Source organism: Dama dama, chromosome 25 (genome assembly GCF_033118175.1).
Source record: "Dama dama isolate Ldn47 chromosome 25, ASM3311817v1, whole genome shotgun sequence".
NCBI lineage: Eukaryota > Metazoa > Chordata > Mammalia > Artiodactyla > Cervidae > Dama > Dama dama.
Window position 1 is genome coordinate 16833147 of NC_083705.1, and position 230911 is coordinate 17064057.

Genomic DNA, 230911 nt, shown 5'->3' on the forward strand with positions numbered 1-230911 from the left:
GAGAATGATGTCATAGGTAATGTTGGGAATATTAACTTCTGAAAAAACCTCATCCAAGTTGATGCAACTGCATTTCAATCATTGATTCACCCATTTTTTCACTCACCCATCCATCATCCATCCATCAAGGTTCTACAATGAGCTGACCCTCTGTCATGTGTGATGTTGAGTGCTGTGACGGATACAGTGATGCAGCCAAGTCTTTCCTTAATGGCTGGGTGACAGAAAAGCACAGAGCTAGAAAAGTCAGTGCCTTACTCCATCTTTCTGGGTCAGAGCCAAAGGGCTCACTTTATCTGAAATAGCTGTAAAAATATAGATTCACCAACCCCTCAGATCCAGTGAAACAGAACCCCTTGACAAGGTCCAGAAACCTGTGTGTTAACCCATTTCATGGTTAAAAGAGGTCAAAGGAAAGCAGGTTTCGATGAAAGTTAATTCCTAAGGGAGTAGCCATCCTCCTAGGAGGAGGCTCCATTTTCCTCTGATTTACCAGAAAGGCAGACATAATGAACATCCCCAGGGTCTGGCAGTCCTTCAGTTACAGGAGACAAAGCATCCTGGCCCTAGTGACTGTGGTTATTTTAAAATATGCCATGAATTCTTTGGGCCACCTCCCTTCAAAAGGTAGAAATTAATTTCTCTCCCCTTGAGAGTAAGCCAGACTTAGTGATTTGCTTCTAACAAATAGGTTACGGTGGAGATGATCATCTTTGACTTCAAGACTAAATTCTGAAAAGCACTGCAGCTTCCCCTTGCTTTTTCTTAGATCTCTTGCTGAAGGGAATCCAGGCATCATATTGGGAAGGACTCCAGCAGCCCTATGGCTATCCCCACGGGAAGCAACTGAGGCCTTGTGCCGAGAGCCAGCATCACCTTGTCAGCCCTGTGAGGGACCATCTTGGTAGTGGGCTGTCCAGCCCCCATCAAGTCAAATCAGAGGATTGTGGCCTTGATTAACATTTTGACCACCACCTCCTAAGAGACTGCAAGCCAGAAAAACCCAGCTAAGCTGCTCCTAAATTTCTGACCCACAGAAATACATGAGATAATTAGTTTATTCATTTGGGGATCATTGGTTATGCAGCAATACGTAATTAATAACACAGAGACATCACACATGATTTTAGAACTGCTGCTGAGACCGTGCCAGTGAGCCCCATCTGTCTCTCCAGCTTGAGAACATCATTATGCAGGGCTCTGCATGCTCTCCTGTTGAATACACGTGTCTTCTCAACTGGTGGCTGACCTAACAGTGAAGCTCCTAGGTAGAAACCTGTGTCCATCCTCCAAAGAATCGGGAGTTGGAACATCCACCCCCTGAGTGAACTATGTTTGGAGATGACGCCATCGCCCCTTCCTTACCCGCAGAGTGTTCTTTGGAGACCTCTGTCTGAATGGATGGCAGCTGGGCAGCCCCACTCCTGGCTGGAGAACAGTTCTACTCAATGTAGAGCCAGCAGCACATGTGGGTATCAAAAGTGCCACCTTTGTTTCACTAGCGCCATGTTCTAACAAAACCAGCCGACTGGCTGTGATTTTGAAAAAGATTATAACATTGCTTTGGTACCAGAATTCTCTAGTCAATTTAATAAGACCTGTGAAGAAAGGCTAAATGTTAAGGGATCGCCAGTATTTTCTGGTTTACAGTGAGTTTGGGAGGGAGGGAGCAAAGTACAGTGTAGTGACATTTCTTTGTCAGCTTGATTTTGTTTTATATTACTCTGATAGATACAAATGAAAAGTGAGGTTGTTTGTATTAAGTATGATTTGAATTAAATTTTTAAAAATTAGACTACAAGCCAGTAAATAATGAGCAAAGAATGCCAACTGATAGTTCACAGAAGAGTCAAAATCCCTTGACATTTGAAAAGATTTTCAATCTGACTCATAGGTTATTGTTGTTCAGTCATTGAGTTGTGCCCAACTCTTTGCGACCCCATGGACTGCAGCATGCCAGGCTTCCCTGTCCTTCACTATCTCCCAGAGTTTGCTCAAACCCATGTTGGTGATGCCATAGGTAGAGAAGTATAAATTAAAACTGCCCTGAAATACGATCTTCCATCTAACAAATTGGCAAAAATCCAAAAGTTGGATTTGAATGACTTGTTCTATTGATGAAGCTGTAAGGAAATAGGCACTTTTATATCTTGCTAATAAGAGGGCAAAATGGCGTACACCTTATGGAGGAAAATTTTTCAATATCTTATAAAATGGACTGGTTTGATCTGCTTGCAGTCCAAGGGACTCTCAAGAGTCTTCTCCAACACCACAGTTCAAAAGCATCAATTCTTTGGTGCTCAGCTTTCTTTATGGCCCAACTCTCACTTCCATACATCACTACTGGAAAAACCATAGCTTTGACTAGATAGACCTTTGTTGGCAAAAAAATGTCTCTGCTTTTTACTATTCTGTCTAGATTGGTCATAGCTTTTCTTCCAAGGAACAAGCATCTGTTAATTTCATGGGTGTAGTCACCATCTGCAGTGATTTTGGAGCCCAGGAAAATAAAGCCTGTCACTCCTTCCATTGTTTCCCCATTGCCAGAAAGTGATGGGACTGGATGCCATGCTCTTTGTTTTTTGAAAGTTGAGTTTTAAGCAAGCTTTTTCACTTTTCCTCTTTCACTTCCATCAAAAGGCTCTTCAGTTCCTCTTTGCCTTCTGCCATCAGGTGGAGTCATCTGCATATCTGAGGTTATTGATAATTCTCCTGGCAATCTTGATTCCAGTTTGTGTGTCATCCAGCCCGTCATTTCACATGATATACTCTGCATATAAGTTAAATAAGTAGGGTGATAATATACAGCCTTGATGTACTCCTCTCCCAGTTTGGAACCAGTCTATTGCTCCATGTCTGGTTCTAACTGTTGCTTCTTGACCTGTATACAGATTTCTCAGGAGGCAGGTAAGGTGGTCTGGTATGCCCACCTCTTTCAGAATTTTCCACATTTTGTTGTGATCCACACAGTCAAAGGCTTTGGTGTAGTCAATAAAGCAGAAGTAGATGTTTTTCTGGAACTCTCTTGCTTTTTTCAATGATCCAACGGATGTTGGCAATTTGATCAATCTGCAAGGAGATCAAACCTGTCAATCCTAAAGTAAACCAGTCCTGAATATGCATTGGAAGGACTGATGCTGAAGCTAAAGCTCCAATAATTTGGTCACCTGATGTGAAGAACTGACTCATTGGAAAAGACCTTGATGCTGGGAAAGATTGAAGGCAGGAAGAAAAATGGATGACAGAGGATGAGGTAGTTGGATGGCATCACCGACTCAATGGCCATGAGTTTGAACCAGTTCTGGGAATGGGTGACAGACGGGGAAGCCTGGCGTGCTGCAGTCCACAGGGTTGCGAAGAGTTGGACACAACAGAGTGACTGAAATGAACTGAATTAAACTGAACAAAATTAAATATGCGTTTACATTTCAAAGTAGCAATGCCACTTCTAGAAATGTACAGTGAAGATGCATCTACTCAAATAAAAAACAGCATAAGTATGAGGTTACTCATTGTGATACTATTTTAATATTAAAAGACTAGGGAACTTGCCTGAAGGCCCAGTGGTTAAGGATCCACCTGCTAATGAAGGGGACACAGGTTCAATCTCTGGTCCAGGAAGATGCCACATGCCACTTAGCAACTAAAGCATAGGCACCAGAACTCCTGAGCCCTTATGGTGCAACTACTAAAGCCTGTGTGCCTAGAGCCTGTGCTCTGCAACAAGAGAAGCCACCACAACAAGGCCCGTGCCCCGCAACCAAGAGTCGTCCCTGCTCATTGCAACTAGAGAAAGCCCACACATAGCAGCAGAGACTCAGCAGAACCAAAAACTAATTTAAAAAATAGGAACAATCTAGATGTCCATAAAAGTTGCACAAGCCATGAGATATTCACATAATGGTGTGTATGTGTATGCGTGCTCAATTGTGTCCGACTCTGATCTCACGGACTGTAGCCCACAAGACAGCTCTGTCCATGAGATTTTCCAGGCAAGAGTACCAGAGTGGGTTGTGATTTCCTCCTCCAGGGGATCTTCCTGATCGAACCCGTGTCTCCTACATTGGCAGGCAGATTCTTTACCACTGAACCACTGGAGAAGCCCAGTATAAATATATGGGTGGTTTCCCAGGTGGCATTATTAGTAAAGAACCTGACTTCCAAGGCAGGAGACATAAGAGATGCAGGTTTGATCCCTGGGTCAGGAAGATCCTCTGGAGGAGGGCATGGCAACCCATTCCAGTATTCTTGCCTGGAGAATCCCATGGACAGAGGAACCTGGCAGGCTACAGTCCATGGGGTCTCAAAGAATCGGACATGACTGAAGTGACTTCACACACACACACACACACACACACACATACATACCAAAAAAGAAGCACTAGAAGTATATACTTGAAACCAATAAAAATAATGATGACCTAAAGGGAATGGGTGGAACAGGGTAGATAAGAAAGGAGTGGAACCAAGACTTTTCTAGCACATTTTTTCATATAGTATATGTTTTATGTGTTCAAAAATTAAATCAAAATTAATCTCAATGCTGAATATTAACAGGAATAAATGACTGTAATTGTATATCAAGTCAGTAATATAAAAGCAAAGAAAAACAATTATCTAAATAACTTTCAACACACTATTCTAAGTTTACATATGTGCTCAGTAAGATATATTTTAAGGATTTAAAACCTTCAAAAAATCTTTTACTTTACTCAGTAGTTTTAATGGTAGTAACATTGAATTGTAATCCAAAGAGAGAAAGAATTCCAAAGCCAGCAACCTACTATAGAAAGAGGAGACCCTTATAAAAGCTGGACTATGATTCTGGCTTTTTTCCAGAGCCAAAGGGCACTCAGACATGGGCCAGGACAGGAACGGAGCAGCGACCCGCCCAAGGCCACACACATCTAACCAGCTGTGAAGGCCCCGCCCCAGCACACAGCCCTGAAGGGCACAGGCCCTCCTGAAGGACATCGGCTCTGCCAGGTTCGACCCATGGGATTGGTAACAACTGTTAGTGTTTGTGGAGCGGCTGTGGAGAACAGATCAGCCAGCTGGCACCTGCAGAAATGTACTCTAGCCCCTAACCTGCAGCTCCTGTGGAAAACTCCATCTGGAAAAAGGGCTGAGAGAGCAGAGCTTTGGAGCCAGAGAAAGGAAATCTTGGAGGCAACATAGCACCTAAAGACTTGAAGGAAGGTGGGAGCACCAGAGTGTCTGGTGGGGCCTGGAAGACTGGACAGACAGGGCAATGGTTACTCACTACTTGGGGTCTGGAACCACCAGGACGGCCTTGAGGCTGAGGAAGAACCACAGCCCCTCGAGGGGCTGGGACCTCACCAAGCCTCTGCAGTCATCCTAGAACCCGGTCCCCTCCTTCTTCTGGAAGAGAGAGTCCTCCTCCTTTGTGAAAACCCCTAGTAAGCCATTTGACCCACTCAGCACCTGTTGGTAGGATTCACTGGCTCGTTGAAAGGCCTTTAAGGAAATTTCCTAGGACTGGCTTGGCACATGACAACAGTGGTGGCTCATCCGCCCCAACCAAACTGTCCTGCCCAGCTTCCACCCCTCAGGCCTGAGCAAGCTCCTGGAGCACTTGTAGAGCAGTTAAATCACCGCCCAACTCTCTTCCTCATCAAGGTGCCATCTGTCACTTTGTCGCCTCAGGGAGGGAGAGCATTAAGTCACCCTGTACTCCTAGCCTTGGTCCCATTCAGCCAGAGGGCCGGGCACCCGCTGAATGAAGCAAGGTGCAGACAGCATTTCTAAGCAGTCACATGCTTCACTCAGCAGGAATCTCCTCCCATCCCCCAAAACATTCCTTACTAGCAAAAGCTCCATCCAGGTCCTCCACTTTGTTCCTGTTGGGGTACTCGGATTGGTGGCAGCATGCATGATACTCCAGGAATCCCAGGTATGCAAGATTCAGGAGGGCTTATGGCATGAAGCACCCAACCATGCATGGTTGCCCACCAACATTTAGAGGACATTTTACCCCTCCACCCACTCACCACTGAGAATGGAATATTTCCTACCATATCAGTGAACAAAGGATGTCAGCAATTGCAGCCACACTTACGGTGAGCTGGTGGGCTCCGAGGGAACTCAGGAAGGAAAGAATACCTGCCATCTAGCAGCCATCAGACTGCAACCACTCCCTGTGATGAGCCCTGAGGAAATTCAGGATGTGAAAACACAGGATACTGGCCCCAGACAGCTGAGGTGCATATCAAAGGAATGATTTCAGTGAGCCCAGACTCTTGCATCTTCCTATACGTAGAAAAGTACCAAATTCCTTAACTTGGAATATCTGGTTTTCTTTAATTTACCAAAATCTCTTGATGTTCAGATTACTTGCCCTTTGTTGGAAAGCTCCTATGCATCATGGCTTCCCACCTCACCTCCTCAGAACATTTCTCTAAGGGTTACTTGACATGCTGCCTCCCAGGCTTGAGTCTTAGAAATTTCCACCAAATAAACAATAACGCTCAACTTTTAGCTTGGGTGTGTTTTTCATTTGACACCACCCCCACAGCATGCTTCCTGACCGCCCTTTCCTTTGCAGAAACTTATACACTAGAGACTCAAATCAGTATTTCCTATGTCCAGGGTGGCAGCTAGCAGAGCCCAGCCCACCACACTGATTGGTCCATTATGGGCTGGGAGGAACTGAGAAGATGGAGCCCTGGCTGAGGCAGTTTCATACTTCTGCCCACTTGGACAATCTTGAGCATTTTCCATTTCAACCCAATTAGCACTTTCCTCCACTCTGTCTCATCTTGGTAAATGTCATTGATGCTTCCAGTCTGTAGACACATAGCCATCTTGACCTCTTCCAACACAAAACCATGCCTTCCTTAATAAATGAGTCCAAATTTTCTCAGTCTGGAAATACAGGAGGAAAGGGTAGGTGACATCATCCTGACTTTGTTTCCCCACTCCCTTGGGGCTCTTTCATGAATCACATTGGAGAAGGCAACGGCAACCCACTCCAGTACTCTTGCCTGGAAAATCCCATGGACAGAGGAGCCTGGTAGGCTGCAGTCCATGGGGTCGCACAGAGTTGGACACGACTGAAGTGACTTAGCAGCAGCAGAAGCAGCATGAATCACATGCAGAGTTGCGTAGAAGGCTAGGACTGGGCAACACTGCAAAGCCTCCATCAACACTGGGAACTGACCAGGAACTCACATGCTACCCCTCAAAGATCCTTAGCGTAGGCTGGGAAGTATAAATGACACCCTCCAGAAGGAACTGAAGTCAAAACAAGGAGCTCATAATCCCAGATAATCTAGCCCACAAGATGTTGCCTCTGCAGTTTCCCTCTGTTGTCCTCTCAGCAGTGTTTCCTAGATTCTGAGATAATTTGGGCCAGGTCGAAATGGGACTCAGGAATTTAACATGTTCAACAGTTTTCTTGGTTCTTATCATCATGGATCCTTGCATATCCAACCAGACTACCGTATCTCTTTTGCCTATCTAAGGCTGCCCTTCTAAGGCTGACTTCCTGTTTCTGGATTCATCCCCTTCCTGTGACCTGCCCTGGAATAATGACCCCCTTCAGGAGAGACCCACTACTCCCATGGCCTCAGGCCTCTACATGTTAACCACACCAGAAGGCCAACAGTCATATCACACAAGGTTGTCACAGAAGCCACCTTAACTTTTTTTTACTTTTTAAAATTGAAGTATAGTTGACTTGCAATGTTGTGTTAATTACTGCTGTATAGCCAGTGATTTGGTTATACACACACATACACACACACGTGTTTTACAGAATTTTGTTGTTTTCTGTCAAACCTCAACATGAATCAGCCATAGGTATATATATATATCCCCTCCCTTTTGAACCTTGCTCCCATCTTCCTCCCCATCCCACCCCTCTAGATTGATACAGAGCCCCTGTTTGAGTTTCCTGAGCCATACAGCAAATTCCCATTGGCCAGTTATTTTACATATGGTAATGTAAGTTTACATGTTACTCTTTCCATACATCTCACCCCCTCCTCCCCTCTCCCCATGTCCATAAGTCTATCCTCTATGTCTGTTTCTCCACTGCTGCCCTGTAAATGAATTCTTCAGTACCATTTTTCTAGATTCCATATATATGTGTTAGAATATGATACTTATCTTTCTCTTTCTGACTCACTTCACTCTATTATAGGTTCCCGATTCATCCACTTCATCAGAACTGACTCAAATGCATTCCTTTTTATGGTTGAGCAATATTCCATTGTGTATATGTACCACAATTTTTTTATTCATTCATCTGTTGATGGACATCTAAGTAGCTTCCATGTTCTAGCTATTGTAAATAGTGCTGCAATGAACAACGGGATACACGTGTCTTTTTCAACTTTGGTTTCCTCAGGGTTTAGGCCTAGGAGTGGGATTGCTGGGTCATATGGTAGTTTTATTCCTAGTTTTTTTTTTAAGGAATCTCCATACCATCTTCCATAGGGGCTGCATTAATTTACATTCCCACCAAAAGTGCAAGAGGGTTCCCTTTTCTCCACACCCTCTCCAGCATTTATTGTTTGTAGACTTTTTGATGATGGCCATTCTGACTGGTGTGAGGTGATACCTTATTGTAGTTTTGATTTGCATTTCTCTAATAATGAGCAATGTTGAGCATCTTTTCATGTGTTTGTTAGCCATCTGTATGTCTTCTTTGGAGAAATGTCTGTTTAGGTCTTTTCCCCACTTTTTGATTGGGTTGTTTGTTTTTCTGGCATTGAGTTGTATGAACTGCTTGTATATTTTGGAAATTAATCCTTTGTCAGTTGTTTCATTTGCTATTATTTTCTCCCATTCTGAGAGTTGTCTTTTCACCTTGCTTATAGTTTCCTTTGCTGTGCAAAAGTTTTTAAGTTTAATCAGGTCCCAGTTGTTTACTTTTGTTTTTATTTCCATTACTCTAGGAGGTGGGTTGTAGAGGATCTAGCTTTGATTTATATCATCAAGTGTTCTGCCTATGTTTTCCTCTAAGAGTTTTATAGTTTCTGGTCTTACATTTAGGTCTTTAATTGATTTTGAGTGTATGGTGTTAGGAAGTGTTCTAATTTCATTCTTTTACATGTAGCTGTCCAGTTTTCCCAGCACCATTTATTGAAGAGGCTGTCTTTGCCCCATTGTGTATTCTTGCCTCCTTTGTCAAAACTAAGGTACCCATAGGTGCATGGGTTTATTTCCAGGCTTTCTATCTTGTTCCATTGGTCTATATTTCTATTTTTGTTCCAATACCATACTGTCATGATGACTGTAGCTTTGTAGTATAATTTGAAGTCAGGAAGGTTGATTCCTCCAGCTCCAGTCTTCTTTCTCAAGACTGCTTTGGCTATTCAGGGTCTTTTGTGTTTTCATATGAATTGTGAAATTTTTTGTTCTAGTTCTGTGAAAAATGCCATTGGTAATTTGATATGGATCACATTGAATCTGTAGATTGCATTTGGTAGTATAGTTATTTTCACTATATTAATTCTTCCTACCCAGGAACATGGAGTATCTCTCCATCTGTTTATATCATCTTTGATTTCTTTCATTAGTGTCTTATAATTTTCTGTGTATAGTTCTTTTGCCTCCTTAGGTAAGCTTATTCCTAGATATTTCTTTTTGTTGCAATGGTGAATGGGATTGGTTCCTTAATTTCTCTTTCTGATTTTTCATTGTTAATATATAGAAATGCAAGTGATTTCTGTGTATTGATTTTGCATCCTGCAACTTTGCTAAATTCACTGATTAGCTCTAGTAATTTTCTGATACTATCTTTAGGGTTTTCTATGTACAGTATCATGTCATCTGCAAATAGTGAGAGCTTTACTTCTTTTCCAATCTGGATTCCTTTTATTTCTTTTTCTTCTCTGGCTGCTGTAGCTAGGACTCCCAGAACTATGTTGAATAATAGTGGTGAAAGTGGACACCCTTGTCTTGTTCCTGATCTTAGAGGGAATGCTTTCAGTTTTTCACCATTGAGAATAATGTTTGCTCTAGGCTTATCATATATGGCCTTTACTATGTTGAGGTAGGTTCCTTCTGTGCCCATTTATTGAAGAGTTTTAATCATAAATGGGTGCTGAATTTTGTCAGGCTTTTTCTGCATCTATTGAGATGATCATATGGTTTTTATCTTTTAATTTGTTAGTATGGTATATCACATTGATTGATTTACATATATTGAAGAATTCTTGCATTCCTGGAATAAACCCAACTTAATCATGGTGCGTGAGCTTTCTGATGTGTTGCTGAATTCTGTTTGCTAAAATTTTGTTGAGGATTTTTGCATCCACGTTCATCAGTGATATTGGCCTGTAGTTTTCTTTTTTGTGTGTTGTCTTTGGTTTTGGTATCAGGGTGATGGTGGCCTTGTAGATGGTGGCCTCCTCTGCAATTTTTTGAAAGACTTTTAGAAGGATAGGCATGAGATCTTCTCTAAATGTTTGATAGAATTCTCCTATGAAGCCACCTGGTCCTAGGCTTTTGTGTTTTGGGATATTTTTGATCACAGCTTCAATTTCAGTGCTTATAATAGGGTTGCTTATAATTTCTGTTTCTTCCTGGTTCAGTCTTAGAAGATTGAACTTTTCTAAGAATCTGTCCATTTCTTCCAGGTTATCCATTTTATTGCCATATAGTTGTTCATAATAGTCTTTTATAATCCTTTGTATTTCTGCCATCTCTGTGGTAACCTCTCCTTTTTCATTTCTAATTTTGTTGATTTGATTCTTCTCTCTTTTTTTCTTGATGAGTCCAGCTAAAGGCTTGTCAGTTTTGTTTTTCTTCTCAAAAAACCAACTTTTAGTTTTATTGATCTTTACTATTGTGTGTTTTTTTTTTTTCATTTCTTTTTCATTTATTTCTGCTCAGATATTTATGATTTCTTTCCCTCTACTAATTTTGGTTTTTTTGTTGTTGCTGTTCTTCTTCTTTTTCTAGTTGTTTTAGGTGTAAGTTAGGTTGCCTATGCTATGTTTTTCTTGTTTCTTGAGGTAGGATTGTATTGCTATGAACTTGCCTCTTAGGACTGCTTTTGCTGCATCCCATGGGTTTTAAATTGTTGTTTTCATTGTCATTTGTTTCTAGAAATGTTTTGATTTCCCTTTTGATTTCTTCAGTAACCTGTTGGTTATTTAGAAACGTGTTGTTTAATCTCCATGTGTTTGTGTTTTTTACAGTTTTTTTCTTGTAATTGACATCTAGTCTCATAGCATTGTGATTGGAGAAGATGCTTGATATTATTTCAATTTTCTTAAATTTACTGAGGTCTGATTTGTGTCCCAAGGTGTGGTCTATTCTGGAGAATGTTCCATGTGCACTTGAGAAGAAGGTGTATTCTTCTGCATTTGGATGGAATGTCCTGAAGATATCAATGAGACCCATCTCATGTAATGTATCATTTAAGACTTATGTTTCCTTATTAATTTTCTGTTTTGATGATCTGTCCATTGGTGTGAGTGGGGTGTTAAAGTCTCCTACTATTATTGTGTTACTGTCAATTTCTCCTTTTGTGTCTGTTAGTGTTTGTCTTATGTATTGAAGAGCCCCTATGTTGGGTGCATAGATATTTACAATTGTTATGTCTTCCTCTTGGATTGATCTCTTGATCATTATGTAGTGTCCTTCCTTATCTCTTGTAATCTTCTTTATTTTAAGGTCTATTTTGTCTGATATGAGGATTGCTACTCTAGCTTTCTTTTGCTTCCCATTTGTAAGGAATATATTTTTCCATCCTCTCACTTTCAGTCTATATGTATCTTTAGGTCTGAAGTGGGTTTCTCATAGACAGCATATATATGGGTGTTGTTTTTGTATCCATTCAGCCAGTCTGTCTTTTGGTTGGAGCATTTAATCCACTGACATTTAAAGTAATTATTGATATATATGTTCCTATTGCCATTTTCTTAATTGTTTGGGGTTGATTTTGTAGATCTTTTTTCTTCTCTTGTATTTCTTGACTATACAAGTCCCTTTAACATTTGTTGTAAAGCTGGTTTGGTACTATTGAATTCTATTAACTTTTGCTTGTCTGAAAAGCTTTTTGTTTCTCCATCAATTTTGAATGAGATCCTTGCTGGGTACAGTAATCTTGGTTGTGGATTTTTCCCTTTCAGTACTTTAAATATACCCTGCCATTCCCTTCTGGCCTGCAGAGTTTCTGCTGAAAGATCAGCTGTTAAGCGTATGGGGTTTCCCTTGTATGCTACTTGTTGCTTCTCCCTTGCTGCTTTTAATAGTCTTTCCTTGTGTTTGGTCTTTGTTAGTTTGATTAGTATGTGTCTGGGTGTGTTTCTCCTTGGGTTTATCCTGTATGGGATTCTTTGTGCCTCTTGAACTTGATTGACTATTTCCTTTTCTATGTTAGGGAAATTTTCAACTATAATCTCTTCAAAAATTTTCTCATTTTCTTTTCCTCTTCTTCTTCTGGGACCCCTATAATATGAGTATTGGTGCATTTGATATTGTCCCAGAGGTCTCTGAGACTATCCTCAGTTCTTTTCATTCTTTTTGAATTATTCTGCTCTTCAGAAGTTATTTCCACCATTTTATCTTTCAGCTCACTGATTCGTTCTTCTGCTTCAGATATTCTGCTATTGATTCCTTCCAGAGTATTTTTAATTTCAGTAATTGTGTTGTTTATCTCTGTGTATTTATTCCCTAATTCTTCTAGGTCTTTTTAAATTGATTCTTGCATTTTCTCCATTTTGTTTTCAAGGTTTTTGATCATTTTTACTATCATTATTCTGAATTCTTTTTTCAGGTAGTTTGCCTACTTCCTCTTCATTTATTTGGACTTCTGTGTTTCTAGGTTGTTCCCATGCATCCTGAGAAACCTATTTGCAGGTCAAGAAGCAATAGTTAGAACCAGACATGGAACAACAGACTGGTTCCAAATTGGGAAAGGAGTATGTCAAGGCTATATATTGTCACCCTGCTTATTTACCTTCTATACAAAATGCTTATATGCTTATTTACCTTATATGCATCATGCAAAATGCTGGGCTGGATGGAACACAAGCTGGAATCAAGATTGCCAGGTGAAATATCAATAACCTCAGATATGCAGATGACACCACCCTCATGGCAGAAAGAAAAGAGGAACTAAAGAGCCTCTTGATGAAGGTGAAAAAGAAGAGTGAAAAAGCTGACTTAAAACTCAACATTCAAAAACAAAGATCATGGTATCCAGTCCCATCACTTCATGGAAAACAGATGGGGAAACAATGGAAACAGTGACAGACTTTATTTTCTTGGGCTCCAAAATCACTGCAGATGGTGACTGCAGCCATGAAATTAAAAGATGCTTGCTCCTTGGAAGAAAAGCCATGACAAACCTAGATAGCATATTAGAAAGCAGAGACATTACTTTGCCAACAAAGGTCCATCTAGTCAAAGCTGTAGTTTTTCCAGTAATCATGTATGGATGTGAGAGTTGGCCCATAAAGAAAGCTGAGCACCAAAGAATTGATGCTTTTGAACTGTGGTGTTGGAGAAGACTCTTGAGAGTCCCTTGGACTGCAAGGAGATCCAACCAGTCAATCCTAAAGGAGATCAGTCCTGAGTGTTCATTGGAAGGACTGATGCTGAAGCTGAAGCTCCAATACACTGGCCACCTGATGTGAAGAGCTGACTCATTAAAAAAGACCCTGAGGCTGGGAAAGATTGAAGTCGGGAGGAAAAGGGGACGACAGAGGATGAGATGGTTGGATGGCATCATTGACTCAATGGACATGAGTTTGAGCAAGCTCCAGGAGTTGGTGATGGACAGGGAGGCCTGGCGTGCTGCAGTCCATGGGGTCACAAAGAGTCAGACATGACTGAGCGACTGAACGACAATAACAACATGTTATGAACAAAGGGGTGCGTGTATTTTTTGAATTACAGTTTTGTCTGGATATATGCCCAGGACTGGGATTTCTGGATCATATGGTGATTCTATTTTCAGTTTTCTGAGGAACCTCCATACTCTTTTCCACAGCAGCTGCCCTAACTTACATTCCCACCAACAGTGTAGGAGTGTTCCCTTTTCTCCGCACCCTCTCCAGCACTTGTTATTTGGAGACTTTTTAATGATGGCCATTCTGACTGGTGTGAGGTGGTACCTCACTGTAGTTATGATTTACATTTCTCTAATAATTAGTAATGTTCAGCATCTTTTCATGTGCCTATTAGCCATCTGTATTTCTTCTTTGGAGAAATGTCTATTTTAGGTCTTCTGCTCATTTTTGGATTGGGTTGTTTTTTGTTGTTGAGTTTATAAGCTGATTGCGTATTCTGGATATTATAGCCCTTGATCATATCATTTACAATATTTTCTCCAATTCTATAGATTGTCTTTTCATTTATTTATGGTTTCCTTTGCTGTGCAAAAATTTGTAGTTTCATTAGGTCCTATTTTTTAATTTTTGTTTTTATTTCTGTTTCCTTGGGAGACTAGCCTAAGAAAACACTGGTAAGATTTATGTCAGTGTTTTGCCTATATTCTCTTCTAGGAGTTTTATGATGCCATGTCTTATGTTTAAGTGTTTAAGCCATTTTAAGTTTATTTTTGTGTGTGGTGTGAATATATATTCTAATTTCATTGATTTATAGTCAGCTGTCAAACTTCCCAAAAGCACTTGCTGGAGTGACTTATCTTTTTCCCACTGTATAATCTTGCCTCCTTTGTAGCAGGTTAGTTGACCGTAGGCATGTGGATTTATTTCTCAGCTCTCTGTTCTATTCTGTTGATCCGTACATCTTTCTTTGTGCCAATACCATGCTCTTTTTGGTTGCTGTAGCTTTATAGTATTGTCTGAAGTCTGGGAAGGTTATGCCTCCTGCTTTGTTCCTTTTACTCAAGATTGCTTTGGCAATTCTGGGTCTTTCGTGGTTCCATATGAACTTTAGAATTATTGGTTCTAGTTCTATAAAAAATGTCATGGGTACTTTGATAGGGATCACATTGAAGAGGCCACCTTAACTTTAACTGCCCCTGCACTCCACTCCAGCCTCTCAGATGGAACTTTGATGAGCACATACTCACCTCCCCTTCAGCTTTCATCCTCTGAAATCTGCTTTATTGTCTTGCCCCACTCCTCCATAGCTTGTAGAAATACTAAAGGAACCTGACCTTGTCAAAGAATGCTTCAATATCAGTAGAATTTCTTGATTGGGTCCACTTAACTTATCCCTGGGGGAGGACAAAGATGTCACAAGAGGGGCTTTTCCTAGTGTAGGGGGAGCAGGGCAGTGCCTGGCGTGGGTGGTCCCCCCGATGTAGACCTCATCACTATTTTCTGTTAAGCAGAGCATCATGCCTCCCAACACCACAGGAGGAAAATCTGGAGTAAGATTTCTTATGCTCCTGATGATAATGTTTAGTGTTCAAAACAATACATGAAAAGATGCTCAACATTATTTGTCATGAGGGAATGACTTCATCAGTGAAGCCAAAACCATAATGAAATACCACTTCACACAAAGATGACAATAATAATCATGATGATAATATTAACAAAAATAAGTGGTGCTGAGGGTGGGGAAGAATGGAACTTTTGTACATGGTTGGTGGGGATATAAAAAGGGGCAGCCTCTGTAGAAAACAGTATTCAGTTCCTCAAAAACTCAAAGGTCATGTATGACCCAGCAATTTCATATCTATGTATATACCCAAAAGAACTGAAAATAGATACTCCAAAAAATACTTGGATACAAATATTAATAGCTACACTATTCACAACTGCCAGAAGGCGGACACAACCCAAATGTCCATCATGAATAAACTGTGGTATATACACACAAAGGAATATTATTCAGCTCCAAAAAGGAATGAAGTATTGATACATGTTACAATGTGGATGAAGCTCTAAAACAGCATGCTAAACGAAAGAAGACAGACACAAAAGTTCAGATGTTGTATGATATAACCTATATGAAATACCCAGAAAAGGTAAATCTAGGGAGAGAGAAGAGGTTGGTAGTTTCCAGGGGATGGGAAGGAAATAATGGGGAGAGCCTACTTACTGGGTATGGGGTTTTATTTGGGGATGAAAATATTTTGGAATTAGAGATGGTGACTATACAACATTGTGAATGTACTAAACACCATTGAATTTTTCCCTTTAAAATGGTTGATCTTATATGACTGATTTCACATTAAAAAAAAAAGCTGATAAAAAGGCAAAATCAGTAACAGCCCGCCAGATGGGTTTTCAGAGCTGTCATACTTTTTTAGAAACTTAATAGGTGAAGGATGCATCTTCCTGTGACTAAAGGATTCGTCCCAGCTTGACTGCCCAAGCCTCAGTCCTGCAATGGACATCTCTTGCTTAGGGTCCCCTTGCAATGCTGTGGCTTCATCAGCTCTCACTTGGCTGAATACTGAGGAGATGGATGGAGGTAAAACAGACCTCTCCCACCAGAAGGTCAAACTTATACCTAAGCATTTCTAACTACCATTTAAGTTTACTAGCATATAAAAGTAAAACGCCCAGTTACAAACCCTAACGTTGAGTCATTAAAAAGGCTCTTGATTATATATGAGAACTTGTAAGTGTTTAAAACTTAATTCTACCTAGAAGTTTTGGCTTAATCATTTTAAACAAGTGACAGAAGCAAGTGGTGATAATCTACCCTTTGTCCTAATTTTAGAATGTGAATAATTAACCTTCCAGGGGGAAAAAAAGCAGAATTTTAAGAGCAATTCAATCCAATAAATGTTCAGTTTAGAAATAGGTCGGTCCTGCTGGTACAGACTGTTACTCCTGATTTATTGCAGTGGCAATTCCCATGAAATCAGTCATTACTTCAGTTAAACTATTGAAGCATTAACGCCTTAAATTCTGCTTTCAGGCACTTAAATATTGGATAATACTGATTTTTATGGGGATTATGGTAAAAAGGGCTTGTGGTAAAAGGCATAAAAAGTTACATTGTTGCTACATCAAATTTTGTTAACAAAAATGCTAAGTTTCCACAACTTTTCGATTCTAAAAATGTTTTTCCCAGGTAAATTTGAGAATAGTGATTATTGTTTAAGGTTTATATCTAGAATAAATATCTATTATAGTACCCAACTATACAAGTGTTTTTGTTCAGCAATAGGCTTACAAGAATAAAAGCTGGTGGTGCAGACAGTTGGGTACCTTATAATACAGAAAGACACATCCTTCCTGAACCTCTATGGGGGAATCTAGTTACCAAAATGTCCCAAGAAATTTCTTCTCCAAAATATCACATCATTGTAAGAAGGCTTTCAGGCATCAGTGTGTTAGTAAGTGCCCCAGTGTAGATTACCTAGTTACCCTAACTACCTTCTTTCAAAATGAAAAAAAAAGGAAAAAAGGAATAGGAAGAGGAGGGAGAGAGGAGAGGGAAGAAGAGGAAGAAATAATAAATGAGTAGAGTAATCTGGTTTCCCTGCCCCAGAAGCAATTAACATTGGAAACCCAATGGGCCAAGCTAAACATTAACCACTGCTTTTGGTTGGCCTTTGGCAGCACAGGGGAGAGATATCCACCTGGCTTTCAGAAACCAGCTAGGTAGGTCCAACATCTAACCTCACCGTTGAGAAGCAATGTGACCTTGAATAAGTTCATCAGCCTCTCTGAGCCTTTGTCTCTTCATGCACCAGTACAAATGATCCCACCAATCTCCCAGAATAGTAGGTCTCAGTGAGAGAACCCTGCTTAAGTTCCCATCTGGAAGCACCCTGCCTCTCCCATGGTCTAAAGCTTAATCTGACGGCTTAATCTGGAAGGTTTGTTCCTGATTTTGATGCTATACCAAGAAGTCAGGACACAGCTGATGCTACTGTATTTTTTATTAGAAAACAAATAAAATAGTGATTGATTCTATATAAAATTGAACATGAGTCCATGGTTCATGGCAGGGAAGGCTCAGAAGATGGAGGCAAGGATGTGGTAGCAGCAGTTTCTTTTTCTTCGTATCTGGGAGGCAGATCGGACAAGAGGTGGACAGTGTGGGAGGTTTCAGAGGATGAAGCGGTCCCAGAAATCGTATATATCGATTCACAATCTCTCTCAGAGGCCGCGCCTTGGCTCTCAGGAGTTGGGGACCTATGAAGAAGAAGAGGAGGGAACATGAACGGGAGAACAGGGAATCAGTCACCATGCTTAAATACCAGGTTCTGGTCACATGTTTAATTAGATGCATTTGGAAGCATTTGCAAGGGCTTCCAGAGTAATTTCTTCCCATATATATTTTGCATATATATGTTTTAACTTCTTACCCCTTACTGTCCTTAGAGCTGATTGTAATATTAAGACAGTTTCACTCCTGTTGTTATTCCCCTTGTCATTGAAAAGACAAAGAGTACAAACATATAGATGCCTTCCAAAAAAGTACATGCACATACACACACAGCTACGCCTCTCTGCTATTTCATCTGGAGACAGCTAACATAAGGGAGACAAACTTGTGCAAATAAAAAATTAAATCATTAAGCCAAAAGCTTGAAGGGAGGTGGGAAGGCATACTGGTTAATGGAGTGGGCTCCAGCAAAGGGCAGACCTGCATCTGAATTTCCACCCTGCTGCTTTTGAGCTGTTTGATCTCTAAGCCTCAGCTTTCTCATCTGTAAAATGGGGGTGATGACAGTGTGTACCTTCTAAGTAACTATGAGAATGATATAAGGTAATAGAAGAAAAGCCAGACTCTGGCATAGTGGCAGCAGGGGGAGTCGTTTTTAGTAGAAGTAATAGACAGCTATCTATTTATCTCTGCGAAATTCATTACTGGAGAAAAGAATACAAAAATTCACAAACAGAATTCTCCAAATTCCAGAACCTAACCTCCCTTTCATCCACACAGGGCAACTCCTGCATTCATCCCTGGTTGGATTTCCAGCTCACCACCCAGTTTGGAGCACTAGACTGTGTACCCTAAAACACGAATGACCAGGTAAGGCAGCACTCATCCTGAGCATGCTCAGGTCCCTAGCAATCTCTTGGGTCCCGCTTCTCACTGCCTTTAAAAACTGCGTGTCTCAAAAGTCAGTTTTCACTGAGTGAGGCTCTGTCCTGGGAGATTTTCCAGCGATCCCGCCTTCACTTCCTACACCCTGGGTTCCCATCTGGGGAGGTACAGTGCCTGCCCCAGCCCTGCTCGTCTGGCGTCTCCCAGAACTCCTTCCTTTTGTACCTTCCCTGCCCGAGGATTCGCCACAGGTCTCTGACGCCTCTGCCCTCTTGGTTTCAGCTGCCTCTTTGCCATTCCATCTCCAGGACCTCAGTTCCCTCCAAGCTCTGGCCTGTCCAGTCTCCCTCCAAGGCCCACGCTTTGCTCTCCTTCCACCACAAGCCAGCCATTCTCTTCTCCTGATTATATGAGCCCATTCTCATCCTCCTCAGTCAGGGACCTTCCCTGTCACTGTCTCTCACCCTTGACGTCACGACCTCTGATTTTCCCATCATCCTCCACCACAGATTCCCTCCCATACTCCTTTTTTTTTTTTTTTTTAAATAAATGCTCTATCATTTTATTTAATTTGGCCACACCACACAGCACATGAGAATCTTAGTTCCTTGACTAGGGATTGAACCCACGACCCCTGCAGTAGAAGCACAGAGTCCTAACCACTGGACCACCAGGAAGTCCTGCTCCTCCCTTTCCGATCACCACAGTCCCAGGCTCCTGTTACTCCAGCTGGCCCATGACCGTGAGTCACCCTCCTAACTGGTCTGGCCGCCCTCAGCCTTTCCCCAATCAGAGCTGAGCTAACCACTGCTCATATTCCATTGCTGTAACTCCTCAACCTTCAGTGGCATCCCTCTGCCTCAAGAAAAAACACTCACGTTTACACTGTTTAATGTGACCCCAGGCAGGCCTCCTAATTTGTGACATGTGGGAAGCCTGGGGGATATAAATGGGAATCTAACATTTCTCTTCAAGCAATCTGAGAAGACTCTGAGGCCCAGGGGACAACTTAAAATTGAGGGGAGAAGACTGGCATGCTCAAGGCAGGGTGCAGGCTGATTTCAGTCAGTCACTCAAGTATCCCCATTAGATACTGGAGCCTCTGTACATTCTGGGGGTCTCCTGGGACCCCCACACCTCCCACAGTCCACAGCAGCCCAACTTCGCAGGGGCCTCCCGAGTTCTGGTCCAGCACTTGGGCTGGCTGACAGGTGGTTCAGCATTTTGAGGCCCAGTTCTGCTACAAGCACACACAGATGCCTGGAGAAGGCTTCACATGAACCTGGCATAACCACTCTTATAATTTTTAATTTATGTGCTACCCAAAGTTTCCTGGAAGGTGCTGTGAATATTAAGACGATAATTCTGATATCATGACAGCAAAATAGACACTCCTCCTTGATGGTTACACCTGTATCACAGCATAAAGCTGACTTGGCCTGAAGACAGGCACAGGCCTGAAGTGATTCAATGTTTCTACAGTTCAGGTTCAAAGGGAGAGTCTTACCCAGAGTGAAAAATACTGTAATATGAGGGTGGGCGTTCATCTGGCAGCAAACTGTCAGCCCCAGGACTCTGAGTAGCTGCAGAAGCTGAAGACTCAGGAAAGTAAGGTGGTGGAGGGGGTGGGAATATGATCACGGCATCACCTAAGGAAACACCACATTTTGTTGAAGACGGATGAGTAAAAAATGTAAGCAAATGAGCGAGAGCTAAAGACATTAATTATACCTTTGGCCCATATATAGCAAAGGTCAGAACACCAGCACTGAAAAGTGGGCAATTCAAGTTTACAGAGGCAGAGAATAGAGGTTACTAAAGAACTGGAGGCAAGGGCGATAGAGTCAGAGTTTAATGGAGGCAGAGATTCTGTTCAGGATAATGAGAAACCAGGAACTGATAATGGTGATGGCGGGTTGTATAACACGGTGAATGGACCGAGTGCCACTATACACTTAAAAATGATTACATTGGTAAATTGTAGGTTATATCTATTTTACCATGTTAAAAAGAACTGAGCCTACATTTCATAGCAAGTCTCAGCTAAAGCGTTTCTCACAAGTGTTTGCTAACAATGTTCCTTACCTCCCCTGGGATGTCTACTGCTGTAAAGTTTTTCTCATTTCCAACTTACAGTTTTAATTCTTCAAAAGTCAGCTGTTGGGTAAAGTGGCTCTGCTCCTCAAATGCAGTTTCAGCCTCTGAACAAATGACAATACCACCGCAATATAGTCCCTCATCCCTATTTCCACAAATGTGGTTCCGTTCTTGCTGAATTTTTTATCTACCAATGTTTCTTCCAAGCTTTATCAAAAACTGTCAAACTCAAAGAAAAACTAGGGTTTTTTTCTCCCCTGCATTTTTTATTGCCACTGTTCACTCCAGAACCCATTCCTGTGTTTTGGGAAGGAGAACAGGGGACCAGATACAAGCTCAGATTCCAACTCAAAATGTACTAGATGAGTTTCCCAGAACCTTCTAGACATGTGGTGGCACCACTATGAAGAGGTCTGAGGGCAGCTTCTGCTAAGGTGGCCACTCCAAATGACAGCTCAGGAAGAAGGAAGGAGCAAAGAGGACTTTACTTCCCTTCTGGGAGGAGACTGGTTTATATTGGTGGCAGTCCTGATGCTCGCAGGGTTCTCTAAAGCTACCGGGGTTCCACTTGCCAGTTACTACCTGGCGTGGCCCAAACAAGTCATTTGCCCTCTTTACGTCCCAGCCCACATCTGTAAACTGCCTCAGAGGACAGATAGGAGGACCAGATTCATGTGAGGGGTTAAGACGGTGCTGAGCATGGAACAAGCTCTCTCAGGGATCACACACTCTCAGAGGGACTTTCTCTGCAGTAAGCAGCACCTGTCTGCATGTCTGAAGAAACACTCCCAGTTGGCCATCTGGCCAGTGGTTCCACTCCCCACCTTGTTGCCTCAAATGCCTCCCCTGCAGAAAATGCATGAATTCCATCTCTCTGCAAGGAGATGGCAATTGGAGCTTCAAATATGCGTGGCTAACTGAAGCTCGAAAGACAATAGTGGTTGTCTTGGGATTCTTATTTAATTTTTTCAAAAGGTCTTGGTAGGTGAGAGGAAGGTAAGGCTGAGTGTTCACTTTAATTACACACTGCAGGACAAAGGAGCTGGAAATAAGCCTCCAAAGCAGGCCAGTCACCTATCAGACACAGACAAGGAGGTACTCAGCCTCCAGCCATCTCCGAGGCTTGCCCATCCCTCTGCCAGGCCTGCGCCCAGCCCTCTTGCTGTCCCTGGGGTTTCCCTTTCACTGTGTCCTGCAGGACTTGATGTCCTCTGTGAGTTGACCAGTCATCTGCTGGTGTGTCCAGGGTCCAACACTAGGTGTGCCCACAACGCGCATACATGCATGCATCTTGATTTATCTACTCTGTCTTCTAGTCTACAAAGAGCTGAATTCTGGCACTTAGATAAGATTTGCCTCATATCACCCTCAATTTCCCTCGTAAGGCAGAACTGACCATTGATAGACAATGTCCAGAGTCTTAACAATTGCGCTAAAAGGCATGATTTCTAAAGATGTAAATCCTATTCCAGAATATCAAAGGAGAGAAAGACAGTTAATGACAGTGCCAGATTTTCACAAATTTGATAGGACTTAAATGGTTATACGGAAAAGATTTTAAACTCTTCAGTGCCAGCATCAGGACAGAAATGCTCAGGAGTCACCATACCCCTGCTCCAGCCCTGCTCCCAGCTCCCCCTAATTCCAGTCACCAGGAGTAAGGCTGGACCCCCAAACTCCCTGCTAGTAAACCCAAAGGGCACACCCAATATGCCCCCACCTAAGTGGAAGAACATGAGCGTCCCATGAGTATATTTACTTGGCCCGCACTGTGTTCCCTAGAAGAACTAAGAACACCTATAATATTGGGTGAGCCTTTTCATCATTTAACAATGACTCAGGACACCAGGTGAAGGATGAAGACTGCAGAAATAGAATTACAGCAAGTGTCCCGGGAGGGCCTATGTGAGCATATGTGTGCCCACTGCCTCAGTTAGGATCCTGGCTCTGCCACCTGCTAGTTTGTGACCTTAGGCCAATTATTTGGGATCCTTGAGCCTCAGTTTCTTCATCTTTTACATGGAGACACTTAAGTGTCTGCCACAGTGGACTGTTGAGGGCATGGATGAATTTCACGTAACAGGTTCTTGAAGAGTGCACACTAAAACACTTAGATCGTTATTTGGCCCAAGAATAAGCTCTATATGTGTATTAGCTATTATTAACAAATAACTAGTGTTGATGTCACTGTAAGTATATAAATGCACAAATAAGTAAGCTGGACGCTTCAACCCTGACCGAACACAATGCTCATCTGTAAATCCATCTGCCCTTCCTCTCTGAGGCCAATACCATGCAAGGCCCACAGCCCCGGGAATCCCCCAGTGAGAACTGCCGGCTCAACAGACAGCCTCACCCACGAGAAACGGTTCACTTCTTCCCTGTTCCCTCCACAGTTTCTGCTCTGTAATCCCCTTTGCCCACCCAGCCTCTTAGATGTTAAGGCTGTGCCTTCAGGGTGGGAGACTGAAATAAAACAGCGATTTGCAAAAATAAGCAGCGATGGCGGCTTTTCTTTCTGTGTGAAGGTGAGGCCAGGGCTCCTGATGTGGTTTTGTTGGGGCCTGCCTCTGGGACATGGTGATGCAGGTCTTCTGCAGGGGGACCCAAAGGGAATCTCTGGGCATCCCATAGGGGAAAGAAGTGACCGGGGCAGTCACATTTCATCTGTATCTATGCCCCTGCTCCCAAATTTTGCCCTGACCCTGAAGTCAAGGACAAAATTATAGAAGATGAAGAATAAGGTGGACAACAGTACAGAAGACTCCTTCAAAATATGGAAGACCAGTGGACTTGCAACAGACTCAGAATCCTAGAATGAGTGCTGCCAGGAAACTCAGAAGTGCAGTGTTCATTTTACAGACACGCAAAGTAAGGCCAAGAGAAGTTAAGGGCTTCCAAGGGCAGCCAGTCAAGGATAACCAGTGATGAGAACCCATGTTTTCAGCAACCAGAAGTGCCGTAAGTGTTTGGTGTGAGAATAACAGGGGACACAGGGTCACGTGGCAGGTCCCTTAGGTGACAGAAGGCTCCCAGGGTAGCCTCAAGGACCCTTCACTGTCCTCTTCATTTGCCCTGCAACCTCAGTAACAGTCACAGCTCAATGTCCTGATGCGTTTGTTAGATAACAGGGTATTGCTGGGAGGAAAGCATGTGCTGAGGGATACCTATGGGGATAATGACAGAGGCGGAACCGTGTCTGTGTGCATCTGTGTGTGTGTGAGAGAGAGAGAAGGACAGACAGAGAAGACAGAGGCAAAGAAAGAGAATTTAGGCCAGACCCAAGAGCAGCCTTGATGCTGCAGCCACAGTGATATGAACAAGCAAAGGAAAGACAGCGACCCACCTACAGTCACCTGGACAGGCTCCAGGCTCTGGGTTTGTCTCTCTTCACTTTCAGAAGCATCCTGGGTCCCATTCAAATCGTTTCTCTTCTTAACGTGGGCGACCACAAAGAAAGACAACCCCACAAGCACAATCAAGGGCCCCAGGACCTGCAGGGACAGGAGGCCACAGATCTGGGGCTCCGAGTCAGCCGTGTCTGTCTCGTTCAGCGGTTCCTGCATCCAGTCTGAGCCACACCCAGGGACCCAAATGCCCAGTACGCTGATGAGCATGCCGCTCGTCAGGAACAGAAACCCAAAGATGAGGCACTGGACAAACTGGCGGCTCTCCCCACAGAGGAAGGGTTGGTCGGAGTCCCCCTGGTTGTTGCCTCGCAGGCGCGCCTCAGTTCGCTGAAGTCGTGCCCGGGAGCGGGCCAGGATCACAGCCCCCAGCCCAACCACGGCACACGCCGGTCCGGCGATCTTCAGCACCACGCTGCAGTCCGGGAAGGTTTCGTATTGGCACGCCTGGAACCCAAAGATGGAGAGCAGGACTCCCACGCACAGCAGGATGGCACCGATGACAAAAAGGAAGAAAATGAGCTTGCTGACATGCCTGTCTTCCTGGACCCCGTCTGGCTCGGCAGCAGCTGCAGGAGACATGGCCAGGAGGGGCTCCTTGCCCGAGGTGGGTGGGATGTGTGTGTTCCCTTCGATGGTTTTAGCAGCTCTGCAGACATCACCAAACACCAAATTATAAAACGGACACAGGTGTTCCTGACCCGCCCTGTTCTTTTTCCAAAATCACACTAGGATGAAATCATAAGGAACAACTTTGTGCAACTGATACACTGTAGAGCAATGAGTTGGTTTCTGAGTCAGAGGAATTGGCATTCAGAAACTCCTGAATATGTAATTTTATAAAGATATGTAAGAAGGGGAAATGTATTTACCACTCACCTAAGAGTATCTTGAAAACTCAAACCCATACAACAAAAGTAACTGGGTGTGGCTTTTCCTGTTATGAGTCTTATGGACTCACTTCCCCAGGAAAAAAAAAACACACACACACACACACAATGGTAAGTGAAGGAAGAACCATACGGATTTTTGATTTATTGACATCCCACATTTCATCACAGCTGCTCTGAGCATTTCCAAGTGGGTAAATTCTCTCCTTCAGTAACTAACTTTCCATTTCCTGTTTTACACTGCAGCAACTTTTCCATTCCTGGCTTTATTCTAAGGCTCCATCTACAGAAGACCCAAGTTCAACAGTTTCAGCTGAAGGTGAAGGCGGTTCAGGAACACAGTGAGTTTGGGAGCTTTTAAGTTAATTCTGTGAAAATGTGACTTTTGAGACCTCAAACAGGCACACACTGGGGCCGCCCTGAAATCTGGTGGTCTGGTTACTGGGTCTTGGATGACTTCGGGAGTTCTAGCACAAAGGCCCACGTAGCCCCTTGTCCCCCAGGTAGGCAGGCGGCTTCCTGCCTGCCTTCCTTCGTGGTGCCACCCACTTCCACAAAAAGTTTTGGCTGCATTAAAAATATGTGGCCAATAAAAATCACCAGTTACAAAACACTAAACAGCGGCAGAACTCTGAAAGAGTATACATGAAATCAAGTGGAAAAGCACCTTCCACCAGACCACCCAAGCCCTGTACTTCAAGGGTCTCCTATATTAAATGTACCCCCAAGCAGTGGGTAAAGAGCTGTCTACTTTATACAGACTGACTTTATCAGCCAGTTACCTTGTCTTACGCTAATGAATGGAATATTTTTCCAGGACCCTTCTAGTCAGGGCACTCAAAAAGACAACCCCAGGGTGAAAAACATATTCACTTACTCAAAGAAAGAAAACTTGAAAAATATTTTATGCCACCTGCATCCATGATCCCATGAAAGAGCTAGAAATTGAGTCGCTAAAGCCAAGGCTATCTTGACAAACACAAATCATGTGCAAGTAGCGTCAGTTTCAGTAAAGAAAGGAACCAGCTGATCTTATTCTAGGAAGTACTTTTCCAGGAATAAGTAAGATAAAATCAGAAGGAAGTTGGAGAGAGAAGGAAATAGAAGTGGGAAACAAGCTTGTGCTTTAAACTTGGACCAACTATATTTATGAAGATGAAATTAAGCTGAAACAACACTTAAAGTATTGCACTAATTAAAAAAAAGGAAGAGACTGAATCCTGTAATATCTTTTGCTGGTCTGGAGATAGAGGTGAAGGGTGACTCTGTGCTACAAAGCCCTATCAATTCATTGTAGGGTGGTGTTTTGATTCTGATGTGAGTCACAAGGCTTCAACTGCCTTAAGGCAAATTCCCAAATACTAGTAAAGCCTAAATTTGGATGTGTAGCTTCCCTTCCATGGACTAATGGACTAAGTACTTGGCATAGGTAGTTAATTCCCCATTCAAATTAGTATGTTCATCCATCTCTCCGCCCCCCCCCAGCCCCCGACCACGAATGCACTCACAAAGTGGCACAGATATCTGCAGTAACAGGAAAGTAAACCTTTCCCAAATACCAGCCTACACTTCATTTCCCCAAAGCCAAATCCGCCTCACAATGCTGTTTGCCAAAGGCCATTTCCAAATGAGCAGCAGGTCACCTCGTCCAAAGCGCTGTGTTTGGGGGCTGACGCAAACAGAGGCAAATCCCTCCCTGGGAAAGAGCTTTGCGGGTGTCGAGAGCCAGAGCTCCCGCGGGAGCAGGTTTAGCGCGGCTGCTCCGCGCGGCGCTGCTCTCCGCACCCCGCCTGAACAGCCGCAGCGCGCGGTCCCCAGGGGTGCGGAGGAGCGCGGGGCCCGGGGCGCTTACCTGAGGCTCGGTCCTGCGAGCGCGCTGCCGGCGCCGGCAGTCGGCGGGCAGCACGGGCCGTGGGCACCCGGCGGAGCGCGGCGCCCGCCCCCGCCCGCGGCCTGGCCGGCACCCAGCCGGCCCGCGCTCTCCCACCTGCGCGTCGGGGCGCAGAGGGCGGGCCGCGCGGTGTTTACAGAAGAGGCGGTGCGGGGAGGCGCGGGGCGCTGGCAGGGCCGGGCGGACTGGCCGGAGCTGGCCGCCGCCGGGTGCTGCCCTTGCGGACCAGAGGCGCGCCGGCTCCGGGGTGGAAAGTGAGGGGCAGCCTCGGGGCCCGGGCGGCTTCCGCGTCCGTACCCGTGCGCGCAAGGAATCCGAGGAAAGTGCCCCGCCGCGGCCACCTCCTTGACCTGTGGCCCTCGGGCAGGGGGCGGCAAGTTGGGGTTCTCCTGGCTGTCCCAAGTCACAAGGCGACGGTCGAGATCCAGGCGGCGTGTAGGAGCCGGTTCCCTTCCGGGCCGAGAGCCCAGAATTTGGGCTGCGAGTGGGGGAAAAGGGCAGCCCCTGCCCCTCTCTTCGGCTTGCCCGCAGCCTAGGCAGGGGTCCCCGGGTTCCCGCCGCTGCGCCCTCTGCGACGGTCCCCCCAGTGGCCTGTGGCCCTCCTGCCGCTCCGGAGATCTTGGCCGGGGTCCGTGGAGCGAGCCTCTTGCCGCGAGCGCCCGGACGAACAGGTTATAAAGACACCAGGTCACAGAAACGTGCGCTCCATTAGCGTGTGAGACAAGGGTCCTCGCTGCCCGAGCCGTTCGGACCTTCCGTCCTAGCTCCGAGACTCACGTATGGTCACAGTCCCTCTTTGCCATCGAACTCCCTTCCCGGTTCTCAGTCGCTAGTGATGTGCCGGAATTAAACTGGTAACTTTGCCCTTGAACCAGGCGGTTTCGGGATGGGTTTGCTAATCCCCGTGCTATTTGTAACCTGCCCCGTATAACACGTGACACGGAATTAACTGTGCCAGTTTCCACACCAGAGGTCAGGGCGCCGTGAAAGGTGAGTCAGGCTCAAACAGGGCAGCGCCCTGAGCCCTTCCCCATCCCTGCCTCTCCTCTCTGGGGTCCTGTCCACTTCTGAAACCCAGTCGGGAGTTCACACCCATTGCCTTAACCTTTTGAAAGAGTAAGCACCTTGCATACCTAATACAGCAGGTTGTCCCCAGCCATTTCACTTCCCCTGCAGTGAAGAGTGAGTTGGTTTAGCTGATTACAGAAGTGAGAGGGAGACTCAAAGAAGGGGCCAGAGGGAGGCAAATAGGGAAGGGTGGCCACCTGGGCTCTGTGCCCCAAGGCTGGGTTGGTGAGACAGGGCTGCCTCGGGGAGGAAGGCTGGCAGGTCCGGTGGGAGGGATTTGCCCGGCCTCTGACCCCAGTGCCCGAACATTATTACTATCCTGAGTATCACACCCCTTGCTCTGGGCCAGGTTCTGTGTTACCCACTTCACCTGCATACAGCCTGTGTGTGTCTCCGCTATGCGTCTCCGGCAACTCCAGAGAAGTTACAGGCGACAGGGGAGCCAAAAAGTTCATTTTTCAGCTGAGGAACCGCAGCCCTAAGAGATGTAAAGTGACCCCCACAACTGGTTAACGGGGAGCACGGGCCTGAACCAGATGTACTGACTGTTCCTCCCGGGGGACGCCTGTCACCCAGAAGGACACACAATGCCACAAACTCAGAAAATGGCTTTTTTATTATGTGGCTTTTTGATCATTACAACAAAACAGACACTGTTCCCAAGGACGCTGCGGCAATCTGTGTCCGGGTGGAGCTGTCCTGGTCAAAGTGTCAGGTTCTACCACCTGCTGGAAGGGCCTCTGAGCACGCCCAGCTAACGAACAAACAATCAGCAGTGGTGATTGCACAACAGCAGGGGCGTGCAGCTTTCTAAGAACACAGTCCTGACCACAGGATCTGCCTCTCTACACAGGCCTGCTCGCAACTCCTTTCTGTACAAGGGGCTTTGCTTCTCCTTCCCCTACGCATTTTTTCCTCCTTCCTTATTTGAAACTCAATCTCCGGCCCCGTCGTGTGTGGGCCTGTGAGGGGCCTGTTGATACAGCTGCCCCTCCGGTGCCACATGACTGCAGGCTGGCCACACATGACAGATTTGAGTGTACTGGCACCAAGGACAATCAGATTAGCCTCCACTTGGGATGTCTGCTGCTTGGACTGTTTGTGTCTTTTGGAGCCTGTTTGACTAAATTAAACTCCTTGGAAACCACTCACCGGTCAAGTATGAAAGACGTACCCACCAGCCTTCAAGGTGCTTATCTTTGTAGCAGACCTGTTTCTTAGGAGATTGGATGACCTTGTCACTATCTAAAACCTGGTGGCCTTTTCCAGCCCATGTGGTATGAAAAAAGATCAGTCCAGTCTGAGTCTTTAGAAAAATAGCATCAGAACAAGCCTTAAAAATGGATGAATCTTTAATTCAGGAAGTGAATATGGAGAGCAAAGCTGAGGAATGCATCCATTTATTCATTCAGCAAATATTTATTGAGTGCTGACTATGTGCCAATAAGAAACACAAAATCCTTTTGCCTCATGGAACTTGTGTTTTTAGTGAGGAGAAAGGCAATGAAAGAAATGTGGAAATTACACAGAGTACTAGAAGGTGATTGGGGGTCCCAGGTGGCACGGTGGTAAAGAATCTGCCTGCCAATGCAGGAGACGCGGCTTCCACCCCTGGGTTGGGAAATTTCCCTGGAGTAGGAAATGGCAACCCATTCCAGTATTCTTTCTGGGGAAAATCCCATGGACAGAGGAGCCTGATGGGCTACAATCCATGGGGACGCTATCGAGTTGGACACTGCTGAGTGATTGAGCAGGCATGCAGAAGGTGATAAGTGCTGTGGAGAAAAAGAAATCACAAGTGGAGATTAGGGAGTGCTGGGGAGATTCCAGTTTCATAGGATAGTTAAGGAGGGCATCTCTGAGAAAGTGATATGGCAGGAAAAACTTAAGGGGAATGAGAAAGCAAGCATATTGATATCTATCATCGCATAAAAAAATGATCTGCAAAGGCAGAGTTTAAACAACAAAGGTTTATCCTCTCTCATAATTTCTGAAGGTTGGGAATCTGGGAGCAGCTTGGCAGGGCGTGGTTCTGGCTTGGGATTGCTCATGGGGCTGAGGCCAAGCAGTTTGCTGGGGCTGCCTCATCTGAAGACCTGACTGGGGCTGGAGGATGTGTTTTCAGGGTGCCTCTCTCCCGTGGCTGTGGGCGGGAGGGCCCGGTTTTTCACTCTGCAAACCTCTGTCCACTGCACTGAGTGTTCTCAGGACATGGCAGATGGCTTCCTCTGGGGGGCGTGATTCAAGAGAGAATGAATGAGGAGGACGCTGTAGTGCCTTTTATGACAGCCTCTGAAGTTCCACATCATTGCTTCTGCTTTATTCGGTTCCTTAGAATTGAGGCACTAGGTCAAGGAAAGAGGCATTAGGCCCCACCTCTTGAAGGGGAGAGTATCACAGAATTTGTGACTATATTTTAAAACTGTCACAGAGAAATGTGGAGCTATTTGGGGGGAGAAGGGAAGAGCACTTCAGGCAGAGGAAACAGCAAGGACAAAGGCCCTGAGGCAGAAGCAGGCATAGTATAGTCAAGGAAGAACAAAATGCCAGGGTAGTTTGAACAGGTAAGCAAGGGGGAGAGGCTAGGAGGAGGGCAGAGAGAAAGGGTGTGTATGTCACATCTCTAGAGTTTGTCAGGCTTGGTAGGCCATTGTAAGTACTTTTCGCCCCCATCCCACTCTGTACAGCTTGCAGGATCTTAGTTCCCCAGCCTGGGATTGAACCCAGGCCCCCAGCAGTGAAAGTACAGTGTTCTAACCATTGGACCACTAGAGAATTCCCCATTGTAAATATTTTGAGCATGATGAGAAGCCTTTTCAGGGTTTTTTAGCTGAGTGTGATTGATCTGACTTATTTTAAAAAAGAAAACAGGATTCCGGGTGTGAATAGCCATGGGAGGAGGAAGTGGAGATGAAGAGACCATTAAGGAGGCCATTATGAATAATCCAAGAGAGAGATGACCGTGGCTACTGTTTGGAGCTGATAAACACAACTGAATTCTGAATGTGTCTCATACATCTCAAAGATAGAGTTTTCCATGGACTGGATATGGGTTGACCCAAAGGTCTTTGACCTGAAGAACTGGAAACGTGGCTGTGGCATTACCTGAGACTGCAGGTAGGCAATTTGAGGGTGCGGCTTCACAGATTGGTTTAAAAATTGATGCTTTCAAACTGTGGTACTGGAGAAGACTCTTGAGAGTCCCTTGGACTTCATGGAGATGAAACCAGTCATCCTGAAGGAAATCATCCCTGAATATTCCTTGGAAGGACTGATGCTGAAGCTCCAATACTTTGGCCACCTAAAGAGCCAAAGAACTGACTCATTGGAAAAGACCCTGATGCTGGGAAAGATTGAGGGAGGAGGAGAAGGGGGCGACAAGGATGAGAAGGGGGTGACAGAAACATCATCGACTCAATGGACATGAGTTTGAGCAATCTCTGGGAGATAGTGGAGGACAGGGAAGCCTGGCATGCTGCAGTTCACAGGGTTGCAAAGAGTCAGACACGACTCAGTGACTGAGCAACAACTTTGAGATGTCCATTAGACTTATGAGTGGAGAAGGCGAGGAGGCAATGGAATGTATTGTCCTGAAGTTCAGGAATTTTGAAAGAAGCAGCTTTCTATGTCTGTCAGTGATGGTCATTAGAACATCAACAGGGTTGGGCCCATCCTCTAGAAGAGTTGACACGTGCATATGTGGCTACTGAGGGCTCCAGGCAGGCAGAAAGCAAGGGGCCGACTGATGCCTGACACTCCCCAGGGCACTGCCAACCCGGAGAAGCAGCTCAGAACTAGTGATTGGCTCAAGACTGTAGAATTCAGTATGCTCGTTTTTCAGCATTCACGAGATTGCAGAAAGACAGTTCATCAGTCGAGTCTGCCAGCTTCTAGTTTTTCTTTTCGTTTTTGGTTGCCCTCTGGTTCTGCTGCAGGTTAACCTGAGCACACAGAGGCATGCATTCCTCTCTTCCAGTTCCTGACATTTCTTGAGGCTCCCCTGGGGCACAGGAATTTGCTCTCGAGTGCTTTCTTGGATCCATGTTTCAACTCATATTCCCAGGACTCCCAGCTATGCCTCTGAACCAGGCTGGGCCTCCTCCAGCAGCCTAACCCCGTGGAGGGTGCTCCAGGCAGGGGAGGCCAAGGTTCCTGGGGCATTTTCCTCCTCCTCACCCTGGTGTTAGCTGTTGACCCCGGGGCATGAGAGCTATATCTGAGGTGTGTTAGTTGCTTCCGTTGTATCTGACTGTTTGCAAACCCATGGATTGTAGCCGTCAGGCTCCTCTGTCCATGGGATTTCCGGGGCAAGAATACAAAGGTTGGTTGCCATTTCCTCCTCCAGGGGATCTTCCCGACCTGGGGATTGACCTGGGTCACCTGCATTGCAGACAGATTCTTTACTGTCTGAGCTACCAGGGAAGCCCTCCACATCCAAGATGGGATTTGGCAAACTTGAGTTGATCGTTTCAGTTTGGCCCCTTAGCTGACCCCCAATGCAAAGGTGAATTTTTTACAGAGTCATTTTATTGCCTGTGATAAATATTGCCTGGGTGCTGTTGATTTTCATGGCTGATAACAGCTCAGCTTGAGTGTGGCTAGCTGGAACCGGGGGTGTGGAACACAAGGCGTTGTTTGAGAGAGAATGAAAGTGAGGATTTGCCACTTGGTTTTATCGATGGAGGCCTTTTCACTGTTAAGGGAGAGAGAGACACCCTTCAACAGAGGTAGCCACCCCTGGGCAGAGACTGGAGGAGGTGTGGATAGAGAGAGGTCACAGAAATGCAGTGGTCTCCTGTTTCCTGGCATCTGCTGTTGGCTCCATCAAATACCTACAGCTCACTGGGTCCCAAAGAATGAGTCATTCCTCCCCAGCATATAAAAAAGGGGTGAATCAGAACTCAGTTTAGATCTTGGCTTTGCCACTTATTAGCTATGTGACCTTGGGCAAGCACACAACTTTTCTGTGCCTCATCTATAATAAGGAAATAAGAAGACCTACTTCAAAAGATGCCTGGAGGAGGAAGTTTCTGGCCCACGGAGGGCCATCAGTGAATATATGCCAGCTAATTGCCTCGTCTTCCATCTGTGGCTCCTTCCCCACAATCTTTAGGAAGGTTGATCTGATAAATCCATAGAGAAGGTAGAGACAGAGGAAAAAGAAGGTCAGGGTCAGGATGCTTGCTGAGAGCAAGGTGAGTCATGTTGACTTTGAATGCCAGGTCAACTCGCTTCTTCTGAAACATGTCTCCCAGTATTTCTCGGCATCTCACAGGGCTGTCATGTGACCTCAAAGACGAGCCATGCTGGTGGTCACGCTGTGTTCTCTGCCCTGTTGTTCTCTTCCTCTGCTCCACCACTGTCTGCAGCCACCCAAGCTTCAGGAAGGCACCTCTGCTGCGGGTGTCCCTGGAGGGATGAGGGGACCTTGCCAGGCGCTCCCCCAGCCAGCCAAGGGCCTGGGTTCGGGTCCTACCTGCCCAGCCTCGCCCACGTCCACCTGACTGTATCCACCCCATCACTAAGCCCTCCATTCTGGCTTTCCACGTCCTGGCTGCCACTGATGATTCCAAAAAGGACTCAAATCAGCCTACAGTGTTGTGGAAATAAAGCCAGGTAAACTAAATATGACAGTAAATGAGAAAAAGAAAGAAGAGGGAAAGAGAAGCTTAACTATTTCCTGCCTGGTGCCTGCAGGGTAGGCTGGAATCCTTCTGTTGTGCATTGGAGTCATTTACCTGTTTTAGGATCAGATCCAGAAACATGTCTGAGACGTTGGAGATGGCTCTCCAAATGGCCTATCTGACCACTGAGGGGCTGGATGTGGGGTTCCCCAAACCCAGCCGAGGGGCCAGAGGGTGGGGCGCGGCCCCCCTGTGTGGCATTGGTTATCTCCTCACCGTCACACACTTGAGCCCTGACTTCTGCTGCCACCACTGCTGGCCTCGAAAGTGAAGCAACAAGAACTTGGACACCTGAGAACCGGGCATCTGACAAATAAAGGTGGTTTGGCAGGAAGCCACCTTCTGAGTGCCCTGTTCTTAACAGAGGATCCCTTGTCACGGACACGGAATGCAGGTAGAGCCAGGGCTTGAGGCAGTGCCGATTCCAAAAGAAGGAAAAGAAAGCTACTTTGGGTTTTTTTTTTCTTGTTAACCTACCTCACAGGGTTATTGAAAGGATTAAATGAATACAGAAAGACCTACTGTAATGTGTGCTTGGATGCAGACTGGGGAGAAATATTTTCTCCTAAACAGTGATAACAGCTAACCCAGCATAAAACCTGCTCTGTGTTTTGTGACGTCCGCCTCTTAGTCTCTTGCATTTTGTAATAAGCTGATGAGGTGGCTATGGCTGTGCTCCATTTTACAGATGCACAGAGAGAGGAGCAGCTCCTGCCTGGCCAGGAAGTGGCCGAGCTGGCCTTGACGCACCATGCTTGTCCCCTCTCGTGGGTGAGCACGGGAGGCAGCGATGGCTATTTTATTAACATCAATTTAGAGTCAGTCAAGAGCAAGCTAACAAACTCCCATCCATTCTTTAATTCTCCACTTAAATGTCACTTCCCCAAAGAGACCCCCTCATCGGAAATGGCCCCGGTTCCCCCACACCACCCTCTGTTTTCAGAGTACTTGGTAGTTTTCATTCAGGGCACTTATCACCAACATAGTTATTTATTATCCCCTTGCTGTTTATACCACGGTGCCACCTTCTGCCTTTCCTGTTGCTGTCGTCACGGGCCTCCCAGATCTCCTGCCATGTGGCTCGGGTGTCGGCACCAGGTGCTCAGATCTATTCCATTTCAAGTCCTACCTACTCGTGGATGCATTCAGCCTCGCATGGGGGACACCTGGCCTTCTGCCCTCCAGCCCCTCCTCTCTGTCTGCCTCAGGGGCTGCCCCCACCAGCTCGCGCTGCACCAGCTGACCCGAAGCAGCTCCTCTTGCAAATGCAGCAGCTGCACCCTCTGTCTGTCATGCTCATCCAGTCATTCCAGCTACAGCCATCCCGCACACTCACCCGGACGCTGCCCCTGCTCCAGAGGGCGCGTCTCCCTTCTTCACGTCTTTCTTGTGGACTTAACAGTCCACGGCCGACCAGGTCAGTGGCACTCTTTCTAATGCGCTGCGTCTCCAGGCCTGCATCTTTTCGTCACACCATCTGCCAGCACAGCCTTTGCTCACTTGTCTACTTTGCTCAGAGCCAGCACCTGAGCAGCTGAGCGCTGCTGGGGAAAGACCAGCTCTAGGCTCAATTGCTCTCTATGTAAATCAGTGTTCCCAAAGCCAAGAGCCCCAGGCAGTGCCTGGCAACCCAGCCTGGTTTTGCTCCTAGCCTCACTTTCCAGCGACCGTTCCAGCAGGTGGCCCGAGGCCCAGGGAGCCTTTTGCTCCACTCTGGTGACACCCCTGATGGTCCAAACCCCTGCCTGGCCAATATGGTTCTTCAAGAGAAGACAAGCTCTTGACGGAACCTGTTCCACCTCAGATGCCCCTGGCCTGGGGTCCCCGTTTACACCTCCTGAATTTGTTCTCAAATGCTTGCTTCCTAAAGCAGAATGGCTTCTAGCTCGAGCCAGGGGCTTCAAGCCCCAGACTCCTGCTGACCTAGTGCCAGTTCTTCCTTCAGAGTGGCCCTGCCCTGCACTGGACCCACATCACCTTTCTAGGCTCCCTCGGGACGAGTTCTTCCTTGAGGGCCCTAGATTATCTCCTGCCAAGGCCAAAGTCAGAACCACCTCCACCCATCAGCAGGAGGTAAGGGAGGGAAGGTAATTTTCATTCTACTGTTCCAAGTTCTTGGCTGAAAGCCCATGATAAAAGAATATTAACGAGAAAAACCGACAGAAGTTTACTATCATGGCTACCTCCTGGATATATGGGAGATACCCAGGGAAAAATGAGTAAGTCCCCAAGGCATCCTGGAATTCAGGCTTAAGTACCACCTTAGTAGGGAAAAGGGAGGGGGAATGCGGGCTTCTTAGGGGAGAGTAAATGGGCCTCTAGAGAAATAGATGGGAGGTGTGATCGTTGGTGACAGAGTTTGCTGGGGTGTGGTGTTGACTTCTGGAACTTCTCTCCTGTGATAAGGGTCAGTCTTCCCTGGTTGATGAAACTCCTGGGAAGGGGATTTATGACAACTGAGTTTTGTTTGGAAGATCTGTCTTCAGGTAGACAAGGGGAGTTCAGAGAAAGACTCTTTCTGCATTTGCTGTCTTTTAAAGTGCCTATAGCAGTAAGAATGATTTTTACACTATAAATGGTTAATAAAAAATTTGAAATGAGAATATTTTGTGATGTGGAAAATATATATAATGTATATATTTTCCAAAGCATAATATATTTATTTCAAAGAAATATAGTAAGGTGATTAATAAGAAATGCTCTTATATTAAAACTATTACATTAGGATAAAATTTCATGGGGAGGAAGTATATGGAAATAAAAGTTTACAGTAACAAAAACCATGTAATATTTGATATATTGAATAACATGAGTGTTAGTCACTCAGTCATGTCCAACTCTTTGCAACCCCGTGGACTGTAGCCCACCAGGCTCCTCTATCCATGGAATTCTCCAGGCAAGAATACTGGAGTGGGTAGCCGTTCCCTTCTCTAGGTGATCTTTCTGACCCAGTGATTGAACCTGGGTCTCCTGCACTGCAGGCAGATTCATTACCATCTGAGCCACCATAAAAGTTGGCTAATTTTTAATAAGATATTATGATTTATTTCATGAATTAACAGGCTAAACCAAGTTAATCATATACACCCCGTGTCTTGTTTCAGTAGCTACCAAGGATATCTGAAGTACTTGAAGGCTCGCTACTCCCTCATGATCCCACTAACATGTGAAAGCAAAGATCTCAGACATCTCAGATCAAATTCCACTAGACATACAGATGCGTATTAAACGTGTTAACATGCACAAAGCGGTGTATATGGCTGCCTGTCCCGTGAGCGTGAGGACGCTGACCTGACAGGAGGGGCCACTGACCTGTTCTGGAGCCAGATGCTCAACGCGCATCAGGTCATCAGACATCCTTGTCCATCAGCTGTTGGCTGACCTGGGAAGGGTTGAGCCACTGGGGCCTTCCCTATGGGCAAGTCGACCTTGCTCACTCTAGAGTAAGGGATACCTCTAAAATCATAGCCACTCACAGGGCTTGCATACCTCTAATGCCCCAGGGAAAAAGCCCATCGCTAACTTCGTTGTGCTGCTTAACAGACCACTACTTTCACCAATAAAACCACACTTCGGACCCTTACGCTGATTAGCCAAGTCCAGGTGTGCATTGAGATGAGGCTGCAGAAGCACCTTGGGGGCCACCTGACCTGTGGCCTTTCTGATCTTAGCTGACTTCTGGATATCCTAACTGACCTGTTTGAGTTAACCTAAGTAGCACACAATGTCACACTTAACCACAGAGTTTTAAAATAAATCACAGACATTTAACAGTGAGTGTGTATCCTACCTTTTAAAATGAGATGTGTTTTATTTTTAAATGTATTTAGTACGTGACATAGATAGAAATCTTGTCCACTTAAATTTACGATGAACATTTTACACGCCAATTGTAAATGAGCAAGGGCCTGTGCTATGTGTGCTTACTCACCTGTGTCCGACTCTTTGTGGCCCCGTGGACTGTAGCCCCCGGGCTCCTCTGTCCCTGGGGATTCTCCAGGCAAGAATACTGGAGTGGGTTGCCATGCCCTCCTCCAGGGGATCTTCCCGACCCAGGTTTCCCACATTGCCAGCAGATTGTTTACTGTCTGAGCCGCCAGGGAAGCCCAAGAATCCTGGAGTGGGTAGCCTACCCTTCTCCAGGGGATCTTCCCAACTCAGGAGTTGAACTGGGGTCTCCGGCACTGCAGGTGGATTCCTTACCAGCTGAGCTGCCAGAGAAGAACAAGGGACTATACAGTTTTAAACATGAGTTCACTGTCAGCCTCAGCAGGGCTTTCTTTGGTGGTGGTATGGAATGTCTCCTTGGCCGTCCTGCCCTGTCCTCGCCCTTTCCCTAGAATCCTCAGAGCTCTGCGCTCCAAAAAGTCAGGTGGAGCAGCCTCTACGACATTGCTGAGTTCCTGGGATACTGTCTCCCAGCAGAGGGGGCCGTCTGGCCTTATAGTTTATAGCTGAGACACTCCTTTGGAGATTATTATTATTTTTAATTAATTAATTAATTTTAATTGGAGGCTAATTACTTTACAATATTGTGGTGGTTTTTGCCATACATTGACATGAATCAGCCATGGGTGCACATGTGTTCCCCATCCTGACCCTCCCTCCCACCTCCCTCCCCATCCCATCCCTCAGGGTCATCCCAGCGCACCAGCCCTGAGCACCCTGTCTCATGCATCCAACCTGGACTGGCAATCTATTTCACGAAGATCTGTTGAGGTGGTGTGCTGCTTCTTCTTAAACTGAGAGACCCTGATTGCTTAAATAGCAGCTTTTCTCCTAAGAAAAAAAGCTTTACTTTACCAGTGCCCTATTCAAAATACAATTCTACGTATATTTGATTTGTTTTGTTTTAAAGATCTGTGTGCTTTATTAGACTAAAGCTGAGCGCCAAAGAATTGATGCTTTTGAACTGTGGTGTTGGAGAAGACTCTTGAGAGTCCCTTGGGCTGCAAGGAGATCCAACCAGTCCATCCTGAAGGAAATCAGTCCTTAATATTCATTGGAAGGACTGATGCTGAAGCTGAAACTCCAATACTTTGGCCACCTGATGTGAAGAACTGACTCATTGGAAAAGACCCTGAGGCTGGGAAAGATTGAAGGCAGGAGGAGAAGGGGAGTACTGAGGATGAGATGGTTGGATGGCATCACTGACTCAATGGACATGAGTTTGAGTAAACTCTCGGAGTTGGTGATGGACAGGGAGGCCTGGCGTGCTGCGGTCCATGGGGTCACAAAGAGTCGGACACGAGCGAGCAACTGAACTGAACTGAAGCACCAAGAGAGCAGGGAGGTGTCTGAACTGCTACCCACCATATTCCCAGGGCCTGCCAATATACCTGTGGAACCATGATGAAAGAAAATTAGTCACTCAGTTGTGTTCGACTGTGACCCCATGGACTGTAGCCCACCAGGCTCCTTTGTCCATGGAATTCTCCAGGCAAGAATACAGAAGTGGGTAGCCATTCCCTCCTCCAGGGAATCTTCCTGACCCAGAGATTGAACCCAGGTCTCCTGCATTGTGGGTGGATTCTTTACTGTCTGAGCTACCAGGGAATAATGGTAGGTGCTCAATGAATATTTGCTGAATGAAGGATGAGATGACTTGAGATGGGATGAGATGGAAATGAAACAGAACCAGGAGATCCCCTGTGTCAAAGCTAACGATGGTGGAGGAACTAGGCCAGCAGTCAGCTAAGTGGATCTGGTGTTTCTAAGGAAACTGGATAGAAGCCTCTGGGGACAGAAGACAAGTCAGTCAGGTCTGGATCCATGCAGAGCCAATCAAGAATTCTGGGAATGAGTCTAGATATGAACTGACATAGATAATAATTCCTTCTTACTGGTTCCTGGTCGCCAGGCTTCCACGTTCCTCCACTGCTCTTGTCAGTTGTGACAGCTCAGCTTTCATTTCCTGCTTTCTTAGCCTTACCCAGAACTCCTATTTTACAGAGGTCATTGCCTCATCAAGTTTTCAAACTCATAATTTTATATCTGGTCTCGTTATTCATGTTTCTCAAATGCATTTGATGGAAGCCTATTTCTGGTGACTGTACTTCACCTGCCATTTGTTTTACCTGTCGTGCTTCTGTTTTGTTCTCTCCTTTTTAAAAAACAATCAATGCATAGACATTTAAAATCAGGACTTGTTTTTGGATAAGGTCAGTGTTTTGTGGGCAGGATATTGTTAGGAGTTATGTGCAGAGAGAGGACAGGCCTGTGTTCAAGGCTGTAACAGGTATTCTCCTATCATGTGCTGCGGGTTTGTGTGAGTTGATTCTTTCACGTCACTCCCCCCAAGCCAGCCAAGATCGAAACTCTCGAGTGCCTCTGCTGGAGTCTTCCCTCCAAATACGGCTTGTACATGTGATTCCATATTTGACCCTTCTTCCCCACATTTTCTTGGAGACAAATCAGGTCAGAAAAACTCCTGCTGCCTAGGCACTTGCTCGTTCTCGCTGCTGAATAGTTCTTTAATTATGCCCGTTGTCTCCTGCCTTTGGAGAACCATGTGTGTTCGATTTTGCTTGGGACATGCACCTACAATTCCAAAGGCACCCTTCCTGCTTGATGTGTTTGCTTTCACCTGGTGACGAGGTGATGGTGGGGAGCGGGCCTTCCCTCCCGTCAGCCAGCAGGGCCACCCCGGTGATTCTCGTGCTCTGGGTGTGATTGCACTGCTGCTGCTGCTAAGTCGTTTCAGCCGTGTCCGACTCTGTGTGACCCCATAGACAGCAGCCCACCAGGCTCCCCCATCCCTGGGATTCTCCAGGCAAGAACACTGGAGTGGGTTGCCATTTCTGTCTCCAAAGCATGAAAGTGAAAAGTGAAAGTGAAGTCACTCAGTCGTGTCCGACTCTTAGTGACCCCATGGACTGCAGCCCACCAGGCTCCTCCGTCCATGGGATTTTTCAGGCAAGAGTACTGGAGTGGGGTGCATTGCACTGATAGCTCTTTATTAATATTATGTCTTGTGGTTTTGAGTTATACATGTCCTCTGGCTTTGTCCAGGGGGTAATTTGCATTTCTGTTTCTCATTGTCATCACTGTCTAGGGACAATTTTGAAGGGGGAGAAGAGGGCAGCATTTGTTGTAAAGGAGCCATCCCCTGGGCTGGGGAGGGTTTTGAATGTTGGTGATGGAGGAGACGGAGAGAGGCAGGCATCCCATGTGGAGTGAGAGACGGTGATAGACGAAGGTCAGGGGTTGAAAAAGCGCTTTGGAGTTAATGAGCCAGACTAGGTTAAGCTAAAGCACTGCACGAGGTCAGGGGAAATGTGAGACAAGTTTACTTGGGAAAAGTCAGAAATCCTTCCCTGCCGGATAGGATGTGTTCACTGATTTCTGTAGGCAGAGGAGGGGCTTCCCAGGTGGCGCAGTGGTGAAGAATCCGCCTGCCAGTGCAGGAGACGCAGGAGACGTGGGTTTGACCCCTGGGTGGGGAGAAGCCCCTGGAGAAGGACACGGCCCCCACTCCAGTATCCTTGCTGGGAAATCCCATGGACAGAGAAGTGTGGCGGACTATATAGTCCCTGGGGTCACAAAGAGTCGACCATGACTGAGCACATATATATAGGCAAAGGAGAACCATTGAAAGTTTATAAACAGAGCCTTAGCAGGTCATAGCTTGTAAAACAGATTGAAAACGGATGGAGCATCAGACAAACCGGTGACGAGATGTTGCTGACACCCAGCAGAGAAGTGCTGAGGAATCAAACTCCTGCCACACATACACACACACACACACACACACACACACTTTCTCTCTCTCTCTTTAAATTGATTTATTCATATTACATAGGTCAACAAAGATTCAAACTGGTTTACAAACGACATAATGCAACTACATAAAGTGAAATAACAAATGCCATGCTATAGTATAGAATCCTGCCCGCCCACCAGCTCCACCTGACTTGAGTTCTTTGAAGACCAGACCTACATGCCTCGAATGTCTTTCTCCACCCCTCTGGGAGGCAGACACATAAGAAAGAACGGAGGAAAGGGGCAGCTAGGCTGACAGGAAGCTGCCTGTCATCTCATCTCTCTCCTGCGCACCTAGTAGGCCAAAGAAGGCGTCCCTGAGGGAGGCAGGGGACACCCTTGCCTGGGAGGGACTTGAAGATGGGGGTGGAGCCTCACGACAGCTCCAGGTGCCATCCCCTGAGGACGTCTCTCAGACGTGGGGAGGCTGCTCTCCGTGGTTTGAGGTTAGGGGGAGTTGGAGCTCAGGGATGCTGAAACTCCTGCTCAGCCAGGAGGAGCACACACGGAGGGTGATGGGGTGACTGTGCCCTACAGAAGGAGTCATCTCTTTGTCATTTATACAAACAGGTGGACTTCATTTCAGACACTACCTCCCCACCCTCACTGGTGGATGCTAATCCCGTGGGACCTCTCCTCAGCTGCACTTGGATCTGCTTAGATCTTTCTGGCATTCTCAAGTTAGGAGCCATTGTATTTTCCCATGTGAAAACCCTTAGGTGAGACGCCAGCTGGGGAACATCAACCAAACTTGCGAAACTTGCTTCTCTCTGGAGCCAATTAAAGGAACGTGGATGGGACCTGGAAGACCCACGTCTCATCCTGGCTGTAAGCAGGAGCCGGGGAATTCGTTTAATTTTTCTGTACCTCAGTTTCCTCATCTGTAAAGTGGGGTGAGATGATCCCTCTCCTCGTTGGTCTCTGTCCTGAGGTCGTGGAAGAGAGGAACGTTTGCTGGCATGGGAGCAGCGGCAGGAGCCCGCTCAGCAGAGGAACCCTTGCTGGTCCAAGACTTTGAAAGGTGGGCCAGGCAGGTCCAGGCTTGGTCCTCAGTCATGTCCAGGGACAGTTTGACCTCATTTCAGGAAAGAAGCAGTGGGCACCCGTCATGCGGGCCATGAGCACAAAGGAGCAGTGGCCCTGGAGGCAATCCCAGTCCTGACTGCCACTGCCTCGCAAGGCGGAGGGGCAGGATGGCCCTGGTGGAGATCTTTCTTCTGCAAAGAGTAGAGAGTTACTCTTTTACTTCAAGAGTAAAGCCCCAAAGCCTTTACTCAAGCTCAGTCTTGAGCGTGGACAACCAGGAAGGCCCGGTGTGTGGAACAGATCTTGGGCTGGACTCCCTGGGAACGTTAGCCTGTTCCCATCTGACTGGCCCCTTCTTCCCACACACAGAGAAGGTGGACCCAGAGAAAGCAGTGTTTGCCTAAGATCACACAGCTGGCTCATGACAGAGTCAAGATGAAAGGGGAACAATCCAGAGATCTCCCATTTGATGAAGACGGATTTCAGGATGAGCCCGTAGAAGCGGGAAGATGAATGGAGGAGGAGGCAACCAGAGGTGAGTAAGAAGCAGTGAAGGAAACCCTGTCCAGGAAGACAGAGTCCCTAGGAAAGAGAGGGAAAGACGGGTGCTGGGAATGCGGTCAAGTCTATTGAAAAGCGGGGTGGTGGCAGGAAGCAACTCAACTTTTGCCATCAAGACAGCTCTCTCAGTGGGGGAAAAGCACCAGTACCCTTCCAAGTGAGGGTTCCTATAAGTGCAGGGCCCCTAGAAGTTGCTGGAACTGGGATTTCCTATATGATATGCATGAGTCTTTGTCATTGTTATCATGCAAATAAAGGCTTCCTAATTGTTAAGGACATAAGCTTGAGTTAAAGCTGTTGGGAATTCAAGACTAGTAAATAACATCAAGATCAAAATAATAAATATGATAGAAGTCATAGTAGGGCTAATACTTAATAAGGCTAAGGTTGCTCCTCCAATTAAAAAAATTAATAGGTGGCCAGCAGTAGTGCTGCCTGTTCGTCATATCGCTAAGGCTGTTGGCCGAATAAATAGCCTAATGGCTTTGATTATTAGTAACATAGCAATAAGTGGAATGGTTGTCCCTTGGAGTAGTAGGAAACAAAATGTTCCTTTTTTGGGGGTGGGGGGAATCCAGTAATTATAGTTTCTGCTCATAAGGGAATGGCAATTCCTAGATTTATTGAGCACTGTGTAGCAGGTGTAAATGTATGTGATAGAAGGCCTAGCAGGTTTTTTGAGCCAATATATAAGTGATGTGGGTGTTAGGGATTGCCTTTACTTGCATGCTTATCATATAGCGAGGAGGCTTGCCTGATGCCTCAGCTGGTGAAGAATCTGCCTGCAGTGCAGGAGACGCAGGTTCGATCCCTGGGTCGGGAAGCTCCCCTGGAGGAGGAAATGGCAACCCACTCCAGTATTCTTGGCTGGGAAATCCCGTGGACAGAGGAGCCTGGCGGGCTGCAGTCCCTGGGGTCGCAGAGAGTCAGACATCCCTGAGGAGCGGCACACAGCGAGTCTCAGCCCCTGCCCACTGAGAGCAGCCCTCACTGAAGGGTCCTGGCACTTTCTCCGCAGGGGCAGAGCTGCCCATGGCAAAAGCCGAGCTGCTTCAGATGGCCATTATTTGTTTTGGTGTGTGTTGAATTCATCATCGTTGGATAGAAATGACGCAGTTACTTGGTGGGGTTTGAGAAACTATTGAAACAACAATAGGTAATTCTGTAATTGTTTGGGTAGTAAAAGAGGTGGATAAATCCTTGTTCATTTTGTTCCTCAAGGGGTATAGTTTGATGTTTTAATTTCAGTTCTGAGTTGAAAGATAAGAATGTTTTGAGGTTTTTAATAGAAATATAGTAAATAGTACTATAATTATAATAGTGATGAATCATGTTAATGTATCTAGTTGTGTCTTATCCTTAGAGAAAGGTTGAAATTCTCAGTTTTTAACTTAAAAAGTTTATACTATTTAGCTTCTTAATGATTTTATAATTTGATGCTGATCCTTTTTAAAATGTTTTAGTGGAACTAATTTGAAGTCAATAGCCATGAGGCTGTGACTTGACCCCTAAATTTCTGCATGTTGTCCAAGCCTGTAAAGGTGTCTTAAATAATGCTTTAGACCTACAAGGGAATAGCATCTGTCTTTAGACCTACGAGGGAATAGCTCATGGGTGTAGAACATCTTTGGGTGAAATTAGTATTCAGACTGTTGTTTCCAAAGGTGAGACTGCTCCATTGTTGATCTGTAGTGGTTGTAGTTCTCACTTTAGATCCATTGTAGGAATTATACAGGAATCAAAGTTTACAACTTCATAGTCTGTGTGTTCAAAGCTTCACTATCATTGGTCACCTGTAGTTTTTACAGCTAGGGAAGGATTATTAATTCATCTATTATGTAAAGAGTTTGTAACCATGGTAGAGCAATTAAAATTAGAATGATAGCAGCTAGAATAGTTCGCATTGTTTCTACCTCTTGTACATCTATTATACTTGTGTGAGTTAGTTTAATGGTTAGTATTGATGAAATGATGTAAAGAGCCACAGAAGTAATTGGGAAAGCACTTATGACTATATAAACATGAAAATACAGAAGTTCTTCTATAAAAGGCAGTGTTGTGTCTTACAAGCCTAGTTGGAGTGGATATGGCATAGAGATATAAAAGGTTTGAACCTGTAATTTAACTTTGACAAAGTTACATAGTTTTTACTAATATCTCACTTGTTGAGAAGACATAGTGATTATGAAGTTGGCTTGAGACCAGTTGGAGAAGGTTTGATTCCTTCCTTCTTAAATTTATGTAACTTATTCAAATACGTTATGGTGGGAAACAGATGTTCAAGGTATTTGTTAATTCCACTACTGCATCTAAATTCTTGTTTACATGCAAAGTCTTGACAAATTATAAAAATCACCGGTATTACTTCTGTTAATGATGAACCTATGGATAAGGAGATGTTTCGTGTTGTGTATACACCTATATCAGCAAGAGTAATGTCGTATTCCTGAAAGGCCAAGAATGTTGTAGAAAAAGATTTATATTAATGCTTACAAACTGAATTGTAAAATGAAACTTTGCTTAGGTTGAGTTGAGTCTGTAGTCTGAAAATAATGAAAATCAATGATCAAGCCTCTTAAAATGGTGAATACTGTTCCTGTTTTTAAGACATAGTAAAAATGTCTTGCTGCGTAGTATGTATCGTGAAAAGCACTAAGGATGAATTAGCTAGGACAATTCCAGTTAAACTTCCTATTGAAAATAAGAAAATAAAGCTTAAGGTCCATAATGTGGCTGATGGTTATTTAATATCACCTCCATGGAAGGTTGCTAGTCAACTAAATACTTCAAATCCTGTGGGGACATCAGTAATTGGAGTGGCTGATGTAATACATTCTCACATGAGCATCTGCTCCTATTGTGAACACGTGTTGAGCTCATATGTGAAAGCCTGGGAAGACATAACTCTTCAGACTATTACTGTGTACTCCAAAGGTTCTTGTTTCCCTGAATAATATGTGATAATATATGAAATTACCCCAAAGCCAGGTAAATGAAGGATGTTAAAATCTGGGTGACCAAAGAATCAGAATAAATGTTGATATAAAATTGGATCACCTCCACCTTCAGGATTAAAGAAAAATTAATAGACTGTGATTATTAACAAAGTGATTCTGGCTGCTAGAACTGGGAGTGGCAATAATAGTATGGCCAGAATTATAACAAATCAAACAGTGGTGTTTGGTAAAGAGATGTAGCTGGAGATCTTATGCTAATAATTGTGATAAAATTAATAGCACTTAGAATTGAGTATAAACCTGTTAAATGTAGGGGAAAAAATGATTAGGTCAACAGAAGCTCCCATGTAGGCCAGATTGCCTGTTAAACATAGATACACTGTTGAGCCTGTCAGCCTGTTCTAGAAATGGTGGTGGAAAAGGTGAAAACTTTTTTTGGGGGGGAATGCTATCATGTGCTCCAATTATTAGTGGAACTATTCAGTTTTTGGATCCTCCAATTATATTAATAATAGGTGTAGGCAGGAAAAATTACTACAAATGCATGGGTGGTACAGCTACATTGTAGATATGATCAACTTCTAGTAAAGCTCCAGGCCTGATTTGGCACAATTAAAAGAATTAAGGCAGGACTTGCACTCTGGAACAGACCAAAAACCAAATGTTCAGTGTCTGTGACATTATGGTTTGTTGAGAATAATCAGCAGTTTATGAACATAGAAAAAAAGACTGAGAAAGTGTTAGACTGTAAATGTAAAGACAGGTTGAGGCCTTTTTGCCAAGCCGTGTGGTGAATGACATTAGTTTAGTCTCTCAGTCGCGTCTGACTCTTTGCAACCACATGGACTGCAGCACACCAGGCCTCCCTGTCCATCACAAACTCCCAGAGCTTGCTCAAACTCATGTCCATCGAGTTGGTGATGCCATCCAACCATTACATCTTCTGTTGTCCCCTTCTCCTGCCTTCAATCTTTCCCAGCTTCGGGGTCTTTTCCATTGAGTCAGCTCTTTGCATCAGGTGGCCAAAGGATTGGCGTTTCAGCTTCAGCATCAGTCCTTCCAATGATTATTCAGGACTGATTTCCTCTAGGATGGACTGGTTGGATCTCCTTGCAGCCCAAGGGACTCTCAAGAGTCTTCTCCAACACCACAGTTCAAAAGCATCAGTTCTTCGGCACTCAGCTTTCTTTATGGTCCAACTCTCACATCCATATTTGACTACAGAAAAACCATAGCTTTGACTTAACTAACCTTTGTTGGCAAAGTAATGTCTCTGCTTTTTAATATGCTGTCTAGGTTGGTCAAAGATTTTCTTCCAAGGAGCAAGCATCTTTTAATTTCATGGCTGCAGTCACCTTCTGCAGTGATTTTGGAGCCCAAGAAAATAAAGTCTGTCACCACTTCCATTGTTTTCCCATCTATTTGCCATGAAGTGTTGGGGACCAGATGCCATGATCTTAGTTTTCTGAATGTTGAGTTTTAAGCCAGCTTTTTCACTCTCCTCTTTCACCTTCATCAAGAGGCTCTTTAGTTCCCCTTTGCTTTCTGCCATAAGGGTGGTGTCATCTGCATATCTGAGGTTATTGATATTTCTCCCAGCAATCTTGATTCCAGTTTGTGCTTCATCCAGCCTGGCATTTTGCATGATGTACTCTGCATGTAATTTAAATAAGCAGGGTGACAATATACAGCCTTGACTGACTCCTTTCCCAATTTGAAACCAGTCTGTTGTTCCATGTCCGGTTCTAATTGTTGCTTCTTGACCTTCACACAGATTTCTCAGGAGGCAGGCAAGGTAGTCTGGTATTCCCATCTCTTTAAGAATTTTCCAGTTTGCTATGATCCACACAGTCAAAGGCTTTGGTATAGTCAATAAAGCAGAATTAGATGCTTTTCTGGGACTCTCTTGCTTTTTCTACAGGGTCTCTTGCTTTTTTAATGGGATCAAAGCCCACCAAATCTAGTAAGAATTTAGTTTAATAAAAGTGCTTGGGGAAGGAGGTGGGAAGAAGGTTCAAAAGGGATGGGACATATTGATATATGGCAGAAACCATCACAATTTTGTAATTATCTTCCAATTAAAAACAAATTAAAAAAATGTTTGATTTGCATTCAGTTGGTGTAGGATAAAAGTCTTGCAATCCTTGTCTTCAGGAATTAAGTAAATAATACTTAACTAGGGCTTTGAAGACTCTTGGTCTGTGTTCGTCTAGATCCTAGTCCAGTGCTAATATTGATGAAAAGGGAAGAAGTACTGTTGATACTATGATTAGTGGTGGTAAAAACATTATTCAATTCATAATTTTTGTATTGTCATTTTGTTTTCATGTTATTGATGGGAATGTGGTTGATGATATTGAATAGATTGTATATGGAAATATAGATTGAATAGTGTTCTGATTGCTATTAATATCGGTGAAATATTTTTTGTTATTTCTTGAGTAATCATTCATTCAGGTAAAAACTCAAAGTGGTAGGAGGCCTCCTAATTATAATGTAATAGTGAGAATAAATATAGCAATTAAGGGTGTTTATTTCATAAATTAGGGGAAGGATGGCATTGTGGTGGATGAATTATATATAAATAATATAAATGTAGTTAGTGTTTTAAGTATAGGATTATTGTAGCTGGATTATAAATGATAATAGCTGTTATTCAATTTATGTTACAATTGATGAGCAGCCTATGACTTTTTGTAGTTGGGTTTGGTTGAGACTTCTTCATCCTCCTACTATGATTGATAACATAGCTCTACTTAGTAACATGTTTAGATTAATGAATGATGAAACTCAATATAAAATAAATTTTTTTATATTTCTATCAAAAAGAAACTTGATAGTGATACAAGTTTCTGTTATGTTAATAAAATTAGGTATCCAGTAGAATGGGGCAAGTCCAAGTTTTATGACAAGGGCTGCTTGGATAATGGATGTTGTTGGATTAAACATGTTTATACTTGTTCATTGGCTAGAATATTAGATTAGTAAGAACAGATGTGATGGCTTGTGTCAAAAAGTATTTAGTGGAGGCTTCTTTGGCTCATGGGTTGAATTTTTAATTAAAACTAGAATAATAGTTAATATGTTTATTTCAAAGTCAATTCAGATTCTTAATCAGTGTGACCTTATCATAACAACTGTAGTTCCTGAAATGATAGTGAAATGATAATAAAAATAAGGGATTTATTACTATGGGAAGGATATAAATCAATATTTTCAGGGTGTGGGCCTGATGGCTTATTTAGCTGATCTTACTACAGGATATGATGTAATTGGTAGTGCAGAAATTTTTGAATTCTTAGTAGGTTCAATCCCTATAATATTAGAAATAAGAGGATTTAAACTCCTATAAGTTATTCCATCAAAGTAACTGTTTTGTCAGACATTATGTTTGGTGGGATGCTTGTTATAATGATGGTTAATAATACATTTCATATTAAAAGAGCTAGTGTTAATAGTAGGAAATTTTTCATAGAAGATGTATAAGTTGGAATCATGGATAGGATGCTCAAATTTGTAGGAAAAATGATTAGGAAGATGATTTAGGTAATAAAATTGAGTATATTTTTGGTTTGTGGGGGTTGTGAAATGCTCCTATGAATAGAATTGTAAAAAATATAATAGTAATGTTGGCATATTCTGCTAGAAAGAATAGGGCAAATGGACCTGCTGCATGCTCAGAATTGAAGCCAGAGACAAGTTCTGATTCTCCTTTTGTTAAGTGGAAAGGACCTTGGTTGGTTTCTGCTGGGATTGAGAGAAATCATATTATGACCAGCAGCCAAGACAGAAAAATTAGACGTAAGTATTCTTGAGTAGTGATTAATGTCGAAAGGGTTATTGTTCAGTTGCTAAGTCATGTCCGACTCTTTGTGACCCCTTGGACTGCATCACGCCCAACTTCCCTGTCCTCCACCATATCTGAGTTTGTCCGAACTCATCTCTATTGAGTCAGTGATGCCATCCAACCATCTCATCCTCTGTTGCCCGCTTCTCCTGCCTTTGACCTTTCCCAGCATCAGGGTCTTTTCCAATAAGTTGGCTCTTCACCTCAGGTGGCCAAAGTATAGGAGCTTCAGCTCAGTCCTTCCATTGAATATTCAGGACTGATTTCATTTAGGACTGACTGGTTTGAACTCCTTACGGTCCAAGGGACTCTCAAGAGTCTTTTCCAGCACCACAGTTTTTTTTTTCCCATTTATTTTTATTAGTTGGAGGCTAATTACTTTACAATATTGTAGTGGTTTTTGCCATACATTGACATGAATCAGCCATGGATTTACATGGGTTCCCATCCCGTTCCCCCCTCCCGCCTCCCTCCCCATCTGATCCCTCTGGGTCTTCCCAGTGCACCAGCCCTGAGCACTTGTCTCACAGCACCAGTTTGAAAGCATTAATTCTTCGGTGCTCAGCCTTCTTTATGGTCTAAGTTGAGAGTTGGACTTGAGAATCATCTGTATATGACTGCTAGGAAAACCATAGCTTTGACTAAATAAGACATTTGTTGGCAAAATGATAACCTCTGCTTTTTAATACACTGTCTAGGTTTGTCATAGCTTTTCTTCCAAGGAACAAGTGTCTTTTAATTTCATGGCTGCAGTTGCCATTTGCAGTGATTTTGGAACCCAAGAAAATAAAGTCTGTCACTGTTTCCATTGTTTCTCCATCTATTTGCCATGAAGTGATGGGATTGGATACCATGATCTTAGTTTTCTGAATGTTGAGTTTTAAGCCAGCTTTTTCCCTTTCCTCTTTCACCTTCATCAAGAGACTATTTAGTCCCTCTTCGCTTTCTGCCATAAGGGTGGTATTATCTGCATATCTGAGTTTATTGATATTTCTCCCAGCAGTCTTGATTCCAGCTTATGATTCATCCAGTTTGGCATTTCACATGATGTTCTCTGCTTATACACAGGATAACAGTATAGAGCCTTGACATACTCCTTTCCCTATTTGGAACCCGTCTGTTGTTCCATGTCCAGTTCTAACTGTTGCTTCCTGACCTACATACAGGTTTCTCAAGAGGCAGGTCAGGTGGTCTGGTATTCCTGTCTCTTTAAGAACTTTCCAGAGTTTCTTGTGGTCCACACAAATCAAAGGCTTTGGCATAGTCAATAAAGCAGATGTAGATATTTTTCTGGAACTCTCTTGGTTTTTTGATGATCCAATGGTTGTTGGCAATTTGATCTCTGGTTCTTCTGCCTTTTCTAAATCCAGCTTGAACATCTGGAAGTTCACAGTTCACATACTGTTGAAGCCTGGCTTGGAGAATTTTGAGCATTACTTTACTAGTTGTGTGAGATGAGTGCAATTGTGTGGTAGTTTGAGCATTTTTGGCATTGCCTTTCTTTGGGATTGGAATGAAAACTGACCTTTTCCAGTCCTGTGGCCACTGCTGAGTTTTCCAAATTTGCTGGCATATTGAGTGCAGCACTTTCACAGCATCATCTTTTAGGAGAGAGATGAATTAATACCAAGTCCTTTGAATTTTAGGCTATTGTAAGTAGTACTCTGGCATATAGTTTTGTTTTAATTATTGCACTTAGGGCTAAGCATAATGGAATATTGGATCCCAGTTTGAGTCTTATTGTGTAGTCAGGAATATTAGTCATTTTAACTGCAACCTTTTCAGCCTAAGTAAAGTTTAAGTTTATTATATCTTTAACATACTTTACACTGAAAATTTTATTAATTTGAGTTATTCATATGACCTTGATGGCTGGCACGAAATTTCACAACTCTTGCTGTTGTTTAGTCACTCAGTTGTGTCTGACTCTCTGTGACCCCATGGACTGTAGCCCGCCAGGCTCCTCTGTCTATGGGATTTCCCAGGCAAGAATACTGGAGTGGGTTGCCATTTCCTTCTCCAGGGGATTTTCCCAACCCAGGGATCAAACCCCTGTCTTCTGCACTGCAGGCAGATTCTTTACCTCTGTGCCACCAGAGAAGCCCCATATGGGTCACCAAATGTCATGGTCTGAGCAGGGGTTGGAAAAGAATTTCCAGACACAGAGTGTTTCAGAAAAGAGTTTATTAGAGCAGGGGATGCTGTTAGAACATCGGGGGCAGCATGTTAGAACATGCTTTTGTGGGCTAGTACCCAATTTTTATAGCCTCAAGACAAAGAAAATTCCTGCTGGAAGGATGGCATTAGGTGATTGGTTAGGTTGGGTATTTTTACCTAATATGGGGTTAGGGAGCTGGCCAGTTTAGATTAGTGGGGCTTATGGCAACGGTTGGTATGAGGCTCCATCAGTTCCAGAGATGACCTTGATGCAGGGCTCTGCATCTGTAGCTTTGGTACAGCCTGTGACTTTGGTGCAGGCTCCACATAGGTGTCATGAGCTATTTGGTAATGTGCCTCATACCTACTCCTTTTAATTGTTGGTGATCCAAAGGTCATTCTTACTTGGATGGAGAATACTTGCATGTGTAATTTTATTAAGAATTAGTATAAAAGGCTGGGGCCAAACCTATGTGTTTATGGAGTTAGTAATCTCATGTAGGTATTTTTAGTGCCCTGCTTTATTTATTGTTAGAGTAACAAACTAGGTCCATGGAGATCCCTGTCCATCAAAATTTTGTGGATTTAAGTAGCATGCTAGTGTTAGTGGAAGTACTTTAGGTTCCTGTGGAGGGAGTGCGTTTTTCTAGCCCGTGGGTTTTTGTTGTTGCGCTGGGTCTCTGTTGCTGTGCGAGGACGCTCCCTAGTTGTGATGTTCGGGCTTCTCATTGCAGTGTCTTTTCTGGTGGCAGAGCACAGGCTCTTACGGGCACAGGCTTCAGTAGTTGTGGTGCACGGGCTTTAGGTGCTCACGGCATGCAGCATCTTTCCAGACCAGGGACGGAACCCATGTCCCCTGCGTTGACAGGTGGATTCTTATCCTCTGTACCAACGGGGAAGTCCAGGTGAGTAGGTTTAAATTTAGAGGTTTTGGTGCTTGAAAATTTCATTTTGTTAAAAATCTTGGCTAAAGTATGTCTTAGTTTAATTTGTAATTTAGATATTTCTTATAGAAAGTAAGCTTTTATGTACTTACTGGAAACTTGGCAAGATTGGTAATAAATATATATTGTGAGGTGTACAGGAGCTAAGGGGAATTAGCTAATTTTTATTTGGAGCGTGAATGTACACATGTATTCATTTTCTTATGTATTTTAAGCACTGACTAATATCTATGGCTCTTGATATTGAAAATAATATTCAGTATAAGCTTGGCTATATGTTGCCTGACTGTGTCAAGGACTCAGATGGCCATAGCTGCCCTCACATTTAAAATATCAAAAGTATGACACCATAGTTATGTGTACACATGGGCTGATTAGTCATTAGTCCAACAAGATGTCTTACTTAAGAGGAAAGGCTGGGAGATTTTAGGTGAGATGGTCCTGAAGAAAGAATCAGATGGCAGATACAGTTTAGTTCTAGAAACCTCCATGTATTAAAATGGGCCCAAAGCAAGAAGAGGGGCATGTTTGTGAATGAGTTGCAGACTTCTCAAAGCTTGGGATTAAGGAAAGTTGTTGGTTGTGATAAGTATGGTGACTAGAGTTGACTTAATGGAATTTGTACAGTGAGTATTTTGTTCTGTGTAATTATATTCATAGTTTGTACTCACGCATGGAGTAAACAATGTATACTTATACATAGACTGTATCATGTACAATCAAGTATGGATGTACTAATGCACTGTAATAGGGTAGGTCATTTAATACCTGAAGTGCACAGCAATGTGATCCCTAGAATTTCTTAATGCTGACATAGCGCCTGATAGTAAGTTTACTGTTGATGTGCACCTTTCAGAGAATAGTTTAGGTAGAATTCCAGCTTTGGGTGCTGACGGTGGAGCTGGACCTTCTTCCTTGATGTTGTGGGGAGGGTTTTCTCCTTTTCTGGGTTACAAGACTGGAATGATAAATGAACTACAAAGATTCTTCATTTTAGGTTATTTTCAATTAAGATTGTAAGTAGCCTAAGTAGAGAATAAGAAAATAAAGGATTGATGCTAGCTGTCCAGTGATGATAAATGGGTGTTTAACTGGTTATCCTCCAACTCTTTTACGTTGGTAGGTCTGCTACTAGAAGTCAGAATGAGCACTGGTTGAGGGATCAGAATGTTATGCTTTGATATATGAACTATTAAGATAATTGCTAGAATTAGGATGGAAAATAATAGAGCTAATATGCCACCTGTGAAAGTCCCTCAGTCGTGTCTGACTCTTTGTGACCCCATGGACTATACAGTCCATGAAATTCTCTAGGCCAGGATACTGGAGTGGGTAGCCTTTTCCTTCTCCAGGGGATCTTCCCAACCCAAGTATTGAACCCAGGTCTCCTACATTGCAGGTGGATTCTTTACCAACTGAGCTATCAGGGAAGCCCAACCACCTAAATTATTGGAATGGTATTGAGGTGATAACATCAAGTTTCTGAAATTTAAAAGGCTCTTAATTTTGCCAAAAGCTACCCTAGGACAGAAAAATGATTCAGTGGAAAGCATGGGAGCCTTTAGTGGAAGAGTTTCCTGTCAACGCATGGAAATGGCCAGTGTCAACATCATTAACTGACTTGTGTGTTGATAGGAAACTGATGTAATTAAATATTCTGTTATGTTAAAAAAAAATAAAGATAGTCTGAACCACATCATACTTATATATTTATTCTGTTCCTTCTCTTGATCGTATCTTTTTAAAAGAGATCTCTTTTAAAAGAGATTGATTTGGGCAGAAAAAAGAATTGATCCTGTATTCACTTAGGCAAAATAAATCGGGGCATTTAGCTTTGAAACAAAAAAAAAGTGTGTGTGTGTGTGTGTGTGGTGGGGGGAGCAAGTGGGCCGGAAATCTACTCCCATACAATAAGCAATACAAAGTAGTTATTTTGCAGAATGACAGAATCACGTGGAAGGTTAAAGCAATGATCAAAATAGGAAGACCATCATGTAAAGAGATCCTGTAAATTGTTTATATCAGCTTATACTCTATTTCTAAAACTGTTTTTCAAAATAAAAAGTTTTCGTTGTAAATGTAATACCTACTCATTATTTTTAAAAGTGCAATTTGGACATTAAACATTCTATGTAAAATAAAATATCCCATCACCCAGAAATTATAATACAACTTTTTTGCTTTAGGTATATGCATTTTAAAACAAAAAATAATTACCTTTACCATCTAATAATGTCATGGCAATATTCCATGTTATTGCTGTTGTTCAGTCGCTCAGTTGTGTCTAGCTCTTTGCAACCCCATGGATGGCAGCACGCAAGGATTATCTGTTCTTCACTATCTCCCAAGGTTTGCTTGAACTCATGTACATTGAGTTGATGATGCTACTTAAACATCTCATTCCTACCTTCCCCTTCTCCTTTTGCCCTCAATCTTTCCCAGCATTGGGGTCTCCAGTGAGTCAGTTCTTCTCATCAAGTGGCCAAAATATTGGAGTTTCAGCTTCAGCATCAGTCCTTCCAGTGAATATTTAGGACTGATTTCCCTTAGGATGGACTGGTTTGATTTCCTTGCAGTCCAAGGGACTCTCAAGAGGCTTCTCCAATACCACAGTTCAAAAGCATTAATTCTTTGGTGTTCAGCTTTCCTTATGGTCCAACTCTCACATCCATACATGACTACTGGAAAAACCATAGCTTTGACTAGATGGACCTTTGTTGGCAAAGTAACGTCTTTGCTTTCTAATATGCTGTCTAGGTTTGTCATAGCTTTTCTTCCAAGTAGCAAGTGTCTTTTAATTTCATGGTTGCAGTCACCATCTGCAGTGATTTTGGAGCCCAAGAAAATATAGTCTCTCACTGTTTCCATTGTTTCCCCATCTATTTGCCGTGAAGTGATGGGACGAGTTTTTTGAATGTTGAGTTTTAAGCTAGCTTTTTCACTCTCCTCTTTCACCTTCATCAAGAGGCTCTTTAGTTTCTCTTTGCTTTCTGCCGTAAGGGTGGTGTCATCTGCATATCTGAGGTTATCGCTATTTCTCCCGGCAATCTTGATTCCAGCTTGTGATTCATCCAGCCTGGCATTTCACATGATGTACTCTGCATCTAAGTTAAATAAGCAGGATGACAATATACAGCCTTGATGTACTCCTTTCCCAATCAGGAACCATTGTTCCATGTCCAGTTCTAACTATTACTTCTTGACCTTCATGAGGATTTCTTAGGAGGCAGGTCAGGTGGTCTGGTATTCCCATCTCTTTAAAAATTTTCCACAGTTTGTTGTGATCCACAAAGCCTTTAGTGGAGTCCATGAAACAGATGTTTTTCTGGAATTCCCTTGCTTTGTCTATGATTTAACAGATTTTGGCAATTTGATCTCTGGTTCCTCTCCTTTTCTTTTTTTTTCAAATATTTTCTTTTTTATTTAAATATAAGCAGCATCCATCTCTACAGAGTATTTTCTTTCATACTGAAACCTCATCTTAGCTTTTAGAGGTTAAATTTTCCTTTGAGAAAACAATTGTCCCACCCTACTTTCTTTATGGACTACTATGGCAATTGACTGCCAGTACCTTATCTTCGTCCTTCCACTAGTATGTATCCTCAAATTCTCTCATCTTTTTTTTTTTTTTAAATTAGTTTATTTTAATGAATATATTTAATGATAAAAGGTACAATTCACAAAGAAGATAGACATTATAAACCATTAGACACTTAACAACAAAGAAACAAAGATACATAAAGCAAAAATGAGAAGAAATATAAGGGAAAAGAAAAATATATAATCATAGTGAGACATATTAACATTTCTCTGAGAATATTTTATCAAGTGCAGAAAAAATAAGAACAGGAGCACCTTGAATAATGTCATTAATAATTTAAATATAATAGATTTATATTTAATCTTATATCCTACATAAATATATTTAGAATGTTGTATCTCATGTGTTCTTATTAGATTTCTATAGGACATTTTGAAAAACTGGCAAAAAGATAAACATCTTTAAATTTCAAAAATAGAATTCTTTTGTGATTGAGTTACACATATGCACATATATTTTTGAAATTATTTTCCTTTATAGTTTATTATGATTGAGTATGAGATGGATGGCATCCCAACTCGATGGACCTGAGTTTGAGTAAGCTCCTGGAGTTGGTGATGGACAGGAAAGCCTGGTGTGCTGTAGTCCATGGGGTTGCAGAGTCGGACATGACTGAGCTGAACTGAATTGATAGCTTATTAGAAGATATTGACTGTAGTTCCCTGTGCTATACAGGAAGATTTGTTGCATGTATATTTTTAAAAATTAGGAAGCTAGCATTCTATTCATAGTAAGTCAAATAAGTGGAATCAAAATGTCACTAATTTTTTAGTTTGGAAAAATTCATAGGTTTTCTAAACTGTATATACTATACATATTACATATATATATAAGCTTTTTTCTACTACTTAAAGGTTTAAGGAAGAACATCCAAAAAAAAAAAAAGATGAAGAAATTGGAAAATGTAAACTTAAATGAAATGGGAACAATGAATATGAAATAGAAAAAGTGAAACAAACTAGATAAAAGTAAAAGATCTTCATATAGTCCAGTCGTTTTTAGATATGACTGCTCATTAGAAACATCTGGAACTCTGGTGAAAAAAAAAGCAATACCTGTGCATTTTGTATGTTTCAAAAAATTCCAAGATAATTCTGATATGTATCTGGATTTTAAAAAGTGATTACAGTTTTTTCTCTTAAGTGGTAGTTTTGGTGATACAGAATTCTATTATTTTTTCTGTTGACCAATCATGATACAATGGTATTAAGTGAGTAATGGTCACATAACCACAATAGTAAAAGATGTTTACCAGTTTTCACAATCAACAGCCAGACCAAAAAAAAAAAAGATAATTACAACTGCAAGCCATAATGAAAACATGATTAACCTAACAGTATAAAACAGTTACATACAATTTGGGGAGATCAAACAGAGTGATGTAGTAAGTGAAAGTGCATACATGCATATGTTTTCGTCTGCTCAGTCTATGTCATTTGGCTGGTGCATTTAATCCATTTAAGGTAATTAATGATATTTATGATCCTACCAGTAATGTGTTGAAGGCAGTCCATGGGGACATGCTGCAATCCATGGGGTCACAAAGAACTGAACATGACTGAGCGGCTGAACTGAACTGATCAATAATGTATGATCCTGCCATCATTTTCTTAATTATTTGGGGTTTATTTTCTGTAGGTAGTCTTTTCCTTCCCTTGTTTCCTGCCTAGAGAAGTTCCTTCAGCATTTATTGTAAAGCTGCTTTGGTGGTGCTGAATTCTTTTTAACTTTTGCTCGTCTGGAAAGCTTTTGATTTCTCCATTAAATCTGAAGGAGAGTCTTGCTGGGTAAAGTCTTCTTGGTTCTAAGGTTCTTCCCTTTCATCCCTTTAAATATATAATGCCATTCCCTTCTGGCTTGTAGAGTTTTTGTCAAGAAATCAGCTGATAGCCTGATGGAAGTGCCCTTGTATGTTATTTGTTGTTTCTCCCTTGTTGCTTTTAATGTTTTATCTTGGTCTTTAGTTTTTCCAGTTTGATGATGTGTCTCCATGTGTTCCTCCTTGGGTTTATCCTGCCTGGGACTCTCTGTGCTTCCGGGACTTGGTTGACTATTTCCTTTCCCATGTTAGGGAAGTTCTCAGCTATTATCTCTTCAAATATTTTCTCAGGTCCTTTCTCTCTCTCTCCTCCTTCTGGGACTCCTATAATGCGAATGTTGGTGCATTTAATGTCGTCCCAGAGGTCTGTTAGGCTGTCTTCATGCTTTTCATTCTTTTTTCCATGTTCTGTTTTGTGGCAGTGATTTCCACCATTCAGTCCTCCAGGTCATTTATCTGTTCTGCCTCAGTTATGCTGCTATTGATTCCTTCTAGTGTATTATTCATCTCTGTTTGTTCTTTAATTCTTCGGCAAACATTTCTTGCATCTTCTCAATCTTTGCCTCCATTCTTTCTCTGAGATCCTGAATCTTCTTCACTATCATTAAACCTTTTTCTGAGAGGTTGCCTGTCTCCACTTCATTTAGTTGTTTTTCTGGGGTTTTTATCTTGTCCCTTCATCTGGGACATAACTTTTTGCTTTTTCATGCTGATTAACTTTCCGTAATGTGGCTTTTTTCAGTCACTGTGGGCCTGTGGTTCTTCTTGCTTCTGTCTGCCCTCTGATAGAGGAGGATGGGAGGCTTTTGTAAGCTTCCTGATGTGAGGGACTGGTGGTGGGAAAAACTGGGTCTTGCTCTGCTGGGCAGGGCCTTGCTCAGTGAAGTCCTTCAGTTCAGTTATCTGCTGATGGGTGGGGTTGCACTCCCTCCCTGGTAGTTTCTTGGCCTGAGGTGACCCAGCCCTCAGGTCTAAGGGTTCTATGGTGGGCTCTATGGCCAGGTTAATGGCAACCTCTAAGAGGGTTTACGCCAAGGGGGACCTTCCCAGACTGCTGCTGCCAGCGTTCCCATCCCTGTGATGAGCCCCTGCCAACCCACGCCTCCAAGGAGGCCCTCCACCACTAGCAGGTAGTTTTGGTTCAGTCTCCTGTGGGGTCACTGCTCCTTTCCTCTGAGTCTTGGTGCAGGCAAGGTTTTGTTTGTGGCTTCTGAGACTGGAGTCTCTGTTTTCTCCAGTCCTGTGGAAGTCTTGTAATCAAGTCCCACTGGCCTTCAAGGTCATATTCCCTGGGGATTTGTAGTCTGTCAGATCCTCAAGCTGGGAAGCCTGAAGTGGGGCTCAGAACCTTCCCAACAGTGGCAGAACTTCTTTGGTATTATTTTTCTTCAGTTTGTGGCTCACCTACCTGGCAGGCATGGGATTTGATCGTGGTTGTGCCCCTCCTACAGTCTTGCTGTGGCGTCTTGTCTTTGGATGTGGGGATTCTTTTTTTGGTAGGTTCCAGTATCCTCCTGTCGATGGTTGTTCATCAGCTAGCTGTGACTTTGGTGTTCTTTAAGGAGATGAGTGCATGTCCTATTTTGCCATCTTGACTCCTCGCCTTTTCTAAATCCAGCTTGTAATTTGGAAGTTCTCAGTTCATGTCCTATTGGAAGCGTAGTTTGAAGGATTTTGAGCGTTACCTTGCTATCATGTGAAATAAGTCTAATTGTGCGGTAGTTTGAACACTCTTTGGCATCCCCCTTCTTTGGGATTGGAATAAAAACTGACCTTTTCATTATCAATGACTATAGACCTTCATGATTGTTTTAATTTATTTTAGTTGATTTATAATGTGTTTCTGGTGTATGGCAAAATGATTCAGTTATACACATATACACATACTTTTTCATATTTTTTTCCATTATGGTTTATTATAGGTATTTGCTGTGCTATTCAGTAGAACCTTGGTCATGATTATTTTAAATACCTATATAGTATTTCACTAAATGGGAGTTATCAACTCACTTAACCAATCCTTCCAAGCTTTTCATATTATAAACTTATCTTTGCTTACTTGTCTCATTTTCTTAGGACAAATTCCCAACAGTAATGAATTACTAGTTTAAATGATAAATAAGGTTTTTAAAGGTTTTGGGAAACTGCTCTTTAGGGAAATTATACTGATTCACTCTTCTGAAGATAAAAAAAGATTTAGAGCACTTTCAAGTTCACCCTGCTCCTTGCTGAGTTAAAATTGTCAAGTAAGTTGACTGGGCTAAGTGCAGAGATTTAATGGGCAATGTGCTGTAAGGAAACATGCTCACGTGCACTGGTGTGCTGTCACTTCAGTCGTGTCCGACTCTCTGTGACCCCGTGAACTGTAGCCCTCCAGGCTCCTCTGTCCATGGGATTCTCCAGGCAAGAATTCTGGAGTGGGTTGCCGTGTCCTCCTCCAGGGGATCTTCCCGAACCAGGGACTGAACTTGTGTCTCTTCCGTCTCCTGCATTGGCAGGCAGGTTCTTTACTACGAGTGAGTGCCACTAGTCAGAAATTCTGTGGTTGATCTGCTGGCCAGCTCATCTTCAAGCCATTACCAGCCCCTTCTCCTTTATCATTTAAAAATAAAGGCCACTTTAAAAAAAATTAAAAAATAAAGGTTACTTTAAACAATTCTGCCCCTTACACAACTCTGGCCAGTAGGAAGTAAGCAGAAATGTGCTGGAAAAGCTTTAGCTCTCCTGACAAGAAGGACAGACATGCCTGAAACTGCCCCTCTCCTACCTCTGGGTGTAAACATGGGATCTGAAGCTGTGGCAGCCATATTGCAACCATAGAAAAATGCCAAGAGAATCACCTGTTCTGTCCAACAACAGCAAGAGACAAACTCGCAGACTTTGTTATGTGAAAAACACTTTATTTGTTTAGAACATTTTTAGTTTTATTTTGTGTTACTTGCAGTTAAAAAATTACTGACAGATGAAATGCTGCATACTAAAGCATTGGTTTCTGAGTTATAAATAATCATAAATATCATAATTAGAAATATGGAAATAATCAGATATAATTTAAAATAGGGGTAAAATATGTGTATATAGCAAGAAATGATGGAACAGACCCTTTGTAGTGAAAGCCACAGACACCATTAAATACATTTAGGAGAAAGGAATAAAGTAAGTTAACCAAATAGAGAAAGGGTAGGATACATGTCAGAGGATTACCGTGTTATCAAAACATGTTTTCTTTTCCTCCTAGGCACATGGCCACACTATATATTTCCCATCTTTCCTTGTAGTTAGTTGAGAGCACAGATTGAGTTGTTGCTAAATGAATGTGTACAGAAATAATGCCAATCTTGGGCCTGGCCCACAAATACCCATTTTCTCTCTTTCCCCATCCACTGGCCAAATGAAGACTTTGAGCAGAGTTACAAAAACAGAGGGAGCCTGCCCTGAATTACTATGAGGAGCAGAGCTCTTCCTCCAACCTCCTTAGAACTGTGATGTGAGCAATACTATTTTACAGTGTTAAGTTCTTGAGACCTTACTTATTATAGCAGCTAGCATCATTCACTATAACAGGTGGGAGCAGGGGAAGGGGAAAAAGGAGACTAATGAAGAAATAAGTGAAGTGTATGACATGAATGGTAAGAGTGCTACCTGTTTGTTACACAGGTTCCCCAACCCGACACAACCTGTCCTTTTTATGACACAGATTCAGCAAAATTTTCAGTATTTATGAGGAAATCTTTTTCTTTTTTTTTTTTAAACTCCTTTCTAAATCCACTGGTTTCTGAAAGCCTGATATTCCTTGGAAGAGTATAATTTTGAAACTGTGACACTGTGTTCCTAAAAACCTGGTCATGGCGAAAGTATTTGCTAAAGCTTAACATCAATGTAAGTATATTTAGAAACAAAAATAATCCCTTGTTAAACAACTTCTACATTTTTGGGTTATATGCTAAATGAAGTTTTCTTATAAACCAATTAAAACTCAGTAACAGACCAATCTCTATGCCTGTCTAAATGGTGATACAAAGTTCAAAACCAATTATTCATTACTTACCAAGCTTGCCCTGTCCTAATGTCTATGACATAGCTATTATTACTATTAACAAAAGTACAACACACAAACCAACTGATAAATTATATATTACATGTTTATTAAGGGTACAACTTTTATGTAAAATTTACATTTTTATGAAAAATCAAAAATATTTACAAAATATTGTAAGATTTGCATTGTTCTAATTACAACTCAAAGTAGTAAATAACAATTCTTAAAAACTCACATTTGTTAAGAGTTCTGTGTTTACAAATTCTTGGTTAAAGAGGCAGCTACAAAGTTTATCACTATACATAAGCAAGAACCAGCTTGCTAAAATACATCTCCCATTGAAAATCTATTGGTCTTTTTTTACACCATTAGTGGATTTTTAAATGAAAAAAATCAATATAAACTCATATGGCTTCAAAATTGTAACCTGCACCCGATACATATTTATGTACCAACACTTGGTATGAAGACTGGTAATTAAGAAAGTGCAGAAGTATAACCATTTCATTAGTTTGTACATTTTAAGGTAATACTTGATTAAAAACAAACCTGGTGAATATAATGGTGTCTATCCAATAATAAAATATTAACTGCCCAATAAAAGCAGTTTGACTGCAAAGCAATTAGTTAAGATTCCAGTAAGGGACTGTAATTGGCATTTAAAAGGGTACAATATGTTAGAAATTCTAATTCTGTCCAGTATCTAGTAAAGATGAAGATTTTAGCAAATTGTCTTATGTATTACTTTAGTCAAATCTAAATTTAGAATGGGGCTAACACTGAATATATTAAAAAAGCACATATTGTGTTATATATATATTGCTAATGAGTAGATTTTCTGCTGTATTTAATATAGCAAGATGTTACATAAATGTATAGAGGGAGGGATTTTCCTTTCTGTAGAGCTTAGGAAAACAATTAGTGATTCTATATAAATTTACTAGATATAACACAATTTATTACTTCTATGCAAAATGCAGGACACTGGTACTTATCCTTATAAATAAAATTCCCATTTGTAAATTATGAAACTGTCCAAAGTATTTACTTCCTTCAATTAATCAGGATTTGTTATAAAGTTAGGTTTTTTACTATTTAATATTAGTAGTTTATTTTAAGAAATGCTTAACCCAATCCATCATTTCAAATAGTTTCCTCATTTTTAGTAGGTGGTGATTAGATAAGAAAAAGAACATAAAAACTGCTAATTTTTCCAAGTGTTGAGAAATGCCAAAACTGATCTTTTCTAAAGCATGTTCCTCACAAACTACTACAAACTCATGCTCACATCACATTCAGTAAATAAATATATAAATTTCCAATAATAAGAGTGAGGGGAAATGTTAAATTGAGAGTTAAAATGCCAGTTACCAATTTACCATTACGGTTTTGCAGAATTTTTTGATAAGGTTAAGACGGAACATTTGAAGGTAATCTTTTTCCCTGTAAACATATGCCATTAGTTATATTTCTCTAGTGGCTACAGTGTAACACTAAAGAAGGGAGCCAGGGTTCTTAAGTATAAATTGTCCTCTAGTTATTCTGAATTCCCATTGCAATTGCAACCAAAGAGTTTTATAAAAATCGCAATTATCTTGTAGAAATTCTTGACTAAGATTCTGAATAGAAAATCTGGACTGTGAAGAAAAAAGTGAGGCACATGAATGAACACAAACTGGATAGGCACATTTCTGGGTTTTGTTATTGTTTTAAAGGCACACATTATGCAATCCATATAAAAATAAATTAAATCTACAGCATTAATTCATCAAAACAATCACAACTTCTATAAAGTTAACTGCAGAAGCAAATTTCTCTGCTGTCTTTTGCAAGCTTATTTTAAAACACATTGCACTTGAGGATTAAAAAACTCATATAAAACACCATTTATACTTTATTAATATGTTTATATGAGAATCAAATTATAAATTTTGCATACACCTTGGACTCTGGTCTGATTACTTTATGGCACATAACTCAATTTGATTGAGTGTTATCAACATTATCCCAAACTTAGAATTCATGTTCTGTTTGTATCCATTCAATATCAAACTTAAAAGTTTAAAAGCTATCTCTGACTCTAAAAACTTATAGAAAGCTAAATTATTTTGTGCTTGCTCTCCTGAAATTTCAGGCCTTATATTACACTATAAGCCCCTTTTTCAACATAGACACTGAAGATAACTTAAAATTTCCAGCCTATAAAAACTTCATTTTACTGAGAATCTGAATAAATGTGCTTTCCTGAATATTGCAGTTGATCATTTATAGCGTTGAAAATCATTTCAGTGCTATTTCTTTCGGTGACTCACTTCAAAAGTGCAATTTAATGTTTGTAGTCAGCTCTTAAAGATATAATACAAGTCAGAATAGTGTTTGGAAAGAAAAATAATGCAGAACGGCAGGTTTGTACTACTCCCTTGAGCCAACCACTTTCCCAGGTCCATCAACAATCCGCCAGGTATCGTCCTGGAAAACACCAAGTAGACCTTTGCAATTATAATTTCAAATGAACTCAAAGGAGGACATTTTCACTGTGGTTACAGATACAAACCCCAGTCCCCATCTGCTGTTTACAGTACATTAGAATCAGATCACAGGTGTTCAGCTACACTGACCATGAGTACTCTCTCTCCCAGGCGTGTCTCTATCTGGCACTTTGTACCAAAGGTCAAAGGAAACACTTCCATGCCTTTAGACTATAAACTACTTGAAAGTCATTTAGTAACTGGTAGAATATAAATGTTTCCCATGTACATGAAAAAGCTTAAAATCTCCCAACTTACCAGTGGCAAACCGCTTCTTTACTAAGGAAAGCCTGTAGCCAGTGCCTACAAGTTCAGTATCCACTCCTGAAAGGGTACTTCCCTCGCTGAGGAATTGCACTGCAAGTGTCGTGGGTTTACTGGGTCCTTCTGAAAGATCAAATTTTGCTCTGAGGGACCCAGAACCTACAGGAAAAGAACAAAGAACTTATACAAGATACTATATTTCACACCAAAAAAGGCAAATGAGTAAGTAAAAGCTAAAAAGTCAGTCCTATCGCAAATTTTTTAAACCCGTGTAAATGAATCATCGTCCTGTTTTCAAATCAGATTTTAGTCAGTGAATCTGAATTTTCATTAAGTAATCTTAGTCCATGCTTCTCTTTGACTTAATAACAGTCTTCAGAGGGATTTACTATTGATATTCCTACGCTCTGTGTGTTGAAGTGAGTCAAAAGATAAGTAAGGCTGAGGGTAGGAAGGAAGGAAGCCCTGGAAGCGATGAATGGGAATTAAAGCCAAAGGGAAATGACTGCTGCGTACCAAGATAGCTAAGATTGGGAAAAGCTGTATCGGTAATTACCTCTGTATTCACCTTTCTTTTTAAAATCATGCCAAATATGTCTGAGGGGCTTTCTTTTCAATGTAACCATTTATTCCACATTCCTCAGTCTGGCAGAAATAGTATATAATTATGAATACTATAAATGCTGCAAAAAAAACTATCAAAGGCTATGGACACAAAGCATATAAAATGCTGTGGGGATGATGGTGTGTATTTCAGGAAAAGGTAACTACAGGTGCAGAGATGGGAGAGCTGACAGCACGATGCATTGAAGGTAACTACATCTACCAGAAGATCCGGAGAACAGACATAGGGGAGCAAAGGGGCAGAAGATGATATTAGACTGGGAGCTAGGAAAAGCTCTATGTATCTTTACAGACCACGATAAGAAATAACCACAGGGAGCCACCAAAGACAACGAAGAGAAAACATTTCAGGTAAGAATCTTAGAAGGGCAGCAAGCTATAAGATGCAAGTAGGGACACCACCCGAAAGTCAATAAAATGGTCTAGGGCTCTAGGTGACAGGAAAAGTGTATTTGAACTACACTGAGGGGAAGGAAAGAGGAGAACGAATTTGGAAAACAGTCAGGAGTTAAAATCAAACAGTAAACAGGAGGAGGAGCCTAGGAGGGAGGGTTCCCAGGCTTCTGGTTTGAGGAAAGTAGACAGAATCGCTGGGTAGAAACAGTGACATTCTGCGATTCCCCGTACAGAAACTGAACACCACAGAGAGAAATCTGAAAGAAAATATAACAAAGACACATCCTATACTACTGCACCTGGTGGCACACAGACCAGTTGGGAAAATGAATTGCTGTCTAACTCTTAGCCCGTGTCCAAGTCCTCCTTAAACTTTTAGTTTGTGATACACAACTCAGTTCTGTGACAGTGCAACCACAGGCCAAGAGCAGTCACCAGGGCAACCCTTAAACTTCAGAATTATTTCCTGCTCCTCTCTGGAGCATAAAGCCAAAATAGAAACAGATTTCTACTTTATAGTATTCTGATTTGGGGATCTCTTTTAAAGGTTGACTAACCAAATCAGAACCACATTTGTAAGATGTTTCCATTTCCTCACATAGTCACTCTGATACCTGAACAGCAGAGGGAAACTATAATTACAATACCCAGTTAGAAAATTTGTATCCTGTTTTTCAGAGAACAAATTCTCTTCTTGGCAAATATCTACAATAATATTATCTCATTAAATATGGGGAAAATATACCCTTTCTTCCTTGCTAACTGGTTGTACTTCCAGTTTCAACTAGGAATTTCAGTTTTATCTCCTAGCCATACAGCTAGAGTAAAAATCAGTACATTTGCCACTTGAACATAGGCAACATTTAAGGACCAAATATGAACAAAGGAACCAGAGATTAGCTGGGTTATTTCATCCAATGTGTGGTTCTCTAGTAGTAAAAGCCTAGGAGGTGAACAATACAAGTATGTACCTGGTCTTTTATGCAGAAATACCTTTAAGAAAACTACTGATGATATATTTTACATTTTAATCACATGATGCTTAAAATGTTCAAAAGAAAAAGTGAGTAAAACTTGAAAAGCCAAAAAACCTACTTATCAGGAAAAGTTATTGGAGATTCAATTAGGCATTCAAAAGAGGTAGGAGAAGTCTCCTTTGATTAAGAGAAACTGCAATTCAAATGTTAAAGACTGTCCTGGGAATTATATTCTAAATTGAGTTAGAGGATATACTGCTGCTGCTGCTAAGTCGCTTTAGTCGTGTCCGACTCTGTGCGACCCCATAGACGGCAGCCCACCAGGCTCTGCCGTCTCTGGGATTCTCCAGGCAAGAACACTGGAATGGGTTGCCATTTCCTTCTCCAATGCATGAAAGTGAAAAGTGAAAGTGAAGTCGCTCAGTCGTGTCCGACTCTTAGCGACCCCATGGACTCCAGCCTACCAGGCTCCTGCGTCCATGGGATTTTCCAGGCAAGAGTACTGGAGTGGGCTGCCATTGCCTTCTCCAAGAGGATATACTAGGAGTGATCAACTAACTAGTAGAGACTTCTCCTTTGCATTGTGAACACAAACAAATGCAGACATGGTGGGAGGAGGCAATTAACTTGCTTCTCCTTGAAATAATGATCAGAGAATTAAAGGCTGTTAATAGTTTTAATAAGGGTAAATGACCAAGGAAAGGTTCTCTTGAGAAAGAGTAGGCAAGATAGGCAAGGGGAGTTTTTAAAGCCTGAAAGCTTCTGTACTATTTCCGGGAGGCCAGGCAGACCCTATTAACAGAAAGAACTAAAGAGCATGTTAATTACTTTAATTAGTTATCAGTTTCAATTATCAGGTTTCCCAGACGTCTATAAATTAATAGGTATCTTCTCTTAATGTTAGCACATGAACATAAGGAACATTTACATAATATTTATAAAGTTATAGCAAAACATTTTCTCACAAAGAAACATTTTATCACATTCAATCTAGACGAAAAAAATGTGTTCTGCATCTCAGTTGGTGCACTCTTCTTTACGGTATTAACTTCCACCTAGTGGTCAGTTCTAGAACTGAAGGCATGAAATTCCAGGAGAAAATTTTCCATAAACATGCCTAAAAGATCCATTTTCAGTGCCATTACATTATAAACAAAAAAACCATGCACACACTTACCTCCATTTTCTGATTTTTCTGAAATACCAGACAGTTTCCAAAAGGCTTTCATCTGTTCTGCATTCCTGTAAGAACAAATATCTTCAGCTAATGTGTCTAGTATAATGCCTTGTACATGGATGAGCACTCCAATAATACATTTTAAATATTTCACTAGAACTAGTGCTAAATTTACTTTAGAATAGTATCACTGGTGAGAATGTTTATTAATAATATAAACAAAATACTATTATTTTTCTTAATAAGTAGATATTTACCAAATTATATAATTCTATTTCTATTGATCAGAGAAAGGAAAACAATGTATAGGTGATCAAGTACCTTATTACTCAAGGAAAATAGTTTTATTATTAAATGGTGAAGCAGTATAAACAAAGAGTAGTTAGAGTATATACTAACATTAATGGAGGAAGCAAGAGAGGCAGTTAAGAGATGGGACTAATACTAAACACTAACCAGGTAGGTTTTCCTATAGATATGCTAGATACTATATTTAACTCTGTAAAATAATTATCTTTATTTTTAAATGAAAAAGTTTAGAGAAGTAACATATTTTGAGGGTAAAGTTGTACTGAATCATTCAAGTCTGGGTGGGGACAGCAAACTAGTTTGTTTATTCTGGCTTGAAGCTACTGTAGCTTGACTAGTAAAATGTACAGTACATCATATAACATGATTTCTATGTGAAAATACACTAAAAATTTTCAAACTTATAAGACAACTTTCAGAAATTAGGTCCTATGACTGGGGGACTGCAGACAGAAATTTAGTCGGAATTCAGAAGCCCACTTCTTTACCATATTGCAGGGGGGAGGGACTGCATGTGTGTGACTCCTCCGTCCACTGGCACCACCACCTGTATGTTGGACAGCACGCTTGGTGCCACCATAGCTTCCGGGTTGTACTTATAATCCACTCTAACATCTGTGGTGCCAGCACTGCATTTCCAGTATGTTGCCAGATTCAGAGGAGTGGACTGAATACCATTTGATGATACCTTTAAAGAGAGAAAAAAACAACTGCCTTTGACCTACAAAGTAAACAAGTCATAATGACATATACATGAACACAAGAGATCACACATTCAAAAACAATAATGAGGGAGTTGTCTGTTGCTAGGTAGAGTGAAGCAGGCTCATCTCAAAGGTATAAGCATGACTCTCAAAGTGTAGACCTGGGACTGTTTACATCAAAATTTCTGTGGTGCTTGTGAACAATGTATATTCTGCTGGCTCCAAATGCAGAACATCTGATTCAACAGGTAGAGAGTACAGAAATCAGGGTGTTACCACATGATTCTTATTTATGCAGGTAATGTTTGAGAATCTCAACATTCAACAGAAAATTCTAAGATTCTTTATAAGAGTTTAGATTTAAAACAGAAAAACTGGGTCACCATGCAGTTACACAAGCCTGGAGTTAGAATACTCCAAGCTTCAAATGAAATTTTAATCACAATACTCTTTTTCAATGAGACCTACTCTATCATCCTGTTTAAATTTACAATGAAAATTGCATCTTCACTCTTTCATATCTTATTCCATAGACTTTCCTTTCTCCATAGCACAATATACATTATTTACTTACTATGTTTACTATCTTCCTATGCTAGTCATAGCAATTAGCAAGCATTGAATAATAAATACTTGCTGAATGAATGATAAAATACTTGTAATAAACTTTAAGCCAACTTAAGTGGCAGTACTTTTTTATTCTTTTAAGTATCCATTTCCTAGAAACATAAGTCATTTTTAATACAGCTACCCTAATAAAAATTCAAACAAGACATAAGTATATGAAAATAGGAAATTTATCCCTTGGCACTTACTCCCCACTGTTAACCTCATGGTACATACACTTCCAGACTTTCTAGGGATGCAAACAAGATCTGTCTCATTCTTTGAAATGGCCATAATAATTAATTTAATCAGTCTCTTCCTCTGTGGATATGTACTCAAATGGTTTCCAAACAATGTTGAAGTGAATATCCTTTGTACCTTCCAACCCCATCTGTGTGATTTCCAAAGAACTGATTTCTGGAACTGTTGAATTAAAGGTTACATCTATTCAACAATCTAAGAGTTACCTTCTAATAGGCTCTATTAATTTGTACTTCTATTAATAAGTGGTAATTTCATGGACAGAGGAGCCTGGCGGGCTGTAGTTCATAGGGGCACAGAGTCAGACATGAATGAGCATGCACGCACACACACACCTTTCCTAATACAGCAATTTTTTTCAGTTTGGTCAATCTAATGAGAACTAAAACTGGTATCTCATTGTTGTCTTAACAGTCATTGCTCTGATTACTACTGACATGGAGCATCTTTCTAAAAGTTATCTATTGAGTTATTCATCTACTTTATAAAGATTCTTTGAAGTAAACCTTTTGATCTATTTTATGTAATACTTTCCTCTCAGATTAAATACTGATTCTGTTTAAACAAATATAAACACACACAGATTCATTTCTGTCTCAAGTATCTTATTCGCTTATTGCATGTCTTCTGGGTTTGTAGTATACTTAGGTCTTCCACACTTCAAGATTAAAATATGTAATAAACACACAGTACACATGCATATATACCCATGGATATACATATATTCACCCATGCTTTATTTTAGTATTTTTTATGTCTTTATTTGGGCTTCCCTGGTAGCTCAGCTGGTAAAGAATCTGCCTGCAATGCGGGAGACCTGGGTTTGATCCCTGGGTTGGGATGATCCCTTGGAGAAAGGGAATGGCTAACCACTCCAGTATTTTGGCCTGGAGATTTCCATGAACTGTATAGTCCATAGGGTCACAAAGAGTCAGGCACGACTGAGCAACTTTCACTTCACGGCTTGATTTATTATTATTAAACATTTGATACATGCAGATTTTATTTTGGTTTAAGGTATGAGCTGGGGATTTAGCCAAATTTTCCCCTCAAATGTCTAGTCTGTTGCCCCAATTTCACTTATTGAAAAATTCATCATTTCCACATTGTCTTAAAATGCTACTATGTCATATAAGCAATTTCCCGTTTATTCTTAGATCTATTTCTGGATACTCTAATCTGTTCCATTCATCTGGCCATCTATTGTTCTGCCAGTTCCAAACTATTTTAAATACTGTTGGCTTATAATGTTTTCCCATTAAAACTAAACAGTACTTTAGATGACTTTTTAAAACATTTCTTAATTTTCCAAGCTTTATGCTTCTGAGAACTTAAAAATGACTGTCTCACTAAGTTTCTGATCATGATCACATTAAATTTATAAGCTAATTTAGCAACAGCTTTTTACAACATGAGTCTTCCTTTTTAAAGTATACCTTTCTAACAGTATTCAAGGCAGTAGAGATGATATTATGTTTCTTCTTAGTTTAAAAAAAAAATTTTTGTGTGTTCACTGTAGCCACAGGAAAGGGATGCTGTAATAGATCTTTTAAAAACAATTTTTAAGTATAACTGACATATTACTTTCAGGTGTACAATGTGGTGATTTGATATTTATATATATTGTGCAGTGACCACCACAATGATTATCACAGTAAGTCTAGTTACTGAGTGTCACCATACATACTACAGATTTTTTTCCTGTCCTGAGAACTTTAAAAATACACTCTTAGCAACTTGGAAATATGTAACCCAGTGTTAACAACTTTGGTCACCATGCTGTGCATTACATCCCCATGATTTATAACTAGAAGTCTGTAATTTTTGACTCCCCCTGACTTCATGCATTTCACCTATCCCCAACCCCCTGTGTCCCAGCAGTCACCAATCTGTTCCCTGTATCTGTGAACTTGGGTTTGTTTGGTTTTATAGATTCCACACATAAGAAAGATCCTGCAATTTCTGTCCTCCCTTGCTTGACTCATTTCACTGTTTTTTGCCAATACCATGTTCGATTACTATACCTATGTCATATGGTTTGAAATCATGGAGCGCAATGCCTGTAGCATTCTGTCCTTTCTCAAGACTGCTTTGGCTACTTGGGGTCTTTTGTGAATCCATACAAATTTTAGGATAGTTTATTCTATTTCTGGGACTTTCCTGGTGGCTCAGTCGGTAAATAATCTGCCTGCGATGTGGGAGACCGGGGTTGGGATGATCCCCTGGAGGAGGGCATGGCAACCCACTCCAGTATTCTTGCCTGAAGAACCCCCAAGGGCAGGTGGGCTACAGTCCATGGAGTCGCAAAGAGTCAGACATGACTGAGTGACTAAGCACATTCTATTTCTGTGAAAAAATGCCGTTGAAATTTTAATAGGTATTACATTACATCTGTTTGGGTAGTATGGATATTTTAACAATTTTAATTCTTCCATCAATGAGCATGGATTAACTTTTCGTCTAGTTTTGTCTTTCTTTTATCACTGTCTTCTAGTTTTCAGTGTACAGGTATTTCATTTCCTTGGTTAAATTTATCTCTAAGTATTTGATTCTTTTGATTATTTTCTTAATTTCCTCTTCTAGTTTATTATTAGTGTACAGAAGCACAACAAGTATTTATATATTTTGGATTCTGCAACATCACTGAATTCATTTATGATTCAGTGTTTACTATTAAGTTTTGTTTTGAAGGAGTCTAAAGATTTTCTACATATACTATGTGATTGGCAAAGAGTAATAACTGTGCTTCTTCCTTTCTAAATTGGATGCCTTCTCTTTTTCTTCCCTAATTGATTTGGCTAGAACTTTTATTACTAAATAAAAGAGTTAAGAGTGGGCCTCCTTGTCTTATTCCTGCTCTTAGAGGAAAAGCTTTCAGATTTCCACCACTGAGCCTGATGCTAGCTGTAGGCTTGTCATATATAGCATTTATTATGTTGAGGCACTTTGCCTCTATACCCACTGCATTGGGAGTTTTCCATCATGAATAGATGTTAAATTTTGTCGAATTCTTTTTCTGTAATCCACTGAGATGATCATATGATTTTCATCTTCCTTTTCTTAATGTTGTATATTATGTTGATTGATTTCTGGATGTGAGACCATCCTTGTATCCCTAGAATATATCCCACTTGATCATGGTGTATGACCTTTTTAATGTACTACTGAAGGCCACCAAAACCAGACAAAGATGCCATAAAAAAAGAAAACTACAGGCCAGTATCACTGATGAACATAGATGCAAAAATCCTTAACAAAATTCTAGCAAACAGAATCCAACAACATATTTAAAAGATCATACATCATGACCAAGTGGGCTTTATCCCAGGAATGCAAGGATTCTTTAACATCCGAAAATCAATCAATGTAATACACCACATTAATAAATTGAAAGATAAAAACCATGATTATCTCAATAGATGCAGAAAAAGCCTTTGACAAAATTCAACATCCATTTATGATAAAAACTCTCCAGAAAGCAGGAATAGAAGGCACACACCTCAACATAATAAAAGCTATATATGACAAATGCACAGCAAACATTATCCTCAATGGTGAAAAATTGAAAGCATTTCCCTTAAAGTCAGGAACAAGACAAGGGTGCCCACTCTCATCACTACTAGTCAACATAGTTTTGGAAGTGTTGGCCACAGCAATCAGAGCAGAAAAAGAAATAAAAGGAATTCAGATAGGAAAAGAAGAAGTAAAACTCTCACTGTTTGCAGCAGACGACATGATCATCTACATTGAAAACCCTAAACACTCTACCAGAAAATTACTAGAGCTAATCAATGAATACAGTAATGTTGCAGGATATAAAATTAACACACAGAAATCCCTTGCATTCGTATACACTAACAGTGAGAAAATAGAGAAATTAAGGAAACAATACCATTCACCATTGCAACAACAAGAATAAAATTCTTAGGAGTATATCTACCTAAAGAAATAAAAGACCTATATATAGAAAACTATAAAACACTGATGAAAGAAATCAAAGAGGACACAAATAGATGGAGAACTATACCATGTTCCATGGATTGGAAGAATCAATACTGTGAAAATGACTATACTATCCAAAGCAATCTATAGATTCAATGCAATCCCTATCAAGCTACCAATGGTATTTTTCACAGAACTAGTAACAAATAATTTCACAATTTGTATGGAAATACAATTTGAGGAAAAACCTCGAACAGCCAAAGCAATCTTGAGAAAGAAGAATGGAACTGGAGGAATCAACCTGCCTGACTTCAGGCTCTACTACAAAGCCACAGTCATCAAGACAGTATGGTACTGGCACAAAGACAGAAATATAAATCAGTGGAACAGAATAGAAAGCCCAGAGATAAATCCACGTACCTATGGACACCTTATCTTCGACAAAGGAGGCAAGGATATACAATGGAAAAAAGACAGCCTCTTTAACAAGTGGTGCTGGGAAAACTGGTCAACCACTTGTAAAAGAATGAAACTAGAACACTTTCTAACACCATACACAAAAATAAACTCAAAATGGATTAAAGATCTAAATGTAAGACCAGAAACTATAAAACTCCTAGAGGAGGACATAGGCAAAACACTCTCCAACATAAATCACAGCAGGATCCTCTATGACCCACCTCCCAGAATACTGGAAATAAAAGCAAAACTAAACAAATGGGACCTAATGAAACTTAAAAGCTTTTGCACAACAAAGGAAACGATAAGCAAGGTGAAAAGACAGCCCTCAGATTGGGAGAAAATAATAGCAAATGAAGCAACAGACAAAGGATTAATCTCAAAAATATACAAGCAACTCCTGCAGCTCAATTCCAGAAAAATAAATGACCCAATCAAAAAATGGGCCAAAGAACTAAACAGATATTTCTCCAAAGACATACAGATGGCTAAGAAACACATGAAAAGATGCTCGACATCACTCATTATCAGAGAAATGCAAATCAAAACCACAATGAGGTACCATTACACGCCAGTCAGGATGGCTGCTATCCAAAAGTCTACAAGCAATAAATGCTGGAGAGGGTGTGGAGAAAAGGGAACCCTCTTACACTGTTGGTGGGAATGCAAACTAGTACAGCCACTAGGGAGAACAGTGTGGAGATTCCTTAAAAAACTGGAACTAGAACTGCCATATGACCCAGCAATCCCACTCTTGGGCATACACACCAAGGAAACCAGATCTGAAAGAGACACGTGCACCCCAATGTTCATCGCAGCACTGTTTATAATAGCCAGGACATGGAAGCAACCCAGGTGCCCATCAGCAGACAAATGGATAAGGAAGCTGTGGTACATATGCACAATGGAATATTACTCAGCCATTAAAAATAATTCATTTGAATCAGTTCTAATGAGATGGATGAAACTGGAGCCCATTAGACAGAGTGAAGTAAGCCAGAAAGATAAAGACCGGTACAGCATACTAACACATATATATGGAATTTAGAAACATGGTAACGATAACCCTACATGCAAAACAGAAAAAGAGACACAGATATTCAGAACAGACTTTGGGACTCTGTGGGAGAAGGCGAGGGTGGGATGTTCAGAGAGAACAGCATTGAAACAAGTATACTATCAAGGGTGAAACAGATGACCAGCCCAGGTTGGATGCATGAGACAAGTGCTCAGGGCTGGTGCAGTGGGAAGACCCAGAGGGATGGGATGGGGAGGGAGGTGGGAGGGAAGATCTGGATGGGGAACACATGTAAATCCATGGCTGATTCATGTCAATGTATGGCAAAAACCACTACAATATTATAAAGTAATTAACCTCCACCTAATAAAAATAAATGAAAACAAACAAAATAAAGATTAAAAAAAAAACAGACTGAAGTTAAAATTCTATCTCTTACTAACATTGTAGTTGTCATCTGTAAAACAGAGACAACAATAATGTTGTAGACATAAGAATTAAATAAAATAATGCATGAAATGCCTAAAAAAAATGTACTACTGAGTTGGTATGCTAATATTTTGTTGAGGATTTTGCATCTATATTCATTAGGGATATCAGCCTGTAATTTTCTCTTGTTCTGTCCTTATCTCGTTTTGGTATCAGGGTAATGCTGGGCTCATAAAATGAGTTTGGAAGTCTTTCCTCTTTTTCGGTATTTTTTCTTTTTTGGAAGAATTTGAGAAGTTCAGTTCGGTCACTCAATCATGTCCGACTCTTTTGAGACTGCAGCACACCATGGACACACATGGACTGCAGCACACCAGGCTTCCCTGTCCATCACCAACTCCCGGAGCTTGCTCAAACTCATGTCCATTAAGTCAGTAATGCCATCCAACCATCTTATCTTCTGTTGTCCCGTTCTCCTCCTGCCTTCAATCTTTCCCAGGATCAGGTTTTTTTTTTTTCCAATGAGTCAGTTCTTCACATCAGATGGCCAAAGTATTGGAGCTTTAGCATCAGTCCTTCCAATGAACACCCAGGACTGATCTCCTTGCAGTCCAACAGACTCTCAAGAGTCTTCTCCAACACCACAGTTCAAAAGCATCAATTCTTCGATGCTCAGCTTTCTTTATAGTCCAACTCTCTTATCCATACATGACCACTGGAAAAACCACAGCCTTGATTAGACGGACCTTTGTTGGCAAAGTAATGTCTCTGTTTTTTAATATGCTGTCTAGGTTGGTCATAACTTTTCTTCCAAGGAGTAAGCGTCTTTTAATTTCATGGCTGCAGTCACCATCTGCAGTGATTTTGGAGCCCCCCAAAATAGTCTCTCACTGTTTCCACTGTTTCCCACCTATTTGCCAGGAAGTGATGTGACCAGATGCCATGATCTTAGTTTTCTGGATGTTGAGTTTTAAGCCAACTTTTTCACTCTCCTCTTTCACTTTCAACAAGAGGCTCTTTAGTTCTTCTTCATTTTCTGCCATAAGGGTGGTATCATCTGCATATCTGAGGTTATTGATATTTCTCCCTGCAGTCTTGATTCCAGCTTGTGCTTCATCCAGCTTGGCATTTTGCATGATGTGCTCTCCATATAAATTAAATAAGCAGGATGACAATATACAGCCTTGACATACTCCTTTCCCTATTTGGTACCAGTCTGTTGTTCCATGTCCAGTTCTAATCATTGCTTCTTGACCTGCATACAGATTTCTCAGGAGGCAGGTAAGGTGGCCTGGTATTCCCATCTCTTGAAGAATTTTCCACAGTTTCTTGTGATCCACACAGTCAAAGGCTTTGGTGGTGTCAATAAAGCAGAAGTACATGTTTTTTGGAACTGTCTTGCTTTTTCGATGATCCAATGGATGTCGGCAATTTGATCTGGTTCTGCTACTGCTACTGCTAAGTCACTTCAGTCGCGTCTGACTCTGTGCGACCCCATCCCTGGGATTCTCCAGGCAAGAACACTGGAGTGGGTTGCCATTTCCTTCTCCAATGCATAAAAGTGAAAAGTGAAAGTGAAGTCGCTCAGTCATGTCCGACTCTTCACAACCCCATGGACTGCAGCCTACCAGTTCCTCTGCCTCCTTTTAAATCCAGCTTGAATATCTGAAAGTTCACAGTTCATGAACTTTGAAGCTTGGCTTGGACAATTTTGACCATTACTTTACTAGCATGTGAGATGAATGCAATTGTGTGGAAGTTTGAGCATTCTTTGGCATTGCCTTTCTTTGGGACTGGAATGAAAACTGACCTTTTCCAGTCCTGTGGCCGCTGCTGAGTTCTCCAAATTTGCTGGCATATTGAGTGCAGCACTTTCACAGCATCATCTTTTAGGATTTGAAATAGCTCAACTGGAATTCCATCACCTCCACCAGCTTTGTTCGTGTGATGCTTCCTAAGGCCTACTTGACTTCACATTCCAGGATGTCTGGTTCTAGGTGAGTGATCACACCATCATGATTATCTGGGTCTTGAAGATCTTTTTTGTACAGTTTTCTGTGTATTCTTGCCATCTCTTCTTAATATCTTCTGCTTGTTAGGTCCCTACCATTTCTGTCTTTTATTGAGCCCATCTTTGCAATGAAATGTTCCCTTGGTATCTCTAATTTTCTTGAAGAGATCTCTAGTCTTTCCCATTCTATTGTTTTCCTCTATTTCTTTGCATTGATCACTGAAGAAGGCTTTCTTTTCTCTCCTTGCTATTATTTGGAACTCTGCATTCAAATGGGTATATCTTTCCTCTTCTCTTTTGCCTTTAGCTTCTCTTCTTTTCTCAGCTACTTGTAAAGCCTCCTCAGACAACCATTTTGCCATTTTGCATTTCTTTTTCTTGGGGATGGTCTTGATCATGCCTCCTGTACAATGTCATGAACCTGCATCCATAGTTCTTCAGGCACTTTGTCTATCAGATCTAATCCCTGGCATCTATTTGGAATCAGTTTGAGAATAACTGGTATTAATTCTTTTAATGCTTGGCAGAATCTGGCAGTGAAACTATATGGTTCTGGACTTTTGTTTGTTGGGAGGGCTCCGATTATGGATTCATATCTCCTTACTAGGAAGTGATCTATTCATATTTCTACTTTATGATTCAGTATTGAAAAGCTGGTTGGATGTTCCTATCAATTTATCTATTTCTTATAGGTTGTTCAATTTGTTGACATATAATTGTTCATAGTAGTCTCTTGTGATTCTCTGTATTTCAGTGGTACTGGTTGTAACAACTCCTCCTTTGTTTCTGATTTTATTTGAGCGCTCCTTTTTTCCTGGTGAGTTTAGATAAAAGTTTGTCAATTTTGTCTATCTTTTCAAAGAACCAGCTCTTAGTTTCACTGATCTTTTTTCTTAGTCTCTATTTCTGCTCTGAACTTTGTTATTACCTTCCTTCTACCAACTTTGGCCTCTGTTTGCTTTTTTTCCTATTTGCTTGAGGTATAAAGTTAAGCTGTCTGAGATTATTCTTTCTTCTTAAGGTAGGCAAGTATCACTTTGAACTTCACTCTAAGAAATGCTTCTGCTGCATCCCATTAATTTTGGTATATTGTATTTTCATTTGTTTCAAGGTATTTTTTTACTTCTGTGATTTCTTTGTTGACCTATTGGTTACTCAGTAGCATGCTGTTTAATCTGTACATATATGTGAATTTTTTAGTCTTCTTGTAACCAATTTCTAGTTTCATACTGCTGTGGTCCAAAAAGAGATGCCTGATATGACTCCAATATTAGATTTATTATGACTTGTTTTTTAACCTAATGTATGATCCTGGAGAAGGTTCCATATGCAGTTGAGAAGAATATGCATTCTGCTGCTTTTGGATGGAATGTTTTCTAATTATCTGTTACGTCTATCTAGTCTAATGTGCCAGAGGAGCCTGGCAGGCTACAGTCCATGCGGTTGCAGAGTCAGACACGACTAACTGACTAACATTAACACTTTACATGTAACAACCTATGTAATAGTCTGTTTTAAGTTGCAAACAACTTACATTTGAATACTTTCCAAAGTTCTACATTTTTACTTCTCCCAATTTTGTTTTTCACGTCACATTTTACATCTTTTTATCTTGTGAATCCCTTCACTAATTATTGTAGTTATTTATTTTTTTTTACTACTTTTTGTCTTTTATCCTTCATATTACCTATATATGATTAATCCACCTCTACTTTGTATTTATCTTTACCAGTAAGATTTGTACTTTCATACTTTTGTTACTAATTAGCACCCTTTCCAGCTTAAGAAGTCCCTTTAACATTTCTTGTAAGGCCAGTTTATTAGTGATGAACTCCTTTAAATTTTGCTTGTCTAGGAAACTCTTATCTTTCCTTCAATTCTGAGCAATGACTTTGCCACGTAGAGAACTCTTGGTTAAAAACTTACTTTGAACATATCCCTCTGGCCTGCTAAGTTTCTGCTGATGGTCTTAGGAGAGTTCCCTTGGTTTTTTCCATTACTGCTTTTAAAATTCTTTTTTTTAAACTTTCAACATTTTAATAATTTGTCTTAGTGTGAGTCTCTCTGGGCTTCCTGGATCTAATGTCTGTTTCCTTCCCCAGGTTAGGGAAGTTCTCAGCTATTATTTCCTCAGTAAGTTTTCAGCCCCTTTATTCTCCTTCTGGAACTCCCAAAATGTGAATGTTAGTTTGCTTGATGTTGTCCAATAAGCTATGTCCACTTTTTAAAGCTCTTTGTTTGTTTCTGCTGTTTCATTTAAGGTGAGTTTCACTGCCCTGTCTTTGCATTCACTTGTCTTGTCTTTGCTTCATGTAGTGTCCGTCCAGTACATATTTCAAATCAGTTACTGTATTCTTCAGTTCAGCGACTTCTATTTGTTACTTTCTTTTGTTTTCTATTTTTTTGTTGAAATTCTCACTGTGCTTATCCATTCTTCTCCCAAGTGAGGTGAGCATTTTATTACCACTACTTAGAACTCTTTATCAGGTAAATTACTTACCTCTGTTTCATCAAGGTTTTTTCCCTAAGTTTTTATCTTATTCTTCTGTTTGGAATATATTCCTGTTTCCTCATTTTACTTGATTTTCTGTGCTTCTTTGCATTAGGTGAAATAGCCATCCCTTCCAGTCTTGAATGACTAACCTCTTGTAGGAGATGAACCTTATTGTTCAACCTTGCCTTAGCTCTTGGTTGCCTCTCAAACCTTGGTGACTGTCCAAGCAGCCTATTTTATATTTACTAGCTCCTGGTGATCAAGGGTGTGCCCAGACCTGTTAGTGTTCCAAAGCAGGAAATCTGCCAGCATGTAAATTCAGACTGATTAGGAAGCTAAGACCCTCAGGCAACAGCTTTGAAAGTAGGGAAACAGATATAGTCCTGTGGGACTGAACACAAGGGTCAGCCCTGCTGGCCACCCGATCAGGTGATCTGGAGATGTCCCCTGGTTGACAGTCATAAAAATCAGGGCTCTGGACGAGTGTGTAAGTTCCTTTCTGGGAGAAACTGGAGAGCTGGGGTGAGGCAGAGGGAGTGAACTGACTGCATCCCCAAGCCTATGTTCTCCGAGAACATACCTGCAGACTCCTAGATGTGCATCAAATTTGAAGCCTGTCCCTTGGGCTGCTGTTCTAGGCTAAGCAAATGAAGTCTTTTAGAGAAAGCCTACAGGGGTTTTTCAGTCCGCTTTCTGTGCATTACCCTGGTGGCAATAGCCTGCCAAGAACTGTCTCACTAACTGTTATAGTTCTGTGGGACTCAGAATTATAAGCTACCCTGGCCTCCAGAGCCAGGAGAACAAGGGGTGTCCCCTGGGCTGCAGCTGCAAAACCTGGGGCACCAGGCATCTATAAAAATTCCCCTCTAGTAGATACCAGTGTTGCAGAAGACAGCACAAAGATGACACCCACCAAGGAAAGGGTGGGGGGGAGTCTTAAATAAAAAAGATAGCACCTGCCAGCCTTAGCATGAGAGAGGGAGAGTCCACTGGTTGGAGGATAAAGTGGCACCCACCAAGAGAAAAAATCTATAGTAAAAATAAACATAAAGTGGTACCTGTTTGCTTCAGCAAAGTAGAGGGAGAGAACAAAAGAGGTGCCCGTCAGCACCTCATTCCCTGGAGAGTGTTCACCTCATGCCCTGGCCCTTCAAACTGACACTTTAAGATCAGCAAATAAATCTTCACATGGTCGCTTGTATGCTAGAACCTAGAGTGCATAAGTCTGCATGCAAGCCCTTTAAAGCTGGTTCTCAGATCCCTGCAGCCCTTGGTTCCTGTGGATGTGAGCTCCACTGGTTTTCAAAGCCAGATGTTTCAGGGACTTGTCTATCAAGTGCAGGTCTCAGAGGCTGGGTGTCTGTGCTGGTTACAAACCGTTTGTTCCTCAGGAAGAAGCTCCAGGTTTCTGAGTTCATCCAGGTCATAAATAGGCTGCCTTGCTGGGGTTGAGGCCTGTGGTGAAGCTGGATCTCAGCCTCTCCTACTTGCCTCAATGTGGTCCTTTTCTTATGTGCTCATGTGAAGAAGCCATTTAGCTATCTTTCAGTCTCTTTAAGAGGGAACGTTCCACATGCAGTTATAGATGTGGTGTGTCCCTGGGAGAAAGTAAGTTCAGGATCTTCCTGTGTTACCACCTTGGACACTGTTTCCAGCTCTAATTAGTTTTTTTTTCTGATGTGAATATTTTTCTCCATTAGTTTCCCTAAATGGTTGTTTGAAAGCTATTAATTTTTAATATTAATTTCTTAAATAACCACTTTGCTAAATTCTCCTACATCACTTTTTAAGTCAATTCTCTTGAGATATATTGATATCAATATATCTCTTGATATATTCAGAAACATATCACCTGTACTAATAACTTTGGTTCTCTCCCATATTTATCACCAATTACTTAATTCTCTTGTCTAACTACACTAACAGATCTAGAAAAATCTTACATACTAATAGGAATAATGCCATTTCTTTCAATGCTTTAGATATTTCATTATTAAGATATGCTAGTCTTTTCAGGTGAAGGACATATTCATATATTTATATTTACTCAGTATTATAATTGGTAATAGGTGGTGAATTTGATCAAATTGGTCAAAATCTCAATAAGCTTATTAAAAGACTTTAAAATTTTGAAATATCTTTGCATTGCTCAAATGAACTTCATTTTGGCTGTGACATGTTATTTAATGATATGCAAGATTCTATTTGCTAATATGTTAATTGGATATTAAAATATTTTAATGTTAATGATATGATACTTACCTGATACTTTAATACATCTACATTATAGTAAGAAGCAGCTGGATTTTGCTCTGATAGCTTCTTGAGGTAGACAGTAACAGCTTGCATGTTCATCCAGAAATCTTTTGTATTAGAATCACACTGTGATGGATCACTGTATGTATAAGAAATATTTTCATTATTTTATTTATCTTTATTCTCTGCCTCTCTGTAGTAATTTGGTGACTTGGGAAAGACTAGTAAAAATGAACCAAAAGATAGGATAGAAAAAATTAAAGTTAGGGGATAAAGAATGGTACACAGTAGGAGGCTGCCTAAAAGATGTGAAGATGTACAGCAGAGAAGAATTTAACAATAACTGTTACCACCACCAGCACACATAAGACAAAGACAGCAAAAGGCTTATTAATCATAATAATTTTGGTACTGTCTTCAAACTATTATTGCTTCAAAGAAGAAAGAAAAAATCTCTTAAAAAGGGAATTTCACCTTCAAAACAGAAGTACACAAACCTGAACACAAGTTGTGCATTTGGAAGAATTTGTTCTAGTCTGCTGATATTTTTCACCCTGAAGCAGAGCACAGCTGGAGATGGATTACTGGTGAAGACTTTAATAACTCCACTTGGAAACGATATTGTCATGTCACCAGTGATTTTCACAATACACCTGAAAGTGGAGATTGTGAAAAATTTAAACAGTTTATAAATAAGGCATTTAAATCTCCATTTAAAGCATATTTAATTTAAAAGGGGCTTTATTTATATATATAGCATTTTATCATAATTATGGATGAATCATTTCTTAATAAAAAATGATTAATTGTGAAATGATGTATTCATCTAACACCAGTCTTTCCTAGAATTAAATTCCAAACACAAATGGAAGCACACTGATAATGCTTGCTCAAACCATCCCCTGGTGGTCTCATAAGGCCACTGCTTCCCTGGTAACACTATCTCCAGCTGTAGCTATTTTCCCCTCCAAACCCTACAAAGTGCTGGGACTGATGGTGGCAGTGGTAGATGCCTTGCTTCTCACTGCTTCTTACAACTATATATCCTTTCTTCCTTCTGAAAAACATTCTTTTGAAAGAAGAACCACCTTCTTTTGAAAATTCAAACCATCAGATTATACTACTATCACAACCCTTCAAATCATTTTTAACATTTCATTTCCTAAAAATTTCAGCTCCTGACCCACTGTCAATCTGTCACTGTACCACTACTCCTATCATAAATTTTTAGTGATTTCAATATCCACACAGATAATCCTCTCAATACTTTGGTTACCTAGTTCTTCAGCCCCTTACCCTCTATGATCCTGCCTTCCAGCCTACCTCAGTCACACTTCAGCCCCTCTATCATCTCAGTCTGACTGCCCACTGATCAGTTAGTGGGGAGTCACTTCCTACGTTTCTAAATCATTCCGTCTAGTACTGCATCTCCAACATCATAAAAAATCTCTATAATCCATGTTCCTTCTAGCTTTTCCACTAATCTTCACTCTTCCTTCCGTTCACATCCTCAGTTTCCCTTCACTGAGACTCCATGGTCCATCATTACGCATACTCCTTGCATAACCCACCCCTTGGTTCTCTCTCATTAGACTATGCTTGCTTGGCAAAAGTCTTAACTGAATCCTGCTCCTCACCCCCTTCTATATGGCTGAACGTGACTAGAGAAAAACATATAACTATACAGCCAGAACTCTCAGTTGGAACCCCCTTAGTATTGGTATAGGATATTCGACTACATTCATATTTTCTTTCTCCTTTAACCTGTAAAATATCACCCCCTCCACCTGCAGTCAATGACTTTCCTTTAAATTTTATGAAGAAAATAAAATGAGAAAAGAACTTCCTCATAGTCTCACTGCTAAAATCCTAAATCTCCCTTAGGCTGAAGCCATCTAAACCTTCTGCCTTCCCTTCTATTTCAACAGATAATAAGTCTATGCACCTAAGGTTAATCCTGTCACTTCTGTCCTGTAGCACATCTCATACTGAAGAATTTCACTCATGCAATTGTCCCCTTTCCTGCAGGTTCAATTTTTCCCATAAATATTAGATTTTTCCCACATGCATACTGAAATGCCTATTATCTTTTAAAAACACAAAAACTAAAATTAATAAAAGCCTCCTCTGATTTCTCTCCTGCTACCGCCCACTTTCTCTGCTTCTACTTAGAGCAAACTATCCTAAAAGAACTGCCTAACATTTGCTCTCTCTGAATACAGCTGTCTGTGTTTGCATCATCTCACGCTCCTGAGTTCCCCTGAAGCAGGCTTTCATCTCCACCCGTCTACTAGAGCTGCTCTTGTGAAGGTCATTAATGACCTCTATAATGTCAATGATCAATTTTTCTTGACCTGACACCTGCTTTCATGAAAGAGTTTATTCACAGTTTCTGGGACACTGCTCTATTGGTTCTCTCCTCACCTCTCATATTGCTTACTGTCCCAAACTCCACTGCTGATCACTTAAACACTGGGGGCGGGCGGGGGGGGGACGGGGGGGCGCAGGACTTAAGCTCTCATCAGATCTCTTCTTTACATCCTAATGCCCCAGTTTAAAGTGTCATGTACAAACGAATAACTTACAAATACTTTCTCTCTAATCTGAACCTATCTCCCTAACTCCAGAATCATGCATTCAACTATCATCAACATCTCCACTAAGCTGTCTTAATAAGTACTTCAAATTTAGCAATCTACACCCTCAACAATCTTGACAACTCTTCTTTTCAAAATATACTCAAAACTCCCATTACTACTCACATCTCCTCTGCTAATACCCTTGTACAAACAACCATCACCTCTCACCTGGACTCCACTGGTTAACCCTTTCTCTCTGCATCTACTCTGACTTCTTCTAGTTTATTCTCCATACAGCAGGCAGAGCGCTACTTCAAAAATAGAGGTTAGTAACTTATCACTTCTCTACTCAAAAGTCTCGACTTGCTTCACACCTCACCCAGAATGAATTGCAACCTCGCTATCAGGGTCTACAACACCCAGCTTGGTCTGTCCCGTCTGTGGACTTATCGTGACGACCTTCCTCTTTGTTTACGTCTACTCAGTGACATGGTTCTCTCTCTGCTGTTTCCTGAATATTTCAAGTGTGCTTCTACCCGAGTCCCTTACACCTCCTAGAATGCTCTTCCCTCAAGTTATGTGCATGGCTTGCTCTTCCCTCAATGTCTTTCACACATCTACTTAAATCAACCTCAAAAAGGTTTTCTCTGATCATTTTATCTAAAATAGTAGCTGACTGTTGTTAACTGTTTATCCCCTTAACCTGGTTTATTTTTCTTCATAGCATATTATCAATACCTCTACTTTTCATAAGTAACATTATTCATTCAAAACATTCATTCATAAAATATTTGAGCACTTACCATATGTAAGACTCTGTTTTAAGTGCTGAGGATACTTTAGTAAACAAAAGTTCTTCTCTACAGAGCTTACATTATCTCAAGAGAAAACTAATAAACTTTCTTTCACGACAATGAAAACTTATAATAGTCTTACACATATTTAGCACTAAAATATTTAATGAATGAATGTTATACATGAAAAATAAATAAGAGTGATCATTTACCCGAAGATCATTTTCTTAAAAGAGGTTAAACTAATCCTTCAAGAGTCTGCTGTAAATAGATATACACTGTAGGTCTCTCTTGCAAAAATCACACTTTCACCAAAGATACACATTAGGTGAAGATTCAGAGTTCTATCCCCATCTAGGCCAGCTGCCACAATCCTGTTCTGCTTCTGCTGCTGCTAAGTCGCTTCAGTCGTGTCCAACTCTGTGTGACCCCATAGACGGCAGCCCACCAGGCTCCGCCGTCCCTGGGATTCTCCAGGCAAGAACACTGGAGTGGGTTGTCATTTCCTTCTCCAATGCATGAAAGTGAAGTCACTCAGTCGTGTCCGACTCTTCACGACCCCATGGACTGCAGCCCACCAGGCTCCTCCGCCCATGGGATTTTCCAGGCAAGAGTACTGGAGTGGGGTGCCATTGCCTTCTCCGACAATCCTGTTCTACAGATGTGTTAAACAACAGATGTGTCACACTGGTCATAAAACCTGGCCAAAAAGGTACATAAACTAGAAAAAAGCCAACATTATTGATTATAGTGGCTTCTTACATCTGAAAGACAATCTCTAAATGACTATATTTGGTAGCAAAAAGCAAGTAAACAAATAACAGAAAACCCTAGCCTACAGAGAATCAAAAGATAACTCTCAAAATTTACCACCAAGTCCCCTGTCCCCTGCACACACACACACACACATCTTTTAAAAACTAACTTGGTGGGATCTGCCCCTTTAAAGTAGGCATTAACAGACTCTGTGAGGGCAATTGCCACAGGCAGGGTGTCTTGATTTCCAAGGCTGACAGGACTGGGACCTCGTGACACACCTAGAATAAACACAAATCATCTGTTAAGCCTGTAGAAAGATATTTATTGAATACCAAGACAGAGTGGAGTCAAAATGTTAGCTTGTCACAATTAACTCTATTACTGGTTTCAAAGATGTCCCAAGTATAAATCTGGTTAAAAAACAGTATGAAACAAACTGGACAAATAAAAAGTCAGGAAAACATGTCACACTTTTAATGGAATGACACAGAAGGGTTGGGTTAAGGAATGTCAGAGGGGAAAAAGCTCTTCACATGAAGAGCTGAAGTCACTAAAATATGGCTTCAAAACCATTCAGATATTAAATTCTCTCCGGTTCTACCCACATATATAAGGTAATTAAACTGGATTTTTCTACTTAAAGGATCTCTATCCATTAGGTACTTCTAAATGAGCAATGTAATGTGATCGTTTACTTATCATTGTGTCTGTATGTGTGTGTGTGTGTGTGTGTGTGTGTGTGCACACGCTCAGTCATGTCTGACATTTTGCGACCCTATGAATTATAGCCTGACAGGATCCTCTGTCCATGGGATTTTCCAGGCAGGAACACTGGAGTGGGTTGCTGTAATTCTCTTTTACCTCTTCTTTGTCTAATGCTTGTACTATATTCCCATATTATCCTTCCTTGAAATATGACTAATAACATCATTTGGGTATAACATTCCTGACATAAAGTTCACTTAGTAAGATACCTTTAGAGACAAATCATACATGTTTTAAAAGCATAACAAAATGTAAACAATGCATGTGTATTTTAAAAACCTATACAAAGTATCTGGTTTTACTTCATGACAGAAAAATCCCTTCAAATAGTGCATTGCCTTTTTTTTTTTTTCTTTACAAATGTACTCTTCTCATTTATGCCTTACCATTATTGTTACTGATTGGAAAGTGGACCGTTTCTTTTAACACATAATTTATGATGCAATTTTATAGAAATAAATCAATAATTATTCACTGTTAAAAAAATAACCTAGATCAACACGTACCTCTGAAATCTAAATGTATGTTTTTGATATGTAAACACTATACAATGTTCACAGCCACCAGGTATTTTTATTTCAATGTTAGTTACTTTGTGATACCTAGAATATTATTTCTGACAAAAATCAGTTTTCTTTGCCTTGCAACTAAACTTAGTATCCTACAAACAACGAGAAAGAGCTTTTGTTACCTTTAGAGGACAGGAAGATTTTATAATGTTAAAGATTTTGACAAATTATGATTTAGAAGGTTCTTCATAATTTAAAAAAAAATGGCTCAGTGATTAAAAATACACAGAAACAGGAACTGCTGGTTCTAGGTCACTGGGAAAGTAAATCCTCTCTAACAAGACAACTTAAAATTTCATACAAAAATAAACTCAATAATAAAATGTATTCACAAAATCACAACAGCTACTATTTACTAAGCACTAATATATGCCAGACACTTTGCCAAAGAGGCATGGAAGAAATGGTGCCTTTTTGAACCACAGTAGTTTTTTTTTGTAAATCAGAAACATACTTTGTGGGTGATAGGCTGAGTGATGAAAAGACATGAAAATGTGTCTGAAGAAGTGTTTATGACCCAGACAGGACATGGAGGACCTTTAATTTTATCCTTCTGGCACTAAAAGCCACTGAAAATGTTTAAAAGAAACATGATTATGTTTTTCATTCTGCAAGATCACTGAACACAGTGAATCCTGGATTGAAGATACAAATGCCTTGACAGGGATTCAAGATGAGGCGAGAGATAATTAAATGAAGGGCTTGATCAAGACGAAGTAGTTTCTAGGATATGTGATTACAACTATGCAAACACACATTCATGCAGTGGGAAAATTTCACTGTAAATCTAAATTAGTTCAATTTTTTAAAAAATATATTTTTCTAAACTAGAGAGTCACTAGAAATTCAGGAAAGCATATTTTCAGAGAAAGAGGAAGGCAATAGTAATCTTTTATTAAAGAAAATTATATTTTCCTAAATATGAAATTAATCTTTTCCCTTAAATAATCTACAAATACTGTGAGTATTTACACACAGTCAGGGGTAACATTAATGTCTGCTACTGCTCTGACATTAAAAATCAAAAGAACCTACAAAGTTATTCTTTTCAATTATCCAATTTGGGCATATAAAATGACAGTTCTTGAAATAGTTTCCCCATAAATTGTAAAGCCTGTTATTGAAATACTGGTGAGAAGGAAAAAGTATTGGAGAGTTAGGGAAAAAACTCAAAATCTACTTAACATTTTTGCATATCCTCCATTTTCCATTTTTGTTTCCAAGACCATACTGCATATGCATACTTAAAACGTTTGACATAGGAAATATGTACTTAAGTCCCTAAAAAGTCTAAATGTGTACTGTATTATTCAGAATAACTCACTGTATAGAAATAATTCCTTGGATATTCTTTTTAAGGATAATATGCATTCTGACTTAACTGTTGCATATTTAAACACTGTATGTGTTTTGAAAATGCACACAGAGAAAGCTGAAATAAAGAGTACCTACCTTTGTAACAATCAATGAATGTATTTTTGTGGAATTCCTTTCAGCTCAGGCGTGAAAAACAGGTGCTTACCCCCTACTACTTCTTGCCTCCATGCCTCTAACTTCAGCTCACTGTATGAGTGGTTTTTGTATGATAGCCTTTGCTTTGGATGTCTTTATAATATAGTTTTCTTTACACTCATATATTCTTTCTGGTTCTTTCTGGTTATTTCCTAATCAGTTTTTCTCTGCTTCTATTAGCTCCAGAGGTAATATTTATTGTTATATCTCAATAGGAAAGAAGAGCGGGGGGATGGAAGATAATGCAAAAATACTGCATATTTTTATAATTTATCCAGTATCATCAATAGATCCTGTATAGAAACTGGACATAATTAGTACAAAATTGAGATAGTTAAACCTTAGAGTTATTCTTGATTTCTGAAACACCATACATTGCTGGAAAAGGAAAAACTGGGTAACAGTATTTTAGATGTACTTCAGGATCATTAGTCAACACACACATCTGCTTTTAATACAATACCTTGTGCAGTTTCACAGTGCTTTTCAGTTTCAGAGAGGGTCCCAATCAAATTATCATCTTCTATCGTATTTAAATAAAACAAAATATTGCAGGAAAAGAAAATACTCTCAAGAACAAGAATCATCAAAGACTTAAATCTGAACAGAGAGCTGAATAAATATCACAATATAGAAAGAGAACATTTTAGGTTGATTCAAAGAAACTGTTGCACGAAGTCCACATTACATCCTGCATGCCTGTACCATCAATGCCACCTACTTTGATTCTCCTATTGCCAGTACTGGCTAAAACTCAATTAAGTTGGAAAATACTTGTTTGTAAATTAAAGTTTCCTTTACAAACAGAAAACCTTATGAATTATCTAGATAATGGGAAAAGACTAAAGCAATTTTGGTAACTCAGACCTGCTTGATTTCTAACAGGACCCATCTATGTTCTTTACGACTAAAACACAGATTCTATGGAAATAAAAAGTAAGAAAACCACATATGCAAACAAGATATAAAAAGAAAATGCCTGTTACAGCAAACAGAAATACTTATTGAATATATTATTTACATAAAGTTGGAAAATGGAAAAAACAGTATGCTCACAAAGGTATATAAAATAAAATAGTAACACCATGTTCAGACATTTAGAAATCAAATCATTTCTCTCAGCCTGTACCACTCATGCCATTTTTATAATGGATACACACAGAAGATGCATTTCTCTTGAATTTTGACAAATCAAATTCAGTATAATTAAATCAGCTTAATTAGAGTTGGGATTCTGAAACTTAACATGCATCAGAATTGCCTGGAAGGCCTCTTCAAAGATTGCTAGCCCCACTCCAGAGTTTCTAACTTGAGTTCCCAGGTGATACAGACAGATGCTGCAGGTCCAAGGACCACACTGCAAGCACAAAGCCCTCTTTCTTTTCACAGAGTCAACTGCTTTTTAAAACAAATTTTTTTAGGAATGCAAATATCAACTCACAGTAGAAAGTACCTCATCATATTCTGCCTTCAACTGTATTTATATTGGGCAAAAGTTTCTAAGTTTGATGCATTCTTAACAGTGCTAATCATGATTAAAATTCTCTACTCAGATAATATAAAATGTGAAAAAGAAAAGAAACTATCATTATTAGTTTGATAATGCTAGGTTGTTTCAAAAAACCAAAATGTCAAATGTTAAAACTTTACTACCATCAATCAACCTGATCATATCTGTCATGCATATGTTAACTTTTGCATGCAATCTGCGATACTTACTTACCTACAGTGGGGGTATTGGCAGCACTTAGCGAAGCAGAAGATGAGATGGAGGAAGAACTTTCTGCCCGCGCTAATGGAGCAGCAGGAGGTGGGCTTGTATTAGAAGTTATAGGTGGGCTGAATGGCCTGGGCTTAAAAACAAAATGTCATTTACCAAAATGCTCAAACAATCCCCCAGTTATCAGAAAATATTTTTAGGTATCAAGTAAGATTAGTTTTAACATACTATTAATAAACCAGATTTACTGTGTTTCTTAAAACTCACAATTAGATTCCATAGAGCTGAAAAGACTATTTTAAAATAATCCTGTCAAAAGAATCTTTTATATACAACTTTTTCTGTATTTTAAAAAGTGTACTTAAGATAGATTCTCAGAAGTTAAATTATTAAACAGTATGAAAGCTTTTCATACATAGTGCCAAACTGCTTCCCATTTGGGTAACTCACTTTACCCTACTGCCTATAATAATATAAGAGAATATTTTTCTGCACTCTTGCCAACAATGAATAGATGAACCTTAGAAGAAGGAAAAATAATACTTTAAAAAACTTTAGCTAATTCTATAGATAAAAACAAAAGTGGTATTTCTGTCTTATGAGCTGTCTATATTAGCTTTGCCTGATTTAGTTTGAGGAGGTCTTAGTATTAACTGAGCTTTCACTCTTTTTTTTATTTGAAGCAAGCATTTTCTTTCTAAATATTGCTTCACTTTTGGCAAATCTGTCTACATAATTCATTGTTAATGCCTCCTCACTGAGAAAAGTTTACCCCATTCAGAGGAGTAAATCTTAATTCTATTGTCTTCCCAGTTTTCTGGTTAAAAAAAAATACAAAAAATATGATTCTAATTCATTTATCTTTTACTTGGTGGATGGATTTTTTCCTTCCCAATTCATAACTGTTCCAATAATACATTAGCAACACTTCCTGAGGTGTTTCATTTTTAAAATATAGAATACTGAACTTAATTAAAAACAACCCTTTCCTGCTTATAAAGTTATGTGAATTAAGTATTTACCTAGTGCCTACTACCTGTCAAATCATGGGTACTAGATACAAAGAAGTGACAGACACTGTTTCTGTCCCCAGTTATTTGAAGAACATAAAAACAGAAGGCAGAAAACAAACCAACGAAACCAACAATTTATAAACACTTTTATAAAAATTAGATTATACTGCCTCAAATGCTTTATACTTAGTAAAACTCTGTGTCCCCAAATAACTAATACCAAATAAGGTGTTAGTTCCAGAGAATGGCTTTCTGATGACTCATTATTATGGATAGCAGGTTAAAAAAAATACAGTGGTGTAAAAATGTGGCTGTGGATGTATACAGATGGAGGTGGTACAGAACATGAGGTGTCAGGTGTTATGTTAAGGCATCGACATAATGTATTAAGGCATTAGTAGACTATTAAAGATATGAAATTGGCTAAGACATAGTACAGTGAAGGGAGCACACACAAAAAAGTACAGCCGACCCTTTAAATCATCTCTAGGTTACTTATAACATCTAATACAATGTAAATGCTATATAAATAGCTGCTAGTGTATGGCAAATTTTCTGGAGGTTCCCCCCACCTCAAATATTTTTAATCCATGGGTGCAGAACCCACAGAAATGGAGAATCAATTGTGGGTCAACTGTATATACAATATGATCTATGCACTAAATGAAATATAAAAAGATACGGGTATAAGGAAGAGAATGACAGAGAATAATTAAATCCACTGTCCTCATAATGGAGTGGGGAGTAAAGAGCAAAGAGGGCTTTGACCTAGGTGCTGACATTTAGCAGGATCTTAACGAGAGAGTGCAGTTTCCTACACAGAAAACTAAGGGGCATTTCAAACAGAGGGCGCACAATGGAAACACTGATGCCCAGAAAAGCATGATGCATTTGGGGAACAGTGGGAAGTTCTGCGTGACTGGTGGGCTTCCCCGGTGGCTCAGCTCGTAAAGAATCCGCCTGCAAAGTGGGAGACCAGGGTTTGATTCCTGGGTTGGGAAGATCCCCTGGAGGAGGGAATGGCAACGCACTCCAGTATTCCGGCCTGGAGAATTCCACGGACTGTACAGTCCATGGGGTCGCAAAGAGTCAGACACAACTAAGTGACTTTCACTTCACTTCACTTCTGAGTGACTGGTAGGATGCAAAGAGGAAAAAGCTGGACAGTTGGTCTGGTAATGCAGGTTGCTAAGGCAATTTTATGAAAAGCCCCGTAGATTCAGCTAAAACATTCAATACATGGATTATGGGGTAATATTGCAGATGTGTATCAGGGGAAAAGATTAAGCTTGATACTCAGAAATTTAATTCTAGCAATTAAACTGGCAAGTAAAAGATGAAGTAAAGCGGAACAGATTGAAGGAAAGAAGACTAGTTTGGGAAAGCCTGAATCTGAATAGAACCCATATGTTTTCTCTCATGATCTGACAACTTTTGAAGACCAACACCTTTCTTTTTTTTAAAGCAATATGTACTTTTACAAGTCAATTAAGAGATGTGAGCTCCAGATGCTTTATGTATAAAATAAAGAAAGCTGGACTATATGTCCACCAGGACTCCCTTAGCAGAATATTTCTAGGCCTAAGAACAGGCCACCATTTCTTCCTTAATATCTGACTTTAAGCAGAATTATATGAAAACTGCTTAATTATGAAACAATGGGTCTGAATTATATTTTCATAATGTGGTAACTTTCTTAGGAAATCTCTTTCTCTGGAACAATGGTATTGCTCCACAGGTATGATCACTGAGATAATATAAGAAAGTGAAGAAAGTATTAGCAGGGAAAATTTTTCTGTACTGTGAAGACTTGAGTAGAAAATGCCAAGGATTTAGCAGTAAAGGAACATATAGAAAAATATCATTTGCATACTAAATCAAAACAGTTATAATGAAAAAGAAAACTGAGTACCTACTATTTCATTAATCCCACAGAGTTTGCCTGAAGTAAGCTTTGGTCTGGAAGCAGGCCTTGGAGGTGGAACAATGGTGCCTACAGAAAGAGGAGTTGTGGGCCTGGCTGGTGGGTAGAAAAAGAGAATTTGAAGAAAATCATTAATACATAGCAATCCTTAGATAAAAACATTCCATTACAGAGGAATCGTTAGGATTCAAAGCTCATTTTTCAGAAGTTCTTTTTCTCAGAGTTACCAGTAATATTCCTGAAAAAAATGAAGTTTTCAATAAAACTGACAATTATAAATTATATTAGCTTCAATTATTTATACATATAAAAATTAAATCTAATAAAGTAAAAATAAACCAATTTAAGGCCTAAGGTCTTTAGTTTCTTGCCAATACTTGTACTTTACAGTTATTTAAGACCAAGTCTTTGAAGCAACATCTTCAAAGTAATAACATGAACTCTAAATAAAATACCTACCTTAATTAAACTTGTAATCTCACTTTTAAGTTGAACCACGCTGTGCCATTTTTTGGTGACAATCAAAATATCTTATTAGTTTACAAAAATCTTCCCCAAATCACTATAATTAATTTTTGGCAAACATAGAAAATTATATATTAACTTCCTAAATCCTACATAAATTTAGTGTTCAATGTTTTTCAAGACTATTTGCAAATGCTGCAGTTTTAAAAACCAGAAATACAAATCTTAGTAGTCCTAATAAAAATAACTCTCAGCATGACAGAAATTAATGAATAAAGTTCAAGTGTATATTATCAAAAGTTACACATGTGTTAGCATAATCAAAGCAAGAATGTAGAATGGAAGCAAATACATTTAAATAATCTTTAATTAAAATGACCTTCAAATTCTTTTGGTCCATTCTAAAAAATGGGCCTATAATTCAGATTGAAGAATATATTTCGGTAAGTTCTGCAAGTTTACAATGTGCCATGTTAAAAATATAAGAAAGGGCCTAAGTACGTACACAGAAAAGCAAACAGTAGAGCTGAGAACTCTTCGTCAGCAATGGAGGAGTATAAGGAAGGCGCATGGGGGTGGTCGGGAGAGGCCCAAAGAAAAAGGCAGTTACACAGGAGTGAAAGCAAATGCATGGGGTACAGGGTTATCTAGAAAGCAGATCATATGAAGAGATAACAGATGCAAGCACAGTTCAGGTTGCTGGAAGAAAACAGTAAAACCCTGATAAGAAATCAAGTTTAGCAGCTGCCGTCTTCCAGTCAGCACCAGTTCTTTCATGCTGCACCCCTACCTTAAGCTGAACACTGGAAGAAATGTGAACTAACCTGAGGGCTGAATACTTCCTTGTGCGATGACACATTTACTTCAAAGATGTGTTCATTATCAACGAAACCAGCAGTGACCAACACTTCAGCTACTTCACGCTTGTGAGAGGGCTTAACATAGCAGAGGTATTAACACTTGAAACTTCACTATGGAACAATCCAAGCCTGGTAGGAGTGTCAAGTTTCACTTCTTCAAATAATCAGAATTTGCTTTTTGAGAAAAACTAACAGCAATATTCATTGACTTTACTGTTTATAAATTAATCTATTAATTATAAGTTATAGTAGATTAATTATAAACAAATCTATCCAAAGCACCAGAGAGCCTGAAAGTATTTTCATTTAGCTTTACAATGCAATCTCTGGAGTACCTTCTGGGCTCCACTAGTAATTTTAACAAGTTCATCAGTAAAAGAAATCCACCAACTTTGCAACCATGAAGCAGAAGAAAATTTTTTATGCTTGCTGGTGGTGTCATCACAGCAGGAGAGCAGAGAGGGTTGGTGGAATAGTCTGGTAATGGGTTTTCTAGACCCAAAATCTGACCTGGTTTCAAGTAAACTGTCAATTATCACACAGCCCAGACAAATCAATCTGGGAGAGAAAAGAGGAGTTCCTATTTTGTTCATTAAGAACAGCAGCAACAGAAGAAAGCAACTGAGAACTAGAAGCAACAGGAAAATCCTAAAATTAAAATATAAATCTATACAGCCAAATAGTTCTTCCTTCAGGTTAGTATTATTTTAATTACTCAACAACAGAAAATTTTAATAATACATGGAACAAGACAAGGAGCTCAAACTTTATACTAATTGGGGAAAATAATTATGAGAATAAGGAACTAAATTTAAGGCCCCAAAACATATAAAGCCAGAATTATTCTTGTTTTCCCAGAGGAGCAAAAGGTAGTGCTGAGAGTCAGTAAAAGTGAAAGATTTGGCAAGGTGTCAAAGCGATGGTGCTAGGTACATGTGTTCCTCAACAAGTGGTAAAACTGAAAACTGTCACAGGAAGTAAGACAGGCGACATCAGTGTTGGAGAGGAGATGGTCTATACTAGCACTCATCAAAGGGGAGGCAGGTATGAGATATTTATATTAAATTTTATATACATGTTTTTATTATATATAAATTTGTATGTATGTTATACATATATGACATTTATAATCTATATGGTAGAAAAAGCAACTGAAAATACTTCTATACCAAGCTCTAAGCATGTTTTTTAAATACAAAACACTGAAGGGTTTAATGTTGTCAGTTACTGATAGGAATTGTTTTCTTAGACTAGTTCAGCTGAGATGGAGTCATTAATGAACTAACATTCTGGAGGGAACAAAAGTGAGGAGGGAATAATCTGACAACCTGGCCCATTCTAAAGTGAAAATGGGTTATTGGTATAGATGATGCTAAAATAAAGGGGACATGTACTGCAAAAAGAGGGGAAAGAAATTTAAGAAAAAATGCCTATTTAGTAAGTTCATTTACAGCCAGTCTTATGAAATAGAATCATCATAATATATTCATCAGTTTTATCAATAATTATATCCTGTCCAGGTGAAGACCTAATAATAATTATTGCACAGCAGAATGACTCTTTTCAACATCACTAACATTCTTTGAAGGGAAAATAATATTTTTTAGACTTAATAGGAAGGTTTTAAAAGGCATATCAAAATAAGTTTTAAAATAAGCAAAAAAAATTTTATCACTCCCGACCTACTAAACATCAAATGACAGCTAAAGTATCATTTTTTTGTTTTACCTGAAGTTGAAAGTAATACGGGGAAACATTCTTTAGATGGTAGCAAGAGGAAAAGAGCAATTTTTTGAAAAGAAAGAGATTGTGCTAAAGAAAATAGTGAGAAACAATGGTGGAGTTATGAAGAAATTTCTGTATGATGGAAACCTCTGTAAGAACAGACAATATGAAAACTTTGATTAAAGATAAAAAACCAATTCATAATACTAACTAAATTAAAATTAGGACATTCTTCATTCTAAAAACAAAATGACACAGTATTCTGACATTTTTACTAAATAAAAAGAGACCTTAATACAACTTCAGTTTTTCCTATACAATTATTTTACTTATAAGATCCATTGGTAAGATCAGTTTCCTAAAAGTGAACAGTAAACAAAAGCCAAATGAGAAAGGCTATAATGCCACTTCAGAATATGTTCAATTACCTAATGACTGGTTCTTGCTCTTCAAAATTTTCAATTGTTTCAGTTAAGGTTGCCTAAAATCCAAATAATTTCTAAAACTAAAAAACATTAGCTTCCAAACAATCCAAATGTAAATACTAGTGTTTATTTAGTATTTATAGCGAAGTGTTTCAATGTGGCTTACTGTTTGGTTAATCTGCCAGAGTATGATGAATTGAACGAAGATTTTGGAATTAGTAAAATCCAGGTTTGAATCTATGCTTCATTTCCTACTTACATGGTGTTAGAGACGTTCCTAATCATCTCTGAACTTTAATTTTTTCATATATAAAATACTGACAATAAAAAGGACTTCATGCAACACTTTCTTAACTCTAAATACTGTACAGCATTTCTGAAATCCCAAAGAAGTTTGAAAATCAACTTAAAGTGATTTTATTTTCCATTTTTGAACAAGCAGTTTTATTAAACAGGCTTTGATTGTTGACTAATGGGATTTTATATTTTGAAAAAAAGAGGAATTTAATATATGCTTTCCAGAAGAATAACTAAAATGCATTCATTAAGTTCTTTCATGTACGTCTTGGGAAGTGCTGAAGCCTTTCTGGAAAGCAGTTTGACAGTAAGCATCAATGGGCATATCTTGGGACTCCTAAATCTTGTATTGATAAATTATTATAAGGATATGAGATGTGTGGACAAAATCTGTTATATCTATGAATGTCCATAACACTAAAAATTAGATGCAATTTGAATGTACATCAAGAATGGACTAGTTAATATTAACACACATCTCTGCAGTTGAATACTAAAAATTATTATTTGTGCAGTGATATACAAAGGGAAAAAAGTTGGTTTTTGATGAATTTTTACTTGAAAGCCATATGGTCTTTAACGTAAGTTAACAAATCAGTATAAAATTACTTTTATATGGCAATATGATCAGAGGACAAGCTAAATTGTTGATAGTTAAGTACAACATAGAAGTAATGGATAAATCAGTTAGAAAAAAATAACTGCTGCATTCCTTTACAGTTTAAAAAAATAAATATATTTACCTGATGATGATGATGAAGTTAATGAAGCTGAAGAAGATGAATCAAGAGATGGTCCAAACAGGGGGTCCCAAGCAAGTAAATCACTGGTCCCTTTCCTATCAGAACATTTTAAAAATAAGCATTTTAGCAAATGAGCATTTTATTAGTATAACATCTAGGAATGCATAGAAAGAACTACAACAGCAATATATATGATCAAAGAACTGGATATTCTGCTAGTTGAATTTATGAAGAACTTAATTAGCAGGTAAATAGGTTTAATAAACTATTTATCAACTGCTATAAACAGAACCTACAATAACATTATGTGAAGTTCTTAAGTGAGAATAGCTTAATCCCTACTAATTAAATCTTGTTATATTCTAATAATCAAAGGAGCTGCCAGAATGGAAATTAATTTCAGTTTTACAAATGAAAAGCAGCATGGGGAGTCTAAAAGAGCTGCTTAAACTCACGTAGCTAACTCTATGGCAGTGTCAGATCTGTGAATTCACACCTAGAACCCAGTCTTGGGCAGAAGTTTCTTAAGTGACATGAAATCAGATAGAAATTTTATAAGGCCATATTTATTATCGAAGATGAAGAAAGGGGGTAAAGGACTTTTTAAAAAGTACCTTTTATGTACAGGGTGGTGGCTTAAGCCCTATCTATATAAATGACTCTACAAACTTCAATGGTCTGACCACTGCAGTAGATCACACACAGGCAGAATTTCTCCCTACATAATCCCTGCCTGGGCCACCAGATGTATGGGTCATAGATGCCTTTTTATGAGAGGTTACCAAGACTAACTACAAAATCAAGAGCATGAACATTTTCATTTCAGAAACCTCAACGTGCTGCATAACCAAAGATTTACCTCCACTAACCTCTTGGAATCCTCCAAACTAGTTACTCTCAGGATTCCAATCTTGGCTCTTCACTTTATTTTTTTTTTGCTCTTCACTTTAATACAAACTTTTATATAAATGTTTCTCTTTTTCATTCTAGTCATACCCCTTTTAAAATGCTTAATCTCTATTCTGAACACCTGACCTCTGTACCCCTTCTTTAACTAATTTTCCCAACTTTAGTGAAGTATTTTTGACAAATAAAAATTGTATATATTTATGCATAAAAATAAATCCTCATTTGAAAATAATTTAATGTATCAAACTACCATTATTTAAAATATTTTTTAGAAATCTGAGAAAACAAGTCCACAATAATAAAATCACAATCACTTTATAAGTAGAGATCCAATATCACAACATGTACCCACATGGAAACACACTTATGATAAAGTACAGAATCATAACTGCATAAATGATTCCTGAAAACAAAGTCTTAAAACACTAAACAACTTATCTTTAAAAATGAAAAATCAAATGAATACCACTGGTGTGCTCAATTAGTGCTTAGCTTCGAAAGTTTCCATTTCAAACTATCCATTTAATTAAGTATACTTTTACTCATGCAATAAATATTTAAAGTATTCTTACTAATATAGAAGTGAGGGGGAAAACCCATGCAACACTGGCTTAAAATATTTTTTCTTTCTAAGAACAACTGGCAACACATCCTCTCTCCTTTATCAACTTAACTGAAACACTTCATTCTGAGGTTCATAAAGTATACAGTCTACTTTACAAAGTCACAGACAAAATTGAAGGAAAGTGAGAGAATTTCCATGAGAATAACTAGATGAGATACAGACATGCATGCTGCTGCATTTAAACTGAGTAACCAGGGTCCTACTGCGCAGCGCAGGGGACTCTGCTCAGGGCCATGTGGCAGCCTGGGTGGGAGGGAGTCTGGGGGAGAAAGGATACACGTATACGTATCGCTGAGCCCCTTGCTGTCCCCCGAAACTGTCACAACACTGTTAATCAGCTATACTCCAGTATAAACCAGAGTTAAAAAAAATAGACGAGTGTGAGTTTGGGATACTATCATTTACTTAGAACCAGCAGTGAGGACACCAAAGCCAAATACAGTTGAACGGATGTTTTTTTAATTATCATAGAAATAAATACTGTCAAATGAGAAATAATTTAAAACATCTAAAAACTCTGACATTTCACAGCTTAGGAAATGGGATGACTATAAACAGTCTTCTAGAATTAAAACTATAGAGAAAGTAAAACTCTCTAGAAAGAACAAAAGGATACTTAAAATTTAAATGTAGTGGGGAGGAAAGGATTAATAGGTAGAGGACATAGGATTTTTAGGGCAGTGAAATTATTCTGTATGATACTATAATGATGGACACGTGTCATTATTCATTTGTCAAAACTCACAGGATATATACAACACCAAGAGTGAATCCTAATGTAAACCATGGACTTTGGATGGTAACAATTTGTCAACAGAGGTTCATCAACTGCAACTATGCTCCTTGGTGGTGGATTCTGATAGTGGGGGAGGTTTGGCATATGTGGAGGCAAAACGTATATGCAAAAACCTCTGTACCTTCCACTCAATTTTGCTGTGAACCTAAAATTGCTCTAAAAAATAAAGTCTATTTACAGAAGATTTTGAATGTAAAACTTACTCATTGGATGCAGCAGATGGCTTTGATTTTGTTAACTCTTCACCTAGTTAAAAAGTCAAAACATAATGAAAAAATTAATCCAATAAAATATTTTAATGTAAAGAGAACTACTACACATAGATCAGCTTTTAAATCCTGATATTAATAACACACACACACACAAAGAAAAGGAAAACAAGCTTTTAACAAATTTTCTACCATGCTTAAGAATATTAAAATAAGAGCACAATTTCTGCTAAACCCTTATCTCTAATATCTTTGATAAGAAATAACTTGAGTCACCTAAACTATCATATTCATTAAATTGCTGTTCATAAAAAAATATGGGATGCAACTCTAAAAATCAGAACAGATGTTTAAAAGCTTATGTACTACTCAAGAATTTTAACTGATGAATCATGAAAGCATTTTTCAAGCTCTAAGATATTAATAGTGATTATTTTATTGACCAAAAGTAGATACTAACTCTTGAAGAACACTTTATTTTGAAAAATAAAATTTTTCTAACAACCTAGAGCAACAGTCTCTTCATGAGATAGTCTATTTTGCTACCTTCTGCAATTGTAACATGAATCATTTCATAAGCAACTGGTACATGGGGGTTAGCATCAGTAATGCAAAAATTCTGTTGGTTCATAAGCAATTTTCACTGCACCTTAATGTTTTGCATCACTAAGAATAGCTGATGAATGCAAAATACATCAGCATGGGGAATTACAGCAAACTATGAGGAATAACAGGCTACCCTGGTGACTCAGTGGTAAAGAATCCACTCGTCAATGCAGGAGACACAGGTTTAATCCCTGGGTTGGGAAGATCCCCTGGAGGACATGGCAAACCCCTCTAGTATTCTTGCCTGGACAAGAATCCCATGGACAAAGGAATCTGATTGGCCCATGCGGTTACAAAAGAGTTGGATACTACTTAGCGACTAAACAACAATAACTAATGTGGAAAAACAATAACATTATGTGGAACAAATTCCACATAATGCCCATTCATATCACATTCTCCCATTTGGCTTTTCTCAGCCATTTATTTTGCCTCAAAGTGTTTACTGTGGTGTTCTTTATCTTTCTGCACTTTACCCTCATCTTCATAACTCAGTTGCTGAAAATGAGTTTATACTCTTTTCCCTCATATCCCCTATCAACAAGCTACTTACCATTTATTTTCTAAAAGTATTAATGAAATTTCACTTTTAGTTTGGTGTTTACTATGAATTTAATAGGTCTTTTCAACTGTGCTAGAATTTTTAATTATGACTGATGTGTCATTGGTTTTTATCAGGCACTGTTCACAGAACTGCATAACTTTGGTGTGGGCTGCTCAACTCTGTTCTTCCCACACCGTGTGTTACGTTTGGGCTTCCCTGATAGCTCAGCTGGTAAAGAATCAGCCTGCAATGCAGGAGACCCTGGTTCGATTCCTGTTATGTTTAACACATGATTCTGCAAATGACGTTACCATCCCCTAATCGTTTTTAGTATAATTTAAGTTACTATACTAAAAACTTTATAATAAAACTACAAATGTGATATGACTTAAAGATCAAGCTAAAACTCACAAGCACCTTCTGCTTAATGAAGAGTTACGATAGTTTAACTGTTTTATAAGCTTAATCAGAAGCTGTTCTTTGGTTATGAAAAATGTGGTAGCCACGTATTAAAGCCTAAAGCACATCTTAAAACTGAAAGAAATAATACACATAAATTGTCTTCTGTTGCAAAATAAGTATACTTCTAGTCTGTTGTTATGGTTAATGATGAGCATAGACCATTTCTACAACTACGTATGTTAGGCTACAAGCTTAGCAAATTCTCTGATAAATTTTAATAGACTTAAAATAACTAATTTAAATGTCAAACTTACTAGATGAATTCCGATTCATCTGCACCTAAAATAGAAATGCAAAATCTAAGTGCCATCAAACAATTTAATGTGGTAATAAAATTACTTGATAAAATGTTAACACTGGGAACATAATTTCAAGTTTTCTGTATACCTGCTCAATTACAAACTGTATTTAGCTAAAAAGATTACAGAAAAAACCTTTTGTTTTATTGTCAAAATATAACATGTACACCTTTAAATAATTCAATAAAATGAAATGTTTTAAAATACTAGTACCTACAGCAAGAGACTATGACTTGCTAATCAAAAAGCAAATATTTTGAAAATCAATGTTTAAATATACAATGATTTTTTAAATCAATAAATAAAAATATAAAATTCTGCACTTACTGGGCTGTGTCTCTAGTAGTACATGGAAAGAAAAAGGAAAAATAGGTTAAAAAAAGGAAAAAGAAAACCACAGTATTCATTTCAGAGTTTGAAATATATTTCTCTGCTCTAACAATCTGTCTATTCCCTTCTTAATCATATCTAAAATCTATATATATATACCTTAAAAGACATACACTGTTGGAGGAAAAAACAACTTAAGCTAGATAAGCAAACTAGGCAACAAAATATCCTCTCAAGATCCTCTTTTCAAACCTGATATTAACAATTAACTTTTCTGATTATTATTTTCTGAGTATGAAATCAATACATTTCTTTAAAAAAAAAGAAAAGAGCACAAAGCATCAATCATCTCCCTACCCAAAGATAAGATGATTAATATTTTATTTCCTCTAGGCTTTTTATTTACATATATATTTTAAATTAGTTATACTCTTACACAATAAAACTTTTTACTGACTTTACAACTTCCGACTTTATATATATATGCACCATGATTTAACCTTGGCATTAATAACAATGGTAGAATAAAACCTCACTTCAGAAATATCTTTTTGGTGGAAAAAACAGTTCTCAAACTCTAAAAGTGTAAAGGAAATCAGTCCTGAATATTCATTGGAAGAACTGATTGCTGAAGCTGAAACTCCAATATTTTGACCACCTGATGTGAAGAACTGACTCACTGGAAAAGATCCTGATGCTGGGAATGATTGAAGGTGGGAGGAGAAGGGGAAAACAAAGGATGAAATGGTTGGATGGCCTCACTGACTCAATGGACATGAGTTAGAGCAAGCTCCAGGAGTTGGTGATGAATAGGGAAGCCTGGCATGGGGACTGCATGGCCCCATGCATGGCATGGACTGCAGTCCACGGGGTCGCAAAGAGTCGGACATGACTGAATGACTGAACTGAATTGATGACATTGGGAGAAAAACACTTTTTCCAACAAATACATATAAACTACTTAAAATCTGCAATTAAATAATAATACAAAATGGTGAGAATTTTTATTCTCCATTATCAAGAACAATAGGTTTAATATCAACTACAGTAAGTATGAACAGATAAACTAACTTGACATTCTAAGACATGCTTTTATTCCCCACAGTTTAACATTTCTGAATTTAAAAGTATGACATCATTAGAAAGATCTATTATGTTGATTGCTTTTCTGCCTCAAAAGCTATCAAGTTTAATATCTCAGAATTGAGGAATTAATCACTGTCAACTAAGAGTTCTTATCTTTGCCCTTTCCAGTATGAAAATTATGGAAAACCACCGTTAATTACAGTGACAGGAAAAAAAAAAGAAGATACAGTTTAATCATGAGATTCATTTTAATGGAATTCCCTTTTACAATAAAGCTTACCAAAAAAAGAAAAAAAACCTACCAAAAAAATGGATGAAAGACTTTAACATCAGATGAGGAAAAGGTTAACACTGTAGTTTACAAAACTCTGCCAGAGACATATAGTAGTATTTATAAAATACATCAATGGCAAAAATAGTGGATTTTCCATGTTTTCACTTAAAACACATTCAAAAGGAAGCAAAACTAAGCCAAACTCACAAACTCATTTGCCTGTATAAAGATTATAAACTGTATACTCAATAAAGCTGAAAAAAATCATAAATTATTTCCTTATCCAACATGCTTAAATTAACTATTACTAAGTGATTTTGAGGGTAAAGCAGCTGCCTGCAATGGGGGAGACCAGGGTTTGATCCCTGGTCGGGAAGATCCCTTGGAGAAGGAAATGGCAACCCACTCTGGTACTCTTGCTTGGAAAATCCCATGGAAGAAGAAGCCTGGTAGGCTACAGTCCATGGGGTCTCAAAGAGTCGGACACAACTGAGCGACTTCACTTTCTTTCATTAAGTGATTTTTAATTTTTGTTAGTACTAAAACTATCCCGATGCAGGTAGATGAGCTACTAAACAAAAACCAAAGACTTCTATATAGTGAGTGGAAACTTGTTTATTTTCTTACTTACAGATACTGCTGGGGAGAGTGTTATATTTCCTATAGATACTTTTAATTCATCCAAGGAAGCCATTGTGTGATGTGAGTTATTTGGATGCACAGGTTTGATTTCTATCCGATACTTCTTTGGTTCTTCATCTTCAGAATCAGAATCACTAGATGAGTAGAAATGGTTCTCTTTGGTATGTGAGTATTGGTTAAAGAATCGACTTTTTAGATTATCTTAGGGCACAACCAGTTTTTCACACATTGATAAAAAGGAACAAAAAACTTTAAAAGGCAAGATGGATTTTACCAGAAATGTAACTACTAACTTATTCATAACATATCAAATAAAGAACACAGAGGCACATTTTATTACAATTAATTAAAAATTAAGGTCTTTATTAAACAATGGGTTATTTTGTTATAACTGTCTACTTATATATGCCAATACAATCCACAAGAATACCCAGATACTAAAAGGATATCATTCTGATTTGCTTCTGGTTTTATACTATAGCCTTCTTCATCCACATCAGGAATGTTCTATGGGGAAAAGAAAAAAAACTTTAAGAATGGCTCCAACAACAAAAACATTTAAGGTTAACAAAACAGCCTTAATTTAACTATTACTGGGAGATTTTACTATAATTTATCAAATATCAATAGATTAACAAAATTACTAACACTATGGGAAATTATGTCTTTTTAGTTAGCTTCAAACGATACTCCATACTTAAGATGTCTAAAAGAGAAAGGCACTGCAGAACAAACGGGATAAACACTGAAAGGAAGAGAACGGGTGCTCCACTAGGCGGGCCAGCAGTTCTGTGAATAACCAAATTCTCACCTAAGTCTTCAAATGAGGAAATAAAAGCATGGGGTTGTGTGTATCATGGAAGAGAGGAGGTAAAATCAGAGGACTGACAGCTTAAGTACATGGAAATACGTATCAAAATTACAAAACAAATAAAAGAAAATTTAAGCTATACTAAAATACCATCTTTGACCCATGAGACTGGATAAAAAGTCAAGTTTGAAAATATACTCTGTTGGCAAAGCTGTGAAGAAATGTACTCTTACACTGTGCTGGTATAAATACAAAAGAGTACAATTCATACAGAGAGAGAAATAGCAGTATCTAACAAAAATATTTACATGCTTATTATTCTACCCAGAGTTCCTTTTCTAGAAATTTATTCTGAAGATATGCCCCCCAAGAATTTAAAAATACATATGCAATAAGATTATCTGTAACTCAAAATTCTGGAAAGCACAACATGTCCAAGTATAGGTGAATAAATTATAGGTGTATACACAAAATGAAGTACTATGCAGGTATTTAAAACAAAAAAGATGAGAAAAATTTTTATGAACTGATATGTAGAGACCTCCAGGAAATACTGCTAACTGAAAAAAACCAAGTACAAGAGAACATATACAGTATACTTTTAAGTAAGAAAGATGGGGATATTAAAAATTTAACATATAGATATCTGTTTATCTTTATTAAAAAAATACTGAAAAGATTAATAAAATAAAGCTGGTTCCTAAGAACGAAGGGCAATGAAGTAGAAGGGATATAGAAGGGTCACGTCTCTAAAAATGCTTTTGTCGTTAGGCAAAAGAATATAAAATGTATGCTCAAATAGATCTGAAAAAATATTATAAACACATGCACGTATGCAAATGTAGTAAAAAAGCTAAAGGTATACAGGTGTTCTTTGTACTAATTTATTCTTGTATTTTTTTTTGAGGTTAGACTGTATTTCCAAATAAAAAGTTTTTTAAAATGGGTAGGAAAAAAGAACCACCAAGAAAAACCAGGGTTTACCAGTTGTATGTAACTGGACAGCCAATGGACTTCCCAGGTGCTGTAGTGATACTGAATCTGCCTGCTAATGCAGGAGACACAAGTTCAATCCCTGGGTCGGGAAGATCCCCTGGAGTAGGAAATGGCAACCCACATGAGTATTCCTACTTGGAAAATTCCATGGACAGAGGAGCCTGGTGGGCTACAGTCCATGGGGTTGCACAGTCAGATACGACTGAGCACGCATGCAGAGGACAGCCAATATCATTTCTACTGGTAAAGTTTCCCATCTTTCTCCAGCCACTTTTTGAAGCTCAGCAAGAGAAACATGAAGAACTGCTAATCTAAGAGGCACCGCTCAAGGTCTGCACAGTTTCGGCTTCCAAGCTATAACTGTATAAACCTTGTGTTGTGCCTGTTAGACTCTAACGCGGCAGCAGTGAGTTAACAGACTGGATTAAAGTTTAGAAGTGAAACGTCTAATATAAGGTAAAGAGCAGATTCCACAGACAAAAAGATGACAAGTGATGTAGTTATGACCCCAAAAGTAGAGCACTTTCTTTGAGTTGTGTATGTTGCTTGCTAATGTGCAAATAATACTTAAAGTGCAAATAATATGCAAATAATACTTTAAATACTTTAAAGAAACCTTGCCAAATGTTTCATTAAAAATCAGAATAAAAAAGTTTTTTTCAAAATACTTTATTTGTATTCTCGGTATCCTAGAAATATAGCAGATATTTAATCTCCTAGAGGTTCTATGTGGGACTGCTACTGACACTATTTTAAAATTTGTTTATCATACACTATACTATACAATGTACTAATTTAAAATAATACAGAGCTATTTTCTATAAGACCAAATAAACTGCTTTGAATCAACCTCCTGCAGATTACATCAGTAAACTCTGGTCAGAATAGCACTGAAACAAGTATACTATCAAGGGTGAAACAGATGACCAGCCCAAGTTGGATGCATGAGACAAGTGCTCAGGGCTGGTGCACTGGGAAGACCCAGAGGGATGGGATGGGGAGGGAGGGGGGAGGGGGGATCGGGATGGGGAACACATGTAAATCCATGGCTGATTCATGTCAATGTATGGCAAAAACCACTACAATACTGTAAAGTAATTCGCCTCCAACTAATAAAAATAAATGGGGGAAAAAAAAACCAACTCTGGTCAAAATAAACAAAAACAACTATCTGAAGGCACGGGAAAGTGGCCCACAATGACCATCTACAATGATATACAAAGTGATATGCTTCAAAAAAAAAAAAAATACCAAACTATAAATCCAAGTGAAATTCTAAAACAAAAAGGTTCAAATAACCCATAGAAAAGTAGGAAAAAGAAAACAAAATTCAAAAACAGATAAGAACAAACACAAAAAATTAAATGGCAGACAAACCCCAACATGTCAACAATTACATTAAATATTAATATACTATACACATATATATCAAAAGACAGATCAACAGAATGAATGGAAAAAACATGATCCATATGCTGCCCATAAGAAATTCACTTCAAATAAACAAAAATAGGTAGGTTGAAAGGAAAATGAAAAAATATATATACCAGGAAATATTAATTTAAAAAATAAAAATGACAGTGACTATTTCACTATTAGATACTAATAAAATAGACTTCAGAAAGAAAAGTACCAGTGTCAAGAGAGAATATTATGTACACAAAGACCTGTACACAATTGTTCAAAGTAGCATTTCTAATAGTCAAAAATTGGAAACTAAATATCCCACAATAAGTGAACAGACGTTGGTACACCTACATCGTGGAATACTATTCAACAATAAAAAGAAATGAACTATTTATACAAGCAACAATCTGGAATAATCTCCAGAAAAGGGTGCTGAGTGAAAAAAAAGTCAATCTGAAAAGGTTACACACAATTCAATTCCACTTAAGTAACATTACTGAAATGACAAGTTTATAGAAATGGAGAAAAGATTATAGTTGCCAGAGGTGGTTGGGGGGGGAGGGTAGTATCAGAACAAAAGTGACAGAAAAAGGGCAATTAAAATGAAAGATCCTCCCAGAAATCCAGCAGTCACACTCCTAGGTATTTACCCACTTGATATTAAAACTGTTTTCCCACAAAAACTTGCACACAAATGTTATTAAGCTGCTTTATTCATAATCACCTAAAAGAAGCAGCAAGCAAAATATCCTTCAATAGGTAAAAAAGTAAACTGTGGTACATCCATACAATGATACACTCTTCAGTGCCAAAAAAAAGGAATGAACTATTGAGTCATGGCAACAATATGAATAAATCTTAAATGCATATTTAATATTCCTGGGGCAAAGAATCCAGTCTGAAAAAGTTATATAAGATAGCATTTATATGACATTCTGGAAAAGGTAAAAATATAAGAGGTGATAAACAGATCAGTAAATTCCAGGGATCTGAGCATTGGGACAGGGTTAAATAAGTGAGGGGAAAAAAAAGATCTTTGTTTAATGGTAATGTTCTGTTTTGACTGTATTAGAATCCATATTCTAGTTATACATGTTACTGTACTAAAGTTTTGCAAGACGTTACCATGAGGAGAAGCAAGATGAAAGGTACATGAGACTGCTCTATATTATCTTTGTAATGATCTGTAAATTGACAATTATTCAAAAATAAAATGCTTTCTTGGTATGTGTTTAGAAAAATATAGCAGTAATATTTACTGTACTGGGTTTTCAACACTAGAACTATTCATGATACTAATAAAAGCTTACACATTACCTGTTTACACCTGTGTCCACTCAATCCATGGTTTCTGTATTAGGGCCCCATACGGCTAGAGCCAAGTATTAAGTCAAAAGCAGTACAAGAAAAGAAATGAGCGGCGGGTAACTTTGGTCAACAACCTTAAAGGAAGTTTTGGTGGATAGTGGTGGTAGTAATTTTTTTTAAATATTGGGATAAGAGCTCACAAGTCAATGGTATATTTCTCAATCTCTGTGGAGAAGGGAAATTGGCTAAAACTAAAAGAAGAGGGCAATTTACACTTCATTCATCAACTTTCAAAAGATCTACATCTCAGAATAATTTTTTTTAATTACATACATAGACCTTTTAAAACAGGAACAGAAAATCATGGGTATTTCCCTACCAAAGTAGCCTACTGACATTTAAGCTATAGTAAGACTAGCCATAAACAAAAAGGTGACAAATAGGCCATAATTGCCTCTTGAGATATCTGTGAGTGAGGAAGCAACAGTTAGAACTGGACATGGAACAACAGACTGCTTCCAAATAGGAAAGAGAGTGCGTCAAGGCTGTATACTGTCAACCTGCTTATTTAACTTATATGCAGAGTACATCATGAGAAACGCTGGGATAGAGGAAGCACAAGCTGGAATCAAGATTGCCGGGAGAAATATCAATAACCTCAGATATGCAGATGATACCACCCTTATGGCAGAAAGTGAAGAAGAACTAAAGAACCTCTTGATGAAAGTGAAAGAGGAGAGTGAAAAGGTTGGCTTAAAGCTCAACACTGAGAAAACTAAGGGCATGGCATCCGGTCCCATCACTTCATGGCAAACAGATGGAGAAACAGTGGAAACAGTGCAGACTTTATTTTTCTGGGCTCCAAAATCACTGCAGATGGTGACTGCAGCCATGAAATTAAAAGACGCTTACTCCTTGGAAGAAAAGTTATGACCAACCTAGACATCATATTAAAAAGCAGAGACATTAACTTGCCAACAAAGATCCATCTAGTCAAGGCTATGGTGTTTCCAGCAGTCATGTATGGATGTGAGAGTTGGACTATAAAGAAAGCTGAGCGCCGAAGAACTGATGCTTTAGAACTGTGGTGTTGGAGAAGACTCTTGAGAGTCTCTTGGACTGAAAGGAGATCCAACCAGTCCACCCTAAAGGAAATCAGTCCTGAATATTCACTGGAAGGACTGACGCTGAAGCTGAAACTCCAATCCTTTGGCCACCTGCTGCAAAGAGCTGACTCACTGGAAAAGATCCTGACGCTGGGAAAGATTGAAGGAGGGAGAAGGGGACGAGAGGATGAGATGGTTGGATGGCATCACTGACTCAATGGACATGAGTTTGGGTAAACTCTGGGAGTTGGTGATGAACAGGGAGGCCTGGTGTGCTGCAGTCCATGGGTTCACAAAGAATCGGACTCGACTGAGCAACTGAACTGAACTGAACTGAGGCCATAAATAAATCATGGTGGTTTAGTCACTAAGTCATATTCAACTCTTGCAACCTCATGGACTGTAGCCCACCAGGCTCCTCTGTCCATGGAATTTTCCAGGCAAGAATACTGGAGTGGGTTGTCATTTCCTTCTCCAGGGGGTCTTCCTGAGCCATGGATTAAACCTGGGTCTCCTGCACTGCAGGCAGATTCTTTACCGACTGAGCCACCAGGGATGCCCTAAATAAATCATGGGCCATAAATAAAAGGAAACAACAAAAAATGAAAGCCTCCTTTCTCTGCTGATCACCACTGTAATCCTTCTCTTCAAAGGTAGCCACAATTCAACGTCTTCTAACTCATTCTTTTTAAAAAAAGAGAATACATATCATATACACATGTATATATTTTAAAAAGCAATTATTTTAAAAGCCACACAGTTCTTCCCATATCAACAGACACAGAGCCACCTATCTCTGTAACATGACTATTTCTTCAAGTGAATGTTTAATAATTTATTTAACCAATCCCCATTTTAATTGATGCTTTCTTTAGTGCTTCCAATTTTTTGCTAATATCAAGTGTAGAAATAAACATGTCTCTATCTGCCTTTTCTCCCTATCTATATAAGCATATATCTTGATGAAGAATATATATATATATATATATATATATATATATATCAATACACACATGCACATACACACAATGCCTGTGAATATAGCAGTAACAGTAAAGCCCTAGCATCAGGACTGGAAAGTCAAAAAGAACATACATTTCTTATTTGGAAAGATACTGCCAAACTATGCACAAGACAGATTATACCAGTTTACAGTCCTAACAACAGTACAAGTGTATCAAAACTTTTGCCAGTATGATTGGTGAATAAAGAAATTTCATTTTAATTTGAATCAGAAGAAGACTACTATTTTGAATAACACTACTTTTATTCACCACAATCTTTTATTTATTCTTATGAAAATTGTCTGTTTTTATCCTAATGCCCTTTTCCTACTGGGATACTTGCTTATCTTTTATTAAACTTACTTGTATAAAAATTTTGCAAAGGAAAATAATTAGCCCCTTGTTAAACATCTTGCAAATATACTCTGTCCAGCTATATCTTTAGTGATTCAAATCCTTCTATGCTGTATTTTTTTCTAATTTTACGATTTTCATTTCTATATCATCAAATTTATCGATCATTTCTTTCATGGCAGTAGAATTTCGTGTCCTCTTTAAAAGCCCCTTTCTAATTCCGGATAAGTACTGGCTAAAGTTCAAAACTGTTAAATATTGATCATTACAGAAAAGTATCAATGAACTAAGAAAATTTTAAATATTTTATTTACAGGAGTGTGTATATAAAATAAAACAAAGTATTAAAATTCTTATTCAATGTTGCAGTCATCAAGTAAATGCTATAAATCATTCAGAAATAAAATGCATGATGAGCACTAAAGGAAATGCCAAACACATCTGTTAACTTTTTCATTAATTAGTAAACTAAGGGTATCAAAACAGGCAAGTGGAAAGTAAATGTTACAACTCCACCCACACACTGATAATTTTAGGCCTAGAGCTCATCAGAAGTCAATTTATTTTCACTATAACTTTATTAACAAACAATAGTTTTCTTATCTTAAAGCTGAAACATGCAACAAAAATACTAGTTTTATCTTCATTAAAATAAATCACAATGTTTTACAAAATATGTAGTTCTTTATGTTGGTACCAATATGCTGCAAAAGACCATAATGTTTTAGAGTCAAAAGAAATAAGTTCTGCAAGCAAGAACAATAAAGGAGACAGTTTAACTCTATTACGCTTAGCAACATGACCAGTGTCTAATGACCAAACCTAATGACAGATCTGACCATATCTGTCTACCCATTACTTAACATCATTTGGTAAATCTATTCTCTCATTGTAACCACAGGGAGCTCCATTTGATGTCTTTAATTATACATGAAGAAATATATTTAAATAAGAAATACATACAAATTTTCTTTAAAACACAAAATAAAGAGCACAGAAAAGTACTAACCATGGTTGTTGCTACTTTTTCTAAAATGAGTCTTCTAAACAAACCTCAAATACATCGACAGATATAGCAGTATTTTAATAGTAAGAATCAATTAGTAACAGCCCATTCTAAAATAAAACAGGCAGATTTGATATCTGACATATTTCCCAAGAAAAAGCAATATACTATGGCTCTACTCCAATTTTAAAAGTAAATGTCCACTTTTCAAAAGTAGTTAGAAATATCTTTTATTTATTAAAGGAAAGCATCTGGCAGTGTAAAAGCAAAAATACATCTGTAAAATAATTTCAATAGTGAATCTCTAATAATATGGTTAGTATTTTTCTTGGAAAGATCTGCAAACTCAACCCAAATATGCTCAGTATTCCTAATGAAAATAGCTAAATTGTTTGTACCAAAGTAAAATCTACTTACAAGTGAATCTGCATCAGGGCATTCCCTATTAAAACAAACAAAACATTATAAATATGCAACTATTAGAACTATCTGGTAAATATACTGTATTGAAAGTGTTTGCTTTGGTATTTAAACATAACTTTCATTTAAACCCCATAAAAGTATTTAGAGAAATCAAATCATGAATATTAAAATATACCAAATGATTTTAAAATTCAGACATTCCCCTTTACTTATACAAGACAAAATAAAACAAACAGCTTACAAATATTTTTAAAACTTTCAAAATTACTTCTTTTCCATGAATTGGCACATAAATCATATCAAGGAAGCTGTCAAGGATTTCTAGTGGCTTTTAATCCTTCAGGTAGAAAAAGATAGAAAAAACAAAAGCAAACAAACAAAAAACTCCCTTAAAGAAGAAAGTCTGGCTTTTAAAAAGCCTATATTTACATTTATTGGTAAGTAATAGTAACATTTTTAAATAAAAAGTTTTTTTAACTTATTCCCTTTGAAGTATTTCCATAAGGCAGGATATACAGAAGTGAAACCACTTTTCTCCAAATATGTTAAATGAGCAGCTAGACTTCCAGTCGGAATAGTTTCTAGTCTAATGTAATATGCAATTGAGCACTGATATTTTATCATTTAACTGATAAGCAAATATAAATTTGTATATAACCTAGTGAAAACTATTATTTTAAATCTAAAACATAAAACACCAATCTTCTCAACTAAACAAAGCCCTAAATATATAAAATTAAAGGCACTGAAGCCATTAGAATAAGGTTAGAAGAATTTATACATATACATTCTAAAACAAATTCACAAACAGAAATTAGAGTGTCTGTTTAAAAGGTAGTGGATTAGGTATAGTTGGCTTGATAGAGTTAATGGAATATCATATCAGATTCTGCTACTTTAATAACAGTCTGAAAATGCAGATATTAGGTACACCTTAAGAGCTAAATGAACAAAATTTTAAAAAAAAATTAAAATATAAGATAAACAGGTAATCTGTACCAATTCAAAGACCAAGCACAAACCAGAAAAATCCATAAAGAACTTTCTTAAATAAAGATAAGATAGTAGATTAAAAGAATGATAAAAAGAGGGAGATGACCGTGCTGCTCTTAATCAAAAGGGAGCACGGAGGGTAAATGCAAATCCCACCTGCCTTTATATTTACTTAAAATCGCAAATCCTGAAAAAGGGCTTCCTTATTATTGGTAGATTATAAGGAATATTGTTATCAAAAAAACCTATGTATACTCTGAGGAAATGACCAGAAAAGCTACTATCACGATCAATTCAATCCCTGTACAGAATCAAATCACTTAAAATGTTAAAACATTTCTACTTCTTTTTCTAAAAGATAAAGTTGAAATATAAATGTAAGTGTAAAAGTTCCAAACCATTTATTCCCTGGCTTTAAGCCAGAATTCTCTAGTCTTTGTGGTAAAGCACTTATCTGTTTGGCTTCACAGCATGCAGCAGGAGACCTGAAGATGAAGCCCCAGGAAGACCAAGCTCTGAGCAGGACCCCTCGCACACAATTGCTGGCATTTCAAAAGCCTTCAGGCTATGAGAAGAAGCATGCCAAGAGCCTCGGGCATTTCAAGCAAAGTGAACTCTAACATTTTTCCTGCCAAGCAGTGTTGAAAGATGGCGATAGTGATGCAATGATCTAAGCATTAGTTTTCTGACCTAGTATTCTTATTGGCTAAAATATTCCAATATCCAAGTGGCCTAATGACCATATTGGGAAATTACTAATTGTGAAAAACTATTTTAAAAACATGAAATACACAAAAATATTAGAAGCTCCATAAATGAACAGCTGTGAAAGCCATCAATTATAAAAAACATATTAACTCATTATAATACAGTCACTAACAGATAAACTGGCTATATTTTTAAAATTTATTTACAAATCAACTGTTAAGACTTCAATTCCAATGTTATAAAAGAAATTACATTCCATCCCTTAGCAAAATACCCAAAGTTCAAAAGACATCTGCAGATGAGACAGTAGCTACAGGCATAAGTCACTTTGCAAACAGTCTTAATTTGTTAAACCAAAATACCACTAGGGAGGAGGAAAGAAACAGACATTTGGAATGTTAGAAACTTAGATAAGCATATAACCAGGGAGGAAACAAGAATACCCAAAGCACAAATTGTTCTCTTAAATAGAAAACATAACTGTCCATCAAAACATTAACTCTTGGGAGAGTTTTGCTGATTATGCTAAAGTAGTAGGGATTTTAAACAAGTTTTCATTCAGTGTTACTGGGTCAACAAATCACTTGAGATTTTTGATTAGTGTCTCTGCAGTCTCAATCGGTTGAATAATCAAGCAAAGAAAACTTCCTTTAATTCCAATTTGTCTCTGGTTAATCATAGTTTAATGACTCTCAAACCCCAGTGTATATTTAGACAACACAAAAACTTCTGGGGCCTCACACCCAAAGAATCTCATTTAATTGGTCTGAAGTAGAGGCTGGCATAGATACATTTAATTTCTCAGGTAGTTCTAATGTGTAGCCAAGGTACAAAATTTGACTTAGTTAATACTAATTTCTCATATGATAATTGTATTTCTCTGTATACCAATTCATTTTTTTTAAAAGGTAAAAGAAGTTTATACTCCATCTTCCATCTAAAACTGATGAATTAGTATAAATGTTTAAAATGTGTTATGGCTTTTTTCTCCTTCATTTAACATTTTCCATTTATGTATACATATATCACTAAGTTCCTATATGCCTAGAGTTGTCTTGAAAGATTTTCATCAAATTGTTGACCATGGTGCTGCATTTAGGTTATTAAGACTTAGAACAACTTTTAGTTTTCTCTGTACTTTTCATTTTTTTAATATACATGTTATCATTTTATAAAATAAAGGCATCTTTGAAGTTTCAATTTGAAAATACTAAAGCTTTCATCTTGAAATTTTAAAATAATACAAAAGGTTAACATTTTTCATTAAAACTAGAGGGCCTGGCAAATGTTCTTAGAAAAGTCTGTATTTTTCACATCTTAGCCGTATTTACTTTTGAGTTATTTCCAAAATAATTTTTTCTTTTCAAATTCATAACAATGTATGTCAAAAACCACCACAATATTGTAATTAGCCTCCAATTAAAATAAGAAACAACAATAGTTTTGTTATAAAACTATTCATAAAATATTTCTAAAAATGGAAAGAATTTTGACAATACTTAATATACTTACACAGACTCTGCATCCTTTTCCTTTTTAATTATTCCTGGTAAACCAAAAGTCTTTCTTTTCCTTGGTTTTATACCTTAAAATAAACATATTATTATAGAAACATGACTATTTCTGATAAACATATTAATGAATGCATGTTGTATCCTGACACATGATTTGCTCATAAATGTTGATACTAAATTTGGATGAAAGAAATACAAGCATCAATTACTAAGCCCTAAAATTTAAATCAGGGTCATAATCTGTTTATATTTTTCTTATGTTAATATAATATAGCCTGTCATTCACCAAAAGGTTACACATAGAACAATCACTTGACTGATGACATTCTCTCTTCCTCTAATTACCTCAGGTAAAGTAAGCATTTGGAGATATCTTAAGACTTCAAAGAAAGTACATCATTCATTATAAGAAATTTGGTTATAAATGCAGGTCAGATCACGTTCTCTGTATAAAAGGTCCCAAAATATAAATGTATTGTTTTAAATAAATAGATGACAACAGGTCCATTAACAGTGTGACAGATATTTATAAAATGGCATTCCATTGTACATGTGTTATAGCTAATAAAAACAATGTTATAAATGGATCCAATCATAAATGAGGAAAAATATCATTTCTGTTTTGCCAAATAAGGCAGTTCTTCCTCTTCTTGCATGACAAACTGTTTTTAAAAAAGGTCAGTAATGCTATCAATTGTTAACAGAATTCAGCACTTAGAGCTTAGTTGTTGTTCAGTTGCTCAGTCGTGTCTGCCTCTTTGCGACCCCATGGACTGCAGCACGCCAGCTTCCCAGTCCTTCACTGTCTCCTGGAGTTGCTCAAATTCATGCCCACTGAGGCAGTGACGCTCTCTAACCACCTCATCCTCTGCTGCGCTCTTCTCCTTTCCCTTTCAATCGTTCTCAGCATCAGGGTCTTTCCCAATGAGTTAACTCTTTGGGTCAGGTGGCCAAAGTACTGAGCTTCAATTTCAGCATCCGTCCTTCCAATGAATATTTATGGCTGCTCTCCTTTAGGCCTGACTGGTTTGAGTACACCAGTCACCCAAGCTCACCTCACACCTTGTAGATGAGGCAACTCAAAAGTATTATTTGTTTTTCTAACTCAGTGTTATACAGCTGGCTATCACTACAATCAGGATAAGAATCCAAATGTCTTAGAATAAAGTACTTGCCTTCATGTAGAACTAATTCCCTGAACCATGTATTTGTATAGCATATTATAATATTTTTAAAATACATTTTTCCCCCAGAGTAGGTATTATTTATTATAAACATTTTTAAAGAACTCTTTAAATTCTTTTCAGCTTTTGAGGAATCTTTAAAGATTACAGAGAACTTAAATAATTACTGGTCTTAATCAAACAGCTAGTAACTATAAAAAGTCTAGGCCCTAGAGTTCCTTGACTGCTGAAGTAATAACCTTACACACAATAGCAAACCATTTCTCTAAACTCTTACACAGGTCTTGGAAAAAAATCAAAGACTGCTTTCAAATTATTTCCAGCAGCTCACAAAGTGAGATACATAAAACATAACACAAACACACACAAAAAAACCCATGACAAAAACTGCAGATATCTCTTGGGTTTCATACTATAAAAAACATAAATTTAAATAGGAAGGGTTGTGGACCCTTTCTCCAATTCAAATCATGACCTATTTTGAATGACAGCCACATTAGCATTAATGCATAACCTTATTAATTACTGAAATGCTACCCACTGTAAAATAAGCAGTATACATCAATATGTAGTGGTAAGTTTCATATTTGTAACATTAGAATGTTTAAAGAAGGATAGCAATGGAGAAAACATTCTCAATGTATATCTAAAAACAAATACATGTTATATTTAATCTTTTAAAATGTATATATTCTAACACATTAGTATCCCTTTGGGCAAACTTATTATTTATAAAGCAAACATTAATATAGCAAGCCTTTAAACCACACTCAGATTTTTTACATCACTCCATACACATGCTAACACCAATGGGTAGCAACCTCTCCATTCAGTAAACAGAAGCTATCAGTTAGTTGCCACACATTACAACTAGTCAGCTTACCTTCAACTGCACTAGCAGGGTCACATTCTTCAAATTCAATAAGGCCTAAAAAGAAAAATGTTATTACATGAACAAGTACTGGTTAAAAAAATAAAAGTGACAGAGAACAATCAGATGGGATCCCATTACATCTTTTTTTTTTTTTTTTTAATCTTTTTTTTTTTTATTAGTTGGAGGCCAATCACTTCACAACATTTCAGTGGGTTTTGTCATACATTGATATGAATCAGCCATGGATTTACACGTATTCCCCATCCCGATCCCCGCTCCCACCTCCCTCTCCACCCGATTCCCCCGAGTCCTCCCAGTGCACCAGGCTGGAGCACTTGTCTCATGCATCCCACCTGGGCTGGTGATCTGTTTCACCATAGATAGTACCATTACATCTTTTTAATGATTCTGAAATGTTTCAGGGTTACGTGATGTTAGTTAAAATAACAGCAATAATTTAAAAATCAAATAGCAAGCATGTTCAGTGTTACTGAAAAAAAAATCAGGTTTTCTTGGCCCATTATTATGACCACAATTTACTGCAAACCCTTTATCTATGATGCCACACAACTTGCAGCACAGAGATCTAACATGTAGTTAGGAGCCTGTTGTAAGTATAGTTGGAAAAAACAATAGTAAGAGGCAGTTGCTGAATTCTTGGTTGCTCTGGTGTTAAGACCAAGGGGCCAAGACAGCAAACACTCCTAGAATGGAAGCCCAGGATCTTGCTTGTTCAGTTAACCACTGTGCCCTTAGTAAATAATGTCTTCCATGAATATCTGCTAAATAAATAAGTGAATTAATTACATACTAGCTAAGAGGTGATGCTAAAGTCAAAACCCAGATCTATCCGTATAGCAGGTCAAGGAATTTAAACTCGAGTTTGCAGGCAATGGGAAGAGCGTTCATGTGAGAAAGTGATACACATACACCTTCCTGAAAGTGGTCTTATAGAAAAATTAATTCAGCACTGGTACAAGAGATAGATTGCAGAGAAGGGGTCAAAAATAAAATGGAAATCAGCTGAAAAACAATTAAAATAGCCCTGAAATGACAGGTCTGCTGAGACTAACCTTAAATGCTATAAAATGTGGTATCTTTCATATACGTAAAATACCAAGTTATTTAGACAGTAAATAAAGTAGTGAAAAGCAGGAATTATTTTTCTACTGAAATACACATAAAACGAATTATCAAACTAAAATTTTACGTTCCACTAAATTGTCGCTTTAGCTCTGTTCTGTAATATACAAATTTATGCAAGTCCAGTTTTTTTGTGAAACCATTTTTAATTTATTAATGGTAATTGGTACAATCTGCTACATCAAGGGATTTTTAAATAGAGCTTGAAGTAAAGAGTATATAATAGATTTCACTACTGATCCTTCTGATATGTTAAGCTTAACTGTAACTATGTCCAAATTCATGATCAGAGTTCTTATAGGTCATTCCATTATGAAAGAAAACCACTTACGAACAAGGCAAATTTCTCTACAAGTAGAAGCATCTAAAAATATTGGCTAAAATGTCCTTCTTTTTACCTCTAAGTCAAAGATTTACTTCCTCAGTTCCAGTTTCTATTCAAATAGAGTAGATTAACATTTAATAATAAGCAGAATAAAAGTCATAAATGTGACGATAAACAAGGTCCTAATTAATTAATTAGCAATACCTTCCCTACTGGGGCATTCTTATGATAAACATCATTCCGCTAAAACGAAAAAAATACATTCACTACTTCCATCCAAAAAATTCTTAAGAGTCAGAAAATGGCCCAATTAAAATTTCAAGGACTTCAGATCCACTCTGTAAATCTGGAAGCTTAAAAATTCATTAAATGAAAGGGTAATGAGCTTAGTCTTAGAATCCTTTAAAGGCCTACACTAATAGTTTACAAAGAGATGAGAACTGAAAGATTAATAAAGATAAGGAATTTCAGTAGGATGTGCATCCAATAAACAGCCATCTTTTGCTGTTTAAGAATTATGAAGAATGAAAAATCTCTGCCTAAATCACCAGCAGCTTATTATGTATTATTAATTTTATCACTTCCTAATAAAGCTTGAGAGACTATAACCACCCGTCTAAAAAAAAAGACAACCAGAAAGTTAATCCAAAATTTTCCTATTACAAGCACATCATTTGTGCCCAGTAATTATTTACAGAATCTCTAATACTCAAGCTATGGGTGTTTTCTAGGGAACAAAACAAGACAGCAATACCAAATTGCACTATTTACAATTTTAAAAAGCAGTATCTAGAAAACCTTTTAAAACATCACCTGAGCAAATACAGTATATATTCTTTTAAGATCTTTGGATGTCTTCAAATATGTGAAAATAGTAAAGACATCCCTTATCCCTATTAACATCAATCCTTTCAAACAAAATTCTACATTTTTTTCTCACATTTTTCCCCAGACGTATCTTGATTACTTTTCCCTTTATCTTTTTAAACATCTTCTTAAAATCCATTCAAAACAGAAAAATATCCAATAAAAAAGGTATTCAAAATGACATTTCTGAAATGTCAGATGCCAAATCCTTTCAAATTATAAACTATATATTTAAAAAATTAATTGACTCCCATCCACACATAATCTTTTCTATTAAAATAGAAATACTAACAGTGTCTGGAAAAATAAAACTAAATATATGCCCTTAAAAAAACCATTAAATCATGCATGAAAAAGATTTTCTCTTTCAAATGGCATACGCTCCACATGCTGCTTCACATGGCAAAGCTTTGCGTGCCTGGCTCAGTGCCAGTTGACAGCTCAGCTGGATATCAATGCACATTCTGACCCCCCTTGTAGCATGTCACTTCTGAACTGTTTCACAAGTAGAAAGTTTATTCAGCATCTCCCCCAAGTGCAGTCCACTGCCCATCATTCTGCTATTTAATCATAAGACAAGTTACTTTTTTTGACAGTACCAAAGCCAGAGTGAGAGTCAGAAAGAATAGTTTGCTACAACTGGAATTTCAATTGTTTTAGGCTCAATTAATTCTGTTGTCAACATAAATAACTGCTCTTAGTACTTGGATTTTATGCTGGGCCACAAGGGCAATTTAGTTTGTATAAAAGCAAATAAGACCATTTTGGCTCTGCCTCCTGATGCTCTTTTACACATTATCTAAAAATGCCATCAAGAGTTCAATTAAATGCAGAAGAAATTAAAGGCAGACCTCAAAGAGGGCCAATGATCCAAAACAAAACAATTCTTATATATTATGCTTTAATCATCAGATAGGAATAAATTGCTGCTAGCAAGAGAAAAAGTCAATAACCTAATAATTCATCCAAATCTAATCTGGAGCAAAACTTTTAAGAAATGTTACAGGAGGAAAGACTTTATTTAACACTAATCTTTAATCACTACATGTATTTTGTGGAATGAGAGTATTAAAAAAGGTGAAATGTTTAATTAATAGTTTCCATTGTTCTGGAATCAATTTTAAATCTCAAGCCATCAACAAAATTAGCAACTCTGTCTAGTTATAAACTGGCCCCAAAACTCAAATAGGTTTGGGCTACCTAAATCAAGTATTTACTGCATATACTCAACTAAAACCACAGATCACTGGTTCTAATTAGAAGCCAAAGAAAAACATACAAACATGCCCAGACCTGAAAGTTTAACAAAAAGTGATGATAATGAGGGAGGGGTGAGGAAGAGAGGAGGGAGAGGTGGGGAGAGAGGAGGCAGAGATAAAGAGACAAAGGGAAAAGAGGCGGGGAGGGTGCCACGTAAACAATGGGAGTCAATGACATTTTCAAGCTTGCTCCTGGGCCTGTAGACTGCAACATAGCCACATTCCTACATGTCTCGGATGCTGAACCAGGAAAGTTAACAGGAAAAAGAGGATCAAACTCTAGCTTGCGGTGGTATGCAAAGTGCATGGAGGTTCAGGTCCTGGTTTTGCCACTTGCTTGTTGGCTGGTTACCCCGGACTAGTTACTTACCTTTCTTAAACCTACCTTTTATCATTTTTATGAACGATATGGAGGGGAGATAATACCTTTTGCCATATTTCCTTCCTCTTTCTCTAGCTACACATATGGCAGGCTAGAAGGATGTGCACTCATCTTCTCCTACGAGAACTCCAAAATTGCAAGTTGCTGCTGAACAACCGTTGACAGGAGAATGTTGGATCCCACCCCAAAAAGATACCCCACGTCCAAGGGCAAACGAGAAGCCACAGCACGATGGGAGGAGGAGCGAAAAGTGCATTTAGAATCAAACCCCAGCGCCGCCAGAGACGCCTGGAGGGCTCAAACAAAACCTTGTGTGCACCAGGACCCAGAGACGGAGACAGACCTGCCTCTGAATGTCCGAGTGTCTCCTGAGGAGGCACGGGTCCGCAGTGGCCTGCCCTGGGGGCAGGGGCTCTGGGTGCAGCAGACCTGTGGCTGCTGCAGACCAGAATGTGGCATAAGCCCTCTTGGAGGAGCCCACCAATAGCCCCAACATAGAGCTGCTGAGCAGATGACCCACAAACCGCAGAACAATTATACCAGAGAAATTCTCACACTGCTTATACAGTACTAGGACGCACAACAGATTTCCCAATCTGAGGAGCTGGCAAAGGGACTTAGAACCCTCAGGGAAGTTGACTTTGGAGGCCAGTGGATTTGATTACAGAACTTACACAGGACTGGGGAAACGGACTCTTGGGGGGCACAAACAAAACCCTGTGCACACCAGGAACCAGGAGGAAGGAAAAGTATCCCCACAAGAGACTGACCCAGACTTGCCTGGGAGTGTCCAGGAGTCTCTGGTGGAGGTGGGTGGACAGGGGTCTGCTGCAGGGTCAGGGGCACTGAACACAACAGTCTGTGCACAAGTCCTTTCCAAGGAGGGCACCATTATCTTCATTAGCTACACCACAGTTTGGCCTTAGCTCAAACAACAGGGAGGGAACACAGCCCCACCTGTCAACAGAAAATTGGATTAAAGATTTACTGAACATGGCCTCGCCTATCAGAACAAGACCCAGTTTCTCCCATAGTTAGTCTCTCCCACCAGGAACTTCCATAAGCCTCTTATCCTTAGCCACCAGAGGGCAGAGAGAATGAAAACCACAATCACAGAAAGCTAATCAAACCGATCACATGGACCACAGTCTTGTCTAACTCAATGCCGTATAGGGCCACCCAAGATGGACGGGTCACAGTGGAGAGTTCTGACAAAATGTGGTCCACTAGAAAAGGGAACAGGAAACAGCTTCAGTATTCTTGCCTTGAGAACCCCATGAAAAGGCAAAAAGATATGACACTGAAAGAGGAACTCCCCAGGCTGGTAGGTGCCCAATATACTACTGGAGATCAGTGGAGAAATAACTCCAGAAAGAATGAAGAGACAGAGCCAAAGCAAAAACAATGTCCAGTTGTGGATGTGACTGGTGATGGAAGCAACGTCTGATGCTGTAAAGGGCAATACTGCATAGGAACCTGGAATGTTAGGTCCATGAATCAAGGTAAATTGGAAGTGGTCAAACAGGAGATGGCAAGAGTGAACGTCAACATTTTAGGAATCAGCAAACTAAAATGGATTAGAATAGGCGAATTTAATTCAGATGACCATTATATCTACTACTACAGGCAATAATCCATTAGAAGAGATGGAGTGGCCCTCATCTCAACAAGAGTCCAAAATGCAGTACTTGGGTGCAATCTTAAAAATGACAGAATGATCTCTGTTTGTTTCTGAGACAAACCATTCAATATCACAATAATCCAAGTCTATGCTGCAACCACTAATGTTGAAGAAGAATGGTTCTATGAAGACCTACAAGACCTTCTAGAACTAACACCAAAAAAAAGTGGCCTTATCATAGGGGACTGGAATGCAAAAATAGGAAGTCAAGAGATACCTGGAGTAACAAGCAAATTTGGCCTTGGAGTACAAAATGAAGCAAGCACAGCAAAGGCTAACAGAGTTTAGCAAAGAGAACATACTGATCATAGAAAACACCCTCTTCCAACAACACAGAGATGACTCTACACATGGACATTACCAGATGGTCAACACCCAAATCAAATTGATTCTATCCTTTGCAGCCAAAGATGGAGCTCTATAGAGTTGGTAAAACCAAGACTAGGAGGTGACTATGGCTCCACTCATGAACTTGTTATTGCAAAATTCAGACTTAAATTGAAGAAAGTAGGGAAAACCACTAGACTACTCAGGTATGACCTAAATCAAATCCCTTATGATTATACAGTGAAAGTGACAAATAGATTAAAGGTGCTGGATTTGATAGTGCTGACGAACTATGGATGGAGATTTGTGACACTGTACAGGAGGCAGTGATCAAGACCATCCCCAAGAAAAAGAAATGCAAAAAGCCAAAATGGTTGTCTGAGGAGGCCTTACAAATAGCTGAGAAAAGAAGAGAAGCTAAAGGCAAAGGAGAAAAGGAAAGGTATACGATCTGAATGCAGAGTTCCAATGAATAGCAAGGAGAGATAAGAAAGCCTTCCTCAGTGATCAATGCAAAGAAATAGAGGAAAACAACAGAATAGTAAAGAGTAGAGATCTCTTCAAGAAAATCAAGAGACACCAAGGGAACATTTCATGCAAAGATGGGCTCAATAAAGGACAGAAACAGTATGGGCCTACAGAAGCAGAAGATATTAAGACGAGGTGGCAAAAATACACAGAACTATAAAAAAAAAAAGATCTTCACGACCCAGATAATCATGATGGTGTGATCACTCATCTAGAACCAGACATCCTAGAGTGTGAAATCAAGTGGGCCTTAGGTAGCATCACTACAAACAAAACTAGTGGAGGTGATGGAATTCCAGTTGAGCTATTTCAAATCCTGAAAGATGATGCTATAAAGTGCTGCACTCGATATGCCACCAAATTTGGAAAACTCAGCAGTGGTTACAGGGCTGGAAAAGGGCACTTCTCATTCCAATCCCAAAGAAAGGCAATGACAAAGAATGCTCAAACTACCACACAATTGCACTCATCTCACACGCTAGTACAGTAATGCGCAAAATTCTCCAAGCCAGGCTTCAACAGTATGTGAACTATGAACTTCCAGATGTTCAAGCTGGTTTTAGAAAAGGCAGAGGAACCAGAGATCAAATTGCCAACATCTGCTGGATCATCAGAAAAGCAAGAGAGTTCCAAAACAACATCTACTTTTGCTTTATTGACACATGCCAAAGCCTTTGACCATGTGGATCACAACAAACTGTGGAAAATTCTTAGAGAGATGGGAAGAACAGACCACTTTAGCTGCCTCCTTAGAAATCTGTATGCAGGTCAAGAAGCAACAGTTAGAACTGGACATGGAACAATGGACTGGTTCAAAATTGGGAAAGGAGTATGTCAAGGCTATATATTGTCACCCTGCTTATTTAACTTGTATGCAGAGTACATCATGAGAAATGCCAGGCTGGATGAAGCACAAGCTGGAATCAAGATTTCCGGGAGAAATATCAATAACCTCAGATACGCAGATGACACCACCCTTATGGCAGAAAGCGAAGAGGAACTAAAGAGCCTCTTGATGAAAGTGAAAGAGGAGAATGAAAAGTTGGCTTAAAGTTCAACATTCAAAAAACCAAGATCATGGTATCCAGACCCATCATCCCATCACTTCATGGCAAATAGATGGGGAAACAATGGAAACAGTGAGACTTTATTTTCTTGGGCTCCAAAATCACCACAGATGGTACTGTAGCCATGAAATTAAAAGACGCTTGCTCCTTGGAAGTAAAGCTATGACCAACCAAGACAGATATTAAAAAGCAGAGACATGACATTACCGACAAAAGTCCGTGTAGTCAAAGCTGTGGTTTTTCCAGTGGTCATGTATGGATGTGACAGCTGGACTATCAAGAAAGCTGAGCGCCGAAGAATTGATGCTTTTGAACTTGTGGTATTGGAGAAGACTCTAGAGAGTTCCTTGGATAGCAAGGAGATCAAACCAGTCAATCCTAACAGAAATCAACCCTGAATATTCATTGGAAGAACTGATGGTGAAGCTGAAACTCCAATACTTTGGGCACCTGATATGAAGAACTGACTCATAGGAAATGAGGAGAAGAGGAGACAGAGGATGATCATTGGATGGCACCACCGACTGGATGGACATGAGTTTTAGCAAGCTCCGGGAGTTGGTGATGGACAGGAAAACCTAGCATGCTGCAGTCCATGGGGTCACAGAGTTGGACACGACTGAGTGACTGAATTGAACTATTCTACACATACTCAGAGGCACACTTTTTTTTTCACCCACTAAATCATTAGAAAATAAAGTTGCAACATCAACACTACTTCATTTCAGGAGTATTTCTTTTAATAAAGGTTTGTAGAGACAATTCGCTCAATCCAAGTCCTAGTTGCCTCTGACTCTCCTAATGCAATGCTTCCTGTATCAGAAGCACCAGGAGGGCTTGTTAAACCACAAATTGTTGAGGCCTATCTGCAGAGTGTCCTCTACAGAAGATCTAGGTTGGTGCTCAGGACTGTGCATTTTAAACAAATTCCCAGGTGATGCGGTTGGCCCTAGGATCACACTTTGAGAATGACAGTCCCAAGGACTCCCTGCGTCCACTGTCAGATACTCAGTAAGTCTAGACAGTGTTTCTCCCATTTTCCTGCACATGCACACTGCCCGCGTGCGTGCTCTGTCGTTTAGTCTTTTGGGACTCCACAGACTGTAGCCCACCAGGCTCCTCGGTCCACGTGCTTATCCTGGCAAGAATACTAGAGTGGGTTGCCATTTCCTTCTCCAGGGGATATGCCCAACCCAGGGACTGAGCTCACTTCCCCTGTGGCTTCTGCATGGGCAGGTGGATTCTTGACCACTGAACCAGAGTCACCAGGGGAGCACCACAAACTGCCCCCTGATCTTACTAAACTACAGTTTCTAATTCAGTAGGTCAGGGGTAGGGCTTGAGCGTCTGCATTTATGACAAGCATCCAGTGATGGAATGCTACAATTTCTCAACAATGGCTGCATGTTAGAATCAGACAAGTTTTAAAATATAGTAATACCAAGGACCCACCCTACACCAATGACATCAAAATTTCTGGGATAGTACAATGTCTGTACATTTTTTTAAGAGAGAAAGAAATAAAAAGGAAAAGGAAAATATGTTCAACAAATGATTCTCACAGGTAGCCAAGGCTTGAGAAGCAGTGATGAAGCTAATTTAGGAACGCTGGACTCAAATAAAAAGAACAGGTTTTAACCACAGAATTTCAGTCACTGTAAAACCCAAATTTTCACTGAGTTCTCCAACACAGCATCTTGGCACTGAAATATAATCTCCTCCTAGATCCAAAATCTGACACTACTTCCATTCCCCCGACTGAGTCATGTTTTCACTTTCTGGGATCCTAATAAAACCTTTAGGAATTAACACTCCACTTGCTGTAATCTCTCTTCTCTGGGAATTTCCCCTTGTTCACAAGCAGAACAGCAGCCACTAGCAAGACCTAGTGAGAACTGACTGAACCAGAAAGATTACCCCAACCCAAGATTACCTAGACCAGGTTCTTTCTGGTCAAGAAAAGGGACAAAAACCTGGGTTAATTCTGAGCTGTGGATGCAATTAAGGGACAAGCGAAAATATCTAGAATTTACTAAGAGATCACCTTACATAATGTACCTAGAGAAGCAAAGAAAGCCATTCTGCAAAGAAAAAAAAAAAGCAGTAGAAGTGCAGAGATTGAGTAAGGGAAAAATAATACCTAGTATTTCTACTGGTTTGGGTTTCCTTCTATAGCCTGGCTATATTCCTGATTTTGAATCCTTGTGGTACCTCAGGTTTCTTTTCCATAAACTTCCTTTTAAGGTCAAGTTGATTTAACTTCTTTTACATACTGCAAAAGGAACTAAAACCCTGTCTTTATTCTGATGCACATGTAAAAACTGTAATGAGCTTCCTTTAGCTTTGTTTTTCTTTTTTTACTTCTTTTTGATCAGTGTTTATACACTGAACAGGCTTCCCTGGTAGCTCAGACAGTAAAGAACCTCCCTGCAATGCAGGAGACTTGGGTTCAATCCCTGGGTTGGGAAGATCCCCTGGAAAAGGGAATGGCTACCCATTCCAGTATTCTTGCCTGAAGAACTCCATGGACAGAAGAGCGTGGCAGGCTACATACAGTCCATGGTGTCACAAAGAGCTGGACACAATTGAGCAACTGAACACGTGCATACACTGAATATTTTTAATGGTTACTTCAAATTAATGAGCTAAGTTTTCCTTAAAGTCTGCTCAAAACAGTTTAATCTTTACTTCACAATTTAGGATTATTGTTATGATGATCAGTTACTGTGCTGTGATACGACCACAGATGTAGTTGGTGCAGGGTATCAGATTAAATGATTTCTGAATCCAAGAACAGGAGAATCAACTTTTGAAAAAAAAAAAAAATTAGTATTGTTGTAAGTTACACAATTCTAATGTACTGTCAAGCCTACTACTATCTACATAAAAAAGTACATTCTCTAACAAAGTTAGGCAAAGATTTTCTATAAAAAGTCAATAAGTATTTTAGACATTGTGGGTCGTAAAGTCTGTCACAACTAGTGACCGTGGCTACTGTAGTGTGAAAGCAGACAAGACATGGGTCACAGCAGACAAGTGTGACTGGTTTCAAGAAACTTTCATGGACACCAACACCTGAATTTTATAATTTTATGTATCAAAAATACATGTTCTCCCCACCCCACATTCATTCTTTGTGGGCCTCAAAATAAGAGGCAAAGCTAACTCTGGCTCAGTAGATAATCATTATCAGGGGGCACACGCATCCCACAGGGCGGACTTCACGCCTCTGTCCGAGGTAGGACACAAGAGGGAGAGGCGCACTCCTGCACAGAGCAGAGCTTTTCTGTGTTATCTGCTCTGGAAGTTCTCCTCCTTCACTCTTCTATTTGTGCAAGTCTTACTATCCTCTTCACTAATCATCATCCATTCTTTTCTTTCTCTGATCATTCCCATTTGCTATCAATTAGAAAAATGGAGTAATGACAGCAAATCCAGTGTGGTTTGTGGGTCTTTGGTTTTATCAGCTAATTTTAATTTTGCTTTCTACAAAAGGGTTTCAATGCTTCTCCAAATTAAAAAAAAAAAAAGTTTGTTGAAGAAGGTTCAATTTATAGGTTTGGCATTACTCCAAATCATTGATGAGCCTGGAAGGATGATCACTAGATTTTTTTTCAACTATATTTAAAATAATACTCTATTATCTGTACCCTATATTTAAAATAATATACCTAAAATTAGAAGCTGAAAAATTCTAAAAATCTAAACTAATCAATTTCACATTTAGGCGGTTTGACTACAAGAAACTCATTACAAGAATCTCAGTTTTCCTTTTTTCTTGGTGGCTGGTTTTATTTTATGTCTACCTTTCTGGGGCTTTATCTATTTGTAACTTTAAACGCAGTATATAGAATCTGCTGCTGCTGCTGCTGCTACTAAGTCGCTTCAGTCGTGTCCGACTCTGTGTGACCCCACAGAGGGCAGCCCACCAGGCTCCTCTGTCCCTGGGATTCTCTGGGCAAGAATACTGGAGTGGGTTGCCATTTCCTTCTCCCTGGAAGTCCTCAAATGGAAGCCATAAACCTATATTATCATATAATGAAAATACAGGTAAGCTGTGCAACAAAATCTTTTATTTAAACATACTAGACACTGGTTTACCAACTTTTTATTTATCTATCCTTCTGTTTCTTATACATGGAAATTTGCTAAACTTTTATGAATTATAAACAGCACAGAGCGAAATTAGCAGAATGACTGTAAAACAAGAAATTTTGAAAATACAGATTTTAATCTTAATTTCAGCTGCAACTAAAACATATGAGAATGAGTAGAAATACTAGGGTAGTGTCATCAGAACATAATAAGCCATTCAAAATTAGAAAACACCTGTTTATTCATGACTATTTCAGACCACAGTGCTTTGATATCCAAAGCATCCACTTAAGAGTAACTCAAATTCCAGAAAAGCCAGGCAGTACAATATTTAAAAAGCAATGACAAACACAGTATGGAGGGTCCTCAAAAAATTAAAAACAGAACTACTATATGATCTAGCAATTCCACTTCTCCATATTTATCAGAAGAAAATTAAATCACTACCGAAAAAAAAAAAACAAAACCCTGCACTCTCATGTTCAGTTTATGTATGTGCTTAGTTGCTCAGTCGTGTCCGACTCTCTGCGACCCCAAGGACTGCAGCCCACCAGGCTCCTCTGTTCATGGGGATTCTCCAGGCAAGAGTACTGGAGTGGGTTGCCATGCCCTCCTCCAGGGGATCTTCCCGACCCAGGGACTGAACCCAGGTCTTCTGCATTGCAGGCAGATTCTTTACCATCTGAGCTACCAGGGAAGCCCCATGTTCAGTGTGGCACTATTTATAAGAGCAGAGACATGGAAACAACCTAAGTCTCTACTGACAGATGAATGGATCAAGAAAATATATATATATATATATATATATATACACACACACACAAAATAGTCAGCCATAAAAAGAAGAAAATCCTGTCTTTGTGACAACACAGATGGAACCTGAAGGCATTATGCTAAATTAATTAAGTCAGAGAAAGACATATACTCTATGATCTCACTTACATGTGGAACCTAAAATAAAAAACTGAACTGACAGATACAGAGTGGGTGAGGGGGAAACCCACTGGGTAAAATGGGTAAAGGTGGTCAAAACATATAAACTTCCAGTTATAGGACAAAATAAGTCCACAGCATAAAGCACAACATGGTGACTTTAGTGAACAATATTATATTATGTATTTGAAAGCCGCTAAGAGACTACAGTCATCCCTTAGTATCTAAAGGCGACTGGTTCTAGGGTCCCTGCAGATACCAAATTCTGAAGATGCTCAAGTCCCTTGTATGGCATAATGCAGTCAGCCCTCCGTGTCCGTGGATATGGAATCCTCAGATAGAGAGGGCCAACTGTAGTCCTTAAAAGTTCTTATCACAAGAAAAACAATTTAACTATGTGTGGGAATAGATGTTAACTAAACTTACTCTGTCAATCATTTGCAATATATACATACATCATTATGTTGCATACCTTAAAGCTAATACAATGTTGTCAATTATAACTCATTAAAAAGTAATGACAAAAATGATACCACATATTATAAAATAATTTACTGTTGTATATGTATATTTAATCTTAATATATATGTTTGTTGTGATCCACAGTCAAAGGCTTTGGCATAGTCGATAAAGCAGAAGTAGATGTTTTTCTGAAACTCTCTTGCTTTTTCGATGATCCAACCAATGTTGGCAATTTGATCTCTGGTTCCTCTGCCTTTCCTAAATCCACCTTGAACACCTGAAGTTCACAGTTCATGCACTGTTGAAGCCTGGCTTAGAGAATTTCCCGCATTACTTTGCTAGCGTGTGAGATGAGTGCAACTGCAGTAGTTTGAATATTCTTTGGCATTGCCTTTGTTTGGGACTAGAATGAAAAATGACCTTTTCCAGTCCTGTGACCACTGCTAAGTTTTCCAAATTTGCTGGTATATTGAGCGCAGCACTTTCACAGCATCATCTTTCAGGATTTGAAATAGCTCAACTGGAATTTCATCACCTCCACTAGTTTTGTTTGTAGTGATGCTTCCTAAGGCCCACTTGACTTCACATTCCAAGATGTCAGGCTCTAGGTGAGCGATCACACCATCGTGATTATCTGGGTTGTGAAGATCTTTTTTGTATAGTTCTTTTGTGTATTCTTGCCATCTTTTCTTAATATATTCTGCTTCTGTTAGGTCCCTACCATTTCTGTCCTTTATTGAGCCCATCTTTGCCTGAAATGTTCCCTTGGTAACTCCAATTTTCTTGAAGAGATCTCTAGTCTTTCCCATTCTGTTGTTTTCCTCTATTTCTTTGCAGTGATCACTGAGGAGGGCTTTTTTTTAATCTCTACTTGCTATTTTTTTGGAACTCTGCATTTAAATGGGTATATCTTTCCTTTTCTCCTTTCCTTTCATCCTAAAGGAAATCAGTTCTGAACATTCATTAGAAGGACTGATGTTGAAGCTGAAACTCCAATACTTTGGCCACCTGATGCGAAGAACTAACTCACTGGAAAAGACCCTGACGCTGGGAAAGATCGAAGGCGGGAGGAGATGGGTACGACAGAGGATGAGATGGTTGGATGGTATCACTGACTCAATGGACATGAGTTTGGGTAAACTCTCGGAGTTGGTGATGGACAGGGAGGCTTGGTGTGCTGCAGTCCATGGGGTAGCAAAGAGTTGGAGACGACCGAGCAACTGAAGTGAATTGAATATATGTGTGTATTTATTAAATATACATTATTATTATATATGTATATTTATGTTATATATAAAATAGTCTCAATGAATAGTGAGAAAATTTAACGTTCTCAAAGTGTGATTTACACAGGAGAATTGGAGACGTAGAGTTAGAGGTTGTATCTTTCAACAGATAACTGACTAAAGAAAAAATACTCATTTTTCAGTGTAAGACAATTATGTTAACTTTCAGTTTATACAAAATTTCTAAAGAAGTGGGCCTCCTGCTTTCTTTTAAAATTGTGTCCCATAGGACTAAAACCAGTTTACAGAGGAACTCATCCACCAGAGGGGGCTCTTACAAAAGAGAAAAAAGTGTTAGCAGCAGTGTGCGTCTATGAGTATTTGTGTGTCTGTGTGTGTGTGAGACGTGTGTGTGTGTGTGTGTGTGTGTGTGAGAGAGAGAGAGTGTGTGTGTGTGACAGAGAGCAAGAGAGAGAGACAGAGTGTGTGTGTGTGTTTTGACTCTGCAACCCCTGGACTACATACAATCTGCCAGGCTCCTCTGTCCATGGGATTTCCCAGGCAAGAATACTGGGATGGGTTGCCATTTTCGACTCCAGGGAATCTTCCCAACCCAGGAATCAAACCCTCATCTCCTGCACTGCAGGCAGATTCTTTACCGCTGAGCTACCAGAGAAGCCCTAGTATACACAATTGAAGGAAGTGTATTTCTTATAAAACAAAATTCTTTAAATCCAGTAATTTCTTACAATCACATGTATTATTTTCTGAGAAATACAAAATTTCCATTACTGTAAGGAGCTCCCTCTAGTGCCCATAGATAGAAGAAATATGTATGAAAGAGCTGTAACTTGTAGCCCACAGCAAGTCAACTAGAGAAGTAGTATTTAACCTTTCCATTCCACCCCCACTCACACCTTTTTCTCCCCCTAAGTTAGTTCTAGGATCATTTATCTTGAAAATCAGTCATGTATATACATGATAGGGCTTCCCTCGTGGCTTAGAGGGTAAAGTGTCCGCCGGCAATGTGGGAGACCCGGGTTCAATCCCTGAGTTGGGATGGTCCCCTGGAGAAGGAAATGGCAACCCACTCCAGGATTCTTGCCTGGAAAATCCCAAGGACGGAGGAGCCTGGGAGGCTGCAGTCCATGGGTTTGCAAAGAGTCGGACATAACTAAGCACCTTTACTTTCACATATACATGATGTCAACAGTCATCCTAAAACTGTCACCTAATTCTGGGTTAAGTAATTCTAGGAAAGCCCATGTCATCACCAAATCTTGGCCTCCTGCTTACCAGTTAGTCACAGAAATTTTCTACATGTCTTTGTATATCTTGAGGCAAATATACTTAAATTTATAAACAAACAATACCCCATAGTACCTATCTATTAATAGAGCATGTATTAATTTGAGGAAAATAACACTAAGTACTCAATAAACGTTACATTATCTCAGGTAAACCTCACAACAACCCCATGAGGTAGGTACTATTATTATCCTCACTTTATAGATGAAGACTTTGAGGCTTACACACCTCACTAGTAGTAAAGTATAGATCACAAACTACAGGGTTAAGTACTGTGCTATACCACAAAGAAAGTAACTGAACTTAATGAGATAACTGTAGATTTACCGTTTTTTAAAAAAGGAAAGAAACACAACAAGAGTCCTTGTACACTTGGCCCAGTTTCCTGAAATAACATTTTGCAAGACTACAAAATAATGTCACAAAAAGGATACTGATAATGATACAATCTACCAACCTCACTCAGTTCTAAGGCATTTTCAGTCAGCCAATACTTTACTTTTATTCTATCAATATTTCTAAATGCTCTATATAGAAATTCTTTGTTTTTACCTCTCATAACTCGTCTTCAGCTCAGTTCATTTCAGTTCAGTCACTCAGTCATGTCCGACTCTTTGCGACCCCATGAACCACAGCAGGACAGGCTTCCCTGTCCATCACCAACTCCCAGAGCTTACTCAAACTCATGTCCATCCAGTCGGTGATACCATCCAATCTTTACAATAAATTTTAGGGTTTCACAGTACTCTATAGTTTTATATCTCAGCATTCTCATTCTTTCTACATATGTAAACTTATGCAGTTCAATTCTCATTCCTCCAAAGCATGGGCCTTGAGGTCAAGGATTCTTAAATTTAATCCCAGTATTCTGCCATGTACTTAGTTTGGGCAAATAATTTAACCTCTCAATATTTCCATCATCTGTAAAATGGGAATAAAAGTACCTACTTCAAAGAGTTCCTGAAGATCAACCTTTGCCTACAAAGCAGTTGACACAGTACATGGTACAAATAAGTACTTACTAAACTTTAGCCATAATCATTTACTATTTCTTTACCAAGACTTTTCTAACAGCATTCCATCCATTCCAATATCTTCAACAACCATTCCAACCTCTTTAACATCCTAACCTTACCATACAGGTCCATCTGTCCATTCATTGAGCAAAAATGTACTGTTTACACATAAAGAAGATAAACAGATGAATCAAATACAGAACCTTTCTTCACAAAAGCACAATTACTAAAATCTAAGTTAGACAACAACGATGGTGCAAGTAACACATGACCTGGCTTCTTTAAGAGTTTATTCATTTGGCAAATGAGTGGGATATAGCATTTTTTAGAGCAGACAGAAGCATAACTAAGGTACCAAGGGCAAAAAGGGGGTATGAATAGGAAAACAGCAAGCAGTTCACGTTGGCTGCAATGGAGGATGTCAGAAAAGAAATAGCGGAAAGTAACACTAAAGATGGGGCAAGGGCAGATCCTGAAAGGCTTTGAATCTAAGCCCAGAATCTAAATTTCATTCTGTCTGTAAAGAAGAAATGCAGAGTTCACCATGAGAAACGCTAGGCTGGATGAAGCACAAGCTGGAATCAAGACTGCTGGAAGAAAATATCAGTAACCTCAGATATGCAGATGACACCACCCTTATGGCAGAAAGTGAAGAACTAAAGAGCCTCTTGATGAAAGTGAAAGAGGAGAGTGAAAAAGTTGGCTTAAGGCTCAACATTCAGAAAACTAAGATCACGGCATCCGGTCCCATCACTTCATGGCAAATAGATGGGGAAACAGTGGCAGACTTTATTTTTTTGGTCTCCAGAATCACTGCAGATGGTGACTGCAGCCATGAAATTAAAAGACGCTTTCTCCTTGGAAGGAAATTATGACCAACCTAGACAGCATATTAAAAAGCAGAGACATTACTTTGCCAACAAAGGTCCATTTAGTGAAGGCTATGGTTTTTCCAGTAGTCATGTATGGATGTGAGAGTTGGACTATAAAGAAAGCTGAGCACTGAAGAATTGATGCTTTTGAACTGTGATGTTGAAGAAGACTCTTGAGAGTCCCCTGGACTGCAAGGAGATCCAACCAGTCCATCCTAAACGAGATCAGTTCTGGGTGTTCATCGGAAGGACTGATGTTGGAGCTGAAACTCCAATACTTTGGCCACCTGATGCAAAGAACTGACTCACTTGAAAAGACCCTGATGCTGGGAAAGATTGAAGGCGGGAGAAGGGGATGACAGAGGATGAGATGGTTGGATGGCATCACTGACTCAATGGACATGAGTTTAGGTGAACTCCGGGAGTTGGTGATGGACAGGGAGGCCTGGCGTGCTGTAGTCCATGGGGTCACAAAGAGACAGACACAACTGAGTGACTGAACTGAACTGATAATGAAAAGTCAGCGATTTATGAGTAATGCAGTTATTAAGTTCATAATTATATAGCCAAAGCATTAATATGCTATACAATGTAAAATAGATTAGAGAAATCTTTACTGTGCCTATATTTAGAAACCTCCTGCTGCATTCAATGATGTAGGTAAGAAGGAAAGCCTGAAGGGAAAAATACTAAAGAAATTGAATCAATACAATTTAAAACTTAATGAAATGTGGGAAAAAGGAAGTGAAGAGGATTTAGGTTTTAAACTTAGTATTGTGAACTACACTAAAGAAAAATGGCTCACAGACTTCTCAAATCACTTATTCATTTTCTTGAATTCTAAACTAGATTTTAACTTCTGTCCACTGAGGACTGAATACTTTTTACCTGTTGAGTGAAAACAATTATCTTGAAAGAATATGGAATAAATAGATTTTAAAAATCTAGAAGACTATAAGTATAATAAATAGATTCAAGAAATCTATTAAATAGAAGACTGTAAGTATCCTGAGTAGGTAAGAGAATGCTGCTTATGATATCTGATATAAAATGTATATTAAAAGTGAGATTAAGGAAACCTATAATCATCTCTTCGTAAAATAGGAAAAGAGGATTCCTAGACTCACTGGTATGTCCCCCGTGTCTAAAAAGTACCTAGAATCCTGTGAGCACTCGATAAAAACATTGAATACGTATATGAATGAGGAAAGAAAATTTAAATTTTTACTAAATTTTAAGAAGGTTCTCCACTGTCTTCAATGCTCTGAGGGCTCAATATTCTCTCCCACTCTTTGTCTTATTATAAAATGGCCTTCTGTTGCTAACTATACTTATGAAAATATAAACTTTAATATATTCATTTAGTAAAAGTATGATAACCACTTTAGTGTTAGCTGCTCAATCGTGTCTAACTCTTCACAACCCCATGGATTGTAGCCTGCCAGACTCTTCTGTCCATGGAATCTCCAGGCAGGAATACTGGAGTGGGCTGCCAGTCCCTTCTCCAGGGGACCTTCCTGACCCAGGGATCGAGCCCGGGTCTGCTGCATGGCAGGCAGACTCTTCACTGCGTGAGCCAGTAGGGAAGCCCATGATGACCATCTTGGGTAGTACTAAACTATTAACGCTGAAGGTCAAAACAAACACCTAATGTTCCATCTGACACAAAGTAAATGATATCTGAGGTTTCACACAGATTTTTAGGTATCTCCCAAGCTCCATTTTGCAATTTTGGAATTTAAAGGCAAACACATTTGTTACTGAATGGGAAATACGAATATGTCTCCTTTCACAGTCTGTCATCTTACCAGGTCTTTCCTTCCCAGTGCCTTTTGACTCAGCAAATTTTTGTATCAAGCTTTCAACTGTAGTATTGGCCATGTTATTTATAAATTCTTCATGGACCTATTAAAATGAAATAAAGGTAAGTTTTTTCATTTTCCATAAATATTCTTACTGTATTTCAGAAAAACTTCCACAAAACAATTAAAATAGAAGTCAGTACAGTGTCATGTTCATATGTGAGTGTTTTAGAGACATCAGTCTTACAAGAAATAAAACTCATAAAGCAATGAAAATAGTATTAGAATTTTAGTAACAAAGATAACAACAGATTTCATCTTTCTCTGCTGTATTTCAATGTACCCTAAAAATCATCATTAAACCACTTTTATATTTTTGGAAAATTTCTAAGTATAAATTCTATAATTTATTGAAGTTGCTATTCTAAATTTTAAAATAATGAAATTTTAAAAAAGAAATATTCAAAAATAGTTAACAGCAGAATTTTAATGTAAAGAGACTGAGCAAAGTTAATTTTAAATTAAATTATCATCCTTGATAGTATGACAAACTCCAGGTTATTTTATATTTAATACATGTAAATATATAGTCTTTATCTGAAATAATTCAGTACCATGTAGTGAGTTTGGATTTTTAAAGTCATAAGAGAACATAAAATTCTAATGAATCAGTTCACTAAAAGTGAAAACTTACCTGGCCTATTTGCAAATGAATTTCCTTAATAGCATTTGACAAGGATCCTATAATTTCTTTTATGTGAATGAGATGAGTTTGTTCAATATCCTGAAATTTCTGGGTAGCAAATATAAAAAAAAAATTACACACACACAGATATGTTCTGAAATTAAAACACTTTTTTGAAATCATCTCAATACAGCTAGCCAAATTTAACAAGTTACCATTATTATATAATATTTAACAATGCTTTAAAAAGCAGACATTGCTTTGCCAACAAAGTCCATCTAGTCAAAGCTTTGGTTTTTCCAGTAGCCATGAATGGATGTGAGAGTTGGACTATAAAGAAAGCTGAGTGCCAAAGAATTGATGCTTTTGAATTGTGGTGTTGGAGAAGACTCTTGAGAGTCCCTTGGACTGCAAGGATCCAACCAGTCCATCCTAAAGGAGATCAGTCCTGAATATTCATTGGAAGGACTGATGTTGAAGCTGAAACTCCAATACTTTGGCCACCTGATGTGAAGAACTGCCTCATTTGAAAAGATCCTGATACGGGGAAAGAATGAAAGCAGGAGTAGAAGGGGATGACAGAGGATGAGATGGTTGGATGGGATCACTGACTCAATGGACATGAGCCTGAGTAAGCTCTGGGAGTCTGTGTTGGACAGGGAAGCCTGGCGTCCTGCAGTCCATGGTGTCACAACGAGTTGGACACAACTCAGCAACTGAACTGAAGTGAACAATGCTTCTAGACAAATGAGTCTAGTTAACATACTGAAATATAACGTCAGAAAAAGTTAACTTTTTCTTGTGCCATTTCACAGGCAAATATGAATTTTTTCAGTATTAGAAGATACCACAAATTAAAATCTATAATCATGGTCAGAAAATTAGGAGGAGACCCAGAAGAGAATAGTGTCAAAAACCAAAGGAGAAGTATTTAAAAAAACTGAAAAACAACTAGCTGGTAAAGCTAAAACTACAGTTTACTTAAGACTTTACAATCTAGCCCAGTGACTTTCAAAATGTCTAATTCTTAAAATGTTAATATATACTCTTCAAAAGAGGTAGTCTATAGTTTAAGAAATCTGTGAAAACGTGTGTGTATACTCTATCTCAGCAGTTCTCAACTGAAGGCAAGGATGATTCAGATGACCTGGGAATGTTTTCAAACTCCAAAACACAGATCCTCTAGGACTACTCAGGAAATGGGCTAGAAAGAGGTAAGAATATTGCTGGGAAAAAAATTCCATGTTATTGTGGTATTTACTTCCCAGGAAGAAAACCAGTGTTATACTTTGCTTCACAAGAAACATATTCAAAACTGAAGTAACTGAGAAATACTAAAGTAACAAAGCTTGTTTTACTCTGCTTAACCCTGTGTCTTCCAAATCTCCTTAACCACACAACCCTTCTTTTCCTCTCTGAGTATCTATTAATATCTCACAGAACAATAGGAAATGCTGAACTAGTCATTTTCAAACAAAAAAAGAAAAAAATACATCTGTCATTTCCACTGCCAAACCTGATTACCCTCTTTCTTGCCAAATGATATCAGGCCTAAGGAGCAGGCCTAGATGTTTGCTATTTTCCCTAGTTTATCAAATTAAATCCCCTCCCCCCATATTAAATGTTCAGTTTCCTTCAGCAGACATCAGAAATCCCTAAGCCAAATGATCATATCCATATCTGTGTAAAGGGTCTGAACTTCAAAAAAAAAATCAATAATGGTGAAATTATAGTTTTGGCAGTAACACAACAAGAGTCCAAAAACTTACCAATTTTATTCGTGAGAAATGATAGAGTTAAAATACAGAACTCTTTTGGCTAATTCTGACCGAGTCCAATGAGAATACCAAAACTGCAAGATCCTAAATTACTCTTAAGAACTGAGGAACAGTTAGCCGGAACATGATTCTACTTTACGTTTCTATTGTAAGAATTCACCCTCAGTTTAAATTTTGGCAACCTGATGAACAAGATATTTTCTCACAGAAAGGAAGTCTCAAATCCAGGAAAGACTGGTCACATAGCCACTAATTTCATATGGATGATTCCTAATTCCAAGAAAACTGTGCACCTTCTTTCTCTTTTGAAACACCAAACCTAAGTCAGATCCTTAATAATTGAGAAGTATCTTGAAGCGTGAAGCCAAACAGAACTTAAAAGCATGATTTAGCTGCAATTTTGAAATTATGCTTTATTTCCGGTGGGAAGATATTGCTAAATATCACAATTCCTCAAAATTAGTGACTACTAAATAAATTCAGTTATTTAGCAAAGGAATATAGTATCAAGTGTTTGAATATAAATGAATAAACTTCCTTAAACAAAACAGATTTTTCTTCCTTGCAGTCAAATTCACTGGGCTCATATTATTGTTACATTAGCTTTTTTAAAAAGTACAATTTTGTCAGCCACTACAGACGAACAATGGGCTGGTTCAAAACTGGGAAAGGAGTGTGACAAGGCTATATGTTGTCACCCTGCCTCAGTACATCATGTGAAATACTGGGCTAGACGAATCACAAGCTGGAATCAAGACAGCCAGAAGAAACATCAAGAACCTCAGATATGCAGATGATACCACTCTAATGCCAGAAAGTGAAGAATTAAAGAGCCCCTGATGTGGGAGAAAGAGGAGAGTCAAAAAGCTGGCTTTGAACTCAACATTCAAAAACCTATGATCATGGCATCCAGTCCCATCACTTCATGGCAAATACATGAGGAAAAAGTGGAAAGAGAGACAGATTTTCTTTTCTTGGGCTCCAAAATCACTGCAGACGGTGACTGCAGCCATGAAATTTAAAGACACTTGCTCCTTGGAAGAAAAGCTGTACCAAATCTAGAGAGCATATTAAAAAGCAGAGACATTACTTTGCCAACAAAGGTCTATCTAGTCAAAGCTATGGTTTCTCCAGTTGTCATATATCGATGTGAGAGTTGGATCACAAAGAAGGCTGAGCACCAAAGAATTGATGCTTTTGAACTGTGGTGTTGGAGAAGACTAGAGAGTCCCTTGGACAGCAAGGAGATCAAATCCGTCAATCCTAAAGGAAATCAACCCTGAACATTCACTGGAAGGACGGATGCTGAAGCTCCAACATTTTGGCCACCTGATGCGAAGAGCCAACTCAATGGAAAAGACCCTCATGCTGAGAATACTGAAGGCAGCAGGAGAAGAGGACAACAGATGATGAGATGGTTGGATGGCATCACTGACTCCATGGACATGAGTTTGAGCAAACTCCAGGAGATAGTGAAGGACAGGGAAACCTGGTGTGCTGCAGTCCATGGGGTCACAAAGAGTCAGATATGACTTAGCGACTGAACACCACCACCACAGATATATATATATATATAAAAGCACTCTAGTACTAAACTTAATCGGAGGGTGTTACTTAAACAAATCTCAAATTTCCTTGTACTACTCACGTTACTGCTCAAAGTAAACAAAATCTCCCTATTGTTTCAAGTTAAACCGATAGTGGTGAAAAGCCTAAGCACAAAGTCACAATTTTAGTCAAGCTTATTCTTAATTCAGGGTTTCCCAGGTGGTTCAGTGGTAAAAAAAAAATCCACCTGCTAGTGCAGGAACCACAGAAGATGCAGGTTCAATCCCTGGATGGGGAAGATCCCCTGAAGGAGGAAATGGCAACCCACCCCAGTATTCTTGCCTGGAAAATTCCATGGACAGAGAAACCTGGCTGGCTACAGTCCAAGGGGTTGCAAGAGTCAGACATGACTGACTGAGCACACATTCTCAAGTGAAAAAGTCTACATCACAAGTACTCCAAGTTAAGTCTAACTTCTCTCACCCAAGGACTCAATTTCTTCTCACTCTGGGGTGGTCCTGTCACCCAAATTTCATTACTGCTAGACTGACAGACCCCTTTCCCACTGGGGTTAGAGCAACCTGCTTGGCCTGGAATAAAAAGCAGAGAAGCAAAAGAATTCTTTTCCCTTCTAAGTAACCCAAAATAAAGCCTACTACCTATTAAGAAACAAAAGTTAACCTGTTCTAAGGTTATGTGTACATGCTAGAGAGAGAGACAAAGAATGAACACAAGAGAGCACATATTAGCCCAGTATACCACCACCTTTGGAGAAGGCCATGGCACCCACTCCAGTACTCTTGCCTGGAAAATCCCATGGACCGAGGAGCCTGGTGGGCTGCAGTCCATTGGGTCGCACGACTGAGCAACTTCACTTTCACTTTTCACTCTCGTGCACTGGAGAAGGAAATGGCAACCCACTCCAGTGTTCTTGCCTGGAGAATCCCAGGGACGGCGGAGCCTGGTGGGCTGCCGTCTATGGGGTCGCACAGAGTCGGACACGACTGAAGCGACTCAGCAGCATACCATCACCTTTATTTAAAAGCAGCATGGCTAAACATCTGCTCAAACAAATTAATTATTCCATCTTGGGATTGGCAAGATAAACAATTAAAATGCCAATCTGAAAAAAAAATGTAATGAGGAAGCAGAAAGAGGGAAGGGAAAAATTAAGTGCTGAAAATTCTATATAAGGTAATACATACAAACGAAAACACTGACTTGAACAAATTCTAACTTCTCTTTTTTCAAATTAAATAACTGAAGGCAAGATTTTCACTGACAGAAACTAATCATTCTGATAGAAAATTAATAAATCAATAACTGCCTTATAAACGAGTGTTCCTAATGATTTAAAAGATAAAAGAGAACTTGCTGGAGTCCACAATGACCACAGTTGCTACAGAAATTGAAACTTTCTATCTCACTGGAGTTGGAGCCTCATTTAACACAACTAAATCCTTCCCAAAACATTATCACTTCTGAGCTGCCAGGACATTATACTTCCCAGTTTTCTTCCTTCTCTGGCTTCTCCTACTTGGGTTTTAGCATCTCTTCCTCTTCCAAACTGACAATCATGAACCTCTCAGAGTTTGGCCTTAATTCCCCACTCTCTATCCAAAGATGATGTCATTATAGTTTTGTATACTGCCAAGCCCCTATATTATAAAAGCCCTATTCTTTTATTCAAAATCTTTGGGACCAAGTGTTTGGGAATTTAAATATTTTGGATTTTTTTGAAATAAAGGTAACATGTTATCATATATGTCATTATACTACCAGTAGGATCTGCAGCGGCATCTGTTTATCAGACACTAAAGGAAAACATTTATATTCAGCCTAAGTAGGATAAAGAGATTATATATAGCCTCACATCAGATCAAATCAAGTTCTGCTGCCAAATGAATTCTAGAAAAAAAAAGGGGGGATGGTTCAGAGAATTCAGAACTGTAATAAGGGGCTGTGAGCATTATGTTCAGTCCAGATTACTTAAGAGCCTCCAAAACTGCCATTTGCTTTCTTCATTTAAGTATATAGGGATTAATCCCCAATGGTTCAGTGGGTGAAGAATCTGCCTACAATGCAGGAGACCCCCTTCCAACCCCTCAAATGAACAGCTCTTCATCTAGACTTTGCTATTCATCTCCGTCAAACCTGGAAGAGACCTTGAACCCCTTCAGAATTCTTCCATCCACCCTAACCCTGCCACCTCCAAATATATTTTCTCTCCTTCTCCAAGGCCACCACACTGACTCTCATCCTTCCCACTGGACTACGATACTACCTTCCAAACTGGACTCATGATTTTCCTCATGGCCTCACTATAATCCATTCTTCATGAAAGTGTCAAAATTAGCTTTAGAAATGCAGATCGTATCACGTCGTATCCCTGCATACAGCTCTTCAGTGTCTTTCAACTGCTCTTAGAAGAAAACCTAAGCCCTCACTAGAGCCTGGCCCTTGACTATTTCTTTAACTTCATTTGTAACCACCATCTCTCCTGTTTTAGTATGCATTTTTACTTTCTAGAATGTGAAGCTCTTTTATACATCTCGGTCTTCATAGCCATGGTCCCCAATGCCTGGAATACACATGCCCTAGACTAAGTCTTGTACTAATTCTTCAAGGATCAATTTTAAATGTTAGTTCTCCAAAAAGGCCTTTCCTAACTCCCTAATCCAAATTTAGTGAAAGCCACTCAGCCATGTCTAACTCTTTGCGACCTCATGGGCTATACAGTCCATGAAATTCTCCAGGCCAGAATACTGGAATGGGTAAGCTGTTCCCTTCTCCAGGGGATCTTCCCAACCCAGGGATTGAACCTAGGTCTCCCACCTTGCAGGAGGATTCTTTACCAACTGAGCCACACAGGAAGCCCAAGAATACTGGAACGGGAAGCCTATCCCTTCTCCAGCGGATCTTCCCAACGCAGGAATCAAACCAGGGTCTCCTGCATTTCAGGTGTTTTCTTTACCAGCTGAGCCACCGGGAGGCCTCTAGTCCAAATTAGGTCATTTCTATTATTCTATCTCATGATCTCATGGAAGCCTGTTCTTTTCCTTTGTAACTTTTATAATAATCTGTAACTTTGTAATTAAGCATATATTTAATGTATACAGTCCTCTATACTGTATACTCCACGTAAAGCACAGAGAATTTGTTTTATTTACGTATATACTGTATATATCTAGCATCCAGCACAGTTCCTACAACATGGTAAGATGAATGCATTATGCCTACACACAAGCATGCAAACCCTCTGTTTCTAGGACGTGACTCATTCAGCACTCCAAGCAAGATGACACCCTAGAATCCAAAAAGTCAGACTCATAAGTCCTTCTTCACACTTAAAGAGTGCCTACCGTGAACTAGGAACTGTTTTAAATGCAGAGGAAGATAGTAGCAAACAAATCCATCTCTGCTCTCATAGAATTTACTTAATGGTGGAAGACAGACAATAAAATAACATGGGTAGAAGAGCTAGTATGCGTCACCACATTTCTAGTCCTCTCAGACATGGTGACTAAGAATGCTCTAAGGAGAGGTTTCTCTACCAGCCTCAGTGCCAGAGCCAAGAGCTGACCCATGATGGACAAGGAGCATGCACCTGCTATTGTAATCCACTGAGATCTGTGGGGATTCTCTGTCACCGCAGCATACCCATCCTATCCTGTCTGAAATAGTAAATAAAATTCACGGTGTTAGATGATGACAGGTGCTAAGGAGAAAAACAAAACACGAGGACAGAGGGTAGAAGTTTTAGATATGATTCATAAAAGGCACCCATCTTAAATCTAGGCCTTTAATTAAGGCCTTAAGAATATCAAATTGAATACAATTTATCCCAAGTTAATGGGAGGCAGACTTTTTTAAATTGTCTATTTTCCCTTACTAAAATGGAAGTTCTATGAGAGCAGGAATTCTTGATTGCTTTATTTATTAACTACTACATCCTCAGCACTGAGTGATTTCCAGTTTTCTTCTTAAGTACAAGTCAATTTTAAAACCCATACATAATTTTCATCATCTACCAATGTCGTCATTTTCTCCAATACTCTTTAAACATTCTCTTCTAGTTGATCTGAATAATCCCTTAGGATATTATAACTACTGACTGACCATGATTTTCAATCTCCAAAACAAGAAGTGTATTTTTAAAACAGCATTATTAAAATATTGAGACTGTGCATTTTAACAGTTTCTAATATCAAAAAATTTTATGACAGAAAAAATTATTTATATCAGAAATATATTTAATATAACTTACTGGAATTTATAAACAATAAATACAAATATCCTATTTTATGTTTAAAGCCTTAAAAATACCAACCTGAGCTGTTTCTGTCATTTTCTGTTCAAAATCTGCTTTTGCTAATGCATATTTTTCCACATAGAGTTTGTAAGTATCTGTAGCTTTCTTAGATTTAACAGCTGCCTGTAACAAAACAAAAACATTTAGAATTACACAAAATAGCTTTACTTTCCTTAAAAAAAAAAGTGCATTTTAAGAGATGAGGCCTATGTTGAGCTCAAGATGATATAAACTAACTTTAATACCTTTTTTCAAGTCTTATTAGTATTTTTTGTTATGGTCACACAATGATGTAGAAATTAAATCCTAATTCTCTTGTCCAATGGAATGTGCTTTTCAAAGTTAAAATACTTTCATTTATAACCCAGAGGAAGATCACACAACCACATTATAACAGTACAATGTTACTAAAAATTCAACAATCAAGAATGTGACAATACCAGCAGAATACGCTGAGTCTTCTTCCTTCCTCCCAGAACAAACAGATACTCCATTTAAGGTCTGATCAGTGACTATAAAGCTAGCACGAAAGTTGAAAAAAAAAATCAATTTTCCTTGATGTTGCTCAATTTTTTTTACACTTTGAAAAGTCAATAGTTTGTTTTAATCATTGCCTATTTTTCAAGATTTCTATTTTGTAATTGCTACTGTATTATAATAGTTTTAATTTTATCAAAGTTACTTATTCAACAAAAACTTAATAACATATTAAATATTAGACACTAAGGAATATGAAGACAAATTATATAGGAATCTTTTCCTCACAGAGTTCATAAAAGAAGTATAACCTATACAAAAAAGGCTAGAAATTGGTAGAAAGTAACCAGTAGATTGGGGCAGACATGTGGCTATCAAGAAATTTGATTATTCTCAAAAGACTGCTCAATTTGGATACAGGAAGTTTGAAGGCAAGGGATGTTGGAGTAAGAGTTTGAATATCAAAAAATAAAAGAGAGAAGCTATAGCATTTCAAGATAAAAGATCTCCACTTTCTTGGTGTGATAAAAGGTGGTCTGCTATGAGTGAAGAAGAGAAGGCTGAGTTGGAAACTTCAGAATAAAGTTTCAAACCATGGTTATGGAGGATGCAACTGGTAATAATTACAGGAGTAAGTATTACAAAGAGCCACTGAGTGCTAAGCTGCAAAACCTGGAATTTGTGCACAGATAATCAGAACCATAGGTAATTATTTCCAGCTATGTTCAGGAGTCTAAAAATAAGTATTAGAAACTAATCTAATAAGTATTAGAAACACAAAGTTGGGTTTACCTGGAGGTTGGGAATGGCAAGAGATGCACAGTTCTTGATCCTAAAAAAGTAACTCTGCACTGTCTTGAAAATTTTACTGCATATATTATATTAAACGCATACGCTCTATCCTTGCTGGCCTTTATAAACAAAGAATATACAATGCCACTTTATCTTGCAGTGTATCAAAACTTTATCTTGTATCAAAACTGAATGCGGTTTCCATTCATGGCCTGGCAACGAAGATCCCACATGCCAGGGAACACCCAAGTCCAATGCTCTAGAGCCCGTGCACCACAACGGCGGAGCCTGCACGCTGCAGTGAAGTCCCCGCGTGATGCAATGAGGATCCCACATGCCACAACTAGGACTCGGTGAAGCCAAATAAATTACAACACATAAGTCAACGGGAAATTGGGACAGAAGACATTATGCTTTAAAAGTAATAGCTATGTTTCTTCTCATAATTAAAAGACTGGTTCCAATAGATTATCTAGTGATAATGAAAGAAATCCTGTATTTCATCATTTCCTTAGCATTATAAATAAATTTACTGATATACTACTGGACATAATTCTGTTTCAGGGTCTATATAATTTTCCCAGTAAAATCTTATGAATCAAAAGTATACATAAAAAATAAGTACATTGTCATAGTCCACAAATACGAGTAACTTCTAAATGGCTTTTTATAAAAAGGTTTGTAAATGAACACGAGACGCATACTATGTCATAATAGTATTTCTTTTCAAGTTCACACACACATAAAATAGTTCAAAGATCTATGTTTTTAAAAAAAAATCTACATTCATGGTAATAAAGAGCTTATTACAGGCCAAAATATTTACTTAGGCTTGGATTTAACTACATATAAATCAGAGACCCACTAACACTTCTACTGTGACAAGCAACGATATCGCCTCTTGAGCAGAACAATTAGAAAAAAGCACTGCTTTCTCTTCTTTTTGCTGATTCAGAAGATTTAAATCATTCTTTTTTCAGTAGTTATGCTTAATGTTCATACTTGACTACTACTAATTCTAATATACCATAAATTGTAAAACACACCATTATTTTGTATACCACTCAAACAGAAAAACACTGTCAATTAAACCATGAAACAATGCTTTCTTATCACTTAAAATTTTTATTTTAGACTTACTATAAAAGCTCTTTTAGACTTACTTGGAGGTAGATTTTTATTCTTGTGTGATAAAAATAAAAAAGAAAGCAAAATGAACTGTTTGAGATACTCCTAAATCTTTTTTCACATTCAGATTCTGACTCTTCTCAATTACTTCCAAATCAGGGACTGCTAAGATCTGTTTTCCGCCCCCACATATTATAATCTTCAAAGTCACCAAGAATATTACTGACAAAGAATATCTTAAAAGTGCTGCACTACCATCTTCAGATTTTCTTCCAAACAGTGGTGTTCACATTTTCCTGATTTCACCAGGTCTCAACAAAAGGTTTTCAAACAACAGTCAGAACTATTCCTTCCTCAATGGTCTTAAAGTGGTCTGTTAATTGAAACAAGTGTTGCAGCTGTCCAGTCATGCTAGCAGGTACGTAACAGCCAAGCTCCCAGAGGCAGTGAGCCTACAAGACAAATGCCACCTTCCCACGGTGACTGTAATACCACCACCATCTGAAGATGCATTCTAATTTCAGAGATGTGAGGAAAAAGATATACCTGGCAGCTTTTAATGTTCTCTTTTTTTTCTGGTGTCTCAGTCTGAATTATCTTTATTTAACCTGCTTAATACCGAGGATGTATTTATGATCTAATTCTTTAATTTCTTTAATTCTGAAAAAATTCTGATCTGTTAACTCTTTAAATATTGTTTATCATCCTCTCCAATTTTTCTAAAATCCACAGCAGACGATGTGGATTTACTCTCTGCATATGTCATGGATAAGTTCCCAAATTCAGTCTTTCACTGTATCAACTCTAAAGTTTATCTTTTCTAATACTTTTTAAAAATTTCAGTAACTATATATTTCATTGCCAAGTTTTCTAGTTAGCTGTTTTCCCATCTAGTTCTTGTTTCATTATGTCTCTCTTAACTTTTTTAATATAAGTTTATGTTCATTTGCATCTCTGAACATCCTCAACATATATGAATGTTTGTGATCATCTGTTTAATAAATCTAAATTTTATCTGAACTGAATTCTTCTTCTAGTTGTTAAATTTGTTGCCACCTGTCTGAACAAAGATATCCCCTCCTTTTCCAAAGTTTGTCTTATGCCACTTTGCTTTTACTAATGAATTACATTTGTACCTGTCTTCACAAACTGGAAAAAAATTCAGAGAGGATTTTCACTTCTACAAAAAAAAAGGTGAAAAGAAAAATAGTACTCAGCGTTTGCTTTGCAGGAGCCATTATGAAGGGAGCACACACCCTGAGACCAGTGAGAGTGGTCCAAGCTCCTTTCCAGGATCTACACTTAGCATCTCAGCATTGGTCTCCACAGCTCTGAACTGTTTCTGTAAGCAGCTATGCTTTAACTCAATTTCCTTCATATGTTCATTAGCAAGATGTGTCCTAAGGCAATTGCTTCTCTGCTTATGCCATTTTGGTTCATATAAGTTTTCACAGAAAGAATCCACTGTTGTACAGCAGGGGAAAGCTATATGAGATTTCTTAAGATGTACTCTAAAAGTGTGGTTGTTTGCTCATTTCAAGTGTGAGGTTTCTTTTTTTTCCCTCTCTCTTCTCCCTCCATCAGTGATCCTGGACAACTCTATAGAATACAAGGTAAACATCACCTCCTAGAACTGTGTTGTAGTGATCAGTGATCCTGGACAACTCTATGGAATACAAGGTAAACATCACCTCCTAGAATTGTATTGTATTTAATCATTTATGCTCACCCATCCCCATCTAGCAGTTTCAGGTTATCTCCTGCCAGCCCTCCAAGGTTCCAATTTACTATCAGTCTTACAAAGGCAGCTTTTAATTACTTCCCTGGAAGAATATTGAGGATATGATCAAAATACTCATTATCAGGCCAAACCCTTGGTCTGATTGCCACTCAGAACTATGTCCATCAAGCCCCAACTTCCAATAATGCTTTAGCCCTTCAGTAGCACAAGTCTTTTTTTTTTTATTTTTTGCTATTTGTAGCTTCACCGAGTGGGGTTCCTTGTGGCTTCACCTCAAGTGGGGAATATTTAGTCCCCTATACCATACAAGAGCTAAATTCCACTGCCTAACTTAGGACTTTCGGTCCAATAAGCCTGCATAATCAATCTTGACACATGCCTCTGAGTTTCTATTCCATTTCTAGTTCATTAAGAATAACATTCTTCTTCTAGGACCATGTTTTTTGCTTTACTTTCTCTTTTTCTATTTTATTCTTAACTGCTGTATCTGAAATGAAGAGTGTTTGAAATCATGAATTTGCTGTGCCTCATTTTTTATCCCCTTCCAATTTTTATTTATTGCACTACACTAAAGGAAACATAATGCCCCTAATTCCATTGTCTGTTTTGATTTTTCCAGATTTCCAGTTTTTGCCCATGTATATACAATTTTATAATTATTATAATTGCAAGATAGTTACTTTTTTTTTTACTGGATATTTCAAGTATTCTACAAAATTTTCAAAATTATCACTCCCTATGACTGATTCCTAAATGATAATATACCACATCAAACAACTGGATGGTTAAACTGTTTTGAAAGGGGAAAAAAAAAATCTACTTTCAATGAAGATGAGAGTGAGGGAAAGCATTGTGGTTTACCACAATGCTAGATACATGGGCTCAAAGTCAGCAATAAATCATCCACAACATATATTTATAGCTTACCCTCAAGTATCTATTGCCTTGCTAAATATACCAAAGTCTTGCTTTAAAATTTTTTTTACCTTATTACTAAATCTTATACCAAGGACTATCTCATCAATTATCTTATACAAATATCCTACAAATGTGTCACTGATATAAAGTAATCATCCCTTTTCATGTATTTGCTAAACTACTTACCATACACAATATATTTTGCAAACCTACTTCTGTTTCACTTAGGAAAATCATTAACACTCAGGCACAGTGACTTTCATCTTTAACATGAGATCATTCTTGAGTGTTTAAAGATTAAATGCAGTCTTGTATTTGAAAACGCTTTGGAAACACAGAGGCATTATTTTTATTACAATTACCTTTTCTATTTCTCTCTGTGTAGCTCCTTCCTTTTTCAAACGTTCCTGTTCTACACACTTGGCGTTGTAATTTTCCTTGGATTTCTGGAGGGCCTGAGTTATGCTCTGAATGGCTTGAACAGCTTCCAGAGTTCCTGCAACTTCTTCTTTAGTCTGTTAGGTATGAAACGATTCATCAAAATGACAGAACTACAAAGTATTCAATATTTGCCTAACCAATTCAATGATTAACAAAACTGATACCTTTTTATGCGATTTTACTTGTTCTTCTCCATACTTCTGAACTTCCTTTATTAATTCTTGTAATTTTCTAACAAGATCCAAGTGACAATTTGCTAATTTCTCTGTAGATGTTTTGAATACATCCCATACTGGTGCAAATGTTCTAAAGTGAAGAAAACATGGGAATAATTTACTAAAAGGAAAAAAAAGTTTAAACCTCCAAAATAGAACCACTGAAACTAACAGGCAGAAGATGAGATTAAATTAAATCACAGATGAAATGACTGAAAGCCTGATCTTGATTTTTTTAGGCCTTGGTTAATTATTTAAAATATTTTTATACCTCAGATACACAGAAATGACTTAATTCATATCACAGGTCTGGCCATGACCCTCTCTTAATTATAACATATCATTTTCTGAGTTGATTTGGTTATTTAGATTTTTATCAGAAGCCTTTCTAATTACTGTCTGTTTAAAACTAATCTATTATCAAATCTCAATTTTAGATCCTTTAGTGCTCCATTTAAAAAACTTCACTGAAAATAAAAGCCCCTGGAAATTCCCTGGCAATCCAATGGTTAGGACTCCACACTTTCAATGCGGAGGGCACAGGTTGAACTCCTGGTCAAGGAACTAAGATCCCATAAGCCATGCAGTGCGGCCAAATAAAATAAAAAAATAAAAACTCTTCTGAATTGAAACGTGCAAAAGTTAAATCTGCACATGATTTTTTAAATGTCTTCATCATTAAACTTTATTTAAGAATTATTTTAAAACTGTTCTCTGAAACTCTGTTTCAGATTTTACCCATGTACTTCAACAAACACTAGACAGTCCCCTTTCTACTACACTTGGTACAGGACATATGACATTTTTCTATCATTTTTTCTCAACATTGAGAATTTAATATTTTTAGCAGGTTCGAGTACTTCCAAGAATTACTACACTGTAATACCTTGGATAATACTTAGTATGCCAAAGGTCAGTTTAAACTAATTTAGTCAGTAGAGAATGACAGAAGAATAATTTTCTCCTATGCTTTCCTCAGGTACTTCGTCAGATATTTTCAACAGCACTTGCCTTGCTCTCTGATAAAACAAAAACAAAGAGTAGCAATGAATCACTAAGGCAAGAAGCTAGAGAAAGAAATTACTCATCCTAATATGTACTCTTTACCAGTTGTTTCTTAGCCAGCAAGAAAGCTAACTAACACAATCATTTTAAGCAGTAACAATAATGTTTAAAGAAGATAAATACTTAAATAGGACTGTTCTGATTAGATCTTACCTCCCACTTTAGAATCTAATCAGCACTAAAACTGGCAAGTTTTAGATGGAAAATTTCAAGAGAAAAAAGGACACCTGAAAAGTATCCACTCACAACAGCACCAAAACACATGTATATCACTTCAAGTAAACCTGCTACCTGATGGTCTAGATTTCACAGAACAGATGAGAGTGTCCCTTTACTTTAACCGAGGATTATTTACACTGAAAGGAGGTTCAGCATACGATTTCTTTAAGGAATTACAACCGTTCCGTTTCATAAAGGTTGATACACACAACTTTTTCCTGGCCAGGTAATACACAATAACATACAATAAGCACTAAGAAATGAAACTAATGAATCCAAAATATGTTTAAATGCAACTAAATTCAGAAAGATAAAATTCAATTTCAGTAATATTTAAAAATCTTTATAATCTTAAGTAACAACACTAACAGAAAAAATGAAATATCATCTATTATTCATGAAAGGCATACATTTCAAAGACAGAAATGCTGTCAATAACTTTATTAGGAAACACATGCTTTTTTCTGCCTCCCATCTGGTAACTAAAAATAAGGTAGAATTTCCTAGATTAAAACTATGGCCTCATGCAAAGTGAACTAAGACAAATATCATACAATATTACTCATATGTGGAATATAAAAAAAAGGAATGGCACAAATGAACTTATTTCAAAACAGTAGTAGAGTCGCAGATATGGAAAACAAACTCATGGCGACCACGGAAAGGGGGAGGAGGGATAAACTGCGAGGCAGGGACTGACACATACACACCACCATATATAAAGTATAACAGTAACCTGCTGTATATCACAGGGAACTCTACTCAACACTCTGTAATGGCCTCCATGGGAAAAGAAATTTTAAAAAGACTGAGTGTGTGTGTGTATATATATATGGATAACTGATTCACTCTGATGTACAACTGAAACTAACACAACACTGTAAATCAACTATACTCCAATAAAAATTGTTTTAAAATATTATTTCTAAAATATCAATCATTCAGGAAACCTAAAAGAGTGAGTGTATGAAAGAAAACAATGTTATATATATGTAAAAAAAAAAAGGCCAATTGGTTAAAGCTAGTTTCTATTATTCCAGTTATTTTCTGGCCCCTCTACTCCGGTCAATAAAGAAGAAATTATCTTTAGAAGAGGCAATGTCTACATGGTGGAGTTAAAAAGAGGAGGCTGCGAAAAAAATGAGGAGAGAGATGGAAAAAGAAGGAAGAATGAAGTGGCATGGGAAGAACCAATAATTGCAAGACAACTGGGAGGAAAAAACAAACATAGCCATCAACTACCAGTCTCCACTCTCCTCCAGGTGAAAACAAAACTGCAGAAGATCCTCTTGGCTGTGGCTGTTAACACTTATATAATTGACAGGGTCACCACCCTGAGGATGAACTAACAGCCCTACTCCCCTTTATGTGGGCTACAAACTAGGAAGACTTCTGTTTAAACTCGTTCAACCACACTAGAGAATACTTTCATAGAATAGTCATTCTTAACCAGCTTTTTAGATCATAAGAACCATATGTGAATCTGATAACTGGTATCAGTTCATTTCAGCCGCTCATTCGTGTCTGACTCTTTGCAACTCCATGAACCACAGCATGCCAGGCCTCCCTGTCCATCACCAACTCCTGGAGACCACTCAAACCCATGTCCATTGGGTCGGTGATGCCATCCAACCATCTCATCCTCTGTCATCCCCTTCTCCTTCCACCTTCAATCTTTCCCAGCATCAGGGTCTTTTCAAATGAGTCAGCTCTTCACATCAGGTGGCCAAAGTATTGGAGTTTCAGCTTCAACATCAGTCCCTCCAATGAACACCCAGGACTGATTTCCTTTAGGATGGACTAGTTGGATCTCCTTGCAGTCCAAGGGACTCTCCAGAGTCTTCTCCAACACCACAGGTCAAAGGCATCAATTCTTCAGTGCTCAGCTTTCTTTATAGTCCAACTCTCACATCCATACAGGACCGATGAAAAACTACAGCCTTGTTTCGGACCTTTGCTGACAAAGCAATGTCATTGCTTCTTAATATGCTGTCTAGGTTGGTCATAACTTTCCTTCCAAGGAGTAAGTGTCTTTTAATTTCATGGCTGCAATCACCATCTGCAGTAATTTTGGAGCCCAAAAAATAAAGTCAGCCACTGTTTCCCCATCTATTTTCCATGAAGTGATGGGACCAGATGCCATGATCTTAGTTTTCTGAATGTTGAGCTTTAAGCCAACTTTTTCACTCTCCTCTTTCATTTTCATCAAGAGGTTCTTTAGTTCTTCTTCACTTTCTGCCATAAGGGTGGTGTCATCTGCATATCTGAGGTTATTGATATTTCTCCCAGAAATCTTGATTCCAGCTTGTGCTTCATCCAGCCCAACGTTTCTCATGATGTACTCTGCATGTAAGTTAAATAAGCAGGGTGACAACATACAGCCTTGACGTACTCCTTTTCCTACCAGTCTGTTGTCCCAGGTCCAATTCTTGACCTGCACACAGGTTTCTCAAGAGGCAGGTCAGGTGGTCTGGTATTCCCATCTCTTTCAGAATTTTCCAGTTTATTGTGACCCACACAGTCAAAGGCTCTGGCATAGTCAATAAAGCAGAAATAGATGTTTTTCTGGAATTCTCTTGGTTTTTCTATGATCCAGCAGATGTTGGCAATTTGTTCTCTGGTTCCTCTGCCTTTTCTAAAACCAGTTTGAACATCTGGAAGTTCACGGTTCAGTGACAACTGGTATACAACCCTTCATCAGAAATATGGATTAACACCTACACAAAATCTTATATAAAATTTCAGGGGAATCATAGATTCATCAGAATCCCAGATGAACAGGAATCTTTTACTGAGTATCACTGTAAAAATGTTTATACTAAGTAAATATAAGACTATCTTAACATCTTAGTTAAAATATAGTATCTCCCCAAATTTTAGACAAGGAAACCAGATTCCTTCAGCCCAGCGTTTCTCATGATTCCTCATGATTTCTCAGTATTCCTTCCAGACTTGTTATTATTCAAATTACACAATTACTCTTTCCAGAGTTGTTATGGCTATAAGTATACCTCATTTAAAATATATTCTTATTAATAATATTCATTTTTCAAAGAAAACACTTCCTGAGCACATATTTTTAAAAGGAAAATTTAAAGGTAGTCTATAAAATCCTGACATTTCTAATGCATTTAATCATTTCAATAAAATTTATATTAAGTGAGTTTTTAAAGACCACTGTTCAACAGAATGTAAATGAACTTACAGAAAACCAGAATAATGTGCATAACACATAACATTTATAATCCCAAAATTATACTACTGAAAGACTATGTAGTTTAATAAAGTGGAAAAAGTAAATTTCATTTACTTTGCATTAACTGATACAGCAAATTCAGCTGTATTTTCTATTAAGTCAAGAATATATTTATATAGGCATATTTTAAACAAATAATTATATATTTTATATTTATGAACTATTACATCTTTAATGGAAACCTATTATTCTCAAAAACTTTGGCTAAATCAACACTGAAAGAGCAGTTCAAAGACGTTAACTCACCCATGTTGTGAATAATTGCTTGCAGATTTTGCTAGCTTTGTCATTGACCTGGAGTACGCCTCTTCTATTGTAGCTCTGTTAAATCAAACATCCATATTTTAAAGAGCTCTTGCTTAATGACCAAACACAGAAAATACAAAATAATTACAACTGCAGAAATAAACAGATAATACAAAGTATATGTTAAAAATAAGTATGTATGTGGTCATGAATTTCCGATCTTTCTTTAAATGCCCTTTGTGCACATCTATCTAAAGAACTTGTCTGGTATAATACTAAAATAATGTATGTCACCAAGAAACTTCAGTATAAAGTCACTCTTTTTTATTAGTACCAATGGTTATGTGAACAGGAAGTACAGAAGTACTGCTGCCTATATTCTCTCTATACATACAAACTGATTCAGTATGAAAATCTTTTGTGTTTATTATTAACACTGTGATTTCATGATTACACACACTTAGAATATGAGATTGATGACAGTCATCTGCACAAGACTATTAGCAAGTCTGGGATCCTGAACTTCAAGTTCTTAATCTAGTCTGTGATTAGAGCTAAAACACTAACAAATAAATACTTCACATTATACTATTGTGTTTTACATACTATTATTCAGCATACAGAATTTTATGATAAAAAAATCAGAGCCAAAGCCATTAAATATAGAATAGAAAAAAATGTTCCCACAGGCACACAACTTACAAATGAAAAATGTGATGCTGTCTTGGCCTTTCCAACTCTACAAAAGTTAAGTTCTATCTTACCTCTCCCATAATTACCCTATCCTCTCTCAATCTGTGCCACCCTTAACAGAGGAAGTCTACAACCACCACTGCCTTCCATTTATTTACTTTGATAGGTTCAACTAACATTGTTTTTAATGCACAAATTCAGATCGACACCCTGCTCTTGAATCAAAGCATCTGTTTAGTATCTAAATGCCTCAAGCATAACTCTACCTAGAATTTTAGTCACCTCAAACTCAGAATATCCAAAATAAGCTTACCTCCAAACTCTTCCCCAAACCCAACCCCACAAAAACTCTTTTTAAAAAAAGGAACTATTAACAGTAACTGCCTCTCATTGACAGCACTGTGATTTTTTTTCTGCTCCTTTAAACTTCTATGTGTCTTTTTAATATACTGTATTACAAGAGTAGTACTTTGATAATTTTTTAAAAGTTGATACAGAAATAATATATCAGTGAATAAGTTAAACAGGAAGGAAAAATAGTTCAATTTCCAGTAACAGCAAATTGATCTAAAAACCTTCCAATGAGAAAGGAGAAAAGTAGGGAGGAGCCAAGATGGCGGAGGAGTAGGACGGGAAGACCACTTTCTCTCCTACAAATTCATCTAAAGAACAATTGAACGCAGAGCAAACTTCACAAAACAACTTCTGATCGCTAGCTGAGGTCATCAGGCGCCCAGAAAAGCAGCCCATTGTCTTCAAAAAGAGGTAGGACAAAATATAAAAGATAAAAAGAGAGACAAAAGAGCTAGGGACGGAGATCCGTCCCGGGAAGGGAGTCTTAATAGAGCAAGTTTCCAAACACCAGGAAACCTTCGCAATGACGGGTCTGGGGGAAGTTTTTAAATCTCGGAGAAAGGAGAAAAGTAGAAGTGGGAGGTATGCCTAAAAGGCATCCGAGAACTAAAGACCAGTTAAGAATCAGCAAGCCAAGATCCAAGAGAAGGATACCCAGAGAGAGACAGATATGTAGGGCAGCTTTTCCCTGGGGGCAGCTAAGACTGAGAAATGGAGCAAAGCCTCACAGGGTAAGGGATATAAAACTAGCTTCAGACTTGCCCCAGGTGGGAAGAGTGAGAAAATCCATATCCTTTAAATTGAGGCCCAAAGAGTAAGCATAAGGAGTTAAGGATGAACCTAAATAGGCAAGATCTCAAAGTGACTACACACTCTTATCTTTTCAAACTCTTGATAATGGACCCTGCATGGTTGTCTTAAACACTTTCAAACCACCACCAGGCACATAAGGAAACAAGATAAGATGAACAATCAGCAGAAACAAATTTAACAATCTTCCAAATGTTAATATTATAAAGCTCAGACTTTATTAGTTTATGTATCATAAAAATATAAATTCCGTATCTGAAAAATACAATTACCAAAATTAATATCTCAACGGATGCAGTTAAACTGTAGATTTAATACACTATAGTGTGTGTTAGTCACTCAGTCGTGTCTGACTCTTTGTGACCCCACGGACTAAAGTCCACCAGGCTCCTCTGTCCATGGGATTCTCCAGGCAAGAATACTGGAGTGGGTTGCCATTTCCAACCTCCAATACACTGTAGTGAGAACTGGTAAACTAGAGAGAGGTGAGAACGATCTATTCTGGTTTAAAGCTCAGTGAAACATAAACTAATACAATATTGTAAATCAACTACAATCCAACAAAAATTAGTTTTAAAATAAGAAAAGCTGAATGAAACAAAAGACTGGGAAACAGAAAAGAAAAATTTAAAAAAAGGACAATGCAAAAATATCTGACATGTAAGAGAAAGTTAAGAATGGGTCAGAAGAACTATCTACAAGAGATGATGCTGACAAATTTTCCAAAACTGATAAAAGCTATCAAACCACAGGTTCAAGTTAGCCCAACAAATCCTAAGAGGACAAATAAAAAGATATGTACACATAAATAAAAATAAAAAGGTAAGTCACATCACAGTAAAACTGGGGAAGGTCAAAGACAGAAAATCTAAAAGCAGCTAAACCCTTCCCACCATCAAATGTTACCTTCAAAGGAACAATAATTAGACTGACAGCTAATATATGAACAGTAAACAATGCAATAATCGTTGAAGATTTTTTTTTAATTAGTAAAATGCAATAACCATAAAACTCCTGGAAAACAACATAGGCGAAAACTTAGATGACCTTGGCTATGGTGATGTCTTTTTAGATAAATCACTAAAGACACAATTTATGCAAGAATTCATTGATAAGTTGGACTTCATTAAAATAAAAACCAGCTCTGTGAAAGATGATGTCAAGAAAATAAGAGGACAAGCCACAGACTGGGATAAATTATTTGCAAAAGAATTAGAAAAAAAATAAAAATGTTATCCCAAATATATTGTTGACTCTTAAAGCTCAACAGTAAGAAAACAACCTGATTTAAAAATGTACCAAAAACCTTAAGAGACACCTCACCGAAGATAATATACAGATGACAGATAAGCATATGAAAAGATGCTCTACATCATATGTCATCAGGGAAACGTAAATTAAAACAAGATACCACTATGTATGTATTAGAATGGCCACAGTCTAGAACACTGACAACAGCAAGGATGTGGAGCAACAGAAATTCTCTTTCATTGCTGGTGAGAATGCAAAATAATATAGCCACTTCACAAGCCTCTTACCTCACAATCTAGCAATTGTGTTCTCTGCTATATACTCAGAGGAGTTGAAAACTTATGTTCATGCACAAGAATGGTTACAGTAAGTTTACTCATAACTGAAAAGCAACCAAGATGTCTGTCCTTCAGTAGAACAGATAGAAAGGATAAATGAATAAATAATTCACATCCAGACAGTGGAATATTATTCAGCATATTACTAAGTGAAAAAAGCCAACCTAAAAATGCTATTATTACATACTGTATGATTCCAACTACAGTTGACCTTTGAGCACCACAGGTGTGAATTGTGTGGGACCACTTATACACAGATTACTAAATGATCCACAACTGTTTGAATCCATGGATACAAAATTGCAGATATTAAAAAGATACACAATACTCAACTACACAGAGGGTTGGCACCCCTAATCTCTGTGCTATTTAAGAGTCAACTATAATATGACATTCTCAAAGAGGCAAAACTATGGAAACATTAAAACAGAACACAAAGGGTTCTAGAGAAGTGAAGATACTCCGCAGAATATTATAATGAAGGGTATATGTCATCATACATTGACCAACCCAGAGAATGTATAACACCAAAGACTGAACCCTGAGGTCAACTATGGATTTTGGATGATTGTGATGTTATCAATGTAGATTCATTCTTGGTTTAAAAAAAAAAAGTATCATTCTGATGAGTAATGTTGATAACAGGAAGGCTATGTGTCTGGGGACAGGGACACACACGAAACCTCCTTTCAATTTCAGCTTCCCTGGTGGCTCAGTCAGTAAAGAATCTGCCTGCAATGCAGGAGACCCAGGTTCGATTCCTGGGTCAGGAAGATCCCCTGGAGAAGGAAATGGAAATGCACTCTAGTATTCTTCCCTGGAGAATTCCATGGACAGAGGAGCCTGGCTATCAATTTTGTTTTAAATCTAAAACTGCTCCTAAAAAATAACAAAAAAAAAATCTTCCAACTAGAATACTATACCCAGCAAAAATACAAATGAAAGTAAACCCTTAATAAAATAATGGATCTAGGTGATGAGCATCAATGGCTACTAACATCACAAAAGAAATAAAACCAAAATATTATATGTCTTTGATGGAAGTATACATATTGCCAATGAAGTATTCTCATCAAAATATTGAACTCAATTTGATTCAGTTGCTACACTTTATTCTATTACATGTTTTTCTTCTCTCACCTTAGAATAGCCTTGTTTTTTAGTGGTTATCCTAGAGATTGTAACATACTTCCTTGATGTATTAATTTCTAGTAATAATTGGTACTTATATCATCTTCCTGAAAACGCAGGAACCTGAGAACACTACCATCTCCTGACTTATATGCTTTATATTCCATTAGTGAGTATGTGTGCTTAATTTTTTACTCTGGAAATTAAAAGTTTTCTATTTTTAAAACACTTTTTATTGTGTAAATGTACACTTATATGCCATTTTTGTGTGTGTTTCTTTAGCTTTTTATTATAAACCACTAAGTAATGAACTGGAATATAGTTTCAACAGTTTTTAGTATTTTCACAGTTTTGTTTAAAACAGTTCTCTGACATCAAATTAGTACCTGTCCATAGACACTTATGTGTAAGTGTCCACAGACACTTATGTATCTCTTAACAGCTAATGATTTAGAGGACAATATTACCCAGCTAACAAAATTAATAATTAAATATTTTTAATGTCTAGTTTATTTGTTCAAGCCAGGTGGTTATGTTTTTCATATGTTTTGTATAATCATTTTTCTGGGCTCCAAGATCACTGCAGATGGTGACTGCAGCCATGAAATTAAAAGACACTTACTCCTTGGAAGGAAAGTTATGACCAACCTAGACAGCATATTAAAAAGCACAGACATTACTTTGCCAACAAAAGTCCATCTAGTCAAGGCTATGGTTTTTCCAGTGGTCATGAATGGATGTGAGAGTTGGACTATGAAGAAAAATGAGAGCAGAAGAATTGATGCTTTTGAACTGTGGTGTTGCAGAAGACTCTGGAGAGTCCCTTGGACTGCAAGGAGATCCAACCAGTCCATCCTAAAGGAGATCAGTCCTGGGTGTTCATTGGTAGGACTGATGTTGAAGCTGAAACTCCAATACTTTGGCCACCTGATGCGAAGAACTGACTCACTGGAAAAGACCCTGATGCTGGGGAAGATTGAGGGCAGGAGGAGAAGGGGATGACAGAGGATGAGATGGCTGGATGGCATCATCAACTCGATGGACATGGGTTTGGGTAAACTCCGGGAGTTGGTGATGGACAGGGAGGCCTGGTGTGCTGCAGTTCATGGGGTTGCAAGGAGTCGGACATGACTGAGCAACTGAACTGAAGTGAACTGAATGGACTAAAGGATCCAATTAAAGAATAAAGATTGTGAAAATAGCTTTAAAAACAAACGAGAAACACATCTACACCACAACAATACAGGTAAGAAAAAAAATATAAATATCATGCAAATACTAACTAAATGCAAACAGATGAAACTTTAAATAAAGATGACTTCAACACAAAGAAACACTGCTAGATATAAAATAGGACACTTTAGAATGAATTTTTTTAAAAAGTTCAATTTACCTGAAGATGTACCAGTTCTAAATTTCTATCCATATGGCCCCAAATATACAAAGCAAAAAGCGGCAGAACTACATAGATGAACATTCATAATCTACATACGAGACTTTCAAAACAGCTCTTTAAGAAACTGATAAAATGAGCAGGATTAAAAAACAAAAAACAATGAGAATATATTAGAATTGGAACAGCAGAATTCACAAATTTACCATAATATATAGAGAACTTGATATCCAGCAAATGCAAAATACTTTCAGGTAGGTAAAAATATTTACTAAAATTGACTCTATCCTGGTCCATAAAATCAAGTGTCAACAAATTTCAAAACACTGAAATCATATAGAGTATGTTCTCTAACCACAATGCAATTAAGCTTGAAAAAAAGAAAAAAAAATCTTTAAAAATGAACACATATTTGGAAATTAAGAAATACACATCTGAATAACCCAGAGGGAAGAAAGAAAATACAACGAAACTTTAAAAATATATTTAAACAAAGTACAATGAAAATCCTATTTCTCAAAAATAATGGAGTACAACAAAAGCAACGCTTGAGGGAAATATATAGAATTAAATGAAAATATCAGAAAAAAGTTGAAAATTATTAAGTTAAGCATCCATCCCCCAAAACTTAGCAAAAGAACAGCAAATTGAACACAAAGTTTAAGGAAATAAAGAATAGAAGTTAACAAAACAGAAAATAAATATATAAAAAGAGATCAACAAAGTTAATAACTAGTTCTTCATAAAAACTATTAAAACCAACAAGCATCCAATGAGATTGATCATGAAAAAAGGTAGAAGACACAAATAACCAGTATTAGGAATAAAAAGTAAGACATCAGTACAGATCCTATAGACAATTTTAAAAGTTCACTAAAGAATATTAAGAAAAACTTTTTGCCAATATATTTGAAAATTTACATAAAGGAAAACTCCTTAAAAAACAACTTACCAAACTCAATATCTGAATAGTCCTGTAACTATTTAAAAAATTAAATATATTATTTAAAACTTTCCTACAAAGACAATTTCAAGACCAGGTGGTTTTACCAGCAAATTCTATAAAACACGTAAGGAAGAGACTATAATCTTCCACAAACTTTTTCCAGGAAATACAAAAATAGGGAATATACCCCAACTCATTTTATGATGCCAACAAACCTTGATTAGCAAAATCTAAGACGGACATTTAGAGAAAGGAAATTTTCAGGTCAATCTCACTCATAAATATAGATGCAAAAATACAAAATAAAATAGCAGCAAACAGCTCTAATGTATAAAAATGATTAATACATCTCCACTAAATTTGGCTTATATCAGGACTGGAAAGTTCAAAATTCAATGTAATTAAGATTAACAAAAGAAATAAAAACAAAGAAAACATCCATTCATTTTTTTCTTGAAAATGGAAACAAAAGCCTTACAAAACAATATGTAGAATTTCCACAATCTCATAAACAGTAGGAAAAAGAACTGGAATAAATATTTAAGAGTGTGATGTGGGACTGGAAACAAGACTAGGGTGCCTCTCATCACCATCTCTATTCAACATTACACTGCTGGTGTATGCCAGTGCAATAAGAAATGAAATAAAACACACACAGATTAAAAAGGGAGAGGTAAAATTGTCATTTTCACAAGATGACTGAAGACACAGAAAATCCCAAAGAATCTACAGATAAATAAAATTACCATAATAAGAAAGAATTTCCAGGCTGCTGGACATAAAAATCAAAATATAAAATGCAAGCATGTTTACATAAATCTGCAACACATAACTGACAAATTGCTTTTATCTAGAATATATAAAGATTTTTTTTCAATGTATTTTTTAAAAGGAAAGAAAAACTAGAAAAATAGGAAAAAGATGAACAGATACTTCATTAAAGAAAAGATGCCAATTATATATGAAAGGATGTTCAATTTCATTATTCATCAGGGACATACAAGTTAAAACCACAATGAGTACTACTTATCAGTGTGGCTCAATAAAAGGATAGATAAAACAAGTGCTGCTGAGGACATGGAGCAGCTGGAACTCTCCAACAAGGCTGCTGCTGCTGTAAGTTGGTACAACCACCTTGGAAAATTCTTTGACATTATCTACTAGAGTTGAACATACACATACTCTTAACACTTGGCAATTCTACTCCAGGGTAAATGAAAGTCAAATTGAAAGCGTTAGTCGCTCAGTCATGTCCTACTCTTTTTTTTTTTTTTCCCTCATTTATTTTTATTAGTTGGAGGCTAATTACTTTACATATTGTAGTGATTTTTGCCATACATTGACATGAATCAGCCATGGATTTACATGTATTCCCCATCCTGATCCCCCCTCCCACCTCCCTCCCCATCCCATCCCTCTGGGTCTTCCCAGTGCACCAGCCCTGAGCACTTGTCTCATGCATCCAACCTGGGCTGGTCATCTGTTTCACCCTTGATAGTATACTTGTTTCAATGCTGTTCTCTCAGAACGTCCCTCCCTCGCCTTCTCCCACAGAGTCCCAAAGTCTGTTCTGAATATCTGTGTCTCTTTTTCTGTTTTGCATATAGGGTTATCGTTACCATCTTTCTAAATTCCATCTATATGTGTTAGTTTGCTGTACCGGTCTTTATCTTTCTGGCTTACTTCACTCTGTCTAATGGGCTCCAGTTTCATCCATCTCATTAGGACTGATTCAAATGAATTCTTTTTAATGGCTGAGTAATATTCCATTGTGCATATGTACCACAGCTTCCTTATCCATTCGTCTGCTGATGGGCATCTAGGTTGCTTCCATGTCCTGGCTATTATAAACAGTGCTGCGATGAACATTGGGGTGCACGTGTCTCTTTCAGATCTGGTTTCCTCAGTGTGTATGCCCAGAAGTGGGATTGCTAGGTCATATGGCAGTTCTAGTTCCAGTTTTTTTAAGGAATCTCCACACTGTTCTCCATAGCAGCTGTACTAGTTTGCATTCCCACCAACAGTGTAAGAGGGTTCCCTTTTCTCCACACCCTCTCCAGCATTTATTGCTTGTAGACTTTTGGATAGCAGCCATCCTGACTGGCGTGTAATGGTACCTCATTGTGGTTTTGATTTGCATTTCTCTGATAATGAGTGATGTTGAGCATCTTTTCATGTGTTTCTTAGCCATCTGTATGTCTTCTTTGGAGAAATGTCTGTTTAGTTCTTTGGCCCATTTTTTGATTGGGTCATTTATTTTTCTGGAATTGAGCTGCAGGAGTTGCTTGTATATTTTTGAGATTAATCCTTTGTTTCTTCGTTTGCTATTATTTTCTCCCATTCTGAGGGCTGTTTTTTTTTTCCCATTTATTTTTATTAGTTGTAGGCTAATTATTTTACAATATTGTAGCGGTTGTCTTTTCACCTTGCCTATAGTTTCCTTTGTTCTGCAAAAGCTTTTAAGTTTCATTAGGTCTCATTTGTTTATTTTTGCTTTTATTTCCAATATTCTGGGAGGTGGGTCATAGAGGATCCTGCTATGATTTATGTCATAGAGTGTTTTGCCTATGTTCTCCTCTAGGAGTTTTATAGTTTCTGGTCTTACGTTTAGATCTTTAATCCGTTTTGAGTTTATTTTTGTGTGTGGTGTTTGAAAGTGTTCTAGTTTCATTCTTTTACAAGTGGTTGACCAGTTTTCCCAGCACCACTTGTTAAAGAGGCTGTCTTTTTTCCATTGTATATCCTTGCCTCCTTTGTCGAAGATAAGGTGTCCATAGGTACGTGGATTTATCTCTGGGCTTTCTATTCTGTTCCATTGATCTATATTTCTGTCTTTGTGCCAGTACCATACTGTCTTGATGACTGTGGCTTTGTAGTAGAGCCTGAAGTCAGGCAGGTTGATTCCTCCAGTTCCATTCTTCTTTCTCAAGATTGCTTTGGCTGTTCGAGCTTTTCTGTATTTCCATACAAATTGTGAAATTATTTGTTCTAGTTCTGTGAAGAATACCGTTGGTAGCTTGATAGGGATTGCATTGAATCTATAGATTGCTTTGGGTAGTATAGTCATTTTCACAATATTGATTCTTCCAATCCATGAACACAGTATATTTCTCCATCTATTTGTGTCCTCTTTGATTTCTTTCATCAGTGTTTTATAGTTTTCTATATATAGGTTTTTCTTTTCTTTAGGTAGATATACTCCTAAGTATTTTATTCTTTTTGTTGCAATGGTGAATGGTATTGTTTCCTTAATTTCTCTTTGTTTTCTCATTGTTAGTATATAGGATTGCAAGGGATTTCTGTGTGTTAATTTTATATCCTGCAACATTACTGTATTCATTGATTAGCTCTAGTAATTTTCTGGTAGAGTGTTTAGGGTTTTCTATGTAGAGGATCATGTCATTTGTAAACAGTGAGAGTTTTACTTCTTATTTTCCTATCTGAATTCCTTTTATTTCTTTTTCTGCTCTGATTGGTGTGGCCAAAACTTCCAAAACTATGCTGAATAGTAGTGGTGAGTGGGCACCCTTGTCTTGTTCCTGACTTTAAGGGAAATGCTTTCAATTTTTCACCATTGAGGATAATGTTTGCTGTGGATGTGTCATATATAGCTTTTATTATGTTGAGGTATGTTCCTTCTATGCCTGCTTTCGGGAGAGTTTTTATCATAAATGGATGTTGAATTTTGTCAAAGGCTTTTTCTGCATCTATTGAGATAATCATATGGTTTTTATCTTTCAATTTGTTAATGTGGTGTATTACATTGATTGATTTTCAGATGTTAAAGAATCCTTGCATTCCTGGGGTAAAGCCCACTTGGTCATGATGCATGATCTTTTTAATATGTTGTTGGATTCTGTTTGCTAGAATTTTGTTAAGGATTTTTGCATCTATGTTCATCAGTGATATTGGCCTGTAGTCCTACTCGTTGTGACCCCATGGAGTGTAGCCCACCAGGCTCCTCTGTCCATGGAATCCTGTTCCAATTCTACTCCAGGGTAATTAACTAATATAAATACGTGTACACTGAGACACATGTGCAAGAATATTCAAAGCAGTATTACTTGTAACAGCAAAAACCTGGAAACATCCTAAATGTCTGTGAACTGTAATAGATAAATACATTCAGTATATTTACATAATTTGATGTTAAACAGCATTATAAATAAATTCAACACAAATGAATCTCACAACAGTGTTGAATAACAGAAGTCAGAAAAAATACCTACTACAGAATTAATTCAAAAGATAGGTATAACTTACTTCCTTTGACAGATAAAATTACCATATATCCGTAAATGGAACACTGCTCCTGCTGCTTCTGCTGCTAAGTCGATTCAGTCGTGTCCGACTCTGTGCGACCCCATAGACGGCAGCCCACCAGGCTCCCCCGTCCCTGGGATTCTCCAGGCAAGAACACTGGAGTGGGTTGCCATTGCCTTCTCCAATGCATGAAAGTGAAAAGTGAAAGTGAAGTTTCTCAGTCATGTCCGACTCTTCGCAACCCCATGGACTGCAGCCTACCAGGCTCCTCCGTCCATGGGATTTTCCAGGCAAGAGTACTGGAGTGGGTTGCCATTGCCTTCTCCGAAATGGAACACTACTCAAGAGCAAAGAATAAATTACTGACACATGCAACAACATGGACCAACCTCAAAATAATTATACTGAGTGAAAGCACTGGACAGCTAAGTATATCTTACAAGATTCCATTTAGATGAAATACTAGAAAATGCAAATTAACCTAAGTATCAAAAGCAAACTAGTATTAGCTTATGGATGGGGGGTAGGGAGAGAAGGAAGGAATTACCAGGGAAAGATAAATATGCTCACTATCTTGATTGTGGTGATGGTCATGAGTGTATGTATATGCCAAAATGTATTGAACTCTATGCTTTAAATATATGCAATATATTGTACGTCAGTTATACCTCAATAAAGCCACAAGTAGGGAGGGAGGGAGAGAGGGAAGAAAGAAAGGAGCAAAGGAGAAAGGAAGCAAGCATGCAAGAGGGGAGGAAAGAATTACCAGGGCATGAGAGAAAGAAAGTCTGAACGATTAGCTTGAGAAGTTATTTAACATTTCTGGGCCCCAGCTGTTTTATCTATAAAATGAGACTTAAAGAGTTTCGACAGTTAAATGAGACAGTGTATGCAAATCCTTGGGCTTCCCAGGTGGCACTAGAGGTAAAGAGCTCACCTGCCAGTGCAGGAGATGTAAGAAAGGCAGGTTCAATCCCTGGGCTGGGAAGATCTCTGGAGGAGGGCATAGTAACACACTCCAGTATTCTTGCTGGGAGAACCCCATGGACAGAGGAACCTGGCAGGCTCGCGAAGACCCTATTAGTACATAGGGTCGCAAAAATTCGGACACGACTGAAGTGACTGAGCGTACATACACACACTCACACGCAAATTCTTAGTGCACAGCATATGTTTGTGTGTATATCTTTTCTTCTTTTCTTTCTCATTCACTCCTTTAAGAAATATGAGTATCCAATTGCTTCAGGCTCTATGCTAGGCACTGGGATACAACAGAATATTGTATACTGTTTCCCTTATAGAAGAACATAGAAACAAATAACAAAAATAAGAAATTACAACATTTTATAAATACTACAAACAGATATATGATCTTGAGAGAGATTATAAAAGGTGATTTTGACCTAGTCAAAGAAATTAGAAAAGGAATCCCTGGAAAGGTGAGTATTAATACATTGCTGACCTCTAAGGTCAGTACGTACAAATAAAGACTAAGCATGTATAAAACTTCGACTGATAAAAGCCTGTCAATAAAATAGCCAATGTTTCTAGAGAGGAAAAAGGAGTCTAAATAAACCTAAGTCTGGTATGAGCTAAAGTTTGAAAGGCAATTTGGGGTCATACCATGTAGGCCTCTTAAGAGCAATCAGAAGCCTCTGAAGTGGTTTCAACAGGAGAAGTAACAAACTGAATTTTGAAAGAGTTCACTTTGAACTTTCAAACTGTAGTTTGAAAAAGAAACCTCCAATTGCAGTACAGAGAATAAATTGCAGGAAAATAGGACAGTTCTCCTAATAGATAGAGGACAGTTAGGCACTACTGCTATAGTCCAGGCAACAATAATGACAGCTTGAATCAGGACAGTGCTGTTAGAAATTCATTCTATCAAAAAATGTTTCCTGAGGGCCTACCAAGGGCCAAGCTCTATCCTAAGTGCAAGATGATGAATAAGCAAAAAGGAAAAAAAATAACCCTGTTCTTGTGGGATTTATATTCTAGTGGGGACAGATTAAATAAGTAAAATATCACTCATATCAGGTGGCTGTTAAGTGCTAAGGAGAAAAATAAAGTAGCAGTGGTCAAGGGGAAGGACGTGTTTTCTCAATGCCCACAGAAACATTCACGGGTCAGATTCTGAACAAAGGAGGATGACCCACGAGTCCTGGACTTCTTATAGTAACTGACATAAACCAGACTAAAAGGCATAATTACAACTGCCCTATTGGTCTCAAGGTAGATAATTATAGTAGTGATGTTAAGTGTTGGTCGAGAAGGAGGCTAGAGGATGGGCCAGGAGATGCAGAGTTCCACAGTCTTGCCTTTTACTCTTTTCAGTGATGGAAAGTCTATCAGTAAGGGACAGCTTTATCCACAGCACTTAGGGCTTATGGTCCCCCTTTCAACTGCAGCAGAAAGGTGGAAGTCAAAGAGGATTTGTCTAACGTTAAATACTTAGTTCCCCAATTCTGACCAGTTGATAAACTCCAAGAAGGCAGAAGCTGAATCCTTATCACCCCCCAAATCCACACAAATGCCTGGCACACAGCAGATGTGGGATATACATGGAAAGAATAAATGAATGGTGTATTGTATCTAAAGGCAACATATCCCTATATTAGCAAGGAAAACATTTTAAACGTGTTCACATAAAAATTACCAAGTGGGACCAGCCACAAAATAGCCTTAATCAAATTAAATTATGCTTATATTGATAGTTTTTAATTGACTATTATATTCTAAGAGTATTAAAGAAAACCATGTTTTGTAAATTTGCACAATTTAAAAACATATAATTAAGGATTTTTAAAAATAAAAGTCATAAAACTATATAGCTAAATGACAAATTCAGAAAACTTAAGTCTTTTCAAGTTATTTTAGTATGTTTAATGACATACTTAAAGAAACAGTACTTCTTACCCTACAAAATTCCTCAGTTTTATCACCTTGCTAGCATATTCAATAAAAAATATATAGATAATATTCTCAAGCAGTGATCTGCAAACCACATCAATGCCACTGAGAGCTAAGTATAGCCCGCAGTGGATAGATACAGAGAACCATGACTTTAAAGTATAACTAGAGTATACTTTTTTAAGAGTAATTGATTACTTTTATTCAAATCCAACTAAAATTTTTCTCAATTATTCATATTCTGAAATGTTTCTCGATAATGAATTATTAAATGACTTATTAAAAAATACATACCTTTCTCTTACAAAATCTGCTAGTTCTTTTGTTGATATCTGTCCATGTTTCATATTATGGTAAAGGACATCAAAGCCACTATTTTTTTCCCCCTAAAATTTAAAAAGATTTTTAGTTTAACAAAAGAAGAGATCAAAACAACTTAAGCATAACTAACATGCAATTCCAATGTTCAAATGAGCTGTTTTCCTTAAGTTAAGCATTGCTCCCCACTGTATAATTTTAAACTGTATCAAAGGAATGCTATAGGCTTTGATTAAAGTGTACAATATATTATATACACATATATTCACAACACACATATACACACTCTATAATCACTATTATAGATATAATCACTATTAAGGATATATTAATGAAACACATTTGAAATTTTAAAAAAATAAACGCAGTGTAATTTAGGACTTTATTTTCTTGGGGTCCAAAATCACTGCAGATGGTGACTGCAGCCATGAAATTAAAAGATGCTTGCTCCTTGGAAGAAAAGCTATGACTAACCTAGACAGCATATTAAAAAGCAGAGACAGTACTTTACTGACAGAGGTCCGCATAGTCAAAGCAATGGTTTTTCCAGTAGTTGTGTATGGATGTGAGAGTTGGACCATAAAATAACCTGAGTACTGAAGAATTGATGCTTTTGAATTGTGGTGTTGGAGAAGACTCTTGACAGTCCCTTGAACTCAAACCAGTCAATCCTAAAGGAAATCAATCCTGAATATTCATTGGAAGGACTGATGATGAAGCTGAAGCTCCAATACTTTCGCCACCTGATGCTGACTCATTAGAAAAGACCCAGATGCTGGGAAAGACTGAAGGCAGGAGGAGACGGGGATGACAGAGGATGAGATGGTTGGATGGCATCACCGACTCAATGGGTATGAGTTTGAGCAAGCTCTGGGAGTTGGTGATAGACAGGGAAGCCTGGCGTGCTGTAGTGCATGGGGTTGAAAAGAGTTGGACACAACTGAGTGACAGAACTGAACTGAACTGAATTTAGGAAAGATAAACATGGACCATTACCAAATCCCACGTCAATCCCTTTAACCTATATTGAGGGATTCCTGATTATTTAACTCAGTCTATACTTAAAATAACTAAATCCTGATTTTTGAGTCAAAACAGCATTTACTAATCACATAAGCACTAAACACCACAAAACACTTTATCATCGCTAATGTAAGTCTTTCAGTAAACTTAACTTGAGATATGAGAAAGAAGGTAAAATTTTAACAGAAGAGCAGTAAGACTATTGGCTATGTGTTAGTCACTCAGTTGTGTCCGACTCTTTGCAACCCAATGACCTCAACTAATGGAAAATTAACAGAACCAGACTACTATACAACCCTAGAAAATCTTAAAGCCATTTAATCCAATACAAAGTTAAATTAGCAAGGAATAACAAAGAAAACATTAGAAACAGAAATTTTATGGGTGAAATGAAAGAATATAAACTAAGTTCAACAACTCTTTTTACAATCAGTAGTTTTAGTTTTTCTTTAGTGATAATAAGAAGAACTGAACATATCTGTTGGAAATAGAAAGCCAAAAGCAAGTGTTATGCAATCTGAGACTTAGTTTTCCACAGCTGACCAAAAACAGGAAACATATTATAGAAACTTCCGGCTATGTTGAAGTGATTCCTAATAAACCTGTCAACCAGTAGAGCAAGTAATCAGACTGTGACACATATAAAAAATTAAAATATATGTAATGAAATAATACAAATAATAGGCCTAGCATTTTGAACATCCGTTTCCATTTTATCAAGGATATAAAACTACAGTCTCCTATAAATCTAAACACATCCATTTTTGTTTCTATAATTTTTCATGTTTCAAATAAAGTATGATCTAACTTTAGTTCTTTGCTTTCTATGGATTTTTCATGCAAATTTATTCCAGCCAAAATAACATTCTCTGAGGTAACCATTATCTCTAGTCTATAGCAAGCAAAAATAACAACATAAAGATTAGTAAATAAAATTACAGACAAAATAATCAAGGACCTGAAATCTCCAAGGGATTTATTCCATTATTTGAATATACTGCAGAAACTATAAACAAACTATCCACCAACTCCCATAATACAGTCATGAACCCTGAAGAAAAACCAATCTGAAATCTAAAATCATAAAATCCATAGTCTGGAGCTCTCTCTCCCCAAAATTCTTCCCTGACAACTACCAGTTGTCACTGGCACATAATTCTAAGTCAGGTTCCCAATGTGTGTTATGCATATTCATTATGCATATTCAAATTAGAAATAAGCTGGTGCTATGCTGTGTTCAGTCCTGTCCAACTCTTTGCAACCTATGGACTACAGACCGCCAGGCTCCTCCTCTGTCCACAGGACTCTCCAGGCAAGGATACTGGAGTGGGTTGCCTTGCTCTCCTTCAGGGTATCTTCCCAACCCAGGAATCAAACCCATATCTCTGGTGTCTCTTGCATTGCAGGCAGGTTCTTTACCCACTGAGCCACCTGGGAAGCCCACTCATTCATTTGATGCTCTAAAAAATGTAAAAACGCCCGATTCTAGGCAGTTTTCTTAATTTCACAAACCTGTTAACACAAATATTTACTGGATCATTAACTTTTCTTTGACAAAACTAAGCAAAAATTTTAATACTTCAAATGGCTCTCTCTCCACACACACACACGAATATACATGTATCTTTAAGAAAAATGTTCAAAGGTAAGTACCAACAAAGAACCCAAGCCTATTATTACCTTATCAAAACTTACTTTATGGCTTTTGACAAGAGATGACAGTGTATTAAGTACACACACGTCTGTACACAGGTGAGACATACAGGAGACAGAGCACTAGAGCTCAGGTCTAGACACATTTGGCTTCAGTATCTGCACCCGAAAAAAAACTGGAAATTCTGGGGAGATGGGGAAGACTACTCTTGAAACTAGCAATCCTAACTCAATTCTGTCACCATTTGAGATTAACCAGTTTTCTTAACACTGGAAGTACCTCCATCCAAGTTCTAATTAATCTTTTAATAGCTACCAGTGTTTTTATTCTAATTCAAAGACAAGTAAAATAACAGGAAATATTTCTGAATTACATATCCATTTTATCATCTTAGACCTTGAAGTGGATATGTTCCTATCATATCCTTTAAATTAATTTTCCTTCTATATTGGGGTATAATTGATTTACAATGTTGTGTTAGTTTCAGGTGTATAACAAAGTGATTCAGTCACACATACACATTCTTTTTCAGATTATCTTCCCATATAGGTTATTATAAAATACTGAATATAGTTCCCCGTGCTATACAGTAGGTTCTTATTGGTTATTTTATATGTAGTAGTATGTACAGGTTAATCCCAAACTCCTAATTTATCCCCATCCAGCACCGTTTCCCTTTGGTAATAAGTTTTTTTTGACACACAAAAAAATTTATCTTAACATATTCTGTTAACTCAAGCAAGCAGAGCTTGCTTTTTCTTAGCTAACTACAAATACATAAATGTACAAGCAAATAGACAACAGTTTTACTATCAAGTAGAATTATAACTAAAGGTGTTTTCTGGTCTTCAGTATTTCACTAAAACTGTAAATTTTCATGCCCTTTGTCCAGCAATTCCACAGTTAGACATCTATACCGCAAAAACACACATACAAAGATAAATGTGGAAAAATATTCACTGCAGTACTGCTTATAATTGTGAAAAAACAGAACTCAAAAATATCCATCAACATTACTGGTTAAACAAATGATAGCATCTCCTACAATGAAATATAGTGTTTTTTAATTGCATTAAAATCTTGCAGTCGCATTTTAAGTATTAATCTCTGAAATCTGCCCAGATATACATATTATCAGTGAGAAAAAAGAGCATGATGCAATTATTCATAAAAGCCAAAAATAATCTAATGTTGGGAATAACCTAAATGTCTCAAATTGATGAATGAAGAGACAAAATGAGGTAGATTCACACAATGGAATACAAATTAGCAATAAAAAGTAACAAACACTGACACATAAGACTTTATGGATTAACCTCATAAACACTTTACTAAGTGAAAGCCAGACACAACAGACTATATGATTCCGTTTATACAAAATTATAGAACAGGCAAATCTACAGAGTTGAGGGCAGAAAAGAGCATTAAATGTTAAGTGGGCATAATCTAATTACTGGGAGGACAAACATGTTCTAAAATTGATAATGGCTGAACCATTCAGTACAGAGAAGGCAATGGCACCCCACTCCAGTACTCTTGCCTGGAAAATCCCATGGATGGAGGGGCCTGGTGGGCTGCAGTCCATGGGGTCGCGAAGAGTCGGACACGACTGAGCGACTTCACTTTCACTTTTCACTTTCATGCATTGGAGAAGGCAATGGCAACCCACTCCAGTGTTCTTGCCTGGAGAATCCCAGGGACGGGGGAGCCTGGTGGGCTGCCGTCTATGGGGTCGCACAGAGTCGGACACGACTGAAGCAACTTTAGCAGCAGCAGCAGCAGCATTCAGTAAAGTTAGTAAAAATCAATGAATTGCACACATATACTGGGTAGATTTTATGATATATAAAATATTCTCCAATAAAACTTTTTTAAAAACAGCAAGGTGTAAAACAGTACATGTAGAATTTTATTTTCATTGAAAAAAATAACAGGTTGCACGCATGCATGGTCAGTCACTAAATTGTGTGTGACTCTCTGCAACCCTATGGACTGTAGCCTGCCAGACTCCTCTGTTCTTGGATTTCCCAGCATGAATACTGGAGTGAGTTGCCATTTACTCCTCCAGGGAATCTTCCTGAACCATGGATTGAACCCAGATCTCCTGCACTGGCAGGAGATTCTTTACCACTGAGCCACCCAGGAAGCCCAACAGGTTGCATATATGCATACAAAGAGAATCTAAACTATTAACAGCAAATTATTTCTGGAAACTGGAATAATGAGCACAGATAACTTTCTAATAAACAAGTCTTTAATACAGAAGCAGTAGAGTTAAAAGCTATGATGATAAGCAGTTTTAAAATGCAATTTTCTCCCTAGTATGTTACAACTGTTGATATAAAATCTTGATTATCAACAGCCAGTTTTTTTTCTTCTTCCCCTCAGTTTTATTCTTTTTTAGTAACAATTTTATCGTGATATAATTCACACGATACAAAATTTTTAAAGTGTACAATGCAAAAAATGTTAGTATATTTACAGAGTTATAACACCACTACTGCAATCAATTTTAAAACACCAAAAAGAAATTCAAATCCAAATAGCTAAGTTTTTAAGAGAAGGTATTTACTCATCAGTGATGAGCTTTATTTTCAATTGTTTTTTTTTTCCAATTTATTTATAATTGGAGGACAATTGCTTTACAATATTTTGTTGGTTTCCACCATATTATCAACATGAATCAGTCATAGGTTCCCTCCCTCTTGAACCTCCCTCCCCCCTCCCAGCCCATCCCACGGCTCTAGACTGTCACAGGGCGTGGGTTTGAGCTCCCTCATACAGCAAATTCCCTCTGGCTATCTATTTTACATATGGTAATGTATCTGTTTCATGCTACCTGTCAATCCATCGCACCCTCTCCTTTCCTCACTGTGTCTTTTTCTTTAGTTTACTCAACACGTAAGAAAATACCTATGTCCACAAAAAAAAAATCAGTACACTAATGTATAGCAAATGTTTATAATGTTTGTAATGTTTAGAGTAGCATTATTCATAATAACAAAAAGATGGAAACACCCCAAAGGTCCATCAGCTAACAAATGGACAACCAATGTGATACACCCATGCACTGGAATATGATTCAGCCACAAAAGAAATGGAATACTGATACATGCTATAATATTGATGAACCTTGAAAACATTATGCTAAGAGAAAGAAGCCAGTCACAAAAGACCACATACTGTATGATTCCACTTTTATTTAAGGCCAGAAGAGAGGTATCTATAGAAACAGAAAGTAGATTACTGTGTTTCTGGAGGTGGGGTGAGGATGAGACAGGATTGATAAAAAGGTACAGGATTTCTTTTTAAGGTAATTTAAATTTGACTGTGATGATGGTTTGCAAATATCTGTGAACACTACCAAAACACTGTACATTTCAAATGAAAAACTGTATGGTACACAAAATATACTTCAATAAAGTTGTCAAAAAAACTAAATCATGAAGTGAAGTGAAAGCAGCTCAGCTGTGTCAGATTCTTTGCGACCACATCGACTGTAGCCAGCCAGGTTCCTCTGTCCACGCAATTCTCCAGGCAAGAATTCTAGAGTGGGTAGCCATTCCCTTCTCCATATCTTCCCAATCCAGGAATCAAATCCCAGTCTCCCACACTGCAGGTGGATTCCTTATGACCTGAACCATCAGGGAAGCCCAACTAAGTAACAGTTTATCAATATTATTGATAATCAATTCTAGCAGGGAAATTTTCAGTATTAACTGGCAAGAACAGCTACTAACACCACTGCTGATCCAAGAAGGACAATTACAATGAAGGCTCAGACTAAGAGAGGATCTTTTCTCTGCTAATCTCAATGCACGCTGCAAAGAGGTAGCATTTTCATAGAAATTCCCCTGAATGTGCCCAAGGTAAATAAAATTTTGTCATAATCCAATACAAACAGGTATAAAAATCTTTTTAGTAAGTCCTAATATGAAGTGGAAAAAAATTTCATCATCCTTTAAAAATCTAAGTCCAGAATCATACAGATCCTTTCAGTTCAGTCACTCAGTCATGTCCGATTCTTTGCGACCCCATGGACTGCAGCACACCAAGCCTCCCTGTCCATCACCAACTCCCGGAGTTTACTCAAACTCATGTCCTTTGAGTCGGTGATACCATCCAACCACTCATCCTCTGTCGTCCTCTTCTCCTCCTACCTTCAATCTTTCCCAGCATCAGAGTCTTTTCAAATGAGTCAGTTCTTCTTATCAGGTGGCCAAAGTATTGGAGTTTCAGCTTCAACATCAGTCCTTCCAATGAACACCCAGGACTGATTTCCTTTAGGATGGACTGGTTTGATCTCCTTGCAGTCCAAGGGACTCTCAAGAATCTTCTCCAACACCACAGTTCAAACGCATCAATTCTTTCGCACTCAGCTTTCTTTATAGTCCAATTCTCACATCCATACATGACTACTAGAAAAACCATAGCTTTGACCAGATGGACTTTTGTTGGCAAAGTAATGTCTCTGCTTTTTCATACACTGTCTAGGTTGGTCATAACTTTCCTTCCAAGGAGTAAGCGTCTTTTAATTTCATGGCTGCAGTCACCATCTGCAGTGATCTTGGAGCCCCCAAAAATAAAGTCTGACACTGTTTCCCCATCTATTTGCCACGAAGTGATGGGACTGGGATGCCATGATCTTAGTTTTCTGAATGTTGAGCTTTAAGCCAACTTTTTCATTCTCCTCTTTGACTTTCATCAAGAGGCTCTTTAGTTCTTCACTTTCTGCCATAAGGGTGGTGTCATCTGCATATCTAAGGTTATTGATATTTCTCCCGGCAATCTTGATTCCAGATTATGCTTCTTCCAGCCCAGCGTTTCTCATGATGTACTCTGCATAGAGGTTAAATAAGCACGGTGACATATAAAGCCTTGACATACTCCTTTTCCTATTTGGAACCAGTCTGTTGTTCCATGTCCACTTCTAAACGTTGTTTCTTGATCTGCATACAGATTTCTCAAGAGGCAGATCAGGTGGTCTGGTATTCCCATCTCTTTCAGAATTTTCCACAGTTTGGGGTGATCCACACAGTCAAAGGCTTTGGCATAGTCAATAAAGCAGAAATAGATGTTTTTCTGGAACTCTCTTGCTTTTTTTTTTTTTTTTAACAGATCCTTTAAAAGAACATAAACTTAGTACCTATCATTTCCTCTAAAGATGCTAACTGATGTAAGATACTTGAAATTAACAGTCTGATGTATATCAGTCCAGATTCCTTCTTTGCATACAAAAACTTGCTTCTTTTTAATACAAAAATGAGGTCATATATGCATATTATTTTACATCTAAATCATCAATTTAAGTGAAATTTAGCTGAAAAGATAACTAAGTTATAAGTAAGGCCACAAAGTCACTAAAAATGTTCAGATTTTTTCTGGTCTAATATAGAGTCTTGCGGCTTCCCAGGTGGCTCAGACAGTAAAGAATACACCTGGAATGCAGGAGACCTGGGTTTGATCCCTGGGTCAAGAAGATCGCCTGGAGAAGGGAATGTTAACCCACTCTAGTATTCTTGCCTGGAAAACCCATGGACAGAGGAGTCTGATGGGCTATAGTCCACAGGGTCACAAGGAGTCGGAGACGACTGGGCGACTAAGCATACAATATACAGTCTACAAGTGAGATATCCTTGAAACTTCAAGTTAAAATGTTTAAATAAGTCATCAAAGCTATTTTGGCAACTCAAAACATTCACTTTTCCAGCTGATCTTATAACTATACACTTAAAAAATTTTTAATAGCTATAAAATACAATCAAAATACAAAGTATTTCCACCTGAAAAAAACTGTACACTCTATTAATAATGCTATGAAACTCCTATTTTAATGAAAATGGAACTGTCAACATATCTGGGTTTTAGAGAGCCATGGAAATAATGAAAACTCACAAAACCATAAATCCTATAGATTTTAACTGGGCTCTGATACTTCTTCAAAGAACTCTTAAGGGGAACTGTAAACTAAAGACTAAAATTAAAAACCTGGATATTCTTCACTTTTGGTAAGTCAAAGAACTAGAAAATAGGCAAAAGATTAAGAGTACATGCTACATAGTCAGGCTATTCATTGAAAAGTTGGCTTTACCTAGGTTCCCTTTTTAATCAAACAATTTTCTGGGAGAGAAGGGTCAGGACGTCCGGTCACGTGAACAGCAGCATCATGCCTGGGCGTCCTCTCAGCCCTGAACCGCTTCAAAGATGAACAAAGATCGCCATTTCCCACCTCCCTACATTCTCCTACTCCAGCTCTTACTGCCACTGAACAGGTAACCTAGGGCACACCAGTGCAAGACGAAACATTAATGTGTGTTTGATATCATCTAATTTTATTCTGCCTTCTCTGAAAAACATGATGAAACATTAAACTAATTCTGAAGTGTTTCTTTTTTTTTTTTTTGCTTTGAAGAATGGCCCCTCTAGTGAGGAGTTTTCTAGATATTTTTGATAGGAATTCAACAAATATGCAATGATGGCCCTCCAGGGCCATTTCTTTTTTGCTTTGAAAACCACTATGAAAAAAGAATACATGCGCACAACTTTTCTACAGGCAAACAGGACTTCAACCACAAGTGATAACCTCTATGTATTAAAATTTTCACACAAGATCACTAAAACTATTATGTAGAGCTCTTGGCAAGATACTGTTAGAGCAGAAAACTGATTAAATATAGAATGAGTACTGCTCAGCAGTCAGAACAGTACTTACTCAAACACATCTGGTAATTGGTTAAAAGAAACAAATCTTATTACTTAAAAAAAAAATCATTTTCTCACCCCTCAAATACTCCTCCCATATCTTTTAAATTACAACTCAGCTCTTCCAGTTAGTTAAATCCTTAAGCCATATAAAAAAATATTTTATAGATACAACAAAAACAGCAGAAGCAAATAGTTTTGAGCTAATTCTCTACTCTTTTATATTTCAAATTTTCTGTAGTATTCTGTAAATAAATTTGTTTTCATTACTTTCAAAATGAAAAATAAAACTATTGCAGCTTTTTCAAAAACTTCTCAATCTATGCATGGAAAGACACACAAGGCTACCTTCTTAATCTGGCATTTCATTCACATTAATTGGTGATTTAAATCACCAATCCTCACTTTTCACAAATGGAAAAAACAAAAAGTGCAAGTAACCTAAATGTCCAAAAGGGGAATGCTAAAAATTACGTCTTATCTAGTCTATGAAACCTATCCTGAAAATATTTTCAAAGAATACTTAATCACGAGAAAAATGTTTTGATGTTAGTATCATTTGAAGATATCAAGATACAGAAGTATACAGTAGAATTCGCTAAGAATTTTATATTTCCAAAAGAAAATTTTGGAACAAAAGGCTACAGGTAATTTTTACTTTCTTATGTCTTTTAACTATCACATAATAAGCTATAAATAAAAAGGAAAACACACACACACACAAACACCAAAAATAGGAAAAACAGCTTCACTGACTATCTGTTGTTATTCAGTCACTCAGTCGTGTCCTACCCTGCAACCCCATACTGCAACACGCAAGGCTTCCTTCCCTACCCTTCACTATCTCCCTGAGTTTGCTCAAACTCATGTCCATTGAGTTGGTGATGCCATCCAACCATCTCATCCTCTGTTCTCCCCTTTTCCTCCTGCCTTCAATCTTTCCCAGCATCAAGGTCTTTTTCCAATGAGTCGGCTCTTTGTATCCGGGGGCCCAAGTATTGGAGCTTCAGCTTCAGCATCAGTCCTTCCAGTAAATATTTAGGGTTGATTACCTTTAGGATTGACTGGTTTGATCTCCTTGCAGTCCAAGGGACTCTCAAGAGTCTTTTCCAATACCACAGTTCAAAGGCATCAATTTTCCAGTGCTCAGTCTTTTTTATTGTCCAGCTCTCACATCTGTACATGACTACTGGAAAAACCATAGCTTTGACTATATGGACATGTGTAGCCAAAGTAATGTGTCTGCTTTTTAATATGCTGTCTAGGTTTCTCACAGCTTTTCTTCCAAGAAGCAAGTGTCTTTTAATTTCATGGCTGCAGTCACCATCCACAGTGATTTTGAAGCCCAGGAAAATAAGTCTCTCACGGTTTCCATTGTTTTCCCATCTATTTGCCATGAAGTGATGGGACCAGATGCCACAATGTTAGTTTTTTGCATGTTGAGCTTTAAGCCAGTTTTTTCACTCTCCTCTTTCACCTTCATCAAGAGGCTCTTTATTCCTTTTCGCTTTCTGCCATAAGGGTGGTGTCATCTGCATACCTGAGGTTACTGATACTTCTCCCAGCAATCTTGACTCCTGCTTGTGCTTCATCCAGCCCATCATTTTGCGTGATGTCCTCTGCATATAAGTTAAATAAGCAGGGTGACAATATGCAACCTTGATGTAATCCTTTCTCAATTTGGAACCAGTCTATTGTTCCATGTCCGGTTCTAACTACTGCTTCTTGACCTGCATGTAAGTTTTACAGGAGGTACTGTTGGTCTGGTATTCCCATCTCTTCAAGAATTTTCCACGGTTTGGTGTGATCCACACAGTCAAAGGCTTTAAGAGTAGTCAATGAAGCAGATGTTTTTCTGGAATTCTCTTGCTTTTTCTATGATCCAAGGGATGTTGGCAACTTGATCTCTGGTTCCTCTGGCTTTTCTAAATCCACCTTGAACATCTGGAAGTTCTCGGTTAACATACTGCTGAAGCCTAGCTTAAAGGATTTTGAGCATTACTTCGCTAGCCTGTGAAATGAGTGCAATTGAGCATTAGTCTAAACATTCTTTGGCATTGTCCTTCTTTGGGACTGAAATGAAAACTGACCTTTTCCAGTCCTGTGGCCACTGCTGAGTTTTCAAAATTTGCTGGCATATTGAGTGCAGCACTTTCACAGCATCATCTTTTAGGATTTGAAATAGTTCAGCTGTAATTTCATCACCTTCACTAGCTTTGTTTGTAGTGATGTTTCCTAAGGCCCACTTGACTTCACACTCCAGGATGTCTGGCTCTAGGTGAGTGATCACGCCATTGTGGTTATCTGCGTGGGTCATTAAGATTCAGTGTATTCTTGCCACCTCTTCTAAATGGCTTCTGCTTTTGTTAGGTTCATACCTTTTCTGTCCTTTACTGTGCCTATCTTTGCATGAAATCTTCCCTTGGCATCTCTAATTTTCTTGAAGAGATCTTTAGTCTTTCCCATTCTATTGTTTTCCTCTATTTCCTAGCATAGTTCATTTAAAAGGGCTTTTATATTTCTCTTTGCTATTCTCTGGAACTCTGCATTCAGATGGACATATCTTTCCCTTTTCTTCTTTGCCTTTGGCTTCTCTTCCTTTCTCAGCTATTTGTAAGGCCTCCTCAGACAACCATTTTGCCTTTTTGCATTTCTTTTTCTTGGGGATGATTTTGATCACTGACTCCTGTACAATGTTACAAACCTCTGTCCACAGTTCTTCAGGCACTCTGTCTATCAGATCTAATCTCTTGAATCTATTTGTTACTTCCACTGTATACTCATAAGGGATTTGATTTAGATCATACCTGAATGGCCTAGTGGTTTTCCCTACAATCGTCAATTTAAGTCTGAATTTTGCAATAAGGAGTTCATGATATGAGCCAGTCACTGGCTATTAAGCAACTAATAACTAACACTTCTTATCTAAGGTCCCAGCAACCACTAATTTGCATTACTTGTACCTTCCTATCTTTTCCCTCAAGTCAAGCAAACAGGCTTGTCATATCTTCCATACATTTTACTCTTGCTATTTCATCACGGAGCATGTGTGATGGAAATGATGGAATTCTGTGCCTCAACTTCATCACACAGTTCACTAACCACTTCCCAATTTAATCCTCTCTGCCTCTGGCCACTGCAGCAACGTCCTCTAGCCTCTTTACCAGTAGATACACAGAGGAACCCTGAACAACATAGGTTTGAACTGTGCAGGACCACTTACATGTTTCAATAGTAACTACTACAGCACTACTACACGATCAGGGGCTTCTTAAATCCAAGAATGTAGAGCCCCATTATAGAGAACCATGGATGGGAAGCACCCACTATAATAACTGTAAGTTATACTCTGATCTTCAACTGTGCAGAGGTCAGCACTCCTAAACTTCATATTTCTCAAGGGTCAACTATAATTATAGGTCTCCATTACTGCCTGGCTTTTGTTTTTCCTCACATCTGACCAATTTTTGTTTATCCCTATGGACCAGATTTCTACTAAAATTCTTCCAATTCAAATATTTTAATTTTTCCACACTAGATAAATTTAAAGACAAGCCCTAATTCCCTTTCCTGCATAATTTTCCTTGCCATTATATTTCTAGAAAGACTTCCCAGTGTGCTTCTGTTAAATTGTTCCACAATTATAAAATCAGGATGGATAATCTGAGAAGATACCCTATGACTCAAAAAATTACTTGCCCTCCTCCCAAAACATACGCGTGTGTGTGTGTGTGTGTGTGTGTGTGTGTGTGTATTTCCAAGGGCTTCCCGGGGGCTCGGTGGTAAAGAATCCGCCTGCCAATGCAGGAGATGAGATGCGTAGATGCGGGTTCCATCCCCGGGTTGGGAAGATCCCCTGGAGAAGGCAATGGCAACCCACTCTAGTATTCTTGCTTGGGAAATCCCATGGACACAGGAGCCTGGTGGGCTAAAGCGCATGGGGCCACAAAAGAATTGGACACACAACTTAGCGACTAAACAACAACAATGTATTTCCAAAGGGCTTATGCTAATCAAAACTGCAGGAGGACACAAAGGATACTGTTCTCCCATGCCTTTGTCTAAATAATTTAAGTAGTTCTGAAAGGATTAGAACAATTAAGATTCAGTCTGTAGGGCTGGAAAAGAACCCAGACAGCAAATTTTTATCACCCTGTATCAATTCTCTAAAATCCTTCCCCTAAATTGAACTAAATCAGTAACAATTTCTTAGTAAATGCAGACTATATTTCTTAGCAAATTTAGTAAAAGGAGACTAAATCAGTAACAATTTCTCAATTTCAACAGTAAAGGCAAAAACAAAAAATAAACCACCCTTCCACTCCACCTCCTCCCCAGAAAAAAACCTATGGGACTGACAATAAAATTCAGTTCCATCTAAAATAATACAATTACATAATATCTACCTGACAAGTCTACTTGAACCAGGTTAGATGAACCTGTAGTTTGAGTTTTCATAGCCTGTTGCAGTTGAAAATAGTTTGGGCATAGATAACTGGCTAACATATAATAACACATTTTAACATATATGCTATTTGCTTGTATATACATAGGTTACCTTTGGAAAGCTACATTAAAAAACTGGTAACAGTGAATTGCCTTTTTCGAGATCTTGGTGGGTGGATAAAAAGAGGGAGATCTTATACTACACTCCCTTTTGCACCTGTTAAATACTTAAACATGTAAATATGTTAATTAACATATATATGCAAATATACAAATGTACAACCTTTAAAAATTTTTGTATATCATCTGATGGGATCAGATCTAACTACAATATTTGTAAATTTCAAGTAACAGTCTATATTCTGGGTTTCTATGGTCACCTCAACTAATTTTCTAAAGATGTATATTTTAAAATTTTCATATGGATAAATAACCCCAAAGAATGTGTATATATGTATGTGAGGGGGTACCATTAGTCTCTCATGTAGGATACTAAATTTAGATTAAATAACCAAGCAAAAACATAATAATGGTTTGCATTCCATAGTCCTATTAATAGCAACTCCAGACTTTTTAAAAAAATTTTTAATCATCCCAGTTTATCCATGTAATGACAGATCAAATTTTGGATATACAGTATTATATGCCTTTTACACGGGGGACTGGGGCGTTATGTAGATTTTGGTATTGGTCCTGGAAACAATTCCCCAAGGATACTGAGAGAAAAAGATATAACCAGGTGCTCTGAATTTATTTAAAAGTAAAGCATGACAATACCAGTGAAATCAACAGATAAATGACATGATACTTCTTAACCAGTTAAGCACTAAAAGAAAAGAAAACAAAAGGAAGAAAAACTTCAAAACAGGGAGTTCTCTGGTGGTCTAGTGGCTAAGACTTCGAGTTTCCAGTGCAGCAGTCTGGGGTTCGATCCCTGGTCAGGGAACTAGAGCCCACCTGCCACAAGTAAAGATCCCATGTGCCACAACTAATACTTGGTGCAGCCAAAAAAAAAAAGGAAAAGATTCGGCACAAAAACGCCTAAGATAATTGTTATTCATTCATATGCTGAATGGAGATCTTCAACAAAAGTTACCTAAGTAAAAATGTCATTTTATTACAACATAATGTATGCTAAAAAATACTTGGTGTCTTTGGGAGAATGCTTTATATCTTATATAGATTGGGATCACGATGTAAAATGAGGCCTATTTAAATCATGTTATATGTACTCACTTGTTTTTTCCCCTTATTACTATGAAATCTACTTCTTAAAAATAAAAAACCTTTTAACACCTGAATTAAAATTATTTGGGCTTTATAAAAAATATAAATCACCATTTTAATCACTATAATGTAAAGTGGACATCTATAATCTCAAGAGTACTAAAAACTAGTACTGGACTCTAAGAAAGAAGCAGCATTGGGAGACACTTCTTCACTGTAATATTTGTCAGTAACTTTTTTTTAAAAAGTTAAATAATCTTTTGAAGGGCTAAGAACTGTTTTTATATTCTGAAGGTAACTGTGGATATGTTATCAAAATTATTTTTGCCATCTAATTTTAATAGAAAGAAAAACATTTTCTAGTTGATTATCTTTGCAGCACTATACTCTGTGGCAAAAACTGACTTATCAGCAACAAAACACCTGTTGTGTAGGAAGTTTTGTATATATTTTCCTCTTCAAAGGTTAGTATGAAAAAGAGGAATTTGTAACGTAGCATATAGTTTTAGTTAAGAAAAAACTATAAAGAAAAAGGCAGGATGTGTTGCTTTCAAATGAACTTGAAGAGAGTTTGAATGATTCAAATTTTCCTCTAACAAAACGCCACAACAAAAAGATCTGTCTTTTTATATGTAGGGAAAAAAACAATTAATAGCCTGTTTGGTTAGAAACCTAAAGCTTTAAAGATTCCCATTACCTCACTTTGACAAGTTTTATTTTGTTTTGACAGTGCCACTTTAAACATTAGTGGAGAAACGTGAAATTGAATAGAGAAATAAATTCTCTATTTTAAGAAATTATTTTATAATGATTCAGAAACATGCAAATTTTTAAGCTCTCTAAAATAGACAGCTAAGAATTCTGAGAAGCTATTTAGTTCTCAGGGTTTTCCAGTTCATTTATCATTCTTTGGAGCTTTTTAAGAGCCAATTTAGCACATTCAGTCACAACCAGGCTTGGAAGTAAAATAAAATGCAGTCTATTTTAAGAATATGTACACAATATTGGAAGTGAAAACAAACACTAAACATACACTAAAACAGAAACTAGACTTGGGATTCTCTCTAGATCTCAAATATCCAAATTTATTTCCATACCTCTACTAAGAGGGAGAACAAGGGGCACACAAAAATCTGCACAAAAAGGTTCATAAAACATTATTCATAAAATAGCCAAAAACCTCCCCCAAAAGGCTATGTTCAAAATCATGGACAGAAAACAAAACATAACTTTTAAATGTTAATGTGCAGTTATCAAACTTGAAAAACACAATCATGCATCCAAAAAAAAAAAAAAAAAAAAACACTCTAAGAACGTCAAATTTTAAACAATCCTTATAGAAGTTTCACAAATTGCCTACATAAAACCTAAAGTCTAAAATCAACAGGCTATATCGAAAATCAAGGGACTCAGAAGAGCCAAAATAATGTTGAAAAAGAAAAATGAAGTTGGGAGCACTCACACTTCCACATTTCAAACTTACTAGAAAGCTACAGTAATCAAAACAGTGTGGTACTAACATAAGGATAGAGAGAGATACCAATGAAAATCCAGAAATAAAACTCATGTATCTATTGTTAACTGATTTTTGACAAGAGTGCAGAAACTATCCAGTGGAAAAAGAATAGCCTTTTAAACAAATAATGATGGAACAACTAAACCCACATGCAAAGAATAAAGGTGTACCTCTTCCCAGCACTGTACACAAAAACTAACTTCAAATGGATCATAGGCCTAAATGTAAGAACTAAAACGTCATATAAAACCCACAGAAATAACACAGAAGTAAACCTCTGTGATCCTGGGTTAGGAAAGACTTCTTAGATATGACAACAAAAGCATAACAGATAACAGAAAAATTAGAAAAATTCGACTTCATCAAAATTAAAAACTTATGTGCTTCAAAGGACACCATCAAGCGAGTGAAAAAAACAACCCAAAGAATGGGAGATAATACTTACAAAATCATGTTATCTGCAAACCAAAACTACAATGAGATATTACTTCACACCCATCCACTACAATAAAAGACAGATAACAAGTGTAGTCCAGCATGTGAAAAAACTGGAACCCTCAGACATTGTCAGTGGGATTGTAAAATGGTGTAAAATTTTCCAAACTTTGGAAAATGTTTGGCTGTTCCTCAAAATATTCAACATAGAGTTACTATATGACCCAGCAATTCGACTCCCAAATGAAATGAAGACATGTGCCCACATAAAAACATTGTACAAAAATGTTCACAGCAGTATTCATAACAGCCAAAAAGCACAACCAAACAAATCTCTACCACTGATGAATGGCTAAATACAGTACAAGACACACACACACGTACATTATTTGACCATAAATTAGAATTAACTACTGTTAAATGCTACAGCCTGGGTGAACCCTGGAAACATGTTAATGAAAGAAGTTAATCATAAAGGACCACGTGTATGAACCCATTTATATGATTATGCCCAGAGTAGACAAATCTACATGGTAAGGAAAGATGACTACAAATCTACATGGTAAGGAAAGATGACTACAAATCTACATGGTAAGGTAAGATGACTGCTAATAAACACTGGTATCCTTCCTTAGATGAAGAAATTGTTCTAAAAACGTGGTTGACGTCTGCACAACTCTATGAACATACGAAAAACTCTGAATTGTTCATTTAAATGAGTTGTATGGCAGGTGAACTGCACCTCAATAAAGCATGGTTGATGTCTGCACAGCTCTATGAGTATACGAAAAATCCTTGAATTGTTAAATGAGTTGTATGGCGGGTGAACTCTACCTCAATAAGGCTGTTTTAAAAAAAAAAAAACAAAGCTGACGTCTAGTATTTGTGTCGCTTGTGGAAAACAAGGAACATTCAAGACAAATAACTACAAACTGATTTGATTACTAAGCAAATCTGTGGGTGAAATAATTAGAAATTAAGAATTTAAGTCATTCCTTATTCATTTTATGCATACCACTCTAAATATTTCTACATCTTAACTAAAATGGAATTGTACCTCTTGCAACTATCAAGCCATAAAATGGGATTCCTGAGACACCTGAGTACACATGTTCCTTTCCTGTACACGGCTGAACTCTACTCCCCAATACAACAAACAATAACTGCGGAAAAACACTCCACAGGGAGACTGGGAAGTCATTCTCAGAGAACCACCTAAAACCAATACTGAATTTAGAGAGGTGTGGAAAGAATGAGGAAGGCGAAGGAGCCCAGGGAACAAGGGGAAGTATGGGTGCATTCAAGCCCAAGGAATCCAGTTACACTAAATTCAACTTTTGTACGCTTTGTGAACAGGCCCAGAGGCAAAGTCCTGGGCGCAGACCAACGAGTCGAGCTGCGAGGCCGAGAGGAAGTGCTGATCCAGCCCAAGTCCGCACGGGAATTCGTGGGGAAATGGTGGGGGGCCGAAGGGCTAAGATGGGGGCCTGCGGGGCGGGAAGGAGGCGAGCCTCCCCGCCCGGCTCCGGGCCGCACTCGCCGGCAGCGCGCAGCCGGGGTGGCCGCGCCGCGGGCCCGTCGTCCGCGTCCGAACCGCGGAGCGCGCCCGGCGCCGGGAGTCTCCGGCGGGGCCGGCGGCTGGCGGCCGGCGGCCGGCTCCCGTCTCCCGCCCCATCCGGCGCTTTGTCCCCGCGCGGGCGGCGGGCGGCCCCTCGGCGTCCCCGCCGCGGGCTGAGGGGCCGCGCTGACAGCCCCCGCCCCCCGCCGGGGCGGCGAGCCCGCGAGTCGGCGCGGCCGACGACCCGTCACCCGACGGGCTTCGTCCAGGCGGGACGCAGCAGGCGGCGGTCCGAGGACGGCGGTCCGAGGACGCCGGCCCTGCCCGCAGAGCCGCCGCCACCGCCCGAAGCGCACGCAGGCCGAGGTCAGGCGGAGAAACTCTCGGCCTCCGAAACCCACACCATGTCCAACATCCTTTTCTTACCCAAAAATTCTCAACGAAATGCGCCATGACCATCGTGCCGCTGCCGACGCCGCGCCGGGTTCCGCGTCCGCGCCCTCCCGCCGCTCCGTAAACACCGGCCCGGCCCCCACGGCGCCCCCGCCTTTCGCTGCAGCCGCCGCCTTCTTCCCGGAGACCTGCCCGCACCCTCCAGGGCGCATGCGCCACCTAGCGGCGGCCGCCGCGGGGCGAACCTTCAAACGCCCAGGCTGGGTTGCGCATGCGTCCTAGGCCCCATTCCCGGGCTTTTCGTCCTCATCCTCTCTTCCCAGCGCTGGCGCGTCGGAGAATGAGTATTCTTTTTGGAATGGTGGAGAACCCGGTCCCGGCGCATCACCCGGGAGACTGCCCGCACCCTTCGCTGTGCGATGGGTACTGGCATAGGGACGGGGCGAAGAGAAGGGCCGGCCAGAAACAGTGGAACCCACCGCCAGGCTGCCTTCTCTCTCCCTCCTCAGAAGACTCGCTTCCTGAGCTTTCGAGGATCTCGGGGAGGGACCCAAGTTGGGGCCAACTGGGATGGGGGAAACTTGGCCTCTAGCCAACCGGAGAAGACTCTGAAAAATGGTCAACAGGGTCCCTTTCCTTGATAGGGAATTAAGAACCAAAACAAAACTTTCCGAGGCCGGAAAAGGAGGAAACGCCCTGGAGCCAGAGAGCTGCCCGAGACCCAAGCACCAAGTCCGAGGCCGCTGACCTCCAGCACGCCCGGAGCAAACCGGCCGGGACTGCCTACTGCAAGAACGTGACCCGAAACCGACGATTTTTTCCTAACTCAGCCAGTTTTGTCTCTCTTTTCTTTTCTTTTCTTGCAGCACTTGTTCACGTAAGTCCATAGTTCTCTCAGCAACTTGTACATGTTGGAAAAAGAAACAAGTTCAGACACGCCTCGGCATTTAACAGAGACACCAAATCCCCTTCCCACGCCTTGCTTTCCAGAGGTTAAGGGGAAAAAAATTAAACCAGGTCAGTTAGGTCCAAAATATGCAGTTCTTGAAGCCAAGCCGGACAAACAGATTTAGTGTAGCTTTAACTGTACATGCATGGCACACCTCTTCAGATCTTGCGACTTCAAACATGCGGAACACTACACCACTATTTGTTCATGGCAAATAATTTACATCCTCAAAAGTAAGAACCACATAGTGCTTTTCACAAGGATGAAGCTGTGAAGGGTGGTTAAGTAGGGATCATTAGATAATGGTATTGTGATTATATCTTTTAGAAATAAATAGGATGTTATAAGACACCTAGGCTTCCCTGGTAGCTCAGTTGGTAAAGAATCCGCCTGCAATGCAGGAGACCCGGGTTGGATTCCAGGACTGGAAGATCCACTGAAGAAGGGATGGGCTACCCACTCCAGTATTGTTGGGCTTCCCTCGTGGTTCAGCTGGTAAAAAATCCACCTGCAATGTGGGAGACCTGGGTTTAATCCCTGGGTTGGGAAGAGCCCCTGGAGAAGGAAAGGGTTACCCATCCAGTATTCTGGCCTGGAGAATTTCATGGACTGTATAGTCCATGGGGTCGCAAAAAGTCAGACACGGCTGAGCGATTTTCACTTATAAAACACCTAGGATTTGCTTTAAAATGAGTCTTTGAGGGAGGAGGAATGGGTAGGGCTATAGAAGAAGTAAGACTGACCATCAGTGGGTAATTCTTGGAGCTAAGCATTGGAAATGGGGTTCACTTTACTGTCCTCTTTTTGGTATATGCTTTTTCCTTTCTTTAAAAAGTCTTCATAACACTATCATTTACACCTAGTTTTGGGGAAAGTCAAATTTAGAGGTTTGCTATAATTCTCTAAGCCAGTAGTCTAGCACTGTCTTTCTTGATGCTGAAGAAATTCTAAGAAAAATACAGCCATCTAGTGCGCACATACTAAATAACTTAAGTCCTATTGGACTCTGCAATCCCAGAGGGGCTCCTCTGTCCATGGAATTCTCTGGGCAACATTACTGGAGTGTGTTGCCATACTCTCTTCCAGGGGATCTTCCCCAACGCAGGGACTGAATCCTGGGTCGCTTATGTCTCCTGCTTTGGTAGGTGGGTTCTTTATCACTAGCACCACCTGGGAAGCCCACAGCCATCTAGATCACCCTGCAGATGAGCATGGCATTAAATTCCCAGTTTCACTAACCACTACCACACTTAGACCTGGACAGGAGCGGCCCTTATCCTGGACCCCAGGCTTTAAAGGACCTTACATGTCATAAATTTATTAAAAACATGAGTTCCTCTCCTACAGATGCTGAACTCTGGCCCATAACTATCAGTACCCTCTCCCATGACCAGTGCTATTCAGGCTCCTAGGAAACATTTTGGATCTCTTGCCCTTTATCTTCAAAATAAAAGGTAGAACTCCAAATGCAGTAAAAATTTGTGGGTGCTATAGCTGCCCATATCAGAGATAGAACTGCTTTGGAGTTAGGCAGAATCTGAGCAGCAGAAGCGCTTAGGTAAATCAGAAGACAAATTAGTTAACTTGTGAAGGCTTCCTCTCAGCTGAGTGCAATAAATACTTGCATTACAAAGTCGTTTTTTTGGTGGGTTTTTTTTTTTTTTGCATAACAAAGTGGTGTCTAGTACAGATTTTCCTTGTTTTAGTGTTCCAGTTTATGATTCCAACACCAACAATTTTGCACAGTATTCAAAGAGTTGCACAAGGTACACTGATTTCCATTTCGTACTCTTCACACTGTTCCCATGTTTATCAGAGGCCATGAAGAGAAATCTTCTGTATATTTTGGGTATTTATTGATACAAGATTCATCAGGCTCAAAACACCATGTGCTATAATCGCCTGGTATTTAAATTGTGGGACTTTATAGTAATTAGTGATTAAGGTCACTAATCTTCAGACAAGATGGTGTAGTAGAAGAATGTGGATGGCATTAACCACATTCTGACCTCAAGTGAGGTTTCCAAGGATACAGAGTGTAGATAAGGCTCTGAGCCAGTAGCCTCACTCATGCCTTAAGGTATTCATGCCCCACACTCTTAAGCCTCACTTATCCAAACACACTCTGAAATTTTTTTTTTTTTTGAAATTATTAAATACGTAGATAACAACAGTGTTCCACTCACTCCTGCCTATAATACCCAGCACTTAATAGTCACTCAGTAACTGTTCAGTGCAAGAATAGATGAATGACTGAACATATTACAATGTCAGGGTGGATGGGCTTTGGGTTTTCAGTAATTCCATTCTGATTTTAATAACTCATACTTTTAATTGTGCTAGATCTTAGAGCTTATAAAAATGTTGTTATTTAAGTTCCACTTGACTTAATTTCCTCACATCACTTTAAATATTTTCAAAAGAATTTGGAGGGGCTTGAGTATACTTAAAAGTATAAGCTACTTTTTTTTTTTAAGCTACTTTTGTAATAAAAATAAAACTGAAATGATAATATTCAAGATTGGCTCTGGCAGGAGATCTTCTGTTGGGAAGGGGCTACTAAACAATTTAGCCTTCAATTTTGGGGTGATCCTCATCTCCAGAATCTTCTCCCTCTTAGGAGCTCTCTCTAATTATACCAGCTATCCATATGTTGGCTTCCAGGGGATGCTCCTGTTCACCATTAAATCTCTGGCTCAAGCAGTTATGTTACAAAAGTGAAAGTGAAGTCGCTCAGTCATGTCCAACTCTTTGCGATCCCATGGACCCTCCATCCATGGAATTTTCCAGGCAAGAATACTGGAGTGAGCTGCCATTTCAAGTTATGTTATAGCCCCGCTAAAAAGAAACAGCAAACCCAAAATGGAGTCATGGTGCATTTCATAGAGAATTTTTGGGAGACAGAAGGATGTTGGAAATTATGTGAGTTTTGGAGCCCAAGGGTTTCTGCCCTTGACCTCAGCCTATGGGGGCTTTGGGCAGTGGTAACCTCGGTACTCGCAGGCTCACAGCCCTTGTAGAGGCTGGAGGATCTCAGTGTGGGGCTCCTTTACTAGTTTAATCCATTTTCCCAGCCCCAAGAGCCATGAGAATTGTTGGTGGTTTCCGACTGGGATCACACTGGGTTGATTTAAAAACTGGACTAGGTCCAATAAAAGCTACTGCTACTGGGGATTTTGGAAGCCAGAAAACCTAAAAAATTGGTGGCTATGGATTGAACATTTAAACATGTTATAGTGCTTGCCACCTCAAGAAAACTTCCATGATAAGTTGATTATGGAATAGGTTGGTTGGATGCTAAGTTTCCCACCAGGCTCAAGAAAATTTCTGTGCAACAAGTTATGCTGTGAAACACCCCACAGTTTCCAACACCACACGTTTCTCTCTTAGGTGTTAGTTCAGCTCCACAAAACCCAAAGGCCTAGTTAAAGAAATGGCATCCTTTATATCCAGACTTTGTTACCAAACCAGGCTTACTTGCCTGACTTGTAGCAAGCCATATGCTGAGATGCCAAGGTTTGTAGCAGAGAAAGAATTTATTCACAAGACAGCCAAGGGAGGAGATAGAACAAGTCTGAGATCTACCTCCCTGAAGGCAAGGGCCTTGAGATATCGATGGCATAAAGAAGCAAGGTGGTCTTAGGTGTAGGGAAAAGTGATTGGAGGTAAGGAAAAGGTGAGGTAGTAAGCCTCCTGGGCAGGTGTATTTGGGTTACATGCTTCTTTGTGGGATGCATATTCAAAATTGGAGATGATTAGCTTGATTCCAGGGTGGGCTTTTCAGCCCTGTGACATCAAAAGGTCATTTCATCCAATACCTGCACAGGCCCAGTTTTTGGGTCAGTGGTCCCAAACAACTTTACCCAACTTGAACTGGACAGGCTGACTCTGAGTTTCTAGGAAACAACTTAAGCCCCCATTGTAGTGACCTCATAGATTAGAGGTGTTATCTAAGTGGTTAAAATGTCTTGTAATATATTACCTAAGCTATGTGAAGCTTGGAGAGTATACATTTAAAGAAAGAATAAGAAAGAGGAATACCTAAAGCTAGCTTCATCACTAAAGGTGTGTTACAAGAAGAGGAGTTTTTAAACAAACCGTTCCTTTATCTGTTGTTTTGTAAGACACACTTAGGGATTTCTGTTAAGACATCAGCTTCTGTTAACCCTATGGGGCGTGGTTTCAAGTTGAATGTGCTACCTTCTGGCAATCTACTTATTTTATATCTGAAAACTATGGTCCCAAAGCTATAAATACCTACAAAATTGGCAAGATCTTACTAAAGAGGATCTAGAATTTTGTCTCCTGAGAATCTGACTTGGTAATTAACCATCAGGCGGCGGGAGGGGGGGGGGTCCCAATATATGGCTGGACAGAGATGTGGATTGCACCCCGTTTGCAGCCAGATATGGCTGGACAAAAATGCAGGTTAAATTCTGTCTATGCCTGAGATCCTGCCAAACTGCTGCAAACTCTCAGGGGATTTACAATCTAGATTTATAATGGCCATTGTGATCACTGTTCCACTTGGATAAGATTATTCAAAAAGTGCACTTTAAAGTAAGAATTCCCACATCAAACAGTAGAATAATTATTTTAATTTGTCTATAGAAGCCTCCAAAAGGCTTTATAATTAAAAAAAAAAAAATAGCTTCTTTAAAAGATTCACTGTTAGAGACTAATGAAAGAGTAAAGATATTTGAGGTACCTAAAACAAAAGACTGTAAGACTGACTTAACTCCTGCTCTCCCCACTATACTCCTTTGAGTGCTCATTCTAGTCATCCTCTGTCTGAATTGTTTTTCCACTCTGAAAAGACTACATGACTACACACAAAACTCTGCCAAGTTAATGACCTGACAAGCTCCCCTATATCTACCTTCAAAGGAGGGTCCCCATTTGGGCACTTTCCAAAGTTGTCTGGGACTCCAAGGGATTTTTCTGGTAAATTGCTGTTATTTCCATAATCATCAAAGGGAAAACTAAATATAAAATTAACAGAAAACTTTGCCAAATTCTGGTAAATACTGAAGCCTGCAGATAGAGTCCTGGGAAAGCCGACAAAAGTTGGCTAAGTGTGAGAATTCTTACCAGAGTCAGTGCTCCTTGGATCTCAGTCTGCAGGTCCCAGTTGAGAAAGGAAAAGATAATGTCATGTTATCCCCTCCTTTACAAAACCAGACCCAGTGGTTATTGATCCTTTCTCTCCCAGGGACAGCTGTTATCTTCTTTTTGGTCATTATCTAAGTCTTTGTTTTGACCATCTTTGGGAGTAGCTCTAAGATCTTGGCAGGGTAATGTCTTTTGCACCTTCTTTGGGAATGCCTCCTAAAACCAAGGGATTGTTCAGTACGGCCAGAAATATTCACTGTTGTCCCAGCTAAAACCTGAGAAGATATCTGAAAAAAACCCTGACCTCTTGTAGTTTCCTCAAATATCTGATGACAACTCTCCAAACTAACATTTTCAGTTTTCTTCCACCCTTCTAATTTGGAATCCCTAAGAGCAAAGACTGCCCTCGAATTTCCCTGGAAGGGACTACACCAGGCCTTCTTCACTACCCAAATGACAACCAAACATCGAGAATTTGAACTCTGGATATACATCTCCTAGCTGAATAAAGACTCTTCCTGCCGTCTGCTCTTGTGTAAATGCTGTACACCTTCAAATCAAATTGACTAAGAAAAGAAATAGCTGACATCAATGTAGACTGCTTCCACTCAGATTGCAAGATCAAGATTTCATATTTTAACTAAACATGAAACCTTCTCTTCTTGCCTTTACAAAGGATGGCAATGGCCTGCAAAATAATGATGTCACCCATATTTCCCAGGACATTGCTAAGAGGGGGTGATCTCCAGAATTTAGAACAGCTTTTTATTTCGGGCCAGGAAAAGAACCTAACTGACCCTTGGCTTGAACAGGAAAATGCAGCACTCCCTGGAAATGAGTCCATTAACAGTACCTTAGTGGAAGTGGTTTTGTGCCCCCATAGGATTTATCTTTGCCTGTGATGATTATCATTCTCCTTGAGCCTGTAAATACCTAGAGGCTGGCACATAACCAGGTAATGCCTTTTAGGTTATCTGACTGTGCCCTTAACTGTCTAAAAACAAATTGAGACCTCATTGGTCAACTTCCTAGAATTTAAATGATCAAGTTTGAAAGGGCTTACCAAGAGGCATTCTTGTTTCAGGATTTACTTCTTTTGGTAGGGCTCAACTTCCCTAGTTACGAGTGAATACAAATTAGACTATAATCAGGAAGCTCTCCTTGACTCTTAAAAATATTGCAGCAGCTGATGCAACAGCAATAGCTGTGCAATAGCGTGCAATAGTGTGTGTGTGTGTGTGTGTGTGCTCAGCCACTAAGTTGTGTCCGACTCTTTGCAACCCCATGGGCTGTAGCCACCAGACTTCTCTGTCCATGGGGTTTTCCAGGCAAGAATGTTGGAGTGGGTTGACTTTTCCTTCTCCAGGGGATTGTCCCGACCCAGGGATCGAAGCTGCATCACCTGCGTCTCCTGCATTGGCAGGTGGATTCTTTACCACTGAACCACCTGGGAAGCCAGTGAAACACAGACCCTTAGACAATCTGGCCAAAGTTGTTCTTGATAACAGAATAGCCCTTGATTATCTTTTAGCTGAACAAGGTCTGTGGTGGTCTGTGCCACTACCACCTGCTACAACCTTCTGAGGAAGTTGAAACTCAGTTACATAATATCACTGAACAAGCCATTTGGCTTTAAAAGGTGACTTCATCAAGGTGTCTTTTTTTGACTTATTTGATCTTGATTAGTTTGGGTCTTGGGGGCCATGGCTCCAAAATATACTCTAGATATGGAAATGATCCTGCTTAAAATAATCATAACAATCTCTCTTGTGCATTGTATTCTAGCAAGAGCTTATCAAATGCGTATTCACAGCTGCTAACTACCAAGCAAAATGATCTCCAAGCAAATAATCTCCCTAAGTTTGGAACATGGAAAAAGAAACAAAGGAGTGACCGACTTAAAAAATACAAGCCTGAAATGCAACCTGTGAATACCATGTAAGATTCAGCAAGAAACAGGAATCAAGGAAAGCTGTGGGAACTATAGAGTGGTGGCTGAGAGTGGCATTAAAGCTTTAAATGTTGGCCACATCTTTCAGTTAGGCTGAGAGTTTGATCAAAAGGGGGGAATTGTTAAAAATAAGCAACAGATCCCAAAGTAGGGTCACTTATGCTAAGCTTCACTAAGATTTAATACCTAACTTAGTTGCAATTTCAGCCTCTCCCAGGAGTGGAATTTTAAACCCATGTCTGGAATTCCCTGGTTAGCACTAGTGAGTTACCTGGTGGCTCAGCAGTAAAGAATCTGCCTGCTAATGCAGGAGACGTGGGTTTGATCCTCAGGTCAGGAAGATTCTCCGGAGGAGGAAATGGCAACCCAATCCAGTACCCTTGCCAGGAAAATTCCATGGACAGAAGAGCTTGGTAGACCACAGTCCATGGGGTTGCAGAGTCAGATACAACTGAGTGACTGAAAAACGACATTGCAGTTTCATCCTCTCCCAGGAGTGGAATTTTAAACTGATACCTGGAGTTTCCTGGTCAGCACTAGTGAGGTAATCTACCTAAGACCCCCAACTTTCCCCTAAAGGAAGGTGACCTTGCTTGAAATGATAGTCTTTTAATGTCTTTGTCCCAACCTCCTTCTGCTTATAAAAGCCTTCCATTTGCTGTAGCTCCTGAGAGCCTCTTTTATTTGTTAGCTGGGATGCTGAATTCATGAACCTTTTAATAAAGTCAATTAGATCTTTAAATTTACTCAGCTGAATTTTTTTAACAGCTCAAAGCATATTTCGAGTGTTAAAACATACCTTGATAAGTAAAGAGGAGAAATTAACACAAAATAACTTAAACCCTCAATTCTCTGGTTTACAAAATATTGAATATCTCTAAGATTTGAGAGCAAGTCACCCAGAGAACTTCCTCTTTTCATTCCTTAGTTGGATCTCCTATTTCCAATCCTGGATTCACAGCTCACAGAATACTAATCAACATTGAATTACAAGAGCCATTTCTTCATTATATAATCTAAAACTAGTTCTATTCCAGAAGAGTTGCCTAAAGTAAAACACATTTTTTCTCATTTATATTCTATATAATTTTGCAAATGAACTTCTGCTTGTTCCCAAGCTGAGTGGCAGAGGGGAAGCTCCTATTAAAACAACAACAACAACAAAAACCCCCTCTCTTATCTCCTGCTAATTTCTTCAAGGAGCAGCATCCTATGTTAGATGCAGTAGTCCTTCTCTGTACTCATCTTATACTTGACAATAACAAGTGGTTAAAAAAAAAAAAAAAGCTACGCTCCATTAAAAGACAGAGGAGAAACATGCAGGCCCCTGAAATCTGGTGTTCTCCCTTTCCCCTACTCAATAGCAGCATAGTGAAAGCAAAAGCTTTATGCAAAACAGAAAAAAAGCACCAACTTGGCAGATGGTATCCAGACAGGCTGCTCTCCAAGGGCCAGGAGGTAGAAACGTTCATCAGAATGCAAGATGGAGCTAAACATCACCCTCCACATACTCTTCTCTGTTCAAGCAGGTTCAAGCACACCTTTTCTCTCTCCTGAGCGCATCTGGGATTGACTGCTCCTTGACATGGCAGCATCTCTTCCTTCACAATGAGATGTACTTTCCCAGGGACTCTCTTACCTTGCCATCCATGAAAAAAATACAAAATACCTGATACATTGTTCAGGGGGTTACAGTGCTAGTAACCACAGGGAACCCAACAGTGATTTCAAAAATAAAGGAAGAGAAGACTTCCCTGGTGGTCCAGTGGTTAAGAGTCTGCCTGCCAATGAAGGGGATGCAGGTTCGATTCCTGGCCCAGGGAGATCACACATGCCACAGGGCAACTAAGCCTGCATGCCACAGCTGCTGAAGCCCATGTGCGTACAGCCTGTGCTCCGCAACGAGAGAAGCCACTGCAAGAAGTCTGCGCACGGCAGCTTGAGAGTAGCCCCCACGTGCCGCAGCTATAGAAAGCCTGGGCACAGCAATCAAGACCAAGCACAACCAAAAACTAAATTTTCAAAATATAGTAAGGAAAAAAAAACAACAAAATATAGTAAGGAAAGAGAAATCACTAAAATACAGACAGAAAGGTGATATATGACAGGTTGAAAACATGCAAAAGTGTTTGTCATCAGTGTTAAGGAGAAATGCAAAAGATAACACAGAAAGTAAAGTTATAAATATGTGAAAATATATGTGTAAATGGACAAAAATCAAAAGAAAACATGGAAAATGTTTATGTGTTATGGTTGTAAGATTATGACAATTATTAAACATTTAAAACTTGTTTTACTGTAATAACAATATGATTTAAAGAGCAATCGTTATTCTTTGTTTTCATTTAATTATGACTATAACTGGGTCAAATCTTCCTTAAGTCTTTCATTAACTATCACCTCTCTTTCATTTATTCAAGCAATAGACAATTATTGAGTATTTAATACAATGAAAAGAGTATTACTGCTCTTAAGAAATTCACAATGCAATATGGACTTATGGGAAAGACAATAGAGATGATTACAGTGATATAACAGTTGCCCAGGAGAATGCCTGGTATATGGCTGGCAACCAATGAACATTTATTAAATGACTAAATCAGTGAATCACTTTGTTCAGAGGAATAACCTCAAAAAAATTCAATTTGTGCTTTTTCTTTTCTTTTTATATATTTTTTTCTTTCTTTCCTTTTCCCCTCTGGTTCTTTCTTTTACAAGGAAGGTGACAAGAGATTGTCTGGATTCAACGAGGCGCTTTTCCATTAGCTGGTTTGAGGTTCATGTGGGTAGTGGAGTCCAGAGCACATTCTGAAACTCAGTGCTTCTGGGACCAGCTAGCCTCCTCTGAGGTCGCTGTGTGTGACAACTGGGAGAATAGAGAGTAAAATAGGAATTGTAACCATCAGAACCCAAGAAAAGAGATACTTTTGGCTGAGCTAAGAATGGAGGAGTGGGCTTGGTCTCCCTTTAAGACTCACTGAAGCCTGAACAGAGATCTCAGTCACCACCAGACCAGCACCTTCTGCACCCCGAGGAGCACCAGATTTCAGCAACAGCATGGTATACCAGTAAGAAGCAGAGTCCCCGGGTTGCTTGGTCAAAAGAGGAGACAGAACGAATGGTCAAATAAATGGAGCCCTGTCCATTCATTTAAATAACACTTATTGAACACCTATAGTAAGACAGGCCCTCTTCTAAATACTGGGGATGTTATAGTGAACAAAACAAATGCCTTTGCTGCTCTCGGGGCACGTAGTGTGGGAAGAGAGCCCCAGGAATACAAATAAGATCCTTGAGGAGAATGATACATGCTATGAAGTATAACTGGGATAGAAAGTGGTGAGGATCAGGTTTCCCAGGTGCTGCCAGTGATAAAGAGCCCGCTGGCCAAAGCAGGAGACAAGAGAGACACAGGTTCGTCTCTGGGTCGGAGAGATCCCCTGGAGAAGGGCGTGGCAACCCACTCCAGTATTCTTGCCTGGAGAATCCCATGAACAGAGGAGACTGGTGGGCTACAATGTCTCAAAGTGTTGGACACGATTAAAGTGACTTAGCATGCACGCACGTGGTGAGAAGGGACCTCTTTACAGAGTGGCCTCTCTGAGGAAGGTGACATTTGAGCACAGACCTGAATGAACCAAAGAATCAGCCAGGCAAACACCTGCACAGGTCTACATTGAAGTATCAGACCATGTAAAGGCTCAGAGTTGGCAATGAGCTTGATTTGTTAGAATAAATGTAAAGGAGGGCAGTATAGTTGGAGAGCAGTGATAAATTAAGAGAGGATCCAAGATGAGGTCAGAGAGGGAGGCAGAGGCCGGTCGTATTCTAAGGAAGGTGGTATTCTAAGCTGCAGTCCAAGGAAGCCAATGGAGGGTTTTAAAGCAACCGAGATATGATCTGATTTATGTTTAAAAAGATCACTTTGGCTTTGGCCTGGTGCACTGGGATTGGGTGGAGAGGGAGGTGGGAGGGGGGATCGGGATGGGGAATACATGTAACTCCATGGCTGATTCATGTCAATGTATGACAAAAACCACTACAATATTGTAAAGTAATTAGCCTCCAACTAAAAAAAATAAATGGAAAAAAAAAACAAAAAAGATCACTTTGACTGCTCCGTGTCAAGGGGTTTGGGGGGCAGTAATTGGAAGGCCACTTAATAAACAGATATTGTAGCCCTGGGAAGAGAAGGTGGTGGCCGGGACTAGGTGAAACAGTGGGAGTGGTCAGAAGTGGTCAGGCTCAAGATTTGTTTTGAATGTGGAGCTGACAGAATTTGCTAATGGATTGGAAGTAGAGTGTGAAAGCAAGAAAGAAATCAAGGATGGTCCTAGGAGTTATGCTTGAGCAAGTAGGTGTATAATGGCGCCATGGAAATGAAAAAGATATGGAGAGCAGCTGGTTTGAAAAAGGGAGGTGGATTCAAGAGTTTTGGACATATTAGGTTTAAGATGCCTATTAACAATCCAAGTGGAAATGGCTATCAGACTTTTGGATACATGACTTGGGAGTTGAACACAGATGTCAGTTTCAAAGACATAAATTTGAGAGTCATCACCACATATAGAGAGATGAACAAATCACACATAGAGGGGGAGGGGAATTAAGTTGAACCAAAAATTCTGGGGCACTTCTACACTTACATGTCAGGAGAAACAGATGAGCCAGCATCAGAGATTTAAAAAGAGTAGCAAAATAGATGAAATATAAGGAAAAAAGGATGACATTGAAGCTAAGAGAATGTTTTAAGAACTGATCAATGGCCAAATACGAAAAAAGAGCATTGCATTTAGCAGGCTGGAGGTAGTCTTAGCAAATGTTGATTCTTTGAAGTGGTGGAGAAATAAACCTGATTGGAGTGAGTTGAAAGAGAAGGGGAAGTAATGACTGCAAGTACAGACAACTTATTCAATCAGTTTTTGCTGTGAAAGGGTACAGTGAAACAGGCAGTTATTGAAGGGATCAAGGAATGAAAGGGAAGAAGCCTTAAAAGTCATGCTTGGGGGTCAGAGGGGATGTGCCAAAGAGAAGGGAAAGGGGAGATAATTACAGAAATGTGGTCCCTGAGTAGAGGAAAGGACCTGGGATCCAGAGCAAGATCAAAACATCAAGAGAATATTTCTGGGGACTTTATTGGTTGTCCAGTGCTGAGACTCCGTGCTCCCAATGCAGGGGGCCCAGGTTTAATTTCTTGTCAGGGAACTAGATCCCACATGACTCAACTGAGTTCACATGCTGCCCACATGCCACAACTAAAGATCCCACATGCCACAACTAAAGATCCCACAAGATCAAAGATCCTGTGTGCCACGACTAAGACCCAGAGCAGCCAAATAAATATTTTTTTGTTTGTTTGTTAGTTTGTTTTTTTTAAATCTTTTTTTTTTATTAGTTGGAGGCCAATCACTTCACAACATTTCAGTGGGTTTTGTCATACATTGATATGAATCAGCCATGGATTTACACATATTCCCCATCCCGATCCCCGCTCCCAAAAATAAATATTTTTTAAGGAGAGAGTGTTTCTGAATTCCCAGCTAATAATTCTAATTGAATCTTGACCAACTCGTTGGAAAAATAATTATAACTGTGTGTGAAATTTTAGTTCTGCATTTTCGTTCATGTATTGGGCTTCCCAGGTGGCGCTAGTGGTAAAGAACCCACCTCCCACTGCAGGAGACATAAGAGACACAGAGTACCATCCCTGGGTCAGGAAGATCCCCTGGAGGAGGGCACGACAACCCACTCCAGTATTCTCGCCTGGAGAATCCCCATGGATAGAGGAGCTTAGCAGGCTGCTGTCCATAGGGTAGCAAAAAGTCGGACATGAATGAAATGCCTTAGCATGCATGTTCATGTATTATCTTACCGAATCCTTGCATCAAACTTACGAGGTCACTACTATTGTGCTGTGCTATGCTTAGTTGCTCAGCTGTGTCTGACTCTTTGCGACCCCATGGACTGCAGCCCACCAGGCTGCTCTGTCCATGGGGATTCTCCAAGCAAGAATACTGGAGTGGGTTATCCATGCCCTCCTCCAGGGGAATCTTCTCAACCCAGGGATTGAACCCAGGTCTCCACCTTGCAGGCAGATTCTTTACCATCTGAGCCACCAGGGAAGCCTATTCCAATTTTACAAATAAGAAGATGGGCTCCATGAGATGAAATAAGTTGCAAAGATCACAAAAGTAGCTAAGTGGTAAATTACTGTTAGCTTGTGGTAAATTTAACAGTGGTAAGCTACAGTACCGTTAACAGAGGCATGAACAGAGTGTTTGGAAGGATGGTAAATGAGACCGCAAGCAATAGAAGAAGTGTTCAAGGGTAAAATTTAAACTCATCCACCCAGGGCTTTTATTCATGTGTTTTTTAATTCATACTCTGACGTTCATCAGTTGCCACATTCTTTCCATATAGAAGTCCCTTCTTTGGTTATTATCACTCTAACCCAGGTTCTCTAAATGGATATGAATGATAACTAATAAGGATCACATAAAAGTTTCGAGTTAATTTATTTACATATATATTATTTAAAAAAGTCTTTGGGGCTTCCCTTGTGGCTTAGCAGTGAAGCATTTGCCAGCAATGCAGGAGACGCAGAAGCATCAGGTTTGATCCCTGAAGGAGGAAATGGCAACCCACTCCACTATTCTTGCCTGGGAAATCCTGTGGACAGAGAAGCTGTCGGGCTACAGTGTGTGGGGTCCCAAAGAGCTGGACACGACTGAGCCACTGAGCAAAACGTCTTTTCTCTCCTCTGCACCGGTTCTGAAACATGCAAGAAATGTAATTGTGCAAAAGCTCATATTCTAATCAAAATCCAGATATGTCCCACCCTAAACAGGACATCTGGTCATTGTACAATTTTTTAAAAAGTCCCTTTTTACAGGCATAAGGAAACAGACAACAAAATCACCCTGTGTTCATGACTACAATGTTCTCTATCAACTAATTAAGAAAGACCACTACATTATGATGAACTGTTTTCAGGGAGGTAAGCAGGACTAGGCCAAATTGACCAGATCCAAACGTGATAAAATTTTGTTTCTAATCTTGAAATTCCACTGGATGATATCTGCCTTAATATACTTTTTAAAAATAGTGTTTTAAGAACAAACTGTCATCAATTAGATTTTTTTTTTAAATTTAGGTCCAAAAAATGTTATTTTTTTCTTCTCACTTCCCACATGCCAGCTAAAACCACTTTTCTTCTTTATTCAAAGCTATCTTCAAATATATTTTCCCCAGAAAAAGAAAGTTGCTAAACCATTGCCTTCTATATAACTCATATTTCCTTTTTTTAATCCACTGATTTTAATTCACTGGTACATCCTTTAGATGAAGTAGTTTATATCTTGTCACAAAAAGCTATAAACTGTTCTTTGTAGCATTTTACTTGTTTTTTTCTTTTTTGTTTGCAGCTGTGTGTGTTGTTATCAGTCTTTGAGGGTAGAGGGTAATCATTCTTCTTTCCTCACTCTCAAAAATACATCCTCTCCTACTTTTCAGTTTATCTGTAGGTTTCTACATACACACACACACACGTGTGTGTGTGTGTGTGTGTGTGTGTGTGTGTGTGTGTTAGTAGCTCAGTCATGTCTGACTATTTGCGACCCCATGGACTATATGGCCTGCTAGGCCCCTCTGTCCATGGAATTGTCCAGGCAAGAATACTGGAGTGGGTAGCTATTCCCTTCACCAGGGGATTTTCCAAACCAAGGGATTGGCCAAACTATAGTGGAGGTAATGAAGATAATGGTGAACTCCTTCGAAAGGTCCCATGCATGCATTGCTGCTCTGAGTGCCCCCAACCCTGCAGCAGGCCAAAACCACTGGACCATTCAGGTCTGACGTAAATCAATCCCTTACATTATACAGTGACGGGGACAAATAGACTAAAGGGATTAGATCTGACAGACAGAGTGCCTGAAGAACTGTGGACACAGGTTCATGATATTGTCCAGGAGGCAGGGATCAAGACCATCCCCAAGAAAAAGAAATGCAAAAGGCCAAAATGGTTGTCTGAGGAAGCCTTACAAATAGCTGAGAAAAGAAGAGAAGTGAAAGGCAAAGGAGAAAAGGAAAGATATATCCATTTGAATGCAGAGTTCCAAAGAACAGTAAGGAGAGGTAAAAAAGCCTTCTTCAGTGATCAATGCAAAGAAATAGAGGAAAACTGTAGAATGGGAAAGACTAGTGATCTCCTCAAGAAAATTAGAGATACCAAGGGAACATTTCATGAAAAGAGCACAGTTAAGGACAAAAATGGTATGCACCTAATAGAAGCAGAAGATATTAAGAAGAGGTGGCAAGAATACACAGAAGAACTATACAAAAAAGGTCTTCATGACCCAAATAATCACGATGGTGTGGTCACTCACCTAGAGCCAGACATCCTGGAATGCAAGGTCAAGTGGGCCTTAGGAAGCATCACTACGAACAAAGCTAGTGGAGGTGATGGAATTTCAGTTGAGCTATTTCAAATTCTAAAAGATGATGCTGTGAAAGTGATGCACTCAATATGCCAGCAAATTTTGAAAACTCAGCAGTGGCCACAGGACTGGAAAAGGTCAGTTTTCATTCCAATCCCAAAGAAAGGCAATGCCAAAGAATGCTCAAACTACCGCACAATTGGACTCATCTCACACGCTAGTAAAGTAAGGCTCAAAATTCTCCAAGCCAGGCTTTAACAGTACATGAACCATGAACTTTCAGATGTTCAAATTGGATTTAGAAAAGGAAGACGAATCAGAGACCAAATTGCCAACATCTGTTGGATTGTAGAAAAAGCACGAGAGTTCCAGAAAAACATCTGCTTTATTGACTACACCAAAGCATTTGACTGTGTGGATCACAACAAACTATGGAAAATTCTTAAAAAAAATGGGAATACTAGACCACCTGACCTGCCTCCTGAGAAATCTGTATGCAGGTCAAGAAGCAACAGTTAGAACTGGACATGGAACAACAGACTGGTTCCAAATCAGGAAAGGAGTACATCAAGGCTGTATATTGTCACCCTGTTATTTAACTTATATGTAGAGTACATCATGCAAAATGCCAGGCTGCATGAAGCACAACCTGGAATCAAAATTGCCAGGAGAAATATCAATAAACTCAGATATGCAGATGACACCACCTTCATGGCAGAAAGTGAAGAACTAAAGAGCGTCTTGATGAAAGTGAAAGAGGAGAGTGAAAAAGTTGGCTTAAAGCTCAACATTCAGAAAACTAAGATCATGGCATCAGGTCCCTTCACTTCATGGTAAATAGATGGGGAGACAGTGGAAACAGTGTCAGACTTTATTTTGGGGGTCTCCAAAATCACTGCAGATGGTGACTGCAGCCATGAAATTAAAAGACACTTGCTCCTTGGAAGAAAAGCTATGACCAACCTAGACAGCATATTAAAAAGCAGAGACATTACTTTGCCAACAAAGTCCATCTAGTCAAAGCTATGGTTTTTCCAGTAGTCATGGATGGATATTGAGAGTTGGACAGTAAAGAAAGCTGAGTGCCGACGAATTGATGCTTTTGAACTGTGGTGTTGGAGAAGACTCTTGAGAGTCCCTTGGATTGCAAGGAGATCCAACCGGTCCATACTAAAGGAGATCAGTTCTGAATATTCATTGGAAGGACAGATGTTGAAGCTGAAACTCCAATGCTTTGGCCACCTGATGTGAAGAACTGACTCATTTGAAAAGATCCTGATGTTGGGAATGATTGAAGGCGGGAGGAGAAGGGGATGACAGAAGATGAGATGGTTGGATGGCATCACCGACTCGATGGACATGAGTTTGAGTAAGCTCCGGGAGTTGGTGATGGACAGGGAGGCCTGGCATGCTGCAGTTCATGGGGTCACAAAGAGTCGGACACGACTGAGTGACTGAACTGAACTGTACCCTCTGTTGGGAAGAATATGTAAGAAGCTGGTAACTATGATTGCCTTTAAACATAATCTTAGCTGAAAGGCCAAGTCAATCATGACTGCTATTAAAGAAGAAAACTGGGTAAGATGAATAAAAAGGAGACTGACTTCTGAACCTTTTGAATTTTGTCCCATCCATGCAAATGCACTATTTAAAAATAAACTTAAACACTAAAGGGGAACAAAATAATCAGAATCATTTTACCAAGATGTTTAAAAATGGAGGGATAAGGCAGCAAACAAAGGTGCTGAAATGTATTGGATGTCTGTATTGGATATCACCACCAAAGACACTAGTAAGTGTATACTTGAAACAAAACAAAAATGAAATGTCTTCCTGTTGCCTTTTTTACTTCAGAGACTATTTGACAAGTGTCTGTTGCATGACACTTTATTTCCTTGATTTTATAGAATTGTTCTACTGGCTCTTAGCAATAATATTCCATGGAGAAGTCTGAATATTATATTAGAATATAGTCTGAAGCTGGCCTAAATTGTTTTTTCCCTTTTTACACTATTTTTTCAACCTGTCTGTCCAAAGGGTTTTCTATGAAGTCAAATAAATTTATCACAACATAACTCGTTATAGATGTTCCACATTCACTTTTTCTGTGACCCTGTTAGGATACGCTAAACTATTATGATAGATCCCTAATGAAATGGTCCTAACAAAATAGAAGTTCATTTCTTCCTAAAGTAACAGAATACAACAAATATTCCAGGTTTCAGGACAACTTTTTTCCAGTAGTCATGTATGGATGTGAGAGTTGGACTATAAAGAAAGCTGAGCGCCGAAGAATTGATGCTTTTGAACTGTGGTGTTGGAGAAGACTCTTGAGGGTCCTTGGACATCAAGGAGATCCAACCAGTCCATCCAAAAGGAGACCAGTCCTGAGTGTTCATTGGAAGGACTGATGTTGAAGCTGAAACTCCCATACTTTGGCCACCTGATGCGAAGAGCTGACTCATTTGAAAAGACCCTGATGCTGGGAAAGATTGAAGGTGGGAGAAGGGGACAACAGAGGATGCAATGGTTAGATGGCATCACCGACTTGGTGGATGTGAGTTTGAGTAAACTCTGGGAGTTGGTGACGGACAGGGAGGCCTAGCGTGCTGCTGTCCGTGGGGTCGCAAAGAGTCGGACACGACTGAGCGACTGAACTGAACTTCTTCACACGGTGATTCAGGGACTTGAGCCATATGCCCAGCTCTTTAGAAAAGTGATAATGATATGATGTCAATGATATAATGTATTTCTTCAATCAGTTGGTACAAGTCTTTTATTTCTGGAATATTCTTTAGAATCACATCTTAAATATTTCTTAATGTTTACTTGAATGATATCTAAACATCTTATTTAGTGTTTAGACTGAAAGACACTAGTTATGCATAAATAGATTTTTCTTTCTTTGTCTTCATCTGATTCTGTTAAAACATATTTTTTTCACTTTGTTTTTTTTTTTAATCCTGTCCTCTGTGTACGTACCTCACTGTGTTTCCAGAAATGCTTATTTTCCTTTGTGCTGCTTCCAGTGTCATGCTTACATCTGAAATTTTTAAGTAGTTATTTAAAAATATTGTTTATATATCCCATATTGTACAATATATCCTTGTAGTGATAACTGAAATTTTTGTTTTCCTTTCAGTTCTCCTAGGGCTCTACTGTCTCATCTTTCATCAATGTGGAGAAAAATATATCTTCATGTTTTTATCTTATCTTCCCTGAATGCTCATATTTCTGCTTTGTGCTCTTGTTTTATTCAGATGAATTTTATTGAGATAAAATTTTAAAACTTATTTCATGGCAGTTTGCTTGGTCTCAAATTTTTCTTGCTCCATGGTAAAAATTCTCCATCTGCCATCTGTTTTGCCTGTTTTTTTCCACTTCATTCTTTCTCATATCTTTTCATAGTTCCTGGAGTAGCTTTTTAAAAAAAATTCACTTATTAAATTTTAAATAAGGTAAGCTTTCCCCAGACTATCTATTTACTGGAGTTTTGTGTGAAAGAGGCCAGAATTATTCAAGATCAGTAGAAACTGTCCTCATAATACAGGGCATGCATGTGAGTCAGTTCCTTTAGGTTTTGCTTCTCCGCAGCCTACTTGAGGTCAGTAACAAAGGGATGTCACAATACATCTTTCTCCTTTACTCTTCTCCCTCAGCAACAGACTGCTTCCTGAAAAATATGATTAGTCCTAAAAAATATGATTAGCAAGAAATCAGCTAGTTCTAGCTCAGATCTACTTACTCAGCTTTTTCTTGGACCAAACTGAATCCGAAGAGGTTCTCCCCACCAGAACCTCATTTCATTGTTGCAAATGAGTGCTTATTGATTTTCATCTTAAGTTTTGCACATTAGAGTCATGGATTCTGCTGCCTTTTTTTCACATCTTCAGCTCTGGTTTCCATGCTTCTCTGTATCTCTGTTTGACCCTTACCACTTTTGGCAATCCTTCTTCCTATTTTAGTTTCAGATACCATCTCATTTCATTAGATATGGGGTTGGCATTACTGTTTCTCACTTTCATGTTATAATTTTCCTGTTATTTATAGGTGTTTTCTAAAAGAGGAGGCAGGAAAACCCAACTTTTTTCATATTAATACTTAGACACCTTTAGAAAATAATTTTGCATTAATTCTGCTTGGTGTTTAATAAGCCCATTCAATGCAAGTCCCTCTTGAGTTCTAGGATATGTTCTTTTCTTATTCCTTTGATACTTTCCTCTTGTTTATTCTCACAGTTCTATACCTACAATTTTAGTTATATCTACCCTCCATGTCTGTTAATGTTACTTTTCTTTCTTTCTTCTTCCTTTCTTTTTTCCTCCCTATTTCTTCATTTCTTTCTGTCTTTTGGGGCATATCATATTCAAAGAATCTTTCAACTCAATTTTCTCACTCTTTAATTGCATACTCAAACCAACTTTTAGGTCTAGCAATTATATTTTAAAATTTCCATAAATTCTGATTGTGTTTTCTGGGAAGTATCTCTTTTTTGAAAGTAATATACTTTCAAGTACCTCTGAGGATATTAACTGTTTCTAATCTGTTTCCATTAAGTCTATGTTTTTTAGCATGAGCTAGTTCTGTATGTTGAACTTGGTGCTCTCTTTCATGTTGATTCCTCTCAAATGTTGCCTGGTTCTTAGTTCTCTGTTCCTATTTGTAGGTGCAAGTCTAGACTAAATTTCATCCATAGCTGGAATGCATTCCTCACTTCAAATGAAAACTCCTGTTTACATCACAGTGAATGCATGTTTTCATTAGAGAAATCTGCCTCATGGGATTGTGGAAGGACAGGGTGACTATGAAGGTAAACTTCTCTTTTTAGTATTGGTTCCCTGACCCTCTGGGCAGTGTCCTTTTCCTCCAATCTTAGCTTACTCTAGAGCAGTGGTATGCTGGTAAATATTTAACAACCAGCTCTAGGGTGGAGGGAAGGAAGCCTTGATTTGCAGCATTTGCTGATTTTCATGGTATAAATTCTCTGGCCAGTTTCAAGCTGGCAATGTAACCATACTGAATGGGAATTGGGGAGAGATGTGCACAGACTCCCAAGAGCCTGTCTTCAGAACACAACTACTCTGGGTCTGCTGTGATAAATAACTACTTCAGAAAGCTGTACCGGTGACTCTCATCTGAGTCCATACAGTTAGAGCCAGCTGCTGTGGGAGCAACTCCAGGAGTTGATGAGCTGGTAGAGCTTAGGGGTACGGGCCTTCCAGGCAGTGCATCGGTAAAGAATCCATCGGCCAGTGCATGAGACACAAGAGACACGGGTTTAATCCCTGGGTTGGGAAGATTCGCTGGAGCAGGAAATGGCAACCCACTCCAGTCGTCTTGCCTGGAAAATTCCATGGACAGAGGGACATTAAGGGCTACAGGCCATGGGACCACAAAGAACTGGACGTGACTGAGCCACTTCACAGAGGCAGAAGCAGAGCCGGGGTATGGCTCAGCTGGTTTTCGCTTTTGTTAACTGCTCGAGTGCCGTGGTCCATGTAAGGGTTTTACTTCCTTCTGCTCTGCCAGATTTTTCTGTCAATCAGTCTCATTTCTTTTTGAAAATTTCTTACTGTATTGGTCTGCTGGAAGCACCCTTTCTGGTTTTCTTGTACTGCTTTGAATTTATTTTTCTATTTCTTGGCCAGATGAATGAGAACAGAGGAGAGGCAAAGCAGAAGTCCTTCTACTTGATGCCTTAACTTTTCGTTAGAAGTCACTTCCACTTATATCTCGGAGGCTGATGCTATGACCAGTGGTTTTCTTGCAAGCTCGCTGTCCCGAAAGATGGCTGACTAACCAGGCCACTGGCTCACAGAAGTTTCTGGGGCAATTTGGCTTACTGATTGAAGCTGTCTGCCTTTCCACTGGGCTCCAATTGGGGAAAACTCTGCTCTGTTCATGGAGGCCACCCATAATGGCCAGAGAGGAGTGACCCAGGAGGTGCTATGTCTCTGAGGTGGAGAATAGCTAGTGGCCTGGGGTCAAAGGTGTCTTCCACCCTCAGGTGGCCCGAAGCAGAAGGATGCAGGTCAAATGACCAGGCTGCCCAGATTTGTTCAGAAGGTGGTTGAAGGTGCTCAGGTCTAGACCTCTCTTTTTATTTATTCATTGGCTGTGCTGAGTCTTTGTTGTGATGGGAGGGCTTAGTAGTTGAAGCATGAATATTTAGTTGCCCTGTGGCATGAGGGATCTTGGTTTCCTGAGCAGAGATCGAACCCACATCCCCTGCATTGGAAGGTAAATTCTTAACCACTGGACCACCAGTGAAATCCCAGCCCTAGATCTCTTTCATGTGACTCCTTGGTTGATGGCACTTGGACCCCAACACTTGGAAGGCCCTCTCTGGCCAGAAGCAACTTTTAGTTCACCCAGGAAATATGGGCAGGTGGGCACAGAGCTGAGTCCCTGGGGTGGAATCCTCTGTAGGCTAGCTATGTGTCAGGCACTGTATGAGGCCTCTACATGAGTTAATTCCTTTAACCTTAAAGACAGTTTTCTAAAATATGTATTATTTTTATCCTCAGTTCACAGATGAAGAAACCAAGACACAGGGAGGTCACATGGTCAGTAAGTGGTGGAGGAAAGATTTAAATCCAAGAAGTCTTATTACAGTTGTCGTGAGTCAGCAGAGGCGGTGGTTTCCAGGTAGGTGCGTAGATAGGTATGCAGTGGCTTCCTCTCTAATGGAAAATTCCCAAAGCTCTGTGAAACAATCAGGTCCTTCCCAGGTGGGCGGGGTCATCTGTGGGTTCAATAAACTATGTCACAGGTCACATCAAAGAGTCAAGTTTACAGCAAACTTATGTCCTTGTGATTGAATGCATTTCACAAAAATGGGCAAAATAATACTTTTCATCCCATGTGTTCTTCTAATAATGTGACTCTGACACCCTTCCCTGTGAAAGGTGGTGTCTGTTTCCTCCACTTGAATCTATGCAAGATTGTGACTACAATGAAAATAATATATGGCTTTTGAGGCGAGGTCATAAAAAGCTGTACCACGTCTAGCTGGTTCTCCTGGGACACTTGATCTTGACCCCCCAAGCAACATGCTGTGAAGAAGCCCGTGGGCCACGGGAGAGATCCAGACAGCCAGGGGTGAGGCCCAAGGAATACATTCCCATCTGGCTTCCAGCCAACAGCTAGAACCAACTCCCCAACTATTTGCATGACACATCTTGAAAGTGGGTCCTCCCATTTCCAGGAAGCCACCCCAGCCAATGAAATGCAGAGTAGAGACGGCAGTTCCCTCCTCAGCCCTGCCCTAATTGCAGAGTCGTGTGCAAAGCATTGTTATTGTTTTAAGCCAGTGAGTGTTGAAGAGGTTGGTTTGTTATGCAGTAATAGATATTACTACATGTCTGAATAGTACTTGCTTGTCTCCATAAAATCCAAAGCTTCAGTCCCATAGGTGGGACTTATCCTGAAGGCTCTGGCAGTGATCACGTTTTCCCCACAACTTCTGCCACACTGTTGAGTTGTTTCAGGGGAGGGAGAATACACAGAGTATGTTTATAACCTTCCCCTGATTTCATTTTTCACTTTAACGTTTTTAATCTTTTTTAGAATATATTTTAGTTTAAGGCATGATACAGGGATCTAACAATTTTTGCAAGTTATAACACAACTGTTAATTACATTTTCCATCACTTCATTATTGATTTAAAACAGCACTTTTAATCATGATTTGGGACCCTAAAGTCAATATTATCAAGGCAAAGGTGAGCAAGAAATAAACCTGCTGGAAAGAAGGGGATAGCAAGGAACCTTGTGGATTTTGACCTATACACTCAATGAAGAGGGTAAATGTCTGCTAAAAATTCATAACCACAAGCTAGCACTTACATGACTTTGTAGCCTGAATTCACACTATCTTAAAAAAAACAAAACTGAAGCAGAGAACTTACTTCAGTGTCCCTGGGTTACTTACACGCCAAATAAGTAGCACAGGCAAACTAAAGTCCTCTCCGCTGCTGCTGCTGCTGCTAAGTCGCTTCAGTCGTGTCCAACTCTGCAGCCCACCAGGCTCCCCCGTTCCTGGGATTCTCCAGACAAGAACACTGGAGTGGGTTGCCATTTCGTTCTCCAATGCATGAAAGTAAAAAGTGAAAGTGAAATCACTCAGTCGTGTCTGACTCTTAGTGACCCCATGAACTGCAGCCTACCAGGCTCCTCCGTCCATGGGATTTCCCAGGCAAGAGTACTGGAATGGGGTGCCATTGCCTTCTCCTAAAATCCTCTCTGGAGGACAATAATTTCAGTCCATGTCAACCCACGCCTCAAGAGTTTCTACAAATGAAATTCCAAGGAATCCGAAAGCTAGTTTAAAAATCACAAAATACAAGGGAACCAGGTACCATAAGTGAAAGAGATACCAGAGGTACCAGAATCAGACACACAACAAATTCAGATAATGAAATCACCAGACACAGAGTATGAATAACTAAGTTGAGTATATTCAAAGAAAAAAAAAGAGAGGTTGAAAATAATGAGCAAGGAATTAGAGACTATGTAAAATGACCAAATCTGAAAAAGAATCACCTAGAACTTTTGGTTTATTTTAGTAAAATAACTAAAACTTAAAACAGTGGAGAAATTAATGGCAGATCAGTCAGAACTAAAAAAGAATTAGCAACTTGGAAGATAGTGAGAAAGAAGAGAGTCTCTGAGGACGATTAGGAAGAAATAAAAAAAAATAGCTAAAGGATAAAACATAAAAGTGAATTCTAACAAACATTTATGGTTCCAGAAGTAGATAAGAGATTAGATTAGTAGATAAAAGAAGATTTACAAAAAGATTGATTGTTTAAAAAGAATCATAAAAATTACTATTTTTAAAAAATAATTTTATTTATTATTTTTGGCTGTGCTGAGTCTTTGCTGCTATGTAGGCTTTTCTCTAGCTGTGGAGAGCGGGGGCTACTCTTCACTGTGATGTGTGGGCTTCTCCTGGTGGTGGCTTCTCTTGTTGTGGAGCAGGGGCCCTAGGGTACATGAGCTTCAGTACAGTAATTTCATGGGCACATGGGCTCAACAGCTGCAACTCCCCGGTTCTCAGGGCTTCCCAGGTGGCGCTAGTACTAAAGAACCTGCCTATCAATGCAGGAGACATAAGAGACATGGGTTCGATCCCCGGCTTGGGAAGATCCCCTGGAGGAGGTAATGGCAACCCACTCCAGTATTCTTGCCTGAATAATTCCATGGACAGGGGGGCCTGGTGGACTACAGTCCATGGGGTCGCAAAGAGTCAGACATGACTGAAGTGACTTAACACACATACCCAGGTTCTAGATCACAGACTTCATAGTTGTGGCACATGGGCTTTGTTGCCCCATGGCACGTGGGATCTTCATGGACCGGGGATCAAACCCATGTTTCCTGCATTGGCAAGCAGATTCTTTACCACTGAGCCACCAGGGAAGCCCCTAAAAGTTATTAATAGACATAAATCTTCAAACTTAGCATGTCTGTGGTATCTCAAGTAAGATAAATAAAAACATTTCTACATTCAGATGCATCATGGTGAAATACATACCAAAGACTAAAAAAAAAAAAAAAAGTTTTTTTAAACAAACATACAAACAATAAAAAGCAGCTAAGACAAACACTGATTTCCCAATAGCAACAATACAAGGCTTAAGAGGGATATAATATCTCCTACGTGCTGAGTGAAAACAAATGTCAACCTAGAATTATCTACGCAGCCAAAATGCTCTCAAGAAAGAAGCAAAATTAGGAAAATTTTTTTCAGACAAGTAAAAATAGATTTTACTACAATAGACCCTTTCCAAAGGAAATTCTAAAGTCTATATTCATATAATGACTTTAGACAAAAAAATGTGACATACAAATTGAAATGATAAAGGAAGATTACAAAAGGATAATATAATATATGGACAAATCTAAAAAAAAGTCATATATATAAAATAAATATAATATATACTTTATGGAGAAAAAAGATGAAAACTAAAATACTAGTCAATAATGGCACATAAGTGGGAGAGGGTAGTGATCAGAGTTAAAGCATTCTAGGGTCTAGGGATTGTTCCAAACAAAGGGAAAGGATATTGATTAACTTAAATATCATTGAATGACATGTTAGGTATGCAGGTAAAATAGCTGAAGTTACCATAAAATACTAAAATTAAAGGATTGTTATTATTGTTTAGTTGCTAAGTTATGTCTGACTCTTTGTGACCCATGGACTGTAGCCCTCCAGGTTCCTCCATCCATGGGATTTCCAAGGCAAGAATACTAGAGTGGGTTGCCATTTCCCTCTCTCGGGGATCTTTCTGACCCAGGGATTGAACCCACATCTCCTGCATTGGCAGGCAGATTCTTTACCACCAAGCCACCTGGGAAGCCAAAATGAAAGGACAGAACTTTCAGATTAATAGAGAAAAATGGATTAAAGGAAGAAGAAAAAGTTCAATAAAAAAAAAAGCGGTCAAGGAAAAAGAAAAGAAAGAGAACACTGGGACAGATAGAAAGTAGAAATGAACCTATATACAACTCTTTTCAGTCAGACTAGATTTTATTTTATTTCATTTATTTTTATTAGTTGGAGGCTAATTACTTTACAATACTGTAGTGGTTTTTGCCATACATTGACATGACAAATTCCACTAGGGGAACTTCCCTGGTGGTCCAGTGGTTTAGAATCTGCCTTCCAATGCAGGGGACACAAGATCAGTCCCCGTCCTGGGAACTAAGATCCCACACGCTTTGGGGGCAACTAAGCCCACATTCCAATGAAGAACCTGAGCGCCACAACTAAGACCCAGCACAGCAAAAATTTTAAAAAGTTAAAAAAAAAAAGCAAATCCAGTTATACTTTCCAATTGTAATTTTTACATGACACACATAAAAATAAAGAAAGACAGAAAAAATTGATGGAAAATACACATCAGGCAATATAAACCAAAAGAAAGTTATTGTAATTAATATATTTATTTCAAATTACTTAATAATTTATTGCAATGATAAAAATTCAATTCCCCTGAGATGCAATCACCACTCATACTTTATATATCTAGCAACTTATCTCCAAAGTATATAAATCAAATTTTGACAGAGCTACGAAAGGAAATAGGAAAATTCACAGTCCAAAATGAGAGATTTTAATATACTTCTTTCAGAAATTTGTAGATCAAGTAGTAGGCTCCATGGATCCATGAACTCACCTGGAGTTACTTTCCAACCCTCTGAGTTGGATTAAACATACCTGAGAGTAGTTAAAGAAGATCCAGTTGGCTTCCCACGTGGCACAGTAGTAGAGAATCCACCTGCAATGCAGAAGACACAGGAGTCTCTGGTTCCGTCCCTGGGTTGGGAAGATCCCCTGGAGAAGGAAATGGCAACCCACTCCAGTATTCTTGCATGGAAAATTCCATGTACAGAGGAACCTGGCAGGCTACAGTCCATGGGGTCACAAAGAGTTGGCCATGACTGAGCACACACATACAACAGAACAACACAAAGAAGATCCAGTCGACTGTCTGGATGCCAAGATTATTGCTTCCTGCTCTACTTTGCAGCAGTCCTATCCCCTGATGATTGTCAGGGCCAATCACCCCTACCAGTAAAATAAGTCCCTTTTAATCTGTGGGCTTACTGGCAAAGAAAGCCTAACATGACCCGGTAGCAATAGCAGCTTTTAAGTTTAGTGAGATTCCTCCTTGGACCCTATAGAAACATCTCCCTCTGGGAAACAAGATCTCTCGATCGTAGTCAAGAGCCTAAGACTGTGGGAGCAGGAAGCACTATTCCCAAGTGTGTCACTGGGAGTGACAGTGTGTGGGGTTGCCTCCGTGGGGTTGCCTCCATGGATTCTGTTGGGGCACCCGTTTTAGCAAATGCTGAATGGGGCATTGCCCATCAGCCATGGGCAATGGCCAGGAGAAGAAGGCACTTGTGGGTTTTTCTCAGCCTACCTTTCATCAGCTGGGGCTTCGCTGATGGGCTTTGCAAAGAGCATCTTGGTGGTCACCAACAGAGTCTGCTATACTCACCTACTGCTCAGGAGAGCTTTAGGAAAGAAGGTTTAATTCACCTCACCGGCTTAAGTACTCCAACGTGCTGAGGTGCTGGCCGGCTAAGAGTAAGAGAACATGGAGTGAACAGTGGAGGAAGGATGTTATACATATCACCTAGTGCTCTGACTAGTTGAAGAAGAAAAAAAGACGATAGCAGCCACCCCCGGTCTCTTGCTTGACCTCTTATTAGTATATTGTGCATAGTTACAAATTTTCTTTCCCTCCACTCCCTTTCTGCTGCTAATTAATACAAATCAGCTGGAGATAATTTAAAATTTTAGTTCCTAAGATAGCTGGTTGGCCAAAAAGTTTGTTTGGGTTTTTCTATACAATCTTATTGGCCAAGCCAATATAAACTATCAAAAGTTCAGGTGATAGCAGAAAGTTTTAAAAAATCCGTTTGGAAATTCAATTAGGTGTTTGGTTTGCCCTAATTCTTTGAGCCCATCTCTGAAGCAAATAAATGCTTGCTGAGGTTCTAAAGCCTATGGGTGGGGAAGGTTTGGAGGTGAGGAAGAGAGGAGAAAAGAAATGGCAAGCCACTCCAGTATTCTTGCCTGGGAAATCCCATGGACAGAGGAGCCTGGCAGGCTATAGTCTATGGGGTCACAAAGAGTCAGACACCACTGAGCAGCTAAACCAAAATGCTTAATATTACCAAATTTTCATTTGATACATAAAGTCAAAATTTATTAAAATGCATTGCTTCCTATTGATATAAAATAATAAATAATGGGAAAGAAAAACCTCTTCCTTAGAATGTCAACTAAAATGTAGAAAAATAGCATAATAAGAATGAAAAATCAATATAATAATAATTGATTCAGGCAAGAATAATCAACAAATGCTAAAACTAGTGGGTGAAAGTTTAATGAGAAACAGGATTTGCATAATTTCTAAGTATAAGCCCACAATATACTTTTAATTGACAAGGGAAAAATAGTAACTTTAGATTTGAGAAATGTGGTAGATAGGACCGGAAGAGATCAAAGTTAACATCTCTCATAAGAGTACAGATTGGCATAATATGTCTCTTAACATTACAGTGCTTCTGTCAAAAGTTCATATTTCTGAATCTAACAGAAAGAAAATAATATGAACCTAAATGGAGAGACATGACATGAAAAATTTGGTTTATCATCTTAAAAAATGTCAGTGTTATGAAAGACAGTGACTGGGGGAAATCTTACCAGGTTGAAAAAGCTAAAGCAATGCCACCTGAATATGATGAATAATAAGGGAATTTTCTTTTGTTATTAATGATGTTATCAGGATAAACTAGTAAAATTTGAATAATGCAAATTAGATCCAAATTTTGATCATTTTTCTGTGGTCATATAAGAGAATATTTTAGGACAACACACTAAAGAGGCATCTTCAGCTTATACTCAAATAGTTTAAGGGGAAAAAAAAGAGCATTGGTTATCTATTTCTTTGAACAAATTACCCCGAAACTTAGAGACTTAAAAAAACAATAATATTTATCCATTAATGCTTATCCAAGTGAATACCCTATGTTCACACAAAAATCTGTATGTGAAGATGTACAGTAGCTTTAGTCATAATTTCCAAAAACTGGAAACAATCAAGATGTTCTTCAACAAGTGAAGGAATAAATATACTGCAGTGTCCCCATACAGTGGAACACTACTCAATGAAAATGAATAAGCCATTGATTTGTGCAATATGAATGAATCTTAAAAGCATTTTGCTAAGTGAAAGAGGTCAGACTCGAAAGGTTATATAGTCTGTGATTCAATTCCTATGATACCACTGAAAAGGCACACCCGTAGGGATGGAAACAGATCCGTAGTTGTCAGAGCCTGGAGGAAGGGAAAGCAGTTGACTGCAATGCAGCTGCATGGGGAACTTTTTTAGGGTGATGGAACCGTCCTGTATGGTTTCAGGACAGTGGAGAAATGATTTGTTACATTTGTCAAAATCCATAGGGCTTTCACAGTATGCAGATTTAAAAAACAAACCAGGATCCTGGGGGAGAGGAGAATCAGTCTGAAGTGCAGGTTGAGACAAGTGACTCTAATTGTCTCATGAGAGTGTGACACAGCGTCACTGCAGGGATTGCAGAAAAAGGAGCTGACCTAAGTAACTTTGGAAAATGATTTTATGGCTGAATACTATATGTCAACACTGGACTCTAGTAAGCTGTTTCTCTCAGTGGTATAGGCTAGTAATTCCAAAATTATTGTACATGTTTACTAGGGTTGAACAAATAAGTAAAGATGGTGAAGATAACTGGAGCCGGGTTTATTACTTTCAGAGAAAGAAGTTAGAATAAAGCAAAGCAAGAGTAGGAGGCAGGACTAGACTGGATTCGCGTTGGAGACACTATCGGGATATCCTGACATTACTTTGACGTCAAATTATCATGATGATATCTCCAGTTTCATGATCTTTATATACTGATGTAGAAGTAAAAGAGGCTTCCCAGGTTGCTCAGTGGTAAAGAATCCACCTGCCAGACAGGAGATGTGGGTTTTATCCCTGTGATGGGAATATCCCCTGGAGGAGGAAATGGCAACCACTCCAGTAATCCTGCCTAGAGAATCCCATAGCCAGACGAGCCTGGCAGGCTACAGTCTCTGGGGTCGCAAAAGAGTAGGACATGACTTAGCCACTAAACAGCAACAACATAATAATCAATGCGGATATGTGATGATAGATGGGTCAGTACACACACACATTTCCTAGCTCTGTCCACTGAGAAGATGTAGGAACAGTGATACACCAGTCGCAGTTAGCAGAACCAGATGTTAGTTTTTAAATGCCATTCTCTAGAAAAAGGAACCAAGACTCCTTAGAAAAATAGCTGATTGTAGGGCTGGGGCAGGAAATACACAGGATGAGTCTGGAGCATCACTTATTGCCAGAAAGTAAAAGCTAAAAATTAGAATAAAAAAGAATGGGGACATGTTAAAATCACACAGAACCTGAAAGGGAAGGAAACCGAAAAAAGAGGGGATATGTATACACATACATACATATTTATTTATATTCACTTTGTTGTATAGCAGAAGCCAACACAATATTGTACAGCAACTATACTCCAATAAAAATTTTAAAAAATGTTTTTTTACTCCAATAAAAATTTTTTAAAAAAGTACACAGAAATCAACCTACAAGTGTTCCCAATGGTCAAAGCAGAAAGAATCTGAGCAACAAAGTAGTAACAGTATTAGACCATTATCCAAAGAATAAAAAAAAAATCCATGAGTTTGTACTGATATGAATAATTACATATATACATACATACCTTAAGGAGAAGGGTCACATCTTCTTTAGAGAGGAATTCCAAATAACACATGTAGGTATGTTCCCTTCTGGGAGGTGAGGTTTAATTCCTTTCCTCTTTAGTGTGGGCTAGACTCAATGATTGGAGAAGGAAATGGCAACCCACTCCAGTGTTCTTGCCTGGAGAATCCCAGGGATGGGGTCGCACAGAGTCGGACACGACTGAAGTGACTTAGCAGTAGCAGTAGCAGACTCAATGACTCACTTCCAAAGAATGGAGTCTGGAAAGAGGAAATTAGTAACTTGACTACAGAGAAACTGGCTGATATCACTTTACCAGAGTGATCAAAGTTAATATCATTAATGATAAGTCATATTGATATCAAGTACCTGCTGATATGATGCAGTGAGAAGGATGCTTTGTCTTTGTAGAAGTCTTCAAAAGAAACCATTCACAACTCCAGTTCAGTAATGAGGAAACATCGGACAATTCAAAATTGAGAAGCATCAACCTCCTTTTCACTAGATTCACAAATGAGATCAAATGGTTGCTGTGGAAGATTAGGAAAAATAAACAACATAAAGTCACATTTTCTTCTCACAATATGATGATCTAACTGGAACAGCCATTCCCATGGAGAAGCAGTGCTGACCCAGCACAGACGCCTGGCGCAGCAAAAGGCCTGCAAGGTAGATGTTAATTTTTTCGTTGGGTGTGCAGGGGTACTTTAGGAGCTCCTGTCTTTATTGATCTTCTGCAATCTGGGATCATGAGAATCATTCTTTTGATTGAGGAAACTAAAGACTTAACCAAATTAGATGACTGGGTAAGGACTGGTGGCGTCTTGTTCCCTCATGAATCCTGAGTGATGGGCCGGCTGTCCCTCTTTTGCTTTCCAGCTCCACTCTCTAGGCCAGATTAGGAGAGAGGAGATGCTCTGCCCGCTGGCAGTGTGTATTCGTGACTCCGGTCCCTGGGACTCTCTGTTGTGGCATAGCAAACCCTACAGTGTGTTAGGAACAAGTGACCACAAAAGATGACAACAGACCTTGGGACAATAAGTTTCTGAATCAGTCTTGGGACTATCTCTTTGTTAGTGACAGGGTCCCTAAAAATGAATGGCAGTATAGTATTTTTGTTAAAAGCGTGGGCTCTGGAGCCAGAGGGACAAGTTCAAGTATTTGAGTTTAAATCCTGGTTCCACTATGTATAACATCAGTATTCTTCTCTGTGAACAGGAATAGCAAAACAACTGACTTTATGGGCTGTCAAAAAAATGAAATAAGTTAATACACATAAAGCACTTACACACTGTCCTCATTCACTCAACAAATATTATTGAGCACCTACTTTTGTTTCAGGAATTGCTCAGGGCATTGAAGTCATTTGAGCAAACAAAACATGCACACAGAAGCCCCTGCCGTCTTGTGAAGCTTACATGTTAACTATTTAGTTCTTGATGTCATAAGGGAACTTCAGGTTCCAAAGAATTCTCTAGATCCTTTCTAACTCAAAGAGCCCTAAACAAGCTACAAGTCATCACTAGGGACCCTGTGAGAAATGCACAACCTTGGGCCTCATCTAGACTTACTGAATCAGGGTCTTCATTTTAAAAGGCTGTCAGGTGGTATGTATGCACTTTCAAGTTTAAGATGTCTTTCTTCGATTGCAATCTCTGTACTTGGACTTAGGAAAACATTTCTTAAAGATTTTTTTTATACAAAAGGAAGAACGGCATTAACAGTTTTCAAGATTACTTTCATGTAAAAATGTCATGTTGATGGAGGTGAGTTTAAGGGCTGGAAATCTTATTTCTACATACACCTCTTCTGTTCTTGGAAAATACTGTGCTAATAGGTGAGTGTGTGCATGCCCAGTCATGGCCCTGGAGTTTTCCAGCCAAGAATACTGGAGTGGATTGTCATTTCCTATTCCAGTGGATCTTCCCCACCCAGGTATCGAACCCGTGTCTCTTGCATCTTGGCAGGCGGGATCAGTCGGTAAAGAATCTGCCTGCAATGCAGGAGACCTCCTGCAGCGCAGGAAATCCAGGTTCAATCCCTGAGTTGGGACCAAACCTGGAGAAGGAGATTGCAACCCACTCCAGTATTCTTGCCTGGGAAATTCCAGGGACAGAGAAGCCTGGTGGTCTACAGTCCATGGGGTCCCAGACTCAGACAGGACTGAACAACTAAACCACCACACCTGGGAAGCCAGGTTAATATAGGTCAAGGACTCCACCTAGTGGTGTTTGTTTGAATTTATACATTGTTGGGTATTGTTTAAGGTAGTCCTAAAAGGATTTCAGGAAATAAAATTTGTTTTAAGAAGCTTAAAGAAAATGTGCATGCCTACAGTTGAAAAAAAGGGTGAGGCTTAACAAAAACAGCAATGCTTGTAAAATCCTAGCAGACATGGAAGAAAAACATCTGTGGGTGCTAAGTCGCTTCAGTTGTGTTCAACTCTTTGCAGCCCTATGGACTGTAACCTGCCAGGCTCCTTTGTTCATGGGGATTCTTCAGGCAAGAATACTGGAGTGGGTAGCCATGCCCTCCTCCAGGGGATCTTCCCAACCCAGAGATCAAACTTGCGTCTTTTATTCTCCTGCGTTGGCAGGTGGGTTCTTTACCACTAGCTCCACCTAAGTATCAATTCCTTCCTTTCTGCCTATAAAGAGAGTGCCTTTGGGGAATTCCCTGGCTGTCCAAGGATTAGGACTCTGCACTTTCACTGCTAAGGGCCCAGTTCCAATCCTTGATCAGGGAACTAAGAGTCTGCAAGCCATGCAGCGTGGCCAAGAAAAAAAAAAGAGTGCGTCTTTGAGCACAAGTTAAATATTTCAAAGTCTCAAGTTGTAATAAGGAAATACCTGTTAATCAGACATCTTATATAAACTTTTCTGTTTGGGAAAATGTAATGTCAAAGTGAAAATATAAAAACAAAATATGTAGAGAAGTTTATCAATAAAGATGCCAGATGGTAAATCTAGATATGTATAGACTTGGCCTTGTAGGAAGCATTGGATATCTTAAACATTTAACAACAAAAGCTCTCATGGAGATTTAGTCCCTAAGTATGTTGGACTGAAATGAACTTGAGTTAACACATCTATACCCTTACCATAAACTTGTCTGATTTTATTATAAAAGATGAATTTGCTGGAGTATGTGTGGTTACTAGGTAAGTCATCTCTGGTACTATATAAAGTTATGTATTAAATATACATGAGTATACATTCATGTACCATTTAAAGAATAAAATGTACCCACTGCCCAAACTCTTCATGATTGCACCCTCAGCTCTTTTTTCAAGATGTAGTCATCTTTACTTACACACTTAATTGCATCTCTATGTAGTTTTTAGTTTTCTCTGTTTCTGAATTTTATATTAATATAAATGGTTTTCTATAGATATTTTACTGAAACTGGCTTCTTTTGCTCAGAATTCTTTTAAGAATTCATCCACCCTGTGGGACATTTGCGTTGTTCCTGTTTATTCTGTTATTACAATGCCAGTACAAAGAGTCTTATGTGTTTTCTGGCACACATACGAAGTTGTTTCAAGGTATATAGCGGGTAGTATAATGGCTTAGTCAAAATATACAAGTGCTCAACTTCACTGAGTAATGGCCAACTAGTCTCCAAAGTAGCTATACTAAATCAGCATTGTAAGAATTCCTGTTCCTCTATCATGCAACTCTATTAACAATTGGCATTTTCAATTTTTGTGAATTTAGTGGCTGTTAAAGGATATGCAGTATCTTCATTTGTTTATGAGCTATCATATCAGTTAAGTATTTAGGGGATCATTTGTAGGTCAAAGAATGTATATATTTTTAATTTTGATGTTTTAAAATTGTCCTTCATATTATACTGATTTACATTCCTGCTAGCAGAGTACATCATGTGAAATGCCGGGCTGGATGAAGTACAAGCTGGAATCAAGATTGTTGACAGAAATATCAGTAACCTCAGATATGCGGATGACACCACCCTCATGGCAGAAAGTGAAGAACTAAAGAGCCTCTTATTGAAAGTGAAAGAGGAGAGTGAAAAATTCGGCTTAAAACTCAACATTCAGAAAACTAAGATCATGGCATCTGGTCCCTTCACTTCATGGCAAATAGATGGGGAAAGAATGGAAACAGTGACAGATTTTACTTTTTTGGGCTCCAAAATCACTGCAGATGGTGATCGCAGCCATGAAATTAAAAGACGCTTGTTCCTTGGAAGAAAAGCTATGACCAACCTAGACAGCATATTGAAAGGCAGAGACATTACTTTGCCAACAAAGTCCATCTAGTCAAAGCTATGGTTTTTCCAGTAGTCATGTATGGATGTGAAAGTTGGACTATAAAGAAAGCTGAGTGCTGAAGAATTGATGCGTTTGAACTGTGGTGTTGGAGATGACTCTTGAGAGTCCCTTGGACTGCAAGGAGATCCAACCAGTCCATCCTAAAGGAGATCGGTCCTGGGTGTTCATTGGAAGGACTGATGCTGAAGCTGAAGCTCCAATAATTTGGCCACCTGATGTGAAGAGCTGACTCATTTGAAAAGACCTTGATGCTGGGAAAGAATGAAGGCAGGAGGAGAAGGGGATGACAGAGGATGAGGTGGTTGTATGGCATCACCGACTCAATGGACATGGGTTTGAGCAAGCTCCAGGAGTTGGTGATGGACAGGGAAACCTGGTGTGCTACAGTCCATGGGGTCGCAGAGTCAGACATGACTGAGTAAGTGAACTGAACTGAGCAATGTATGAATTCCTGTTCCCGTGTTCCCTAGGTGTGTTGTGAAGCCTTTCTGACTCTAGTCAATGTGAAAGCAATCTGAGGTTAAATTTTCTGTGAACTCAATATTCTTTGCGTTTTTCTATTATGTTTTCTGACTGACTTGTAGGAACTCTTTATAATTCAAGGAAATTAGTCATTTTCGGTAAAAGGAGCTGCATTTGGTGGCTTCCCTGGGGTGGCTCAGAGGTAAAGAATCCACTTGCCAATCCACTTCCCGATCCCTGGGTTGGGAAGATCCCCTGGAGAAAGAAATGGCAGCCTGCTCCGGCATTCTTGCCTGGGAAATCCCATGGACAGAACAGCAGGAGGGCTACGTCCATGGGGTCACAAAGAGTCAGACACAACTTAGTGACTGAACAAGAATTTTTAATATGAGGTTGAAGTAGGAATCTTTTTTTTTTTTAAATGAATGCCTACCCAGTTTTCCAGCACTTGTCAAATAACACATTTCCTCCCCCCCCCCCCCCCCCCCCACCCCGCCACTTACACGCCATATCCCAGTTTCATGTGAAGCATTTAGGTATTTCTGGTCTTAGTTCTTTTAAGCCACCTATACCTGAATCAGTTCGTTTTAATTCCTGTAGCCATAATTAAACAAACACCTGTTTGGGACTGTCCCACCCTCATTACCTGTTTTTCACAATTTTTCTGGCTTCTCTGACTTTTTCATATAAATTCTAAAATAACCTTGTCTAGCAACAAACAAAAACTGTTGTCAGTCTTTGGGGATGTTTTAAATTTCAAATTTAAACACTACATGCTGGTAACCATTTAGGGGAGTTATCTATCAACTCTTGCCTGTTCACGCTTTAAAAGCTTCCACATTTCTTAAATGATCCAGTTTTTAGAAAACAACAAAGCTACTTCACATGGCCTTGAGGAAAAAGGAAGCCTATGGTCTCTCAACCCTTCTGGAGGGAGGGAAGATAGCTCTCATTCTGATTCTTCTACAGCCATAAAAAAAATCTGCCAAAACAAATGACCTCTATGTTGCTAAATGTAAATCCTGTCTTGTTCTATACATCAGAACATCAGGCTTCTATTGTTTTCTTTACTGAAGCCTTAAGACTTCATTGTTGGGAGTTTCATGTTTAGTCCTCGCATCTTTCCTTTTTCCTCTTCTCAGATGTTAATTCAATCTCATGATTTAAAGCACATTTACACACTTTCAATTTTGTCTATAGCCAGGTTATCTCCCCTGAACTCCAACCACCTTCTCCCCTTCTCTTTATAGATGGCTTAAACCAAATGTTAAGATATTCCATATTTCAGTTAACATTTCCATCCCTCTAGCTGCTCAGGTCAAACCAAAAACCCTAAGAGCCATCCTTGGTTTCTCTCCTCAAACTCATTTCTAGAATGTTTGCAAACCATGAATCCTTAGCCTGAAATGTTAGTCACTCAGCCGTGTTTGACTCTTTGGGACCCTATGGACTATAGCCCTCTAGGCTCCTCTGTCCATGGGATTCTCAAAGCAAGAATACTAGAGTGAGTTGCCATTTCCTTCTCCAGGGGATCTTCCCGACTGAGGCATCAAACCTGCATCTCCTGCATTGCAGGCAGATTCTTTGCCATCTGAGCCACCACCAAAGCCCATCCTTACCCTACAACACTCCTTTAATTTTACTCAAGGGCAAAACCCACACACCAAACATTTTACTGTCTCATTACATTTGTCCTTATCGTTCCTTTTGTTAGGGGAAACACTTGACTGAAAACGCCCACCCTGGTCGGGCACCATAGTAACCATTTGAGTGAGTTATTTTACAACAGGAGGTCCTGGTAAGGAACACGGAACTAATAAGCCACCACTAACCAGAAGAATTCAGGAAAGGTCAAAAGGAGATGCCACGTTCTTACCAAAGTCCCAGAATCCTTCTTGGCTGGGCAATGCACGTGTCACTAGTTAAGACCCCGAGTCAGTGTGATTGGCCAGGCAAATCTGGAAACTAATCTCAGCACCCTAACATTGAGACCGTGAGCCACAGGGCAGCAGTCCTCCTGCGTCCCCTCACCCTGCCGCTCTCCGCCCGGGTGCCCTTCCCAATAGTCTCTTACTTTGTCACCACGTGTGTCTCCAAGGACAATTCACTTCTGAATGTTAGACGTCTAAAAGCCCCCTTTTGGGCCCTGGAAGGGGTCCCACGTCCTTCAAACTTTATCCGAGAGTTGCCCCCAGACACCCATAGCTTTACTCCAAGTTTTTCTCAAATGACACCCCCCCCTCAGACCTTCCTCTGCTCATTCGCCCCATTGAAAATAAGTCTCCTCCACCATCACGTTCATTTCACTGGCACCTGCCACCAGGTAACAGACTCATCTGAAAAGACCCTGATGCTGGGAAAGATTGAAGGCGGGAGAAGGGGACGACAGAAGATGAGATGGTTGGACGGCGTCACCGAGTCAGTGGACAGGAGTCTGAGTAAGCTCCGGGAGTTGGCGATGGACAGGGAGGCCTGGCATGCTGCAGATCGCAGTCGGACACGACCGAGCGACTGAACAGTTACTTATCCACCTTGCTGTAACAGAATGTAAGCTCTGTAAGACTGTGCCTGTGACATAAGGCTCAGATATTTAAGTATGTAATATGAAAATGATCTTGTATATAAGATTTCCTAAATACAAAATTAGAAAATCATGCTGTTTAAACCACAATTTACAGCACAGATGGTAACACTCACTGAAGTTGCTGAGTGTGAAAACTAGCATAAGTTTCTATGAAAGGGACCTCCTTGTGACATGGTAATTTCAGAAAAATTGCTGCAGATGCAGGCATTTAAGCATAGGAGCATTATTCATCATCCCTTTATCTCCAGGAGTGAAAAATGAGAAATAACTTCTGTAATGTCCAACAATAAGAAGGTTGTGTAAATTATAGAAGATGGTATAGCTACCATGTAAATTATTTATAGAAGATGGTATAGGTATTGTGCATATTAACAGGCAAATTTATTATTCATGTGTGCACAGAAACATCATCATTGTATCATTGGGTAGTTGTATGAAATTCATTTAAAACTGTTGTTTTTCTTAAAATTGTTTAATGAAGTTCTTCAAAAGGTCACATAAGTTTGAAAAGGAATACTTAGTATAAAATTTCAATTGTCAGAACAACATGGCTGTAATATGCATAGCATTTACACTAATAACTGACACAAAATCTTAAAGGTTCT

At 39.0% G+C, this 230911-nt stretch overlaps 2 protein-coding genes across 3 annotated transcripts; both read right to left on the reverse strand.

Moving 5' to 3' along the window:
• Nucleotides 1-17782: 17782 nt before the first annotated feature.
• TMEM171 (transmembrane protein 171) lies at nt 17783-27626 on the reverse strand. Of its 2 annotated transcripts, none has more exons than XM_061129566.1 (4): nt 27495-27626; nt 24356-25065; nt 20420-20561; nt 17783-18053 (listed from the first exon to the last, which is right to left on the reverse strand). In XM_061129566.1, exons 2-4 carry the CDS (start codon nt 24996-24998, stop codon nt 17858-17860), a joined length of 981 nt encoding a protein of 326 aa, XP_060985549.1. In that variant the 5' UTR covers nt 24999-25065; nt 27495-27626; the 3' UTR covers nt 17783-17857. The 2 variants fall into 2 exon arrangements, with proteins under 2 accessions (XP_060985549.1, XP_060985548.1); XM_061129565.1 differs by lacking the exon at nt 27495-27626 and adding an exon at nt 27159-27235.
• Nucleotides 27627-62746: 35120 nt separating this feature from the next.
• FCHO2 (FCH and mu domain containing endocytic adaptor 2) lies at nt 62747-191370 on the reverse strand. The gene is made up of 26 exons (XM_061129563.1): nt 191245-191370; nt 172234-172325; nt 157851-157925; nt 153014-153155; nt 152771-152923; nt 147371-147475; nt 139724-139822; nt 139036-139132; nt 119746-119790; nt 117677-117749; nt 114458-114482; nt 106495-106555; nt 106038-106210; nt 104044-104055; nt 103672-103696; nt 101800-101842; nt 99267-99361; nt 94744-94847; nt 91818-91947; nt 87415-87526; nt 83614-83769; nt 83123-83255; nt 69425-69624; nt 68628-68692; nt 65448-65612; nt 62747-65130 (listed from the first exon to the last, which is right to left on the reverse strand). Exons 1-26 carry the CDS (start codon nt 191275-191277, stop codon nt 65108-65110), a joined length of 2436 nt encoding a protein of 811 aa, XP_060985546.1. The 5' UTR covers nt 191278-191370; the 3' UTR covers nt 62747-65107.
• Between the last annotated feature and the right edge of the window lie 39541 nt (nt 191371-230911).

Coding starts and splice junctions, on each gene's coding strand:
- TMEM171 (XM_061129566.1), bottom strand. CDS start 24,998: ATGTCTCCTGCAGCTGCTGCCGAGCCAGACGGGGTCCAGGAAGACAGG. Junction 20,562..24,355: donor GCCTGTCCAGGTGACTGTAG/GTGGGTCGCTGT, acceptor GTGTTTCCTTAG/GTGATGCCGTGATCATATTC. Junction 18,054..20,419: donor TACAGTATTTTTCACTCTGG/GTAAGACTCTCC, acceptor TCTTCTTCATAG/GTCCCCAACTCCTGAGAGCC.
- FCHO2 (XM_061129563.1), bottom strand. CDS start 191,277: ATGGTCATGGCGCATTTCGTTGAGAATTTTTGG. Junction 157,926..172,233: donor GCAGATTTTGTAAGAGAAAG/GTATGTATTTTT, acceptor TTGATTTAACAG/AGCTACAATAGAAGAGGCGT. Junction 119,791..139,035: donor CACTGGGAAGGAAAGACCTG/GTAAGATGACAG, acceptor TTTTCTTTTTAG/GCCTTATTGAATTTGAAGAA.